Consider the following 256,964-nt stretch of genomic DNA (forward strand, 5'->3'; position numbering starts at 1 on the left):
ATTTAAAAAAAAGTTTAGAGGATTTAAGTTAATCTGTAAACACTAAATCATGTATGAAGTAAAAGAAAAAATAAGTTAGTATTACAGTAAAATGAATCAACCCATTATTCTGGGTTAAATAAACAACCCAATTTGCTGGGTAAAAATTAACCCAATGTGTTCTGTCTTATATTAACCCAGCCCTTGGGTTGAAAACAACCCAAATTGGGTTGTTTTTAACCCAGTGTTTTTTAGAGTGTAACTAGGGTTTGTGTAAAATCTCCTATAGTTACACACAATTGCATAATGCTTGTCAATTGCTTGCTGTCCACCCTTAAATGCAGTCATCACTGGCATTTAAAGTTATTACAATTACAGAAACAAAACAGCAGTTTTATTCATGTTGAAGTTTGTATTTATGTAATGATCATGAATTCATAAAGATTTCAGGTCCCATATCGACAAAAAACGTATAGGACTTCTGAAAGGTTTAAAAGACAGTCAGCAAACTTTTTTTTTTTAAGATGCAAATTTTTATTTGCACATTGCACTACAGAGACACATGCAAAGGAAGTTTCTATGTGTGTCAGACAGGCTCATTCAATAAGCAACCCTGTGTACGCTGTTTTTATTAGCTATAGTTGCTAAACTATGCTGTTTACTTTCATAAATACTTTATAATAAATTATTTTATTATAAAATTTGTTTGTCACACAGTAAAACTAACTATTGTTGTCAGCACTGGCACCGTGCAGTGTTTGGCTCAGTAAATGATACCCCTGAGAAGACTGTTTCTGGTTTCCTCCTCATGCGTGGGTGATTGGAGGGTATAAAGCAAACCATCTGAATACCTGTCTGCAGACAAGAGCCTCATCCCAGCTGTCATCAGCCATGCCTCAGTCCATTTCATGTCTGTCTGTGCTTGATCCAAAGGTCCAGGAGAACTGAAAAGCATGAAAATCATGTGAAGTCGCCCTTCATTCTGTCTGACTGGATGTAATAGAGACTTAATGGTAATAGACAATATCGATGCCCCTCTTTAACCCAAATCAACTCAAATTTTCAAGTGCATTTATGTTGTCAGTCATACCAAAAACAGGCAGCTATATCCATTTTTTATTGTTAATGTCATAATACTGAGATTGTCTACTCTTGGATAATCATGTTATTGCATAGAAAGCAATACAAAAATTGGCTTGTGCTAACAAATTATGCTGGATCTCTTTGTAGAGCTTTACCATAATGACTTATAACCATCTGGCATCAAGGTTTAGCAACCACAAAGTGTCCACAAATTGTCACAATACTTTTGTTTTCTCTCTTCGTTTTGAACAACTCAAAAAAATGTTGGGTTAAAAACAACCCAAGTTGGGTTGAAAATGGATAAACCCAGCGGTTGGGTTAAATGTTTGCCCAACGTGCTGGGCAGTTTAATTTAACCCAGCTATTGTTTAAAAATTACTATATGGCTGGCTTAAAATGAACCCAAAATAGGTTGGAAATTAAAAATCAGACACATAATTACTACAGACAAAAAAAAATAATAATCAGTAGTAGTCAGTAGTAATTTTTAAACAATAGTTGGGTTAAATTAAACTGCCCAGCAGGTTGGGCAAACATTTAACCCAACCGCTGTGTTAAAACAACCTATTCACTGGATTTGTCCATTTTCAACCCAACTTGGGTTGTTTTTAACCCAACATTTTTTAGAGTGTAATAAGCAATTTAAATGTTAATTGTTCAATTATTATTCATTAAACATAATAATAAATGTTAATTTCCAACTTACTTTGGGTTCATTTTAAGCAAGCAATACAGTCATTTTTAAACAATAGTTGGGTTAAATAAGACTGCCCAGCACGTTGGGCAAACATTTAACCCAACTGCTGGGTTAAAACAACACAATCGATGGGTTTGTCCATTTTCATTCCAACTTGGGTTGTTTTTAACAGCATTTTTTAGAGTGTATATATTGTTTTACACATCTACACACAAATTTTTCAAATCTTTCTAAAATATTGAACTTGAAATGTGTTCACAAGCTGCTTGATATTTTAGCTGTTTTAAGTGTAGCATACACTAAAAAATGCTGGGTTGTTTCAACCTAAATTTGGGTAAAATATGGACAAAACCAACCATTGGGTTAAAACTTTCATTTAAAAATTTAACCCAAATGGCTGGGTTTGTGTCTATATTTGACCCAAATTTGGGTTGAAACAACCCAGCATTTTTTAGACTGTAAGAGTCCAAATACTTTAGTAGCTAAATTTAACAGAAGCAGGCATAACCAATCACCCATCACCAATAAAGCATTTTAACTGGTGAATGCCTCTATATACAGTAGACTAAGCAACAAGCAGGTTACCTAAATAAGGAGGCAACATGCACAGAGAAAGGTCTGGAGTGGTAAATCAGTGGGTGATCTAAAATAAACAAATCCAGTTCTAAAGACAGCTTTAAGTAGTCAAATCTGCTGCTTTTACTCGGTCCCATGCAGTAACATGCTGGCAGCAATGCAAAACAATCATTGATCACCTTCCTCCAGGTCTGTGAAAGGACCCGACTGACCTTCCAAAAATGAAGCTCATTCCAGCCAAGCATATTGGAGCAATTACTCTTGGTTTGTTTATAAGACCCTTCCAGACCAAAGCATATTTTTTGGCATGCAGTCCATCCTCCTTCTCTTTGAAAAGTGTTTGTTTGCAACAGCAATAGAGAGAGGATTCAGAAGGATCACTGAGATTTACCACAGCGGATAATCAATGGAATATTACCTCAGACTTTGTATAACTGATGCATAGATCACTGGTTCTGGTGGATCGTAAAAGGGTTGCGGACAGATTATTCCAAAAAAAAAAAAAAATGATTGTAAATACAAATAATATAACTAAACATACAATCCAGCAAAATAAACAAGCTTAGCAACTCTTAATCGCTTCCCATATCGTTTACTGGCCTGCATGAGAGGCACATATTCACACACTCATTCTCGAAAACAGTTTACAGAAAGTGAAAGAATATCCTTACTAAATACACTTGAAACAAGGATAGTTATTGGCTTTCGGGAACATTAAAAGAAGAGACATTTAGAAACCTATTTTTGTTTTAAAGTGCATTTATGTTTACGTTTTGTATGCTGATGAACAACTTTTGTACTGTATTGGGCCACAATTTGGGTTCTGAAGCAAAGCAAGATTACAATTAGTTGTGTTATAACAAGGGCCTTTGATTGTATGCAATAGCGTGACTGTATGAAAATACTGTAAAGTGATTTATTTTTCCACCCACACAGGCCCATTTTACTTTATTGTTGCTCTTTCATTAACTAATGCATTCAGATGTCTTTGTTGCATGATGATATAGTCCGTGGGTCTGTCATGTTGAGTAATATTTTCTTTGTTGCATTATGTTATACAGTGTATTCAATGTACTGCATATCAGCACCAAATCTCTGCTGTTAAAAGGGAAGCACCGCAACATGACAAAGCACAAATCAGCACGTCAACAAGCATCAAAGCGGCTCATTTTTTCTTGATCAGGCATGTCTGTGCAAATTGCTGCCACAGAAGGGTGGTGTTTGTAATTGCACGTAATGATTTTAAGTCGGGTTAGCCGATGGCCAGCGGGCTCTCGGATTCTTCACGTTTACTTGCTCCGTGAGAGAACATGCAGGATAATTGCAGTTTTATCATTCTAAAGGTCCTGGAGGAATCATAGGAATGCCTGCGTTAAATAACATGCCTACGTATACGGCATAAGACCTAAACAGGAGACACAGAAGATGCATTTGACTTGCAGTGTCACAAATAATTTGACTTCATAACAGTTTATTTTAGAGAGAACAATTTACACTTTGGTTATAGAGTAATTGTCCCCACATTGACATATAAACAGAAGCATTAGTACATACCAGAATCCTTCAGAGTCGATCTGTTCAGCATCGCACAAGCCGAGATGTTGGACGCAGTTTCTGTACACCTCCGTCCATCTCTATATTTCTAGCTGGGTTTCAGTGGGTAAATAAATGTGATGGGAACACTAATCTCTGATAATGTTACATAACACTGTCTTTGGAGCTTGCTGATCTATTCATCACATATCTGTGGTGGATTTGACATCTTCCTGAGACATTTTCATATTATTCAAGGCACGTTTGTTGTTGTGCTTATGTAAGTTTCATCGACACCAACCAAATTTAAAAATGAATCTGTATGATCATCAGAGAAAGGACAAAACATTGTTTTTGAGATCCTTTTAATATCATTTGTTACCAACCTTTTTGAAATTAACCCGTTTACAATAACAACCCACACAATACATTATAACAAGTCAGTCCAGTTCCATTAATAATGTGATATTTCTAGTCAAATCATATTCATTTATAAGACACATTTGACGTGTTGCACAATGGAAAAAATCAAACTCATACTACTACAATAAAACAAAGCGCTACATATATACTTTCGAATAATTCAACTCAACAAAACAATTCACACTGGCTCAAAAGGCTATAGAGGAAGGGATTTTAATATATAATAGTACAGGAGTATCAAATGACCAGTGGTATATCTATTGCAACCAGAGAAATCATGATCACCTTTAAACTTTAATCAGGGACGTGAGGTGGACAGAAGTAATTGCTTTGAAGATTTATGACAGCCAGAGGTGTAATGATGGAAAAGGTTGGAAATAAAAAGTGGCACCAAACCTTTTAGAGCTTCAAAGACACAAATAAATAAATGCTATAATGAACTTGTATTACTAAAGATAGGCCAGTTTTTTGAAATTGGTGCCAGAAAGGATCCTAGCAGCTGCATGTTGTTTCGTCTGCAGGCGAATTTGAGACGAATGGCAGAATCTCATTTACTGTAAAGCGATCATTAAATAGACAGTTTTAATTTAGCAGAAGCCCTGGGGTAGAAAAGCTACATTTCACAACATCATTTATTAGTTATACTTTACAGCAAATACAATTTCTATTTTCCCCTCAGTAGAACTTTTTTTAGCCAATGTTTAATCTATTAATGTTATATATATATATATATATATATATATATATATGTATGTAAATAAGTAAATAAATATTGCCCAAAAATAACTAACTAAATAAATTAATACATATAAATTAATACATTCATACAAAAATAAAAGTGCCCAATACAGAACCCTGGGGAACGCCGAAGGTGATAGATACCAAAGTAGAGAAGAAGTTGTACAGGAGAAAATGTTCCATCTTTAAGGTAGAAAGTAAACAACTTTTGAGCAGTGTTTGCTTGAGATGACTGAAAATTAAAATTAAATATTTGAATCGTTTGAGTCAACATTAAATCACTGAACAGCTTAAGCAAATTCTATGATGTTCTTTGACAGGCAGTCAAAAATATTTTCTTTTAAATTGTGATTTCTTTTTTCATTAAGGAACCTCTCGAGCGCCAAAGTCCACATAGCAGGTGGATGGTGTAACTTGGAGAGAAATATGTGTTTTGTCCAAATCTCGCTCAATAGTGAAGCCAACCACTCACACCAAGAACATTCTGCTGTTTTTCCTAGCATGATTGCTCTGTTGGAGCCAGAAGGTTTATTTGACTGGGTGAGACTGATGTAATACACCAGCACCCTGTGATAAACTCGTGTCTTTTAAGAACCTTCTGTCCAAACATCACATGCCATACTCATCAAACCTGCCAAAGCAGGAAACATATTTGAAGGCTTTGGCCAGAGGCAGGAGTACCAACGCAAGGCTGGTGTTTAATCCAGATTGCATGTGTCATGAGCTTAGAATGGTTCTTGGGAAAATAAATCCTGGCTGATTATAGAGAGTGCGGTCCAGAAAATCATCCCACTACAGTGTAAATAAACAGCAGTTAAATAACCTGATTAATCCCACAAGGCCTAGCACTCTCTCTTTCTTTCTCACACACACACACACACACGCACATGCACGCACACACGAATGCACACACACACAGAATGATCCCCTTGAACAACCTGGTGGGAGGAATGACAATGCCATTATTTTGCATTTCTCTTTGTTGCACCTGATAACTCCTCTCAGTAGAACATTTTTAGCCAATGTTTAATGTTTTAATTGTAACAAAGATAAATAAATATTGCCCAAAATGCATTTACTGCCTAAATAACTAAATAAATTAATACATTTATAAAAAAAAAATAAAAGTGCCCAATACAGAACCCTGGGGAACACCGAACGAAGGACGAACAACACAGCTCTCAGATATTTCCTTAAACCTCAAAAAATGGATTAAAATGGACATTTATTTAATTGGAATATAACTGTATTCAAATATATATTTGAAATAAATAAATGTATTTAATTTATTTAATATGAAACCTCAAAATTGATTCGTTTATGTCAGGAAAACAAGAACAAGAGAGGACATGCAGATATATACTGAGGACGAGCCATAAGCTGTAAATAGAATATGGGTCACACTGACATTTTGTTTTAAAGCCAGTATAAGACAACAAAAGAGTAATGTGACTAAAGTGTTAAATAGTTAAAGTGACATGTAAATGGATATCTAAAACAGTCTGAAGATAGCCTATGTAAGGTATACAACCCAAAGAGAATGTGCTGCCATCCAAATAAATTGCTCTTGGCTGCGCACCAATTCATTGCTATGGGGTATTGACGTGTATGGTGAATATTTAAAATCTTCCACTCGTCTCAGTCCTCCCTCGAGATGTTTCTGACAACACAGCGCTCTGTTCGGAAACACAACCACATTTATTTGTTTTCCAGCATGTCTAAACTTCATTCTGTATTTAATCGGAGCACTTCAAAGTCATTGTTATTAGGACAAAACAGCTGTAGGTAAAAACCGCATCCAAGTATGAGAACCCAGAGGAGTGCATTTTGCTCGGGCAGAAGAAGCAGGCACCTTCCTTTAAGCTCAGGGCTCAACCTTGGCTGGGAAGTTGAACTGGTAATGGGCAGCCAACCCAGCATCTTAGCAACTGCCATTGACCTGCTGCGGAAACTATGTGTGAATGAGGCACAAGTCCTGAGACAAGTTTGCGCCCAGGGTATAGGGCCATTTTTTCATGGGCCATAATAGTGGCTTTGTGCACACATTATCTGCAGGCCTGGAGGACCCTACTTGGGATGAGAAGCACGGGAGACAAAGCAGATGCCCACTGGTGTAATTGCACCAACAGTGGCATACCATAGTGCACCACAACTGTTGTGTAATGAAGGAAATGGGCAAAATGCATTTTCCTCGAGGAAAGCGTTATTCCACTGTGTAAAAAAACAAAACAAAAACAAAAACATGTGGGCCTGTTTAAAAAGTTAACCCTGCTTAGACTTTGCTGTGGTTATGATTGGCGCTCATCTATTAAAACGCCAGAAGACGTCGTTCAACATCCGACTGACAAATCGACCTCCTCCATTGTGAAATTATGAGAGAAAAGTTGATAAATGCAAGACAATGCTCCTATTGTTCTGATGGAGAAGGAGGCGGTGATATATTCTGAGTCACAAAACATCCTCGTTATTACGTACAGAGGCGCATGACATCCTTACAATATGAATAATAACGACACATTTGAATAGTGACGTTGGAAACTCAAACTCCTGAACGACTTCACTGTGGCTTCACACAACAGAACTATGGCAAAACTGAGCATTTGTTTTCAATAAAAGACGCTCAATACAGCTCACTGCAAAAATGATCAAATAAAGGGTGAGAGATTCACTGGAGCTTTAGCAGCTAATTGTTGTAACTAAACAAAATCCTCTTAGTAATTACATCGGGATTCATGTGCTGAGGATTATGGGAAATGTGCAGAGGTTGTTTTGCTCTGGATCAGGAATGACAAATAAGCAAATAGGACTCAACGCAGCTGGGTGACTGAAATGCAAAACTGTGAGGGGGAGAGATCACAGTGAAGCCGCACAATAGATAGACTGTAGAGATTTCTTCTGGTTTGGAAGATCTGGCGCTAATCTATATTTCACTGGGGAGAACAATGCAAAACAGAGATATTTCATGAATCACTTTAAACTTCATTGTTCTTCTGGGAAATGCGTCATCGCTTGCCGGAAGCATTTAACCATGTCAACCCACATATTTCATATACTGATATAGCATAATGGCAATTTGAATGCCAAAATATCTTTTATTCTGTCATCATCAGGGAATACATGAGTCACTGAATGCCTACTGATAGAGGATCTGTAGAGTTTTAAGTGGTAAAAGAAAAGTTCAAAGAAAGAGCATAAATAAGATGGATATTTATGCGAAAAAGTGGTTTGCTTAATTGTATTAAATGTGCAATTGTTGTGTACTGCAAATCTTAAATGCATATATTTTTTAAAAACTTGCAGATAATATATTAATTAACGAAATAAAAGGCCACTTAAAGAGAGTATACAGTTTCGGTTACACTTTATGTTTTTTCGTTACACTGTAATTATACATTTAAGTACTGAGTAATATACATATACTTACTGTAGGGTTAGGGTTTGGTTTAGTTGCATGTAATTATGCATATTTTATAGTTATTACTATAGTGACTACATGTAACATATGCAACAATGACACTGTAAAATAAAGTGTTAACACAATTTCTTAACACAATTAAAAAAAAAAATTGTAATATTGACAAATTAAAAGTTTTATTTTAAAGTACATTTTTATCATTATGTTAATAATGTTTTGTCGTGCTTTAAAGAAGTGCACTTATTTTGATGTGTTACTGAAGCACATGTAAACTACTTGATTATAATTTTAAGTGAAGTGTGTTATTCAATAATACACTTAAAGTTGATATATTTCAAACATACTAAATTGCAGCTGTAACATTACACATATGTAATTGTAAATAGAAAGACATTTTTAATAGATGATAGTTTCCACAGAATTGACAAAAACGTGCTTGTCAGTACATTCAGCAGTACACTTTAACATTTAAGACAAAAGTAATTATGAAATTACATTTAAAGGGGACCTATTATGCCCCTTTCACAAGATGTAATATAAGTCTCTGGTGTCCCCAGAATGAGTCTGTGAAGTTTCAGCTCAAAATCCCCCACAGATCATTTATTATAGCTTGTCAAATTTGCCCCTATTTGGGTGTGAGCAAAAACACGCCGTTTTTGTGTGTGTCCCTTTAAATGCAAATAAGCTGCTGCTTCCGGCCTGCTTTCCAGAAGAGGGCGGAGCTTTAACAGCTCAACAACAACAAAGCTGGAGAATCTCACGCAGCCAAAATGAGGATCATCAGTAACGGTGTTCAGCCTTACATTGTTCAAACCGGAGTCGACACTGATGAAGAGACTCAGGAACTTTTAGAATGAAACTAAAGTTAAAATAGTGAAATCATAATCAACCACCCCTTTAATATTAATTTACACCTTTTTATTTAATTGAAATGCAATTAAGCGTCCAAAAAAGTTCACACTTAAGTACATTATTTTAAAAATAATGTACTTATTTTGTGTGCATTTTTTTCTCCACAGAGGTATACATGCATGGTACATCATTCTGAAGCTAAAAACTCACCACACCTGTAATGCACCGGAAAGGTTCATCCTTTCATTCAGTGCCACACAAACCACGCTTTCTTCCCAGAACAACCCACGTTTCCACACATCATCACAACGCAAACAAAGCGGACCACGTCCCTCCCTCGTGGAGATTATATTACAGTAGCAGGGAAGGGCATTGTTCCCTGTTTCTTTGGCAAATAACGCAAACATTTCCATCAGCAGTTACGAAAAGAACAGGTGGAAGAGTCGCAGATGACAAGGCAAGTTTAACACAGAAAGTTCCCCATCCCTCCACCGAAGACTCAAGACAGAGAAAGGCCTTGTGCATTGGTGTCCTTTTACTGATGAATCATACATGATAATGCTCGAAAGAGACTCCCAGGACAATAAGCGACGTCAGGAATCCTCTGGAATGTTATGTAAGCGAGCCCTCTGGATTAGCAATGCTATTACAAGTTGAAACAATATAGCACTTTTCCCTCAGATTTCGACATAAACAGGATGTTTTGTTTACTCTTCTACTGTAATGTAGTCCCATGGTGCAGCGGCCGCTCATTCATCTGACCACGTGTGTCGGGGTGAGGGTGTCTATACCCTCTCACACACAGCAGGGGGGTCTCGCTCAAAGCTGCCAACCTCAGCAGGAAGCTAATTACTGTCTCCTCGCCCTGCGTGGCAGGGGGTGTGAAAGCGTGGTGTGCGACTCCAGAGGCACTGCGGAAAGTAGAGCGGCAGCGACGCAGCGGCCGCCTTCTCAAGCATGAGAACCCGATTCACATGCACACACATGGGTCTCGCTTCAATCTGGAGGTCCCATGGAGGTCTGTCATTCACAACCACATGCAGCTCTTCATAACATTCTGCTTTAATGTCTTGTGATTGCACCCTTGTGCAAAACCTATATTCAGGAGAACTCTGATATGCATTTCCTCAGTATGCAGTGTGCTACACAGGAATTTCAAAGCAAGTATGTGGTAATGATACATTAAATCAATACGATAACCACTTGACATTCTGTTCCGGTGGAAGCGTAATCTCTGACCCGACGCATGACGCATTGACGAACACGGAAGCGCAGAGGATAGAGCACCGGTCACGAATTGGAAGTCTAAAATGAGATTTTTCAAAGAGAAATGTCAGAGGATTTTGATATAAAAAAAAGAGGAGCTCGAGTTTGTTGCACAGCCCTATTTGTTTGAACTAGGGATGCACCGATAGGATTTTTTGGGGTCGATACCAAAACCGATTTTAATAAAGAATTATTGGCCAATTCCGATACTGATATTTCTCATACAAATATACATAAATACAACAGAACAAAGATACAACAAAGTAAACAAATGTAAAATAACACTACATATTCTTCACCGTATAAATTAAATCCATATATTATTATTAAGACGTAGCTAAATTCTACTGTACAATAGTAATAAATTTCTGTCACAGTTACTTCAAGTTAAACTGAACTTTAATTTTGAAGGGTTGCCATGAAGACCTTCGAGTTTCTGTGCATTTATGACATGACGATTTTCTCAAATGAAACAGTAAAATGCTCATGAAGTGACTCTGGAGATGAAGTATTCATGTCCTCATATAGTGAGGCGGCAGAGGTTGAAAAACACAGCGAGCGTCACACGTGCTTCAGTGTGTGTGAGGTAAGTGAAACCGCGCGTCTGCGCCATTCATTCACACAGAACATGCAGGATTCATATTTAAATAGTCTTTTTGTGGCTTGATATTCACAGACACTAGTCTAGTATTTGATTTAAGTGTACTGACCTACTTTTTATTTATTCATCAAAACTTTGACAAATTCTGTGACATTCCGCGTTATACAGTAAATTACATTTTTATGACTGGATTCCGCGATTCCGTCCGCATTTTCCGCGTCGCAGAAATTTTTAGATATTTCATAATTCTTTTGAAAGTTACAAAAGTTATTTAGTCAAGAGTAGTGAGCGATTATTTTGGTCTTTTGTTGTTTGATTAACAGTAAAACGCAGACAGCAGCACAGCAGGAATATTAGATTATGGATTAATCTTGGATTATGCAACAGACATTAGCTCAGTGCATTCACGCAGTTAATTAATAAACCATCGGTTTGTTATATGGGCCTTTTTCATGCTATAGCCATTATGCCAATGGTTGTAAATTGATCAAAAATCGGCCGATAAATATCGGTGCATCTTTAGTTTGAACCGCAAGAGGCGTCTACTCTCACCTAAGTTTACGCTACTCCTACATCCTATGTCATGCGTCGGGTCAGAGGTCACTCTTTAACTGGAACTCGACTCGCGTATGGCCATTGCCGGAAGACAATTGAAAGTTATAAATATGGATATTTTTCTTACAAAAACCCATCGCTTCGCTTCAGAAGGCCTTTATGTGGATTACTTTTATGATGGATGGATGCGCTTTTTTGGGCTTCAAAATCTAGGGTACCATTCACTCCCATTATAAAGCTTGGAAGAGCTAGGATATTTTTTAATATAACTCTGATCGTGTTTGTCTGAAAGAAGAAAGTCATATAGTCAAGTATACACCTAGGATGGCTTGAGGGTGAGTAAATCATGGGATAATTTTCAGTTTTGGGTGAACTATCCCTTTAAGAAGTCAGTACCTCTGTTTCTGAAGGTGAATATGAATGACAGGTGAGCAAATGTGTACAGTCAGGCTTTCATAACACCTGAAATATGATTCATCGCAAGTTTCTGTGCAGTTGGTGTTCTGGGTGATACATCATTGCTGTGTGGTTGCTAGGTGGATGCTTTCAAAAACTTAATGTGATTTGTGTCTTAATGGGATAGTTTGGAAAAAAAGAAAGTGTGATTCCAAAAGTGTATGAGTTACTTTCTTTTTTTTTGTGTGTGACAGAAAAGAAGATATTTTGAATATATATCTCAGTTGAAACATTCTTTAAAATAACTTCTTTTAGGTTCCACATAAAATAAATAATAATAACAAAAAACTATGTCAGACAGGTTTGAGTAAATGATGACAGAAATTTCAATTCTGGGTGAACCATCCCTTCAGGTGAAACGCCCGATCCACCTAAATTTGCAGTTACATGTAAAATTCAAGTTGGTCACATGCTGGTTTGAAAGTGACATCTGTGTGATGTGTGCTTCATATTCACAATAGACAATGGATCCTTTTGCCCACAATATTTTGGTAATGTGACCGCACCTTAACATAAACTTTTAGGCAAATTTTGAGAGTTTATGCTCACAGTTTCCATTCAGGATTTAAGCATTAATTCCAAAATTTGCATAAAAAATACCTAAAATGGAAACCCAGCAACTGATATTTTGGTCCTTAGATATGACTTTTGTTGTTGTCGTTGTCGGTCAGGTGATCTCCAATCACTTAAAAAATAAATACAGCACTCTCTCCTCAATATCATTTATGTCTGTACCACAAACAGCAAAGGATAAGCCACATAAAACCGAAGGTTTGAAAAGTCTGAAAGTGTCACTGCTGTTGCCATGTGATTTGAAAGTGTTGTGCAGTGAATCTGACATTGCACAATATATCGTGCAAAAGAGACAGTGAGTCAGAAGGATGTTTCAGACAGTGTTTGGGCCAGCTGTCAATGAGAGGTGGGAGCATTTATTTTTCTGTGAACGGTGTGTTAGATGCTGTATGATAAACACTGGTTAGGGCTGTTGTGTACCCTGAGACAACGCCCCCACCAACTGGAGCTCGGCAGTATCAGCATCCTGCTAGTCTTTCTGTGTCTGCTTTCAGGGAGTGTAAATGCAGGTATTCGTTAACAAATGACAATATTTAGCAACCCAGGGTTAGCAATTTGAACAAACCACTAATCCTAGGTTTATAATTAGGAACTCGTCCCACACCATTTGCTCTGTAGACATAGATGATGGCTTAAAGCATGCAGCTCTTTGAGGAGAGGTGTGCTATTACTGTTGCTATAAGTGTTTAGACTCTTTACATGGCAAATGATAAGTCTTGCACTGAATATGGGACCTTAGCCATATCTAAGGACCAGATTTTAGAGTGGGCTCTTTTGCCACTTGTGCCTGACATCTAGCAACCACCAACAGTCATAGCAACGTCCTAGTAATCACCCAGGACATGTTGCACCACAACACCCTAATACTACTTACTGTTTTTATTCTAAAAGTTGTAACTTTTTCCTGAGTCTCTCCATCAGTGTCGACTCCGGTTTGAACAATGTGAGGCTGAACACCGTTACTGACAATCCTCATTTTGGCTGCGTGAGATTCTCCAGCTTTGTTGTTGTTGAGCAACCGAAGCGCGAGCTGTTAAAGCTCCGCCCTCTTCTGGAAAGGGGGCCGGAAGCAGCAGCTCATTTGCATTTAAAGGGACACACACAAAAAACGGCGTGTTTTTGCTCACAGCCAAATAGGGGCAAATTTGACAAGCTATAATAAATGATCTGTGGGATATTTTGAGCTGAAACTTCACAGACACATTCTGGGGACACCAGAGACTTATATTACATCTTGTGAAAGCGTAAAATCTAATTTTGCTAAAGGTAAAATATATGTGAGCCATGGTGGGCAGAGTTAGTAAAAAAAGAAATTGCCAACAATGTTGGTTCTTGGCATTCAGTGTTATTTACACTGCTTTTATTATTTTTGGCACTTTTGCCACTTTTGTGAGGGAGTAAAAGGAAAAAATAGGGAGTAGATGAAGGGAGGACATGATTGGAAAATTACACAATATGGATTTGAACTTGACCTGCATGAGCACCACTACACATCATGTTGGAGCATGTGCAATTCCCAACAGGTCATGTCTTCAACATGTCAACCATTCCACCCAAATCTATTATTTAATCGCATTTAAATCTTGATTAAACCCTTGATATGTTATTGTTCACTGCAGGAGCTTAGCAAAGCCTCACATTTGAGAGGAAATCCTAAATAGAACAAATGTAATGGTGTAGGTTAAAATAATACCTCAGGATTATGAAACAGCTTGAGGGTGACTAGATAATTACTGCTTTACTCTCATAATCTCTGCTAGCATCTCTCGGGTGGGTGTAATGAGAAGGATGGTTAGCATGTCTGCCCTACCCATGAACTGAGATTTGTTCCACATCATTAGAGTCCGATGCCAGTCTATCGCAGGAAAGAGTGACATTTACTGCAGCACCTTATCATGGCTTCAACACATGTGTAGGTTAGAGATTCCCTATTTAAATGCATCAAGGACAATCAAGCCATCCATCCAAACTTAGGCTTAATTGAAAAGACTATAACTGGTTTTTAAAGTCGCAATGAAAAGGAAATAGCGGCAACTCTTTTCTTCCACTTTACTAGTTCGCACTTACATACAGTATCTCACAGAAGTGAGTACACCCCTCACATTTTTGTAAATATTTTATTATATCTTTTCATGTGACAACACTGAAGAAATGACACTTTGCTACAATGTAAAGTAGTGAGTGTACAGCTTGTATAACAGTGTAAATTTGCTGTCCCCTCAAAATAACTCAACACACAGCCATTAATGTCTAAACCGCTGGCCACAAAAGTGAGTACACCCCTAAGTGAAAATGTCCAAATTGGGCCCAAAGTGTCAATAATTTGTGTGGACACCATTATTTTCCAGCACTGCCTTAACCCTCTTCGACTCCTCCATGACGACATCACGGAGCTGGTGGATGTTAGAGACCTTGCGCTCCTCCACCTTCCATTTGAGGATGGCCCACAGATGCTCAATAGGGTTTAGGTACCCTCAGCTTCTTTAGCAAGGCAGTGGTCATCTTGGAGGTGTGTTTGGGGTCGTTATCATGTTGGAATACTGCCCTGCGGCCCAGTCTCTGAAGGGAGGGGATCATGCTCTGCTTCAGTATGTCACAGTACATGCTGGCATTCATGGTTCCCTCAAAGAACTGTAGCTCCCCAGTGCCGGCAGCACTCATGCAGCCCCAGACCAAGACACTCCCACCACCATGCTTGACTGTAGGCAAGACACACTTGTCTTTGTACTCCTCACCTGGCTGCTGCCACACACGCTTGACACCATCTGAACCAAATAAGTTTATCTTGGTCTTATCAGACCACAGGACATGGTTCCAGTAATCCATGTCCTTAGTCTGCTTGTCTTCAGCAAACTGTTTGCGGGCTTTCTTGTGCATCATCTTTAGAAGAGGCTTCCTTCTGGGACGACAGCCATGCAGACCAATTTGATGCAGTGTGTGGCGTATGGTCTGAGCACTGACAGGCTGACCCCCCACCCCTTCAACCTCTGCAGCAATGCTGGTAGCACTCATACGTCTATTTCCCAAACACAACCTCTGGATATGACGCTGAGCACGTGCACTCAACTTCTTTGGTCGACCATGGCGAGGCCTGTTCTGAGTGGAACCTGTCCTGTTAAACAGCTCTATGGTCTTGGCCACCGTGCTGCAGCTCAGTTTCAGGGTCTTGGCAATCTTCTTATAGCCTACGCCATCTTTATGTAGAGCAACAATTCTTTTTTCAGATCCTCAGAGAGTTCTTTGCCATGAGGTGCCATGTTGAACTTCCAGTGACCAGTATGAGAGAGTGAGAGCGATAACACCAAATTTAACACACCTGCTCCCCATTCACACCGGAGACCTTGCAACACTAATGAGTCACATGACACCGTGGAGAGAAAATGGCTAATTGGGCCCAATTTGGACAGTTTCACTTAGGGGTGTACTCACTTTTGTGGCCAGCGGTTTAGACATTAATGGCTGTGTGTTGAATTATTTTGAGGGGACAGCAAATTTACACTGTTATACAAGCTGTACACTCACTACTTCACATTGTAGCAAAGTGTCATTTCTTCAGTGTTGTCACATGAAAAGATATAATAAAATATTTACAAAAATGTGAGGGGTGTACTCACTTCTGTGAGATACTGTATAATCAGATCAGGGTATGGGATATCCCCCCAATCCCTAGCTGGGATAGGAATAATCGAGAGTGAGGAGTTGGGGTGGAGGAGGGATGTTGGAAAACTGTTGTGGAACCAAGGTTAGTCGTCTATATGTGACTCGTGCTGGCAAAAGGAGTCGGAATGCGCACGGGTTAATTTCGAGCTACAGGCAAAACAAGTGAAAAATGGCAATTTTGGTCGAAATTGAGGTTTTCACAAAAATGAGTTCATTAAGCCCTCATCTAGCGATCCCAATGCTCCAAATAGCAATTAAACGTCTAAAAATATATTTATATGTATGTTTTCTGAAAGGAGTACCTTTCCTTTGGCCATGAAAAATGCTGTTTTTCTCTGATCGCTTCTGGACGACTGGCGCTTCCCTCAGCACAAGTTTGGTATCGTTTTAAAGCGCAGCATTACAACTTTGCGAATATTCATAGTGAATTCTCGATGACATGAGTCTGAACCAATGTATTTACTGTATTTCAGAAAATCTGTCTTGGCGAGTATTCACACAAACATTATCTTTTATGTCTTAAGAGAACATTTGGTTAACTGTTGGGGAAAAACATGTGATGTGTAACATTATATTAGATCCGTGTGATACAGTAGGACTCAATATATAGGCTGTCTGTTTCATTAATGTTAATCAAACAATTGTGGAATCATGGAAAAAAGTTGAATATATATTTTTTTCCTGTTGATATGGGTTTTGACTTGGTTTGTGTGGGATTACTAGGGATTTTAAGATATGGTGATTTTGTTTTGGAACCTTCAGAAAACTTTAACTCGATTTTTCTCAAAATTGACTTTGCCGACTCTATCGACTTCAAACAGGTGTAGCTCAGTAATCTTTTTGTCGGATTCCAACAAATCACACATAATTTTGAACTTTTTTTAATAGAGAATGTCCACTTGCACTGATTGGTTAGATTATCTGAACGTGCTCCTCTCGAACTTTGTTAATATAATATATTGTGATAATAATATAGTGCTCCTCTCGAACTTCATTATATATTGTGACGTACATCCGAGCGTAATGGTTTATCGAAAAAGAAAAAAAATGTAGGGCGGAGACTCAGTTCAATGCAGTGGTTATTGATTGGATGTTACGATGTGGGCGTGGCACTCAAAAGTGGAGGCAGATGAATTTACGCTTGGGTTTAGGAGAAGGCCCTGTTTCCACCTGGTATTAAGATGCGTTTTGGTCAATCGGATCACAAGTGGACGACGCTAAATACAGGTGTAAACAGAGTGTAAAACGTTTTGAGCTTGTCTACTTTCGACCACTTCCAGAGGTAGTCGAAAACACATTTGACCGGATTGCTTTCGTAGTGTAAACGCTCATGTGGTCGAATGTGTTCGGACAGCCACTAAAGTCCGCCTACTGACCTAATGCGTAAACATTATGGGAAGCGCGCTAACCAGATGGGATTTAAACTGCCGGCTAAAGGCCCAAGTTTGGTTTGAAGATGAAAAACGTACCAATCACAATGTTCTCTCACCATTCCTGATTTCTAACAGACACTCACAGTGTTCGGCTGGTCTTGCGGCTGTCAGAGCAGAAATGAAAGCTGCTGCTCTCCATATGTTTTTCAATCATCTCTGGTCGTGAGCTTATTTTGTCCATTAGATCGAAAGACCTGAAAAAAACCCATACGTTTAGCCTCCCACCCTCCCTTCGAAGAAATCAGGACAGAAGTGGCTGAAAATGGACAAAGGAGACGGATTAAAACACCAGGTGTAATCCGATCGACCAAAATGCATGTTAATACCAGGTGGAAACTGCATGTGTCACCTGTCGTTTTCACCGGAAGATCCAGTTATGACAATTGTTCACAATATAATATCTCTAACATGCATTTAGAAAACAAATCAGGTGAGTTTCCATTTAATGCCGAGTTTAATGAGAAACACACATGTTCTGGAGGACCTGTTATTCTTTAGAGCTGGTGCACATCAAACTCAATACATTCCTTTCTCACTTGAAAACATGCAGTGCCTGTTTCAACGATGTAAAACAGTGGCACTGAACTGCATACGGAGCACCGTAATTAAAAGGTAAGTTTTAATGTTGCAATGTGTTCTTAGACATTCAATATCAACAGACGCAGTCCAAGACAAACATGGCACCCATTAAGAGTTATTATGTCTTATTTTATATGGAACATGCTGTATCAAAGACCACCCAGAAGCTACATTTCCTTTAAATGTCTTCGTCCCGTCTCCTCTCTTCACGGCTCGTACACGACTGTCACTGCAGATTCACCCGTGACTATGATACACGTCCGGTTCTCCCTGGGGCTGTTGTGGAGAGATGCTTCAGTGCTGATGAAATTAACGGTAGTCTGTCTCTGTATTTTCAGTGCTTTACCATCAAATGTCTGGCAGGTTTGCTGGACATGGATTATACAAAAATAAAATTATTTGTAATGTTTAAAAAAAGAGAGAGAAAACGGGTAGCGCCTTAAAGCTCTGGTGGAATGTAGGGCAAATGAGGAGCTGCAGGAGGAGATCAGAGAGTTATGCAATCTGACTCTGTGATGATAAAAGCATGGAAAAGATCCAAACCAGCTGTTATATTCTCCCAAAGAGATCATCAACGGCTGTGTCCTCGAGCACAGTGCTACAAACATAACTGACAGCTTCACGATGTTAAAAATGACCTGAGAATCTGAAATTTCTCTGTCAAGTAGTCTAAATTAGTGCTTGAGTAAGGTCACATTTCACTTTCAATATACAATAAAAATACAACATATACCATATGGAGCAGAGGAATGCTTTTTAAACAGTAGGCCTACTAAAGTTCACATATACGATGGGAGTGTTGGGTTGAAAATGGACAAACCCAGTGATTGGGTTGTTTTAACCCAGCGGTTGGGTTAAATGTTTGCCCAACCTGCTGGGTAGTTTTATTTAACTCAACTGTTGTTTAAAATTTACTGTATTGCTTGCTTAAAATGAACCCAAAATAGGTTGGAAATTATTATTTATTAATATGTTTAATAAATGGACATTGATTAATAAGTTTAATGAATAATAATTAAACAATGAACATTTATTAAATTGCTTATTAATAAATGTTCACCTTTTGATTATTATTGTTGCCTCTAGTAATTATGTGTCTGATTTTTAATTTCCAACTATTTTTGGGTTCATTTTAAGCCAGACATATTTAAACAATAGTTGGATAAATAAAACTACCCAGCAGGTTGGTCAAACATTTAACCCAACCAGTGGGTTAAAACAACCCAATCGCTGAGTTTGTCCATTTTCAACCCAACCTGGGTTGTTTTTAACCCAGCGTTTTTAGTGTGTATGCATATATTTATAAAATATATAAAAAGTATATACATTTTTATTTTATTTCTTTTAGGAAATGACAATGGTTTCTCTAGATAAGACTCTTATTCCTCATCTGGGATCATGTAGAGCTCTTTGAAGCTACTTTGAACCCCAGTGAAGTCCACTATATGGAGAAAAATCCTGGAATGTTTTCCTCAAAAACCTTCATTTCTTTTCGACTGAAGAAAGAAAGGCTTAAACATCTTGGATGACATGGGGGTGAGTAAATTATCAGGAAATTTTAATTCTGAAGTGAACTAATCCTTTAATACTCGATATTGGTTCATCAAAATGAGAAGTGATTAAAAGTTAAAAAGATAAAAGTTCAACCCAGTCCTAGAATAAAATAAGCTGCAGGACTGAAGCATGTGTCTCTTTCTTAAGGATGAGACACTCCTCAAAGCCTAGAGCAAAGGACATGGAAAACTCATTAATACATTTACACCCTGATAAATACCCGCTAAATAAATGCCATCTGCCGGGAGAGAAAGAGGTCAGGGTGAAGAACAGAGGGAGAGGGAAAAAGATCGTTTTGTACTGTGAGTTTTGACAGAGTAAACAAGGATGATTCTAATGGAAATCCTTGCGGATATGACAATAAGACAGCATGTGCAAGACAGATGGCATCTATCACAGACACTCAGAATACAACAGGACCTGTGTGCTGATGTAAAATGTAAAAAAAGTGAGAACTCAACGTATACATCAAAACTAACAAACAGAGGTGACGCGCGGTGCAGCCCCCTCCTCGCTGAAGCCGCCGCAGACTCCGCCTTCCTCCTCTCCAGCAGCATTCCTGCCTCCGCCACGGCCAACGTCCTAACAACCAGCCCGCTCCTGCTGTGTCCGTACAACCAATGGAAGTTCTTTAACATTAATTTGCTCTCATTTGGAGTTCTCGCTTGGCTAATTATCCCATAGTATGGAGTTTATTAGGTGCTTTGTGTTTGCCTGATAAATGCTCTGGAGTGGGTTTCAGTGGCAGGGCCAGATGGCTATGCCTGGAAGGCAATGAGTGTTCACGGTCCCCTCCAAATCCAGCTATGGCACAAAGATACCCATGCAAACACACACATAACCGAGTTCCTTTCAACACCTGTTGTGAAAGCAGGACTCACTTTCTCTCAAGCCTATCATTGTGAGGATTTTAATGATGCTTGGAATGCTACTAAAGATTTATTTGCATATGAAACATGTGAGGGCATCAATATTGAGAATGTCTGGAAACGTTATATATCAAAACCTGGTTGATCAACGGCAAAAAAAAAAAATGGATCAGTGTTTTTTTCCTTTTACTCATATATATTTAAAATATAAATCTATTATATAAATAATACAAAAGTATATTTATTTTCCTTTACATAATTCGTTTAAAATATACTATTGTGAAATATTACAATAAAATATGGTAACTTTTGGGACTCTTTTGGGATTTGTTTTTTTTCCTTCTCTTGCACAGCTACACTCTAAAAAATGCTGGGTTAAAAACAATCCAAGTTGGGTTAAAAATGGACAAACCCAGCGATTGGTTTGTTTTAACCCAGTAGTTAAATATTATAAACGTGCTGGAAAGTTTTATTTAACCCAACTAAACATAAACAAACATATTAATAAATATTAATTAAAACAACCCAATTGCTCTGTTAAAACAGCCAATTTGCTGGGTTAAAACAACCCAATTCAGGTGGTTAAAACAACCCAATCGCTGGGTTAAAACAGCCAATTCTCTGGGTTAAAACAACCCAATCGCTGGGTTTAAAACATCCAATTCACTGGGTTAAAACAGCCAATTTGCTGGGTTAAAAGAACCCAATTCAGGTGGTTAAAACAACCCAATCGCTGGGTTAAAACAGCCAATTTGCTGGGTTAAAAGAACCCAATTCAGGTGGTTAAAACAACCCAATCGCTGGGTTAAAAGAACCCAATTCAGGTGGTTAAAACAACCCAATCGCTGGGTTAAAACAACCCAATTCGCTGGGTTAAAACAACCCAATTCGCTGGGTTAAAACAACCCAATTCGCTGGGTTAAAACAACCCAATTTGCTGGGTTAAAACAATCCAATTCAGGTGGTTAAAACAACCCAATCGCTGGGTTAAAACAGTCAATTCTTTGGGTTAAAACAACCTAATCGCTGGGTTTAAAACATCCAATTCACTGGGTTAAAACAGCCAATTTGCTGGGTTAAAACAACCCAATTCAGGTGGTTAAAACAACCCAATTAGTGAGTGTCAGTTTGGCGCCAGGTACAATGCATGCTTTTATAACTCACAATTACCATTTGTGGTAACTTAGTTATCAATTTTCAGCAAAATGTAGAATTAGACCTTTTTAGAACCTTATAATTATAACTTTCTGTAACAGAAGTCCACTGAAGGCAAGTTGAACTGAACACATGTGCAGTTAATTGAAAATGTGAACAGATACAAAATAAACAAAAGACTTGACAAAACGAGACTTGGCTTGACTTGAAATAACATGAACTAAACTTGACCAGAAAAAAATAAAAACTCACCAACAGCAGATTACAGGGAACAAAGCTAGACAAGATACATTAGTAACATGAGAGCTGTTTATACACAAAGACTAATGACATAACAAGGAACACCTGTGAACAATCAAGACAATGACCCAATCACAGAACAGAACGGAGAAACCACATGACTAAATCAACCAATGACAACACGACACACTAGGCTTGTTCGACTTCATGCTGCGCCGCAAAGATCGGCTGCCGCCTGACAAAAACAATGCATTCTGGTTAGAAAATTTGTCCGACTTTGATCGTCGCTGCAGCCGCCTTACGATCACCACGAGAGCAAAACGTGACCAGCCGCCTAGGTCAGGCACTGCAGTTGCTCAAAATCAGCTGCGAAAGCCTTGATGACGACTTTATTCTCATTGGTCAGATTCTGTGATGACAAGGACGACGTTTGTTGTGTGTTTTTCTTAGACAACTTTCTGTATTTAATATCTGATATTCAAAACATGCGAATTTCAATCGCATCCACTTCTTCAGCTACAATCAACGCAAAAATCGCGTGGTCTGCCAATGACGTTGATTCAGCACACTGCGGAAAGCACGAAGTGTCCGACCTGACGGCCGTCTCTGTACTCCTCCCCCGCCTGCAACCTGCAGATCTCGCCAGCCGGTGGCAGGCAAGTGTAGTTGATCTCAATCAAGCCTATTCACAAGGTCACATGAGGAGCAAGGGAATCACATGACAACAGGAAGCACATGGCAAACATAAACATAGCAATGAAACATGAATTATTAACATCAAAATAAAACATGAACATGAACCAAAACACCACAACAAGACATGACACTTACTTGGTTTACACAATTAAATTCCTTCAACCAGCAATGACGCTCTCATATTCAAGTTACTCCACCTACATGCCTACAAACATCAATCAAATTATTACTGCCAAAAAATCACTTAGCTGTGAACAGAGGTCGGAAACAACTTGCCAAGACTCATGCCAATATAAAGAGAAATTAAAGGATAGCTCACTCAAAAATTCTGTCATCATTTACTCACCATCGTGTTATATTATGACAAAAAAACAAAACAAAACAAACAAACAAAAAGTTGGGTTTCCATGTTTTATGTGGACATTCTGTAGCCATAATGGTTTTTACATTGTACAAACTGTATATTTTATCCTCTAACCCTAAACCTGCCCATCACAGAAAACTTAATGCATTTTTACATTTTCAAAAAACACCACTTAGTGTGATTTATAAGCTGTTTTCCTCATGGGGACCAAAAAATGTCCCCACAAGTACAAGGATTTCAGATATTGCCCCACAAAGATGGGGACAGTTTTTGCTAGGGTATACCTGAACCACACACACACACACACACACACAGATTCTTCAGAATGTCTTTTTTCCACAGAAGAAAGAAAGTCATGCATTCTGGAATGACAAGCGTGAGTAAATGATGACATAATTTTTGGGTGAACTTTCCCTTTTAACTTTAGTTAGTGTGTAATGTTGCTGTTTGAGCATAAACAACATCTGCAAAGTTACGACACTCAAAGTTCAATGCAAAGGGAGATATTTTCTGTTTAAGGACTACAACAAACGGCTGGTAGGGACTACAACGAGCTTCTTCCCGGGTTAGTGACATCACTAACCCTAAAATTTACATAAACCCCGCCCCCGAGAACACGCAACAAAGGAGGCGAGGCCATGTTGGGCTGCTTTAGAGAAGAGGAAGAGTTGTTGTAGTAGAGTGTTGTTGACATGCCGTCATTTTACGCCGGACTGCTTCACAAACGAGGGTCAATTCAATGCTGGATTTGCACAAAAGATTAACATGACGGCACATGCTAGTCGATGAGTTGAATCAACTCCACAGCAACTACATAAATTTATCCACTAACCATTCAGAAACGTCCTAAAAGTTGTAACATCTTCCTGAGTCTCTCCATCAGTGTCGACTCCGGTTTGAACAATGTAAGGCTGAACACCGTTACTGACAATCCTCATTTTGTCTGCGTGAGATTCTCCAGCTTTGTTGTTGTTGAGCAACCGAAGCACAAGCTGTTAAAGCTCCGCCCTCTTCTGGAAAGGGGGCCGGGAGCAGCAGCTCATTTGCATTTAAAGGGACACACACAAAAACGGTGTGTTTTTGCTCACACCCAAATAGGGGCAAATTTGACAAGCTATAATAAATGATCTGTGGGGTATTTTGAGCTGAAACTTCACAAACACATTCTGGGGACACCAGAGACTTATATTACATCTTGTGAAAAGGGAAATAAAAGGTCCCCTTTAAAAGACTCTATCAGGCAGGGCAGACAAGCTTCAAGCTTATATCACATACAGGTTACAAAAATCTGTTAGAAAGAAACTGGGTGGAATTTTCAAAGCAATATTATTGGTGAGCTGGCTATAAAGCAGGGATCCTGAGGGCAGAATGACAAGTCTGGTTTTGTCAGTTATAAATGCTTGTTCTCTTTAGAGGTTCACGGGTATTGTAAGGTTAATGTTCTTTCATTAAAACACTTCCTCAAATATTTTTCCATAACTGACATTTACAACTGTATTTTTGAAAGCATGCAACTGTCATATGAGATCTGACAGCTTAGTCCTCAGATTGTGAGGTTACACGTCATTTAGGAGACATTATTCACTATGATTTATCATACTGTGATTCATACTGTTAGTCTATACTTCATATTACACACATTTTTCTTCTCTTTTGCACATTTGATAGGCGTTATAACAGGTCTCCTCTCTCTGCCAAGTCCCTGAGAGAAAAAATGGAAGCAGGTCAACAAATCAAACCAAGCAGAGCCCTGCGGAGGTCACGTGATCCTGACAGACCACATTGTGTTTCAGATGTTCAGACTGTCATGTTGTTTTGTGGTTGTATCAGGTAATGCTTTGCATAGAAAAGTCAATCACTTAATGGCAGTCCTAAGATTTCTATTTTAATTAAATGCTGTTCTTTTTTAACTTTTGTTTTAATCAAAGAATACTAAAAAAAGTGTCACAGTTTATTAAAAATATTAAGCAGCACAAATGTTTCCAACATTGATAATAAATCAGCATGATTTCTGAAGGATCATGTGACACTGAAGACTGGAGTAATGATGCTGAAAATTCAGCTTTGATCACAGAAATTTTAAAATATATTTAAATAGAAAAACATTATTTTAAATTGTAATAATATTTCACAATATTACTGGTTTTTATTTCTGTATTTTTGTTCAAATAAATGCAGGTTTGATGAGCAGAAGAGACTTCTTTCAAAAACATTAAAAACAGTAATATGTCCAAACATTTGACTGGTACTGTATATTTTAATATTAATGTAGCTATATAATACATTAATATTAAAATACACATACATTAATAAATGACAGCAATCAGTTATGTATTTTTAAAATTGATTAATAGCCCTAAATTGAATATAAATCTTAAATAAAATTGCTTAATTTAATTTTTTTTTTTTTTTGGTCACATAACATGCACAAATATGTAGTCGTGTCCTGAAGAAAAACGTCTGAACTAAAGTTTAGCTTCAAGAGAAAGTGATAATCAAGGAAGTGTGTGTGCAATTCTGCTTCTCTCTCCACTGAGAAAAATGTCTTTATTTCCCAACAATGAGCCGTGACAAGCTCTTTCCTCGCTCTTTGAGAGCAGCTGGATGGAAGGCAGGCGGCCAGCTGAAGGATTAGAGGATCAATCAGGAAGACGATGAGCGGTAACAGATCATCAGCGAAGGGGGCATGTACCTATAGGTCATGCACAAAGAAAGGGCATTGTGTCCTTGAGGAAGGGTCGTACCTGTTGCCCAACTCTCACACAGCATCAGATCTCCTCATGCTGACAGTCAGCACCCCACGGCTCAGGCGAGATGAAAATGTCAGTAAAAGGTCATAAAGGTTTGAAGAATTCTCATTAGAGGAAATGAGACTCCCTTTTTCCACACAAACATGTTTCAGAAACAAATTTGTTTTTAAGCACAAAAACAGGTTCTCACACTGAACTGTACAATATGTCCAAGACTAAAGACCGAGACGAAATCCTTTAGATGAGGCATTCAGAACCAGTCATCGGTGGAAAAAACAAACGTGTGATGAATGAGAAAAGACAGAGAAGAGGAAGATGACAGGGAGAGGTATGATGGGGAGGGACCCTGGGAGCAATATTAGAACTTCAATTATACTCAAAAGTCATAAAATCATCTAGAATTGCCTGCTGACGCCCATGAGTGGCGAACTGTGGAGATATTGATGGGAATGAGCCAGATCTCCACTGTGCAGTTGCCATTAAGACATATATAATCAAGAACCTGAACTCCTGTAATTGCGGCTGGACGCTTTATGACATGAGTCATGTGACACCCCTGACTTTATTATACCCCTTTTCACAAGATGTAATATAAGTCTCTGGTGTCCCCAGAATGTGTCTGTGAAGTTTCAGCTCAAAATACCCCACAGATCATTTATTATAGCTTGTCAAATTTGCCCCGATTTGGGTGTGAGCAAAAACACGCCATTTTTGTGTGTGTCCCTTTAAATGCAAATGAGCTGCTGCTCCCGGCCCCCTTTCCAGAAGAGGGCAGAGCTTTAACAGCTCACGCTTCAGTTGCTCAACAACAACAAAGCTGGAGAATCTTATGCAGCCAAAATGAGGATTGTCAGTAACGGTGTTCAGCCTTACATTGTTCAAACCGGAGTCGACACTGATGGAGAGACTCAGGAAGAAGTTACAACTTTTAGACGTTTCTGAATGGTTAGTGGATAAATTTATGTAGTTGCTGTGGAGTTGATTCAACTCATCGACTAGCATGTGCCGTCATGTTAATCTTTTGTTCAAAACCCGTATGGATGGGTAAAACTATGGACGGGTAAAACTTTTGCCAGGGTGTCAGAACTGGCGAAAACAAAATGGCGGCGCTGTGGGTGGAAACGTGCAGATTTAAGAGGCTGTAATATGATCCCCTTCATACGTCACAAGGGGGTCGAAATCTGAGTGCCGTCTCTTGAGATGCTTTGCAGACTCCGCTCTGTGTTTTGAAGGAGCTGTGGCTTTGGAGACGCTCTGAAAGGAGGGTGTGATCTTATGCTTTCAAAGCTAGCTTGCTATTGCTAGTCTCTCCGAAATTGCCTAGTGCTGCCAATTTAGCGATTCTGTCGCTAGATTTAGCGACTTCCCTGCCCCTTTTGAGATTTTTTTCAAAAGCCTAGCGACAAATCTAGTAACTTTTTAGACAAACCTTATCTAGATTCCGTGATTCGTCCACTGATCTATATTTATATTAATGTAGATTAGTGGACTCACCAGTATGACGTCATTTAGCGACATTTAGCGACCAGTTTTAGCTACTTTCAACCGAAAGCAATTGGCAACACTGCCTTTAACATTGCGTCTCCGTGGTGTTACAAAAATCATGCGTGTGGCCTATGAATATTCACAACAAAGCATGTGATTTCTCATCTTTCACTCACAACTAGACAGTTAATAGAGCTAGTGAATGACAAGGGAGTTATTTGTCTATTTTTCAGTCAGCAAACAATAACCTGGCATTAGGACATCCTCAGCCTGTTGGGAATATATATGTCTTCACAGGGCAGGAACAGACAGGTGCTGTGGTGACGTATGAGCACCTAATGTTGATAAATGGGTCTGCTTGGCATTGTATGAATGAGTTTCTATATTTGGACATATATTTTAAAGCCTCATAGGTACATGCTGCCTTGAAATACGTCTGTTAGATGACCATACAAACAAATATGTAGGTCAAGCTATAAATGAGTAGGAGAGGGAAGAGAGTAGAAAGTGCTAGCTCACACTATTTTGCTTTGGAAAGTAACTGCTAACGCTAAGCTAATTTTACAGCATAACGTTATTTAAAGTCAATGTGAACCGGAAGCTGCAACTGAATTTATTTTTCCTTATAACAGAGTTGAACTATTATGCTTTACAAGACTAATAGAAATGCAAACACATAAGTAGCAATGATAAAGTCGGCCAGAGAATGTTGTTTATGTTTATGTTCACTGTGACTGATTTCAATATCGTGGTAATTACTAATATAATTAGTAGCTTAAGTCATTGGGAATGCACATAGCAAACAATAAAACATTTCCTGAGAATGACGCATCAATCTGTGAATTGTCAAGCTCTTAGAACAAATTCATTCTGCAAATGTCTCTGGGGGGAAAAAAAGCTAATTTTGTGACTGGTGTGGACAGAAGAAATACTTTGCCCAGACCTGCTGGTGCTTTTTCCCATAGTTCATTACAGGTTGTGAGAAGGACTGGCTGTTTGCAGTGCCATCAAAAGACCCCATAGACCACATGCTCAAATTGTCTATTATATCACTGTGGGATTTCCTCCTTTAACAAAGCAGTCTCCCCATGACCTCTCAGTGCCTTTGAACACCAACTCAAGTGTTTCATCTCTGACAGGGAGCTGTGAATGAATGATGAATTGCTCCAGAACAAAGCGCCGTCGTCCAACACAATCAGACTGTTGAAAAGTACTCTCTGCCGACATGTTTACTTTACAGTCAAGGACGTTGCCTCTTCCCAGACCCAAATCTGCAGATAAATGAAGCTTGCAGCGAGATGCCCGGGCGTTGTGTGCTGGACTGTGAGATTGACGGGCAGCGGGTGGGTGGGTGACTGAAGAGCAGAAACGGGCAGATGGTGGTCTGTTGGGACGTGATTAGGTGTCTTCACAGTAAACTGTCTGCAGGCAGGTGAGTTTAACCCCGCTGGGATGCTCAGTCTCACTTGGCTGTTTCAATTAGAAAAGTTTGAGGCCACTTTATGTCCATGTCCATCAGGGCAACTCAGTACAAAGCACTTATAGCTGGGCAGCAGGGGTCTTCGAGCTTTTTAAGGTCAAGAACCCCTTTGTGGACACAAAGAGCAGTTCAAATATTGAGTATTCATGCCAAGTCTATGATAACAGGCATATAGTAGTAACATTGCACACGCTTGCAGCTAAATCTAGTTGATCTAGTTGTTATGTCACTCAATTGTTGTGCAGATTGGGTGTTAAAGGGTTAGTTCATCCAAAAATGAAAATTCTGTCATTAATTACTCAAACTCATGTTGTTCCAAACCCATAAGACTTTCATTCATCTTCGAAACACAAATGAAGATCTTTTTGATGAAATCTGAGCGCTTTCTGTCCCTCCATAGACAGCTATACAACTGACAATTTGACACTTCAAAAAGCTCACAAACAGATTGTAAAAATAATCCATATGAATTGAGAGGTTTAGTCCAAATTTTCTGAAGAGACTCCATCGCTTTATATGATGAACAGATTGAATTTAGGCTTTTCTTCGCACATAAACATTTATAAACTCACACATCAGTTGTGGTAAAAGGAAGGTCAAGCATGTTTGCTTGACTTACAAGAACCAATGAGGTTCATTCTCGTGTTACACAACATGTTTGAGCTTCCGCAAGAGGTTTGTTCTCGCGCATCAAGCAGGTTTGGTTGAGATTCTGTTTATGTTTGCTGATGAATGTTTATATGTGAATAAAAGTCTAAATTAAATCTGTTTATCATATAAAGCAATCGAGTCTCTTCAGAAAATCTGGACTAAATCATTCAATTCATATGGATTACTTTTACGATCTCTTTATGAACTTTTTGAAGCGTCAAAGTGTCAGTTGTGTAGCTGTCTATGGAGAGACAGAAATCTCTCAGATTTCATCAAAAATATCTTCATTTGTGTTCTGAAGATGAACGAAGGTCTTACAGGTGTAGAACGACAGGAGGGTGAGTAAATGATGACAGAATTTTTATTTTTGGGTGAACTAACCCTTTAAAGGCTAAACAGTTTAAATGACACCAATTGATTTGTTTTGCTCTGTGATAGCCAGGTAAATGTGTAGATGACATTTTAGTTGTTAATGGAAGACTGCTGAAAGATGGCAACTTGACCCATGTTATCTGGTTTTCCGTTCCATGTTGGAAGGATTTATTGGACTGGAAAGCGCACAGCTGTCAATGATCTGAGGGCAGAGTAGCAGTTATTCTCGCACCCACGCCAGGACAGGCTGCCACCCCTCCACCGTCACACTCCTAGAAACACTCAAATACCAAACGTCTCCGGTTTCCACCGAACAACCAGTCATTGACTAGTAAAGGAAAAATGAATCTGATCCAGGGGTTTTCTTTTCTGTTTATTTTTTTTGCATTATCCAGTTTGGCATTTTTCACCATCCTCAAAACATTAATTTAATCTTGCTAATTTAATTTTCTAAAAGGACCCAAGAACCCAACAACCTTAGCAAAACAGACTTCATTTGTTCTGAGGCTTTGCGGCTCACTTTATAGTCTGCTCATTAACCCCAGTAAATAAAATAAGTGCCCTCAGTAGTGGTCGTAAATAAAACCACAAACATCCTGAAAACATGAAAGTCAAAAGTTTTTTTTCAAAACAAAATTCGTCTTAGAAACGGACATTAGCAAACACTAAATTTATTGTTCTATTGATTAAATTGAATTTGAGTCCGAGATTCAACAACATGCTTTACCAAAAAAATAAATAGAAATAAAATAGAAACCAGGAGCTGTATTCATAAAACATCTCAAGGCTAAAAGTAGCTCCTAACTTGCCGATTTAGGAGAAACTTTTTAATCTGTGATGACATAACAATGTTCATTTATGTATAGGCATAATGCACTGAATGATGGGAATAAAGCATTGCAGTCAAGTTGAAAATAATGTCTTATTACATGTGGCAGTTGTTGGTCACTTGAATTCTGCGATCTCTTCTGCCCTATAAGTTGGGCAAGAAGTAACAGCTGTTCTTGCGTCCAGTTTGTTTTTCTTTTATGTTTGCACAACATCTTACTATCGGCCGTGTTTACTCCAGTTAATTAAAGGCTGCTTATATGCATATCAGCTAACTGACCCTTCGCCAGGAGTTTGATTGACAGGCGATCTAACCAATCATAACGCCGAATCCGCCATTTTGTCCGACAAAGCAGTCGGGGAGTGAGCAGATTAATGTAGGTGGACTTGAACTTGAAAAATGGTGTGTATTGATGTCTTTCTGTGATTGAAACAACATTCCTTATGATGTTCATTCATGTTTATTTGATGCTATAGTAGGAAGAGATGATCAGTTCACGAGCCGCTTGAACTAAGGCGCTACAGCGATCTGTCACGATACATTAAAGAGCCACAAAGCGGTATTTATTTTTTAAAATTCTTTAAAAATGACAAAATTTGTTTCATATCAAAAGTAACCTGCTCTGTCTTGTCTGTCGACGTGTTGTCAGTGTCCTCTTTGCTCCGCGATGTATTTTTCACTGCGTTAGAACATGATGTGTGGCGAGAGATCGGCATGGCGTGTCGGACGTAACTAAAGGGGGCGGGTCTTTGCGAACGGTCAATTGTTTACGAGATACAGACATGTAAGAGGCTGACAATTAGCTGAATATATTGTTTAATTAGTGACACAGCCTACATTTTAAAATCTATATTTGAATATGGCAACGTTTTTATTTTAAAATCTTTGTTTGAATATGGCAACATGATACCTTGTTCTACAATATTTTTATGATTAAATCAGTAACAGAGACCCATTCCCTTTCAGCCAATCACTGTGTGCATAGTTAATAAGCTTGTTGACAACATCCATAGCAATGAGGTCAACCACGCCCTTTCTCCTAGCTTAAGATATCTCCCCAGCAGCTTTGTGAATAGGTTTTAAAGGCACACTATGTAAATTTTCGCCACTAGAGGTCGCTTATTCAAAACAAAGGCGTAGCTTGATGACACCCGAGATTGAGCGCAGAATCATGGGAGGTGTTGTCTTCACATCTACAGCCGGTGGAAATAAATCGGGATGGGACTCGGGCAGAAATCATATTCATGGATGAGATTATTAAAGTTACTGTAGTATGAAGCAGAGCAGGAGGGCAACTGGAGCGATTGCTAATGAGAGACGAGCGCGACACATGGCTCGAGAGCAGCGGGACTTTTATTAGGCCACAGCCGCCGCTTCCGGCTTCTTCTTGTCAAGCGAATGTGGGGTAAAACAGCGCTGTTTATCATATTAGATACATTTGTGTTTTGAAAGTTGTTATAATGCTACTCTGTGTTCACTCGGCAGCTTCTATGGGACACTTGATGCTCACTGCAGTAAGCTAAAACGATATCAGTCATGGTAAAACATGGTACTCGCGGGATTTAAACAATAAGACTTACTGTGTTGAGCTACATAAAATTATTAGTTTTCTGTATATGAATATATCCAAACAGTTGCTCACCTGTCTAATAAAACACATAATATATTAAAGAGTCTTTGGTGTTTCCATGATTTCTACAAAATAAAACCGGTAATCGAGGGTAACGCGGGGATGTCATTGATAGGCGACGCATGGACACGGTCCATGTCCTGGTTAAAATTGCTTATTTCTCTGGATTTAAACATCTTTGGAATCATTTGTGATAATGTAAGTACACAAGTCAACAAAATATATAGTGGTTTTTGGTTATTTTAATCCACAAATCTTACATATTGTGCCTTTAAGTGGAAACTCTTACCTTAGAAATGTTACTGCTATTTAGGAGAAATCCTAGTGGTAACTGGTAAGATAAAATATTTTTGTGAGTACGGCCCCAGATTTTTTTTGACTTTTCTGAAGAAATAATATGAGCGCTTGCCCATGGAAAACTCGGCTGGACAAGAATGATACATAAAAAGTTCCTTTCAAAATAAAGCAATAGGTACAAAAACGAATTGCCTCTCAAATATGTTTGTTTGACATATTGCACAACATTCTGGTGTGTGGCTGCCCTGCCAGTTGGGCACCATATGTTTGCCATCTCAGCCTGATTATAACCAGCTGTGTGGTGGGAACTTTCTTTCACACAGAGTCATGCTCTCTGTCAATGCCATATTTCACTATCACATCCAATATTGTCAAGATACCCTCTCCTTATGAAATATTGCCGAAAGTCATCACGGAAAACTGATAGAGGTTTTATGGATATTTAAAATTTATCTCAACAATCCAACTTGTGAATGATGGAATATCAAAAATGAACTAGTAGTCCAATATGATGAAGTGGCTATACTGGTTCAAATGAAATATACTGATATCTGATTCATGAGTGAGTTGAATCTATTCAATGAATCGGTTCATCTGGTTCACTGGAAATACTAAATCATATGGAACACTTTTTGGGGCTTTTTCATTCTTATTTTAAGCTTAAAAGCTCCATTCACCGTGATGACAGGATTGTCATTTTTGGCTGAGCTACTCCTAGAAGCATTTCCATTCATTTCCTGCATCTGTGTTTGATCTCTGTGGCAATTTCCTCTCGTCTTCTTCCTCAGAAGCATTTTGCACATGATCACAATCTGTGGCTAATTCTGAGGAATTGCAAGTATTATAGTGCCTCAATAACTTGACATGCCCCGGCAGTTTCACCTCTCCATCTTCTCTGGCAGGAGGAAGAGCCACATGTTAGGGAACCAGGGTTAAGAGGCAAGCTACTGAACATAATGACTGAGCACTTGAAAGGATTTGAATGGCATGAAAGAGGCGCAGATCCGTCCTTTTGTAAACACAGATTCTCACGGGGACTAGACTTATGGAGAGATTAGCCCCTTCAATAAACAAGTGGATGTATCACGCTGCAAACCTGGTGCAGCTGGGTATTACTGCACCATTGTTTCGGGTAATCTGGGATGCTTGCCATGTAATCTGAATGCTACCAAAATCTCTCTTTTCCCGTGGATTACTAAGAGAGATAATAGAGCTAGTAGGTCATCCTGACCTTCACATTAACTGCGAATCCTCCAGTACTGCACTGAATGTCTTGCAGTTTTCACATTTTTCAGAAGCCCATGAAATCAAATTTGGAGTTGATGGCTTTTATTAGCTCTGAGGTCATCGATATGCCTGTGCTGCAAAAATGGACAAAAATTACATTAAGCAGATATACAAATTTAAAATTTAAAGTCTTTCTCTACCAGTCCAAAAATACTGATCACAAAAATGTTTTCCAAATGTTAGTATCATAACTGGACTGTTTTGTTTCATTGGTCTCTGTTCTCAGTATTTCACGCAGTTTAAAGGGTTAGTTCACCCAAAAATGAAAATTCTGTCATTAATTACTCACACTCATGTCGTTCCACACCTGTAAGACTTTCGTTTATCTTCAGAACACAAATTAAGATTTTTTTTAATGAAATCTGAGAGCTGTCTGTCCCTCCATAGACAGCTACACAACTGACACTTTGATGCTTCAAAAAGTTCATAAAGAGATCTGTGATAAGCAGGGAGGGAACAGCATGAAGCCGGTGGCATGATTGCTAAAGAGCGTCACCTGCGCTTGGCACCGGTCTCGTATCTCTCACGGAGGCAACTCTGGAAGCATAAAAGAAGGAGCGACGACAGTGAAGGACGAGAGAGGACCAGGCCTGGACTTGATGTTATGTGAAAGGTCACTACAGTCTTTAGGAGTATTTATGGAGAAAACTGCAGGTCACTCACATTGCATTCAAGCTATAGGTTTCATCAGGTCATGTCTCAAACTCATGACCTTGCCCTAGCTAGTCATACTTTACCTTTTGAGCTACAGGAACTCAACAGCAAATTAAGTCTTGCATAATCATGCATCATCCTAAAGGTCAATTTTTAATAGTTAAAGACTTTATTACATGTCACTTTAATGAGCCACAAATGACACCTTGAAAAGTAAATATGCCACATGACATGAATAACTACAATTATTGTAATTGTAGAAAAATGCCTTCTCATGTTCATTATGTACTACTCATTACATGTTTTCCTGAAACTACTGTTGTTCAGCCACTACTGAACAGCACATGGTATGGACACTGTTTTTGTGTGCGTCCCTTTAAATGCAAACGAGCTGCTGCTCCCGGCCCACTTTTAACAGCTTACGCTTCGGTTGCTCAACAACAAAGCTGGAGAATCTCACGCAGCCAAAATGAGGATTGTCAGTAACAGTGTTCAGCCTTACATTGTTCAAACCGGAGTCGACACTGATGGAGAGACTCAGGAAGAAGTTTCAACTTTTAGGACGTTTCTGAATGGTTAGTGGATAAATTTATGTAGTTGCTGTGGAGTTGATTCAACTCATCCACTAGCATGTGCCGTCATGTTAATCTTTTGTGCAAATCCAGTGTTGAATTGACCCTCATTTGTGAAGCAGTCCGGCGTAAAATAACGGCATGTCAACAACACTCTACTACAACAACTCTTTCTCTTCTCTAAAGCAGCCCAACATGGCCTCACCCCCTTTGTTGTGTGTTCTCGAGGGCGGGGTTTATGTAAATTTTAGGGATAGTGATGTCACTAACCCAGGAAGAAGCTTGTTGTAGTCCCTACCAGCCGTTTGTTGTAGTCCTTAAACAGAATTCTTTAAAAGAAAATATCTCCCTTTGCATTGAACTTCGATCGTCGTAACTTTTCAGATGTTGTTTATGCTCAAACAGCAACATTACACACTAACTAAAGTTAAAAAAGGGAAATCATAATCAACCACCCCTTTAATGAATGAATCATGTTTTTGAACAAATCGGTTGAATGAGTGATTCAAAGACTCAATCATAAAGACGGTGGCTACGTCCGAAATAGTTGAATAAGCAATTACTACCTCACGTTCTTTTGCATACCGATTTATGAATATGTGAATTTGAACATACTGGTCTTTTTACATACTGTTTTTTGCATTCCTGAGTGTTTTGAACAAATTGTTTGATTAAATGGCTCAACAACTCACTCATAAAGGCAGTTTCCACCTACTGGTGTAACGATGAAACGTGCAGAAAGTCACTGAAAAATCCCCACCAACGATACTGTACACAGACTGACAGTCTGTCTGGAACGAACAAACACAGAGAAGCGGTGTGGATGATAAACAGTGAAATGTCCCAGTGCTTTTGAACTGTATAGCTGAATTCGGAATAGCATATTATAGTATTCTTACTATTTCTGAGTATGGAAGGACGCCCAGACCAGATTCGAGATAGTTTACTAACTGTTGAATAATAATGTAGCATGATATTTGAAACGTAGGCCTATAAAGCAGACAACTGGGGCAAAGAAAAGTGAACAAAGACAATAATTTACTGAATGCACCCTTAAGGAAAAATTCAAAGACTACAGGTCACACAGGTTTTGTTGTCTACACACACTGCAGAAAAAACATATCAAAGTTCAAGACGAAATACCAAGAGTTCACTGACTAATTGGAAATAAAACAGCCTTACGGAACATTCTGCCTATTGTGGGTCAAGAACACGGCTGTAATCAGAGTCTTCCTTTGAGTCCAGATTAGTGAAGGCCAAATCCTTCAAACCGCAATCAAAATGATCAACTGTGTTCAGGCACTAACCGCCTCAATGCCTGTGAGAGACATTCAGACTCAAGGAAAATTGGTGTATACCTCCATCTAGTGGACAAAACTCCTAAATACACCTTCTGTTCCTGTGTGTGCCCTATGGTCTAACTAAAATGCTATACGTTAGCATTCTCAATCATCTTAATGGAAATTGAAATATGCAAAACATATTAGAATTACCTAGATACATATAGGCCTAATGGGAAACATAACTTGTTGGCCAGATCGTTTTTTTTTCTCTTCAAGGATAATCAGTCAGCCAATAAGCTTCATCGTGATATTATTTTCTTACAGCTTCAGAAACAACTAACACTGGGCTGATTTCAGAACAGAACTGAGCAGCCATTAACATAACATATGTAATATATACACCAATCAGGCATAACATTTCCTAATATTGTGTTGTTCCCCCTTTTGCTGCCAAAACAGCCCTGACCCGTCGAGGCATGGACTCCACTAGACCCCTGAAGGTGTGCTGTGGTATCTGACACCAAGATGTTAGCAGCAGATCCTTTAAGTCCTGTAAGTTGTGAGGTGGAGCCTCCATGGATCGGACTTGTTTGTTCAGCACATCCCACAAATGCTTGATTGGATTGAGATCTGAGGAATTTGGAGGCCAAGTCAACACCTCAAACTCGTTGTTGTGCTCCTCAAACCATTCCTGAACCATTTTTGCTTTGTGGTAGGGTGCATTATCCTGCTGAAAGAGGCCACAGCCACCAGGGAATCCGTTTCCATGAAAGCGTGTACATGATCTGCAACAATGCTTAGGTAGGTGGTACGTGTCAAACTAACATCCACATGGATGGCAGGACCCAAGGTTTCCCAGCAGAACATTGCCCAAAGCATCACACTGCCTCCGCCGGCTTGCCTTCCCATAGTGCATCCTGGTGCCATGTGTTCCCCAGGTAAGCGACGCACACGCACCCGGCCATCCACGTGATGTAAAAGAAAACGTGATTGATCAGACCAGGCCACCTTCTTCCATTGCTCCGTGGTCCAGTTCTGATCCTCAAGTGCCCACTGTTGGCGCTTTCGGCGGTGGACAGGGGTCAGCATGGGCACCCTGACTGGTCTGCTGCTATGCATGCCCCATAAGTGTGTATTTGGACGTGTGTATTTCTATCAGAACCATCATTAACTTCTTGAGCAATTTGAGCTACAGTAGCTCGTCTGTTGGATCGGACCACACGGGCCAGACTTTGCTGAGTCTTGGCCACCCATGACCCTGTCGCCCGTTCACCACTGTTCCTTCGTTGGAGCACTTTTGATAGATACTGACCACTGCAGACCGGGAACACCCCACAAGAGCTGCAGTTTTGGAGATGCTCTGACCCAGTCGTCTAGCCATCACAATTTGACCCTTGTCAAACTCGCGCAAATCCTTACGCTTGCCCATTTTTCCTGCTTCTAACACATCAACTTTGAGGACAAAATGTTCACTTGCTGCCTAATATATCCCACCCACTAACAGGTGCCGTGATGAAGAGATGATCAGTGTTATTCACTTCACCTGTCAGTGGTCATAATGTTATGCCTGATCGGTCTAGTTTATGAGGAAAACAACATTGCCTAATCAAATGATCTTAAAAAAAAAAGAATGACAAAAAGTCCAACCCTGTATTTCATTACAAGTTTAATTCAACATTCATTGTAAGTTAATCATCACTCTCTAATTCATATTTAACAAAACATTATTAGAAAATGCACCGTATAAACACCAGTCTTCTGATTAGTGGTGCTAACATGACACTTCTTGCACAAGCTCAGTAACATCGTTCACTGGAGATTCCTAAATCTGCTTGTACCTTTATTCAACAGTATGTGACGAACGGGGCTGAATATTCATTAACACTGCTTAGCTTTTCCTTTGGAAAATCTATAGACCTCGCTCTCTCTGAGTAAGAAATCTGAAAAAATTAAACAAACAAACACAAATAGTACACATGAAACAATACAGTAGTAATGGGTGTAATATATTTGCATTTAATATTTTAGTAAAGGACGGTTATGACGGAATACTACGTCAGTATGAAGTGCTCTGCACCAGAGATGCGGTCACCTGTATCACCTGTCGATGCATGTGGAGTTCAACTGTACAAGTAAAAAGCAGGTACTATCATAGTTACTACAATAGCTTTACTGCCTGACCGCAGCGTGTCACAAGTTCACATTTAACTTTTCCATGCAGTCATGCAAACAATTCACTCCGATGAGTTGCAGCTTGTAAACCAGGGCCACGGCGATGAGCTTTCCACGTCTCTCTCTGATGGACCAAAGCAAAAAACAAAACAAAACAAAAAACACCCAAAGTTCAAAATATCAGCCATTCCCACTGGAAGCTCTGTCCTTGAAATCTGCAGGTGAGTTCTCTGAGGTCCGTTAGGAAGCAGTTGCTTTGTTGCCACCAGAGCACAGGAAGTTGGCTCACCACTTCCTGTGATAGAGAGTCTAGACAGTCCTCCCCTGATTGGCTACACAGGCTCATGTCAGCCCTATCGCCACCTGCTCCTCTATCAAAATGTCTCCCCGCGCTCACACTTCACAACAGACATGCAATACACAGACCAAATTAATTCTTAAGGTTAGGTTGTACATTTATATAGATTTATACATATTTATATAATTCATATATTTTCAGGAATGTTAATCTGTGTGTTTTTCTTTGACGATACAAAATTACTTTTCATCTGACACATATAAGCAACATCATAAAAACAGTCTCTTTCTTTTAAAAAAAAACATCCCTTAATAAAAATAAGTTCTATTTGTGTTTTGTTTATTTTACAATATATTTTCTTTCCCGCTCCATCTTCTGCTCTATTATTACAATGGGCACTTTGTGCAGCCGCACTCCAAGGTGGTCTCCATCTCCTCGGAAAAGGACGATCCGTCGGAGCACTTGAAGCTGACCTTCCGTCTCCGGCTCTTGGTGGGGGCGCAGCACAGGCCCGAGTGGCAGGCGTGAGGACACTCCACCCGCGGGATTTTACTGGTGGAGGTGCAGTTTTTATGACCCATGTGACGCTTGAGCAGCTCGCGAACCATCTCTCCTTGGCACGTCAGCTCTGTGTGGAGGAGGGGACAGAGGACAGGCCATCAGATAAAGCGTTTATGTAATATATTAATAAACATAAGGACTTTCAGGTCAGATATTGACTTGTTCCTGCACTCTTCTGGATTCGGTACTGTATGGTTATGAAACAGCATTTGCAATGCATTTAAATGCATATTTTTTGAGAGTCTGTGGTCTCTTCCGCTCACCAAGGCTCCATTTATTTGATCTCAAATAGAGTAAATATAGTAATATTGTGAAATTCAACTGTTTTCTATTTGAATATATTTTGAAATGTAATTTATCCCTGACAAAGCTGAATTTTCAGCATCATTACTCCAGTCTTCAGTGTCACATGATCCTTCAGAAATCATTCTGATATGATGATTTGCTGCTCAAGAAACATTTATGATTATTATCAATGTTAAAACAACTTGTGCTGCTTAATGTTTTTTGTGGGAATCGTGATACTTTTTTTGCGGATTCTTTGAATAGAAAGTTAAAGTGATTTCTGAGAAATGCTGTTGATATATCAAATCATCAAAACAAAAATGCTCCTACCCAAAAGGACACACCCCTATCTTTATAGCCCCGCCCCTAAATTCACACACGCTATGCAACACAGGCACCTCACGAGTAGACACGCCCCCTAATGCTAATTGGCTACAAGTGTGTTTTGGTGCTCAGTTTGATCCACTTTCAACGGTGTTTCTCAGAAATCACTTACTGCACCTTTAAAAAAGCATTTATTTGAAATGTTTTTTTTTTTTTTGTCTTTGTCACTTTTTGATGCACTTCTTGTTGAATTAAAGTAGTAATTTAGTTTTTGATCATACTGACTCTAAACCTTTGAACAGTAGTGTATATGCAGTATTTATTTACTTATTTTTGGATTTACTTTTTGAAATCACATGGATATTTTATGGAGAAAATGAAAGAGCACTGAAAAAAATGAGTGGTTATTGATGTTGCGCTCTGTTGAAACGAGATATTATTGAATGTGATGTTATTGTATTATTCTTCACCACTCAATAAAGTTTGGATGAAAACAGTCATCTGAAAAGCAGAGTACATTATTAAATTCTTAAGATTATGAGAACAGCGACAGTAATAAAGATTTTCAGTGTTGATCGTCATCTTATTAAATAACAATTGGTAAATGGATCTACAGACCTAAAGAATATATCAAAAGAAAAGAGAGATCACAGGGTAAACACAACCTCGTTGAAAGATTATGAATTTTTCTTTCCATAAATGAATGAATTGTGCACAGTAGGACCAGAAACATTTATTAAGAAAATAAAAAGGGTTGTTTTTTTAATTTTGCTTTTAAGTGGTATAAGCAGGGCTTGACATTAACACCCGCAAACCTTGGCAGTGTGTGAACACAACCACCCTACAATGATAAAAATCCACCCACTCCTTTTTATTAAAATCCCCATTAAACCAGAGCAGTCTCATTAGACAAGCTGTTTTGATTCTCTGAGTAATGTGACGTCACATTCCTCATGCCCCGCCCACAGCCACTGACTGACAGTTCTGCATTACCATAGTTTCCGCCCTCAGCGACCTGTACGCTGTCCGCCATTTTCTCTGTGCTCGAGCAGCTGTAGCGACAACAATGTCTGGTAAGTAATTGAGATGTTTTGTTGTTGGATGTAAAAGTGAACATAACAGTCTTCATTTACTGACATCTGAGCCTCTGAACGAAGTTTTATTTTTGAAGGGAATGCGGCACAGATCTAATATACACGTACGATTTCTGTAACATTGCCTGCTATTTACGTTCACAGACATAACTGACTGTGTTTATGTGATTCTTGTGTGTATTTGACAGTTTAAACAACAAAAATGTGAAAGAGCAGTTACTCACGAGACTTGACGTCTTGACAGCCAGCTGTCTTGTGTGTGCTTCAGATAAGCGCGCTCAGAAAACGATCCATTAGAAGTTTAAACTGATATAGCTTTAAAACGCGTGGAAATAATAAACTTTAATGGTGAACTATGCTATCCATGAGAGTGTTCGTGATATAGATGATAATCAAAACCAAGCAGATGTCTTGGTTGTATTTGGCAGAGAATCCGACTGAGGCAGTAACTGTGATCGTAGAGAGGGGGCGGGGCACAGCAGCTCATTTGCATTTAAAGGCACATGCGCTAAAACAGCCTGTTCTTGCCTGTAGTCAGAAATGGTATTTACAACATGTATTTATAAATGATCTGTGAGGTATTTTAAGCTGAAACTTCACAGACACATTCTGGGGACATCAGAGACTTAAATTACATCTTGTAAAAATAGGTGACCTTTAAAAAGGCATCTGAAATAATAAACTAAGTGCAATGTTGTCAAAAATATCTATATTCGATACTGAAATAGGCCTATCTGAAAGCTTCCAATACTCATTTTCCACAGAATAGATACACGATACCAGCTGCGCTTTCTCTCTCTCTCATCTCTCTGACAGCGAGTCGACACACAAACCTGTCTCCCCTCACTCACTCGTTTCATTTGCTCCGGGTGAATATTGTTGGTGAATTTTGGCATGGGATTGCACAAAATGTACTCATTCCTGCACAATTTTGTGCTCGCACCCAAAGTGCGCAAGCATAGCCACCTCTCAGTACTAAATTTAGTTCTTTTTCACTGATCGTTGCGCTTAAACAGTCAAATACACACAAAATAATGTCAAAATGCCGGTCTTGGTGAGTATTCACGTAACACAGTCAGTTATGTTTGAAGTGAATGTAAACAGTTGAGAAAGAAAACACATGTGTAACAGTATAATGGATCCGTGCGTCAGGTCTTAAAGTGACAGCAGGTATATTATCAGATTACTAAATTATCAGATAATATTAAAAATATCTATATGGCAGTTTTTCCCCATGGTATCGATGTCAAAATTGTGGCCAGTGAAAATGCTGAGTGGCTAGTAACCTAGCTACAGTGGCTGGTGAGCAAAAAAGCCCTGGGTATAAGTAATAAAAACACTTATTTAAAGCGTTTAAATTCTGATCAAGAATAATGCATATGTTTTGCAGTGCTGTGTCTCACCTGTTTCACAGGTTGGCCCGCTGTACCCAGGCTGGCAGTGGCAAACCGGCTCTCCACTCTCTGTCGCTCTGCACTCTCCGTGCACACAGTGCTGCCCCCTGCATGCGGCGGACTCGTCCCGCCTGTCACAGTACTGGCCAGAGTATCCATCTGCACATGAGCAGCTGTACGAGGAGCCTGTAGGCACACACACACCATGCACACACCTGCACAGGAAGAGAGAGGGTATTACTGCCTGATACAAGCACAACCGTGAGTGTTTGTGTACATGCGTGTTTGTGTACCTGCTGCCCTGACAGGGTTTCTGGGAGGTCATCGGTTCACACAGTGGGCCGCTGTGGCCGATGGGACACTCGCAGGTCACGCCTGCCTCTCCTCTCTGTCTGCAGGCCCCCTGAGCACAAATGCCGCAGGAGTGACAGCCCGGCAGGACGCCCTTCAACCCAGCCAGTCCACCGCCGAGGTCTTGGAGTTCCCCGTTGAGCCGTACATCATGAATACAGCCATTAAAGGACTGGAATGGACGGTCTGGACCCGGTCGCAGGCCTACCGTGTCAATCAGAGAAGGAACACCTAAAATATGAACAACAGGGAAATATTAGGACACTAACACACCCATACACACACACACACATTAGAGAGGGACTGCAAATCAGTGCAGGTCCTACACTTCTGGGGGCCCTAAGCAAAACTTTGTAAGAGGACCTCTGTCAATGTATTCATAAAAACCCCAAAATGACCCCCCAACCCTTTAATCTGTTCTTTCAGAGAAGTTTTACTGTCAACAGTCAGTTGAAACAGTCAGTAATACAATAAAATTAAATTACAATCAAACAATTTAGCCTACTAACAATAATAGCCTACTGTACAAAAAATTGAATAAAGTAATGTAAAAGAAAAATAAAACTCATTCATAAAATGAATTAAATACACACTGATTCTTATTAAAGTTACTAAAGTTATTCAGTGAAGAGCAGTGAATGATTCTCTCATTTTCTTTTGTTGTTTGATAGCAGCAGGTTTATTAGGCTGCTGTCACTTTAAGACCAAATGCACAGATCTAATATACTGACATTTGATTACTTTCCCAACTGTTTATGTTCACTTAAGACATAACCAACTGTGTTTAAGTGAAACCTCACCAAAACAGGCATTTTGACATATTTTTGTGTGTATTTGTCCATTTAAGCGCACACCCGAAGCCCAAAGTAGCCTACAGCCTACTTGTCGCTCCATCTTGGATCGCGCACACAGAAAGTCACTTGGGGAACAACTCTTTTTTGATATCGAGCACGTCTGGCAGGAGACTGTATATTACGACAGTCATGTTACATGACTTGACTGATTTGGATGTTACGTAGGAAGGGTGACAGCGCACCGCTTTAAATGGAACGGAACAGAATGCGCTTTATGTTTCATAATCGTTGAGAGCCAAAATCAAAACCGAAACTATCGCATCCCTAGTCATTAAATCATCTTTGAGAGCAAGGCGTCACCTGGTGGTTCGGATGACCTACGCAACTTGCGTTCTTTGTGTATAGGGAGGACCGGCTCTGCCCCAAATGCTTGCTTTACAATCACTGAATATGCATTCAAACACTTGGACAGCATTTTATTTTGTCTCAAAACAAGCACCTTGAAACCTTTGAAATACAGTTTTGATGAACACTGAGGTGTCTTTGACTCTTACCGCCTATATAGAGTTGTGTGTTGTGGTCCACAGCAGGAGGGCGGGGCAATTTGCCCAGGCTTTTTGGTGCCCCTTTATCCACCACCAAACTCAGGGTCTGATTCTGGATCAGCACTTCCACCATGTGGAAAAGACCATCATTCACCGACTCCACACTGCGAGAAAGCAGAAGACAGACAAAAATATAAATCTGTTATAATTATAATATATACATTTATAATTATATTAAAAAATTTATAATTTAATATATTAAACTATGATTAGTTGAAATGACTTACTAAGGTCGCTCAGTTGTAGCACTTCAACGAGTAATCGTTTTGCAACTAATGCGATTTTAGTTTTGTTTTTTAAACCAAGGAGGCAGTGAAGAGTAAACTTAAATATTAAATATGATACATGTGTGAAGAAAAATAAACATGTTTTTGAAAGAAGCTCACCAAGGCTGGAGTTATTTGATTATAAATACAGTAAAAGCAGTGATATGTTAAATGTTACTACAATTTAAAAAATCCTTTTTCTATTTTAATATATTTTAAAATTGCAAATCTGAATTTTCAGCAGACATTACTCTAGTGTCACATGATCCTTTAAGAAACAATTCTTCTTACAGTCTACTGTCACTTTTGATATGCATCCTTGATGAATAAAAATATTAATTTCCCCAAACCCCAAACTTTTCAATGGTAGTAGTAAAATAAAAAGAAAAGAAAGTATCACCTGTGAGCAAAATATTCTTATTTTTTGCATCATTTACCATCAACCTTTTGATAAATTTAGCAAAAACATTATTTAAATGTATGTATTTAGGACACACAAAATGCTAGCTATTAAATTAGCCTTGACGGCAGTTTTAATTGTCCGTATCATGTCACCACTGGGGTAAATTAACTTTAAGGCCAAATGAATATGCAATACAAAATATCTCCCCACTGTCTCAAAATGCTATGGTTTCCACATTACACTCCGTCAGGTGTATTTCCAGTGAATTTGGCACTGACATGGGGAGAGCTTATGTTGTGGGAAAAGGAGAGCTTGTGTTGGCCATGAGTTCACTCTTTCTTTGAGTTAGCACGCTCAAATCACATCCTGCTGAGTTTGGCACTGTGACTGCGTGAACTCCTGAGAGTGATTCTGTTTCACACGGTCATTTTTAAACCATTGAAGAGTGCCGTTTGTTCCCCGGTTCCATGAAACCTCCATGAAACATCTCATAGACCATGACAGCGTGCTCTGACCGGCACAGCTGGATGATTTTTTGCCTGTTTCTTCCACTGCAGTGACTGTAGCGCACTGTTTGGCCCAGATTCTGCTGACTTCTAGGATTGTATTATGTTTAAAGGTGAGATTTAAGGTTATGAACTTATCACTGTCCTCTAAACTAACTCCAGATCATGAGAACACAGTCTGCTCAGGCTGTAGAAACCCTGGTTCTGTATTGTAGTAGTTGTTGCTGGATGGAGCACAAGCAGTTACAGACAGCTAGAGACAGTGGTTTGGCAAAGAAGCCCAGAGACCAACAGAGAGAGGAGAAGGGGGTAAAAGAAATGATATTGTGGTGAGTACAGTATATCTTAATCTCCCCCTCAGCCTAAAACAAGGTTTTCCTCAATTTCTGTCTTTGGGGGAAAAATAAATGAATGATAAATAAATATTTATAAATAAATAAATAAATTTATTTGTATTTAATTATATATGTACTATACGGTAAAACACCTAAAACAACAAAGCATTGCCAGCGAATACATTAAGCAAACAAAGGCTAGCATTAAAATGAACAAATTTTTGCTTTGTGGGCAGGCAGCTAGTATTTGCACTGGCTCGCAATGTAATTTTCCTTTGCTGAAATGCTGAGGCCATAGGTACGGATAGAGATCAGTGTCCCCAGATATAGCGGGATACAGTTCATGGAGGTCTTGGCTGAACAAAGACCCAACACAGACGCACGTGTGGTTTGCATTACAGGCCCATAATTTAATTCCTGTTTCAAAACAGGCTTTTGCAACAAACACTACTGTCTGCCGACTGAGACCCCCCCAAACATCTTAAGCCCGTCCATTTGATACATCAGTACCACCAAAGATGAACGACTTTATTATAATATAAGGACATTTTCATCCACTGTCTCTGGTTTTGACAGCCGTCTTTTATTAAGTCGGTCTGAGGGCCTACATGCTGCCTGGGAAGGAAATCGGAAGAGTATTTTGTGGAAAAGTTGGTGAATGTAAGGGAACAAAGAGGAAGGTTCTATTATGAGAATGAAAACAGACTTAATCACAACATAAATCTCACTATGGGAGACAGAAGCCTTCATTCGGACCTGACAGAATGTATGACATGAAGGTCTAGCACCACTAGGGGGCACTAGAGATCAACTCCTCAAGATGTAGCAAAGCGCTTGCAACTATTGGCCTTTTGTTCATATTCTGACAGACAGAAAATATCCTGAGGCCATAATATTTTTAGAATGGGGGGTTGAGAAGGTGGAGTGTCTTTGATGTGCGGCTAGCCTGCATATTAGCTTCAAGCAGCCCATTATGGAACTCAATAAAAACAAACAGAAACCCGTGGAAGATTTCAGCAACCTCATGTCACCCCTCTCACACGAGGGGAAGTCAATTTCCTGTCAGCTGAAAATAAAACACTATTTTTTCTTGAGCAAAACCGCATTATAAATGACACATACACAAAGTTAGGAGCTATTACAGACTCCTTCATCTTGGAGAGTTATCTAGATCAGCAAACCTGAAGACATATTTACATTTTCCAGATTCAATTACATAGCACTATCATTTGCTTACACCAGCTAAGAGTAACGGACTGCAGATGTAAAGTCAATTACGTCTTTTTGGAACGTGAACTGCTAAACAAGGTTATGTAGCGTTTAAGGTATCATGGGGTGTAACCGAGTAGCTTTGCTTTACAGATTGACTGAAGAAAACCGCTAACACCAAAACATTCGTAAGTATGAATGCACGAAATGATCAAATCTGTACCTTGAATGCAACATAAGTCTTTGTATGAAAGTATCAGGCAAACGCGTAAACGCAAACGATGTATGCTAATGCTAAAGCTAACAGGGAAGTATAAGAACACTAACTCTGCACCCGAAATCGAATACTTCCCTCCTATATAGTATGCGAAAAACAGTACGCCAACAGAGTAGTATGTCAAAATGCGTAGTATTCGAAAAACAGTAGGTGAAAAGTCCTACTACTTACGGCGAGATTCTGAAGTACGCATTCGATGGACACTTTACTATCCCGTAAGACCACGGGAAAGGATTTATAAATGGAGGTGAAGCGACGCAACTGACGCTGGTAGGTCACATGATAATGACAACATGGCGGATCTACACGTTCGGATTACATTCATACTACACACATATAGAACAGTCGCGAAGTAAGGTCAAATTCAAATGTAGTACCTACGTAGTACGCAATTTCGGACGTACCGTAAATCTTGTGTGTGTAGCATCCCTCAGCTTTGAGCTTTCTGCTATCAATGTATTAGCGTTGTCGCTCATAGCCAAGCTGTTCAACACCACAACCATTTGGTCTTCTCCAACCCAAGGAAACATCTTACTTCAAGTCCAGTCTCAGGCTGAATTACCACTACTTTCCCTCCATTTAGACATTCTGCTCACACAGGAACTTAGTGCTAATCTCGGGTGAAACGAAAACAGGCCTTAAAAACATACGCTGACCCTTCCCCATTCATCCTAGCACTGTTTAGCGTTAAACCCAGTTGACATGCCAAACATTAGCTGCTTTTGGAGAGCTGCGGTTAGGCGTGGTGCAGGATGGCGAGCCCACACTGAGAAGCTGGGGGCAGGGAACACTGCAATTCTAACGTTCTCATTCAATTTCCTGCGATGTTTCCACAAACCGCTGTTTCTGCTGAGGAACTGCCCACGCCGCTGCTTAAACTAATACTCAGATTAGCGTGACATTTAGTAAAGGGCAGCGCATTAACACGCTGCATGGACTTAAGCATTCATCTCATGGTAATGAGGCATTACTGCTAGTTAAGAGCCTCCTTCGCTCTCCTCCCTAGTGCATATATCAGACTCTCCATCCCTCCCCTCACCCACACCTTCCGTCAAGGCAGGATCACATTGCAGAGATAAGTGTCCTTCACTCTTCATTGGCTCTCAGTCACTCTTCATCTCTCTAGGGTCTGATCTGTCTTCTTTCCCACCACCCAGAACCTCCCATTCCCTCTCACCTTTTTCATTTTCTTCTTCATAGTTCCTTGTTTTTCCTGTCAGGGATCTCTTCTCTCGCTGAAGTTCAGCAGGGACAAGGTGTAAGAAGAGCTGAGTGGGAATCTTGCAAGTTTTCCCTTCTGATCTTTGCCCCACAGAGTCTTTATGACCCAGTTCCACATTTGAAGTCAAGCACCCGCAGAGAGCCACTGAACCAGACTAGGCTCAGGAATGCTCCAACCACAGCCTCAAAACTGCAGCTTCCATGGTGGGAAAACCAAAACAAGGGAGCTGCCCAAACGCTGCACCCACGTCCAAGCATTGTGGCGTTGGACGGGTTACAAATTGAGCAGCTGGCTCTTCAGGGGCTCTGTTAGCTCTGGTTCCACATTGTTAGCACTAACTATGACCTCAGGGGCGTGTTTGCCAGACCGGGGTGTGCCGTGCAGTGCCATGGCCAAATCAGCTAAATTAAGATATGATTTCTCTCCTTGCACTTCCTCTCCTCTATGTGAACCTCGATCTTTACCCCAAGACAATGGGGTACGGACATGCCAAAGCCACACATCATAATGTCACTTGGGGAAAAACAAGATAATTAGAGGGTGAGCATGGATCTATGATTAACTGAGGGTGCCATGATACATCTTGGATTTTGTAAGGTCTAATGGTCTACAAAAAGCCTAGCATCAAAATTTATTCAAAGGGTTAGTTCACCCAAAAATGAAAATTCTATCATTAATTACTCATCCTCATGTCGTTCCACACCCGTAAGACTTTCGTTCATCTTCAGAACACAAATAAAGGTATTTTTAATGAAATCCGAGAGCTTTCTGTCGCTCCACTGACCACTACGTAACTACCACTTTCAAGGTCCAGGAAGGTGGTAAAGACATCGTTGAAGTAATCCATGTGACCTGTAATCTCCAACGCGTTCACAACGCGTGGTGCTCTCGTGAACGTGCTTTGGAGATTAATATTTTGCAAAAGCATTCGCGTCGCTTCATAAAATTGAGGTTAAACCACTGGATTCACATGGATTACTTTTATTATGATGTCTTTACTGCTTTTTTTGGGCTTTAAAATGGTAGTTGCGTAGGCTGTCAATGGAGGGACAGAAAGCTCTCAGATTTCATTAAAAAGACCTTCATTTGTGTTCTGAAGATGAACGAAAGTCTTACGGATGTGAAATGACATGAGGGTGATTAAGTAATTCAAGTGCACAATGGAGACCTAGTCTAGCTGTTAGTACATGTGCTATGACACATTAAGCCAGAGATGACCAGTCCTGCTCCTGGAGAGCCAGTATCCTGCAGAATTTAGCTCCAACCCCAATCAAATACACCTGAACCTGCTAATCAAGGACTTCAATCATACTAGAAAATTCAAGGCAGGTGTATTGGGGCAACTTGGAGCTAAACTTTGTAAGATGTTGGCCCTCAAGGAGCAAGTCCCTGTTGAAAAAAACAGCATATGCTGGTTAGGTATGTTTTGAAGCATGGAAGCTTGGTTTGAGCTGGTTGGTCCTAAGCTGGTCCTGAGCTGGAGTTAGTTGCTTAGGACCAGCACTTGACCAGCTTAAACCAGCTCATTACCAGCTAAGGACCAGCATAAACCAGCTCAAACCAAGCTTCTGAAATATACTGTCCGGGATATTTCAAGATGGTTGCAGAGTTAACCGACCTGCCTTAAAGGGCATCTAACAACTTAAAATCTGGATTGTGGATCAACTGTGGCAATGGCAAGGCTTTAAGAAAAGCCAAGTTGGAGTCATAATTTAGTGGTTAGCACTAATGCTCCTGACATTTTGAGCTATGATGTAGGTTCAGCCTGTGCCTCCTCTCTTTATTTTTCTCTAAATAAAATGTCAAAACAAACAAACAAACAAACAATGTGCAAGTGCTCTAAAAACACTGAGTTGATTCTGGTGTTTCTAGTTTTAATTGTACGCATCCTCAGTCTGCAAAGACAAGGAATCTGGCTGAAATGTTATTTTCCATGCTGAGACTCCCTCATACAGCAATCGATTCAGCCCTTGCTGCAGACAGAAGGGGAGAGTGGCCAGGATCCAGGCGCTGGATCAATACAAAGTCATCAAGCAGGTCGGCAGGGCCTGAGCACCCAGCTCACCGCTGTTCACGTATACTGCCTGCTAAAACAGCTGCCAGTCACAAATGTTCACACTGTACTTCTGCAGACGTAGATGAAAAAGATGCCGGAGACCCTGATTTATCCCATATACCCATTCTTAACAGACATAGACAAGGATGCAGATTTTTATCTAGAAATGCTTTGAAACTGTAGTCTGTCAATGTTTGTGTGTAGACTTGATTTAAAAGCTTGAATCTGGGCTCTTGAAACCCATTACAGAGCCTGTGCAAGCTTAATGACATCCGCAGTGACCCACCAGGCCGGAGTCAGGCACCATCTGCGCCAGACTCAACAAGCCAGTTGTCTGCTGAAAGGGCAGAAGGTGAGGGCTAAGAGCTCTGTGTTTATGGGGGCTCCAATGAGCATAGAAATCATGGCGGCTGCAGCACAGAAGCGTTCACATGGGAACCGGTCAGAGAAGCAAGCTCTCGCCTGAGGCGGATTCAAGCAGTCATGTAAACCTGGGGCTGCTATATGGTTTTATGATGTGCCATGAGCTTACAGGGATTAAACCTCCCTGAGAACAGGGAGCAAACGTTCCCACAAACAATTAAAAAAAACTATTCTGAATGAGAGCAGGGTGCCTCCTTTGAAACTCAATCATTTTTATAGAAGATGAATGAGTGTGTATGTTTGATGTATGGAAAATATTTAGAGTGGTACATGTCTGTTTAGATTATGGCGCAGCAAAAACGGCTAGCTGTATGGGTTTATTTATTGTGTAGAACAGAAGTGTGATTGTGTCTGCTACAAAACCTAGTGAGCTACACAGGCAGCTGCCTTCTAAGGGAAAATCATAACTGAAATGGAACTGACACTAGAGATTTTAACAATCTGCCATTAGCATGTTAATAGGCTAACAATGCAATACTCTAATAAACATATGTGTATACATAGTACATATTTTGGTTAAAACAGACCGTTTAAAATTAAAAATTGAAGTAAATTTTATTCAACATTCCCCTCAACACATCCATCATCTTGGAGTTTGGCAAAGTGCATTCTGGGATTGCCTTTTCTTCTGAAGATACATACAATGCTGTTAAGGATTTTCAAAATGAATAACATAATTATGCTACCTACTATGTAGAGTAGCATAACAAGAAAAAATGTGCAAAAATTGTACCATTGTTGATTTTCAGCCAGCTTTTTATTGTTTCAATTTTGGTAGTTTATGTAAAGAAACAATGTGTACTGTTTCTTTGTTACCTCCACTGAGATATATCATTTATTTGTCAACAAAAGTCAGTTGGATGACGCACAGTAAAACGTGAAAACTACAGATCGTACTATCCTGCAGTACCCTTAAAGGGACAACTTTGTACCTTATTTAGCCTTAAATGTGCTTATTAGTACTACTACTAAGGTACTACTATGAATCTTTTAAGTGTAAATAAAGTACAAAGTTGCCCATTTAAGGCAAAGCTGTAATCTTGAACATTAAGGTGTACCAATTTTTTATAAAGCATAAAGAAATAGAACAAAGAAGGAAATTCTAGGTCTAATTCTAGTTGAGAAATAGTCATTTTGAACTATTTGCAAATAATATTTGCACACATACTTTTATTTGTATGCCTAATATATCGAAAAAGTCTCGTCACACTCAGTTAGGAATTACATGAATCACGTAAATGCATATTTTCAATTCAAAACGGCCATATTTGAGAAAAAAGTCGAGTGGTTTGCATCACTGGATGTTACTGTCGTTCGTTTAATATTTCTATTGCAAAAAAGCTGACATGTACTAAATGTTTGTTTAAATCTTACCTCACTTTCTTTCAATGTTAAACTGATGCTTTGCACTGGAATTCATGCTCTGCTTCTGTAAACAGTAAACCCCACCTACTTTGATTTGATTGGCCATCTCAATAATTTTGACATTGACGAGCGCTGTTAGACCGCTGAGGCAGACCAGACTAAAAATGTAACTTTTAAACCTTTTTGTCATTCCAACAACATAGAGAATTTCAAATATTGGGGGGAGGTGACAATTTGTCCATTTTTAATTATTGGGGGGACTCATTGTCTATGATGGTTACGGCCCTGCTTTGAGGGTACTTCCCCTAAAAGTATTGTGCCCCTAAAGGTATATTTTATAAGAGTGTAGGATGCCTTAAAATATTGCCTACAGAGTGTGTGTGTGTGTGTGTGTGTGTGTACTGTATCCTCACCTGTACACTGTGGTTGGGGGGTACTTGGTAACATCATAGATCAAGCGAATGTGCCCCTGGTACAGCTCTAGGGCGAGTGGGTCATGGTCCTCTTTATACAACAGAATGCCATTGTCCTTATCTGTGGCCACCTATAAAGACAGAGAGGCAGGAAAATGGGAGAAACAGCAAAAGATCAGTGAAGGAGAACGGCAGGAAGACGTCTGAAGATTGAGGTGGAAGTGTAAAAGAAGGATGTACAAAACAATCAAGAGTGCGCGATAAGCACACTATTTCAACACAACATGCACACGGAGAGAGAAGCGCCGTAGGCCTGGCACTTAACTCCCTGTTTAGTCGAGGGCATTGAACGATACGCCCGCGAGCAAGCTGTGATAGAAAACAGCTCACGTTTATATATAAGCAGTAGGACGGGAGGACGAGAGGAAAGAAAAGAGCAGTTGATGGCTTATGGAGTGTGGAAGTCTCTCTACACATCAGCTGAGATCGAGTGGACTGCTTACACTCAGAGCCTGGAGGCATATGAGCAGTTAATGTGTCCCTGTATTCGGTTTCTGTCAGTGGATATGTCACAGGAGGACCAAGTCATTAACGCTGTTTAGCACAGTTTTACTAAGAACGCTGGAAATAAAAAAGCAACCTAATTTGATTGCTTTTCTATATTTACTGCTCCCAAGTGCCCGGCCTCTGCGTGTTGCCTTTTAGGGCCTGTTCACACTCAATCTGATGTGACTGAACAGAGGGAAAGTGTAACATATTCTGAAATATTTCACATCAAGTCCAAGGATGAAATAATGTCAGATTTGACTTAATGGAAAAGTCTAAAATATTTGCACAGTACATCGCAGTTTGTTGCGTATGGGGCTGCGTACTCGCAGACCAGTCAGGGTGCCCGAGCTGACCCCTGTCCACCGCCGAAAGCGGCAACAGTGGGCATGTGAGCATCAGAACTGGACTACGGAGCGATGGAGCTATCTTCCCATAGTGCATCTTGGTGCCATGTGTTCCCCAGGTAAGTGACGCACACATCTGACCAGGCCAGTTCTGATGCTCACATGACTTGATTTAGAAAGCAACATGAGTACTATTACTTAACTCACAAAGGCTACTCGATATGCAAATGTGCTTAGAAATACTGAAACTGAGAGATGCTGACATCCACGAGGAGATAAACATCAACTGAGCTCTTTTTAATTTCTCCTACTTTAATTAACATTAGCGTGCCCTCCCGACAGTGAGAAGACAGGCTCATTTGTAGCAGATCTAGCGGTTATGCAGTGCCCCTGATTGCAACGGATAACAGCCCAGCTCAACCTCTATTACCATAATATATGTCCTCAGGAGAGGAATTATTCACGCAGGTGGACAAGAGGTGATATTCGCATAATGTCAGAGAAGCCAAAGCTGGCTTAGACCATGCACTGCGGATAAAAAAAGAACTGGAATACGACAGAGAGGCAGATGTGAGTTTGGGTGATATGTTGACTGTCCTGAGGCTAGCGATATGTGAAGTATATATTACAGAAACTGATCTTGGACCTATTGTTAAGCATTACAGGAAGTGGTTACAGGTGTACCTGGAGGGATATGTGCATGGGTGGTCGGATCTTGGTGCCGGAGAGCTCTACGTAGGTGTCTTTGCCGAGGAAGTGAACCGTGACCATTTTATGGCACTTGATGCCGAAGAAGCCAGGTAGACAACGGCACATGGGCTCTCCCTCCACGACCAAACACTGGGCTCCGTTTTGACAGTCAGATTGATCACATGGACTCGTCTTTTGGAGCAATACCATTGGTGGAGGATTCTCACAGAACAACCCGCTAAGGAAAGAGAGAGGGAGAGATAAGGCATTTACACCAGTGTTGGGGGTAACGAATTACAAGTAATGTGAGTTATGTAATCAGATTACTTTTTTCAAGTAACTAGTAAAGTAACGCATTACTGTTGAATTTACGAGAAAATATCTGAGTTACTTTTTCAAATAAGTAATGCAAGTTACTTTGTTTTCCCATTTATTGACTGACACCTCTCCAAATTAAATATGTTAAATAACACAAATATACTTTATGTATTTAATCTCAATTTATTAAACAGTGTCTTTGCTGATCCAATTCAACCATACTAATAGGCAAAAATGACTTTATCACATTTGTGTTGATTTTTTCTCTTTTCTGAAGTAAGAGTGTTGAACTTTCTTCTCCTGAAAGGTTTGAGCTGCGGCATCTACTGTACGGGCGTGAATTTGCATTTCCTTCAGCCTGAGGCGTATTCATTTCACTTTTGGTGGTAAAGGGCCTTTACATTTGCCAAAAACAGCCACAAATATATATATTTTTTGTAATTAAAAAACAAAGCAAGACAATTAGTTACTTTTTTTAGGGAGTAACGCAATATTGTAATGCTTTACCTAAAAGTAACTTTGCCCAACACTGATTTACACTACTAATCAAAAGTATGTAATAATTAATATTTGTCTTTTTTAAGTCTTTTATGCTCACCAAGGCTTTTCTTATTTGATCAAAATACAGTAAAAACAGTAATAATGTGAAATAATTCTATTTTGAATATATTTAACAATGTAATTTATTCCTGTGATCAAAGCCATTACTCCAGTCTTCAGTGTCACATGATCCTTCAGAAATCATTATTGAATATTTTGAGCAATTTTTAAAGCACTTTTAAGTGAACTTTCTTTCTTTCTTAAATCTAATTCACCCAAGAGAAGAAGATGGTGTTAGAATATTGATAGAGTGTCAGGATGGGTGGTAAGCCAGATTAATGCTGGGCTCAAGACACCATCAGGCCCTTAATTAGTATCTGTGGTGGAGTGAGGGATGCTGGGGAGAGAGCTATTGTTCTGCCACACATGCACACACACATGCTGGTGTTATAATTAGGCATATGGATATTCATCTTCTGTGCATCTCAGATTTAATGATACACTATCATATAACAAAGCACCAACAGAAGCTTGGTGTGTGTATGTGTGTGTATGTTTGCACCATTTATCAAGACTTATAATGAACACAGGTGTGCACGTTTCCTAGTTATCAGAAAGGCATGTGTTTATGAATGTGTATCTTTCTCTCGTGCATGTAAGTTAGGGCCCGAGCACCGATGGTGTGAGGACCCTATTGTAATTGCTCAGTCAATTATTCTTCTTCTCTGAAATGAATCGCAGTTAAACCTAAACATGCTCGAAAACTCATGAAACTTTGCACACGCATCACAAGTGGTGAAAATTTACGTCTGATACGGGTTTCAGAATTAGGTGTGGCAAAATGGCTCGATAGCGCCACCTACAAAATTTCAATTAAGCGCCCTTCGCGCTACGTTTCACGTACAGGTATGAAATTCGGTACACACATGTAACAGCCCAGTATCTACAAAAAAGTCCCTGGGTGCAAAATCTGAAAACCCAACAGGAAGTGAGATATTTTGAATTTTCTCTGCAAAATTTTTGCAGTTTATGCCATTTCCAGACATTGTACTTTAAACTCCTCCTAGAGATTTTATCAGATCAACATCATATTTGGTCAGTCTAATCTAAAGGCCTTTGTGACATTAAATTGCATGTGTCCGTGGCGGCCTGACAAAATTCAATGTTCTGCCACGAAACAGGAAGTTGTTGTAACTCCAAACTTCACATGTTTGATAACAGTCCTGGCCTAAAGACAGCTACATGGCAATGTTCAGTAATAGTCAAAGCGCCACCTGTTGGCAGCAGGAAGTGTGGCACGTTGAAATGACATATTTCTCCTGTATTTACTCGCTTACATGCATGTCACCCACTATTCACTGTTTTCCTAAGGCCACCAGGTGGCGTTAAGCACGGGTGCGAGGGCCCTTTCATCGCTGCTTGCAGCTTTAATTATTATTATTCAAACAAAAAAAGTCAATAAGGGGAACCATAATGGTTCTCATCAGTTCTAAATCTGTCAGTTTTTTTGAATTCTCAGAACTTATTAGCAGTTATAATTAGCTTAACATACAGCAGACATCTATGATTGTTTTCTCTACTTGGTTGTCTCACCTGAAGCCCTCCCTGCACACACATGTGTATCCATTGATGGCGTCGACACACTCTGCCCCATGCTGGCATTTGTTCTCCAGACAGTCATTGTAATCCTGCTCACACTGCTGGCCAACATAACCTGGCAAACATTCACATCTGAAAAAGAAAACAATAACAACAGTTTAGATGCTAGAGATGACTAGAAAAAGAGGCACTAGGTGAGTTAAATACTCGGCAGTGATATTGACACTTCTGGCTACAACTGGCTGACCATTACAGGCAGCACAGGCAGGTCATGTTGTCTTTCTTCTGAAGTTCTGACCTATATTCTGCTCCATTTCCCAGAGGAGCTCACCAACTCACCTGTAGCCCTTACTGAGGGGAACACACTTGGAGTCGTGTTGGCAGGGGTCAAACCCAGGCAGACAGGGGTCAACCACCTCCTCACACAGATCACCTAAGAGACACACAAAGAAAAGGAACAAATCACTCTAACAGTTGCCCGGATTTTATCACATGCTGAAACACTCAGTTGTGTGGCTAAAGGAGCTCTTTGACTGAACATTCATGCGTGTCATGACCCTCCTCGAGGTGTTTTCGCCCCTCACACCATCTGCCAGCATTTAGACTGTGAGGCTTTTCTCCACCAGGCTCAACTGAAAACACATCTTTGTGTGATGGCAAAGTCTTTCTAAAGCACTCAGCTCAGCAGGGTCCAATCGAAGGCACTAAATCACTGCCAACCAGAACCGTCAATACATTCCCTGTTCTCGTCCACCTGCTGTAGGACGTCCAGCTTTGCAACAGGCTGCACTAGGTCTGATCCAAACTCCACATCCATGCACTCATTCACCCAGATTCCTAGCATTTCCTGTCCAGGACACTTGTGTTGGTGTTGCTAGCTGTATGGCACAGCAGCCGCTCAGAAACAGATGTACCCTCTCTGTGCTCCGGCCCTCGAGACAGGGTTTAGGTGGTCTGCTGCCAGGCCAATTTCCTCTAGACCCTTTCTGCAGCAACTGTGTGTGTTCTTCGGGGAATCAGTGCAGTCGGTGTCTGCAGTTCACACACGACTGCCTATGTTTCCTGCATGCACCACACAGGCTGAAATCTGGCAAACAGTTCAGGCTGCCGTAAGACTAGTACTGACTGACATCAATACAGACAATGGAGAAGGAATGAATGTTTAAAGCGGACATATCATGAAAATCTGACTTTTTGTGTGTTTAAGTGCTATAATCAAGTCCCCGGTGCATCTACCGACCCAGAAAACATGAAAAAGGACAACCCAGTAGCTCCCCTAGTGACTTAGGAAAGGGATCTTATTGTAATAGTACCACCCCTTAATCTGCACGTTTCTACCCATGGCTCCGCCCTTTTGTTTTCGCAAGCGACAACGGTGCACCAGTTCTAACGCCATGGCAAAAGTCAGAGTAAAGCATGCTACCTGTTCTGTCGTTGGCTGCACAGACGAGCACTGAACACTATTTAGAGTCTCGTTAGCTTGGATAGACTTCAAGTTGACCCTGGCAAGCTCGATTGCTAAAAAAAGAGCGTTTCTGTCAGAGCGATATTTTGGATAAAATATTAGACCATTCACAGCATTTGATAGCAATCATAAATGGTAGCCTGGCGAACAGTTATGCTATGTATAGTGGGCGTCCATACGGGTTTTGCGCAAAAGATTAACATGACGGCACATGCTAGTCGATGAGTTGAATCAACTCCACAGCAACTACATAAATTTATCCACTAACCATTCAGAAACGTCTAAAAGTTGTAACTTCTTCCTGAGTCTCTCCATCAGTGTCGACTCCGGTTTTAACAATGTAAGGCTGAACACCGTTACTGACAATCCTCATTTTGGCTGCGTGAGATTCTCCAGCTTTGTTGTTGTTGAGCAACCGAAGTGTGAGCTGTTAAAGCTCCGCCCTCTTCTGGAAAGGGGTCCGGGAGCAACAGCTCATTTGCATTTAAAGGGACACACACAAAAACGGCGTGTTTTTGCTCACACCCAAAGAGGGGCAAATTTGACAAGCTATAATAAATGATCTGATAAATGAGCTGATACTTCACAGACACATTCTGGGGACACCAGAGACGTATATTACATCTTGTGAAAAGAGGCCCCCTTTAAAACTCAGTTTAAGGCTGTGCCCTTTAAGCAGACTGCTGTGTGTGCCCTACAAGCTTATGGATGTGGCCAGGCTTGTACCGCAGCAAGTACACACACTCTCTTGTCTACACCAACTGTACCCGCTCCAAGGGAGGTGGCAAAGAGGAATGCCGTTATAATGAAAGGGCCCGTTAGGAGCAGTTGCACTTCCTATTTTGAGGAAGGAGAAGAGTGGAGGCCAGAAAAGAAGAGCGGTGGCACTGCTCAGCACTTGGCAGATCAGAAGTGGAAATGAACAGACAGTTTTAACAACAGCTGAACTCTAAATCCGCTGAGTCAGGACGTCTGTCAAGAGCTGGTTTGTTTAGTAAAAATGCCCACTACCAGCCTTAACATGTATATTATTTTGGTTTCCTAATGTTTTCTTAGCCACCTCAGTTGTGGCTGGAGGATATAAATGCAATTGGCACAGTCTGGCCAGAGAAATGGCCTCATTGCGGTATGACTGAGACAGACAAAGAGGGTAATATGACTAAGAAAATTGTATCAAAGAGTCTGAATGTATTTATAGGCTGGTTTAATGAGGTTGAACTGGTACCTCTGTAGTTAGGAGGGCAGACACAGGTGTAGTTGTTGATGCCGTCCACGCAGGTGGAGTTATTCTCACAGTCGTTGTCTTCACAGTCATCAGGATTCAGCTCACACTGCTGGCCCTCATACCCAGGTGGACACACACAGCTACAGGAATGGTAAGGCACAAGACAATGATCAATACTTCAGATGTTAGAACAAAAGGAAACACATGGGTTTTAGTGATTTAGCACCGTTGGGTGACACCCTGATACCGCCAGACTGATTTTCATAACAGAGTCATTTGTTGCTATTCATGTCTCATTGTTTGGTCTCTAAAGCTGTGTCTCGTTTCGAAGGCTGCGTCACATTTGTCGGCCACATATGTCATGAAGGATGTCTTATTTCAGAACAGTAATTCCTAGTGGAGTGTATATTGTTGTCATTTCTTAATGACTGTGGAATGTAGGGGTCGGTTTACTGAAATGAAGCAGCTTCAATGACGTATGCGGCCGACAAATGCAACCTCTGGAGGACACAGCCTTCGAAATGAGACACAGCTTGAATGTCAACCCAACATCCTTCATTAGTGCACCGCTCACAGCCAACAAGAACACAGAGTTCTGCTTTTAACATGTACTCAACACATTACAGGGGTAGTTCAGCAAAAAAAAAAAAAAAAAACTTATGTTGTAGAAAACAAATCAAGACATTTCTTTTTAACACTCTTTAAGTTGAGAATGCATCTTAATTGATTATTCGATTTGGGCTTCCAACGATTATGAAAACAAGGTAATTGGCGTAAAATGATTATTGTGCTGCTGCCACAATCCGTCCAGCTTTCTTTCCTCCCTAAGCCAAACTTCACATCCAAATAAGTGTTGTAAAATGCAGTCTACGGTTGCTAAACTGCAGGATGTGCTTGATATTAAACAGTGTTATTAAAAGAGCATTAAGCTGCTGAAGAGATACTGTTCCCTAGGTGGCTTTCTGTGCGCGCTCCGAGACGGAGCTGAACGCACATAAGCACTGTGGGCTTCGGATTCACGCCTTAATGATCAAATAGCCTACACACAAAATGCCGAAATTTTGTTTTGCCGAGTATCCTTGTAAACACAGTCAGTTATGTCTTAAGTGAGTGTAAACAGCTGAGAAAGAAAATGCATGTGTAACAGTATATTGGATCCGTGCAGCTCTTAAAGTGACAGCAGCCTAATAAACCTGCTGCAGTCATTGATGTTAATCAAACAACAAAAGACAAAGATAAAATCATTTACTGCTCTTGAATGAATAAGCTTTTGTGTTTTTAATAATTATTAGTCTATATTTAACATATACAACATTTGATTACTTTATTCAATTTCTATTGTCTATTACTGTTAGTACATCTTCCTAAAAAAAAAAACCTAAAGCACTGTTTATTTCATTTGTATTTTCTATTGTATTGCTGACTGTTTACTTGTCTTCTGTAACTGTTTTGAGGACCTTTTACTTACATTAGTTAACCTAGTACTAGTTTTTGCTGAAGCATTGGAAATTGAGAAATTTCATTCATATTTAAATTTACTCACATCATGAAATAAGACTGATAACACTTTAGTTTAGGGTCCAATTCTCACTATTAACTTTTGCTTATTAGCATGCATTTTACTAGGATATTGTCTGTTTATTAGTACTTATAAAGCACATATTAATGCTTTATTCTGCATGATCATATTCTGCATCCCTTAATCTACCCAATACCTGAACTTAACAACTACCTTACTAACTATTAATAAGCAGTATTTAGCAGTTTATTGAGGCAAAAGTCATAGTTAATAGTGAGAATTGGACCCTAATCTAAAGTGTGACCGTACTTTTTTTCTCTGTTGTTTTGTTTTTCAGTCGCCATCCGTAAGTCTTGCAGGTCTGATCCATCAGTGACTGAGGCTCAGTGTTTGATAAACCTCCATCTCCATGGTGACTTGTTGAGCTCTAGCAGTAAAACTTATCTCAGTGTTTAGCAGAACCCACACCCGTCTGTACCCTTCCACCCAGTCCCTGCCCTCTGGCTGCCAACTCTCAGGGGCTACGCCAGAAACTGATATATTCCACCCACAAACACATAAAAACACACAAACCTCTGGACTCATTTGCTGGATATTTTTTGTAAAGTCATTGTGCAATTCTGTTTTCTGCTGGACGTGAAGCGGCTGCCCTACAAAAATTGCCTAATATGACATTACCAAGTTGCTGGGTGATTTATAGGACGCAGAGGACATATATTGTGCCATTACTACAATCTGCCTTGCTTCTTTCAAATGTCCAGGGGTATTACAAGCTTTGAATTTTTAATGCACAGATTTTGTCCAGATGTGCATTTTAACACAGGACTTTCCAATTCAGTTTTTAAATTTTATTTATAACCTTTTGACACTATTCATAGCGATAATGGAAACACTGTGCAGGCTACATTCTGACCTATGTTGTCAGTACACAGTAAGTACCACAACGCAACATGTCAAAATGTAATCTGTACAGGTCTGGATGTACCTGTACTGCCCATCCAGTCCAGGTGTGAGGTGGCATGTGCCTCCATTAACACACGGCAGGCTGATGCAGGCGTTAATGGGAATCTCACAGTTACGACCCTGAGGAAAGAAAAGGACAGAGAGCATGGATTAACCCTCGTGCGTCAATTTTTTAAAAATGACACATAGGTCCACAGTGGACAAAAATGTCCCTATCAAAAAAAATTGAAGCTTGGAAGCACAGACTTAAGTTTGGTCTCATTTTAAAGAATTATTGTTTAAGTAAAAAAAAAAAAGTTTAAAAAGTGATACCAAAAAAGTTGTAGAGAAATTATGAAAATGATCTATGAACATTATTTTATATAAAATATATATTTTATAAAACATGTTGAACTCTAAAACTGCTAGAAAATCAAAGCCATAAATCTAAACAAGTTGTGTTCCAAATTTGATGTTGATATCTCAAAAAATGAGCTTTCAGTAAGATTTTGTTTGGGCGCAGTACCAAATTTTCCCCATTAGATGCCAGCAAAGCTCCACTGAAACACACAGTGGTTGAATTTGTGAGATTTTACAGGCCAAAACCTGAGAAAATGGCACCATCTGGTAAAAAAAAAAATAGTAAAAATTTTAATTTTGAAGCCTTGCCAACAGAATGAAAGTCTATTAACAAAGATTGCATCATTTTATAGTTAAATGACCCTGAGATTAAAAATTGCAGTTTTAATGGGTTTCAATGGGGACATTTGTAACTATTTTGTGTTACCAGTGTAAAACAGATGTATTAAAGCAAATGGGTTGAAAATAGTAAAATTCCAATAAAAATACACACCTGTGTCAAAATGTATGTAGTTGACATTAACAAAAAAATAAAACTGAAAAAGACAAAAATGTCCATAAGGTCGCAGAAGGGTTAAGAAAGAAACATGTCTGACCCTGGTGAAGGTGAAGAGGTGAAAGGAATAAAAGCCATTATCTTCAATATAACATAATGAGTTCTGAGTAAAATGTCAACTTAAATGTTAACTGCAATTTACTGTTTAAACAGGGTTAAGGAGTGGACATTAAGGGCAGTGACTGCTATGGTTATTACTGTTGCTCATACTTATAATTAGGAATCTGTCTCTTCACCCTAAATAGTAAACTACCACCCAGAACACCCTAGCAACCACACAGCAAAATAATATAAACATTAAGAACATACCAGCAATCACCTACTAGTAGCATTGAGCACCACTCACATTTTCTTCAGAAAATACATAAATCTTATTTGTTTACTAGCTCTATATCCAGGCCCAGACCCAGGTTTAGTTTAATATCATGGTATATGGAAGATGTATGTCGTGCCCTGATCCTTTTACACTCCGGGGCTGTAACTCCGTGACTAACATTCTCCGTTTCAATTTCAGACAAAGGCTTTTGCCACTGATATGCCTGTTTCCTCTGCTCTCCTCACAGGGCCCATATGCCTCTGTTTTCTCTCTCCGTCCCTCTGTTTTTTCTCTTTCTTCTTCCCATGTTTGATTTAATTTAGTACTCTTGAACATTCTAATTAATCTTCACTTACTTTGAGGACAGACACACACCTGCAGCTGACCTTGAGAGCTGTGGTTTTAATTAAAAGACAGCCCATTGGTTCTGTCTTGTAGAGGGCGAAGGGTTAAGCTCTTATCTGTTCTTCAACAGAACAACACTGACAGGAATCCCATAACCAAACAAAAGGGTAATGATTTCACACTGCAGTCAGGACACAGACACATTCTCAGAGCACTTTTTGTGTGAAACTGAGTGTGTTTGATTTTGGTTCATTTGGTTTTTCGAAGCTGTTTAAAGGTTTTCTTTTGCAAATCTGCTTGAAAAGGAGGTCTAAAATTTAAGTTCATGTGTGTTTATCTGTTTTAACTCATGGAAGTGAACTGCTTGATGCCATAAAATTAGCATTTCTGTACGCTCCACTTATCATTTCTCATAGCTTCTTGTCTCTAAATAAATTGCTTTTGAAAAGCAGCCCACATTCTTTACATCTCTTGCAATGCATTTGCCAACTTCACCCCCAAGGTCACACGGTGCCTGCTGAGAATGAGTCTACGCAAACATCGCCTCACAAACGCTGCCCGGGCACAATAGGAACTAATCAAGAAATTCAGATACAGTAAGATGAGCTCGGGAAGATGGATGATGAGGCTCTCTTGCATGTAATGATGCACATAACTCAAAGGAATATTCTGTATATTCTGAACACGTGTGCAGGAGGACAGGATGTATGTGGGCCGTTGGCTGTTCGCTCACCTTGTAGCTGAAAGGGCAGGTGCAGTGGTAGGAGCCTGTCACATCACTCACACATGTGCCGTTGTTCTGACAGGGAGCCGCCAGACAGGGGGCGCACTTGGACATCAGATTCAAATCTGCTGGACCTGAAAGGCACAATACAAATTATGAAGAACAAATGTGTGTAAGAGAAGAAAGCAAGAGAATGGGAAATAAAAGGTGGCATTAAGGTCAGCATGAAAAATAAACTTATGAAATAATTTATCTGTGCATGTTATTTCTAGAAAAAAAGATCTTTAATTAAAATGTAAACTGCACGGACTCTATTAGTGGTATTATTTATATACTATTATAGTATTATTAAAGTCCCCTTGTGGTGAAAATTAAGTTTTTAATGTTGTTTATATGTCTATGTGGTGATTTTAATATGTGCTCACTCAGAGCTGGTGTGAGCGAGTGGAGGCGGGTCTAATTTGCATATTCATTTATCTGTGTATACTAAATAAGGCAACGGTGTAGAGTTACATTCAAGCTATTTTAAGGTGCGAAGACATTTTCCACAGGAAAAAAACATTTAAATATGTCATTTTGGTGATCAAAAATGAGTTTTAAGGGATACAATTATCGACTCCAGGGGGACTTTAATATTTAGAATTAGCTTGTATTTTTATATTTCCATTTTAATTTTAGTTTAAATAGTTTTAATATTGTGTTTTTATCATTTTTATTAGTTTTTTATATAATAAATATTTCTATTTTAGTTTAATTTATATTTATTTCAGTTTTAGTTTTGGTTACTTTAGTACTTGAACAAACTTTTTTTTAAAAAAAGTTTTCAATCTAATATTTATATTTTATGTTATTTCAGCTTTATTTCAATTAACAAATACTTTATTTTACAAATTTATAATAGTTTTAGGTAATGATAAAAAAAAAAAAAAAAAAACTGCTCTGAAATGACTTTCCTTTTGGATAACATCACATCTTACTTTTCAACCATTTCCATTTTCCATTCTCATACAGTATGTTCTTCCACTTTTCATAATCCAATCAATTCTGATCGGAAGTCCCACCCTACATTTTTTTTCCTCCTCAAATATCATTCCAAAATATGATTTATTACAGAGACAATGTCATTGCAAATGCCGCTTCGTGCTGACTTTAAAAAGCTCGATATTGTTACTCTCACACTCTGTACTCATAGAAACAACAGAGAAGAGACAGAATATCATTTACGGAGAGACAGAGAGAGAGAGAGAGAGAGAGAGAGGGGGGAAGTTGGATCAGGAAATGATGCAGACCAAATTCGAATCTGCGTTTTCCATACGAGCACCATGACTCAATGTGTCTGGAGCAGATTAACCAGCATTAGAAAAGAAAGACGAGACTCACCCTTGCACTGGAAGCGATTGAGGGGGGTGGTAAGCAGCAGTCGGTCCGCCATGTCGGGTGGTCCAGTGCAGCGGGCGATGCCAGGCTCTTTAAACCCAGCCTTCACCCACTGAGACAACCAGCGCAGCTCACAGTCACAGTATAGGGGGTTCGCACCTAGAGCCCTGCATGAGAAGAGACCAGTGTTTGAAAGGCATAGCAGTACGATTCGTTCCAACCCTGATCCTGGAAAGTTACCTTCGACTTCAATTCCATCCCTGCTCCAACACACCTGCCTGTAATTTTCAAGTAACCCTAAATATACCTTGATTATCTGCTTCAGGTGTGTTTGATTGAGGTTGGAGCTGAACTCTTCAGGACGATAGCTCTCGTGGAGCAGGGTTGGACAGCCCTGGGCTGTGTTTCAAAAAAAACGTTGTAGGCCTAAGTAGATCATAGAAGCATTGCCACCAATGGTCTCTACGATCAATGTACCTCACGATGCTTTTGAAAAGTGCAGCCCTGGTCTAGTGGTAACGCTTTTGTTTTTTCCTTGTGAATAGTGGTGCTTTCAAGTCACTTTTGTCGGAGAAAGATGGCGGTGTACCTTCTCTTAAAGGGATAGTTCACCCAAAAATGAAAATTTAGTTCCAAATGAAAACTTGTTCCAAACCTGTATAAATTTATTTGTTCTGCTGAACACTAAAGAAGACATTTGGAAGAATGTTTGTACCCAAGCGGATCTGGCCCCCCATTGACTACCATATTATTATTTTTTCCTATTATGGTAGTTAATGGGGGGCGAGATCTGTTTCATTCTTTCAAATTTGTTCTTTTGTGTATAGCTGAAGCAAGAAATTTGTACAGGTTTGGAACAACTTGAGGGTGAGTAAATGGATGACAAAATTTTCATTTTTGGGTGAACTGTTCCTTTAATTAACTACACAAAAATACAGCAAGGTTTTTAAACTCTACAGTACTTGAGAATATGAAGAATTAAGGAATCACATCATGTGTGTTTGCTTTTTTTAATGTTTTCAATTAATTCATGAAAATTTACCATCAACTAGAGATATGGTAGATGAGTAGAAGAATATGTTTTCTCACTTCCACACGTCTACAAATCAGAAATCAGTTTCTTATTCGTAACTTTGTGTCATTCATGCGCGTTCAACTCGTAAATACGATTTTTCCGACATGACTTGAATGCACCATACTACACTACAGTACATAACAAAGCCGACATCTTAATTTACTACAGACATCCCAATTGCACGTCCATCAATTCAACAGGGTCTTTATTCCTCAATGGTGATTTTTTTTTCCCTGACAGTTCTTTTCAATGAGGAAACAAGGAGCTACAGTAGCTCCACTCCAAACCGGCAACAGGAACTACATCCAGAGAGGAAAAAAAACAACATGGCCATAAGCCTTCATAATAGATGCCTTTTAGCTGTAATAAAATTTACAAAGATTTCCTGTGGGGCTTGGTCTCTGAGCGTGGAGCACAAGGCTGCACTCTCTCTAGGTTGCACCGGTAATGAGGTAAAACTTACATTGAGTCTAAAGACCTGAGTTGGTCTCTGAGGTTGAGACTGGGAGTCCATCATTAATAGAGGCAGAGAATGTTCTCACACTGGCACACACACTCACACACACACACACACACACACACACTTACAGATGAGACAGAGATGTCAAGTGGCTGAAGGCTCCCTCCGGAATAGTTGAAAGGTCATTTCCGTGGAGGGTTCTGAAAGAGAAGAATGAAAAGAAAATGAAAAAAAGCACTGAGCTCTGGGAGTTGGTTTCATTGTTTTCCACACTATAAATGATGAAAGAAAGAAAGAGGGAGAGATAGAGAAAGAAAGGGCCAGTCATTCAAGGCATTTAGCGCGGATTATAGAAAATCTCTGCCGTTTTTGTGAGACACCAGTGGGAACGGCAGATTTGCATTGAGATTTCATTGTATGCTGTGTCAGTTCTGTTTAATAATTTCTCGCTCGGCCCACACAAACACACTCAGACTGCAACCCGAGAGCATGATTGGACAGCTACGGACCCATGAGGCCACGTCAACGGTGGCCCTGGGGCATTCTGGGAAATTAAAAAGTGACAATGATGACTGCCTGGCAGACTAAACACGAGGAGGCCGGAATAAGGTGGGCGTCCTTTGGTGTGTTTAACATTTCTGTGCACACAGGGTGTTGATAACCTATCCTGCCCAGAGCCACAAAATACACCACCCAGTTTAATGCTGAGAGACATTTAAGGTTGTTTCTTCAACTTTATTACTATGGTTTGTTTATTTGTCTACTAATAAATTGCAAGAGTGAATATACAAGTATCTCAGGAGAACTGTCATTTTCATATCAATTTTTACACCTGCCATGGACAAATGTCATTTCCACCTCATATCAAATCACCATTAAATCTGTGGCAGAAATGATATTTTAAAAATATAAACTGTCTGACTTTGTCTTACTAATTTCATATCTAACATTTTATGTATCATAATACACATGCATAATATTTACCACTTTTTACACAAGACAAACTTAACAAAATTACAGCTCAACAAAAATGTTTTGTTCACAAGTGATATTTGCCTTGAATTTTCTTGACTAAAGGACAGGCATAATTTGAGCAGTGTTGGGCACGTTACTTTAAAAAAGTAATTAGTTATAGTTACTTCTCACAAGTAGTAAGATTTAGTAATGGAGTTACATCATTATAAAAGTAACTAATTACCAGGGAAGATACTATTGCGTTACTTTAAAAAAAAAAAAAAAAAAAATCAAATATGTCAAATAACTTGGATGCCCCCAATATTAAATATAAGTCTAAAAATAAATGATGCTTGATCCGACTCGTGACTCATGACTGCTCTTGCTCACGACATGAAGTTTCTCTGTACTGTACTATGTGTTGGTAGCCATTAAAGAAAACATAGTTTCATATTTATGTTTAAATAAGCCTATGTTATGTTTTAAATTCATCTATTTGATTATGAAAAGTGAACAACATGAGTAAGATAGAATACATCATACAATGCGCAATATATCGGGATAGACATGGAGTGGGTCAGACATGATTTTGACCACTTCATTAAGTTTTGTTTTGTAGAAAGCCTTTCTTTAAAGTGAATTTTATCTTAATTTTAACCAATGTTTCATCAACCATTTGCCTGGATTTAATAAATAAGAAGCAAATATAGCACACAATATAATCATGACATGGAGGCGCCGGCGCGATCACTTGCACGTGAACTGGAGCGTGTCTTATAGGCTAAATGAACCGAAACTCAGCGTATAGGCTGCTTGCTTCACAGACATTAGAAATATATCTATAGAAAGCTTGAAATGTCTACTTTTAATAGAAATAATTCAAAACGAAAAGAAATAGGCTACTCTCTGATTATGTAATCCGAATGAAATGTGCATTCTCTCTCTAGGCGTGTCCAGTTTGTGGAGATAATGAGAGTCAGAAATGTCAGCTTCATCTTTGCAGCCGACACTGATTCAGAAAACATTACTTTATTAATAAACAATTAAAATGTTTCCTTGCTGTTTTTGTCACATTCAAAATCATTACTTTTGCCAGTTCTTAATGGCAAGCTTTATGCAACACACACCAGAGATAAAACTTTGCAGGTCCTATAGATGAGAGAGAAACTACTCGGATGAAAACCTCTTCAGTGTTCAATTATAGTAACACGGCATTTTTTTGTTGTCAGTAACGGTAACGGCGTTATAACTGGAGAAAAGGTAATTCGTTTGATTACTTGTTACTGCCGTTAGTAACACTGTTTATTTATAACGCCGTTATTCCCATCACTGAATTTGAGTTACATACACTCCTGTTCATTAATTAATTACTTTTATTAGATTGATCATAAGTGACAGTAAAGACGTAGATAATGTTACAAAAGATATCAATGTCAAATAAATGTTGTAATTTTGAACTTTCTTTTCACCAAAGAATGCTATAAAAAAGTATCATGGTTTTCACACACAAAAAAAGTTAGTGTTATTTTCACATAATAAATGTGTTGTTTATTTTACTGTTTTTATACTTTTAAATGTTCATAGCAGTAAGTAATATTTAATAATATTTTCATAGTTTAAGATGAAAAGTTTGAGTCTGGGATAAGGGTAAAGTAGCAAAAAATAAATGATGAAGGCATGATAAAAAGTTTCCAAGACCATTTCAAAGTGACCCTCACATAACTAAAAAGTTAAAATCTGTTAGTTTTAATAAAAAAAAAAAAAAAAACCCACGGGACTTAAAAGTGCTCTTAAAATCTATTGCTTTGTTCCTTCAGAAGTTGCTGATGCTGTGAACGTGTTGTTCTTGAGCTGCTTTGTTCAGGCTCTGTAATCTCCTGAAGTTAAGTTCATAAGGCAGGTTATTGGGATCTCAGAGAGGTGTTGTGGTGCATGGGGAGTTTATGTGTAAATGTGTGTGTGTGTGTGTGAGAGAGAGCGAGAGAAAGAGAGAGATTGATGTGGCTGTGCAGCAGATCACTGGTTCATCAGGTAAAAAACAAAAGGGAGTCTTACAGCAGGCGGAGAGAACGCAAGCCATCAAATGCATGAACCGGGACACAGCGAATTTGATTATAGCTCAGGATACTGCGGAGAAAGAGAGAGAATATGAGTGAGATGACAAAACAGTCATTTAATGTCAACATTTCCATCAAAATGTTTTAGTCAGTATTAACCATGTTCACATGTCTGAAACTGTGTGTGATTGCTGGATTATGGTGTTACTTACAGGGTGGCGAGCTGCGTCATGTTGCTGAAGGTGAGAGGGGCAAGAAGACTAATGCTGTTATTACTGAGGTCTCTGCAGAGGAAACACACACAAACACACAGCAGATTCAATTACACACCCTCAGAACAGAGTCTACAACATACCTTCACAATCCTGGCCAGTTTACTCTTAGAAAAGGCAGTTTTAGTTAGTTTTAAATAGAGGTTATAAAAATGGCTAAAAACAATAATAAAATTGTATATATATATATATATATATATATCAGTGGCGTGCAGTGGTGTTCTGAAATGAGGAGGCACATTTTTTATTTACTTATGAATCAAATTCATGTGCATTACTCTTAACGTTCTTCCTTGTTAAATGAACATTACTTTACATTACATCAAAAAAAAAAAAAAAAACCAAATACAATTCTATTTTGTAATTTTACATTAACAATGTATTGTAATAAATGCTCTATTTATCAAAACCAAGTCAATCTCATCAAGTTAGTGTTTTAAACATTTCTACATTCATTCCAAAATAATAACTAAAGGCTGTAACAATTTAAACAATATATTTTATTTGTGTATTGATGTTTTTCTTTTTAATAGTCAACTTAGGCTATTTTGGATCATCAGTCATGCTCCGTAAACACTGCCTGTCACAGACACGAAGATGTCTCACCAAGCTGATTGCACTAAAAATCATGTTTTCAGTCCATTTCAAGTTTGATTTTGACGTGACATAAAGTGGTAATATCTAACTGGGTGATCTGTTTACTTACTTTTCAATTAGTCTTCCAATTGACGTCACCATTTGTTCATTCAAACCGACGCACGGAACGTGCACGTAAACAAGAGGCGGGGTTTAACACACAAACCAATCATAACCAATTACATCCAATCATAGCGCGATGGAGACATTGCCTCCTCTCACGTGACTTTCCCCCATTCATTCTCAATTACCCCCCACAAAACCCACCACACGCTATAGGGGGTCTGATGGTTTTCTATGAGAGCAAAGGGAGGCATGACTCCTGCTGTAACTTTACCTGCGGGTGTCGCTGTTGGGCAGTGTTCCTTTAGAAATATATATATATATATATATATAGTCAAACCAAAAATTATTCAGACATTTTTTTATATTTTTGATATATTTTTACTAGTGGGTGCAGGACACTATAGTTCATTTATGTAAGTGAGAATAGCAAAATAAAGTAAACTGTGACATATTATACCCAAAAATTATTCAGACAATTTGACCTGACCATGTTTTACTTAAGTGTTATCTGACATAATTAAGATTATTTTTTTCTGACACAGTTTAACTCTGAGATCTTGTCATATTTTATTACCATTTTTTTTTTAGTTATAGTGAATAAACTGTATTAATGAATGAAATGTTCAAGGTGTCTGAATAAATTTTGGTTTGACTATATATATATATATATATATATATATATGGTAACAATGTTTCGGGTATTATGGGATGGAATATTGGTGACTTTATATTTTAGATAAAACATAGCCAATGCTTATATATAGACTAAAATAATGCAATTAACATAAAATGTTACACAAAACATCCTAATGTAGATTATTGACAACAAAAATGAGCAGAAACCTATTAATTTAAATAAAATATAATAATACTGGTATGTGATGTGTTACGCAGAAACTTCTGAGAATATTATTTCACTGTATTTCACCGTAAACTATACGACTTTTTTACTGTAGCTTTTTTTTACAGTGTGAGATTTGTACTGTATAGAGGTGCCTTGTATTTGGGAATGCTTAAAACGCACATACAAATTAATACATTCAATGCACAGTAGGTCGCTTTGTATAAATGTGTGTGCCAAATGAATACATTCAATAAAAAGAGGAGAAATACATACAGCAGAGTCAGTTGTTTCAGATTAGGAAGTTCTTTGGGCACGGACGTGAGGAGGTTTCCTTCCAAGTATCTGAAACGGTAAGAAAAATCCTGTTAACAGACAAGTTTACAATACTCAGACAAGCTACAAAGCAAAACCAGATTTCATTTTAAATTTCATTTTATGCTTAGAAATCAATAAAAAAAAAAAAAAGACTTATTACCACAAAGTGGCTCTAAATGTAGAGAAATTACAGTGAGCTGCCTTGCTGTTTCCGTTCAGATCAGAGCTAAAGATCGGCCCCGAAGTGTAGCTGCTTGCATTGCTTATCTACAAAATTCACTCTTTCATCCTCATTTTCCCACTTTTTGATGTGCTAAAAGGCTGTTCTCAGCTGAGAATGTCAGCAGACCAGACCACTGCGAGATGACAGGACACAGATGGATGGGGTTTGATAGGGACTTTAGGGTCTGCTATCAAAGCGAGCTGATAATGGGGTCTGTCAGTGAACAAGAGTACCGTCTTCAAAACTACAACACTGGAGACGAGGTCAGTCCTTCTGGAGTCTTTCTGTACAATCCAAGAACAAATACTGTCCTTCTGCTGAAAAACCAACAGCAACAAGGCAAGATTTTTCTGTTCACGACACTCGGTCTCTCTTTGTCACTTGCTTGCTATCTTGTGATTTCTTTTCTCCTCTTAGTCACTGTCATCTTCCGTCTCTCCATCTATCGCTCTCACTCTCTCAGTTTTAGTGTATCAGCAGTTCTATGAAGGCGCTGTACTCTCTCTTCATCTGATTGGTCCATTAGATGATGACGGACACCATTAAACTGCGCAGCAACTCACTGACCCTCATACACTCTGAGCTGGATCGCGGCCTGTACGTGACGTGACATGGGCTTTTTTTATTCTCTAAAAGTGGGTATGTTCAGAAACTGTATTGCTTATGGCGGGCTGATTTACATGAAGACTCTTGAGTAATGAAGGTCAATACCTGCCACTGTCAAAGATGTCAATAAATCCAATGACAGCTTGAAACCCGGGGTTGTGTGATGTAGTGTATAAAGCCATGAGATATTACCACCGTGTCCTTGACACATCTCTTACAAGACAGATTGCTGCTGTAATACATTCACAACATCATTCACTCACAACTTTAAAGTTTACTTGTTAGCTATCCTTTTGGATTCTGTAAAAGAAAGACACCCCAGTCTGCAGGAAGTGCCAATCAACAGTAAGTTCTTTTTGTATGCTTTTGTAGTTTTTCCTCCTGCCTACATTCATATTTTGAGTGTGATTCACTGGCCAAAAAAGAGAAAACTCAAAAAATAAAGTTAAAGGTAAATTTGACTGATAGTATTATTTATATATTTTTTCTAAGGGCCCGTTTACGCGACACTATTTTCCAGTGATGGGAATAACGCCGTTATAAATAAACGGCGTTACTTTTTTCAGTAGCGAGTAATCAAACGAATTACTTTCCCCGCCGTTACAACGCCGTTACTGACAATAAAATGCTGCGTTACTATAATTGAGCTCACTGATGCGGTTTTTATCCGAGGAGGCTCTCTCTCAGCCATAGAACCTTCTAAAGTTTTTTTTCACTGGTGTGTGTGTGCTGGGGTGGGACACATAAGCTAACTGATGATGATTGGTGTGTAACTATAGATGATAGACCTGCAAAGCGTTTTGTACAGGTTAGTCATACACAAATACAATTTTAAACTGATAATAATGTACGATGCTCTGTGTCAGAGCATGCGAGTGGAGTGCGAGCTCAAACCAGAATACCCTTTGTGACATGCTGGATCGAAAATATGTGAAATAAGTTTTTTCTAATCGACAAGTAGTTGTTCATTTAAGCCATTAGTCGACTAATCACATTTATATTAATTTAATTTCTTAAATTCTGGAGAGAATAAACCATAATAATGAGCGTTTACGTAATATAGGCTATAGCACTCAAGCGCACGCATAAAGCTTGCCATAAAGAACTGGCAAAAGTAATGATTATGAATGTGACAAAAACAGCAAGGAAACATTTTAATTGTTTATTAATAAACTAATGTTTTCTGAATCAGTGTCGGCTGGGAAGATGAAGTTGACATTGCTGACTCTCATCATCTCCGCATAATGGACGCGCCTAGAGAGAGAATGCACATTTCTTTCAGATTACATAATCAGAGAGTAGCCTATTTCTTTTCGTTTTGAATGATTTCTATTAAAAGTAGACATTTCAAGCTTTCTATAGATATATTTCTAATGTCTGTGAAGCAAGCAGCCTATACGCTGAGTTTCGGTTAATTCAGCCTATAAGACGCGCTCCAGTTCACGTGCAAGTGATCGCGCCGGCGCCTCCATGTCATGATTATATTGTGTGCTATATTTGCTTCTTATTTATTAAATCCAGGCAAATGGTTGATGAAACACTGGTTAAAATTAAGATAAAATTCACTTTAAAGAAAGGCTTTCTCCAAAACAAAACTTAATGAAGTGGTCAAAATCATGTCTGACCCACTCCATGTCTCCTGATATATTGCGCATCTTATGATGTATTCTGTCTTACTCATGTTGTTCACTTTTCATAATCAAATAGATGAATTTAAAAAATAGCATAGGCCTATTTAAACATAAATATGAAACTACGTTTTCTTTAATGGCTACCAACACATAGTACAGTACAGAGAAACTTCATGTCGTGAGCAAGAGCAGTCATGAGTCACGAGTCGGATCACGCTTAGACTTATAAACTTATATTTAATATTGGGGGCATCCAAGTTATTTGACTTATTTGAAAAAAAAAAATTAAAAAGTAACGCAATAGTTACTTTCCCTGGTAATTAGTTACTTTTATAATGATGTATGTAGATAGAAATGGCTCATTCTAAGGTAATAAAAACATGACAGTTCATTATGTAAGGTCTTTATACACCACTGAAAACATAGTTATGTATATTATATTGCATTTCTATCAATCCTCCCAAATTTTACGCATTGCACCTTTAAACAGTGTGGGCGCTGGACATGAAAATGATAACTGCGTCGGGCTGAAACTAGCAAAAAACACTTGCGTCGCCCTAGACGTCACATTGCGGCGGGTGTATAGGTGCATATTGTTTCTTTACATCGCCAACTGCTGGCCTGGCAGCAGAATACAGTGTTTTTAATTGTTTTCGGGGATCCATGTGAACAGGGACCATTTTGACAATGTTGTCGTCTGTATGCAAAAAACTTTTCCGTTTTTAGTACATCATTGTCGTGTAAACGTACCCTCAATTTCTATAGATATCGAAATAATATAGTTATCATGAATTCTTTTGACTATAATAATAGTGTTGTGAAAATGTAATATTGTAAAGCATTTGTTCTAGTCTTCTTATAAAAACACATAGTTTTGTTGTATGAACAACTGCTTTTGTGAACTAGATCTGTGTCACTCCCAACAATCAATCTGTCAGACACTGGATCGAATCTCCATCTGCATCCCGAAGGTCATTTGGATTAATAATCAAATGAATGATTTTTTTTAATGAACTAAACTGACAAAGAAGAAAAAGAAAAGCGGATGTGACATTGTGTGAACTTTGCGGAGACAAAATCCACCAGCCCAGTATTGTCCCAAAGTGAATAAGATAAAAATAAAGGGAGTTTGAAGAAAAAACTCACAGTTCGGTTGTATCCTTAGGGATGCCTTTAGGCAGGGAACGCAGCCCTCGGTTACTACAGCGCACCACTGTGTCCGAGCATGTGCAGGAGTCCGGACAGCGAGGGGCCGATGGCAGACAGATATTCTCTTCCGTACCTGAGAGAGAAAGACATGCATATTTTATGCTCCTTTACATCATGCAAGAGAAAAATGTAATATGTGTTGCTAACAGATCTAATATAGAAACTCATCAATTCTTTAAAAGGGAGTAATGGAGGACGGAAAAAAGGGGGAAAATGGATGAAAGAGCACAGGTGCTGTGTGCACCGAACTGCATTGCACCCTCTCTGAAAATAGCCCTTTCTTCAGTGTATTCTCCAAACATGGGGATCATTATTACAGCGCACGCTCACTCATAATAAGTGATACAGTGCACAGGAGTTTAAAATCAGCAGCTAAATATTGCTTTTGGCCTTGCTTGCTCCACATTTCCTGCAAGTAATACTTGTAGCCTCCTCCCGAGCTGCTTTCATCCAAGCCCTGTAAGATGCTATCTGTAAAATGCTGAATTACCCTGCAGATTAAAAAGAAACAGTGAATTAAGCCATTAATGGGAGGTAATGGAGACTGAGAAATGCTCCAAGAATAACTCACAGATTGAGTCTGGAAAGGGGAACGCTGGACCTGGATGTGCCTGCAAATGCAGAAGAGCCAAGGGGGCTTGTTTTACAATGACTGGACTACTTCAAACAACCAAAAATATCTTCCCGTAAATCAATTTAGCTTGACTTTGTTACTCTAACTCTAATTGCAGAGCACTGAAATAGCTAGATGTTGTGGTGGTGAGTTTTTTGGAGCTGAAGTGACGGCGCCCCACACAAGGAGGAAGAACGAACGGAAAACAACACATGAGCCCTGACAGACAGCCTCTTCTAACTAATGGACCTCGAGGAAGGGCGATTTCTTTCACTCTGAACCTCTTTATTTCAAAGTGCTTCGCCGTCTACAGCTGAGCAGGCTCTCTTAACATGATATTCCCTGAAGACCTGGAGCAGCAAAAGAGCTGTTTCTACCCTAGTTTTGACAGGGAGGCCTTCTGAAACACAGGACCCCGTCCAGACAGAAGCCAAACCGCAGTTTCTTTTTCTCCATTAAACTTTATGTCAGTCTCGAGAGGTTCTGTTTTCCCTCGTCTTTATGGACACGAGTTCTTCCCTATAAAAACCAGAGTGGGAGAAGATAATGTTTAGGCCTCCACGCTCAGCATTTAATTTGTCCTCGTGGTGCCCTCTCGGTGCGGCCTTGTGGGAAGTTGGCCGTGTGTGATTTACCCTGACACTGGGAAGCAGGGAGACGGGGATGAAGGTGTGGGAAATCCGAGGAGATGGAGCGTAGAGTAAGCCTCGGTCTGGATTGGTGTCTGGAAGGAGCTGATTCAGTGGCCTGATCTAAGCAGTGTGATTTCATGGGAACTGGAGATGGATGTGGTGTGGATGGCACAGGCTACAGAGCAAATAGTAGCTGAGGTTTGCAAACCCTTATTCAATATCCTGACAATGTGCCTCTGGTTCATGAGGAACTGCTTAAAAGTGTGTATATAACCTCTAAACAGGGCAGTGTGGACACAGAGGAGTAGAAAAAAAAGAGTATAAAAGAGAATCAACACTGGGAGCATAGATTGGTACATCTGCATTTTGCATAAGCCATGTTCAATGTAGTTGTGAAAAAAAGTGATAAACCTCTTTCAGAGAGTAATTAACTTCATATATACACTGTATATATATTGTATAGGACATTAACACCCGCCAACCCGCTTGAATTTTATAATATATAATTTTTTTAATTGTAGTCTTTTAAAACGGCGTCTGAAATAATAAACCAAATGCAATGTAGTGTTGTCAAAAATATCGATTTTTCAACACATATCGATACTGAAATATCTGAAACGCTTCCAATACTCATTTTCCACAGAAGAGATACACAATACCAGCTGCTCTTTATATTATTGGTGTTACAGGGCTTATATTTCAGCGTGGGATTGCACGTATTGTGCATAATTTTACTCATTCCCGCAGATAAAGCTACTTCTCAGTACTAAATTGAGTTCTTTTTCGCTGATTATCACGCTTAAACAGTCAAATACACACAAAATAATGTCAAAATGCCGGCCTTTTTGAGTATTCATGTAAACACAGTCAGTTATGTTTAGTGAATGTAAACAGTTGAGAAAGAAAACACATGTGTAACAGTATAATGGATCCGTGCGTCAGGTCTTAAAGTGACAGCAGCCTAATATTCCTGCTGCCAAATTATCAGATAATAATAAAAATAAAAATATCTATATGGCAGTTTTCCCCATGGTATCAATGTCAAAATTGAGTGGCTAGTAACTTTGGAAAACCACTAGCCACGGAGTCTGGTTAGCAAAAAATGTCAAGCCGTGATTGTATAAATGGAGTTTATTACCCTGTTACTTTGGGTTTTATTGTACATTAGTCTATATATCTATATCTAAGTCTATATATGTACAATAAAACCTAAAGTTACAGGGTAATGAACTCCATTTACACTATGTATACATATAAATATATATAAGGATACAGATTAATCCCCAGTAAGATATATTTCTTATGACAATTATATCATAAACATAATATAATATATTATACATCATTATATTATTATAATAAAAGTCAATACATCCAACTATTAATGGTAATAAATCACTTGCAATTAGCAGGTGTGGTAAAAGTTAATTTTGGACCCTGTTTACAGTGATTGCACCACAGTTAAAAGAGTCAGGCTATCCATGTTCCTTTACTATGGTAAAATCACCATAATGCACGACATGTTGTGGTTTATTGCTTTAATACACTCTTTGATGCATCCACCAACAGAACAAGCAGCACATATTGTGCAAGAGGAAGTGTCCCAAAAGAGAGTTATACCGTCACAGGAGAAATCAGGCATGGCTACATCCTGTATAGGGATCTCCTTCAGGAAGGCAGGTTTCTGGCAGCGAGGGTTTCCACTAACCACCCGGGTCTTCTTAAGCCACAGTCCCAGCCAGGCTAAGTGACAGTCACACACGTAGGGATTAGACAGCAGGTTACTGTACACAAACGGAAAGAAAACACAATCCTCATTACTATATAATTACAATGGAAAGCAATCAGCAGGGTTAAATTACCACATAAACAACCAAACTTCAGCCCATTTAACACAGCAGGAGAACTGCATGGGTGAATTTGCATTTAAATAGCAATTCAATTCCATATTATGACTGCGATGCGACCTGCAATGCTGACAATGTTCGACAGCAACTTGCATTAGTTCACATGTTATTACACTGCTATAAAACTGTTATAGCAGCCACTAAAAACAAAGTGCTTTAAAAACAGACACATTTTGGGTACAGAAAGACCCATCAACCAATGGCTATTGGGATTACAGGCTTCAGAATCAACTTATTGAGCCATTTTTCATGCATCCTCACTGAGTTCTGAAAGTTCGGCTGGTGGCACACAGACCTAAATCATAAAATTGTAGCCTTGAGTTGAAAGCATCACCAGCAATGACTCTAGAAGGCCCACCAGGGAACCGGTTGACGGCCCATTCAGACGGCCGTCTAACTGATGCATTGCTGAAACACACGGGCAGGAGCAGCAGTGCTAGTACAGGCACAGAGGAACTCTTTAATACAGTAGGAAATAGAGTAGCTGAGAGTGTCTGCTACAATACAGCCTGCGGGATAAATTAATCGAGTGTGCTGACCTTCCGTTGCTTTGCCAATAGATGCTTTGCAGCTTAACATGCCCCTATATCCCTCACCAGAAATGTATTTGCCTTTAATTATTTTCCTACATCACTTTCTGTACATGAGGGTCCACTGTTAAAAATAAATGTAATTTTACAGGTAATGGTATGTATTTTGTTTTTACAGAATTTTCCTGTTTTGTCATTATACAATAAAAATACCTGTTGTTTTACAGATATTTGCTGTTATTTAAATTTCCACTATTAAATTTCTTGTATTTTGGTATTACAAATTTTCTGTATTTTTACAGAACAATGTGTAATTTTACATAAAATGTTGATTAATATTTTACAGATTTTTTCTGTAAAAATAGAAAAAATGAAATGAATGTATAACTATAGAAATCTGCAGTCATTCAACATGTTTTTCTTACCATTTAAGATAGTGCTGGTTAAAACGAGTTTTTTATTTATTATTTTAAAGTTAAATAATAGTATATATACTGTAAAAAATGATTGTGATTTTAACGGTAAAAGACTGTAAAAATACAGTACTGTTAATTTGTTAACAGAAAGTTTCTGTACTATATATGGTGAATAACTATAATAGATTACATTTAATGTAATTTTACAGTAAAATACTGTTAAATTTACAGTTTTTGGAAGTAAAAAAAGAACAAGTCATTGTTTAATTTACAGTGAAAAACCGTAAATTGACATTCCCAGACTTCCCTGATACTTCACATTTGATGTATTTTCGTTGAAATAACTGTTTCTTCTTAGTTTTTTCTAATCAGTTATGTACATTAGGGTTTTATGTTACATCTAATGTTGTTAAATTAATGTTTATTGCATTTTTTCTCATGTCATGTGTGTTACTATGATGGTGTTTAGTGTTTGTGTGAATGACAATGTGCACCTTCTATATATTAATATTAACCTACTCAGCTTGTGGAAAAGCTGCTTGTGATTCGTCATGTGACTTTCTCATCACTGTTTGTTATTGGTGGTTGTCAGTGTATTACAAAAGATACAAGACAGATGTTAGTACTTCATTAGGTTGGTAAATTAACATTATATCAGTTAATGAAGTATGTAAATTTAAGTTAAATCTGTAAAACCTAAAATGTTGCTACTGTATTTTTTACGGTAAACTTCTGGCAACTACAGCTGTTTTTTTTTTGTTTGTTTGTTTGTTTTAACAGTGTGTGTTTTAGAGGTGTATGACTGTATTCTAACAATTAATGTATGTTAAAAGTAAAATATTTTATGGGATTATAAGGAGATTTTGTGTAGAATTACAGTAATAAAATACAGTTTTTTTCTGTTTTTAAACAGACATGTTCTGCGCACCTGCTGCCAGAAAATGACCTTTTTTATGCTTTTTTTACAGTGTGGGGCAAAGAAACACAAGACAGGTTGAGAGAAAGAACGTTTGCTTAGGGAATGATATCACAAACTAGATATTAAAGACTACTTATCCTGCTAAATTTAATAAATGGGACATAGCTGACAAAACAGCTATTTTTACTGTGATAATCACAAATGTGAGCACACAAAAGTAACCTCTGTCCTGTCTGCTCGCTTCAGCCCTGCAAACTCTCCTACCGGAAACACTCTCCCGCTCTGCTCTAATTTTGGCAGAGGTGGAGGGATGAATGATGGAGTGAGAGAGAAGAAGGAGGGAAGTGTGCCCAACATGTCTGCTGCACTACTGTGGGAAGAGAATAGCTGGGGAGGCCTTACTCTCTCTCTCTCTCTCTCTCTCTCTCTCTCTCTCTCTCTAGATATTTTTAGCTGCCCTGTCCTGAAATGGACATGGCTGTGTCAGCCGCTGGGTAATTAGAGAGCTGGCAAAGCAAAGAGCGAATGAAAAATAAAGATTCTGAAAGAAAAAAAGCACAACTGACTAGCTTTATGGCATAAGAAGTGAGGAAGATTTGAATGTGTTGTTCAGTTTCCATACAGTAATACAGGTTTCGGTAACACTTTACTTAAAGCCTTTATAATGTATTAGAAAGTTATTCATAATGTACTTTATAATGCATTATATATTTTCATACATAACTGTAACCAAAGTTAAAGTAAATGCATTATAATATTTACAAATCTACAAATCATGTGTTTTAATGCATTATATTTTCTAAAGGTGTTCAATGACTAGATACGTATTATAATGTATTACAATTATTCATGAGACCATTATAAGGCATAATTCATTAATTAAAAATATTTATAATGAATTATACTGTATATAAAGTCTTTAAGTAAAGTGTTACCCACTAAGTCCACTTAGCTGAATTGACACAAATAAAGAATACACTGTGCGTGGAGGATTTTTGTATTTTTTAAACGAAAAACAAAACCAAAATTCATGATATATAGGAAATATTATAAAATAATATATAACAAAATGAAACATGACTATATACGGCGAATAACTGTAATAGATCTAATGGAACATTTAATGTAATTTTACAGTAAAATACTGTTAAATTTTACAGATTTTGGAAGTGAAAAATAAGTCATTGTAGAATATACAGTGAAAAAACGTAAACTGACATTCCCTGAATTCCCTGCGTGATACTTAAAGGGTTAGTTCACCCAAAAATGAAAATTGTGTCATTAATTACTCACCCTCATGTCATTCCACACCCGTAAGACCTTCGTTCATCTTCAGAACACAAATTAAGATATTTTTGATAGAATCCGATGGCTCGTGACAATCAAGACAATTAACACTTTCAGTGCCCAGAAAGCTACTAAAGACATTTAAAACAGTTCATGTGACTACAGTGGTTCAAACGTAATGTCATGAAGCGACGAGAATACTTTTTGTGTGTCAAAAAAACAAAATAACGACTTTATTCAACAATATCTAGTGATGGGCGATTTCAAAACACTGCTTCATGAAGCTTTACGAATCTTTTGTTTCGAATCAGTGGTTCGGAGTGTGTATCAAACTGCCAAAGTCACGGGAACCATTGACATTTCGAAACGTTTCGACACTTGTGATGTAACGAAGACTTGTTTACTGAAATCACGTGCCTTTGGCAGTTTGATACAAAGAAAGACATAACAAAAGATTTGCAAAGCTTTGAGGCTTCATAAAGCAGTGTTTTGAAATCGCCCATCACTAGATATTGTTGAATAAAGACGTTATTTCATTTTTTTGGTGCACAAAATGTATTCTAGTCGCTTTATAACATTAAAGTTGAACCACTGCAGTCACATGAACTGGTTTAAATGTATCTTTATTAGCTTTCTGGGCGTTTGAAAGTGTTAATTATCTTGCTGTCAATGCAGGCCTCACTGAGCTATCAGATTTTATCAAAAATATCTTAATTTGTGTTCTGAAGATGAACGGGTGTGGAACGACATGAGGGTGAGTAATTAATCACAGAATATATTTTTGGCTGAACTAACCCTTTCACATTTGATGTATTTTCTTAGTTTTTTCTAATCAGTTATGTACATTAGGGTTTTATGTTACATCTAATGTTGTTAAATTAATGTTTATTGCATTTTTAAATTTTCATGTGTGTTACCGTTAAGGTGTTTAGTGTTTATGTGAATGACACTATATATTATTGTCCTTCTCAGCTTGTAGAAAAGCTGCTTGTGATTCATCATGTGACTCTCATCACCACTGTGTTTGGTGGTTGTCAGTGTATTACAAAGGTACAAAATCAGATATTAGTACTTCAATAGGTTGGTAAATTAACATTATATCAGTTAATGAAATAAGTTTTAAATTTACTTTAATTCTATGAAACATAAAATGTTGCTACCGTATTTTTTACAGTAAATTTCTGGCAACCACAGCTACCGGGTTTTTTACTGTAAATTTAACAGATTTTTTTTTTTACAGTGTGTAAAATAAACCGTTATGAACCGTAATTATTACAATGTAAACCTTTAAATGATATGGTTTTGAACTGTAAAAAAGACAAAAAAACTAAGTGCTGTCCTGTAAAAACCTAAAATGTTGCTACCGTATTTTTAACGGTAAATTTCTGGCAACCACAGCTGCCGTTTTTTTTACCGTAAATTTCACGAGGATTTTTTTTTTTTTACAGTGTATCTGTGCTATAGTGGTAAGCTACAAAAAGCACTTGTATGGTTTAAGAAGTTAAAGTTGTTTATGCTTTTGACAGAAAAGATGTACATTACTCTGACTGGATGACTTCATTGTGTAAATTCTTCCTGTTGTTTATGAATACTAAACTTGATTAGATGCTCAGAATGGAAGGAATGACACTCCATGCAAATCAGAACAGTCTGAGAGTCTCTGCTCACATATTTCAGTTAGTAGGCCGGGTTCACTCAATGAAAAAGAGAACCATGTGTATTGTTGCACGACGTATTGTGTGCCAGGAATACAGCCTGATATGATAATTCAAACGGTTACAGATGCTCGCTGTGTTGGCAGTCATCATTTCCAGTTTTTTCTTCTAAATTATGATTCCACCAGAAGTTATTTTGAATGCTTAACAGCATCTGTTTATCTACGAACATCTGTGAGATCTCTTTCAGTTTTCCGCGTTGATCTTTCTCTTTCTTGTCGTTCCCTCAGGGCTGTGACACACTAGAGTTCATTTTTTTTGTTTATCAGTTCTTTGTTTACACCCCCCGCAAAAAGCTACACAGATATTAATCTGTATTAAAAATGTACCGCACATCATTTTCTCCAGCTGCTCCCAATTCTTCTACAGCACACAATCAAAAGCAAAAACGACATGGCAGAAGAATTAATTCCTTACATTTGCCTTTGTAAGGACATCCTCATTGCACAAAATTTTAGTCCATTTTTAGACAGCAGAGCAATTTTCCTTTTTAGCCATTTTTGAATAATTCACCCTGCCCCGGGGGGCACGCCAAAATGTTTTCATCTGAGGTTCAAGAACAACCGTTTTCAACCGAGACAAGAAAACATAACCTCATAATTTTGAAAAACATCTGCAAACAATAAGACTTTTTTGCCTGAACCACATCCTCATCCGCTTTGCATATGAAGATATAATAAGCACTTGATTGGTGGTGGTGCGTGACCCGTCAGACTGTGTTTGACTTCCTGCGTCTTTGTGAATATTTGAACGAACTCGTTTGTGGGTTGGTACCGATACAGCAACTTCAATGAATAGTTTATTAGGCAGTAGAGATCGTTTCGTTTTAAATTTCTAATTCTTAGGAATTATTATTAAATTTTTTTTAGCACTAAAGTATTTAGTTGTTGATTATGGATGCATAACTGATGGAGTGAACCCATGACACAGACGGGAATGTGTGTGTGTGTGTGTGTGTGAGGGTGGAGGACTTACATGGTGGAGAGGGAATGCAGGGTGTTGAAAGCTCCAGGGGCGATAGTGGAGATCCGGTTATCGTAGAGGGAAAGCAGGCGCACGGAGCTCAGGCCGGTGAAGGTGGCGTTATCCACACAGCTGATCTGATTACTCCTCAGCATCCTGATGGGAACACAGAGGCAGGTTGGATCACATTGACAGACAGCAGCACACAGCTCACGGGGAGGGACGACTATAGAGTTTATGAGACCCTGTATGGCTGCTGTAATGTAATAAGTCAATGGTGGTTTTATGGTATGATTGCTGACATGTCAATTATCTTGAGACGATATGGCATGCATACAGTGGGTAGGTATATATACACACCGATATAAAGGAGGAAAGTAGCTGTATACAGAGACAGGAGTTTTTGCATGATGGATTGGCAGTGATTTGATCACTGTGAGATTACAAGAAATGCACTTGCTGTGTATCAGAGCATTCAAACGAATGATAATGTACTGTATAAAGCATTGTGTGTGCTTGGGTCAGGTTTTTGTCTACATTGTATTCGACACTTTGTGAGAAACAACAACAATAAGCTATGCATTTGTAGCCTTTATGAAAAGTCTGTCACATATATTGTAAACATTTAAAAATGATGTATATATTTTTTATAAATAACTTTTTATAGGCTACATTATGATTATGATGACAATTATATATTATCATAAAATATACATAACTTTTTTTTTTTACACCAGTACACTCTATATAGGCTACATTTTAAAAGTTATTATATTATATTATATTATATTATACATTATATTATACGTTATATTATACTATATTACATGATATTATGTTATATTATATTATATTATACGTTATACTATATTACTTTATATTATATTACATTATATTACATTATATTAAGTTATGTTATATTATATTATATTATGTTACATTATATTGTACTATATTATATTACACTATATTATTTTATATTATACATTATATTATACTATATTACGTTATATTACATTATATTATATTATGTTATGTTATGTTACATTATATTATATTATACATTATATTATACTATATTACATTATATTATATTATATTATGTTTGTTAATTTATATTATATTATACTATATTACGTTATATTACATTATATTATATCATGTTTGTTATGTTATATTATACTATATTATATTATATTATACGTTATACTATATTATATTATGTTATATTATATATTACGTTATATTATATTACACTATATTATATTATACTATTTTATATTACATTATATTATATTATATTATATTATATTACGTAATATTATATTATATATGTAACACTTTATAATAAGGTTTCATTAGTTAACTACTTTAGTTAACAAATTAACTTTATTGTAAAGTGTTACCACATTATTATATTATATTATATTATATTATATTATATTATATTATATTACATTATATTATATTATATTTTTGGTGTCTTCTCTTAGGAAAAACCCACTTATCACATTGATTTTTATATGGACTATACAAAAAAAAAAAAAAAATCATAATTCAGCTGGTCTAATAATGCAAAAAAAGTTTTGTTTTAGCTGTAGACTTTGAGTTGGTGCATGCTAATTATAGTCAGCTTTAATTAAACAACATAAGTCCTGGTTTAGTCTAGTCGGTAAGATTGCTAGGTAAACGAGTCTGTGCATGACGATTATCTTGGAGCGATCTCGGCCTGTGCTGTAACCATGTGCGTCTGCTCCCTGAGATTCTGTCTGTGCAGCAGACGCGGCGCGCTGAGGCAGCTCACTGCTTGACAAGATAAGATGAGTTTGTGTGCGTGTGCGTGTGGATGGGGAGGGGCGAGGTGCCCAAAACAATCAGGGTCTCCTAAAGGCCTTCAGCAGCACAAACAGGCTAAATGCAAACCAGAGTCTGCCGTGATGAAAACCTGAAAGCAGCAAATTCGGCATTAAACTCTGACAAACAGGGATCTGAGACGAGCAAACTCAATTTGGACACATACTCCTGGGATTTGAAAGCCACTAAATCCAATATTGCAGGACCATGATTCCATTCATTTGCTCCTATGCACTCCTTTCTCTCCAATTAAGCTAATTAGAGCGGCAGCAGACCTTAGGAAGGCTTTTTCTAACCACCAGGCTTCAGAATATGCATTGTATTAGCATCTTTGTTCCCGGTAGCAGACCAGCATAGGGGACGTCTATGCCTGTTCATTTCTTAGAATAACTTCATGCGGTCAACGTCTTGATTAAACCTGACGATCACAGTTTGGTTTTTGCTGAGAGTGGGCAATTTTTCTTGAAAATTTGTTTCTAAATAAGCCTATAAGAGCAATTCCTTAGAGCACATTTCCAATGCCGTAACTAGTGTTTGTGCATTTATATTCAGAGTTGAGTGAATATATGCATGTGAACGTGGCTCGGAGACTTATCTTCATTTTAATGAGCAGGATAACAGGAAAAGCAGGGTTGGTTTTTGAAAAATGAGCTTAAAGGGATAGTTCATCCAAAAATGAAGATTTTGTTATCATTTACTCACCCTCATGTTGTTCCAAACCTGTACGACTTTCTTACTTCTATTGAACACAAAAAGATTTTTTAAGGAAAACATTCCAGGATTTTTCTCCATATAGTGGACTTCACTGGGGTTGAACGGGTTGAAGGTCCAAATGTCAGTTTCAGTGCAGCTTCAAAGAGCTCTACATGATCCCAGACGAGGAATAAGAGTCTAATCTAGCAAAACAATCAGTCATTTTCTAGAAAAAATAAAAATTATATACTTTTAACCACAAATGCCTGCCTTGCACTTGCCACGCATTATGTAATCACGTTGGAAGGTCACGCGTGACGTAGGCGAAGCGAACATGCAAAGACTAAGTCAAATGGCCTTTACAAAAAAGAAAAAGGTAAAACAACAATGTCGGACAATTTTGAAGTTTGAGGAGAAAATGCGATGGAGTTTTTCACCTTACCGTGGTACTTTCGCCTACGTTACGCGCGACCTTTTCAACGTGATTACGTAATGCGTGGCGACTGCAAGACGAGCATTTGTGATTAAAAGTATATAATTTTTATTTTTTCTAGAAAATGACTGATTGTTTTGCTAGATTAGACTCTTATTCCTCGTCTGGGATCATGTAGAGCTCTTTGAAGCTGCACTGAAACTGACATTTGGACCTTCAACCTGTTGAACCCCATTGAAGTCCACTATATGGAGAAAAATCCTGGAATGTTTTCCTTAAAAACCTTAATTTCTTTTCAACTGAAGAAAGAAAGACATGAACATCTTGGATGACATGGGGGTGAGTAAATTATCAGGAAATTTTAATTGTGAAGTGAACAAATCCTTCAAAATATCTTCTCATACTCATACAGGGTGACTTGAGGGTGAGTAAATGATTACATAATTTAAATTTTTTGGATGAACTATCACTTTAAAACGGTGGCGATACTCACAGTGTTTTGAGGCCACTCAAACCCTTGAACATCCGTCCGCTCACTGTCTGCAGCTTGTTTCCAGTCAACAGCAGCTCCAAAACACCTCCGGCTCCATCAAATGCCCCCTCACGGATGTCCCGGAGTTTATTATTACTCAAGTTTCTGCAAACACAGAATTCAAGAAAGCATCAACTCCCCTGCGCTCTGACGCACATGCACTTTTAATGTGTCTCAAATGCACTATTTATTATTTTGACAAATGGCAGAAAGCACAGGTTGCAATGGTACAGTGGAAATTTCTTTGTTTCCTCATATAAATAGGTTGTGGTTGTATCCTAAACACACGTTTATGATGATTCACAGCTTAATTTTAAACCATGCTACAGTAAAATGTAAGGTCGGTCTTTTAGATCTGCCCAATTTATAACTGTGCTAGATAGTAAGCAATTTCATGCATGATAAATCACCGGTCTTCTTCCTGAGCGAATACCGCTTTTTTCAATTTTGGAGTGAGCTCCAAATATTGCCTGCCAGTAAATCACTGCATGCTTTTGCCCATTAGGTTGGAATATTCCAGAAGCTTTCACTGCATTCACTTCATACAAAGCTGAATTTCCCAAATACGCCAATGTCATTCAGCAGCCAAACCCTTCAAATGAAAAGAAGAAATAAACCCGTTCGTACATCTTGCGCAGGTTTGGGAGCTTCTTGAAGGCTCCTGTAGCCTCTAGGATGGGGATTTCATTGTCGTTCAGCCGTCTGGAGTAGAAAGAGATCGAGAGACAGAGGTTAATAGTTCAAGAGTAAGTAGAGTCCTCACAAGGTATAATAATAAGATTAAGTCTCACAGCAAAAAGCACAAGTAAACCTCACTGGAGCATGTAGGAGTGAGATGGAGACAAAAGAGCTAAGGATGATGGAAAAAGATGATGAGACGCTGTCTCTGTTTCAGTCTTCAAGTCTCTTATGTGGGAGACGCTGTATAATTAGGACTGTGATGTCATCGTAATGAAAAATCAGTATCGCTCTCTCTGGTGTGGATACGTGACTCTCATACACATTCATCTGTCCCTCATCACCGGTGATATCAATATGAAGGACACTTTTGCAAATAATAACCGTGGATGTGGAAGAGGCCGGGCTAATGGGCTATGCAGATAAAAGAAGACAGGAAAAGAGTATGACAGAGAAACAGATGGCGTATTTTGGAATGACATTCTACTTTATACCAGGGGTTTAAAATAAAATAAAATTAAATAAAATAATAAAATTAAATTAAATTTAAAAAAATGAAATAAAAAATAAAATAAATGTACCGAATTAACATTATTAATATTTCCGCACCCTAACAGGAAAACTAAATTCATTTTAAAATATTTTCAGGTTATTTTTTGACAGTATAATTGGGCATTTATTCATTAAAATATCAAAAAAGTTTGAAAAACCCCATTCTACTATACATTTTATCTTTGAATGTAGTACATTGAAGATGTTACACATCTGCCAAAATTGGTACATTCAAGTCATTGTATTTATGAGTATTTATTTAAATCTTATATAGATCATATTTGTGAGTTTATGAGCACATGTATGTCACTGCAAAGTTGGGAAACTCAAGATTTTCTACATGCCCTGAATTTCCAAGTTGGGGACGTGTCAGTGAGAAAACATGTTGGATGCAATCATAGACTGTAAAAAAAAGTCTATGATTCCTTCTTTCCACTGTAAAAAAAAAGAAGCCAAAATATCCCAGAAACAGTTGTTGCCGATTACTTAATCCAGAGCCTGAGTCTGTGCAGTAATTATCCTGAGGTGGAGCCGTGGTATTAAGGTCCCGCCCACACTCCTGCAGACCCAATCGCAAGCACAGCTGTCAATCATGACATTACACCCAGCTTTTATAACATCAAATCGCTAACTAAAACCAAACTTAATGGAAAAATGAACACTTAAACTTGCGTCTTTGTGATGAGAGCTACCTAAAAAGACAGAAACCATGCTTGTAAAAAAATTATTTGAGGTGTAATTGGATTTTTTCTTTGGTTCACGTCCCATTCGATTACATGTAGAGGGCGGGGTTTATGACCGAAATGCGTGGGCTTCACTTTTCAGGACGTGTGTGTGACACATTTGGATGCAATGAATGCAGCATCTGTATATACATTTTTTTTAAATTAATTATTTTTTCTTTTCATTTACAATAAAATTAAGTTGCATGTACAAAATACAATAGTACTGTACAATATATAACAATATAATATACTTCATAAATTAAATATAAACAAAGCAAAAACAAACCCGACGGACATTCTTTATTCATTAAATTGTAAATATAGCACTTAAAAAATCTTGTTGAATTTTATGTAGGAAATCATGCTCTGGCAAATCTAGTTTGGACGCAGTTGACGTAATTATGACTTCCCAGAAATATAACCAGAAAATGATAAAAAGTAGACAGCAGTATATACTGCACAGCATGCAGTAAGCTAGACTCCCATTCCCAACACAGACAGGTGCAGAAAAGGTCTAGACAAGGTTGAGAGAGACTTCCCAAACATTAGTAAGAGTAGAGTCTAGTAAATGCACCATGGCTGTCTTTTTGTTTCCCCCAGGGCTGGTTTCCCTAGCGGGGCCTGCCACGGGAAAGCACATCAGACATAAAGTGCTGGTTCCTGGTTGCAAGCATTCCCGCAAGAGCTCTATAAATAAGCAGCTGTGCTAGCGGGTGCAAGCTGTAGTCACTGAGCCGCAGAAAGACAGAGAGAGAGACAGAGAAAGTGTGACAGATGACTCGAGTTGATGGGACTGCAGAGGGAAAACCCTGATGTGTCCTCTACACATGAACACAAGGGCAAACGCATTGTCAACCCGTCTAGCTCTGCCCAGGGAAAACGCAGCTGAGTGGTTAATGGCCTGGGAGAGGCCTCGGACATTCATTCACCACAACTCAGCCGGGCACAAGACCCCGTAATCAGAGGACAAGAGAGAGAGATGAGGCCTCTGGGACAGAGGGACACCGAAAGAATTAGTGAGGTGAGATTGTAAATGCTGAATGTTCTGGAGAATGATTGATGGGGTCGCTGGGTGTGTTTGTAAGCTGAAATGCGTGTCTCTTACAGGTCAGTGGTGTGCTCAGGCAGGTGAGGGGGTATCTTGGTGAGTTTGAGGTTCGAGCAGTCCACCACCGTTCCTTCACATCGACAACGCTCGGGACAAACCAGGTCCTGGAAACACTCGCCGCTGAGACGACTGCGGTAGTCCTCCGCACCTAACAAACACACAAGACACAAACAGAGAAAGACGGACATTCAAACAGCTTATTCAACTCGTCACGCACACGGTTTAATCTCAGTCACATGTCCAGATCACCAAAAAAAAATTAAAATAAATAAATAAATTATATATATGTATATATATATATATATATATATATATATATATATATATATATATTATATTTATATAAAAATATATATTTAATTTTTTTTGCAAAAAGGCTTCATTTATATATATATATATATATATATATATATTTTTTTTTTTTTTTTCTGTTGTACTGACTTTATACTTACATTTTAAATAAGTGATTTTTATAGTAATATAATAAAAAAGAACTGTAATAACTCATTTTTCAAATAGGAATTGAGATAAAGTCTTGAATAAAACATCTGAAATGTATGTGAAATTGGGACAAATTAGCTTAATTGTCTTAATAATGACTTTAATCTTTAAAAATATGCAAAATATATAAACACATTTTTGCATAATTTTAAATTTGTATATATAATGCAGCTATTTATATAAAAAGAAAAAATCTCAAAGCAAAATGTCTGAAATCTATTACAGTAATAAGAATTTGGGGGAAATGTGCTTAATTGTATTAATAATGGCTTAATGGCTTTGTAATCTTAATAAAAAATATGTCAAATATATGACCACAATTTTTCATAATTGTACATAGCATGCAAATTATTTTATTTTAATTTAATTTTTTTTACAAAAAATACTTTAATATAGTTCAAATTTCAATAAAATACCTGAAATGTATTACAGTAATGAGAAATTGGAGGAAATTAGCTTAATTGTCTAAATAATGATCTTTATAAAAATCATTATTGAACTATCTTTATAAAATTATGCATAAAATATGAGCACATTTTTGCATATTTGTCTATTTAAAATATGCCAATGTGTACATATCATGCAGATATTTATATAAAAAAAAATATGCAATATTGTTCAAATTTCATATAATGGGACTTACAAAAAAATCTCCAATAAAATACCTGTAATGTATCACAGTAATGAGAATTTGGGGGAAATAAACTTAATTGTCTTAATAATGACTTTGTTATCTTTAGAAAAATATGCAAAACATATCAGCACATTTTTGCGTCTTTGTCTTCATAAAATATGCCAATGTGTACATATCATGCAGATATTTATATATAAAAAAGAGCTGTAAATAGATTTCAAATAATGGGACTTGACCTGAATAATGAACCTGTTTTCGTGAGATTCACTCGCATAATAAATAGGAATAAATATTTAGATTTTGTTCTTTACACCTACAAACACGCCCACAAACAGGCAAAGTCACACAACCTCATCGTCTGGATTTCTTTAAAGATAACGGCGCCATCGAGCGAGAGGTCAGGTATTGGAGGTCTGGCGCTAAGAAGTGTTTTGACAGGAAAACACACGAGGTTCTGGCCGCCCGCGATAAGTCTGCTTCCCATCAGCCATCACTCGCCTGCCACTGTTTATCTTATTCCCACCATCTCTGTTCGGCTGCCCTGATGCTTCTAGCCAAAGCCCAATGTCTACAAGAGCGAACTTAAAAACGCCCTTTGAAATGCAGACGGAGAACGTAGCTAGAGCTCTTCACAAGCCATCCGTTGTTCCCGGGTTAAAGAACGCCACCTTCACTCCTCATGGTGGCAAAGAGAGGAGCCACCGCACATATCCCAGAATGCCATGCTGTGTGCGAGTGTGTCCAGCGGTCCCTGGTGCTTGACGGAACCATGTGAGGCTTGTGTAGGCGGCGGCACATGGTTAGATCAAGCACAAGAGACAGCTGCACCAGAGGCCAGAGTGGAGGAGCGGAGCGGGACGGAGAGGCGGGGAGGAGGAGGAGGAGGGAGCAGCCAGGACACAGCAGCCAGGAAGCCGCCCAGAACTCTGGGCCACCATGCACACGGGCGGACGGGCCGGCCCCTTTCCCTCGTCCCAGCGCGGTCACTGGGACATTAGCCCACTGGGAATACAAGGCCCGAAAAGACAGACAGAGAGACAGACAGACAGACAGACAGGGACTAGGAAAGACACACATAAAGACATCACAGAGGAGAAAGGAGTGGAGCAAAGCCCTCTGCCAACACACATACACACACATAAAACACAGATTTTCATGTGCAAACACTTGTAACGCCTGTGGAAACACACACTAGGGGCCTGCTGTTGCACTTGTTATTGTGCTGCTGATGTACTGACAGAACTTTAATGAGAAAAACCTGTGGCTTAATATCAAAGCAAACAGCGGCTGCACTTCTCCCACCAAATTATTTCCCTCAGGGGCCCCTGCTTTTGGCTGCGTGTGGGGGCCAGTTCCGACTCGTAAAGCATCTTCTAACAAGGCATCTTCATTCTGCTTCAGAACAGCCAGCATTGTCCTATTAGCACTCTGAAACCTGGCAGTGTGTGAGAAGAACTGCTCCAGGCCAGAGTATGCCACACACACACACACACACACACATTCACATAAGAAAAGGAAAGGGACGTTGTTCAATGTGAGGAGTCTCAGTGTGAAGTATGTGAGCAGCAATTGGTGGGCCAGAACTCCAAGCCATCAACAAGTCACTGCATCAGCACAGCCTAGTGGACTCGCTGAGGGTGAGACAGGTGGGCGGCAGTGGCTGAATTCTGTGTCATTCACATAATCGACTGTCTTAAGTCCTCTTATAAGGTTAGTCAAGGTATCTTGGATGAAAAACACTCATAATTTAGAGGGCCATTTTCCACCCTCTCACTAAACTTAAAGGGTTAGTTCACCCAAAAATGAAAATTCTGTCATTTATTACTCACGCTCATGCCGTTCCAGACCCTTAAGACCTTCGTTAATCTTCAGAACGCAAATTAAGATATTTTTGATGAAATCCGATGGCTCCGTGAGGCCTACATAAAGAGCAATGACATTTCCTCTCTCAAGATCCATAAAGGTACTAAAAACATATTTAAATCAGTTCATGTGAGTACAGTGGTTCAATATTAATATTATAAAGCGACGAGAATATTTTTGGTGTGCCAAAAAAAACAAAATAACGACTTATATAGTGATGGCCGATTTCAAAACACTGCTTCATGAAGCTTCGGAGCGTTATGAATCAACGTGTTGAATCATGATTCGGATCGCTTGACAAACTGCTGAAATCACGTGACTTTGGCGCTCCGAACCGCTGATTCGACACGCTGATTCATAACGCTCCGAAGCTTCCTGAAGCAGTGTTTTGAAATCGGCCATCACTATATAAGTCGTTATTTTGTTTTTTTTTGGCGCACCAAAAATATTCTCGTCGCTTTATAATATTAATATTGAACCACTGTACTCACATGAACTGATTTAAATATGTTTTCATTACTTTTATGGATCTTGAGAGAGGAAATGTCATTGCTGGCTATGTAGGCCTCACAGAGCCATCGGATTTCATCAAAAATATCTTAATTTGCGTTCTGAAGATTAACGAAGGTCTTAAGGGTCTGGAACAGCATGAGGGTGAGTAATAAATGACAGAATATTCATTTTGGGGTGAACTAACCCTTTAAGCTTTTTTGACTAATGTAACACTGATTTTACATACATTATGTACTGTACCTTTTTTTAAAATGAAATAAACGCAATAAATTGATCAAGTAAAGACTTTTACATGGTTACGAAACAAACAAAAATTTATTTCAAATGAATGCTGCTCTTTTGAACTTTCTATTCATCAAAGAAACCTGAAAGAATGTTTCACAGTTTCCTCAAAAAATATTTAGCAGCACAACTGGTAATAATAAGAAATGTTTCTTGAGCAGCAAATCATCATAACAGAATGAAGGATCATGTGACACTGAAGACTGGAGTAATGATGCTGAAAATTCGGCTTTGTCATCACAGGAATAAATTGTATTTTAAAATATAATAAATTAGAAAACAGATATATTTTAAATTGTAATAACAGTTCACAATATTACTGTTTTTACTGTTTTTTTGATCAAATAAATACAGCCTTGGTGAGCATAAGAGACTTCTTTTAAAACAAACTTTTGAGTGGTTGTGTATTTTGACAACTGCTGAATATACTGAATGTAAACGTGGGCAATCACTTGTTTTCATGTTTTCATATTAAACATATATTAAATAATTAAGACATTACTAACAGGTGAAGTAAATATAATTAATATATAAGCTAATATAGTGCATATATTTAGTGAAATGCTTCATTTCTCTAGTGAACTAACATGCTGTGGACACTGAATGACTTGCCTGAGGTAAATGTAATGCTGCGTGAGATGTTATTATCTCAAGCTGTTTTATTGATGTCTTTCTGCGGTTGAAACACTGGTTGAGAGATTACACATAAACATATCTATGCATAGATCGTCTGTTCTTCTTCTTCTGCACTTTTTCCTGTTGTGTCGGTTAGCAAAGAGTGTTGCATTACCGCGTGCGCCCCCTTCTGGATTGGAGTGTGGATCGCCTGTGACTGACTGTATTCGTCGTCTGACTGTATGTACAAACTGTGACGAATACATGTACCGCTACACCCCTACTACTAACAGTACTGTAGTATATTGTTCCATTTAGCTCAAAATACAAAGTAAAAGGGCCTGTTTTACATAAAAAGTCATCTTTAAACAGTGCACATGTGTGTAACTCTACCTGTGCAGCGGAACTTCTTGCCCTTGACCTGGCTGATGCGTTTGTTGGCGAGGCGGCGCGGGTGGCTGCATCGAGCTCCGCTGGTCTCAATTGGATTGTCAAACAGGTAGTCGGCCAGCCACTTCAGATGACAGTCACACATGAAGGGATTCTGAGCGAGGTGTCTGTGGAAGGCGAACATAACAATAACTCAAAACGCTTAATTAGCGTCAAGGGAGGCTGTGCAATCAAACAGTAATATCCTGTGATAACAATACGATTGCTGTGCATTCATAAACATGAACTGTTATTTTCAGTGTAAGGTTTTCATTTGTTTAGTTCACATTTATCTTGCTGCTGTTAATGGTGTTGTTGTTTTGCCGTCTACTTGGAGCTAATTAATTGCAGGGTGAATGCAGTCCCGCTCAACAGTTGCTTAGAGACTGGAGTCTCCTGGACTGAGTGTGGGTGTGAAGGATGGAGAGTTTGTGTGTGTGTGTGTTAACTCACAGTGTTTTGATGGCACGCAGAGGGGTGAACAGGCCTTTGCTGATGGTCTGAAGCTTGTTGTCATAGAGAGACAGCAGGTTGAGGTTCTGCAGGTCTTTGAAAGTGTTCACCCGAAGACAGTTGATCTTGTTGGCGTTCAGGAGCCTGGACGAGTAAACAGAAGTTTCATTAAGATGACAAGCTTTTCTCATCAGTATAAACACACTTTATCTCTGATCTAGCAAGTGGAAAAAACTAAACATTTTATTAAGCTTTGTGTTTATATTTACACTCTTAACAGACACTTTCTACAGTACAATGCACATATTGTTTAATTAACAAAACAAAACCCCCACAAATATTGTGAAATGAATACTGACACTGTCACAATGGTGAATTCATAAAATACAAAAAAAGTACACATATAAATTGAATTAAATAAATTCAATTAAAAATTAACAAAAGAACAAAAACAGCTAAACAAAAAATGGCAAAGCAATAAAGCAAAGCAAAAGAAAACAAGAAACAAAAAGCAAAACAAGCAAAGCAAATGAAAGCAAAACAAAAAGCAAAGCAAAGAACAAAACAAAATAACAAAAAAGCAAAACAAAAGAACAAAAGGGCTAAACAAAAGAAAAGCAAAAAATCAAAGTAAAAGAAAATGAAACAATGCAAAAGAAAACAAAGCAAATGAAAGCAATACAAAAAGCAAAGCAAAAAACAAAACACAAAACAAATAAGCAAAGCAAAAGGAAAAAACAAAACAAGAAACAAAAGCAAAACAAAACCAAGCAAATGAAAGCGAAACAAAAAAGCAAAGCAAAAAACAAAACACAAGACAGAACAAAAAAGCAAACAAAACAAAGTAAAGCAAATGAAAGCAAAACAAGGAACAAAACTAAATACAAAAGCTAAACAAAAGAACAAATAGGCTATAAACAAAAGAAAAGCAAAAAAGCAAAGCAAGATGAAACAAAAACGAAACAATGCAAAACAAAGCAAATAAAAGCAAAGCTAAAAACAAAACACAAAACAAAAAAGCAAAGCAAAAGAAAACAAAATGAAAAACAAAAAGCAAAACAAAAGCAAGCAAATGAAAGCAAAACAAAAATCAACGTAAAAAACCCCAAAAACGTAAATACCTAAGTTGCTGTAAATCTGTCATTGTGTTATGTATGCTGTTCTTGATGACTGATGGTTATTTATTGCATATTACAGAAGGCTGTGATGCAAACTGTAAAGTGTCCATGGACTGAGCTGAGCACGTGTGGCTGTTACACAGGTCTCAGTCACCATACAAACACTCTTTCAGTGCAGTCCCTGAGTCCAAGCGCATGTTTCCTACAGGTACTTCACGAAAGACTTAAGAGACAATAAAGACTTTTTATTTTCTCTTTGCCTGACTGAGCGGAAAGTGTTGCTCTCTCTGCATGGTTTTATGTTTTGCTTCAGAGCCTCTAGCAGAGAGCATGATGGTTACAGTAAATTCAGTAATCTGCCCTGCATCAGTCGAGCAGTGTATAGATTTCACTGTGCCGCAACAGGAATAACAATCACGGTGTGGGATCCACAAAGTGCTCAAAGCTGTGTGACTCGATGTAAGTATCAGAAACGCATTCAAATCTATAGCTGTAATTTACTTGGTTCACAGATCGCAAATTTTAACAAAACTACAGTGAATGTGTTGTCGATGAATTGCCGGAGTTGCAGCCATCACTCCTGTCGTGTCACGCGCTCCTCGCCGACTTCCAGCCGTCTTCACGTCTTTCCTGTTCAGGCCGCCTGACAATTGACTAACGCAGTCATGTGCTTAATTACTGAAAGCCATTGTAATGAGGTTTTGTCTTGGAGCAAACGCATGCATCGTTAGTCAACTCACAGGGTGAACTAATTAGGTTTGAGTATCTCAAACACCAAAGAAAATAAAAAAGCTTGAATAAAACCATATACAACAGAAAAAAACACAGGAACACTAAAATAGCGAAATAGCTGGAATACCCTGAGGTGCTCCTTTGAAAGGGTCTTATTAAGAAAATCCATTAAGGATGAAGAACTCTAATTGCTGAAAACACAGATAATTTGTGTCATTATGGCAGTTCACAGTGAAAACATGGGTCGGGCCGCTCCAGTAAAACTATGGCGTTTCAGAAGCATAATAACAGGTGATGTGAGCTTATTTTTGTGCCTGCGGCAGCAGTGTGTACGTTAAGAAAAGCAGAAGCCATCAGAATTTTCCCCAAATCATTAGAATAAGCTGAAACAGGCCCATTAGAGCCAACAGATTCACCTCAATTTGGACCATTAAATGCAGGAATTATGTCTGAGCAATGTTTCCGTGTCTACACAAATATAAGTAGGTGTGAGGGACATGTTTAGCAATCAAGTCCAATTTACATACTAATGATGTCGAGAGTGTTCCCCCATGAGGAAGTGAGAATAAACTTGATGCTCCTTTCAGCCAAAACAGTACATGCTCTCCTCTCTTCTTTTACTGCTTTACTTCCTTTTATGAGGAAACGGAGGGAAATGTTCTGCCTCCTATAAACCAATGAGTCCAAATGCTTCACTAAACGTATTGTAAAGCATGATGTAAAATGAATAAGAAATATTGGTCACACTTTAGATTAGGTTCCAATTCTTATTATTAACTAACTATTAACAACAACTTTCCTATTTGAAAAAAGAAAAATCTAATTGTTATGGTGCTAAGATTGTATAATATTAACTGTATTTAAAAAAAATGTTCACTATTGATCAGAAGTTTGGGGCAGGTAAAATATTTTAATGTTTATAAAAGAAGTCTCTTATGCTCACCAAGACTGCATTTATTTGATCAAAAATACAGTTTATTTGAAAAAACAAAACAAACAAACAAACAAACAAAAAAACCCAGTAATATTGTGAAATATTATTATAAACTGTTTTCTATTTTAATATATTTTAAAATGTAATTTATTCCTGTGATCAAAGCTGAATTTTCAGCATCATTACTCCAGTCTTCAGTGTCACATGATCCTTCAGAAATCATCCTAATATGATGATTTGCTGCTCAAGAAACATTTATGATTATTATCAATGTTGAAAACAGTTTATTTCTGGATTGTTTGATGAATTTTTGATGAAAGTCCTTAAAGGATTAGTTCACTTCAGAATTAAAATTTCCTGATAATTTACTCACCCCCACGTCATCCAAGATGTTTATGTCTTTCTTTCTTCAGTCGAAAAGAAATTAAGGTTTTTGAGGAAAACATTCCAGGATTTTTCTCCATATAGTGGACTTCAACAGTTACCAATGGGTTGAAGGTCCAAATTGCAGTTCTGCCTACGTCACGCGTGACCTTTCTAACGAGATTACGTAATGCGTGGCGCATCACAGAGCAGTGCAAGATGAGCATTTGTGCTTAAAAAGTGTTTATTTTTTTATTTTTTGAAAATGACCGATCGTTTCGCTAGATAAGACCCTTATTTCTCATCTGGGATCGTGTAGAGCTCTTTGAAGCTGCACTGAAACTGACATTTGGACCTTCAACCCGTTCAACCCCAGTGAAGTCCACTATATGGAGAAAAATCCTGGAATGTTTTCCTCAAAAACCTTCATTTCTTTTCGACTGAAGAAAGAAAGACATAAACATCTTGGATGACATGAGGGTGAGTAAATTATCAGGAAATTTTAATTCAGAAGTGAACTAATCCTTTAAGAGCATTTATTGGGAATATAAATCTTTTGTAACAATGTAAAAGATTTTACTTTCACTTTTGATGAATTTAATGCACCCTCGCTGTATATTAATTTCTCTACACTTGGCGAATAAAGTTCATTCTGATTCTGATTCAGATTTTTTTATGGGAACTTTCCACAGACATAGTGATTTTTATTTAGTACAAACTGTATAGTCTATCCCCTAACCCAAACCTACCCATTACAGAAAAAAAAATATCCATAAGGTCAAAAAAAGACTGGTATTATTATCCTTGTGGGGACATTTTGTCCCCGTGACGCAAGGTTTACCAGGACCACACACACACACACACACACACACAGAGGATATTATCTTCTTGACATTGAAGGTTATTGTGTCACAAATGCAGCACTCACAGCAGTTGGAGGGAGACCAGGCCATCAAACAGTCCCTTTGGGATCTCTGCGATTTTATTTCCGTACAGGACCCTATGGACAAACACAGTTACAATGCAAACAGAGAGCAATGAATCAACCCACAGTGTCTCAATATGTGTAACCCATGTGCAACTCATCAAGCATGTATGTATGGGCTTTCATGTTTTAAAAAAGGAGGCAAAATTGTAAAAAGAATCATCAAATGTGGTTCATAGAACTCAACCTCAAAGTCTTCAGATACAATATAGCTGTATGAGAGAAACAGACTGAAATTTGACAGTCAGAAAATCAATTTTTCTAATAATTTTTATCCGTATAGTATGTGACTTGTGAGTTTAATCATAGAGCCAGATCAGTCTAATTGATAAACAAATCACTCAGGTTGCTTTTGAGAACCACTGAAAAGATCTGATTAAGAACAAATATATTTAATTATTAAATTATTTTAAAAATCACATATTAATACCTCTCTTATCAACATGCCATGCAGATGTCTCAATGAATCAAATTCCGGTCTGTTCCTGACACAAAGCATGAATCATAAAGAACATTTATATGATAATTTATGGTGTTTCTGTGTCCTTTTGAAGTTTGTAATTGTATTTTGTGTTTCACAGAACAAAGAATAAGTTGAGTTCATATAAGCTCTGAAGGACGTTCACTTTTGGCTGAACTATTTCTCTAATTTCCAAGCAAATGTGTGGTTGTGTGTTTACGACATCCTCTTTGCTTTATTCCTATTCCCCGAGAGACTGCAGCCCATCTTCCTCCCCTCAGCGTCTCTTTAATCACGCGGCATGTGTAAATGAGCTCTGTCTCATGTACAGCTGTGTGGGCCGGACGGAGGGAAATAGATCTGACCAAATTAATATGCGCACACTGAGTCTTCTGTCTCTTTCTGACTTGTTGAGGTGATTTAAATGAAAGTCCTCCCTTGTGTTCATGCTGCTGCAGATGTCAGTAAACACACACACACACACACACAGTGAAAGACACACGCAGGCAGACAGTGGGGTGTCTCGTCTCCACTCTGTCAGCTGATTTATTCGACACCTGTCCTTTCACCTGACTGTCTACATTTACACACGCCTATTATCTATGTAAATGTATTGCTATGCAGCTCAGCTGTATGAATTTTAATATGTTGTGTCATTTTGTGTGAGAAACACTTACAGTGAAGTGAGCGAGCGCAGGCCACTAAACGCATCTTCCGCAATCTCGGATATCTGATTCTTGCTCAGGTCTCTGTAATAACATAAAACACACAAATAGAGATAATACAGTTGACTGTTAGACCAACAAAGGGATGGTTTGCACATTTGTCTGACAGGATGTCGATACTCTATAAATACCCAGCAAACTCAATACTGAGGGGAAAAGAACATAAGAAACTATCTGATGGCCATCATTAGCATTTAAAAATTGGAAACCATTTACTTCTTCTCACATATAAAGCTATCACATGATTTGGAATACAGCAATTTAGCTGTGTGGACCAGTTACAATGACATGAGGGTGATTAACTAATGATTTGTCTTCTGTCATGTATACTAGATATCAGCGTTTCTCAATTTTGGGTTGTTGAGGTAGAGATTAACTCCACAATGATTCCAAGAGAAGTGGTTGTCAAAAACTGTACACAAATTCATTTTTTTCTCAGGTGTGTTTCTCTCACAAATCTGAGCTCTTCATGTCAAGGAATGACAACCAAAGCAGAGGTGAGAAGTTCTCATTAAATATCTGAATTTGTGTCTAAAATACAGATTTTCTTGAGCAGGATGACATTCCTCTGGAAACTGTTGTGCATGTTATGAACTTTTCTATTATTTTTTTTCTAAGTGGCTGACAGGAGATCACTTGCAGCAAGTATAGAGTTCATACATAGGGTAAAAAAGTATAAAAGGACAAAGTGTGTATATCTCTAGATCTGTCAAAAGAAGAAATGTTCAGCTGATTTTAAAGTGATTTTTGGATGTACGCTATCATTCAAAAGTTTAGGGTCGATAAGATTTTTTTAAATGTTTTTGAAAGAAGTCTCACCAAGGCTGCCTTTATTCAGTCATAAATACAGTAATACTGTGAAATAGTCATACAATTTAAAATATTGTTATTACTGCTGTTGTTATTGCTGCTGCTGCTATTATTATTACTTCTGCTGCTGTTATTGCTGCTGCTGCTGCTATTATTACTGCTGCTACTACTATTATTACTTCTGCTGCTGTTATTGCTGCTGCTACTACTATTATTACTGCTGCTGCTGTTAGTGCTGCTACTGCTATTGCTGCTACTGCTCTGTTATTGCTGCTGCTACTACTACTATTACTGCTGCTGCTGCTGTTATTGCTTCTGCTACTATTATTACTGCTGCTTCTGTTATTGCTGCTGCTGCCACTATTATTACTGCTTCTACTATTATTACTGCTGCTTCTGTTATTGCTGCTGATATTATTACTGCTGCTTCTGTTATTGCTGCTGCTGCTGTTATTACTGCTACTTCTGTTATTGCTGCTGCTGCCGCTGCTACTATTATTACTGCTGCTGCTGCTGCTGTTATTGCTGCTGCTGCTATTACTGCTGCTACTATTATTACTGCTACTGCTGTTATTGCTGCTGCTGATGTTATTACTGTTGCTGCTGTTATTACTGCTACTTCTGTTATTGCTGCTGCTGCTGCTACTATTATTACTGCTGCTGCTGTTATTGCTGCTGCTGCTGCTGCTACTATTATTACTGCTGCTGCTGCTGCTGTTATTGCTGCTGCTGCTGCTATTACTGCTGATACTATTATTACTGCTACTGCTGTTATTGCTGCTGCTGCTGCTACTATTATTACTTCTGCTGCTGCTGCTGTTATTGCTGCTGCTGCTGCTATTACTGCTGATACTATTATTACTGCTGCTGCTGTTATTGCTGCTGCTGCTGCTACTATTATTACTGCTGCTGCTGCTGCTGTTATTGCTGCTGCTGCTGCTATTACTGCTGATACTATTATTACTGCTACTGCTGTTATTGCTGCTGCTGATGTTATTACTGTTGCTGCTGTTATTGCTGATTCTACTATTATTATTGCTGCTACTATTATTATTGCTGCTGCTGCTGCTGTTATTGCTGCTGCTGCTACTATTATTACTGCTGCTTCTGTTATTACTGCTGCTGCTACTGTTATTGTTGCTGCTGCTGCTGCTATTACTGCTGCTGCAGTTATTGCTGCTACTATTATTACTGCTGTTTCTGTGTCCTTTTGAAGTTTAATTGTATTTTGTGTTTCACCGAACAAAGAATGAGTTCATATAAGCTCTGCTGCTGTTATTGCTGCTACTATTATTACTGCTGCTGTTATTGCTGCTGCTGCAGAGCAAGTACGGGACTTTCTATTGCCAATACATACATGACATGCTGCTGTGAGCAAGTAAGACATGCTGCTGCTGTACAATAGCATACATGGTTTACCCGTAGCAGATCTATACAGGTGGAGCTGGGGAAGGAGGAGGGTTTCTGAAAGCATGCTGCACTGCTAAGGCAAATGCCAACCAAGTATTTGAAGGTTGAGCAGCGAGCTCATTGGCTACTGATACAGCAGGAACCAATCAGCTGTGCCCTATAAAGAATGATGTGATTGCATGCAGGTTGAGTTAAAGACCTATCAGCCTGCACCAAGTAGAGTTTGTATTTGTTTGTGTTGTTGTGTGAGGAAGATCTTACATTCTCTTTAGCTTCTTGTATGTAGAGAACGCTCCTGCTGGGATGCTCTTAATCATGTTCTGCTCCAGACGGCTACACAGGAACAGATGGATACGTTTTGTTATACAACACTGACTTTTCCATTACACTAGCAATTGTACATAATAAAATTACAAAACAAATATGGCACAGCATAGAAAAGAAAACAATGTAATATTCCTGTAGGTGTTTCACAAATGTACATGTACATATTACATTTATTCCCCTCAACACAGATCTGTTGGTAATTCATTTCTCAGAGTCTGAGAGCATGTGTAGGTGTCTTAAAGGCCCACTTTTAAAAAATAAACATTCCAATTAAAATAAAAAAGCCTGATTTTAAGTTCAACAAATAACTTTAGTTCATGTAACCATCTATATACTCATGCTGTAAAAAAACATAACCCGATCTGAACAACCTAATGCATTCTTATTTAGAATAATTTCATTTATCTACTATTAATCATTTCTGCTTTTATTATTTTAAATCACTCTAGAACCACAGAGCAAGAACCCGATTCAGTGAAAATTGTTTTTGCTTTGTTGAACATAAAGTGCCTTAAAAGAGTCTTTCATTGAAGAACCTTTCATTTTTGAGAGTCTTGCTGGTGCTTAATGCTCCTTCAGGAGGTCTACAGAGAAAGCTATCTAATGCTTTATGGCAGCCTGTACATTAAGTGTTCAATTTGTGTTTTGGCTCACTGGGATAAGAGTGCACCGAAAACAAGTCCCTGAGAAATAAGCGCAGCTCTACTGCATGCTCCAGGTTATACATCATTTCATTAGCCCAATTTGTTTTTGGCCATGGGCTCGTTTGGGCTAATGTGTCCTAGCCTGCATATCCATTTATTATGCAAAGGTCATACACTATTGACATAACAACGACGGCGAGGAACAGCACATATCAGGGCAATTACCTACCTGTCCTTTAGTGCAAACAAGGATCTCTGAATCAATATGGATACCAAATACCTTGACCAAGACGATTTGGACGTTGTCGAAAGCATGAGAACATTCAATCAGCCTTAGGCAAGACAGCCAAAGCCACTTGTGTTTTCTTTGTAACAGTATGCATATGTGTAAGCATTCTGCTGCATCGCTATATGATCATTAAACACAACATCCCAGCCTATTCATACAATGGAAATGCCGGACTTGCAAATTTCCCATGCACAACCAAAACGTCCTTGTTTTTTGGAGGATACCGCAAAACCTCTTTTGGATGTTCTCTTGTATTTGAAGGACATTGAATACAGAAGTAGTTGGAACAACAACAAGGTCAGATGTTTTAAATGGCAGTACTGTATGAATTACATTAATTTGATTGCTTTTTACTCAGAAAGCTAAGATTAATATGCTAACATTAACATTACACAAGCTAACATAGACAGCGCAATACTGGAAAGGTCATTTAAAAAAGTTAATAGGCAGAAAAATTGACAATAACATTAATCTAATAGCTGCTTTAAAAAAAAAAAAAAACTCTCATAAAAAGTAACCAAATCACATTAAAAGCCACAGTCATCAAAGACAACGAAGGCTTTAGAGAATATCCTTCTAAATGAGGTTAAAATGAATATTCGCAAGAGCGACGTTTCCTTGCAAGACTGTGTAGAAATTTGGGGTACTAAAATAACTTCTTTCTACAATATTGGCAGAGAACCAACTCAATTCCAGGTCCTGATTAAAACGCACATCTTGGTGAGGTATTAATGTAAATGTGATGTGAAACAGTTTTATTAAGTCAATGTATATTATATGCAGTGCAAATGCAACCTAACTGCTGACTATTATGTTGTAAATATTAATTGAACAACATTATTAACAAGAAAGTGAGAAAACCACTCACTGTTCCTAGCTCTTTGCTCTTTATTTTATTTCTAACCATTTACTTGAATAGTAACTTGTAACAGCTAATAATGGGGTGCACTCATTAGCATATTGACTTTTGCTGTTGTAAAATGTCATGCAAATTGGTATCAACTACTAAAGTCTTGGTATAAGAGTACTTATGAAGTATATACTATGCCAATTTCACATCATATCACAGACAACTTTGGTTAAGCACTGCTTGAATCTGCTGATAAGACACTCTGCTTTCCTGGACATTAGATCGGGCTCATTATAACTAGTCTCATTTTGATCCTTGACTGGTTATCTACAGTACTTGCCTAAACCCAGCAGACAGGCTGGTAGACCTCCAGTAGCACTGAGCAAGATCTATCTGCAACTGCGGCACGGCGTTAACGCACTCGCTAATGAGGCTGCTACACCGCACTGCTAATGGCCTTTGTTATATGACAAGAGGAAGGCGGCAGATCACTGCACAGACAATACCAGTGGTAAGCACTTATCACACTGGCAGATTTTACACAAATAGAGAAAGGAAATGATTTTAAGGAGTGGAATCCATACATTTCCACAATTCCTTCAGGCAGGTTGGCAGGAATCTCCGTCAGGCCTTTTCTACGGCAGTCTACGATGTTGTTGTTGCAGGTGCAGTCGGCAGGGCAGACGGACACCTGGGGAGTACATGACCTTGGCTCCGACTGAGTAGGACCTGAGGCGGAGAAAAAGATGGAAAAATAACATATCAGGAGGAAAATTGACTAAAGACAACAAGGTTTAATGACACAAGAGATCACGGGGAACATTAACACCACTTTGAGTCAAATATGAATAGAAACACGTGGTTTCTGATAGTAGTTATAACTGTCATGTAGCTTCCATTCAGGACTATGAATTTTAGCATTAGTTCAAATAACAGCATGACTCGAGACGGGTGAAAATAGCTTTCAATACAGTACATAATCAGCAAGAACAGGCTCCCTGTTGTTTTATTGTCTTTCTTTGCAGCTTAATTAAGCAACGCTTTTTCTTGCAGCGTGTTTTGTGTTTGTGTTGGAGTAAATTCATCAGTTGATTAATCAGAGGGGGAGGAAAAGGGGGCTTAATTAACAAGAACTGAACGTGAACTTTTTCACCAATGAAACCCAAAGGTCCATTAAGATACAGAATGTATCGAGTGGCTTTATAAAACAAGCCCTCAGTGGTTACTTGTAATAAATAGACAATATTTGCACATTAATTGATATTAGTAAATTATTTTTGTATAGAAAATGAACCCTATTTAAAGACCATTAAGATGTATGATTTATTTAAGTAAAATTATTCTCATGACAAATGTAACACTTATCCTATTACTGTCAGTACTATAATGTGAAAAAAATTGAATATATGTCATGGCAGAATTTGTTGGATTGAATGCAAAAAACAAAACGCAAAAATACGGTCCTTAATTTTCTTGCAAAATATGATAAATATAGTCTATAATAATAGAAATATAATAGTAAAATTTCTCTTTTTTTGTAGTTATAAGATTTACCTAGACAGACGTGGAAACTGAAATTAGAGTTAAGAGACAAAAGAAGGACATTCTGAAAGACAAAGTAAATTCTGTGCCATACCTGTGCACACAAATTCTCTCTTTTGAACATCAGGGACATTGAGACCTCTCATATGGGCGGGGGCCATGCACTGTGTGAAAGGGGCCAGCCCCCTTCTCTGCCGCAGCCAATCAGAGAGCCAGGACAGGTGGCAGTCGCAGTGCAGGTTGTTGGAGTGCAGGCGACTGGAGAGAGAGAGAGAGAGAGAGAGAGAATAATGAGGGACAGATAGTGAGACAGTATCGAATAAAGGTCAGAGGAGGTTTGTATGTTTAGCATGAATACTGGAGTGGATGATTCCGGAGAAATGTCGGGAAATAGCTCTTTGAAGACAAAATCAGAAGAGAAATGTTTACCACACACTTCATGTCATATTCCATCTGTGATGTGGCATTTAAATGCAAAAGAGGAAGGAAACAGCTGCTGAGATCAAGTAAGTATTCATAGGGAGAATCTCTATAAAGTTTCGGTAATGCAGACCCGGAATAACACATCAGAATTAAAGTGACAATATTGTCCAGATGATAGTACCATCTCCACCGAGACCACAGGAAACCACTCGCAAATCCCCAGAGCATGCGCCCTCGTTTCATCAAGGTCTTCAACAATATGGCACAATTCCCAATAACATCTTTCACATCTTAATATAAATCTCTCAAGGGCCATTACATGAAGGGGACGAGAGACACAGTTCAAAGAAAAAGTGGTGTCAGCAAATCAAAAGGCGCAGCTATATCGGTCACCACTGTCTGTAAATGAAATAACAGGCTGAATCCAGTTAGGGGGACAAAAACCTGCTCATTGACAATTTCAGCATGGGGGCGACGGTTTTAATAGAGCTTTTCCCATTACAAATCCAGTATCTGGCCCCCTGTCTTTGCGGATTAATTACAGATGAGTGGGATTACAGAGATGGATGACATGGGGAGAAGGAGCCTCGGCTGCTTCAGCTACGCATGGGATGAGCCGAGGACGGACACAATGGGGCAGCTCTACATGCACACACACCCTATCGACCGTGATACACGGAAAATGACTACTTGCCTAGCGGTGGGAGTGCTTTTCATTTGTCTGAGTTATTGAATGGCAAGCATCATGCGGTGATATCATTTGATCTAATTGAATGCACAAAGATAGTACGTCTGTAGAAGGGGATGCGAGGTGGAGGTGGTGGGGGAAAGGTGAGGTGAACTGGACTATTTCATCAGAAACCTGGAGCCAAACCACCATCCTACTAAATGGATTACCAGCATCTCTAAACATTTGATTTAATAAGTTGTTTTTACGAGCAACAAATTCAATACAGATATATCAGGGATATTAGAGACAGAAAATTCAATCCAAAGGAACTGGGTAGCAACCAAAGCCTCGCTGTGGATAATTCAATACTGCCCAGGGAGCAACGCGCCTGGCCATCCGAGCATCAGCAAATTCAATCCCGCATGAGGGGGCTGGCCTGTCTGATGGGCTGACTGATGGGAGGGAGGCCAGACTGCTCGGCTGTGGAGCTTGAGCTCCAGGGAGAAGGCTCGGCGGCCATGACGGAGGAAGGAGGAGATATAGATAGAAAAAGAAATGACTGATTGAAGGAGGAATCTCCGAACATGTGTGCCAGGGTCACAATAACACTAAAACCTTGTATTTCAGACAGAGATTCAAGCTCCTAGAAGCCCCAAAATGAAACTAGTGCTTACTCTTGACATATTTCTTTATTTATGTACTAGACCCAAAGTTTAAAGAAGAACGACCACACTCGAATAACAACAAAAGCATCTCTGAGTCACGTTAATATCAGGTCGGCCACAGCAGGGAATGATTCATGCGAAATTCGAGGACTGTGTAATTATTTATATCAATTGTGGTTTGGGTCCGACTTCGTAACACAGGCATCTGTGTATTACAGCCATCTCAAAATGTTCAACCAAGACAATGTCTGCTGCACAAACAGACCACCGATCTGATAACTGGTGCAGCGTCACCACAGAGCCTGGAAAGGGGCTCCAGTCAAGCAGCAAATCCTCAAAAAAGAGTTGTAGTATTAACGTCACTAAATGTAGACAGTATATAAATGTCTGATTGTGTAGCATTCGTAGTAATCAGGGCTCGACATTAACATTTGTCAAATGCGGGTGGATTTCAGCAGTGGCATGTAATGCAGTCACTCCTACTGTGTAGCCATTTCTGCGGGTTGAATTTAATATATTTCATTTGTAGTCTTTTAAAAATGCATCTGAAATAATAAACTAAGTGCAATGCAGAGTTGTCATAAATATCGATTTTTCGATACATATCGATACTTAAATATCTGAAACGGATACTCATTTTCCACAGAATAGATACACGATACCAGCTGCGCTTTCTCTCTCTCTCATCTCTCAGACAGCGAGTTGACACACAAACCCGCCTCGTTTCATTTGCTCCGGATGAATATTGTTAGTGTTTCAGGGCTTGAAATTTGGCATGGGATTGCGCATATTGCCCATAATTTTACTCATTCCCGCAGATTTTGTGCTCACACCCAAAGTGTGCACACATAAAGCCGCCTCTCAGTACTAAACTGAGTTCTTTGTCACTGCTTATTGCGCTAAAACAGTCAAATACACACAAAATAATGCTGGTGTTGGCGAGTATTCACATAAACACAGTTAAGTTTGAAGTGAAAGTAAACAGTTGAGAAATAAAACGCATGTGTAATGGATCCGTGCGTCAGGTCTTAAAGTGACAGCAGCCTAATATACCTGCTGCCAAATTATGAGATAGTATTAAAAATACCTATATGGCAGTTGTTGCCCAAGGTATCGATGTCAAAATTGTGGCCAGTGAAAATGCTGAGTGGCTAGTAACTTTGGAAAACCACAGAGGCTGGTGAGCAAAAAAGTTAACGTCAAGGTAGTAATACCATGAAGTGGACAAAAAGCTCCTCAGTACTCACAGTGTCCGCAGCTTGGGCATGTGGTTGAAGCTTGACAGTGGGATGAGGGTGATGTTGTTGTTGTTGAGAGTGCTAGAAAGAAAAAAGAGAGAGAACAAATGTTAGAAAAAGGCATTTATTTCATTTTATAGAGTAAGTAAAAAGACTAGCGAGTGACTCCAGATAACATTTGACAATAAAGACCAGATCATGTGCCTTAGAGTAAAAAATTAAAAGGGAATTAGTTAGATACATTTTAAAATAAGAAAGTCACACTGTGAGTAGTGTGTGTTCACATAAGTGTATTGGGCTGCAAAAGCATGATATCATCGATGATGTGCACAGTTGTAATTATGGACGGCAGACCTCTCTGTTTCCTGTCATACCAGCCACAGTTCTGATTAGCGCTACTTAGCTGACCTAATCTTGTAATCAATCCATCCCACCCCATAACCCCCAAACCTATCACACACATGCAGAACACACAGCCTCCTGTACCTCCACCTCTTGGAAAATGGTCTGGAATTTCTCAATTTAGGATTTTAATGGCTCCTGCTTGGTGGGGAGAAACTGCTGAATCCCGCCGACTACGCCAAGTCAGTTTACAGCTCGGGGTTTGGGGTCTGAGTGTTTCTTCTAATGAAAGGTTTAATGACAGCCAGTTTTGGAGTGAATTCTCTAAAGGCCCCTCTTGGGCTTACAGTGAATCCATGATTTACATTGTACATTTATGCATTTGGCAGACGCTTTTATCTAAAGTGACTTACATTGCATGCATTCAATTTATGCATTACCTTGAAATTGAACCCATGAACTATTTGCTAGCGCCATGCTCTACTGTTTGAGCTACTGGAAAACAAATACTCCCAATGATTTTGGCTTTAATCTCATTGCCTATTAACTTATCAGACCAGCTGCTGGTCTTGCTTTTTATTCAAGGCCAGGTAGTTCAGTCTAAACACTGTGGTGAACAAACAAGCTATTTACATTATTTACCATTTGAGTGATCAGACTTACAATTTCGACCAATGGAAATTTTTCCCAGCCCATGTCCAATTTTTTGAAAGTGGGTACTATAAAACTGCACAAATAAGAGGAAAACTAATCCCTCTAAAATATAACATTCTTGTGGGACTTTAAATGATATCTGAATATTGATTTTGGCTCTGATCTGTGGTGGAACACTTTATTATGAGTGAGGGAAAGAAGAAAACTAACTAAATGGAATGGAAAATTATTGTTATTCTACACAGACACACAGAAAATTCCACACAAATTACACACAGGGTGAAGGAATCACCCTCGCGAGGAGTTGACCAAATCCGCACCAGAAAGCGATCCTCTTGTCAAGGCCACTGAGGTTTTTATCGCTGTTCTCTGCTGCTCTATAGAGATGTAAATAGAAGAAGCTCTGGGCAAGCCTAAGGGAGGAACGCCCTGGTAAAAGCCTGTAATACCAAACCATCACCAAGGGAAAAAGCAATTTGCCCAGGAAGGACTCAGTCCTATCTGTAAAACCTTCACTCTCTTCTGGGAGCATCCTCCAAAGTTAGGTGATGTAAGTTAAGAAAAGAACAAAAAATGAAGACAAGACTGAGAACTGAAGGAGGACTGTTAAAGAGGGAAGAGGATCCACAGAGAGCGCCGAACAGCTTGTGCTTGCTGTGGTAGTGCTCACTCGCTCATTCATATTTCAGCCGTCCGGTTTCCAGGATTAGAAGCCCTGAGTAAAAATAATCTCATATAGATTTCATTCATGCAATCGTAATTTGAAAAAGCTGGAGTGGGCGTCGCAGTCACGTTAAGTCAGCTTAAACCTGACATGTTCCAATGACCTTCGGTGTCTCAGCGATTAGACTGCACCTGTTAATATGGACATGACTGGCTCGAGTTAAGCTTTACTATGAAAAAACAATGAACACTAGACCAAGGGCCTTAAAGTAGAGCCCATCGTAGAAATAGAAGACTGTCAGTCTTCCCTATATCCAGCCCTCTGCACTGCAGAGGGCCGCCCACTGCTGCAGCGTGGGATCTCAGCAAATAACAGCGCAGCATGAGCGACTCTTGCTAAAGCCACTTGTGATAATTGAAGATCACCTTGAGTCTTTAAAATTCCTTTGTCTTCATCGCCAGCAATATTAAGTCATTCCGCCTGTGTCGCCTTGTAGTTGACCATAAATCAAAAATGTGTTAAGCAAAATCAACGTGCTGCAGGGGGAAGTACCGCATCCACAGTGACTCCTGAGAAAGTGCATCTGAGCTGAAATTAAATGAAATCAATGCGGGATCTGACAAATACCAAACTCTACAGCTTGACTGTGTAACTTTATGATTTTGTTTAAAGCTCTATTGATGCAGGTGTCAATAGAACCAGGCAGCTGTTAACTGCTCACGACGCTTAGTCTTCAGACCCTCTCAGAGGGGCACGTTTTCCTTTTGCTTCTCTTTTCTATATCAAGAAAGCTTTCCCACAGTCGCAAAAAGCTTGACAGTGGGGTCTTAAGTGCTCTTAGGCTTTCTTTGGGCCTTCATTAGAGGGACTTGGAGAGGGTCTCTGGATACTTCACTCCCAAAAGACGGCAGCATTTTCAGAGCCAGGACATTTTGAAATAAGAAAATAAGAGAGAGGTTGTTTTGGTGGATGCAGGGAAATAACTGGAGTGCTCCCGGCATCTGACTTAGTGCCATTCACTTCCACAACTGAGAAATCAGGGGTCAAAGACACGTTATTTGACATGACCTGTTTGAGGAAAGGCAATGCTCTTCCTGTGAGTGTGTACTACTCAGAAAGTAATTGTCCTGTTAACTGATGCTTGTTCTAAATCACATCCTTGAGGTAAATGGGATAAATGATGGTGTTGTGCTCAACTTTTTTACCTTCAATCCATATTTTCCTTCATGTGTCGTGAAGTCGAGCGCATTTGAAGAGTGGCTACTGTTAGAAAGCATATAGAGTAGGGAATACACAACTATATATATATATACGACTACCGTTCACTTACTCTCTTGGAAACTAGATGTGAGCCAACATGTCTGTGATGTTGTCATGGTTCCATGGGAAACTATTATCGCTACTGCAGCACAATTGTGAGTTTGCAATGCAAGCGTCCATCCGAGCATCCTTGCGTCAGGCCCTCGAGTCAAAACAAATGAGTAAAGTGCCTCCAGATGGAGCGTAATTTCATTATGAGCGCTTAGGCTCCACTTGTTGCAGTGTGATAGAATTCATGTGAAATTTTTGCCATTGTTTAGCTTAGAATCGTAAGTTCAGCTACAGCACAAAGCGCAATCAGATGTTATTCTGCTAATTCAAATAAACCCAGTGAGGATAAACAGAGAAATAACATGATCTCTGCTCATAATCCCATCCATGTGGTTTGTGTCCAAGTGTATATATATATATAACTCTTTTTTAAAAAACATGTAACAAAAAAAGGCTCTCCATCCCTCGATGGAGCAGAGGATGGGAGGAGAGGCGAAAAGAACAGGTACTACGCCGAAAACAGACACGATTCCCCTGCCATTGATGAGGCCATTATAGCGCAAATGAGGACAGATTGAATCTAAGCTGTTCCGTCGGCCTCCCTCCTCTCTCTGGCCATCCAGGAGCGAATGATTAATTGTGCGCAAGGGTCCGACTGCTGAAACGCACGATTTCCAGCCCGCCCCCTCCTCATCTCCCCGAGCTTTGGCGTAGACCACACGAAGATAACGCAATGGGGCCATGTCTGGTGGCAAGGCAATTTCCTGTGCTTGAAAGTGCTGTTTGTGAGCTAATGACAGCTCTCTCCCCCTCCACTCCCCTAATCCATCCTCTCATTTAGCCATCAGCTTGCCCTTTCTCCCTCCGCCTGCCTGTTGTCTATCACATAAAGACTCATCTATTGACTAAAGACAACCTTTCAATCAGGCCCTGCAGAAGTAAGACTGATTTGTCCAGAGGGAGGCCAACCCGTGTTAGAAATTAAAGATGCATGGAATATCTGATTCAAGGGAATCTGTTCTCCCAAGTTCCCAAAGTGGGACCAACTGCACCAGCTAGAGGACATTTGTTAAATCTGAAAAGAGCTAATGTTTTTAACGGGAGCACAGGGGTTAGAAATGATTAGGATAAGGGCCGGCAGGGGCCGAAAAGAGCAAAGCTCAGTGTTATCGTTGCCAAGAGGAACATTCAAAAGGTCTTGCTTTGAGAAAATGACATTATGAAGGTAGGAAACTGCCAAACCATAAGCGCTAACCATAAGAAAATTATATTTCTCAAACCTTCCATATGAAATACACGATTTTTCATTCGTAATATATTTAGGTTTCGATCAGACGCCCACTTGCCTCCCTCCAAAACAATCCTGGGATGTCAACGTAACCACAGAAATGCAATAGCCTCTCCAAATCAGCATATTTCCAGGTTCTTGAGCCTGACGGAATGCCATTTTGTACCCAGGATTAATAATCCACCTCTTCACGCTCCCTTACACAATCTGACAACACACTGCAAATACTCAGAAGGCTTACCCTGGTTGGTATTTTGTGGCATGCCATAGTACTACAAGCTAGTCTCTTTAAATAAAAATGTGAAACCCTCATTAAAACAGCACTCACGGTTAGGAATACATTTGTGGATTTAAAGGCAGAGGATGGCTTTGGCGAGGCCATAGTAAGGAGTGGTGAGCTGTGAAGGCGTCCCTTTGGGGCACGGTGCCCATGCTATCATGCTAATCTCACTTTAGTTCGACCAGCAAGGTCCGTGCCAAGCTGTCGAGAAAAATGTGCCGTGCACACATTGACAAATGACAGCATTTGGCAGGAGGATAGGACAGTGGTAATGTGAAAATTTGGGCCTTCTTATCAATGCATGGGAAGGAAAGTCACCTTCAGGAGATGGCACGGAAATGTCTCGGCACTTTCCTGCTCATAAAAAAATGACACAGCGGGGCAAAAAATTTCACATGATTTGACATTTGATTCAGAGCCAGAATTTTCTGTACAAAAGTGGTTATAAAATATGCAGAGGCTCCAGCGCTTGTGAGAGTGCAGTGTGTGTGTAGACAAAACTGAGTGGGATATATGGGGAGATTCCAAAAACCTCTTTCTCACAATACTAAAAATTCCCTTCTCACATTTAAACCACATTTCACAAAACAGCCCTGAAGGATAATAATAAAATATTTGGAAAGACTCTACAAAAGAGCCAAGTGTTTAAAGACAAAAACAAACATAAAGCGCATACATATTGCTCTAAGCATAATTTGAAACAGATTACATGAGACCTTCTCATTGTGTTCCTAACACAATAAGAACATATATCAGAATGAAATACGCTCATCGTAACCCTGCTAAAAATTAATCCGCTTGAATACTTGACCAATTGAACAATCTTTATGCTTTTTTGGCTTATGCAGCATAACTGGCCATACTTATGTTGAATATATATATTTTGAATTATACACACTCTTAAAAACAACCAAAGTTGGGTTGAAAATGGACAAACGCAGCGATTGGGTTGTTTTAACCCAGTGGTTGGGTTAAATGTTTGCCCAACCTGCTGGGTTGTTTTATTTAACTCAACTTTTGTTTAAAAATAACTGTATTACTTGCTTAAAATCAGCCCAAAATAGGTTGAAAATGAACATTTATTAATAAGTTTAATGAATACTAATTAAACAATAAACATTTATTAAATTGCTTATTAATAAATGTTCACCTTTTGATTATTATTGTTGCCTCTAGTAATTATGTGTCTGATTTTTAATTTTCAACCTATTTTGGGTTCATTTTAAGCCAGACATATAGTCATTTCTAAACAATAGTTGAGTTAAACATCGGGCAAGCATTTAACCCGCCGGGTTAAAACAACCCAATTGCTGGGTTTATCCATTTTCAACCCAACTTGGGTTGTTTTTAACCCAGCATTTTTTAGAGTGTAGTTTTAGTTTTTTTCTTTTTTTCTCCTTAAGAAAGGTTTAAAGTTTTTTTTAACACTCAGACCATGCCTTCATTCATTATTTTTAAACAGCGAATTTTCATTTCACCTGAATTACTTGGCTTATTAACTATTTTTGAAATCCCTTAACCAAATAAAAAAGAAAATGTTCTGTATATTTGACCATGGTGTATGCAGGAGAATTGAGTTTGAGGCATATACCCATGAAAAATATTCAGTTATTCTTACACCACATGAAACCTCATTTATATTATATTTAAAATTTGATTTGATTTGTCTGTGGAAATTAGAAATGTGAAACACTACCAGTGTTCTTAATTATGCACCAACTAGAATTTCAGGAATCTAATAAAACTTAGATAAGGTGGACAGCTTATAATGCACAGTCCATATAACCTATACATTTAAAGTGAGAATGGAAATATAAAATGGCTTGGCTAGGTGTATATTTATAGTGATCAGAATAAAGAATGAGAGCAAGCGCAAGCAGTACCAAAGTATTAAATGGAAAATAATGCTTCTTATAGGCAGGTTTAGATGCTCTGCAGATGGAGAACACATCAATGTGCTGCCTACCGCACTTCCTTCAGCTCATTGGGATGCAAGTCACGTCCTATGTGAGAAAATGTCCGAGATAGCTTTGAAGTCATTAGTTCAGTCATTAGCGCAGTTATGTTAAATATAAATTACAATTCATCAGCAGAAAGGGCCGATCATTAATTCTGTGTAGTTTGGCAGGCGTTAAATCACTGGCAGTCATTTAGTTGTGGAGGAGGGTTAGCCACGAACTGCTCTGTCTAATCTCCACTCTGATCACCATCTCCAAACCCGATGGAAGTGTTTAAATAGCTCCCTGCTTTGCGATTTTTTTTTTTTTAGTCACTGTTTATAGTGATCACCAAAATTCTACAGTGATCACGCAACCCAACAGCGAATGACGGGACGCTCGAATCTCTCAATTATGTCGCAGTGCACCATCTATTTTAATATGTCTTTAACGATCATTGAGATTAAAAGATTCGGTTGGCCTCTGGAGTTATGCTTGACACAACACACTCAAACAATGCATTTAATATGACCCTTAAATTACACCTCAAGTGTGTTCTGAATTGCAAAAACACATTAACATCACATTTTTTAAATGTTTATCATTCGTTCTTTCATTTATATCTCCAGATGTCACTAATCTACATTAAAACACACACACGCTTGCCCTGAATGCCCATAATCCAACAGTGTTTTAAACATAAAACTGCTGTGCTGGAACGCGTGACATCTACAACCCCTGGACATTTCTAAAAGCATAAATGAACACTTAAAGGGTTAGTTTAGTTTCTGTAATTACTCACCCTCATGTTGTTCCACACCCGTAAGACCTTCATTCATCTTCAGAACACAAATTAAGATATTTTTGATGAAATCCGAGAGGTTTTTTTGTATCTCCCATAGAAAGCAACGTAATTACCATCATTCAAGGTCCAGAAAGGTACTAAAGACATCGTTAAAATAGTCAACATGACTGCAGTGGTTCAAACTTAATGTTATGAAGTGACGAGAATACTTTTTGTGCGCAAAAACAAAACAAAAATAACGACTTTATTCAACAATCCCTGTCATTCTCCTACACTGTTAACATTCAGCGCTTCCAGGTTCTACGTCTCTCATTATTGGCCGACGCTGTTCACATGATCAGCACGACGCATGAGTGTGATGCCGACGCAGGAGCCAGCCAATAATGAGTCGGTGTTCGGACGCAGAACCTGGAAGCGCTGGACGTAAACAGTGTAGGAGAATGACAGGGATTGTTGAATAAAGTCCTTATTTTTGTTTTGTTTTTGCGCACAAATAATATTCTCGTCGCTTCATTACATTAAGTTTGAACCACTGTAGTCACGTTGACTATTTCAACAATGTCTTTACTACTTTTCTGGACCTTGAATGACGGTAATTACGTTGCTTTCTATAGGGGATAAAAAACCTCTTGGATTTCATCAAAAATATCTTAATTTGTGATCCGAAGATCTTACGGGTGTGGAACGACATGAGGGTGAGTAATTAATGACAAAAATTTCATTTTTGGGTGAACTAACCCTTTAAAACTCCACCACGAACCTATATATATACAAATGAATCAACATCACAATAATCTCATTCATCATACTCTTTGGTGATAGAAGAGATGGATCTCAATCAGCTGTGCCGCTATTCAGAATAATCAGGCGTAAGACAAAGGTTAGTCTGGGTTGTAATATAACTCACGCTGGAAATCATTATCCTCACATTGAGACTCAAAGTATTATCACTTGCGGCTAAATCGCTGCACAGCACAAGCCAACACTTAATTTTCCCATCAATTACCTAGAGGTGTCAAATTCTTACAAACTGGCCCTATAGCATACCCGTGATGGTCAGTTAGCAGAATGTTGAATCTTCTACTGGAGAACATGGATGTAAGGCTGAGCTTGATTACTGCGCATGGGGTTATTTAGCCATGATACAGTGTCATTTGCAGTCCTGTGTGTTGCAGCCTCTCCAGAGGGGTGGAGAGATGGCTCAATCAGCAGGAAAGTGATGTGTATTCATGTACCACTGCTCTCCTTGGCTTGCCGGGGTCCCAGAGGTCTTTGGCAGAATCTAGGGAGGTTCTGTATTATTAATGAAAATTGATTCCCGAATTACTCACACTTTCCGGCTCTCTGTCTCCTGTTTTATAAGGTCATTTTCTGCTCTGGTCATGAGAAGAGGACACAGGACAAAAAATGAAAGATCTTTTTCCTTCTTTGATTCTCCTTTCACCTTGCTAACACTGCCGGAAAAACCTGTCTAACAATGATGTAACCGCCATGTCCTCCGGAGCCAGGAATTAATGGAGGGGGTGGCTTGGCTCCGGGTCCCCAGTGAGCGGTGCTCATTTGGAGGATGAGGTTGGCACTTAGCGCCCTGCCAATTGGCTTGATGGAGATGCGCCGGTTAGACCCCCTCCCGCTTCCTGCCTCACATCCTCTCTGGGACAATCCAGGGGGATACCCAAGGAATAAAAATAAACTCACTTAACAAACACATCAAATGTGTGCTATCAAAGCATATGCTATGATCTCTGACTAAACCTGCTCTTGTGAGTGATGAAGGTGAACGCAACAGAGATTTGAGCGTCAAAGTGAGTCTAACACAAGGTTTAAAGTAGGAAACGCAATTCTACAGACATTCTAGACAAAAAACACACGGCACGGCAGAGGTTTTAACGTGCACCCCGAAAAGTCAGAACACTTTTTCTGGTGGCAACGATGCAGCACAATGACAAACGAGCAACTTCAGCTGTCGCACGGGCGATTGCATGCTAAACGCCACGGTGTCGGACCGGACCAGACTATGCGCCACAGGTCCACAACGCAACACAGTTTGTCCTTCAAGAACAATCAAGAAACACACAGACAGAGTTAGTGGAAAGGACAGCAGAGGTGAGGAGAGAGGAGAGAACCCCGCAGAGGAGGCAGGAGGGGGACTCACAGTATCTCCAAATCGCGCAGGGCTCGGAAGGCTCCATCTTCGATGCAGCTGATGTGGTTGCTGTCCAGTTGCCTGCAGATGAGAGACAGAAGTCAGCGGCAGGTCTGCAGACGAGCGGGTGGGGGCTGAGGGGAGGGAGGAGGAGGAGGAGAGGTGGGGGCTGCGGGAGGGAGGTAGACACACTAACACACACACACACGGGCATCTCATATCTACTCTGCTCTCCTCACCGCAGTCGGGATAAAGGACCAGCTGGCTAAAAGTGGCCTGTCTGGCTATAACCTCCTCCTATCTCATCCTCTCTCTCTCTCTCTCGCCACACTGCTGAGTGTGGGGGCAAAGAGAGGTAAGAGAGAGAGAGAGAGAACGGAAGGCTGGCTATAGTGCACAGCCCACCCCGTCTGTCAGTTCTCTGTAAATATTAATTGCATTTTCTCCCCCCAGCCCGCTCGTCTGCCCCCCTCTTCTTCTTCTTCTTTTTTTTAAAGTCAGAATGGGAGTAATTTCATTACATTAGAGCAGCCAATCCATTACAAGCTTTTACCGGCTCTGTCAAAGAAACAATTTCATTAAAGGAAGGGGTTCGTAAATCAGCTGGGGTCACGGAGCTGGACGAGCAGACGCGAGGGGCACTTCTTCCTATTCACTTCTTTTTCCTTTTACTTTAATTTGCAGACTTTGCAATCCGCCCCTCCTTCCGCCTATTTACCCCTCCCTCTCTGCGTTCTTAAAAGAGATGGATCTGAAAGAGGCTTGAATAAAACACAAGGAATCTAAGCGCTTTTCTTAAGTCGTTTGTTCAGCAAACAGGGCTGCTGTGACATCTGACCCATGCAGACACTGTGACTTTGCGTCTTTAGAGATGGGTAATAAAGAAGAACGGAGCATCTCTGGTGTTTCTTTCTTTCATTCATCCCTCCTTTCTAAAAGACTGTCTCCATAATTGCTGATGGGACAGACTGTATGGCATCCACCCACCGCAGATGCATTAAGTATCACTGTGAAAACCTTTATATGCAAAAGTCAAATGTTTGTCTTTTACGATGTCTATTTTTTCACCCAAATATATTACGACTTTAAAGAAACACTTCCCTTCAGAATAAAACTGTGAATGCGTTACATTTGAAATCACTAGCCGCGTTTCCAAACTTTTGCGATATTTTATAAATATCGATAAAAACTCTTGCGAAATGACAGCGTTTCCATTAATCAAACTAAAACATCTTTTTTTCCCCTCACGATAAGTCATTCCAAAGATCATGGTAACGGATGTTGGTAGGTTTACGTGTATCCCAGCCACTGCACTAGCCATTATTTTTAATCAAAGGAGACGTAGGCATGTTATCCAAGCATTTATGGCAAGGAAAGCCTCTTATACTTGGGAAAGGCCACGTATGAGGTGTATCTAGGTGTTTCTCAATCCTATCTGCTTCGAGGTCTTGATAAATTCAAATTGTATTCACATTTCTTTGCTGTTTGGAGTCCAGTAGTCTCGTAATACTTTTGTCTTTTATGAGTTTAATGAAGAGCTTGTCTTCTGTACAAACATACCGCGCCCTCTCTACAGAATGATCGATACAGCAGGTGACCTGTAAATGCGAAAAAGCTGTTTCCATTGCAGTTTTGCAAAATATTCCTTTTTCAAATTGCCTGAAAAACCACCTCACGCGAGGGTAAAAACTTTTTTTTGCGATATATGAGAGTTTTTGCAAAAATGACACCTTTCCATTGGGCCTATTTTCAATTTGCAATTTCAATTTAAAGGGTAATGGAAATGCGCGTACTGAAACACACAGCATCTTGTGGCTTACTGATTTTAAGAAAAAAAAATGGCAATTGAACAACAATTATATTATATACTGTAAATTATATGTGTACACACATACATAGGATATTAATTTTTTACAAAAACAAAAAACCTAAAGCAAATGTGTATCTTTTATGACACCTTGTAATGACAATCAGTCTGTAATGATGCTGACACAAAACTTGCTTCATTTTGATATCATTGAAAATAACTAGTTTATTAAGAGAGTCAGAGGTTGATTTATTAGGATTTGTCAAACTGATTCAAACAACTTAACTCAACTTTTTGAACAATTCATTAAAAGTATTGGCTCATCTGTTCAAGAAGTAGGCTACACTAAAAAGAAGTGGCTCATAATAGTCATGTGTTCATAAACCAGGGTACACTGGTCTGATTATTTTTGTGTACAGCCCAAAGCCATAACATGTCTTGAACATTGGGGGGACAAATTTTTTATAAAGCATAAAGAAACAGAACAGTGAAGGAAATTCAAGGTCTAATTCTAGTTGAGAAATAATCATTTTGAACTATTTGCAAATAATATTTGCATTAATTAGCATTAAAATTTGCACTACTTTTATTGTATGCCTAATATGTTGAAAATGTAAAACGTTTCTCGTCTCATTACACTCACTTAGGAATTACATGAATCACGTAAATGCATATTTTCAATTCAAATCAGCCATATTTGAGAAAAAAGTCGAGTAGTTTGCATCATTGGATGTTACTGTCGGTTGTTTAACATTTCTATAGCAAAAAAGCTGACATGTATTAAATGTTTCGCTATTTACATCTGACCTCACTCTCTTTCAACATTAAACTGACGCTTCGTGCTGAAATTCACACTCTGCTTCTGTAAACAGTAAACCCCGCCTACTTTGATTTGATTGGCCATCTCAATCATTTTGACATTGACGAGCGCTGTTAGACCGCTGAGGCAGACCAGACTAAATGTAACTTTTAAACCTTTTTATCATCCTAACAACATACCGAGCGCTGTGTAATGGACTGCAGCAAAGCAGTGCAAGAATTTCAAATATTGGGGGGGACGATTTGGCCATTTCTAATTATTGGGGGGGCTTGTCCCCCTCAATGTCAATGGTGGTTACGGCCCTGGCACTGCCTGAGAGGACAACTCAGCAGAGTTTGTCATTATTTCAAGCAGTTGTTTTTTGCACAAGGCACATATTTTGATAAAAAATGCTTTAAAAGAACGGCTTTTTGGCATTCACATTACAAGAAGTGCCTTGGACTATAATTTTTTCTATACTCAGTGATTGAAACCTTCTGGATTTTCTACAATAGAATGATGAAAAGCACTCCAAAAACAAAAAGCTACTTCTTCACAGTTAATTATAATAATCAGAATATAGAAATTTCCACTGGCAATTAATACAGTGAACTGGTGATATTGTGAATTTCTGGCACATTATATATAGAACTCAAACATAGCTCATCCAATCAGATTTCAGAGCCATAACTGTCTGTATTATCTGAACATGTGGAGTTGATCTCTAGAGGAAGTCATTGTTATCATGTGCAAGAGATTTTTAACAATCATAATACGGAGTATAATCGAGGGTGAATAGCTCTCTTGAATGTACATATTCGAGCGTGTGGTATGTCTGCGTGTTTGGTGATTGTTTGGAGAGGTGGGACACGGTAGTGGTGGGTAATGAAAGTCCCAGTTTTAATTTCCCTGCTCTAATTACATTGGCCTTTAATCATCTCCGTCATGAGCCGTATTGGCACTTTAGAGCTCTCGTCCTGCCAGTGCCCCATCTGGAGTGAACGGGAAAAAGAAACAGATATGGGTCTTCCTTCCCTTGACTAGACTATTAATCTGTCAGAGTCGGTGACGCTAACCAGCAGCCGCATGACCGTATTTCATTCACGCTTGATAGCTAACACAGCAAATGACTCAGAACTGACCGTCAGTACAGCCAGGACGATGCTTGATCAGAGCTTCGAAATATGAATCTCATACTCAGTCTACAGTGGTAACAGATATACAGTACGTGACCTTTCATGGCCACCAAATCAAGTGTGCTTTGAGGATCTGTGCCTTGCGTCTTCTTGTCTCTAATGGTTTTGTTTCAGTTGGTCTCATCTCATCTCGTTCAGCCTCACTTCTCTTCCAGTCCTGTCTCACCTTGTTGTGTTTCATCTCACTTTGTATCTTCACCTCTAATATCATCTCCATTTCTTCCATGTATTTTCTCATCTCTGCTCATCCTTTTATCATTTCATCTCATCTCAACTCTTGATTCATCTCACTTTCTCTCATCATATTTAGTCGTCCTCCAGTCTAACGTTCTTCCTCTTTTCCATCACATCCCATCTAATTTAGCCTCTAATTTAGCCAATTTAGCCTGTCATTTCCATATCTTCTCGTTTTAGTCTCATTTAGTCTTTTCTCTTCTTCTCATTTCATCTCACATAATCTCATATTTTTCTTCTCATTCTCACTTTTTTCATATACCGTTCTCTTGTTTCAGTCTTATTTCATCTTTATTTTATTATTTATTTCCTCTTTTCATATTGTCTTATCATTGTTTCTCTACTTGTCTTAACTATTTTCATCCCATCCCATCTTGTCTTTTCTCTTCTTCTCTTTTCCTGTCTTGTCTTATCTTTTCTCTTCCAGTCTCATCTCATCTTTTCTTATATTGTCTTGTTTCGTCTGGTCTCATATTGACTCATTTCATTTGGTCACATTGTCTCATATCGTCTCATTTTGTCTCATTTAATCTTGTCTCATTTTGTCAGGTCTCATTTTGTCTCATTTCATCTTGTCTCATTTTGTCAGGTCTCATTTTGTCTCATTTCATCTTGTCTCATTTTGTCTAATTTCATCTTGTCTCATTTCGTAAGGTCTCATTTTGTCTCATTTCATATTATCTAATTTTGTCTGGTCTCATATCGTTTCATAGAATCTGGTCTCATATTATCTTATTTTGTCTGGTCTAATATGGTTTCATTTTTGTCTCATTTCATCTTGTCTCATTTTGTCAGGTCTCATTTGGTCTCATTTCATCTTGTCTCATTTTGTCTAATTTCATCTTGTCTCATTTCGTAAGGTCTCATTATGTCTCATTTCATTTTGTCTCATTTCGTAAGGTCTCATTTTGTCTCATTTCATATTATCTAATTTTGTCTGGTCTCATATCGTTTCATTGAATCTGGTCTCATATTATCTTATTTTGTCTGGTCTAATATGGTTTCATTTGTTGTCTCATATCATCTTATATTGTTTATTTAATCTGGTCTTATATTGTCTAATTTTAGCTGGTCTCATATTGTCTCATTCTCTCATTTCATCTGGTCTCATATTGTTTTATATAGTCTAATTTCTTCAGGTCTCATATTGCTTCTTTTAGTCTTGTCTCATATTCTTTCATTTTGTCAGATCTCATTTTGTCTCATTTCATCTCATTTCGTAAGGACTAATTTTATGTAATTTCATCTGGTCTCATTTTGTCTCATTTCATCTTGTCTCATATCGTTTCATTTAATCTGGTCTCATCTTATTTTGTCTTATATTGTCTAATTTTAGCTGGTCTCATATTGTCTCATTCTCTCATTTCATCTGGTCTCATATTGTTTTATATAGTCTAATTTCTTCAGGTCTCATATTGTTTCTTTTAGTCTTGTCTCATATTCTCTCACTTTATCTGTTCTCATATTGTCTCATATTGTTTAATTTCATCTGATCTCAATTCGTCTTATATCGTTTCATTTCCTATTGTAACATTGTCTCATTTCACCTGTTCTCATATAGTTTCATATTCTCTCATTTCATCTGGTCTCATATTGTTTTATATTGTCTAATTTCTTCAGGTCTCATATTGCTTCTTTTAGTCTTGTCTCATATTCTTTCATTTTGTCAGATCTCATTTTGTCTCATTTCATCTCATTTCGTAAGGACTAATTTTATGTAATTTCATCTGGTCTCATTTTGTCTCATTTCATCTTGTCTCATATCGTTTCATTTAATCTGGTCTCATCTTATTTTGTCTTATATTGTCTAATTTTAGCTGGTCTCATATTGTCTCATTCTCTCATTTCATCTGGTCTCATATTGTTTTATATAGTCTAATTTCTTCAGGTCTCATATTGTTTCTTTTAGTCTTGTCTCATATTCTCTCACTTTATCTGTTCTCATATTGTCTCATATTGTTTAATTTCATCTGATCTCAATTCGTCTTATATCGTTTCATTTCCTATTGTAACATTGTCTCATTTCACCTGTTCTCATATAGTTTCATATTCTCTCATTTCATCTGGTCTCATATTGTTTTATATAGTCTAATTTCTTCAGGTCTCATATTGCTTCTTTTAGTCTTGTCTCATATTCTTTCATTTTGTCAGATCTCATTTTGTCTCATTTCATCTCATTTCGTAAGGACTAATTTTATGTAATTTCATCTGGTCTCATTTTGTCTCATTTCATCTTGTCTCATATCGTTTCATTTAATCTGGTCTCATCTTATTTTGTCTGGTCTAATATGGTTTCATTTCATCTCGTCTCATATTGTTTTATATTGTCTAATTTCTTCAGGTCTCATATTGTTTCTTTTAGTTTTGTCTCATATTCTTTCATTTTGTCAGATCTCATTTGGTCTCATTTCATCTTGTCTCATTTTGTCAGGTCTCATTTTGTCTAATTTCATCTTATCTCATTTTGTCTGGTCTCATATCGTTTCATTTAATCTGGTCTCATATTATCTTATTTTGTCTGGTCTAATATGGTTTCATTTGTTGTCTCATATTGTTTTATATTGTCTAATTTCTTCAGGTCTCATATTGTTTCTTTTAGTCTTGTCTCATATTCTCTCATTTTATCTGTTCTCAATTCGTCTCATATTGTTTCATTTCCTATTGTCTCATTTCATCTGTTCTCATATAGTTTCATATTCTCTCATTTCATCTGGTTTCATATTGTTTTATATTGTCTAATTTCTTCAGGTCTCATATTGTTTCTTTTAGTCTTGTCTCATATTCTCTCATTTCATCTGGTCTCAATGTATACATTTATCTGGTCTCATCTTGTCTAGTCTCTTGTCCTAATCGAACAGTAGGGCAGTTTCAGTGTGGAGGGGTGTCCTGAGAAAGTGATTCCCAAACTTTTGATTGTCTATCCTGGGATCAGTGTCATTCACACCACATCATGCACTGATCGCCTGTATGTGTTTCAGCACCAGCAGTGCACACCAAAAGCCAAGATCTGCTGTCTGCAGAGTCCCGTCTGCAGGGTGCAGAAGCTTGTAAAGCAGGCAGCGACTGCACCTCGCCCTCTCGGCCATAATTCAAACCCACGCGCAGTCAAAGTGACATTCTGGGTACAGGAGCATGAAGTAAGAAAGGCTTTTATTAGCACACAGATGAGAGCCTCCCACAAAGGGGTAAAAATCAGAGCGTCCACATATCTGATGCCGGTTTACCGTACAGGACGCAGTGCTCTCTTAATTATACCTCAGCTTCAGGTAATGAAGTATTGTGTACCCTACATGTGCAGATGCCATTCAGCCTCTCTATCTGCTGTGAATGACAAATGTCAATGGAATGAATGTGTGTAAGCCATTTCCCATGAATCCACTGCTCATACAAGCACCTGTTCTAATGGGATCCATGCCCCGCTGACACAATCACGTCATGTTGATATAGAGCTCATCAGGCATGTTTTCGCCAAAGGACTCGCAGTGCATATGATGAGGGAATCTACGACATCACCCGCACTTGACGCTTCTCGAGGTTAACATGACTGGCGCAGCATGTCTGGTGAACAGTATGAGGGCACGGCTAAAGCCATAAAGGCAGACGGAGATATTGTGTCTGGTTTAATAAGGTGCAACATAGACTCTCATTAGCTGGAGGAACCATCTTGACCATATTATCCAGATGGCCCCTCTATAAAAGGTGGAGGATGCTGGCTGAAGGCGGATGCTGACTCCAGCATGCTGTAGCCTGTAAAACTGTGTAGATGCGAGGACTATATAACAGACAGAAATTCAACCTGCCCTCAAAGCATGCATAGCCATTTTCAAACAGAGGACGTTAAGGTAGAAAAGCATACGAGAAAATCAATTCATTCCTGGAACGCTGCCTGTCCATTTTTTTTCCTCCTCCTTCCCGTTAAAAAACCAAGGGCTGGATGATTTCAGCAATTAAATCAAGAGTCACCTTGCCACGCGTTGCAGAGGCAGGTCGGTGGGAGAGAAACGCGCTGCTGACGTACAAATCCATCCTTCTCCCTCAATCCTTGTTAGCCCTTTTTTCCTCTAAAAAGCCCTACCTGAAGAAACGAGCGTTGCCTACCTGTACCTATCATTCATCCATCAGAGTGTGACGGTGCACATGACAGTGATGTGATGAGCACTCAAACACTGTCTAACAGCATGGACATCACTGTAAGAACGTCAGGGGGAAACATGCTTCACAAAAATGCCGTATGTGTGTCAGGGAAGTGAAAGCTCACATTTGTACGCAGTGTTGGGGAATGTTACATTACAAAATCATCCATTAAATAGAACTAATAACATTACATTGCTACTAAGTAATTTCTTTTGTGCTATTTTCTTAATGCCACAAGGTGTACAGTATATACAAAGTACTCAAAATGTATCACGCATCCAGCTGCCACATTTTTACCATTAAAATTTCAATGAAGATACAAATAATAATTATTTACATGTTATGGCTGATTACAATAAATGGCAGATATTGAAATTGTATACTATTTTGTCTAAATTAATTTAAAAATAAAATGTTTTAAATGCTACAAGTACATTTAGTCATCACAACATTATTTATTGTACAGTAATTTGTACAGTATATGTATTCCAAGTTAAGATTTGCTAAAAATTACATTCAACATTGCTATTGTATTATTACTGTTACAAATTATTATTAAGATAAAATAGATAGAAAATAATAGGGAAAAAATATATTGGCCTCTACAGTATCCATATTTGACAATAAAAGTTTACTTTTTTTATTTGACAAGTATTATTACAAATAAATAATTTCAAAGAAATTAAATACAAAGTAACTAAAAATATTATATTATATAGATATTATATTGTCAAATTTACAAGTAACATTACCATCACGTTAACACCAAAAGTTTACATAAAATCTTAGGTGGCTTCTGAAGGGCAGTGCTAAAAAAGATATTTAAACAAAATAAAAATAAAAAAAAGGTAAACTTTTGAACTGGTTATTTTGTGTAAATTCAGTTATTGTGTCTTGGCGATCACTGTAAATCGGGTTGTTTTAACCCAGTGGTTGGGTTAAATGTTTGCCCAACGTGCTGGGCAGTTTTATTTAACTCAACTATTGTTTAAAAATTACTGTATGCTTGCTTAAAATGAACCCAAAATAGGTTGGAAGTGAACATTTATTAATATGTTTAATGAATAATAATTAAACAATAAACATTTATTAAATTGCTTATTAATAAATGTTCACCTTTTGATTATTATTGTTGTCTCTAGTAATTATGTGTCTGATTTTTAATTTCCAACATATTTTGGGTTCATTTTAATCCAGCCATAAAGAAATTTTTAAACAATAGTTGGGTTAAATAAAACTGCCCGGCACGTTGGGCAAACATTTAACCCAACCGCTGGGTTTGTCCATTTTCAACCCAACTTGGGTTGTTTTTAACTCAGCAGTTTTTAGAGTGTATTATTAGTATCTTGCATAATTCTGTAAGGCATATGTCAACTTATGAGCAGAACCGTATATGCCAATGCTTTGCAGAGAGCCATTGATCTATGTAGATGATTGACGACACTCCTGCAGCCTGGGACTCATTTGACAGGGGTCAATGAGGTCAGAGTTAGTATTGACAATCAGTTAACTCAATCTGACCGGGACGGGTGGTAGTCAACATTCACGCACAAATGAGTGTCACTCAGGAATACAGTGATCCAAAAGACCACCCTGAATAAAAATTAAACACTGAAAATGATACTGATGAGGTTTGACACAGTGGTTGAATATATACTGTAAGTTTGTAATTTAAAGGAGAGGTCAATCCCTTGAGCGATCACCTTTGCGTTGTTAAATCCCATTGTAAATGTTCTGTAAGTCTGTTAAATGACTACTCATTCACTTACTAGTAAACTACGGCTATACTGTATATACTTGCGTTTCTCAAACTCTCCCACCACTTTTTCCTTTCTTCTTCATTCTCTTCGACTGAAAAGCATGACTATGTCTTTAAACAAAAGCCAACTATATTTCCACACCTCTCAGAGATATATAGAATGATGTGACCCGTGGTTTTCAGCCCACGGTGGGAAAGACTTTATCTGAAAACGGTCTTTGTAACAAAGCCGGTATCAGATACTGCGACAAAACATCCCAGAACTTCACTGAGCGCTCGAGCCTGGGAATGCACACGAATGCAACGGCTGCATACCAAAGCTGATGTCTGACTACAAGCAAAGTGCCCCATTAATGACGACCTCAGCTCTGCGTCCCTCATTCATTACAGGGAATTATCAGAACGCTGCTCCTGGGACTGGCTTTGAAGTATAGCTGCAGAAGGCAATGTTTATTGTTGTAGTCGTGTTAGAGACTACCAGCTCCCTGCGCTTCCTCTGTTCTTAAAGCTTGAAACCAGTATATTTGGGTGATGTTTCAGATTTGAAGGGTCTTGATTATGCTTTTTTCACTTAAAAACTATTATTATTATCACTATTATTAAAGGGATAGTTCACTCAAAAATGAAAATTCTGTCATTAATTACTCATCCTTGTGTCGTTCCAAACCTGTAAAACTTTCGTTCATCTTTGAAACACAAATAAGGTTCTTTTTGATGAAATCTGAGAGATTCCTGTCCCTTCATAGACAGCTACGCAACTGACACTTCAAAAAGTTTAGAAAGAGATTGTAAAACTAATCCATATGAATTGAGTGGTTTAGTCCAAATTTTCTGAAGATACTCGATCGCTTTATATGATTCATATATAAACATTCATCAACTCACACATCAGTTGTGGTTAACGGAAGCTCAAGCATGTTTGCTTGACTTGCAAAAAAGCACTGAGGTTTATTCTCGTGTTACGCAGCACGATTGAGCTTCTACAAGAACCAGTGAGGTTCATTCTCATGTTACGCAGCACGATTGAGCTTCTACAAGAACCAGTGAGGTTCATTCTCATGTTACGCAGCACGATTGAGCTTCTGCAAGAACCAGTGAGGTTCATTCTTGTGTTACGCAGCATGATTGAGCTTCTACAAGAACCAGTGAGGTTCATTCTCATGTTACGCAGTACGTTTGAGCTTCTACAAGAACCAATGAGGTTCATTCTTGTGTTACGCAGCACGTTTGAGCTTCAACAAGAACCAATGAGGTTCATTCTTGTGTTACGCAGCACGATTGAGCTTCTGCAAGAACCAGTGAGGTTCATTCTTGTGTTACGCGGCACGATTGAGCTTCTACAAGAACCAATGAGGTTCATTCTCGTGTTACGCAGTACGTTTGAGCTTCTACAAGAACCAATGAGGTTCATTCTTGTGTTACGCAGCATGATTGAGCTTCTACAAGAACCAGTGAGGTTCATTCTCATGTTACGCAGTACGTTTGAGCTTCTACAAGAACCAGTGAGGTTCATTCTTGTGTTACGCAGCACGTTTGAGCTTCAACAAGAACCAATGAGGTTCATTCTTGTGTTACGCAGCACGATTGAGCTTCTGCAAGAACCAGTGAGGTTCATTCTTGTGTTATGCAGCACGATTGAGCTTCTACAAGAACCAATGAGGTTCATTCTCGTGTTACGCAGCTTGTTTGAGCTTCTACAAAAACCAATGAGGTTCATTCTCGTGTTATGCAGCACGTTTGAGCTTCTACAAGAACCAATGAGGTTCATTCTCATGTTACGCAGCACGATTGAGCTTCTGCAAGAACCAATGAGGTTCATTCTTGTGTTACGCAGCACGTTTGAGCTTCTGCAAGAACCAATGAGGTTCATTCTCGTGTTATGCAGCACGTTTGAGCTTCCACAAGAACCAATGAGGTTCATTCTTGTGTTACGCAGCACGTTTGAGCGTCAGCAAGAACCAATGAGGTTCATTCTCCTGTTACGCACCACGTTTGAGCTTCCACAAGAACCAATGAGGTTCCTTCTTGTGTTACGCAGCTCGTTTGAGCTTCAGCAAGAGATTTGCTCTCGTGCATCAAGCAGGTTCTGTTGAGCTTCTGTTAATGTTCGCTGATCAATGTTTATATGTGAACAAAAGCCTAAATTCAATCTGTTCATTATATAAAACCATCAAGTCTTATCAGAAAATTTGGACTAAACCTCTCAATTCTTATGGATTAGTTTCAAGGTTTCAGTTGTGTAACTGTCTATGGAGGGACAAAAAGATCTTCATTTGTGTTCCAGAGATGAACAAAAGTCTGACAGGTTTGGAACAACATGAGGGTGAGTAAATTATGACAGAATTTTAATTTTTGTGTGAACTATCCCTTTAAGCCCTTCTACACTTAAAAAAAATAACTGCATCTATGGTTCAATGAAAAAACTTTAACACACATGGAAACTTTCCACTGAATAAAGTACTTTACAGTGGAAAAGGGTTCTTTAGATTATTCTTTAGTTGATTACGTTCTGCACACTAAGAAAAAATGGTTCTTTTAAGAACGCTTTACTAAAAGATTTTTTGGGGAACCCAAAATGGCTCTTCTATGTCATTGCTGTGAAAACCCCTTTTGGAGCCCTAACTTTTAAGAGTGTAGACCACAGTAGCGGATCGGCTCCTGAAACTGTTACAGAGATTTATCAGAAGCCATTACTGTAATTGCAAATGGCTGTGGAACATTACTCACTGGCAATATCCTGAAGATATCCATCTTATTGAACCATACTGATTAATTGAATTTTCATCAGCGCTAAGCTTATTAACTGTTATGACAAATGATTCGAGGGGCGTACATGTAGGCCACCTAGCACATTGCTTTTGAACATTTTCTTCTTCCAGCGAGAGAGATTATTATCTTTCATTTCAGTTATCTGTCTTTGAAATAAAACGCAAGGCTCGTTAAATGCAGCGGACGACTGTCTCGTTTGAGGTGGAGAGTATCACACCTAGGCTCGCTGCTTCAGGGGAAAGGAGAGTTTACCGAAGGCTTTTTTTGCCTCGTAAAATCATGCAAACAAATGTCACGCCGGCAAATGGTTGCCAGGGGAGATGAGGGAGGAACACTTACAGGTTCTTGACGGTGGTGATCCCTCGGAAAGCCTTACGTGGAATAGCCTGAATCTGATTCTCGCTCAGGTCCCTGGAGAGAGAGATGAGAAAGAGAAAGACAGAGATATTAGGATTTGTTTGAAGCCACTTCACATTTCGGGCGAAAGCGTCTTGAGGAAGATGGACGGTTCCTCTAGAACGATACGCCGCAGCTTTGAAGTCTGAGGCCATATTGTTCTACTGACCATAAATGTCACATCCTCCTTTATTCGTCTGGCCTTTTATCACTCCGTCTTTCTCTATGTGTGTGTGTGTGTGTGTCTAATGAAAAACATTTCTAACGCAGTGCTTTGTAATGAAAGGCCTCATAGCGGTATGCCTTTACAATCTTGCTTCATTTCTGTAGAAAATGAAGCAATCATATGCACTTTGAGTAACCCGAGAAAGCAAATACACAAAAGTAGCTCTACACCAAAATTAATGCCTGGCATTTTTTTTTTAAAGCTCGCTTATGAGCCAAATTATTTTTGACATGTCACAATGGTTGTGCTTAACTTTATTAAGCTTGTTTGTTTGTAGACTCACGCTGGCAAAACATAATTTGAAAACCAGAATGCAATTACTGGCCAAGAAGGAAACAAATGAGATATGGAATATCTGCCCGGCTAATCAAAGCGTCTGCTTTGGAGTCATGCCTGCTACACATAACACGAACAGACCACCACGTGGGTTAACCCACCTGACCTTGCTACAACTAATTTCACTGATAAACAATCAGGCGCGGATCCAAACACAGCGAGGAATTCTGCCAGAGCTCGTGCGTGGGACGTAATGATGTATCAAGTACAGGACTGCCAGCAATTTCCTCTTAGGAGCATTAAAAAACTGTAGTTATTGGGCTCCTTCAGCCCCCCGCCAGAACTGGATACGTGTTTTTTTTTTTTTTTTTTTTTCTCGAACCAATCAAGTTTTATTATGGCAAAAATCTTAATAACTATGTTATGCTTTGCAATAAGGGGCTATGGTATTTCATCTAACTGTTCTTGATGGTTTTTGACATGTTCCACAATCCTGTGTTTCTTTATTTCTTCACAGCACTCTTGGCTGGCTTGATGTGAACATCATGTTCCTTTGTGTATCCTTCATGTCGAACTACACAGCGCGTGCACGGAGGAGAACAAACATTTGCAGAGTAAAAACCCATAACATCCCATGTTCGTATGCCACAGAGTGGGAAAATAGGAGCGCTGTTTATACCATCATCACGCTGGGCATGAGCGAATCCCTGTCGCCTTTGATGGTCTAAATGCAAAACAGATAAAGTGCAGAGATGGTGAGGAGCACAGAGGAAACTTCTCTTTGGCTAGGCTTTTTAATTCTTCATGAATGGCGAAGCACCAACCTCGCACGTCCTCGGCGAGCCGAGAAGCGCGGCGTAGTACTTTACAGCACTTCCACTGCTAATAAATGTTTTATTGCTTTGTTTACTCAGTGGAACCTTTTTCATTATTTCTACAAAAAGGCAAATCGTCCCAGCCAAATAAAGGCACTTATGAAACACAATCAGTCTCAGCAGTGCTCTCGCTGAGGAGCGACAGAGTCCATGTCAGAAGAAAAAAAAAAAAAAACAGCCCCACAGGATTTGGGTTGAATTAGATGATTTCTAATGAAGAATTACGTGCAACTATAAAGAGATAATAGAAGTTTATGAGATATGAGAATTATACTGGCCGGGAAAATGTAGCAATGTACATATTTCATCTGCTTTGACACTATATTAATTACGCATGGATAATGAAGCAATCTATGCGACTTCAGAATAAATACAAGCTCTCCAAAGAATCTTTAAAACGCAGGTTAATTTGTCAATTTAGATAATGCAGTAGATAATTTCCCTAATTATTATTTTGTCTTGTTTTATACAAAATTGCATATAATCCTTTTAATAAATTGACTTATTAGGCTTCTTATACAGTAAATAGACATTTTTTTTAACCCCGTTGGCAAACAGAATTAGAAACATCTTATAAATACTGGTGATTTTTTTCTTTTCTTTTAGGAAATAATAAATTGAACTCAGTCCTGGTATTCACTGCTATCATTAGCATCAAATTGGCCATCTTAACAGAGGCTTGAATTAATGCTTTAAGTTAAAGTTAAAGATACAGATTCAAACCAGACATGAACCAAACAGTGTTTGTTAAAGGACAGAGATGCACTGGTCCCCCTCCTCTAGCAATCTGCTTGCAAATTTCATTAATTTCATTTGGCTTTGGCCCTGCTCTCTCCGACTGTCAGGATGCCTGCCATAAATCTCCCTTTGATTCCATTACAGCTCCCATGTCCAGACAACCTGGCAACGCCAAAACATATTACAGATAAACGCTCAGCAACACGCAAGGATATGAGAGCTGAGCTGCAAGGAGGATCTATCCTTACAAACACACACACACACACAGAGAGACAAAGGTTAGACAGAATGAAACGCTACATACTACATGAAATGCCACTGTCTTGACACTCAGCACACATCTTGTTTCAGTCGGATGCACACAGGAATTAACTATAAACGGTTAAATATATGCAAGGAGGAGAAGACCAATAATAGTTCAATAAACATTTCAAAAGCTCAGTGCTCTGTCGGTGTAAATCAATTGGAGATTTTCAAACTCTTTAACCATTGCTTAAGAATTTCGATGGTATACCTTAGGTTCAAATTAACCACAAAAGAAAGTTTGAAAGTTTGGGCTGAATTCTCTAACAAAGAACAAATCCTAAGCAGAGTCCATCCATCCATTTTCCATGTCCTAAGCAGAATGCTTGAGGAATATCAATATGCTGCCGCCTTACAAAACACAGTAAAAAGTATTGAGAGTATGTCGTTCAATTCTCTTTCTTATCACGCTTTACGAATGTCACTCTTATCTCTTCACTGAAAAATGGAATGGCGCACTTTTACAAGAAGGTTATTTGCTTCACTTTTGTTGTTTTCTCACTCTGTTTAAAGCACAAAGGAAGAGAGTGATTGTCTAAGGAAGTCAAGGAAACATCACTGTACAGTAGGAACTCAGAATTGCCGAGAGAAGTAAGTCTCATTCAATAAAAACTCACACACACACACAAGTTTCTCATGTGCATATATGCACAATATCCTTCTTACCCTTCATCTTCACTGTAAAAAAATGTTTAAACATCTCGGTTTAACTTAAAAAAAAATAAGTTACCTGGTTGCCTTAAAATTTTGAGTACACTGAAATTAAAAATTTGAGTTGATATAATGAAGGCGACTGGTTTAATCAACAGAAATTCAAATTATTGTGTTATCTGAACCATATTAATTAATAAAGTTGATTTGACAAAAGAAAAAATGTTGTGATAACAAATCATGAAAATAACTTTTTACAGTGTTGCTAAATCTGGAACATTTTAAATGAGAGAGCATGTTTATGCAGTTAGTAATTAGTATAAAACATGGCCAGACATCTCCATAAAAGAGCATAAAAAAGAAATCTTTTATACAGGCCTAAATTTTTATGCAGAAATTTTTTTTGTATGCTTACCTAATAATTCAATTAGTTTAAATTCAGTTTTATACTATAACTACTACTACTACTACTACTAATAATAATAACAACATTACTGTTTTGTTACTTTAAAACAGAATCGTAATAATATGAAATTTGACATAACTATTTCTAATTTATTATATTTTTTAAACATTTAATTCTGTGATTGGAAAACTGAATTTTTAGCATCATTACTCCAGTCTTTAGTGTCACATGATCTGTCAGAAATCATTCTAATATACTGATTTGGGTAGAAATATTTCCTATTATTATCACAGCTGAAAACATGACACATTTTTTATGATTCTTTGATGAATAGAAAGTTGCTTGCTGAACAAAAGTTCATTTCCCTTTTCCCAATCTCCCAAATATTTTAACAGTAGTGTATATTAACATTTTCAGTACATTGAGAAAAAAAAAAAAATATATATATATATATATATATATATATACAGAAACTAAAAATTATTCAGACACCAGATATCATTTTTGATATGAGCAGGACACTATAGTTCATTTATGTAAGTGAGGATAGCAAAATAAAGTAAACTGTGATATATTATACCAAAAATTCTTCATACAGTGGACTACCATTAAAACTGATAAAAAATTATTCAGACACTTTGACCTGACCATGTTTTGCTTAAGTGTTTTTATTTAAGTGCTAATGCGACCTTTTTACACCACAGGCTGAACAAAATGAAGCATTGCTTGGTAATTGGTTGACCTAAACTAGAGCGAAAAACTGTGATAATGTGTGAAATGTATCTGAATAAATTTTGGTTTCACTGTATATGTAAGTGAAAACTTCTCAATGAATCTTGATTTCTACATGAAAGCATTTGCACAAAGGTTTTATGGACAAATATCACTCCTCCACACTGTCACACACGAGACCCACTCTCTGACAGGACCGGTTTTCCCTTAGGAGGTCAGGTAAATTTGTGTTTCACAGTACTTTGTGATGTTAATCTCTTGTCAAATCAAACATGGCTATGTTTTTTCCCTCTCTGTATAAATTACAGAGCAAACTACTTACTATGTTTCGGCTAACTCAGCCCTTGGAGAAATCTAATCCTCGTCTGGATAGGACTGCTTGTTGATACAGTATCACACAAGTCTAATTTCAATGGTTCCCATGATGCACGGATCCAGAGCACATGGGCTTTTCTTTCCTTCTTTCTTTCTTGTAAAGTCAAAACAGACATCTGTCTCCTTCCATCTAGCTTATCAAGCGCAAAACACAGCCCAGCTGGGTGACTGGACCGTTGATACATCTCCCACCATGCCCATGCCTCTCTCATTATCTATCAAGCGCTGTCTTACGTTCACTCTTGCTCTTGGCAGGGCTGTTATCTGCATGCCAAATTGAATCTAGAGTCCGAGATTCTCGCAGAGGCCCTGATTCCTGTCAGTGGGTTCCTACACGCTTCTGTTAAGTCCTGCCAGCAACGACAGGTCGCCCTCATACGATCACACACATCTGAGCGTACACACCTGATCACAAAGAGTAAGGTGAAAGGTTATTAAAACCCTCCAGCTGCTCTCGCCAGATATATTACATTACATTATTCATTTAGCACTCATAACTGGGGCCAACCGCGTCGCTGTCATATTACATCTGACCCGACTGCTTCAGGGATGACCAGTTAAAAGTGTGTCTGCATGTATGTGTGTGTGCGAGGGGTCACATCCAAATCGCTGTTAAGACTGTTCTGAAGTGAAACCAGCCCTACAAGAATAGCGAGAGCATTACAACACACCCTTGGCCTTAGGATTCAGAGTCTGGAGGCATATTTGTTTTTCATATTGGTGTCACGAGGAATCAGGCCGTAACTGTGACTCCCTGAACTGACAGGTTACGACAGCAAGCTGGCCGGGTCGGATGCCGTTGCCAGGTTATGAGATGCACATTTCTGATTTCTTTCATTAAAGACACAGCTAGAAACAAGGAGAAAGAAGACGACCCCCTCAGGCAATCCATAAGCATTATGTTTTATGAAACCCGAGACGTCTTCAGTCCATATCCATTCGAGCGGCAGTTTCACATGACGAGCTGCATCCACTGTAAAGCGTGCATCGGCCAAGCCTTTTCCCACTGGAACGGCAATTCATGTAACACTTATTCGATAAAGATATATAGAAATGTGAATAATAAATAGTGACCCCGTTGCAGCCTCGTAATTCACTCTTTTACAGCTCCAGTTATGGTCGTGATGGGCGGCCCTCTCTCGCTGCTGGCTGGAGTCTCCACTTTGCTTTATGGCCACTTTTAAAAATGGAGGCAAATTAAAACACTATGGATTTCTGGCCCTGAAAGACTGTATAGTGTAATTGGCCTTAAGGATGACAGTAGTTCTTAATTACATTGAGTATAGGAGCTTTTTCATTGGACCCAGGCCGCTCGCTCTATCTCTCTCCTGTCTCATTCTGCGTGAATCACCAGCCAGCAGATTTTCTTCTTCCCTTCAGTTATTAGAAGTTATTATTCCAGTCTCTCCACTGAAATCTTTCTCTTAAATGGAATAGAGCAGATGTAAATATTACGTTCTGGCAGGTGGCACAGAACCAGCGACGAATCACACGCTGGCTGCAAATGTGAACGTGCGCCGGATCGTTCTGTCACATTACTGATCTTTAGATGGAAGTTTCACCTGCAGCGCTGCATATAGGATGATGAAGGCAAACAGTTGTGGAGGTTAATACACGTCTGCCAGTTAAATCAATTAAAGCATTCTTGTCTGAAGTAGGCTTTTCCTACCCTTCAATGATGTGACGGGTCTTTTTTTTCTTTCCCAAAGGGCCTTAATTATAATAAAAAACAAAGATATGACATCCAAAGTATGTAAGGTAGTACAACTAGATCTCTTTTATTGAATCCAAAAGGTTTTAATTATATAAAGGTATTTTAAAGATTTTGAAGTGTCAAAAGGTCATTCGGTTTAACCATTCAAAGGCCAATACAGCCATTTCATTTGTGATTAAAATATCTTAAAATGTAATAAATGTATATATTTTTTATTCTGGCATGATTTTATAACATCATATATCAACATTGTGCAAAATGGTATTAAAATTATGTGTAGAAGTCGTTGCTTTGTTACGAGAAAGAATGTCCGGAAAAATGAATTTCATTAATGTCATTTGTAGTAACTAATATAAAGGGACCATTTTGGATCAAGTCATGCGTCAATATCATGTGACAGGATGTGACATCATTCAGACACCTGCAAAGGACCACATGGTTGTGAAGGAAAGTAACTAACTCTCTCTTAACTATTTGAAAAATTCATGTTTTCACTTGTTCATACGCATGCCCCGAAGCATCAGGTCATTCGGTTCAACTGCTATAAAACATAGAAAATGTTGTAATATTTAAAAAACATGTACTAAATATAAAATGTTTGATTGTCCTTTTGCTAGCTAGCTAGATATCAGCCTGTTAGCATTGTTTGAAAATATCGTCATTCGGTAAAACCAAAATTTTTTCGTGACAAATTTTGTCCATCTTGTAAAAAATGACAAAAGCAGTGTTAATTGATTATAAAAACCCACAAAATCTCATTGTTAACACTTAATAAAACTTCAAAATTTATTATATCTCCATTATGTTTTTTTTACACTTTTAAAAACCTTATTCGTCAATGACCCATTTTTGACAGTATATATATATATATATATATATATATATATATATTAAAACATTAAATAAATTCTAAGTTTATGTATTGGACATCAATGGAAATCAAATTTTAAAAATTATGAAATATAATTCTACAATATGATATCATGAATTACTAAGGTGATCCTTCAGCTTCACTTTAAAACCATTCAAATATTATTGATGTAGTTTTAAGATATAAATATGATAATCAGGGTTAGGGGTTTTTCCTCAAATATGTGTATGGCACAAGGATTGAAATATGGACAAAAATACACTACCGTTCAAAAGTTTGGTGTCAGTAATTTTTTTCTCACTCCGTAATAACAGTAATATTGTGAAATATTACAATTTAAAATAACTGTTTTTCTATTTTAATATATTTTAAAATATTATTATTTCCTGTGATGGCAAAATGTAATTTATTCCTGTGATCAAAGCTGAATTTTCAGCATCATTACTCCAGTCTTCAGTGTCACATGATCCTTCAGAAATCATTCTAATATGATGATTTATTATCAATGTTGAAAGCAGTTGTGCTGCTTAATATTTTTGTGGAAGCCATGATATGCTTTTTGTTCAGGATCCTTTGATGAATACAAAGCTCAAAAGAACAGCGTTTATTTGAAACAGGGATCTTAATAAATGTCATTTTGGATCAGTTGACTGCATCCTTGCTGAATAACAGTGTTAATTTATTTTACAGTACAATTTCTTCAACAGTATTAATTACTTTTTGAAAGGTACATTACGTACAAAAAGGGATTTCAGGGTCTGAAGGGGTTAAAGTTTAGCTTATTTTTTCAGAAGTTGCACTGCTTACTAGCAGTGTAGTTGGAATAACACTTAATATACTGTACATGTAAGCGACACAAAACTAAAATGTTCCCATTATAATCAAAAAGGTGCAGACGCTGTGAAAATCGAGTGCACTTGAGTGCACAGTGATTTTAATGGAATAAGATCATCAAAATATCACAAAAAAGATGTATTTTAATGTAAATTAAACTGAATAAATAGCGACTACAATGTCAAGGGAAATAATCACATTACGATTTTTTTTATAAACGTTCAGCTGTATTGTTTTGCGTACCAACAGGACGGTGAAACGCAAGATTCACTGATCTGAAACCCACTGCAGTCTCTTTAAACTCTTTTGTGACAGCAGTAAGTTAGTGAACACCAGACTTGTTGGAAGGATGTGTGTATGGAAATGAAATGAACGTCGAGCTCTTGTTCACTGATCAGTATCCGGCTGCGTCAGCTTTGTATTCCTCTCCAGTCGTTTAACTGCCCTTGCTTATGTCTTACATGTAGCTCAAAGACTTCTTGATTTAATTAACTCAGTGCTTTATGAATAAAAATATTTCACTATTGATCATCCCAAGAGCTGACGCAGGCTAAACCGGGACAGCGCTCGCTTCATTACGCTGTCCTTACTTGCTTTTTTTCTTTCTGATGGCGAGGGAGGAGGTGAGGGTCGGAGTCACTATGGAGGGAGGTGAAGGCAGCTTCTAAATCAAAGAAAATGAGCTCAAACGCTCCCTTGGGTGTCTGCTAAAGCTTCTACATTCCTCCGCTGCCTCCAAGAAAGAGTCCGTGCATGGATATTATAAATAGAAAAGGTCCCCCCCCCCCCCGCCTTAGTATCTATTATGTTTTGTCAATGCTTTAATTAAATTGGATCGCTTAATGTGATTTATCCTGATCCATACACTTTATGCCTCTAAAAGCCTTTTTGGCTCCCGGCCCAAAAGACGTCAAACAAATTTAGATGAGTTACTGAAGAAAAAAGGGGAGAGGCTGGGCGCGGGGGGTGATTTGTTATTGGTTAATTCACTTTTATTCTTCGTGTGCCATTTGGTTTAATTTTCTTTCTTCTGCGCCGTCTTGCCCTGGACCGAGTCTGAGACGCACAACAAGCTTTTAGGATCATTTATAGTCGCAATAAAACGTCAGTTATGAGAGATGAGGAGAGTGCATGTCTGATTTCAAGATGGGACGACTTTTGGACAGAGAATGACACGCAACGTCCTTTTCCCAGTCCTCGCAAAAGGCTTGAGAGCAAAGCCGTCCAAAAACGAGGGGAGATGTTGAAGAAAGGATGAGGCTGCTAATCAGACAATAGGATTTAAGAGCTTTTAAAGTGAGTGGGTTGGAGGGAACAGCTGAGTCGCGCTCCGTCCACGGTGAGGGGCCTCTCGGCACTCATAAATAAAACTAGGAGATTAGGAGATTGGCTGGGGGTGGGAGTGGTTCTGGGGGGTTCAGGCAGAACTTTCCATCCATCTTGCAGCAGGTCACAGTTGCCAAGGAGACCAGGAGCCATGCTGTCCAATTAACTCCAGAGCCAGCGGTGCAGGTGGCTCGGTGGTGTTGGTGGTAGTGGTGAGGGGCGTCGAGAGCAGGGCTTTGTGTGTTTGTGTCTACATGAAAACACACTCCACACAAAAGAAGCACCTTTAGTGGCCAAATATAAGTCACTCTCGGGTGAACGGATGAAAAGAGACAGTGTAATTACCAAACAGTAATACACCACTGAGATGAAGAGACAGGTGTGAGTGAGTGTGTGTGTGTGTGTGTGTGTGTGTGTGTAAAACATTCTATAAATTGATTTGTTATATTACATAATACATATGCCAATCCATCCATCCATCCATTCCTCTATCTATCTGTCACTCTCCATCTGTCTATGTGTCTGTCTATCCATGTATCTATTGTTCTATCTATTCATCCATCCATCCATCCATCCATCCATCCACCCTATCAATCAATCCATCCATCCACCTATCCACCTTCTATCCATCCATCCATCCATCCACCCATCCATCCATCCATCCATCCATACACCCTATCAATCCATCTATATGCCCTTTCATCCATCCATCCATCCATCCATCCACCTTCTGTCCATCTACCCATTCTTCCATCCACCCCATCCATCCATTTATATGCCCCATCCATCCATCCATCCATATGCCCTTTCCATCCATCCATCCATCCATCCATTCTTCCATCTACCCCATCCATCCATCCATTCATATGCCCCATCCATCCATCCATATGCCCTTTCCATCCATCCATCCATTCATCCATCTATCCATTCTTCCATCCACCCCGTCCATCCATCCATCCATCCATCCATATGCCCTATCAATCTATCCATCCATTCATCCACCCTATCGATCCATCATCCATCCATCTATCTGCCCTATCAATCTATCCATCCATTCATCCATCTATCCATCCATCCATCCATCCATCCATCCATCCATCCATATGCCCTATCAATCCATCCATCCATATGCCCTTTCCATCCATCCATCCATATGCCCTATCAGTCTATCCATCCATCCATCCATCCATCTATCCATCCATTCATCATCCATCCATACGCCCTATAGATCCATCCATCCATATGCCCTTTCCATCCATCCATCCATCTATCCACCTTCTATCCATCTACCCATTCTTCCATCCATCCATCCATCCATCCATCCACCCCATCCATCTATTCATATGCCCTATCCATCCATCCATCCATCCATCCATCCATACATATGCCCTATCCATCCATCCATCCATCCATCCATCCATCCATCCATCCATCCATCCATATGCCCTATCAATCTATCCATCCATCCATCCGCCTATCCACCTTATATCCATCTACCCATTCTTCCATCCATCCATCCATCCATCCATCCATCCATCCACCCCATCCATCCATTCATATGCCCCATCCATCCATCCATCCATCCATCCATAGGCCCTATCAATCTATCCATCCATTCATCCGCCCTATCCATCCATCAGGGAAAAATGTTCAGAACAAGTGTAAATCAGGCAAGCCGGTATTCTTTAAAGACAAGAAGAACCCCAGCACAGCACAGCAAACAAACACAAATCCAAACTCTAATCCACAAGCACAAATCCTCTTTATGTCAACTCAAAACAACGGAATCAGATCAGATTTGTTTGTCAGGTTCTTAGAATGCATTAGATAGGAAGCTGCATAGAAAGCAGGGATGGCTGCTTGCTTTCGGCCAGCTAATAACCCTAAGCTCTTTAAAATGAGAGTAATCCAGTTAGCGTGGGTAAATGGCTAATGTCCAGCTAATCGAATTACAGGCAAAACTGGTTTAGTCGGCCATATCTGGCAAACCTCAACCTGCCATCCTCTGCATTGTCCACAAAAACCGATGATGAATGCAAGACCTCGTTGCCGCTCAATTCCTACAGCTGATTGGTGGATCTGGGGCTCTTGATCATGAGGCGTGACCGCGCACCTGTGACATACTGAGGGCTGAGTCAATATATATAGAAGGATGACATTCAGCAGTATTCAATTACAGAAATGCACAGAATACGCATACGCAATAACACAACATCACAAATCATGTGCCCAGCCAATTGTAGCTGCAGGCTGGACTGAATGATTATGTGGTATAAATGGGGGGCTGTTAAGTCTATTGGGCCCAGGAGGTTTTATTCTAAATCTAATAATGGGAAACGTGGAAGTGGAAAAGGGTGGAATATTTTGAGAGGTTACGGGGGCAAGCAGGAGACCGTGGGTGCCATGCAAAAACCTTCATGTTTCACAGAAATCTGGACACAGATCTTTGAAGGAAAAAAGCAGAGCGCCATTGTCGAAATTGGTTTTCATGCTCTGTAATTACTCAACATATGAGTCTAAAAAGGTCAACATAGCACGCTAATTAACATGTAACCCAACCTGAGAAAAGTGTAATTGCGTCCATAGACAGGAAGAGAGGTAGAGAGAACAACTTGGAGTTAGTACACGAGGCCGGGCCCCGCGGGGCCCCAATCAGCATGAGTTTCTTTTAACATGTTGTAAAATATTGTTCTGCTTTCCAACAATGGCCACCCAGCAGAGAAGGATAAACAAACGTTTCCATTTATGAATAATCACCAAAGTGGGTGAAAAAAGCCAGATCATGACTTAAGTGCTTAGTTAACATGCTAAATAATAGAGAAGAAATTTATTTCCAGTTTTTTTCTTCTTAAAGGTTTAATTTCACACATGGAGCATGTCAAAGTTACATTTGTCTTGATCTCCCATTATCTCCGAATGTATTCTCTTTTATTACTCTCTGGCTTATTTATGGTAACATGAGAATGTGTGTGTGTGAGAGAGAACAATAAAAGACAGAGAAAAGGGAGGAAGGCTTGAGAGTGAGACAGATAGAGAGAGAAGAAAGATGCAGATGCATCCCTGACCACAAGATGGAGCCCCCAGGCTTCTCTCCACCATTGAACCAACCAATCAATAAATTAATCTGTGGTGGAGGGATGTAGGAGGCCGTATAGGTCTGATGCTCAGGAAGCCATCACCTTTATCCACAAACATAGATGTGACCACATTAACACACTGAAGGATCAGCCAGACAGTGGCAGCTGGTATCAGCAGGCAGAGGCGTTGGGAATGTTTCCTTAACCACAGTAGCTAGGAAAAATCAGGATATGCAGTACTGGCTGCAGCAGACAGAAAAAAAACAAAGGATGCACCAATTGAAATTCTGTTGAAAGTCGGTAATTAAGTTCATGCTATAATCAATAACCAATAAACAGACAAACTAGTATAGAATTTTAATAGCATCTCAATACATTAAAAAGAAAACACTAAAAGATTTTTGAGATTTGCTAAAGATTGATTACATTAAACTGTTATAAATTATCAGTATTAAAGATTAAATTTAAGTGAGCAGAAGAAGATGGCAAAGGTCATCTAAACGTATAAATAGGGGAAATGAGCATGAACAATTAAATATCCAATACTGATCAATACTGATAAATAAAAGGAAATCAAATATACTGTTTGTCAATATACTGAGCATCCCTAGCAAATGCAAATGGAAATTTCCACATGGGAAATGACCACACTGACATGAAATCAACTAAAGAGACGGACAAGTATGCAGATGATGCAGTTTTATTCAGTATTTACATTTGTTACTTAACTGTCTGTGCTTCATTTGCCCTGGCGGTGGAGGTTGAGCATAAAGTGTTCCCAATCATTTTCCGACCAATTTGGCCATAAACAAAGATCCAACACTATCTGGCCGCTAAAAACAAGAATCCAGCGGGAGTGAGCATATTGCTGCACACCTACACAGCGATGACCATGTGAGACGCCAAGGACCATTATAAGACACAGGCATTTCATAAAAGAGCCAACCCTCTCATTTGATTCACAGCAGGACAAATGTGCATTGGAGGAATGAGTGACAGAAATGGCTTTTGTCAATAGTGTTGCCATTACGGGGACAGCGAGCCGCCTCAGTCGCCCGGCCGCTGTGTGTAAACTGCTTCCTGAGATTAGTGTCGAAACTCAGTTTATCCGACTTCCTAATCAAATCAGCCACACCGCCACATGCCGGCCAAACAGTCTTCTCGTAGCTGGCTGCTCTGTGACAACAAACATCTTACCTCCCTCATCCACATGCGGAACCCTTTGCTGCCCTACACAAGGACATCAAATCCAATTCACCCTTAGTCATGGAATTCTCTGGCTATTCACTCCCTGCCACTGTCTGTTTGAGCTTGAAATATGACTCTATGAGTCGTGCTCATGTACACTGTTAGACAAAAAAAAAAAAAAAGACAAAAATCAATCAATCAATCAATCAATCAATCAATCAATCTATCTGGTTTCGGCCTAAAATACCCCATGGATTTATTATTATACCATGTTTTAACCGCCTACTTTTGGGGGAGTTGCGTAAACAAAATGGCAGCGACATGGGTGGAAATGTGCAGATTAAGGCAGAGTAATATTATAATAAGATCCCTTTCCTACATCACAAGGTGAGCGAAATCTGAACGGCTCATTTTCTCATGCTTGCAGAGAAAGGCTTATCAAAACAAAGTTACTTTTCACATTTTCTGGGTTGGTAGATGCACCGGGACCCGATTATAGCACTTAAACATGGAAAAAGTCAGATTTTCATGATATGTCCCCATTAAAGAGACAACTTTGTACCTCTAAAGGCTGCATATTAGTACCTAATACGTACTAAAATGCACATTTAGAGCTAGATAACGCACTAAGGTGTATTTTTGAGGGTACTGCATCAGTGATAATTAAACTGCACTGCCCATATTCCCTGTACTCTAACTACTATCCTGAAGAGTCTTGTCGTTACTACCCCTAATTTAGCTAAAACACCTTCTGCATAAACGCAACATTTCCTGTGCTGCCATGCCGGCTTCCTCTTTTACCGGCTGTTAGCTCTTGTCTTTCCAATCCTGGAGATACGCTATCATCTGTCGCTCATTGGTAATTGTTTGTTTTCTAAGCGTCACTCAAGGGCCAACGCTATCGCTTTTCAGTGCTACACATTCCAACAATAACCAGTCGGCTTTGGTTTCTGTCTCTCTGCGAGCCAAGAATGTGAAGTCTAAAGGATGGTTAGATCCTACCCATGAGCCTTCCAGCTGCTAAATGTATAAACCATAAGAAATTACACATGAAACCTTGGGCCCTTTAGCGTTGATCAAATATAAGGCTGTGCGATGATTATTTCCCTTGTGAATCTTGAGCTTCAGCCAGAGCCTCAGACATTGAGGCCCAGTTCCTCTCGTCCTCCTTCCATTACAGCTCTGATGAGCAAGAAATTGAGCTCTAATTATTCGGAGAAAAATAAATGGTCATTTAGAGTTGAAAAACAACTGATGAAAACTCTTTGTTTCGTGCTTTGGAAAGTGGAAATCGTTGGACTATAAACTAATCATGAAGTTAAGTATGCTTTGTTGTGCCTACTGGGAACACGTTGGCACAATGAGGTAATGCGCAGCCTTGCCACACATCGTGTGCCCTTCCATCCACAATGGCTGATTAATATGACATTTGACTGCGGCGGTTCGTTTTTCCCCATTATCCGGTTTGATCAGTGTGTGTGGCTCCCCAGGGCCGTAAGTCAAGCCCCCCTGTGCTTCAGCCTGTGGAATGTTCCATAGATGGTGAATTTCACCTCTACAGGGGATGATCTCACTGATTATGACATCATGAAGGCAGGTTGATTTATTAAGGCCCACTGATGAGGCCGTATTTAAATAAACATCAGCATCCTTTCCAGAGTTAAAGATATGGTTCCCCCGAGGGTCTACACATGGGCTGGCTGGGGGGGCTTAGGGTTAAGGAGGAAGTTGAGTCGATTCATTTGAGCGTGAATGAGTCGATGACTTTAACACTTTGCCCCCGTTCGAACTTACACGCCCCGTGACAATCTCGACCAGGTGCGAGTGGACGCGCGGGGAGACTCTCGAATCGCCTATGCAGATTACTGTAAGAACAACAGCCCGTGGTGGTGTTAAACCTCTGCTAAATAGCTTGTCTACCCTTGTTAACACCCAGGCCCGGGCTGAAATTGAGTTCAGCTGTGGCGTGGCATTACTGAGCATTTTATGTGCTGGATCATAAATCAGGGCCTCTCACACCGGCTGCAGCCCCTCAGGCCACATTTCCACCTTCCTTAGACCCCATTAGCTCCTACATATTCTGCTTTCCGGGGCAGGGGGACTGAGCAACAGGGACAGACTGTAGGAACGCTACAACAAGTGTCCCTAACGCCGCCGCGTTCACGAGAGCGCTGCATTTTATAGCAGTTCCATTTTTCAGAAGGACATCTGGTCATGCTGTGGGTAGTTCTCGCTGATGGGGGCTGCTTTGACCGGTACGAGCGTGCGCTTTTATATAAGCTTTCTCACGGTGAGCGAATATGGGAATTAAGTTAATCATAGCTTCAGGGCCAGACATTTACAGAGGTGGGAGCAAGGGCCAGAGATTACACCACTCAGGGAATTGAGCTGTGAGCACTGAGGGAATGGACTTGCTCACCTGCGATCGAGCTGCAGAAGGCCGCTATTGTATTTGAATAATGAACCTGAGGGGAATATGGCGTGTTTGTGAGTGTGTGTATGTGGATAAATAATGACAGAGGTGGGAGGAGTGTTTGTGTGTGTGCATAATGAAAGGGCAGAGGGAATATGTGAGCATGTGTGTGTGCGCATTAGGGTGAATGGCATATGCTTGTGTTTTTATTCATGGAAACACAAGCATGAGATCAAAGAACAGGTTTATTGAGAAGTGTTTGTGCAATGACTGTTATATTCAGAAGGTTGTTGTCGTGAATGAAAAGACAAAGACAAATGCTGCACTCTAAAAAATGCTGGGTTCTTTCAACACATGTTTGGGTCAAATATGGACAAACCCAGCCACTGGGTTCAAAATTTAATTTAAAAATTTAACCCAACAGTTGGGTTTGTCCATATTTGACACAAATTTGGGTTGAAACAACCCAGCATTTGTTTTTAGAGTGTAGGAGAGAAAAATATTTTCAATAAAATAAACAAATACAATAAAACTCTGGAACAAATGAAGCTAAACCATATACTTTAAAAAATGCTGGGTTAAAAACAACCCAAGTTGGGATAAAAATGGACAAACCCAGCAACTGGGTTAAATGTTTGCCCAGCATGCTGGGTAGTTTTATTTAACCCAACTATTGTTTAAAAATGACTATATGGCTGGCTTAAAATGAACCCAAAATAGGTTGGAGATTAAAAATCAGACACATAATTACTAGAGGCAACAATAATAATCAAAAGGTGAACATTTATTAATAAGCAATTCAATAAATCTTTATTATTTAATTAATAATTATTATTGTTCATTTTCAACATACTTTGGGTTCATTTTAAGTAAGTGATACAGTAATTTTTAAACAAACAGTTGAGTTAAATAAAACCACCCAGCAGGTTGAGCAAACATCTGGGCTAACACAACAGCTGGGTAAAAACAACCCAATCAGCTGGGTTTATCCATTTTCAACCCAACTTGGGTTGTTTTTAACCCGGCATTTTTTAGAGTGTACATGTTAAATTCTGAGCACTTTGGCCAGACCCCTAAAGCGTCATTTGAGTTATGCAGCAGATGGAAAAATTAGACTTGCTCCCAGCACTCTTGGTGGCTAAAGTCAAAAGTCAAGGTTATCCATGATCACGACACCAGCATCCACCCTCCTGCTGTTTTCATAGGTCAAAGCCTTGCTCTCCCAGCTGAAGACCTCCAGGGCCCCACCTGGCCATCCATGAACTTCCTTGCTTCACCAGACAAGTAACCCATGAGGTTAACAACGCTTCACTGACACAACTACTATAATCATTCCTTTCTGCATGTGGCTGAATTTAAATTTCCCAATTATATGTGTCAGAGCATGTGTACCAAATGGCACACGTTCTGACACACTGACATGCAAGTTTTTGATCGCATTCTCATCTCTTTCCATTGTTAATTTCCTGGATTTCTCTATTACTACAGTCAATGAGAATTATAAAAGAGCAAAAATAAATAAATAAAACAGTTTGGCTGAGGACATGAAAACGCAAATCTGCTCTCTCTACAACGATAACGAGACATTGACTTAGATATTTTCCATGTTGCGTATGATCATAAGCCAGTTCCTAAGACTTTACAAGTTTTCTTTAGTGTACAAGTACGGAGATTTTAGTGAGTCTAGACGTTTCCCTGAATCTCCACTGAGGCAGTGGGACAAACCTCCTCAGTACTGCCTCCAGGGCCTGCTGCCCTTTGCCAGATGGCTTTGCAGAGTTTTGCTAACAAAGTCATTAAAACGCCTCATTTAATTTAAGTTTCATCCAAGACAAATCTTCCAGCAGTCCAAACCTCACACACATACAACTACCCACAACCCCCCATACAATCTGAGAGTACTAACCGTTGAAGTGAGGACCCTTGCAGATTCCTTGCAATCAGTATTGCTGTCTTGGTCCTTTTTTTGGAAGCCAAACATGGATCTGGTTGCACTTATAGAAATGACAGACAGGCAGAGCGTACCCATGTTTGATGACCAAAGTGAAAATAGAGGGGCTTTCTCCTTCTGTCCCCCCCTTTCTGGTCCCTTAACCACATCCCTGTCAATTTCAGCCAAGAGGATTTCTCGTCGCTTGACCAATTCCCTCAAACCCCCCAACTCAATAGCTACCGTACTCCTGCACAGTAAGAAAACGAGTACCCATCTCACATATGACGAAACATGAACTCTAATATGAACCAATCGTCCAATTCCTTGATCTGAATGACTGATGGGATGTAATTAAACCAATCCACTGAAAGTTTGCCCAATTCTTAAATTGCAAGCTTTTGCAACCCTCAAAAACAACAATATATTCAAACGCTTTCATCAAGACCACCAACAAAACAATAAATTGTTAACGTTGGGCAAAGTTTTTAATCATATTGCCACATCAATGAAGTTAAAAGTTTAAAAACAAGTGAATGCATAAAAGCCCATTGTCTGGTTTGCACTTTCACAATTTTTTGGGGTTTGTCAATGTAAAGTTATAGTATTTCATTAAAAATATGAAAGAAATATGTTTTTGTTTAGTATTATTTTTTAACATATAAGGTCAATTATTGGACTGCATTCTTTATGATTCCTATCCCTACCTGAAAATATCTTGAAAAAGTCTGTAAACATCAGTATTACGTAGAGAATAAATAAATAATTAAAAAAGCCCAGCCGAGTATAAACACAAAGCAGCAAGATATTGGCATGCTACCGCACCATTTCAAGAACAACGACCCTGGATGTGACACTCTTACAATCAGAAACACAATCAGGAAGTCTGCTTTAGTCAGGCAATAGCGTTCTGGTTGGTCGTGTTTTTGTAGTGCTCTCACACCACAAAATTTGTTAAGAACACTTTCCAGCAAGTTAACTGTGGCAGATCTGAAACAGACACCGAAAACACTGAGATCCTCTTTTCGATTGTCTTCTGAAGGATCCCAGTGCTCCACCCAGAAAAAAAGTCTGTTTTGAATTTCTGATACTCATGTGTTCCCGCCAATCAATTTAGGAAATGTGAAGCAGCTGATGCTTATAAATAAAAGAACAAAACTTGCAGTTTGATATAATTTTTATAGAGCGTCTTGTTTTACTTTGAGTCTTTTTCGGTTCTCATTTTTAATTCACGTGCATAAATACGTTTGTTTTTTTTTTTATGACCGCGCTAACCGTCAGATGGAGGCTCTGATTCACCAGCGGTAATTGAACTGATGATATAAATAAACTCTCCAGATCTGCTCTCTGCCCTCCCGGTTGGTGCCTTATTGCTGCCGAGCCAACCTGCGCATGAGTGCATGTGGGATTTTGTTTGGCAGCCAATAATTACAATATCAGCTGCTTAACTCTGCGGTAATTGAGGTCGCCGGATCATTTAACTCCGCTCCCACTTGGCGGCAGGATTGGGCCGGAGGCGTAATTTTTCAAACACCTTTGAAATGATAATGAAACGTACAAGATGTATGGAGGGATTATGCACTGCGGTGGTTCATTGATGTGGTCAATGAGAGAGATCGTTTTCTTGTTGCTGGAGACAAACAGTAATGCATAAGCCTGCCCAAACATCAATGCTAACCATTAGGACTTACAAGAATCATAATAGTCCAAAATGACTCTTGTTTTTCCTCAGAAGACTGGACATATTTATAGGAAATTATAGGTTAGCTCACTAATAAATCTGTGAGGTAAGCATAGGAAAAGACACATTCGCTTGTTTGAGCTAAAGCTGCATAGCTGCTATAATGAAGTCGAGCCATGTAAGTTGCGCTGTGCCGCCCCTAGGCCATGTGTTCCTCATCACCAATGGATAAAACTCTTATGGGAACAATAGGTGCTGTTTAAACAGCAGTCTTTTGAGTTTCTAACCCTCGGTTTTGCTAGCTCTTTTATCCCGGGCTGATGTACAAGGGCATACAAGATAACAGAGGCCAGGGTGGCGCAAATAAAACTGCAGATCACTGCAAGATGTGGGAGGCTCCATGAGAGCAGTGAAATCTCCCCAGCTCAAATGTTTTTGACACTCTTAATCGGTTAAAGATAGCGCCGTAAGGGAATCGCACCCATAATGGGCCCCCAAACCAGAGCTCTGCCTGATGCACTTAGCCTCCAACTTTATCACAATAGCACAGAATCCTTTAATCCCGCCGCGCTTCGCTAACTGGGGTCATAGATGCTTTAAGAGCATTATAATAGTTTCCTCCATCTTTCTTTCCAGTTGAGAGGTGTAGCGCCATGCTGAAGACCTGATCACAGCACTCTTTATCATGCTGGATCTCCTCGAGGCGCCCCATATGCCAGCCCAACCCTCTTTCACCTATAATACCACTACTTTGAAATGACCCTTCCAGCTCCCCCTCGTTCCTCTCCTCATCCTCATCACATGGTCGCACTTTTCCAAGATATGGATTTCAGCCATCTGCTTAGTGTTAAGGAACTCCTTCCCTTATGCAAACCCAGCAGGGTGCACCTCTTCCGGCCTTCTGATGAGCTCCATATCCTAAAAATACCCATAAACCCTCAATTTATTTCTAATAATTTCTGAATGCTATCTTGGATATCCGAGAGGATAAAATAGGGAATTCTTTTGTGCTCTGAGGATGAACAGAAATCTCAGACGTCCTCAAAAGACTTAAGGATGTTTGACTAAACCGGAATGATAAATTCTCTTGATATGTCTGAATTGATGAGCTGCTGAACACCCGAAGCGTCTACATGTCTATTCTTTTGACAAGTGTCATGTGAGTTCAGCATGATAAGCTTTCATCAGCTGCTCTAATAGTGGTATTGTGATTATTTAATTGGTTTTGCTTCAACGAGCACTGATATCCTATGTGAATATAGGCAAGTGTATGTGTGTGTGAAAAGACTGAGACCACATTAACTTTTGAAATTCATGTACATTTTTCTTTTTTTCCACTCAAATTGTTATAGCGGTAATATAATATGCAATTAACATTTTGTATTAAACTTTAAAAATGCAAAAAATAAGCATTTTCAGAAGTGGACCCCACTGTACATGAGCGTGCAAAAGTCGGTTTGAATTAGCAGGGCTAACGGACTGAGAGTTGACTAAGAAACTCTTTCTGCACTATAAATAATATCCACCTTTAAATCACAATGTGATGAAACTGGATGAAGGAGACCTTCTCACAGCTCAGCCATCTGACAGACAGATGTACAAAACAGCCTGCACTATCACTGCTCATTTTACTGTGAAGATCTGTGAAAACCATGATCCAGTTAGGTTATCATCAGATGATGAAATTTATTTAAAAAACGGCACATTAATTCAGAGATTAGATTGGACTGAAACCCAGGAATCAACCAGGCTGAACAACTAAACACAACATACAAGAATGGCAACCAAAATGTGAGTGCTAGCATAAAAAATGCTGGGTTAAAAACAGCCCATGTTGGGTTGAAAATGGACAAACCCAGCAACTGTGTTGTTTTAACCCATCGGTTAGGTTAAATGTTTGACCAATGTGCTGGATAGTTTTATTTAACTCAACTTTTGTTTAAAAATTACTGTATGGCTGACTTAAAATGAACCCAAAATATGTTGGAAATTAAAAATCAGACACATAATTACTAGAGGAAACAATAATAATCAAAAGGTGAACATTTATTAATAATAATTATTTAATTATTATTTATTAAACTTATTAATAAATGTTCATTTATTAAACATATTAATAAATGTTAATTTCCAACATATTTTGGGTTCATTTTACAGTTTTTTAAACAATAGTTGGGTTAAATAAAGCTACCCAGCTGGTTGGGCAAACATTTAACCCAACAGCTGGGTTAAAACAACCCAATTGCTGGGTTTGTCAATTTTCAACCCAACTTGAGTTGTTTTTAACCCAGCATTTTATAGAGTGTAGGTTTAGGGGTTAGCACTTGTGAAGGCAATCAGCATTGTGAATGACACGACCAATCAAATCTTTAGAATCGTCTGCGGTGCAGGGTTTATGCTTAATTGGTCTGTGAAAAAAAACAAATCACACCACATAGAGTACACTTACAAAAACCTACTGCGGTGGGACCAGGGTATTAGTGGATGTGAATTGTAAATCTAGATCCATTCACAGAACTCAGTTCTGACTAAAAGGTGTGAGATGATGTGTAATGACTCCTAGCGGTGCCACGGAGACTGCAGATTTGGCCATACCAAAGGATTAACACTGCTAATTCCTCAAAAGAGTGAATCTCCTCCAAAGAACCTTCTGTCTTGGCTGGATTTGACTGGAGCCATCTCAGTCATTTCCATTCATGCAGCACCTCAGATGCCTCCACGGGATTGTTCTGGATCTGAATCAACTTAAAGGTGGCTAGTAGAAGATTTATACAGGATATTTCAGAACATTATCAGCACACATACCGTATGTGTGTCTCCTGGAGGTCTGTTTGTGCTATGTATAACATGACATATAGCATGTGGTGGCATAAAGCAAAGCTTTCCTTTTGTGCTTAATGCGCAACAGTCCTGCAGACACTCTGCAGCATGAGGTTGAGGTTTATTAAACAACCTCCAGACCATTAAATCAACTTGAGTCTTTGTGCTCCATTCAAACCAGTTGCCAAAACACAATGATGCATTTTCAAATGTTTAGAAGTCACCAGTTCACTGGGCTAAAAATGAAAATCCAAAATATACAAACATTATTAGACGCCGCTCGTTAAATCACAGCTCCTTCCGTTAAGAAGCGACGTCCTGATATTTGACAGCTTGTTTAGACCGTTTATGATGGAAAGACCTCCTTCGGCCCTTGTGTTTCTCTATTGCCACAGACTGCACTAATAAGGCCATGTCTGAATATGGCTGAAGTGGACAATGTGCTGATTATAGCTTCCTTATGCTTACGGCCGTATCAATTATGAAAGTGTGCCTGTTTTTTTGTTGGGGACATTATATTCAAGGAGAAATGAAGCATGACAGGATGTGATTAAAATACCAGCATGCTAACAGGCTCGCTGTTGGCCTGTCCCTGGAAGGCAGTGCAGCTCTTTCACATTACTATCCTCTCGCTCTCTCTCCTCTCCCTCCGAGCAGACATAATGAGAGTCTGTGCCAAGGAAACACTCGGCTCATTTTCAGAGGCTTTCCAGGCCATTGGAAAATTGAGCCATTCTGCCCTGTCTCATTAGGAGTGAGATTAGAGTCAGTGGGTCTCCAATGATTGGGATGATTTGTGCTCTAAGGTGCCTTCTGTTTGACACATTTGTATGTGTGTTTGTGTGTGTGCACGTTCAAAAGTATGCATAGTACCTACCTAGCATTTTCTGGTGCAGTATGTGTGTAAAACTCATCAACGTAGTACAGTTTCTACTGTTTATGCAGCAATTTCCCTACCGATAACGCCAAAGACACGCTTTTGTGCCCAAACTGATTTAACATCCTGCTTCCAGGGCTGATTGTGAGGTCACCTCTGCCCTTGAGCTACACATTAGCCAAATTACAGACCCTGACAGTGGGCCGATTATTTTATGGAGCAGAACAAGCTAAGAAAAATACGGTTTGGCTGTGGGCGTGGGGGGTCAGCGGCCGCCTGTGGCGCAGCCATTATCCTGTTGTGCCGAGTCTCTCAACACCTCCCGGCCACAGATGAAACCTCAAGCTAACCACCGCCTCCATTGTCCAGTTCTCTCCACCCCATCAATCACACACCCCGTCAGTCTGTCCACACGCTTCTCCTAGAATAGACATCCACACGTCGTTCCTTCTCCAGATGATGAGTAATCAGGCCTGGACGCAGACCTGAGAGCTGGGGGTGCCAACCAAAACATCACAAAAGGCTTTTACTGGAAATTGAAATAAATAAATCTGTGCCCTGTTAGTTGAAATTCCACCTCTCCAGCTGTGCCTGGGGGCCACAGAAGTCTAGTCGGTTCTGCATGGCTGCTGCGTGGCACGAGGCAACAGGTTTCCAGCGGTGGGTGGTTCAGTTTGGTGGCGTGTGCAGGTGCTGAGGGCTGTGTCCGTGTAGGGGTTTCCCATTACGGGAACGGGTAAAGGATTTATAGCTTCTTCTAAAAGCAGCATTTGAGACTCTGCCCATGGCCAGTGTTTAAGGATTAGTTCACTTTAAAATTAAAATTACCCCAAGATTTACTCGCCCTCAAGCCATCCTAGGTGTATATGACTTTCTTCTTTCTGATGAACACAACCGGAGTTATATTAAAGGATTAGTTCACTTTCATATAAAATTTTCCTGATAATTTACTCACCCCCATGTCATCCAAGATGTTCATGTCTTTCTTTCTTCAGTCGAAAAGAAATTAAGGTTTTTGATGAAAACATTCCAGGATTATTCTCCTTATAATGGACTTCAATGGCCTCCAAACGGTTGAAGGTCAAAATTATAGTTTCAGTGCAGCTTCAAAGGGCTTTAAACGATACCAGACGAGGAATAAGTGTCTTATCTAGTGAAGCGATTGGTCATTTTCGAAAAAAATCTAAATGTATATGCTTAATATAAACAAATGATTGCTTTCCAAGTGCTTCCGCCAAAACCGTACTTCCGTATTCTTCAAAAAGCTTACACTGTATGTCCTACGCCTTCCCTATTCTACTTACGGAAAAAATGTAACTGGTGCTGCGTTCGTTCCTTAACTTGTTAAATATTGGGTATTTTTCTTACACAAACGCATCACTTCTCTTCAGAAGGCCTTTATTAATCCCCTGGAGCCGTGTGGAGTACGTTTATGATGGATGGATGGACTTTCTTCAGCTTCATACTCGTTGATCCCGTTCACTGCCATTATAAAGCTTAGATGCGTCAGGATATTTACTAATACAACTCCGAATGTGTTCATCAGAAAGAAGAAAGTCATATACACCTAGGATGGCTTGAGAGTGAGTAAATCTTGGGGTAGTTTTCATTTTAAAGTGAACTAATCCTTTAATCTCAACAATATACAGTGCTGACAAAAATTGTCATTTTCAGTATTTTGATAACGAAGACAAAAAACGTACATCGTGATGTTAATTTAACTATTTTTAATCATCACATATGGTTGATGAAAATATAAGAATAAAATATTATATACTAAAAACTATATACTAAATAAATATACTAACACTAACAAATATACTAAATTTCCCATTACAGCTGTAAACAATATTACAACTTACATCTGCACAAAATGATGCAAATGCAAGCGAGCTAGTCATTAGTCACAATGTAAATATGCTTTTTCAGTGAAAACGTGTTAACACATTCTACTAATTTGTTCCATCATGGCCACGATTTAACTACATTAAAATGAAGGAACAAATTAGTATAATGTGGTCATAATTTAACTATAACAAGGGAACACATTAGTAAGTCGTGGAAATGAATTCTTAATTTGTAGGCACGTTTAAATTAATAAGTGAATTATTTACATTTTTAATTTAATTTTCCACTTTCTTGTCAACAAAAATGTGAATTTTAACAATTTAAAGGATGGTTTTTATTAAACACTCAACTATGACTAAAACAAACAGCTGTGTAAAGATTAACACTACCCACAGGTCACTGTAGAGCCTGCTGGCTCCATGTACCGGTGACCTCGGCCAGGTCAACGCTTTGGCGCAGGACTGCTTGAATGCAAAAGCAGTTTTTTTTGTGGCTCTTCCGCCACTGGGCAGAGAAAAGCACCCCTGCTAGGAACTCCAGACAAACAATTTAATGACCTCAGGCATGTGTGTGTGTAAAACAGAGACCTCAAGTGAACGTGTTAAACGGTACTCTCACTCTAGCAGTGGTCTGTGGCGACACTTCCACTTAACCTGTTCAGCAAAAGTCGGTCAGACCTCTGCAAAGTGCCTCTTAAGCCATTAGAGCCCTACATTCCAAGGGCTTCCCCATGAGCACTAAGACCTGAAGCCCCAGTCAGAGTTTCTGCTCCTGTCATTTAGCCTTTCCAAGGGACCCTGCAGTCCCAGAGTAATGTGGAGAGCAATAAGCCAAAAGCTGCCAAGCCGTTTGATGGATGACACGGGTAAGAATAGCACAGCATTCCACGAGGCAGCATCCCCAGTGGATATGACTTTGGTAAATGATGGCGATTGTACATAAAGGCCTGGTCATTAGTCTTTCTCTGGACACATTAAAGGGTTGAGGAAAGAGAAGTGGCAGAATGAGAGGGTGCACCCACAACATTTTCAAGATGCACGAAGGGTTGAGGCAAGGAAGGCGGTATTAAAGCTGGAGCAGCTCCAAATGATGCTATCAGTGCCTGGGACTGAAACAAAACACCTCCCACAACAAAACCAGTGGCTGCATTTCGAATACAAAGGGACGCTTCAGCTTTCAGTTTCAGCCCCTGTTTCCCCCAGCAAACACCAGTCAAGGTGTTTACATTCCAGACAGCTGGAAGGTTGTTCTGTGGTTGCGTCTGGTGGAGATGGTGGCGCCCTGGTCTCCTGCCTATAGGCACGTAGTCTGGACCCTGTTGTGGTCCCAACTTTTATCCCAACAACTTCTATCTCTCTTAATGGACAGTAAAAGCTGGTTCAACTTAACAGGGGTGGAAGGTGGGGTTAGTGTAGCATGAAGCTATCTGTGATCCTGACCCGCAGGGACTGCAGGCATCCGGGAATCGATAGCTGGGGTTAGTGAGCCATGTGAGGGTGTGAAATCAGGGAAAGGGAGTAACCTCTGGCCCCTGACAACCGGAGAGCTGATCGAGACCTGTAGTTATGTGCTAACTCAGGCCTTGGGTCTAGACAAGAGGGCATCAACATAATTAAACTGGTTAACGGCACTCAAGCACATCCAATGATTTAAGTCTCTCAGGACAATGTCAGAAAGACTGAGCACTCAGTGTAATTCCTCGGATTCACAGAACAAAAGCTGCTTACAATGTGCAAAAAGCTTCCCTCGGGTAGTAAGACACCCACAAAGAAACACATGAGAGCTTTGAACCCATGGTTACGCATGGAGGCAGATCTGGGCCCACTTCTTCATAGCTCAGACCCTGCAGGTAAGGATACCATGGCACAACTGTAATGAAATCCAGAGATCTTGATTAATCTGCAGCGTCAAATAGACTAGCATACTGTGTGTCTAGAACAAAACTTTATTAAATGCATTCTCATATTCTTTGAATAAATGAACCTTAACAGACACACTGAGAGGGAAAGGAGACGGTGCACTCATATAAAAATGAAAGAGAGAAATTGTAACACTTAATATGGAAGCTAAAGTGCCGTCTTCCAGTTAAAAGAGTCAATCACATTTTTCACATGGTTCCACCTTTCCAGTTAAATTCATGCTACAGCTGTTCTTCGATTTTTATTCCTGATTTCAGATAAGTTGACATTTTTCAGAGATTTTTACTACCCACACTCCATTGCCTTAAAAGGGACCATACTCAGTTACAGTCTAAATAGCAGACTTTGTCGTTCCAGAAGGAGCCACTGTCTCCTTTATTTCCATAGGTGATATTTGTGTATAACACAGCTGCTCGGCGTAACACACATAAACACATCCTGTGATCATTTTCCTACGTTCCTGTTTGAAGTGTACAGGAAAGCTCCCAGCCACTGTGGTTAGGCTGACGCACAAGACAGTGGGTGTGAGAGACTCTGAACTCTGTTATCCTTCAGCGACCTTTATATATATACTGTATATTAGGGGTGTAACGGTACACAAACATTACGGTTCGGTACCTTTGGTATTGAAGTCATGGTTCGGTATGAGTTCGGTGCAGCAGGCGTGAGAAAACTAAACGTAAAATTGCTTCCTTTTTTCTTCTTTTTTATTAAAAGTGGTGTATTGAATAAATTGTGTCCCTCTCTTTAAATAAATTCAATTATAATTAACATTTTCTTAACTATCTCAGCTATAATGTTGTAAACTATATACAGGGAGCACTTTCTTGCACATTACTATAATATTAAAGGTTACAATTAACAACAGAGCCCAAACTATTAAATTCAGTTGCTATTTATTTTTTGATATAATAATCAAATAATAATAAAAAAAAACATATAAATTGCACATAAGGCAGGTTTTGCATTAACTTCTAAATATAATTATAATATTATTTTTCAATTATTTTTCTACTCCAATTCATTTTTGAAATATAGTAATTTACACAGTTACTGTCATAACTTGTTTTCATGACAAAGGTATTAAAACATTTATTAAATAATTAAGACATTACTAACAGGTAAAGTAAATATAATGAATATTTAAGCTAATATAGTGCATATATTTAGTGAAATGCTTCATTTCTCTAGTGAACTAACATGCTGTGGACACTGAATGACTTGCCTGAGGTAAATGTAATGCTACGTGAAATATTATTCTCAAGCTGTTTTATTGATGTCTTTCTGCGGTTAAAACACTGGTTGAGAGATTACACATAAATATATCTATGCATAGATCGTCTGTTCTTCTGCGCTTTTTCCTGTTGTGGTGGTTAGCAAACAGTGTTGCATTACTGTGGGCGCCCCCTTCTGGATTGGAGTGTGGATCACCTGTGACTGACTGTATTCGTCGTCTGACTGTATGCACCGAACCGTGACCATGACGCCCATACCATGACGGTTTGGGATGAATACATGTACCGATACACCCCTAATATATATATATATATATATATATATATATATATTGTATTTGTTTGATCAATAATACAAAAAAATATTAATCTAAAGTAATTTAATATTATTTTAGATTATTAAAGTATTATTCAGTATTAAAGGGTTTAAAACTAAGAAAAGCTAGTAAATACACGCCCACTCTCATCTCTCACACACAGGATAAATGTATTAAAAATGACCATGTAACAAAGTCAGCAACAGAGCAGACTATGATAACATATGACTTAAATTACCCATTATACAGTGTCTGTCAGTAAAATTCAGTGTTCATGGGTATTACGCCTAATTTCTGCACATTACACACCAACACCTGATTGAAATCCAGACATCTGCCAGCCGCATGTCCGATGCATCTACGTTTCTACATGACACTGTGTGTGATGGGATCAGTCTCGCTGTGAAAGCTAACACTGCTGATTGAGACTCAGAGCAGATGATAATACAAATGCTTGACAGGATGCCATAGTCTGAGCTCAGCGGGGTTCCCAAGGCCAGAAAAGGCTTAGACGCCTAAAATAGTGTTGCTCTTGTCAGACGTCATCCAAAACTGTGTGTTCAGTTCAGGCTGGCTGAAAAGAGCTTTTTCGAACACTTCTGGCAACACTGCATCTCAACTCACAGCATCTTTATTATGTGTGATTTTGAAAGCCTTCTGTGATGTGTTTTGTTGAACTCTGGGCCCATGAAAATGCCCACTTTATGACAAAGGATATTAAAAAGAGATTGTTTCTGGCTATTGTTCGCAACATCTGAAGAGATGAGACATTTTTTAGTTAGCAATCGTTAATGGGTTGGCACTGCCAGTACCTACTAGATACAGTACACTACTGTATGCCTCAGATTAAGAAAAAAAGAAAATAAAAATTAGTATAAAGTTAATTGTGTGATGATAAAAATAAGAAATGAAGTCACAATCATGAGAAATAAAGTCATAATTAATAAATAAAGTCGCAATTGTGAGACATATTCACAATTACAAGACATACAGATGTAATCAAGAAATAAAATCAAATTGTCAGGTATGAAGTCGCAATTACGAAACAAACCTAAACTAAACTAAATGAAACTAAACTAAAGGAAACAAAACAAATGGAAACAAAAGGAAAGGAAATGAAATTAAATGAAATGAAACTAAACTAAATGAAAAGAAACTAAACTAATGGAAACGAAAGGAAACTAAACTAAATGAAAACAAACTAAACGAAAGGAAACCAAACAAAAGGAAACAAAATTAAACGAAACGAAAGGAAATGAAAGGAAATTAAATGAAAGGAAACTAAACTAAACAAAAAGAAAAGAAACTAAAAAAAAGGAAACCAAACAAAAGAAAAGGAAACAAAATTAAACAAAACAAAGCGAAAGGAAAGGAAAGGAAAGGAAAGGAAAGGAAAGGAAAGGAAACAAAATGAAGGTAAAAGGAAAGGAAAGGAAATGAAACAAAACAAAACAAAACAAAACAAAACAAAACAAAAAATAAAATGTTTGGTCTGGCTTTGACCTGAGGCATTACAGGTTGGCTTTCTTGTCTCTGCAGAAACTGATAGTGTGCAATAGGAAACTAAAGGAAACTAAACCAAATGGAAAACAAACAAAAGGAAAGGAAAGGAAACAAAACAAAACAAAACTAAATGAAAGGAAACAAAACAACACAAAAATAAAATGTTTGGTCTGGCTTTGACCTGACGCATCACAGGTTGGCTTTCTTGTCTCTGCAGAAACTGATAGTGTGCAATAGGGACCTTAGAGCAGTTTATTCATATTAATCTCTCTTAAACATGGTAATTTGAGATGTCATGCATCTGCAGCAATGAAGACTCGTAGCACCGTTTCACCTTATGAGACCAATTTGTGGAGTGGCTTTGCAAGGGCAAACAATATTTTGGCAATGGGGAACAAGAAAGTGGCCTGCCTCTGCCGGCAGATTTACTACTGCTGAGATGCTTTTATACTCTCACAAGGGAAAAGAAAAGGGACATACATACTGGATTAGGGGGAGGTTCTGCCCAGTTTAATATCAGCTCCACCATCTGTGACTGGACAATTTCATATTGATTCAATCAGCATGCCTTGCTTTAAACATTTAATATAAAAAAGGGATCCACGGTGTGCTTCTAAGGGCATGACGGAAAGCTGCAGTATCCCTGGCCCGCTAGTTCTGAGGATATGCTTTTCTCAGAGGTCCTTAGATAGGAATGATTGAAGCCTTATAACAAAAAGAGATGAAAAAATATTGTCGGGCTTGCAACAAAATATGAAATTCATGAGAGACAGTTTTCAATGTCAAGCCGGACATAATTTGCCATGCATTTTGAAGAAACATGGCTTAAAAAAGTAGACGGAGGCAGGGGGAAAGGAATGAAAAGACAGCTTGAGAGCCACAAATATGTTGCAAAGATGTATTCGACAATTACCAAACCAAATAAGCCTTTCTGAACATGCTTTGTGAGGCACGCTGGGTCTGTAGAACATTAAACATGCAGCTTCAGCAGGCCTTTGGCTGTATTGCACAAGCACATTTGCTTAATTAACTGCTGTGGTATTAGTCTACAGCATTATTTTCCATCTTTGTTGCTACTCTAGGGGTCCATATTACCCAGATTTAGGAGGCACATTCATTTTTTGGCTCCAGAAAGAAAAAGCGAAAACAATGTGATCTTCAATGCAGTTATTTTAGTATCGTTTCGTGCCAACAGATCAGCAACAACTGCATGTGGCAAGACTCCCTGCCCTCCATATGATTAACTTAGAATTAGATATTGAGCAGACATTAAAGTTTCATGCAGCTCATGTGAAATGAGATCTGCTGACAATACAGTACGAATATCCTGAAAAGCACATTCACTGAAGATATAGCACAAGACATCTCGTCTCTAAATGCAGAAGTAATGCCCCATCCTGCTCTAGTTTATTTCCCAGATGTGCACCCTGTGCCCTGTGTGTGAGTGCCCTTGTGGCCTTGACATGCAGGATGAAAATGTTTGTCTGAAGCCACCTGGTTCTCATCAGTACTGGTGTCCCAATGGAGCTTCTCATCCTGACCTGTCCAACACCTTCCCGCAGGACCCCGTCCCACACGCAGAGACGCAGAAAGAGCAGTGTGAGGAAATGATGTCAACTTGCATAAATTGATGCACTTTGAATTACATGATAGCTACCTAGTCTCTCCATTTTAACTCTTTCCCTGCCAGCGTTTTTTGTTTTAAGTTGCACCAGCATTTTTGATCATTTTCACAAAACTTTGAAGAACAGAGCCTCTGCTTAAGAAGAAAACAAAAAACACCTGAATGTGGGTTAAAGTTTAATTAAAAATAAGAGCAAAATTCTGAACAAAAAGCTGAGAAAATCATGTCTCTGTCCAGATCGGATTCAGAACAAAGATCAAAACATAGATTGAGTCCATCAACACCCCCAAATCCTGAACAGTCGTGACCTCTTCCTGGGTCAACATCTCATTCAGTAACATTAGGCAGTTTTGATTTATATGCTGTTAAATGTTTGATGATCACATTATTTTACATATCCATAAGCAATGCTTCTATCGCTTGTTTCTGCTTCTTCTTCGCCTGTGTTTTGATCCAGAGATTCTGTACTCTTTCAGAAGATGCGTAACAGCACCCCCTACAGTATAACAGTGAAAATATGGATTGCTAGAAAATTCCGAAAATACCGGGAAAGTGTTGTGTCATAAATGATGGAAAATTCCGTCAAAGGTAGGGAGAGAATTTACATAATATTTTGTCAAATTCAATCAAATTAATTAAAGAAGTATTCAAAAATACATTTAAAATCCAATTTATGCATGTAATGACTTGATTGCATTCTAAAAGTAGCATGTTTTTATTTTTTTCAGTCAAAAATGTCAGGATGATACAACTGTTGATACCATAATGAAGAAAGAAAGAAAAAAAAAGCTATTTAATTTTACTATATATTTTTTTTTTTTACACAATATGACATTTTAGGGTAATTAAATACAAACTTTACCTGAAAAATAGTATCAGATTTTTTTCTTTATCTTGGACACTTTTAATTGTCTTTATATACACTCAGTACATACTCAGGCTGTTTCAAATCACTCACTCCAGTACACTGAGATGTTTTGTGGGAAAAGGTTTAGTAAACGTCTTCCAGTTGTCAAACATTGTGTTCTTTTGTTTAGCCATTGTTTGTAAAAATCCCTTTTAGCTCGACTAAGAGGCCGGGGTTATGTACAGCTTTCTGCTCGAAATAACATTTCATCAACAATTATCCTCACTAAGCTTTTCGCTGCCAAATTAGAACCAAAGATTACTGATTACAATAAGACTGAGGATTTGCAATTGTGCACGCTATGTGTACCCTGTGTAACAGGATGCTTTGGGATCTGCCAATTAGACACCAGGGGTAGGAATGAGTTGCATTACTGCTCCTTATGAGAGGAAACAAGCCTAGCCACACTAAATCAGCAATTTGACAATCATCTCCATTTTTCAGGTCTCATTCACAGACTCTTCTCAAGCCCCGGGCTACAAAACTCTTGAGTAATTCCACACTGATAAACTAACAAAATGTACTAACGTAACATTATAGCTCGCCCATTTTTCCAGATCACATTGCTCCGTAATATTTAGGGAAACACCATCATATGCTCTTGAGCTTAGCCAGAGACACACTCATTGAAGACTGTTAAACAAAAGACCAATCTGAGAGCAAGACGACTGGAAAATCTGAAAAACTTTATATGAGAATAGCAGTAGGCTATTACAACTGCCTTGGCTTCTTCTGTTAATTAGAGAGACTGACGATCTTCAAAAATGGTAAAGAAATGCAGATATATTTCTGCTAATACACTTTGACGTTCTGAAGGATACGACCCCCTGATGTCCGGACGGAATCATTGTAATTGGCGGGGTTCTTCGGAGGTTTAGCATAAGGACTTTAACTGGAGCTCTCTAAAGCTCTGAACCATGACCAGTGGTCTTTGCTAACAGGCTCTCTGAGGAACTTCTACTGTTTTTTATTGTATGATCTTAATAAAATGGCTGAGACAAGTGAAGCATCAGCCTCCTTATGGGAAAGAAGCACCTGACAGTATTATTACTGAAAAACCTGTAGGATGATGGGAAAGCCATGCCCGATAGTAAAATATGTTTTATAACCATCTCATTTTTTCCCCCCAAACATGGTAGCTTTGAACTGGACAGGGCGTAAGGTGAAATAAATCATAGCGCTATGGCTCATCCTTTGTAATTTGGCACCACAGCATATTAAAAAGCATCCCACACCGAGCAAGCCCAGTAAGACGGACTAGGCTTTATGTTCAACTCATCAAAATGTCCTGTGTGAGTTATAGTTCCCAAACACAAAGAAACACAGCAAGTGTTTCTGCTTTTACTCAGACTCTGACGAGAAGCCATGTTTCAGTCAAGTTTGTTTTCAATAACATCAACAACATGGCTGCCTTGTGGCACTGACAACACCTCCTCTGATGTGTCAGACTTGCTTTCCACTTGCCAGCACATCAAAAGCAATGGAACAGGATCATGCGTTAATAATTGCATCTTTATATAGCCTTGAGTCCCCGCTCCCCTTTGGAAAACTGCAGATCGTCAATAGGCTGACAATGTATATCTTCATATAATTGAAGCTCCTCACCATATGTTTGCTTTCCTTTCAAGGAAGGGACAGTCTTTGGTGTCAACTGGGGCCTGTGCAACATCTGTGAGCTATTATATCTGCCCAATCCAGCAGGCAGGTTAATTAAGATGCGACAGGTAATCAAGCTGCCGGAAGCCAATTAAAGTTGCCTGATCTGGGCCGTTGTCTATGCTCACACTACTAGGCCTCCTTCTTTCAAAGAGATCAATTGTTTGCGCAAGATCAGGTAATGAATTTCACCTCATGTGTGCACATCACTGGACTGGCTTCACACCAAGTGTAAAGAGTGATATTACGGGACGGGATGTTGCAGGTGGGATGCTGGAGGTTGGAAGATGGCAGAACAGTGGCAGGGGGGAGGCGCGCACACATCTGCAAGCGTTCCCCTGCGGCCTCTTGGCTCGCTAACAATCAAAATTCTGAAGAGAAATTCAATGGCATCTGCGCCTATGGTCCCGAAAGATTTATGCTGACAGCACATTTGAATACGCATTGACCCAGAGACATGCAGGTGACTGAAATGGGTCCGATTGAGGGGCGCATGAGGTAGGGAGGTAACGTTGATGTCAAATGCAGGAATTTTCAATGCCATTCAAAACGCTGTTGAAACAAAACATTAAGCTATTTATTTGACCCCCAAAAAATGTAATAATACTATTCTCCATTGCATCTGTTTGGTGCCAGAACACTAACAGATCTGAAACTAAATGTGAACTCTTGTGATCTGTCATCCTATTTGCCAGTTTTACACCAATATGTGGACTGTACGACTTGACTTTCACACATTTTGGATAAATGTTCCTGATGGTTATAAAGATATTTGCCGCTCTCCCTTGGGAAAATCAGACCACAGTATTGTACATTTACTCCCCAGATATCAGGCTAAGATTAAACAGAAGAAACCAGTTGTTAAACATTACACATGTGGACTGAACAAAGCAAAGTACAATTGAGAGATTGCTTTGACCAAATGGACTGGAAATTGTTTTTTAATGAATGTGACAATAAATCATGATATTACAGACACTATCACGTCTTATTTAAATTTTTGTGAGAGCAATTATGTTCAAACCAAAACAGTACATACCCAAATAATAATAAGTGGCTCACTAAAGATCTTAAAATATGCCTTAATGAGAAAAGGGTGGCTTTATGAAGGGTGATAAGGAATTAGTTAGAGAGAAGAATAGAGAACTTAAAGGGAAATAAATGCAAATGATTGTTGATTTCTTTCTTTCTTTCTTTTTTTAGTATTGTCTTGTATGTTTTATATACTTATATATTGTTTGTGAAGCCAGAGACAATTTTCCACAATGTGTATAATAAAGTAAACTAAAACAAATTAAGTACACTGTAAAAAAAGAATTGTTGGTTTAACTTAAAATAGTAAGTTACCTGGTTGCCTTAAATTTTTGAGTTCATTGAAATTTGAGTTAATACAATGAAGGCGATTGGTTTAATCAACAGAAACTCAAAATATTATGTTATCTGAACCACATTAATTATTGAAGTTGATTTGAAAAAAGTCCCAGTAGTAGCTGTAGTATAATAATATAATATAATATAATATAATATAATATAATATAATATAATATAATATAATATAGCTGAAAAAAGACTGCTATTAAGTTTGTGTACTACATATTACATTAATTAATTGCATTAATATTTCACTTTAATATGTTAAAAAAGTTAAAAGGTGTGGTCAATAGCAAATTAATTTCTGCTTATGATATTGAATATTGTGAAACATCACTGGAATTGGTACCGACTATTCAAATTTTTGTATTATGACACTAGTTCAAACACACGCAATAACCACCGATCCACAGCTCTGAAAATAATGACCATAATGACCAAACAAGCAAACAAAAAACCCTTATTTAACACAAAAGGGAGGGCGATGGGGGAGAAATTGGGAGATAGTGGGCTGTTGGTCTTTAAGCACTTTGATCCAAAAGAATTGGATGAGGCTGGAGGGATTTGTGTAGACTTTAGAGCACTGGATTACAAGGAGCTATCTGCAGGAGCCCTTGACATGATAGTGGGTGGCCAACAAAGCAACAGCCTGTGGTGTAGTATGTACCTTGGCACCCTGCCCTGGTCTCCACTAACGGCACAGAGGTCCTGGATTAGATTTACTCAAGTAATCTTTATAAATTTGACAGAAGTGAAGAGATTACGCCAGCCTCCCCAACCCTCGTTTTTCAGAAAGGCTCAGACGGCAAGTCTCAATCTCTTCTCTCAAAGGACTACCTGGCGGAGGTCTGGCACCGTTCCTTGGCTCGTGGCAGTCACCCCAGGGGGCAGAAAACTGAGTAGCAAAACAAGCTGTCCAATCCAAACGAAGTACTCTGTAAGCACCTGGGAGTATGGGAGCACACTAGTCAAGGCTCATTAAAGGAATACATTAGTCCTTTCAGTACACAACGTTGCAAGGCAAAGCCGTCAATCTGAAGGAGTCTGATGATAAAACAAGCTTTGATTGGTCTGATTTCAGTGTGAGAGAGTAACGGAAGTACAGTGTTTCTTAGCAAATTAGAGCCTGGAGAGGCAGGCAGACACGGAGGTCTAGCACATGAATCACATCAATTGACGACTTCTCCTTCCTGGATATTTTCCTATGCTACTACATTCAGTGGAACCTCCAATGCCATGCTTTTTAATGCCGGAAGGATGTGATGAACTGGCAGGACTGTCTCTTTGGCATACAGCACTGTTAGCGGTCTGGCAATTAAGACTGCGCACCAAGACCATAAACTAAATGAACAAGGCGGTTAAGTTCAGTAACCACACTGAGGATATTGTATTTACAAGCTTGCATAATGTTTGGTTGATATGGAGCAAGATGTACGCAACTGTGAACTAACCAACATGGTGACTACAACCATCTGCAAGGAAAAGTGTGTGAAACATGATCATTTGAAATTTCCATTCCAAACAAGCCAAAGTGGCAAGGCTTTAAGATACTATCATCAAAGAGCCCCATTTTTTGCACAATCTGATGCACATAGTACAGTATTAATGACCTGTAAATTATGCAAACATGGTAACAAACAAATGGAGAGCCTCATTAGCACAGCTAATTGTCCCAAATGGAAATTTCCATGCCTTTACTCCACAAGTCTTTGAATAAGGAGTAGAAGTGGAGCGTCAAACATTTCTTTGATGCCGCAACTAGGGATTTATCTGAAAATGTACAATGGATTTAAAAGTTTTAGTTAAATCTGAGCAGTGAAGTGCAAATCAACTTCGCTGCTTGCTCAAGTTTTTCTGCTCCTCACGATGAACTGAACTCCTGTTGAGACTTTCACTGAACTCCCTTCAGGAGCGTGTGGCTGCTTTCCCTACCTTCCATGCTGTTTGAATTAGAGCTGACGTCAGCACTTCTCTGGGCTCTCCTCCTGCTCATTAGGCCGGTGCTAAAGGTAAATACATCCATTTATAAGAGGAAGGTGCCTTCAGTTCATCATCCAAAGTCTAAATGCACCCTACGAGTATTCAGAGCCAACCCAAGTCTTGCCACCCAATCAAGCAAAAAGTGTTCAGCAATTACTCAAACAAGCACAATAATATGTTGCCTCAATGATAATGGAGCACAAGCTCACAGAATCATTATTTTTTCATCCTGACATTGTTTTTTTCCATTTGTTTAGAGCTCTCGCAACAGGGTTCAGCACCTGCTTTGCGTTTGAGAACTGAAGATTAGGAATGTTCTACCACTGGGGAACTCATCAGAGGTAACAAATCGCTGATCGCCTGTATGATTGTCTTACAGACCAGAACGGGAGTTTTTCATAAAGCTGGAAGTGACAGAGGAAGAACTGGAAAAGCCCCTGTGACAGCTGCCGGAAACATTGCCAGCGGATGGAGACTGGTTTTGATGAGCGTCCCTCTGGGCTTTGAAACCACAACTAGGAATTGGGCGAACAGGAAGTGACAGGCAAATTCAAGAGAGCAACATGCGAATGACGTGATCCAGTGCTTTAAACCTCAGCGTTCGCTTACTTCCTTTGACGGAATGTTAGGGCTGTATTTGAACGATGGGAGTGCACAATGTTTTGTTGACATATGCATGACGTGAATATCACTGCTTGTTCCACAACCCGAAGAAACACTCACCTAAAATGTACCACACAAAGGCTTCTGTAAACACAGCAGGATATGTGAAATTTCATCAGGACAGTAAATCAGTTCTGACAGAGTTTTGCACTGGCAATCTAGTGTTTCAGTAAAGAGGAAGCTGAAACGCAACGAGAGTTAAGGGGCTTGTAATAGCAGGGTTTAAATGAACAGTCCGTTATTAATTTAAAGCTGTTTACACAGAGCCACTTGATGTTTGCACAAGGCCTATCTAGCAATTAATAAATCAGATTCAGGGCTTTCAGAAGGGAGGGGGTGGGCGGTAGAGAGGTTGGCAAGGGAGTACAGTAGTTTGTTAGCTGATGAATAGTAATTAGCCCAAGCTTTTAAAGTCCACTGATAATTACCTCTTAGAAAATCTCCTAAACACTAGGCCTGTCAGTTGCTGTGTTTCAAAGGCCTCTCTGCCTAAGCAGTCTATCGTTAGCAAGGTTCTGTTTTGTAGTCTTGAAGTTCAACTCACCCAACCAGATACTAGACTATGTGAACTTGTTGTACATTAAATAGTAGGCCGTTAAGGCCCAGATATACTTCAAGTGAAATCGAAGAACGAACTGTGATGTCATTTTGAACAAAATCAGGCCAAAACGAAGTTCGTTTGGACTTCGTTTTGGGAGTCTGAAACAGCTTGCCAAAGCAAACTTTTCGGAAAAGTTCACTCTGGCTGGTAAACACTTTGGAACTACTATTGGTCCGTGGCATTTGCATAATAAGTAGGTGTGTGCTGAGGCTCCGCCTTCTTTCATGTGGAATTTTTTTCCAGTTTATTTCTTCTGTTCAGTCCATCGAGGTCAGATGTCCGTGAGTAAAAACATGAACACACTAGAGAGCCACTTTATAGTAGAAAAATGAAGTTGTACTTCTGATTAACTAAGACATTGACACTGTTTTTCATGAATAATACTGTAAAGCTGCTTGCTTTTAAGCAAGCTATTATATTGTGTCAATATAATAGATATAACAATCTATTATATTAGATTGTTATACAATCTATTGTATAAAGTGCTGTATAAATAAACGTGAGTGCTGAACTGCTATGATCAGATCCTTTTCTTATGCTTTATTAAAAATACTTGCTGTTTTCTCAATTTTGTTGTGTTTAATTTGTTATTGAGAGGAAAGTGCAGCAGATATTTACATATTCATCTATTCAATATACATATTCACTGTTCAAATATTTCAAACTTTTTACTCCTAAGCGAAGAACGAAAAAGAACTTCACCATGAGTATATCAGGGCCTTTATGCTGATACACTCAGGCCCTTGTCATGTCTTTGGCTCCATTCAGTTTGTAAGACTGCTTTGATATAGATTATATGGTAAAGAGAGTGTGTATTGTGCAAACATAGGGGTCTCCAGCCCATAAATCACTTTAACAGGCTTCCATCATGTACTCAGAGCTACAGTGTTAGGCTCTATGTTTTGTCAAGTTGCTCCCAGACACCTGTTCCTAATCACCATCAAAAGAATAACTTAGACGTGGCGACGTGTTAAAATTTTAGTAATACAGCACTTCCCCGCACCGCAGAAATATTACTATGGTTGGGAAATAAGGTATGTGGTGGATGATGATGATGAATTTGTCACTTTACAGAGTGAAAGCAGAGAACCGGTCTCACTGAAGGCCATTCTCAAACCTTCATTCTTTGATCCCTCTTATAGTGAGACGGACAGGCCAGTCAGGAAGCATTGTAGCAGACTGTGAACAAGAAGGCCAGTGGCGTGATTCAAATCGAATAACAACCAGGGAAGCAATTGAGATTGGTGAATGGTGAGGTTTGCATCAAAACCATCAAAATAATTCCAAGAAGGGATAAATTAAGGCATGTGGAGGAATATGCAAATCTATAAACCGACCACTGAGTGCAGCGCTTTGAACTATTGCAACCCTAAACTGAATGAAATGCATTAAGAGTTCTTTCTCTCTTTCGGATATATAGCCATACACTATTTATAATCCCAACTGAACATGGTCGGACAGACCACCAAAGCAGGATTTACTTCTTTGTAGCACACTGAAAAACTTCATTAAAAAGTGAGAGGGCACTGCACAATAACAAACGCTCTGAAGGAAACAGATCAGGGTCTCCACCCTATCATATCAAAGTCTTTGTAGAGCTTTTCCACTGAGAGGTTCATAACGATCGGCGTCATTGTTTCTAAACTGCTCAATGTTTCCATAAGACCTCAATGTGTCCGAAATCTGTTATCTTTTTTAATTCCATGCGTCACATGCTATTGTTTAATCGTGATTATGTTCAAGAGGCAAAACAGAGATTAAACGAAAGGGTGGTGGTCTTGGAGGGAGGGAAGGAGGGCTGGTGGAGGATTAGTTTGGGGGGTGTTTGAATGTGCTTCAACCTAGTCCACAGATGTTCTGTATTGTAAAAGAAATGAGAACCACCTGCTCAATCCAAATGCATGAATGCTTTGCTTTTCAATACCCCCTTGAAATATTTGGATAATTTCTTTTATGTCTGAAATAAAGCAGAGAGAAAACACATCACTTTCTGATGGTTCTTGAAGTACGTCTCTTTTAGTCAAGAAATGAATTGCTGATCAACCTGGTCTGCATTAGTTCCAGTCATTTTGAAACGATCCCAGTGCATTATTCATGCCAGACTACCTCTGATGAGCATCACAGAATCAGAAAGGGAGGATCCGTGTAGGAAGCGGCAGTCAACATGTCCATGCAGTCCAACTCAACACCTACAAAGCAATTCAGCATGAATTTGGACTAATCGGGGATTGATTGTTTTTTTAACCCTGTTGAAAAAACCAGCATATGCTGGTTAGGTATGTTTCGAAGCACGACAGCTGGTTTATGCTGGTCATGAGCTGGTTTAAGCTGGTCAAATGCTGGTCCTAAGCTCAGAACCAGCTTATATCCCACTAAGAACCAGCATAAACCAGCTCAAACCAGCTGCCATGCTTCAGCATATGCTGTTTTTTTTCAACAGGAAAGTGCGACAAAGTACGATAGAATTAATTTGCCCTGTATCAAGGTACCCATAGGGAAGATTAAAGAGGAATGGATAGATGCAGGATGCTGTCCTCCATTAAAAATAGGACTGATAGGACCTGTCATACAAATTTAGCTAGGGAACATCTGGACCCCAGCTGTCGAAGACCATATATGGGTCCTACTGAGTGTGCCTACACCAAAGAACACCCCCTGAGGTAGAGAAAGAGAGATGGGCAAGGCTGCAGAGTCTGAGATTGGCCAGCTTGAGTTATCAGAAGTGACAGGGCCAGCAAACCTCCAAGCTTTCTCAATTAAGCATGAGGCGGGCTCTCATTTTCTCACTCTGGGCACCGGATCAAGGAGATAAGACTGTACAGTAGCCAGTGTAGCAGACTATGGAAAAGAGACAGAGACAGAAGACTCAATTGAACAACAGACATTTACTATAACACTTAATTCAGAAGTCTCGAGTATAACTAATTGTATTTTGTCAAGTGAAGCGAACATTGACAGATATCCTCTGCCCTGTGAACTGGAATGCAGCATGTGAAAAGTCCCTCTTCCTGAATGTTAGGATGATAAATGATAAAGTTAGTGAAAAGCACTGTAACTGCTCTCGGAAAAACGTAGTACTAGAGGGTGAAAAGGAAATACAGAACATTGTGAGGTAACAAAGCTGTGAACAGAGGCGTTAGTTTACCCCCTTCATCACAGTCCCCTTAACGTGACCCTTGGGGCACCACATAGTTTGGGAACGTGTTGTTTTAGGCAGAGTTCCCAAACACATGTTACTCACTATATATGTGAGGTGCCTTAAAGTTTTCTATTAAGGGGTAACAAAGAGCTTCTCATGCACTAAAGCTATCTGCACACATAATCTATAATCCATGGGCTTGTGTGAAACACAACAGTTAAGAGCTCTGGGTGAGGAAAGGACAACTGACCCATGGGGTCTGATGAATGTGCAAGTATAATGCTTAAGGGAGTGAAGATCCTGCAGGACAGATATTTCAACTGCAATTCACTTCATCTAGTAGAATTTCACAACCACCGAAGAAATAGTATGTATGGTTTCTTTCAGCACGTCCTGTATAATGCAGCTGTTTCCATTAAAATCAACACCTAAGCGTTTGGTTAAGCATTAGGTCCTTTCCTTTGGATTAACCTTCTCAGTAATGGGAGTCAGAAATTTCACTGAATGAAAAAACGATAAATTTAACCAGAAAAACGAATGAGAGCAGCTAATCTGAATCTTTATCGATAATCAAGCAGCTTGGAAGAATAGCTCTTTTATGGCAATTCCAAAATCGTAAAATCAAAGTAATACTCATTCTTTTGATGTACGCCACACAGATGCAGACAGTAAACACCACCATATGCGTCAACTGCAAATAGTGTCGTAAACATCACTCATATTTTTCATATTTTTGTGCCTTCTTTGATATGTCGTCAACCAGACTTGATGGCAACATTGAAGCAGGCGCTTATAAAAAGCAAATAAAATTCAAAGAGGCTGAAGCTCCCTGGCATCCCACACCTCCTACTGTTGTGTGAATAAGTGAGGATCCCGGACGAGGCCCTGCTTTTAACACAACACTTTCAGATCAAAGGCCACAGCAGAGCAGCTGTGAGTTTCCTTAACCCTGGGCGCTCAGGCCTGACACATCTACACTGACAAGTGACTCGTCTATCCGATCTGGGAATGAGATGCCTCCTGGAAGAGCATCTAAAACCTTCACCCTTGAGGTCAAGGGTCAACGGCACTTTGAAGCAATCGACGACAGTCTCCGTTTGCGGGAGTCTCGCTTTGGCACGTTCAATCAAGCCTGTCTGGATGGAATTAGGTGGCATGGGATTGCAGGAAACAGGGTGGGGTTTGTGTCCGGATCGATTAAACGGGGGTCAGAGGAGGTGTTTGACAAGACAAAGTGGCTCGATCTCTCCTCTATGATCTGACCAGCAAAACTACCTTCTTCACACAGGTGGGGAGCTACCTCTGGGTGGTCTTCTACTTCACCTAAATTCCATCGCTGTTGCCTCAGGTGGTATAGTGAGTTATTTTAGTAAGAAATGCCAGATATTAGCACCCAGCTCCCACTATTTTATAAATTATTACCCCATAAAAGTAGGTACCCAGTGACAGCTGAAAGCGATCATTTGTTTTCGACTACGTTTTAGGGGCCATATGTTTCTCATTCGTTGATACACACTCAAGAGCATTTCAACATTAAAAAAAAAGTCCAAACACAAATATTTCATCATGAACCTGGCATGTTTTGCAACAGACCTGGAACAGTGACTAATGTCAGCATACCAGAGAAAACCTCACAAAACAAAGGAGTGAAAAAAATTGAAAGTAGGAAAAATGGAACCATCCGTTAAAAAATTTGAATTACATATTCATTTTACAATAAGTGGTCCCGTTAGGCTTACCGGAGGGCCATTCAGGCCAGTGCCGTTTCTGGCCAGAGCAGAGAATGGGGCTCTGTATCGCTCACGGAAATGGGCTGTCTCTGTCTTTACTCTCACACCTAACAAATCAACCGCTCTTGGAGGTTTTTCTTCTGACCGCTGTTCAGATGTGGCGTCGTGGGCAGGATTTAGGGAGGTCAGACACTCAGCCACAGCACGGTGTGAACAAGCGGCAGCTGCTGCAATGTGAGTGATGCTGGGAGCTTCTGGACAAGGTGTTTAGGACTCGACGTCGCCTACTTGCACACACAACGGCTCTGAATGAAACATTAAGCCATGTGCTGCCGTTCCCCTTCGCTGAAAGGGGATTTCAGGACTTTGAGTAAGGTGGACACTGTCTCCATTTGATACACAAATGAACTTCACAGACTGACATACAAATATGTTCAATCTGGTTTGTGGGAAAGACCCAACCGATCCCCCTTTAAGAAACAAGAAAAACAGCTGGCATGTTTACAGGAATGGAAATAAACACCACATAATTGAGCAACCATAGTTTATGTGTCAAAACAGGTCACAGATTTTGTTCATTTTTACAAAATCATGTCCATGGTATGTGCAGCAGAGAGAAAGTGGAAAAGGAATTTGGGTCGTTCTTGCTTTTTCCTTTCTCCTGAATGACCTCTTCAAAGATTAATATGTTTAAAGGGATAGTTCACCCAAAAATTACAATTATCCCATGATTTAATCACCCTCAATCCATCATAGGTGTATATGACTTTCTTCTTTCAGCCAAACATATTCATATTAAAAAATATCCTGGCTCTTCCAAACTTTATAATGGGAGTGAACGGTGCTCATGATTTCGTCCTACGTCATACTGCGGTCAGAGGTTTGTGTACGGATGTTTGTCGGAAGCTGGTTATTATAGTTTATAAAGTTGTAAATATGAATATTTTTCTTACAATAACCCATCGCTTCGCTTCAGAAAGCCTTTATTAACCCACTGGAGCCGTATGGAGTACTTTTATGATGGATAAATGTGCTTTTTTGGGCTTCAAAATCATGAGCACCATTCATTACCATTATAAAGCTTGGAAGCCGGGATATTTTTTAATATAACTGCTATTGTGTTTGTCTGAAAGATGATAGTCCTATACACCTAGGATGGCTTGAGCGTGAGTAAATCATGGGATAATTTTCATTTTTGGGTGAACTATCACTTTAATTACAGATTAAAAAAGTAAATAAATAAAAAAGCAGAAGAAAGAGCCGTTGGCTTTTTTCTTGTACAAACACCTGGCAAATAAATTCGCTAGTATCTTTTATTAAATTACTCTCTGGATTCATCTCAGTCTCATTAAAGCCTGGCTGGGGTAAAAAGCGGGTACTGATCTATTAAAAACCCACTCACCATGCAGAATAAAAGTGGCAAGTGGCACATCCAAGTAATTATTACAGCAATAATAATCTGCTCAATACTACACACAGTGAAAGGAGATGAATCAATTTCCATGTCTTATCTTCTTATTAAGAGATAAAAGATGCAGGAAGCATTAGCCATGTAGAGGCTGGGCCGGAGTGATTAGGAGGGATTTAATGGAAGCCGGGAAGAGTAAGGGAACCACATACTTCCAAGAACAACTGATTAAGGTCATTAAAATTCTAATTAAGAGGAGGATGTAGCCACACAGGATGATTCCGGTTGATTCTCTTTAGACCCTGCTTTGATGGGTTCACCAAGCTGTGGTGTGTTGGGCGACACGGGGAAGACAACCTTGAAAAAAAGCACTTCCCATTCCCCTGCATCTGGAAACCTAATTATTTAAACCTAGCTGTCATTAAAAGCATGTTTTCTTGTCAGAAACTGGTGATCACCCAACCCCTGCAGTGCACGAACACAGAGAGACAGACAGAACCTCTGCTACTGTAATCGAGTTGGCTGTAAGTTCGCTCAAACATCTAAGAGGTGGGCACCTGGAGAAGTAAGCAGCAGAAACAGAGAAGGTGGGTAGTAATTGTTGTTCCAGAGGCAAAATGAGGGGACCGGATATAACCGAGGTCGCTGATGGGATGTGGCTGTTAACTGTCAGCCAGTCGGCAGCTGGTATGTGGTGGAATACACAAACTATCTAAGCTGTATGTGTCACCACAATGTCAAACAATTTCAACACATCTCATAATCTGTCTGCCTGCACGAGTGTCAGAGGCAGATGACAGAACGCGCTCAATTTATCAGCCCATAAAGCTGTAATGCTAAAGCTAAAACAACCATATAAGCAGTTCGCTACAGAGCTCCAGCGAGTACTTTTTCAAATCGTATTTTCTGTCACACTGAACAAAATACAGCAGAAATATACCTCGTTTATTGATCTATTACATAGAGGTCATTATACAAAATATTTCCAGATATATAAAACATTTGATCAGAATAAACTATTCTAAAGAACTATACCAAGAACTGACCAACTATGTTTGTTCTCATGGGTGCAAATACCAGAGGGGGTCGCTAGTGACAGGACGCCCGGTGACGCTCAGCTATGCCTGCGTTTGGGCTGAGAGGTCAAAGGTCACTCAGCTCACTCACAGGCGCTCGTCAGGCAGCCGTCAGCACTGCTTCAAAGCTCCTCCTGCCCTATTATCTCCCTGTGTCAGTCAAGTGTCAGTTTCAACAGTTCTCATAAAGCCAAGAAGCTGATTTACTCATGATATCACAACAGAGAAACCAATTTATCTCTGCTTATAGCCTGACCTCATGCTGGGCGCTCTAACACAGATACAAGCCTGCTGGAAAAACAAAAGGAAACTCCAAAATTAGCATCAGATCATGGTGAACTGATTCAAGTGTTATAATTTAAAGGGGTGGTTGATTATGATTTCACTTTTTTAACTTTAATTAGTGTGTAATCTTGCTGTTTGAGCATAAACAACATCTGCAAAGTTACAACACTCAAAGTTTCTTTTACAGAAATCGCTGTTTAAGGACTACAACAAACGGCTGCAACAAGCTTCTTCCCGGTTTAGTGACATCACTAACCCTAAAATTACATAAACCCCGCCCCCGAGAATACGCAACAAAGGGGGCGAGGCCATGTTGGGCTGTTTTAGAGAAGAGGAAGAGTTGTTGTAGTAGAGTGTTGTTGTCATGCCGTCATTTTACGCCGGACTGCTTCACAAACGAGGGTCAATTCAATGCTGGATTTGCATAAAAGATTAACATGACGGCACATGCTAGTGGATGAGTTGAATCAACTCCACAGCAACTACATAAATTTATCCACTAACCGTTCAGAAACGTCTAAAAGTTGTAACTTCTTCCTGAGTCTCTCCATCAGTGTCCGACTCCGGTTTGAACAATGTAAGGCTGAACACCGTTACTGACAATCCTTATTTTGGCTGCGTGAGATTCTCCAGCTTTGTTGTTGTTGAGCAACAGAAGCGCGAGCTGTTAAAGCTCCGCCCTCTTCTGGAAAGGGGGCCGGGAGCAGCAGCTCATTTGCATTTAAAGGGACACACACAAAAACGGCGTGTTTTTGCTCACACCCAAATAGGGGCAAATTTGACAAGCTATAATAAATGATCTGTGGGGGATTTTGAGCTGAAACTTCACAGACACATTCTGGGGACACCAGAGACTTATATTACATCTTGTGAAAGGGGCATAATAGGTCCCCTTTAATGAGCATGAAAACATGTTCATAATAAATTTCAACCCAAAAAAATAAATTAAAATAAAAAATAAAGTTTTTATTTAAACCAGCATAATTAACAGCAACAAAACAAATATCATTCAAAAAAATAACAATTTGTATTATTATGTTTAATATACAAATACATTTTATATCTAAATATTAATAATAAAAATAATAATACATTTAAAATATATATTTTGTATTGGGGTTGAGGAAGTGAAATGTGATTATTAATAAAAATATTATAATACATAAACATCATATTGCATTAAATTAGGCTTCATTTTGTTTTAGAAATATATAGGAATAACATTTTCTTTTTCTCTCTTTTAACTTTGACCTGGTCTTGAAACGTTACGTGAAATCTGCCCACTTACAGATCACATAATTCAACGCAAAAATCTCATATCTTATAAATCTCACATATCCTTCAAACTGTTAAACATATAGGAACCTAAGCTTGTGCATTTAATTTATCTTTTTTTATTTGCCTATGGAGATATTCGATGTCTTAAATGTGGTAATCTTTCCTGACCCTGAATCAAGGCCAACATATACGGTCTGTCAGTGTAATCAGTGTGGAAAAGAAGTTATCAGCTAGGTGTTGATAGAAAAGGATCTAGTGTACGCATGCTGACACCTAAACAAAGAACAATCCCAGCAATCCTTCACACTCATGCATTTGTGCACACACAGCCTCTGTGGACATCACAGCGAAACTACATTACACAAAACCATGCAGCATGAGCCCAGGAGACATAATTCTATCAAAAAGCTTTACTAAATGTTTAAAGACGTGCATTGTCTGGAAAACACAGCCTGTTGTCAAACTACGCAACCTCTGGCATTCTCTTTTGACTGAATCAGCTGTCTTTTACTGGTAATAAAGTATGCTGGATACGAGAAAAGTCTTCTCATCAGCCAAGTTTTACACTCAAGGCTTTTGCAGCATCCCTTGGAGAATTGTAGATCTTATCTCTGAAGATACCAGTCGATTCTTACAGATCAGAGTAACATCTGCACTCTATTGGGAAGTTCAAAAGACTGACACTCACATACATGCTTTATGTCCTTAATAAAGCCCAAAGATAATACAGCGAGCTAATGATTGACTGCTAACCCTGGTTAACAGCAGGAATCCAACATCTCCTAAAACCAAACCTCCAGAAGAATAACACGTGGAAATCTTCACTATATTGGCTTCCTTTAAAGGTTTTTCCGGGCAAATCAAACATTTCTCACATTTATTTATCACTTATTTATTCCAGATGGAGATATTATCACATCTCTCTGATTTAGAGCTCTGATGTAATTAAGTGATATATATGTACTGTTTCCCTCCATGACTAAAGTGCTGTGGAAACGTGCCGAATCAGTGAAAAAGACAATCTGTTGAGACAGACAATGTGAATACACACTTGTGTTTGTGAAAGAGACCGTAAAAAACCCTGAAACTCAGTTTAGTGTCCTAAGATAGGGAAGCACTTTTGGAATAGATATTTATGCCAGGGTTTTGATGCGACTCACACTGTCTCTCTCCAAATTTGGAGTAAATATGACTACTTGACCACGACCCAGCATACTTCTGTGAAGGAGTTACATCTGTGCATCTAGTCTCAGCAAGAGTGTAGAAAAACCTTCCAGCACAGACACTTGACTGCTATCTCGCCACAGAAGAAAATAAATGCGAGACTAGCCAAGAAATATGAGACTAGCCAAGAAAATAAAATATAATAGTCAATTCTAGACAACGAGGGTGAATAACAACAAATGCTGATGATATTCTGGCATTCTGAATAACGATTTAATTTTGGTCTGTTCCTCACACAAACCTACTGCATGACATCAGAAGAAAACTTTAGAATTAAAGGGATAGTTCACCCAAAAATGAAAATTATCCCATGATTTACTCACCCTCAAGCCATCCTAGGTGTATATGACTTTCTTCTTTCAGTCAAACACAATCTGAGTTATATTAAATAATATCCTGGCTCTTCCAAGCTTTATAATGAGAGTGAATAGTAGCCAATATTTTGAAGCCTCAAAAAAAGCACATCCATCCATCCAAGGCCTTCTGAAGCCTACAGAAAGGCCTTCGTATACGAAAGCAGTGATTCTAGTATTTAAAGTTATAAATATGGATATTTTTCTTACAAAAATGCACCACTTTGCTTCAGAAGGCCTTTATTAACACCCTGGAGTTGTGTGGATTACTTTCATGATGGATGAATGTGCTTTTTTGGGCTTCAAAATATTGGTTATTATTCATTCCCATTATAAAGCTTGGAAGAGCCAGGATATTTTTAATATAACTCTGATTGTGTCTGACTGAAAGAAGAAAGTCATATACACCTAGAAAGGCTTGAGGGTGAGTAAATCATTTTTGTGTGAACTAACCCTTTAAGAGACATCGGGATATAGCTCAGGTTAAATGACAAAATAGATAAATAAATAAACAATATATTCTATAAAAGCACATTGGCTTTTTTAGGGAGAAATAAATAATGACAATTTTTTTAAGGTTCCTTTTTAACATACAGATAATAAAATTATTATTAGACAGAAAATTGGACAAAAGCTTGGTAACCAAAAGGTTACAGGTTCAAACCATATCACCACTGTGCCCTTGGGCATGGTCAAATCCCAGTGACACCAGCGTTAAGTATAAAAAAGAAAAAAAAAATATTATACTTACGGGTACAAAATTCTACGACACTTTTATGGGTTTCAGTTGCATTCAATAAAATCTCAAGCGGTGATCCGTTCAAGCCAGAGTCTCATGCTCGTCCTCCCACCCCTGAAGTAATGAAAAACTCTCGTGGCATTTTTGTTCCAATTCCTTCGACTGCCAGCGCTCTTTACTCAGGACCATTCACCGTAGCAACACCACACAGTGTTTGTTTTCTCACAGGAAAATAAACCATCGGCGAAAATATTTGTGTCTTTGCAGAGCCGCCCATCTCTGCCGTCAACAGGGGGCCTATCTCTCCACAATCCTATTTGTTTTTGCCCAAAGCTAATATTTAAATGAATTCCTCAGAGAAATAAGCAGGGATGTACATTATGCGGTTATATCTCTTACATACCTCGCACAAATACATTCTCATTGTAAATGTTTAGATTTCCACCAAAACAAGATGATCTGGCAATGCAATGCTGCGGTTTCTTGTGACTGATCTGTCAGCCCTCCTCGCTGGAGGCAAAAATGTTTCTTTACACAGTCCAACTGTCAGTTTTACGACGCCACATCTGCTTTGAGAGACCGAGCGAGGTCTATTTATTATTTATGGTCGTCGTCAAGATCGTGAATGTGTTTCACAAATATGTGATGGTTTATTCATTAACTTAATGAATGTGTGGCTGTTTTCGTTCCTTTCAACTACATCACTGCTTTTTCCGCAACAATGGGGAATTGAGGCAGAAAGGCTGTAAAGTGTGGCATAACCCACATTGCTCGCATTCCTTTGAGCTCTTTTGTTGTTCGAGGTGAGGTGTTTCGGTGTCACAGCAGGTAATCTAACTGCTCGGGGCTAATTCTAACAAGACTTCCTTCAATACATCAGCGCTTAAGTACGAGACAAAGAGATGCGGGACAGCGCTGGTTCAAGAGGAAGTCAAACTATTCAAAGTGAAACAGTCAAGCGCAAATATGCCACCGTTACAGACTTGCAGTATAAAAGCATTCGAATCATTTCTGTTTTGTTATTAGCACATCAGATGTGTAGAAGTGGGAATTTACGATCAGATGCCACCACACAGGGACAAGCACAACCCTGGGCTGATGACTTCTGACCTTTGAGGGAACTAGGTAGAGGAAGTGAAAAATGGCTGTGGAAGATTAGGTCACAGGCTAATCCAACGCCAGAGATATTGTGGCAGTTAATCTAATATGCTTCAAATGGTTTAGGAGAAGAGTGAATGTTCTTGAGGGAAAATGTTCTCTTTGGAAACATTGCAGCCTATAATTCACAAGAAGCACAAGAGGACACCTGGACAGACCAATACATAAATCAACTGTGTTCATGACCTACTGACCTTATTATCAGAGGCAGAGTTACGAAACATTCTTAAGAATGTTTCTTTACCACTACTATTTTTTAATTTTGTAACTTAAAATTAAAAGACTTCTTAAGAATCTTTTTGTCCTTAAAGGGGACCTATAACAAGATGTAATATAAGTCTCTGGTGTCCCCAGAATGTGTCTGTGACGTTTCAGCTCAAAATATCCCACAGATCATTTATTATAGCTTGTCAAATTTGCCCCTATTTGGGTGTGAGCAAAAACACGCCGTTTTTGTGTCTGTCCCTTTAAATGCAAATGAGCTGCTGCTCCCGGGCCGCTTTCCAGAAGAGGGCGGAGCTTTAACAGCTCGCGCTTCGGTCGCTCAACAACAACAAAGCTGGAGAATCTCACGCAGCCAAAATGAGGATTTTACAGCCTTACATTGTTCAAACCGGAGTCGACACTGATGGAGAGACTCAGGAAGAAGTTACAACTTTTAGGACGTTTCTGAATGGTTAGTGGATAAATTTATGTAGTTGCTGTGGAGTTGATTCAACTCATCCACTAGCATGTGCCGTCATGTTAATCTTTTGTGCAAATCCAGCATAAAGTAATAGAGCGTATGGAGGCTAAGGGAAGCAACGGAAAGTGGATCTGCCTGAACGGAAGAAACACATTGCATTACTTAAAAATACTTACATTTTCTTCATCTGCAGCTTTGCTTCGCTTGCAAAAACAAAATGGCAGCGCCGTGGGTGGAAACGTGCAGATTAAGGGGCGGTAATATTATAATAAGATCCCCTTCCTACGTCACAAGGGGAGCGAAATCTGAGCGGCTTGTTTTTTCACATGCTTGCAGAGAAAGGCTTGCCAAAACAAAGTTACTGGGTTGTTCTTTTTCACGTTTTCTGGGTTGGTAGATGCACCGTGGACCGATTATAGCTAGCTAGAAGTTAGCTAAATGGTTACCAGTAAATACATTCTCCTGCTAAAGTTGATAACCTAACACATCTCACACACATATATTCAAAAATTACACTTTCTACTGATAAAAAAGGATACATTACTCATTAAGATGCAATTAAGAATTTACAAGATTATACTTGGCATTCTTATAAAACTCCTTTTAAAAATGTACCTTTAAAACTTTCCTAAATAGTTTCATTAGATGACTTTTGTGAAAGCAGCACCACAAGCTTTGCTGAGAACTGAGGTTTCCACTCCACTTAGATATAATCACTTTCTCTTGCACAGTAACTTCCTTCCCTGGCAAAAATAGCAAATCTATTTGGACAAACTCTATTTGGACTACTCATAGAGATGAGCAGATACACACTGCACGCTGAAAACCTACACCTGTTTCCACTTGATTTGTTTTGGAAACAGTTTGAAACATATCTTCCAGCACGCAGGCAAATAATCTACAGTCAGTCAAGGTGAGTTGGGGGCTTCAGAGAGGTTCGGAATCACAGAAGAGATCCTTTGTCCCCTCCCCATCTCAGGAATGCTGAGCTGATGGGAATCTCTCAGCGTGAGGCCACATTCCAGTCAACTCGTCCCCGGCACACCTGTAGGGCACCTGGGGTCAGCTGCCTTCACCATGCATCACTGGACACAGGAACTGGGATCCACACAAGCACTACCTCCAAATCCTCCAGCTCCACTGATCCCAGAGTCTATCAATCTCACAACAGCAGCGTGAAAACATCTCAGACTGAGTTTGGAACTTCTTGGTGTCTGGACTCCATATACAATCAATCAATAATATCATCCACATATTGAATGTCATTCATGTTTTAATTCCTAGATATGCATTTAAAATTCAACTATCATTGACTTGGTCATGTAGAATTGGTGACCAGATCAATATCTAACTACAGTTTATTAAATCCTTTAGGGCCTTAAGTAGTCTTCGTGGGCTGGGGTGCACCAGCAAGTTAACCTGTATCATTACTCATGACCTGGCTAATATTTTTCCATGACAGTGCATCTGCTCAATATGATCCAATGTGCGACAGGACAGAGAAACCACATTGTCAGGTTTTCTCATCACATCCTGGTCTTTAAGACATACTATACTCATCCTTTAAAACTTTAAACCAGGAGTCGGCAACCTTTTTGATATGAAGTGTCCTTTTTAATTTATTTTTGGGAATCTCTGTGCCATACTATATTAAAATAAAATCTTTTTCCTTACAAAGTGCTGTTTTGACAGCAAAAAGCAGACTGAAGTGCGTCACCACTGCAGCAATGCCGTGAGTGTGAGTGAGACTGTGCTTCCCAACTGAACCACTAAGTACAACCAACTGGATCCATCTGATCTATTGTGATTTTTTTTTCCCTCATTTTTTACTTTAGTGGCTTAACGTACAGAATATTCCCCATACAGTATGCGTGTTGTTATCTGGAGTAAATGGGGTATGTTTTCATTACTCATACCTCATTCGATGTCATTACTTCAGTCATTACTCCAGTTTTCAATGTCACATGATCCATTAGAAATCATTCTAATATGCTGATTGGATGCTTTAGAAACATAACCTTGTGGGTAGCACTCCACAATATAGCGCAACAGCACTCTGGGCGACTCGAGTCCTGGAGAGTGATTATTTTGGACCCTGACTAAAGCATTTCTAAAATAAACAATTAAAACTGAAACTGCAATCACAATATACCTTTCCCGATATTTTCACTTGTGCCGATGCCTACCCTTGTCTAAGGCTAGCAACCTCTGCATTAAAACGGATAGTTCACCCAAAAATTATCCCATGATTTACTCACCCTCAAGTCATCCTAGGTGTATATGACTATCTTCTCTCAGACAAACAAATGAATGGCACTCATGATTTTGAAGGCCAAAAAAGCACATCCATCCATCATTAAAGTAATCCATACAGCTCCAGGGGGTTAATAAAGACCTTCTGAAGCGAAGCGATGGGTTTTTGTAAGAAAAATATCCATATTTAAAACTGTATAAACTATAACCAGCTTCAAACAAACATCCTGACACAATGTAGGATGTAGGTGAGAGTAGACATCTCTCGCGGTTCAAACAAATAGGGCTGTGCAACAAACTCAAGCTCCTCTTCACTTATATTGAAATCCTCCAACATTTCTATTTAAAAATTCTCATTTTAGACTTCTAATTCATGACCGGCGTTTTGATTTGCTCTATCCTTTTCCACGTTCGTCAATACGTCATGCGTCGCGTCAGAGGTTACGCTTCCGCTGTAAGTTGACTTGCGTACAGATGTTTTATGGAAGCTGGTTACTATATTTTATAGTTGTAAATATGGATATTTTTCTTACAAAAACCCATCGCTTCGCTTCAGAAGGGCTTTATTAACCCCCTGGAGCTGTATGGATTACTTACTTATGATGGATGGATGTGCTTTTTTGGGCTTCAAAATCGTGGGAGTGTCATTCACTACCATTATAAAGCTTGGAAGAGCCAGGATATTTTTTAATATAACTCTGATTGTGTTTGTCTGAAAGAAGAAAGTCATATACACCTAGGATGGATTGTAATTTTCATTTTTGGGTGAACTATCCCTTTAACAGCTAACAGCAACGATCCTTGGATACTTCCTTAAAGACCTCCATGTGACGTGACAGCCTGAGTGAAAGTAAATGACTGCTGAAACATGAAGATGGCTGCCCTTATTTTCCTTCCCACATTAGGACGTATAAAAGTGAGGGTGTAGTGCACAGTAATGCACTACACACTGAACAGATCATGTGTCAGACGAGCACTTCGTGCCATCGTCTCTCACACAAGCCGCTCCGTTTTTGTGACCTAACCACACTAAGCAACATGTTTTTGTAGAAAGCAAAACCATACTAGTGCAGAACAACAGGCTCTTACTGCAAAGGCTTACGGCACAATGAACGCACCTGGACTGTCCTGCTCCAAAACAATCAGTATTTATGACAGCCACTGTTGAAACATGCCCACCCAAATGAGGCTTAACAGTTCGGTGGCCCGGCAAACAAGGGTGTGCTATCTCTCTGTCACTCTTTCCCGCCCCTGGAAAATCATTTGCTGGAGGAAGTTTGCTCACATATTGAAAACCGCCGGCCATTGAGAGCTCCGTGCTTTCAGAGCAAACAGGAACAATGGACATTTTTGCAGGGGTTGACCAGCAAGGTGAACAAATCTCCTTCTTCTGCACAGAAACAGCCTCCTTTCCTGCTCATTAGAGTTGGAAAAACTCAAACAGCCCTGCCAGGGCCTCTACAGCCCTAGAGCCCAAAAACAAACAAGCAGCGAGAAAAGAAAAAGAAAAAAGAAAAAAGCCACTCAGTCGTTTGACAAGCAGTTTGTTTTCCCTCTGTAGAGGAGACAGAAGTCCCAATCAGCTCTTAGTGCGGACACAGCTGCAAAGATGTGCGAGGTTGTGTGTGGATTTGTTCTCTAGCTGCGTATCTAGCGCCCTACTGGCATGGGAGGGGTTCAAACAAAAGGGTTTTAAGGGCAAAGTTAAATTGAATGCCTTTGTAAGGATCTAATAACTCAGCCTCGCAGCATGAAAGGTGGTGTTATTGGCTGCTCGCATTCTGATCTCTCATGCTCTTTAGCATTGCATTCGATCTGCAGGACCCAGGTAAAACCCAAACGGGTATTAACATTCCTGCCATGGGTTTGGAAGTAAGAACCGCTGGTTTTATAACCCTCAGCACCTCCCAAAACAAAACAGTCTCACTTTCCGTTCTCTGGAGCGGATGAGGCTGATTTCTTTTTGGTTTCAGTTTTTGTTTTTTGTCTGATATAGGATGAGTGCATCTGTTAAACTCGGATGGCCACTTTCTAATAGTTTTCACTGACTGGGACCAGGTGGTGGTGATGCAGTCATACTGACCAAATTTAAAACCCAGCTGGGTGAATCACAAGTAGACCTGTCCAAGTTACCATGGCAGCTCACGGCGCACACGTGACAGTCCGCTTTGCCTCTTCCAAATGCACACATAAAAAGATACAGAATTAGATTGCTGGTGCTTAAGTAAAATCAAGAGACCTCATTCTCCACACAAACATTCTGACACACTACACTACTCAGTTAATGTGCATTAGCGATGATTTCAGAGTAATGCACTGTAATGTACTCATTTATACCAATTTCTGCCCTCACAAAGTGCCTTTATATAAACTCTCTGTGGTGATTTCTGGTAATCATTAATGTCTGGAAGGATTGATTTCGAGTTAAGGCCCACTCAGCAATCACTCTGTGACTACATTTTTCCTCTTGTTTGGTTGTTGTCTGTTTTTTCTCTCTGTCAGAGATTGTATACAAAAGAGAAGATATGGCACCAAACCCTTCACTAGTAGCTATCCTGTGACTTCAAAATCAGCAGATATACACTACTGTGCAAATGCCTTAGGCATGTCAGTATTTTCACTCCCCAAAAAATGGTTTTAAGCTAGTTATTTATATCTTTTGCTGTAGTGTGTCAGTAGGAAATATCAGTTTACATTTCCAAACATTCATTTTGCCATTAATTGTAATTATCCAGTGAGATTTGAATGCACAAGGAGTCTGACAACAGCTGGTGCTCCACACGGAGATCTGATCTCACCATCATTGAATCTGTCAGAGATTACATGAAGAAACTGAGACAAACTAAATCCAGAAGAACTGTGGCCGTGTCTCCAAGACGCTTGAAGAAACCCACCTGCAAAGATACAGTACTGCGAAGAGTTTTAGGCACTTTAGGGATGCTGTCAAAAATACTGTCATAAATTGATTTTTATTTATCAATTAGCTTCTATTGACCGAATCAAATCAATATTTGGTGTGACCACCCTTTGCATTTAAAACAGCTTTTGTCCAGGTACACTTGCGCATCATTTTTCAGGTAGATTTGCAGGTGGGTTTCTTCAAGCATCTTGGAGACACAGCCACAGTTTTTCTGGATTTAGTTTGTCTCAGTTTCATCTGTTTCTTCATGTAATCTCTGACAGATTCGATGATAATGAGATCAGATCTCCGCGTGGAGCACCAGCTGTTGTCAGACTGCTTGTGCATTCAAAAATCTCACTGGATACTTACAATTAATGGCAAAATGAATGTTTGGAAATGTGAACTGATATTTCCTACTGACACACTACAGCAAAAATATAAATAACTGGCTTAAAACCCATTTTTTCAGGGTGAAAATACTGATGTGCCTAAGACTTTTGCACAGTACTGTACATACAAAGATAGATATACAAAGATAATACATACAACATACACATATATGCATGTACACATATATGAAGACATATATTTCATTCAGCAAGAATGCATTAAATTGATCTATATAGTGATTACAATAACTGGGTAATAACTAGGTACTAACCCTGAACCTATCCCTAAACCTACACTGGGTTAAAAACAACCCAAGTTGGGTTGAAAATGGACAAACCCAGTGATTGGGTTGTTTTAACCCATCGGCTGGGTTAAATGTTTGCCCAGCGTGCTGGGCAGTTTTATTATCCCGAATATGATTTAAAAATTATTATATGGCTGGCTTAAAATGAACCCAAAAGAGGTTGGAAATTAAAAATCAGATACATAATTACTAGAAGCAACAATAATAATCAAAAAATGAACATTTATTAAATGTTTATTGTTTAATTATTATTCATTGAACTTATTAATAAATGTTTATTTATTAAACATATTAATAATTGTTAATTTCCAACATATTTTGGGTTCATTTTAAGCAAACAATACAGTCATTTTTAACATTTTATCCAACCGCTGGGTTAAAACAGCCCAATCAATGGGTTTGTCCATTTTCAACCCAACTTAGGATGTTTTTAACCCAGCATTTTTTTGTGTAACTTTAACCCAACTTTAACCCTGTAACTATACGTTAGTGCACGTACTGTAAAATAAAGCGCAACAATGCTCTATGTATGAATCTTACACATACCCAATACAAACATCATGTTTATTTGACTTAATAAGCCATGTGTGTTTGCGAACTCTCATTGTGTGTGTGTCTGGTTGACGATGTGTCTCTGCCAGGGATTGAGTTTGTGTTTAGATGCATATGGAGCTTGCAGGACTAAGTGAGCATTACGAGGCCAGCTGAGGAGTCCAGCGAGGGACCACAGGCTTGCGTGCTCTCTCCCAACCCTTCCATTTAGCCCTGCGCAGAGCTGTGATTACTGCAAGAGAGGGGGAGCAGAAATGAGCCAAGGAGGATGTGCTGGCAAACACAGACAGCTGTTTAAAGCCTGAGAGGAGAGCCCAGACTTCAGTGGGTTAACTAACGCTCTCTATGTGGGCCAGTGGAGCAGCCAGCACACGTACACACACACCACTCACATACATGTTCTCTGAGATTGAATAATGGCTGTGTAGTTTATGTAATATAGTACCGAATCTACTCGGGTTCTTTCTATGAATCATGATTAAATCCATTTGCACAGTTTCATATGCAATTTAGGGTTCAAGTTCACACAAGCAGAGCCAAACAAGGACAGATGGTGGTGTCTTGGTGGTAAATACGCAGCGTTCTCGTCTGGAGCTTCCAGACAGGGGACTTTGTCTCTCTTCAAAGCCGCAAGACTCCATATTTCAGCGGCTAGAGCTTGCTGGGCTGTCAGCCACCCTGAAGCCCACACGCTGATTGTGAAAAGGGGAGGAGAGAGGCAGGCCTCCTACCAAGCCTTGTTTAGCGCCTCAGGTCTTTGTCCTCCTCTGGACCGCCGCCACCTCATGCCCTCAGAGGCCAAAAGCAAAACAAGACCCTGTTCTTCAGGCTCAGTAACAAAACAAGGACACAATCGACATGAGATTCGGCTCTTTCAAGACAAGGCTGGCCTTTCTGGCCGACACGCATTTGTGAAAACAAGCTGTGGCACTTAAAGTGAGCAATGATGTTGTGTTTTTCAGCATTTGGAGACAACAAAAATACATGTTTTTATTCAGCCCAGGCTCATTAGAAAAACTTACCTGTGGGAACATTTCTGCAAAACGAGAATATGTAGCGGCATGTGCATTTTGTGACAGTTTCAATGTTAAATGTCCACTGAGTGGCGCTAAAAGCGTGTTAAGTTTTTTTTCCCGAAACAGATGAACGTGAATATAGTACGTTTTTATTACGTTGGTCCTCCTCCAAAAAACGACCCTATAGGTCGTTTTTGCAAGCACCTTATTACGACCTATATTTACGTTTTAAAGTCATGCGCCCTCTAGCTGGCGTAAAAATAATGACAGTGTCGTGTTACGTCTGCCATCATGAAACGACGTATGACTGTCGTTAACAATCAAAATGCTTGTTCATTTAAATGCAATGTGTGGACTTTTTACACAGTCCCTTACCCGCCATTTGTCCAATTTCCATTTAGCAAAACTCATTTACATTTATGCATTTGGCAGACCTGTGGGAAAGTGATTTACAGTGCATATACACTTTATGAGCATGTGCGTTCCTTGGGATCGAACACACGATCGCATAATTGCATATCGTTGTATAACGCAATGCTCTACCAACTGAGCTACACGAAATCCCAAAATATGACGCAAATAAAAGGGTACAATGCATTTAAATGAAAGTGTTCTGTTGTCGACAGTGGCACAACTTTAGTAAACGCTCCTATGGGTCATATTTCAGGGAAGTAACAAACGACCTATATGGGCGTATTGGTTGGAGGACATGTTGTTTTATACATATTACCGCAGTTCTGATTTGAAATGTCCGGTGATTGGTGCTAAGCTTAACCAACACTACACCTAAACCTACCCGATAGTGTTAACAAAAGCAAATGTGACATAAAAACGCAATCATGTCAAGAGTCACGGGATTCATACCCAAGGCTTCCGCATCCTAAGTACAATTCCGTACCAGCTGAGCTACCGAGCATTGTTACATCAGAAAAGCGTAACATATGGAGTCCAAAGTCCAAAATTTATTTGTTTACAAATCATGCACTTTGGTGCAAAAGTGTTTTGAGATCATAACATAACATTGTGCAAGGAGACGTGAAAACAAGTCTTTATTAATCCATAATCTGACCCTGTAATCATAACTGTGTATGAAAACGATTAAAAGTGCTTGCTGTTTTACTGCCTCTAGTGTTCATTTCTGTTGGAAACTGCAGTGATATGTACGTATTGGTACGTATTTTGCAAAAATGTTCCCACAGGTACATTTTTCCATGAGATCAGGTTGGGTTTTTTGGTTTACAACATCTCCATGGAGCATCAGATTAATCGTTAGTTACACTCCAGGAGATAATCGACCAGGAGAAATCGAATAGGTTAGATTTAATTTGATTGAATTTATATTAAAACAAAATCATGCGCTTGGCCCACAAGTCTGATTAAATTAAAGATAGATTTCTCTGTGATATAGATTGGCGAAAATGTCAAAGTGGTACCAGGCAAAAGAATTTCCAAGAACGATTAGTTCAAAAGAACTCAAACAGACTTCAATTGGAAACTGTAGTCCAAATCTAACAAAGCACATCCGTCTACACGACTCCTCTGGGATTGTGTTTGTGGTTTGAAAGGCGTAATTGGAGGACAATAATGTCACTTGTTAAGAGAGGTACAAAGCAAAGGAGAGGACCAGAGGAATGCCCTTCAACGGCAATAACTCAGGCTTAGAGCTGAGTAAATTGGTTACCAGAGGCTGGTGTTGGGTATGGTTCAGCTTTAAGCCACTGCCTCAGAGTGAGGGGAGTACGGCTCAAAGGTTAACTCTATTATTGCAGGTTTTTGAACTGGAAAAAAAGGGGAATTGGAGTTTTGATTGGAAACAAATGTCAGGAGAGATGGGCTTGGCGAGGAATTGGTTGAGTTCTCTTGCAACCAGAGACACTATCTGAAACAAATGTGAGCGTGTCTTTGTTAGACACACCTCTGTGAGGTGTTTATTGGGAAATTAACTTATTAACCCAATAAGCACACAATATTAGCACTTATCTTCTATAAAGCAGTCAACGAAAAATAAAGTGGTTTCTTTCACAAACACCCACAGGTAGCCTCTTTTTCTACTTAACACTCACAGACAAATGTCTCCACAGGTCACCTCAGGCAGAGAGCTTGATGGGGCTCCTATTTTACTTCCTGTCAAATCCCCCACCACCCGTGCTTGACCTCGCTCCTAAAACAGCACTCAAGCCTTTCCGCATGGCTGACCCGCAGGGCCCTCGCTCTCCTAAAAAATCCACCTCCTCGGACTGTTTCAGAAGCTCTTGTTGTTACTTTTGAGAAAAGGACGTCTGAAAGGTAAAGGAGACTCAGAGTTTGTCACCTGGTTCTCTATTTCCCGGCTTTCAACGCTGCCAGCTTGTCAGCCAGTTTGGCGGAACGGTCATGCTTCTAGTGAGAGAGGAAGAGATGTTTTGTCATCCCTGTGTTGAGTAACATATCCAGAGCAGGGCTCGGTATCTCTCCGTCGGAGACACCGCTTAATGCATTTAATGTTAAACCGCTTATGTGTATTCTTTGAGGCAGAAACCAGTGTAGTGTAACTCCTGAGTGAATGACTCAAACTGTATCATTCTTCGATGAATTTTCGTGGGCAAAATCCAGTCATTTCAATAGGAATCCATGCGATTGGAAATTTCGCATGAGGGAAAAAGATTTCCCCACATCAGGGGTCAAGTTGGTCATGCGAATTCACCATGTTGACCAAAAGAAACCTACTTGGTCTTACTTTTAAAATTAAAATGACGGACAATGAGAAAGTCTAACGTGACCTCTGGTGTGAGCTGTGCTTCATTTGACAATAGTCAATTAACCTTTTTGCCAGCGAAAATGTGCAAATATTTTGCTAATGTGAAACGATTCTTCTAAGTGAATCAAAAACATACAACAAAACCAGTGTGGTACAATTCCAGAAGAATGTCACAAATGAGCTAGTCCTTTTTAGTAAATAGAGAATAAATTAAATCCAGTGTAATTCGATTCCCAAATAAATTTGTATTGAATAAACAGTTCCAATTATAGGACAAACTATTGGACTGCATGTGTTACCGCTAAAATATTTGTGTTAAGAATTCAATTAATTCCTGACTTGCTAACTGATATGATAACTCTTCTCAACATTTGGCCACAGATCGCTGAGGGATGTTAATAAAAATGCATTTCTTTTATCAAATATTTCTTCATCTAAAGTACTAAAAGAATTGTTAATGGAATAATTAAGGAACAGAATCATTAAGAGGATTCTGAATCAAAATCCTTCAATTATTCACGATTTCCATGCCTTTAGCCACTCAGAAACCTATGCAGCTCTTATGAGGATGTGTGCTGTAGTAGTGATGTAATGAGATTTTTGAGGTAAAAGCCACTAACAGTGTTGTGATCTCAGCTAATAGTTATTAACACATAACGCTTCAGAGCAACTAAAAGGTGAGAGTTAGCCTCACACTGCTGAAGTCTGGAGCGAGTTTCCTTCCTGGCAGTCTCTTTGGAGTGTGTATTATTACTCACACATTTGTATGACATTAGGCACTGCTGGTCTACTGAGAATAAACCGCGGTACCTGCCAAGCAGCACGAGGACACGCAAAGCGTACGTTGACCTTTTTGATAAAATTCTCACATTAGAGTGTCTCGGTGTAAAAAAGCGTTCATGAATTGTGCATGGCGCGAAGAGGGAGCCGTCAGTGAGTTTCAAAACACATCAGGGTATTTTGCGTCTCTCATTAAATGAATAAATAATAAATAAACAAAATTAGCATTGCAGCAGCTGGTCCCGTACGCCGCTTAACGACTGTAGCAACTGTCACGACAACAAACTGTGATTTGGATAATTAGGTTTCCAGGGTAATCGGCCTTTCTGATTATAGGATTTATTTATAACCAAATGCAATGACTGCCTTTACAACCTCACACTGCTAGTGCGGAGAGAGACTCGTATGTAGTGTTTGTTCTCCAAAACCTACACAGTATCAAGACTGCATTGGATGTACAGTATGTACAGTATGATGGAAGCATAATATAACCCTGACCTTTCTCTGAAGGGGTTTGTTTTGAGATAACCAGTGAACTGTACATTATCTTGCTTATTACACAGAAACATACTAAAATGAATAAATAAATAGATGTGAAATATTGAATTGAGTTGAAATTAATTATGCAATTTTTTACCAGCTTAAGCTGGTCAGGCTGGTTTTAACCCTATGGTGCAGTTGGGTCGTTTCTGTCCAAAACATTTTTCTTTTTCTTTTTTAACTTCATCGGAATGGTACGAAACTTGGTAAAGGTTTTGGCAGGTAAAATGGTCCTGAAAAAATAGTCACACTTGTATTGTTCGTGGTCAAAAATTAGCGCATTGGAAATGAATGGGAGACTAATTTAATTTATTGGAAACGTTTGGTACTGCGCACAAACAAATTCTTGCTGAAGCTCATTATTTGAGATATCAACCTCAAATTTGGAACACAGCTTGTTTATATTTGTAGCTTTGATTTTAGAGTAAAACGTGTTTTTGAAAATATATAATTCATATAAAAATTGAAAATGGTATTTTTGTTCATTTTTCATAACAATAAATGTAAAATTTTATTTTTTCGAGTTCACTTTTTAAAAACTTTTTTCCCTTCACCAATAATCTGTCAAGTATCGTCTTTAAAAAGAGACCAAACTTAACTTTCATTTTCAGGTCCATGCTCAAAAAGTGAATAAATGGATCATAACAACTGCATAAATATAATTTAGCACCATAAAATCCTCTAAAAATACAAAATATTAAATAAAAAACAAGCGCCAAAGTCATGTGATTTCAGCAGTTTGGCAGTTTGATACACGATCTGAATCACTGACTCGAAATAAAAGATTCGTAAAGCTTCATGAAGCAGTGTTTTGAAATCGCCCATCACTAGATATTGTTGAAAAGTCGTTATTTTGGGTTTTTTTTGGCGCACAAAAAGTATTCTCGTCGCTTTATAATATTAAAGTCAAACCACTGTAGTCACATGAACTGTTTTAAATACGTCTTTTGTACCATTCTGGATCTTGAGAGTTTCGGTGACATTGCTGGCAATAGAGGCCTCACTGAGCCATGGGATTTCATCAAAAATACCTTAATTTGTGTTCCGAAGATGAATGAAGGTCTCACAGGTATGGATCGACACGAGGGTGAGTAATAAATGACATAATTTTCATTTTTGGGTGAACTAACCCTTTAAGCCTATCCAGATAAACACCAACTTGGCCAGACATGGAGACCATCTTAAACCAAGCTAAAACCAGCTGAGGCTGACTTAAGCATGTTTTTTTTAATAGACTTTGGAATGATAAGAGTGACATTTAACCAGCTTGTCTATTTACAGTAATGTTGGTTAATTATAGCTTAGCAGACATTATGAACACATATTTGACTGCAGAATGCTGTGATTGACTAATCAGAATCAAGTACTCAAGACAGTCATGTAACAGTCAAGCATAATCTCAAGGCTCAAAATATAAATATTAGACAAAATATCATGGTAAACCATTTTTTAGAGAGTGACAAAACAAGCAGATCTACTTTTTTCCCCAGTCTATTTGGAAGACAGGAATTGGATTACTGTTTAATGAATGTGTGTGCGCTGTTCCTCTGAGGATGGGAGGAAGTGTTGTCAGGGCTCCAGTTCCGTGACCTTGGGCCAGGAGCGAGTGTAACCAGGTGAGGGCCTGGCGGGGCCCAGCCAGGCGGCTCAGTTTTCACTCAGCAAATTTCATTAATACGGGCTCCCCAAAGAGCCTTTCATCTCCACAGTCAAAAGCTCTTCCGGACTAAGCGAGCTCATTTATTGAGAAGCAGGGCTGTGCTACTTAAGGATGGTGCTCGGTTATTACTGGAACCCAGGGCATTTTTTCGGGTGATTAATGTGTGTGTGTGTGTGACTGTGGGAGCAAGTGACTGCATCAGAGAGTATAATTCTCGGAAATAAGTACTGCAGTCAGTCTATGTAAGCTAATGTGCTCTGAAAGTGAGGAATTGTTCCTGCTCTGATGGGATTGTTTAAGTGCTATGATGTGCAATGTGTCTTGTGCGAGAGGACACTGCAGGTCAGGACACTCTCAAGGCTAATTGAAGGCAATGAGGCCTTGCTGCTTGAAACGAGGGTTGCCACTTTAAAAACAAACGGCGCTACGGTTACAGAGCTAACCGTTTACATATAGAAAGCAGGCATGCCAATCAAACAGCTATACACCATGCTTTATCTCATTATCAGAAAACCTCTAGGGACAAATATGTAAAGTACTCCCTTCAAAGCTGTGAAAACATCCAACGTTACAATAACATGGCACAGACTCCTTGAACTTTCGCACCCTAAGTATTAAATCATTCAAACAAATGACAGAATAATACTTCAGGCTAAGGTAAACAAATACTGGTTCTAATTGTCGAAACCACTCAAATATGAAAATTGCGTTACGTATCCTCATGTTATGACATACCAAAACTGTGAGACTTTCTTTATTTGTTTCTTTAATGGAAGAAAGACTTTTGAGGAATGTTCTGTACACTGTTTTTAATAGCATAAGAAGTGATCAAGGACTGAGGCTCTCTTTCCAATGAATCGGTTGTTGCTGTACACAAAACTGGTCTGAATGCTTTGTTCATGAATCAGACTGACTTAAAGGGGTCATGAATTGAGAAATCAACTTTTCCTTGAGCTTTTGATATATAAGAGGTCATCTCATCGTACTAAAAGAAAGTTTCAGAACTGAAATTTCCTTGTTAGTCCAATAAAAGCTTTTATTGACACCAGGCCCATCGAACGACTGATCTTGGAATGTGCCTATCTATAGGTGAAACTCCGCCTCCCCAAAAGAAATCAACGCCTACTTCATCATTGCAATGTTAGCCCCACCCACTGGGGTGTTAGTGAGATGATGAGGAGAGAAGAGCGATACAGGACTAAAAGTAACATATCCTTTCAAAGGATCCTAATGTTAGGAATATGGTAAATCAATCGCATTTTGGAGCAGGCTTTGCAAACAGACTTTTATGATATGGACTCGATAGTAATGAAACAACATGTAAGTATCTGTGTTCATTCTAATGCCTGATCTGATATTAATGATTCATGTACAGTCAGATGTTCTTTGTCTATGTGTCAGTAAATCAAACCAGTGACTAAACAGTCACCTTCATTTTGTTTCTCTTAGTAGGATGAAAATAATCTGTTATTTAAACAGTGATTAAATTATATATAGAAAGCGACCAAAGAACGCTCCCTTTACAATCGCTGGAGCTGTCAATCAAACAGCACGAGTTTATCAGTGACTGAGTTTTGGACTCGTGCCAAAACTCCCGTTTTATTCAACAAATCTCTTAGTTACGTTTGCACTGTTAGTTATGATGAAAGCATTCATTAGTGTGCAGAAATTGAGCTGCAAAGACGAGATCACTGCTTTTATGCGCATTGTTTCAGAATGGAAAAGACTGACCAGTATTTTTTCCAAATTTCTCTTTTTGCATTCCACAGAAAAATGAATGGAAGTCAGTTTAAAATGACATGAGGGTGAAAAAATTAACAGATTTTTTTTGGGGGGGTGAACTAATCTTCTAAAGCAGAACTTGTTCCAAAGTCATTTTATAAAAATTCCCTCAAAGACGGAAATGCCACACATTGAATCTTCCTGGAGCCGCATGTCTGCCACAGCAAATCGTCAAACGTGTGAATCATCAAAAAACAAGGCGACGGTTTTGCCACCAGAGCCAATGTCAAGCATTCAGCAGTGTTTCCTTAGCAACTGTCTTTGGGAATCCTGGAGCCAAAGGAGGTTCTTAGGGGATTGAGTTTGTTGTGATAGATTTACATTGATGATAAAAAAAATCCTCTTGAGATTTATGAAACTGTTTTTGTTTTTGTTCTAGACAATGGTTTTGTCACAAAGCATTGGGGGTAATTACATGAGGGTTGTTAAAGAACATAATGTCTGTGCAAATTCAGGACAATTAACGCAATTAACTGAAAATAGGCTCAGGAGAAAAAAAAAAAGTACCACTTGGAACTCTTGTAAGTTACTGAATTTGCAGTTTATTACATACAATCAATCACAGAAAAAAAGATGTGTTGATTTTTCCCAGTAAGAACTGTTCCAAATCATACGAATTAAAAAATATATACACTATTAATGGAGACTGTCTCTAAATGTCATTTAATAACCAAAGACACTGACTGAGTAATGATTCTGCAGGAACCACACTAGTCTACCAAGACTGGGCTCCCCATTCCAGACCAGCCCACTGAATTAAAGCAGCTTTGGGGGGCTGTGTCAGGATTAAAGTCCTTGTTCCAGGAATCCTGGCGTTAATGAATGTCATAATTAGAATCAGAGAGCCTTTGCTCAGTGAAGTTCACAGTCCCAGGCATTACACCATGTAATTTGACTTGTTTATCCCGAAGACGCCTGGCAGCTGCCCATAGTGGCTTCCACTGCAGTGAGTCAACGGTGAGGGACGCCTCCTGCCTTTGCGACTATCGCTGCCATGACATCACAATGCCACATTTCTGCCTCCGTTATTCCTGCTATTCAGGAGGCGCTTGGCACAGGGAAGGAGATGGGATCTCTGAGTGTGGCTTTGGCAGCCCTAAGCCATACCTATCTGCACACTTCCCTCAGGAATCCAGCTAGAAATAAGCAGGATTAAATAATCCAGGATTAGAAATGTACGTTTGATTTTCAAGGGAGAGTATGGAAGCCCCAAACCACAGGTCTGTCAACTGCTCCGTTGACACGTCGTAAAAAAACAGCGTCTGCCACTTCGCGCTGGCCTCAGTTTGGAAGCCATAACTCTCTCCCGTCATATTAAAAAGTGGGCTAGCCTGGAAGCGAATCAGACGCACGTGCATTAGCGGTCTCTCAGGCGCCTTGATTAGGCTTCGTTAAAAGAGCCTTATAGGTGGAACATGGCCTCAATTAGTGTGTCGAGAATCTTTGGGGTTAATTGTCGGGGCCACAGGAAATGGCGAAGACTTTAGTGTTACTACGTGTGTTGAGATAAGCTCGAGGCCCGGCCCAGTCTCGAAGCGCAGAACATCCACAAATGGCTCACGGCTTGTGCTAATCACCCGCAATTACAAAGCCTTACAGAAACAAACGCATGAAGCCTAATGAGACGTTGAGATTTGTTTCTGTACAGATAGAAGAGGTCAGCTGAACCACATGAAGAAAAACACTTTGCCGGTCAGGGTCAGTGGTGATTACTGAGCCTGCGGCCTAGACATGTACCCTCTCTAAGGACCATTAACGCCACATGGACTGTGCTCTCCTGGCTCCTTATATTTCTGAGAAGTCTTCACACACACATCTACCAACATGACAGTGCCCAGACACCTTTCATAAAACAGTATGACCATATGAGGGAGTGACGCCTGGAGACTTCGCAGCACCTTGTGTGCAGTGGCTGTCAGGGCCACAAAAGGAACTTAATTAATCTCACATGCTTTTAAATGTGAAGAGCTCATGCATCGTTTGGAAAAAATGGGAGAAATGCAAAATATGCTCTCTGAGGTCATCACGTACACACCAGATGACTGCAAAGCACTCAAAGTCATGCCCAAGATATAGCTGTCGAGATCTAACGGACATTAAGATTCACCTCCTTGTTTGCCTCACATTGTAAATATGTAGGTGGATCAGCCTAGTGACACACATGATGTTAAATCAAAGGACACTCTATCAATAGAGCAGCCCCAACTAAAACATCCCAATGCCTCCTCAGCCAACAGCTAATCAACATTAGGACACACCTAATAAAAGCCTGACATATATGTGCTCCTCAAGGTGGGGAGGGTCTTAGAGGGAGATAAGATCGACGTGGCTGTAATCTGTGGTGTATACTATAATTTCTCTTCATTCGCAAGTTGTCACTCTTGTTTTGCTTGCCCCATTTCTCTCATGTGCCCTTGAGAAAATTCTTGACTATGATGAAAATGATCATGGCAGTGATAATTTCTTTATTAATATCAAGATTAAATTATATCATAAAAAAATATTGTACACTACCACTGAAATTTTGAAATGTTCAGTGTTGAAAATGGTTGCACTACTTCAGGTTACATTTTATGTCGATGGTCCACTACAACTATAAGTAACTACATGTCAACTAACTCTCATTAGAGTATTAGTAAACTGGGTAGCACTTTATTTTACACTCCTGTTCCCCATTTGCATACTATGTACTTATTATAGTAATTGCAATAATTGGGTAATAACTAGGTACTAACCCTGAACCTATCCCTAAACTTAACCTTAACCCATGTAGTTACCTTACATTACCCAGTACTCTATTAGGTAAGTACACTGCAAGTACATGTACTGTAAAATAAAGTGCAACCATAAACTGTTAGTAGACTGTTAGGTTAGGGTTAGGTTTAAGGGTTTGGGTTAGTAGACGCTGACATGTTGTTGCAAAGTTACTTAGTAGAATGTCTGTTGAGGAGCATCAAAATAAAATGTTAGCAGATATTAAGCAGGAAGTTTACTAATAGTCTAATGAGAGTTAGTTGACATGTAGTTGCACAGTTACTTGTAGTTAGTAGAAGAATGTCTAAAGTGGACCATCAAAATAAAGTGTTACCCTACTTAATACATGATACATTTTTTTCAGGATTCTTTAATGAATAGAAAGTACAAAAGAACAGCATTTATTTGAAATATATTTTGTAACTCTGATGCATCTGAATTTGATGCATCCTTGCTGAAAAAAACAAACAATTAATTTCTTTAAAAAACAAACAAACAAACAAACAACTACAAAACACTTAATGACCCCAAAATTTTAAATGGTAGTGTATGTGAAAATAAATATTATAAGCAATTTCCTGTTTTATTTTAGATTTTTAAAGAAGTTGCTGCTTAATTTCTTATTACCTCAACATGTCGAGACTCTTAAGTGTAGTATACAGAAAATAGAGAAAATGTGTAAAAATAATGTATAATGTACAAATTGAATATCTCTGTAAGCAATAACACTTTATTATTACCACATCATTGATATAATTAGTTCCATGCATTATCAAACATGGTGAGTAATAATTATTTTTTTAGAGCCTCTACTAAAATTATGAAATGCTCTACTAAAAAGTTCTTGTTTTCTAAGAAGATTTTGGGCTAGATTTTTGTGTTGTGGTAATGACATATTAATCTAGACAAGCTCCGAAAATGTGGAAAATTTAAAAATACATCTTGATTTCACTTTTTAAAATGATTTCGAACTTTCCTTTCCATGTTCCAAATGAAAATCAAAACTTAAAGGATTAGTTCACTTTGAAATGAAAATTAGCAAAAAGCTTTACTCTCCCCTCAAGCCATCCTAGGTGTATATGACTTTCTTCTTTCTGATGAACATAATCGCAGAAATATTAATAAATATCCGAGCTTTATAATGGCAGTGAACAGGGGTCACGAATATATGCTGATGAAAGTGTCTCCATCCTTCATAAACGTACTCCACATGGCTCCAGGGGGTTAATAAAGGCCTTCTGAAGCGAAGCAATGTGTTTGTGTAAAAAAAATATCCATATTTAACAAGTTATGAAGTAAAATATCTAGCTTCCTTCCTACGCCTTCCCTATTCAACTTACGGGAAAAGTGTAACTGACGTGACGCCAGTTTACGCTTTCTTTGTAACTTCAATACGGAAGGCGGTCTGGCAGAAACTACATATTTTACTCCATAACTTGTTTAAATATGGTCATTTTTTTTTTACACAAACGCATCGCTTTGCTTCAGAAGGCCTTTATTAACCCCCCTGGAGCCGCGTGGAGCACTTATTTTCTAACTATTTTTCTAACCAGACTCTGATGCTGTCCCACTCTCCAAGTCACTTTATTAGTGGACAGAGAGTCCAGTTGAGCTGCAGTGAAAAGTCACATGACGACTGCACATCCAATTACCTGCAGAAAAACAAAGTGTCAAATCTGCGGCAGACAGCGCACAGCCAGATACTGTTCTGTGGTTTACAGCAGAACGAAAAAGACTTCAACTTTTATTTTCTTAGATTTATAACATTGCAACACTGTCATCAAGACTCTAGGAATTAGGGATCTCAGTTTTCACTTAGCATTACCCTTCTTTCTCCATGATTAATAGGTGCAAGTAAATATATTTTTTATGAAATTGAGAAAACAGATCGAGGCAAAGTAATGTGGTGGTTTGTACCCAAGTCAAACAAGACACATGTTGTTCTGGAATCATCTTCCCTTTGGTTAGTCCAAAATCCCCTCGCCCCAGCACACCCTTTGGGTGCAAAAGAATCGCCCCAACCTCCTCTTTAACTTGTGTTTTTCCCATTCCCACTTTAGGATGAAGCCATTTTTATGCTCTTTGTAAATAAGACATAAAGTTTATTGGACGTGGCGCTGGCGCTGATCACATTGTGTCGTGTTTCGCATTCATCCCTCCCTCAAGCTTCACGAAGAAACCACTGTCATCTTCTCTCAATGCTGTACGCTTACACAAATGTCTTTGTAAGAAACATAATCTTCCTTCTTTTTTTCTTTCAAGCGTCTGCAGTGGGAAAAGGCTACTTCAGTGCAGCCTCTATTTATTTTGTTTCTTATTCAGGTTGTTTGTATATTGCACTAAGCCACTGTTGATAACGATTCCCAAGGCTAATAGGGACCCAAGCTTTTCCGGCTCTGTTATTTTCATCTTCGAAAGCTCAGTTAGCCATTTCTGCGACACATGGCATAATGATCTACTTGTGATTACAGACCCTCTCAGGGCACGTGGCTGTCACTTCATAGTGCGTCTTGCATTGTTTGTGAGCCAAGTGTGTAGGAAGGAAGTGAATCACATAGTGAATCTCCCTCCAGAGTCCTGATCATAGGAATAAAAACTCTTGTTTTGTTTTTCTAGGCAACATCTGCAGTGTGTTGAAGGTCACTAGAGAAGGCTGGGTGGACAGCTCATTCTCCCACACGCCTTTGGTGTTACTTTACAGTAATTATTTGATTACAAATGAATAGTGTTATCCACCAAAGCATAGGTTTTTTTTCTTTTGACAAAAGTGTCCTTTATAGTATCCTTTTAATTTAATCAACGTCATTGTCATTAAATCAATTTTAGCCTGGCTAAAATGGCATCTAATTTTAGTTGACAAAAACAGCTTTTTATTTGAAGATTAAATCAAATATTCAAGCATTACTTATATATTACAAAGACACAAAAAAATGGCTTCATCGTAAAGGGCTAATGGGAAAAACATACAAACACAAGTTAAAGAAAAGATTCAGATGATTCCTTTGGCAAAATGGTTTTGGGATAACCAGAGGGAGAAGTTTCCAGAACAACTTCTGTAACGGAAAGAGCGTATTCATAGCGTCACATACACATTCTGATTAGAACGCAACTTTGTTTAGTTTCACTTTTGCATTCTGCGTCACTTTGTGCAGATAAAGTTGTAATATTGCATTTATGTTGTTTATATATCTGGTTAATCTCATATTTGCATTAACAGTACGTCAGAAGATTATTGAAAACTTTCACTTTATTTTGATGGTCCACTTTAGACAATCTACTAACTACGAGTAACTTTGCAACTACATGTCAACTAGCAGTCATTAGAGTATTAGTAGCTTAATATCTGCTAACACTTTATTTTGATGCTCCCCAACAGACATTCTACTGACTATAAGTAACTTTGCAACTACTTGTCAACTTATTCTACTAACCCTAAAACCTAACCCTAACCTGACAGTCTACTAATAATCTAATGACAATTAGTTGACATGTAGTTGGCAAGTTACTTATACACTGTAAACCCAAATAAGTTGGCAAGACTCAAAAAAACTGAGGCAGTCAGTTGCTTCAAAGATTTAAGTTAAGAAATATTCCCCCAGTTTCACAGACAAGGCTTAAGCTAGTCCTAGACTAAAATGCATGTTTGAGCTGTTTTAACTGAAAGTAGCTTGCACTGACAGATCTTAAATTATGTCAGAGCCATTGTTTTGTCTCAAGATGCACACCAGTAATGTTTTTTTCTAAGGCACATTTATAAAAGCAACTTAAATGCCCTAATTGAACTAAGCCCCGTCTGTGAAACCGGGCCTCAAAGTTTAAGTAAGCAGACCTGGACAATTTTTATTTTGTACTCAATTTAATTTGAAATATTTGAGTACACTAATTCATACATTTAACTTAAAATGAACAGGTAACCTCAATGTGAACATTTTTATTAGTGTAAAATTAGCTAGCTATAACAAGCCAATTCAGAAGATGCTAACTCACTAATTTGCTAACATGTTAACAATAGCATGGTATAGCACTTGATTACAGCAATATAAAGCATTTAAGCAGCATGCACCACTTTGTTAACTCTCTTAAAACCCACATTAACAGAAACTCTTCTAAATTAGTGTAACAAAACATTGATCACTACTAAATCTATCACTTTAATCTTGCGCAAAAAAAACATTATATAACACTTCATTTTAGCATTTACTCTCCCTTTTGAGTACCATGGGCAAAGCATGGTGGAAAATAGAAATCCCGGCCCAGTTTCAGTTAAACTTACGTTTGTCTAAATTAAAAGAAATAAGTTCATAAAACTCAAAACAATGAAACAGTTCAGTTTACTTAAAATATATCAGTTCTATGAACTGAAAAGAAAAAGAAAGTGTTAAATACTTATAAAAGTTAATTTGACCGAACTAATTTGTTTAATTTAAAGGGTTAGTTGAAAATTGAAAAAAAATGAAAAATATAAAAATGAAAAATCTGTCATTAATTACTCACCCTCGTGTCGTTCCACACCCGTAAGACCTTCGCTCAATTTCGGAAAACAAATTAAGATATTTTTCATAAAATCCGATGGCTCAGTGAGGCCTGCATTGCCAGCAAGACAATGAACACTTTCATTGCCCTGAAAGCTACTAAAGACATATTTAAAACAGTCCATGTGACTACAGTGGTTCAACCTTAATGTTATGAAGCGACAAGAATACTTTTTGTGTGCCAAAAAATAAATAAATAAATAAAAAAACGATTTTATTCAACAATATCTAGTGATGGGCGATTTCAAAACACTGCTTCATGAAGCTTCGAAGCTTTACAAATCTTTTGTTTCGAATCAGTGGTTCGGAGCGTGTATCAAACTGACAAAGTCACGCCCCCCAGTGGTGAACCATTGCAATTTCAAAACACTTATCACGTAACGAAGCCTCGTTTACTGAAATCACGTGACTTTGGCGCTACGAATCCCTGATTCGAAACAAAAGATTCGTAAAGCTTCATGAAGCAGTGTTTTGAAATCGCCCATCACTAGGTTCACTGAGCCATCGGATTTTATGAAAAATATCTTAATTTGTGTTCTGAAGATAAATGAAGGTCTTACGGGTGTGAAACGACATGAAGGTGAGTAATTAATGACAGAATTTTCATTTTTGGGTGAACTAACCCTTTAAGTTTGTCCTACTCAAAACAATTAATTATTTTGAGCGTTAGGATTTTTTCTGAAGTGGAAAAATAAAGTGTAACCTCATTTTGTCTCCATTCACACAATTTTTTTCAGTAAAGATATATTTATGTTCTGTAAATTCATTAAAAAAAAAAAAAATCCATGCAATCAGGAAAATTTTCACATTTTGCAATTTTTGCATCACGTTCAGTTGATCATGCGAATTCGCCACAATGACCAACACAAAGTTTCTTGGTTTAAAAGTGACTTCTGTGTGAGCTGTGCATCATACATTGCTACACTACAGTCGATAGACAATGGACCTTTTTTGCCCATGAAATTTCACCAAAAAGTTTGCTAACATGACCGCACCTTAACACTTACTTAACATTTTACTTTTCCATGCTGCCCACATTTCAGATCATCCCCCTGGTACAATATACAGTCTAAGATCATAAATGGTGGCACAGCTGGCCTCTCTGTATCCTGGAGTTCCCCTCTTCACTGCTTTTTTTTAAATTAGACGAGTACCTGTCCAGCTATGAGTAAACATTACAACTCATCTCATACACACCCATTCAAAAGCGTCATCCAAACCTGTGCCAGAAACAACACAAAGCAAACACATACACACGGCAATCTAAGATGAACTCCTTCTGGGGCCCAGTTTATGTTGGCGTGCCGAGTAAAACGGAGCCAACAGAGACAGAGAAGGGGGGGAAAAAACAACATAATGTAACAATTTATCTGCGCATATTTCCCAGATTTTATGTCCAAACACTCTGTTGCAGAGTTCCCAAGTATGTTGTATCTATAGCAATGAGGCATGAATATTCAGCTAGCGGCCTGCCTAAGTGTGCGTTTTGGGTGCGTAATGACCAACCACTCTGCGTTCGAGTTCAGCCAAGTAACTCCTCACAATGCAGTGGCCAGAATGACTAATGGAGGTTTGAATATCTGAACTCGCTTTGTGGAGTCGCACAGGAAGATAAAAGAGAAAAACAATAACGAGAAAGTTGAGGAGAAGCGTCTGTTTTCACTTAGGTCCCCCGCGCGCCACAAACCTTCCCATTGTTGCCTGAAGGAGTCTGGCTGCGAGCATGGCCTCGGATCATAAAAAAGAAGCTGTAATTAGCTAAGTGACAATTGAGTCCGTAATAAAAGAAGGGCAGCCTGGAAGTGAACCTGAACTGTTAGCATTCTTTCACTCTCATAAACTGACCAGAGCGTTTTGTTTAGCGTGCGGTTCTCACTGTAAACCGGCCCCGGAGTGTGTGTGTGTGAGTGTGTGTCTCTGTGTGTGGGCAAGCCGTACATCCAGTTCCGGATGGCCGAGTCGGTGACTAACTTGCACTGAATCGGCTGTTCTTCCTACTCAGTTTCTACTAGCACATCTGCCATGCTGACTGTGCTGTTTTGTGCCATCTCAGGCATGTCAAAAAAAGCTCTGACATTTGACCAGAGCGATTTCGTTGGGATTTCGAACATCTTGACATCCGCAAGACAAGTGCTTCTATGCGAGAGCCAAGCACAGAAGCTAGGCTTGACTTGCTGTTGATTCAGATGTTCTTGTAAACACAGCAGTGCGGCGCAAAAAAGTGCTGGCATGTCAGAATTCTTTCCTCGCCTTTTGTGAAGGGCAATAGCACTGCTGCCAGTGGGAGGAATCTAGTCAGGATGAGCTCTGCTGCATTAATGGGGCTTTGTTTGTTGTTTTACTCACCCTGGCTTTTCTGAGATGCACACTTCTGGACGAAAAACATTCCTTGGACTCATTTTGTGCTTTGTTCACACTTGCAAAAACAAACGGCATGGTTAATCCTTCCAGTAACATGGGTATCAGGATGGGTTCAACAGTTTAACAACCCTGAGGAAACTCTAAACCTAAATAAAACCATGACGTCTAATGTACACGTTTACTCTAATGGCTGTAAATGCGGCGAGATGCACAATACGGGGCATAGCATTGGTTTAAAGGATTAAAATTTCACTTCAGAATTAAAATTTCCTGATAATTTACTCACCCTCATGTCATCCAAGATGTTTTTGTCTTTCTTTCTTCAGTTGAAAAGAAATAAAGATTTTTGAGGGAAACATTCCAGGATTTTTCTCCATATAGTGGACTTCACTGGGGTTCAACGGGTTGAAAGTCCAAATGTTTCAGTGCAGCTTCAAAGAGCTCTAAATGATCCCAGACGAGGAATAAGAGTCTTATCTAGAGAAACAATTGGTCATTTTCTAAAAAAAAAAAATATATATACTTTTTAACCACAAATGCTCGTCTTGCACTGCTCTGTGATGAGCCATGCAATACATAATCACGATGGAAAGGTCACGCGTGACGTCGGCGGAAGTACCTTTTCTCCTCCAAATTCAAAATCATCCGTCCTCATTGTTTTACCTTTTTTTGTAAAGGGCGTTTGACTTAGTCTTTGCACGTTCACTTTGTAGACACTGGATCAGTACTTTCGCCTACGTCACACGTGACCTTTCCAGCGTGATTATGTAATGCGTGGCACATCGTAGAGCAGTGCAAGATGAGCATTTGTGGTTAAACAATATATCATTTTTATTTAAAAAAAAAAAAATTGTTTCTCTAGATAAGACCCTTATTCCTTGTTTGGGATCATGTAGAGCTCTTTGAAGCTGCACTGAAACTGACATTTGAACCCATTGAACCCCAGTGAAGTCCACTATATGGAGAAAAATCAATCAATCAATCTTTTAAATGGTAGTATATATACATTTCTTTATTAAGTTCTTTTTACACAATTTTATTTATTTTTTCTTTACAAAAAGAACGTTTTCAACAAGCACAGTAAGTGTCAGGTCTGTATGAATGGTTAACGGTGCACACACACACACATACACATGGTTACACTCACACAAAAATCATGTAGCTCTAACCCTGGGCTCTTAATAAGTGGTGTAGCATTAGTGATCTTTACCAAACAGATTAAATCTACATAGTCAAAGTGTGCTGGTTTGCGTCTGGGTGATGTTAATGGGACTATAGTGATGATAGAGCGGCAGCTCTTTAATTTTTCAGACTCAGGGAGAGGCTAGGTTCAAACTCAGGAAGGTTCATTTGGAGGCTGCGCTGCTAAAGAAGGAAACTCAGAGTTCGTGGTCACCGCAGTGCATTCGTTCATGCTCTTTCAAACATGTGCAAGCAGTTCTGCCCATTTAAATCCAATTACCATCTCAACCGGTCGTCATGGGAACCACCTGTGATAAACACCCCAGCACATAATGGCCCCAAACTATTTCCCAAATTACAGGCGCCCTCAATCAACACAACGAATTAGTTCTTTTCCCTTCTCTCTGCTTCTGTAGAGCAGGATACTCTATATGAGCGCTCTTTCTCCTGAGACGCATCTTGGCTGAATCCAGAATGCAGATCACTGTGAAGACTTGAATGAAGGACCAATGCACACATTTTGCATGTTAGCAATTATAGGTCTAGTGAACTAAAATGCATATTGAGTATTTGAACAGAATTCTTCCATTGCCGTTTCCGTAAGAGCCGTCACAAAATATATCTCCACTTTGGCCTGCAGCTATTTTGTTTTATAAAGTCAACATGAAATTACATTAGCAACTCATTGTACTTTCATTATTTGGAATATTTTGGAATATAATGGATTGGAAATTCGCAGTGCAGCTGTACCAGAATGGAGTAAATGGTAGGTTAAAAAATAAGGTGAAGGCTTGGTGAAGGAAAGTCCTATCAGAGGTGGCGCAGGTTATGACGCTTTGAATAAACATTACAAAGATAAACAAATAAATAGCCCTGTATTAACTTACAGAATAGCAATGAAACATGCATTAAAAGATCAGGAACATGTACTAAAAACTAGGGCCGCAACTAAATTTGTTACTCGATTCATCTGTCAATATATATTTTTTTTTTTACGATTAATCGGATTAATTAATCCACACACGTTCAAGTCTGTGAAGACGCTTGTTGTCAGAATATGCAAAATGGAAATACTCGCGGGACTTTCTAACATTTACAGATAAGGATATAAGTTATGCGCTGATGAAAACACATGACAGAGGTATTAAACAGCACACACATCTGTCAAAGCACGAGAAGGGAAGACACGGTAAACGCTTATGCTTTATTTTGAAGCGCTTAAATATAAAGCATTCTCATGTTTTGGACAACTTGGATCATGTACCTTTCCCAGAGCAGCTCGCTCTGTGTCCTCTGCTATTTTTCATATGCGTTTTGTCCATAGAAGTAGGTTATTCTCTACACAAAAAAATGCTGGGTTAAAAACAACCAAATTAAGGGTTGAAAATGGACAAACCCAGGGTTGTTTTAACCCAGTGGTTGGGTTAAATGTTTGCCCAGCTTGGGTAGTTTTATTTAACTCAACTATTTTTAAAAATGACTGTATTGCTTGCTTAAAAGGAACCCAAAATATGTTGGAAATGAACATTTATTAATAAAGCTAATGAATAATAATTAAACAATAAACATTTATTAAATTGCTTATTAATAAATGTTCTACTTTTGATTATTATTGTTGCCTCTAGTAATTATGTGTCAGATTTTTAATTTCCAACCTATTTGGGTTCATTTTAAGCCAGCCATATAGTGATTTTTAAACAATAGTTGGGTTAAATAAAACTACCCAGCAGGTTGGGCAAACATTTAACCCAATTGCTGGGTTAAAACAACCCAATCGCTGGGTTTGTCCATTTTCAACCCAACTTGGGTTGTTTTTAACCCAGCATTTTTTTAAATGTACTGTAAAGCGACATGACTGGCTGATGGTTTCCTGGGTTCGTTGTTGATTATTTTCATTATCGATTTTATCGATTAGTTGTTGCATCCCTACTAAAAACTAAATAGGTCAAAAAAAGTGATTTAATGTTGACTTTGATGTATCTCTGAGCATTTGAGATGTTACTGTGCTTTTAAATTAATCGTCATTACAATTTCCCTTCAGATTTTCTCTATTTTATCAACATCATTTACACAGAGTAACATGAAATCAATAACGAAATAATGATAATAATTAATCCTGCCTCTAGCTAAGCTTATTAACAGAGTTATGAGGATTCAGCATCAGATAATCAATGAAACTGCAGTGAAGAGGCGAAGAAGTCAGAACACGAACACAGCAGAACAAAACCTACTCTAAAACGATCTCTGTGGAGTGCAGATTTATCTTATACTCAATATTGAAAACATCTGGTACTTCTATTAGGAGACAGCACATATTGTTAGGTTAATTTTTAACAATCAGGCTTTTCTAAAACGATGTGAATCAATAGTTTACTCTACACTGCGTGAGCGACACAGGGCTGCTCTACACCAATAGCAGAAGACGCCAGCAGAATCCCCACAGTCACAGCAGTGCAGCTTTAGGAACACTGGGTGGCTCTGTGGGCCCCACACCACGCAGGAGATTTACTCACACTACAGACCTGCCACATCTCCCCCATAAATACAGCAAACCGTGTTCCCACAGGCCACCATTCTCTGAGTCAACCTGTCATCCAGACCACCAGATCTCAAGCGTCTGAACGAGGCACAAACAGTGTCCAGGGAGAGGATACGATTCCACAACATGCTGTGAAAGTGGGGAATGTATAACGAGACTATAAGTCAACAGCCTTCGGTGAAAACGCAATGACTTTTTTACCTCTCGAATTCAGCAATCTGACCATAAATTTCTACGGTTTCACAACTGCAAACATACGGCCACTGGATTTTGCATGGTCTTCATGGATTGTACCTTTTATAAACCACAGAGGAAACTAAACAAACTTATTTCGCATAATCTTGTGCCAACAATGTGAAAAGGAGGCCTTAAGTGTATCTAAATTTACTAACTAACCATTCCCCCTATCGTGCATATTTTCCTTTATTTGGATGCTAAATTGCTTACACATGTAATGGGATATTTCGGTGCACACAACATACATATAAACCTCTTGTCCAATAAAATATACTGCCAGCAGATTTTGAGATTTTGCCTACAGCTGCAAACTACACATTGTGGTGTAGGAGAGAATCTGGCTGCTGACTGAACCTGAACATCTGCATTCAGAAGATATTCATGCTCACATCTTTCGATAGTTCAAAAAAAGTTTACTTACTGGTAGCAATTTATAGTATGTATTTGATCCTGAAGTTGTGTGCTTTCATACTGTATTTGAACAGTTACTTGTCAGCAACAGGGCACATTTCTGACCTAAATTTCAATCCAAGTCACATTCCTGATGAAAACAAACATCTTAAACCACACAAATATGGACAAACCCAGCCGTTGGGTTAAATTTTTAAATTAAATTTTTAACCGAATGGTTGGGTTTGTAATTATTTGACACAAATTTGGGTTGAAACAACCCAGCATTTTGTAGAGTGCAGCCTAAGCAGGTTTCATATATCTTAAACCAGCCTAAGCAGGTTTGCTGGTCTCCCAGCCAGGTCAGTCCAGTTTGATGGCTAGTTTTAGAGGGGATTTGGGAACTTTTCAGCTGGTCAGGCTGGGAGATCTGCTTAAACCAGCTAAGACCAGCAAATCAGCTTAGGTTAGTTTGTCTTTTTGTCAGCTTACACATAAGTGACTAGAGCTGGCAAAATGAGTCGCAATTGGCAAATTTTCAAAAATGAGTTACTGTTATTCTAAATATTCTCAATATCTAAATACTCTTATTCTTAAAAAAACTTAAAAATGATGTATGATTTGTTGGAATCTGACAAAAAATGACTGAGATACACCTGTTTGAAGTCAGCAAAGTCAATTTTGAGAAAAATCTAGTTTTCTGAAGGTTCCAAAACAAAATCTTCTATCAACCATACCTTAAAATCCCTGGTAATACCACCAAATTTGGCACAAACCATGTCAAAACCAAATATCTATAGGAAAAATATATATATTCAACTTTTTTTCCATGATTCCACAATTGTTTGATTAACATTAATGAAACAGACAGCCTATATATTAAGACCTACTGTATCACACGGATCTAATATAATGTTACACATCAGATGTTTTTCCCCAACAGTTAACCAAACGTTCACTTAGTACATGACAGATAATGTTTGTGTGAATACTCGCCAAGACAGATTTTTTGAAATATTGTAATTCTGTGTATATGTGTACATTGGGATCGTGCGCTGTCTGAGGCATCTTTGTGCGTACGCTTCGGATCTGTCAGTCAGCTCGAGTAAGATCGCTTTGTTTACAAAGTTTGAAAATCACATTTCATTGGCTCAGACTCATGCCATCAAGAATTCGCTATGAATATTCACAAAGTTGGAATGATGCACTTTACAACGATACCAAACTTGCGCTGAGGGAAGCGGCAGTCGTTGAGAAGCGAGCAGAGAAAAACAGCATTTTTCATGGCCAAAGGAAAGGTACTCCTCTCAGAAAACGTACAAATAAAGATACTTTTAGATGCTTATTTGCTATTTGGAGCATTGGGATTGCTAGACGAGGGCTTAATGAACTCATTTTTGTAAAAAAAAACCTCAATTTCGACCAAAATTGACACTTTTCACTTGTTTTGCCTGTAGCTCAGAATTAGCCTGTGCGCATTCCGACTCATGTTGCTAGCACGGTTCATATATATATATATATATATATATATATATCATATATATATGTATATGTATATTCTAAACAATTTAAGGATCGTCTAACTGTTTATTTCACACTTTCAATACCTGGCATTCTCTCAGACTTTGCAGCAGTTTTATGAAACAAAGCTATGCAGCTTAATTCCTTCACCAAAACAGTGTAAACAGGTTTATTTATTCATTCCTCCTGTCAGCAGAAACGGAAAGTGCTGCGTGGGCAGTGACTCAGGCAGATGCCCGCTTTGGTTTTTGTCTGACCCACATGTACGTGGTTTCCTCGAGGCTGACAAGGTTAAGAAGCTACCGGCAAATGCCACTGCCTTCATCTAAGAACTGCACAGCAGGTCATTAACATTTCTGAACTTAGTGGAGAATATTAGCTTCCTCTGATTGACCTGCCTTTGGGGAGTTAGCTCACCTATATCCCACTACCAGGTCCAAACTGTGAATTTCAAAGTTCCTCGGTGTACATCAGTCAGCTCACGACCCTGGGAAACCAGCGTAATTCAAGAAAAAAAGTTAAGCTTTCTGTATATAGTTGGCTTTCTGTCAGGACTCCAAAGTCTTTGTAGCTTGTATTTATCTAAATATGTCTTTGGAGTAAATCACAAAGCTGTCTAGCTTTTTGAAACCGGCTGAGCACAGCCCTATTTTGGAAGACGCTTGGCTGGATTCAGAGAGGGTTCATTTCTCTGAAAACAATCAGTAGGCCACTTCTGAAAGCCCTGAGCCAGAGCTCTATGGTTTATGTGCTTGGGGCATGTTGAATTATTAGCCAGCTATTGTGGGTAGACAAAGCTTGCATCGCTTTACACAGCAATATAATGACATGGAGTTACAGTATTATCCCTTATTACTTGATAATCACCCTTTATACAGCAGCAGAACCCAACTGCTTGTTTTTCTTATAGCTTTTCTGAACCCAAATATTTCAAGGAATAGTTCACCCAAAAATGAAAATTCTGTCATTATTTACACACCCTCATGTCAGTCGTGGCCAGTCATTATAATGAAAGAAAATGAGGGCTGGGACTGTCAAGCTCCAAAATGCACAGTAAAAGTAGTTCATATGAATCATGCACTATATTTCCAGTCTTCTGATGACATTATGAAGAGGAATATATTGAAACTCCATCCTAGCTCTCTATTCATGAGCATTCTTGAGAGAAATAGTGATTTAAGAACATCTTTTTTGATTCAAATCTTTTCAAAGAATCAGTTCCAGTTCCAACAACCACTCAGTGAGTTTGAATCAGTCAGAACTGATTTAATTTAAGTTAATTTCGAGTCTCAACAGTTAACAGCCCACTGGAAAGGAAGATTTTTAGTGAACAGTGAATATATACTTAAATTTAAATTGGTTTGTAACACAAAGCTGACTTCGGCAGTGTTTTAATCTAGCACATCATTCGTATTAACTGCTTTTATGCTACTTTTTATGATTTAAAAGCTTCAGTCGTCGTTCTTTATCAAGTGCAACCAGTGTGTTCTACCTAAATTCTCCTTTTGTGATGCACAAAAGAAAGAAAATCAGAGAGGTTTAGAATGATATTCCAAGAGTCAACCAATCACTTAACTGTGCCGCAAGATGTCATTACAAGACTTTAAAAGCACTGTACACAGTAATTGCGTATGGAGAGCTCATTAAGGGAACCAATGAGTTAAATGGCTTCAGAGAGGTTGCAGACTTCTAGAGTCATGTTTGAGATTCAGTCTGGAGATGGTTTGTGAGAAGGCCAGAAAACTTGATGTGTGGGAGAACGATTTGTTTCTGATAAATAAAAGAAAACAAACGCTCAAAAGGAACATAAACTTGTCAGGGAAAGGAGAAAAACAAAAGACGTACTTCATGACGCAAAAACTATGGAGGGTACAATCCTCAACTCTCCAAACTCAAACTCAATCAATCTATGCAGTTATGAAAGGCTATCGCCGCTGTTCAGTGGTCATTTCATGCTGGCTAACTGCTCGCCTCTGCTGGGATAATAGCACCCGGAAGATTAAAGAGGGAAAGTTTAAAATTGGCTGAGGGGAAGGGGACATAAGACAAGATGATGCATTCTGCTTTCCTATTCCTCTTAATGCACCAATCACATGCAACCTGAGCTTGGGGTAATGGCAGGGAGTGACTGGGTCTCATGGGTATCACTGACCGAAATATCCTACATTACCAGCGCAGAGGCCTGTCTCCAAACAGGAACTGAAGTTAATATAGGGGCCCATTTAGCTGCACTGTTAATAAATAGGAGCAGGCATGCCTTCTAATTCATCATTCGCTTTTCATTATTCGGTTTCAATGGCTAGACAGAAGGATCTAGCCTTCTAGGAACAGGGCAAGGGTGGGAGAACATCTAGAAACCTGACCAAACCCCTGGATAAAGAGTGTATAAGTACGCTTGCATTGAGTATGAGGTGCATTTCTGCGCCCACACAGTGAAATCTGTAACTGTAACCACAGTCTTTCCAGGCTGCAAAGAGTGCTGACCACAAATGGCCTCCGGCAGTCGTTACCACACACGTCTCTACAGGGCTTTTCCCCCATGACCCACAGACCTGTCTTTCTTGGTCTCCGTTGGCCAATGGCTACCATCCTCTCTCTTTCCTTCATTATTCATCCACAATGCCCTCTGATCCCATTTCATTCCACTCCGTCCTCAGTCTTGCTCAGCGTTAAAGCGTGCTCCTTACCTTTCCCTGACCTCTGTCAGTGTTTCCAGTCCTGCTGGCCACGGTCGATCCGCCTAACCCTTCCTGCGTGCGACACGGTCGGCTTGCTTTCCCCAGCTGGCCGGGCTTGAGGTTTTTAATGGGAAGGTTACGGGTGAGGCCGTTCATATCGCACTAACGTCAACCAGCGTAACGAACCCTGACAAGGCAAGGTTACAAGTCCTGCCATAAACCGCTCCCGCCCTGGACAACCTTCATAAGGCGTACTCCAGTTTACATTTGGCAAATGTTAAAATGAGAGGGAACAATCATGCTGTAATTTGCTGTTAGAAGGAAAAGAATATGTCCTCAGTATCAAATTAATATTTGTAATATGTTAATGCAGTATTCAGAGAAGAAACACTAGAGAAATTAAATAAAGTAATTAAATGTAAAAAATAACACTGGATAGTCTTCATTTTAATGCTTACAATTACAGTTACAAGAACAGCGAGTGATTTTCTTTTTGTCTTTTGCTTTTTGATTAACATGACAGACACCAGCAGGATTATTAGGCTGCTGTCACTTTAAGAGTTTATGCACGGATCCATACATACAGTTACACAACACGGTCTGTCTTTCTCAACTATTTACGTTCCCAAAGCGACGGTTTACCCGAGTACTCACCAACACTTTTCGACATAACGCTGTGTGTAATTGACCATTTAAGCGCAATACACCATGAAAAACAACTAAATTTGGACTCACAAGCTGTTTGAGATGCAGCTTTATGTGTGCGTGCCACTTATATAGATCAGTGTTGCGCATGCTTTTGATGTGAGCATGAAACCTGCGGGAATGAGTAAAATTATGCAGCACTATTCAACCGGAGCAAATGAGACGAGTGAGTGACAGAAGGCGGGTGTGTGCCAAACTATAAATTCGCCATCGGAGAAAAAAGAGAGTGAAAACGCACAGCTGTATCGATACTGCAGAAAAGGAGTATTGGAACCATTTCAGATATTTCAGTATCAATGCATATCAAAATATCAATATTTCTGACAAACAGCGCATCCTCACATGAAACTGCAGAAATTGGTGTGAAAAAGAGACTAATTTTTGATGCTAATGCCTATATCAAGCTATAAAATGCATGATCTATGAGTTGCTGGCTGTAAAAAAGATTTGTAGTCGCAACCGCTGTGACCAACCATGTGTCATACAGTATATCGGCAATTGTAGTAGCTTGTGAATGATGAACAAAAACACTCATGTGTAGTAATATTTCAAACTATTACATAAAAAGCTTCAAATGCCAGTATCAGGGCCAACCAGTCTAATCTTCACTGCCTCGTGGAAACATTTTAGAAACAGAAGAACTTATGGTGCTCTAGAGTGACTACCATGTCACGATCGGCTTCAAATAAACACTTGTAAAGCTTAACCTTTGCTCCGGCACGGGCCTGACCCGAACACGCTAGTTTCACTGACGATTGTAAATTCATAAATGAAGTATTCACCGACTGCTGAGCCAAAAAATGTCCCTGATTCAAAGCAGAGCAGGAAAATATTCAGAATAAGAATGTCGTTTATCCAAGAAAAATATTCCCTCCAGCACACCTTCTCCTCTCCATCAAGAGCACGGGAAGAGGTTGTGTCACATTAAGCTTGGCTCGGACCCCCGGTCCATCTAAAAGAATCACATCTGGATGGGCTGAAGGAATAACACAGAATATCCCTGCACTGACAGCATCCTTTAAACAGTGTTTGGGAAAGTCAAATATTTAAGCAAGATCCTTTCCAGTACAATGATCAAAATTCAAACAGTGGGAAGTTCGACCGCAAGCTTTTCCAGGCACGGATATCAAAGGAAAGCGATGACTTACAGGCGGCCCAACTTGGGTGTGGATTGGAACAGCAGCTCCGGCAGGACCTGCAGCCGGTTCCGGTTCAGGCGGCTGTGAGGAAGAGAGGACAGGGGAAGGGCAAGAGTTAGCGTGGTCGAAACTTCAGGAGGGAAGAAATGAAACGTAAGACACAGTGAGAATGACCTTATGAGGAGCACAGATCAGTGGGTATGTGTTTGTGTAGTTAGACTATCCGTGGCAGAAAGAGAGAGTGAAAACCAGGGAAACAAAGACGGAAAGGTTGTTTGACTTGCACATCGACATGCAGGCATCTGAATAACGAGATGGATGAGACAACAAGGCAAACACAAACGACACACGGACAGACCAATCCATCTTTCTGATTAAAGAAACAAGTCAGGTCAGCATTGCTATCAGGATCAGCAGCATCACGACAGGCCAATAGCTACATCCTGAGGTCAGGAGTCACATCTGTGCAGGGGCTGATGGGAAATAAATGTACTTCCTCTGAAGATGGCCTAGGTTATCTCCAGTAGTGCTCTTTAAAGGCTATTATCACTCACATGAGCCTGGCCAGACGGACTGTGGGATTTGGTAGGATGACCCTTATCACGGGAGTATGGGTTTTGATGATAGGATGCAGGGTCATGGAGCAAACCAAAGGTATGTGGAGGAGGAACATTACTTTTTGAGGATCTACAACCTTTTTGGCTCCTTGCTTCAGCCTTCAAGTAGACTCATTCTACAGGAGAAGAGTTGGCTTTCTTATAGTGAGGCTTCAACTACAGACATGAGCCGGCTAGACAAATTTACCAAGACCATCATTTTGTCTGACTTGTATGTAATCTTGCAATCAGTTCTGGGTAGTAACTGATTACATATAATCTGGATTACATGATCAGATTTCAAAAATTAAGTACTTGTAATTAGATTAAATTATGTTTTAAAATACTCGTAATCAGACTACAGTTACTTTTTTATTGACTACATAATTACATGTTATGGCAGTAAATCATTCAGAAGTTATTGATTCTTCCTAATTCTTCTTTTTCAGGTTTTAAAATTTCCTTTCTAAAATAGCATATTGCTTATATACATTCAGAAAGTCTTTGTACAATTTTATATCAATTTTTATCAAAATTTTTATATCAATATTACGCAATATTATCCTATTCAATGTGTTAAACGAGTTAGGTCAAAAGTAATCTAAAAGTAGTCAGATTATATTACCTTAAATGTGTAATGTAATGGATTATGTTACTAACTACAATATTTGTCATTTAATATGGAATCAGTAACTGATGAGTAACCATGTAACCATGTCTGTAATTTCTGAATTAAAATGTATTTTGACATTTTTTAGCAAATAAATGCAGCAAATATCAAATAAATAATAATCAAATAAACCTTGGTGAGCATAAGGATGCACTGATATGAACATTTGGCCGATACAGATAACAAATAATTCTTCATATTTGAAAGCCGATAATCGATATATTGGCCGATAAATCAAAATCAACATTTTTGAGAGCCTGATTTCAAAAACAAAAGTCTCACCATTAAAATCCATGTCCCAAGCACACAATTATAATGTTCTCAGTATAATATTATGTAGTCTATATGACAGATTTGTGCTGTACGTTGCACTGTATTTTCCATTTTGAAGTGATTTCAATCATATTTCAAGCAATTCAAAACCATAATAGCAGACAGTGCATATCTGAAATGTCTTAGCTGAAGGAAATAATTCATTATTTATTGACTTTAACATATTGGCCAAATTTTCTTATCGGGACGATAACATTAAAAAAAAAAAAAAAGTATATCGGCCAATATGGTGGCTGATATATCATGCATCCCTAATATATATGCTATATATATATAAAATGAGGATATTGGCTGTTTATTAGTACTTATAAAGTACATATCAATGCCTTATTCTACATGACCATATTCTACATCCCTTAATCTACCCAATACCTAAACTTAACAACTACCTTACTAACTATTAATAAGCAGTAATTATGAGGCAAAAGTCGTAGTTAATAGTTATTTAATAGTGAGAATTGGACCCTAATCTAAAGTGTGACCAAAAAAAAAAACTTAAAAATTATGTAAATATATATTTTTTTAAAAACCATATGAAACAAACATGAAATACAAATAGTACATTCTTTTCTTTATCGTGGCTACTCTTATTTGTCATTATTGAGTTCAGTTCAGATACTTTGATGTGTACCTCAAAACTTGACCCTTGTTGAACCATGTTTTATAAACTAGGCCATCTATTTTTTAGCACCATGTAAAGTCACAACATGCAGCATGAAAAGCTTTCTGTTCTTTCTGTTTCTGTATCATTAATTCTAAAGCACTTGCTCTCATAGAGGGGTCAAGCTATTTATATGTCCGCTGGGTTACAACAACAACAACAACAAAAAGTCACACTCGAGCGTCAGATGGAGGGAATGCATGTGGACACACTAGCTGTCTCGCCGCCCGCCGAGAGTGGGTCATTGAGTTAAATGCTGTGAAATTCCAAATACGAGTGATACATTGAGATCTTAAGACCCAGATAAACCAGACCCACAAACCCACCACAGAGACAGATTCTTCAGAGGTGGTAAACAGGCTGACAAACTTCGGTTCTCTTCATGATGGCCGCTGATTTTGATGTACGTTCATCGCTAACACGTGGCGGCAACTGCCGACAGAACCGTGCAAACATTTACAAGGAATGAAACGCACTGAGACATTCACACATAAACAAACTCAAGGATGCTAACACAGGCCAACCACAGTCCAGACATTCTTTGACCTTGTCCAACTGCAGTAATAGCTAGCATGTTTGGTCTGACCCAATGGTCAATTTCACTGGGAAGTGTTAAGATTCTCACCAGAAAAGAGCAAATGGCTGCACTCCAGATGTCAGGGGGCAAACAAGCACGTAAACCCACTGGACTTAAAAAAAGGAAAGTTATGGAGGTCACCTCAAAAATCCTCAAAGTTCCTTTCGCTTTTGTGAAGATGCTTCCGATTAAAACCGACAAGGTCAATGTGCTGCTCATAAACAGCTACAAATTCTTGTCCAAAACACACATACAGAAACATGTGGAATATGTATCATGACAGCACACAGCACACTTCAAACATTTCTTCTATTTTTATACTTACATTCTCTCAAGCTGTCTGAGTTCCTGAAACGCTCCTCTTTCGATCACACTTATTTGATTGTTCTCCAGATGTCTGTGGGGGAAAAAAAAGAACTTCATTATCCAATCAACTCCAGCGATTCAACTTCATCTGACATTGATCAGCCTCTCTGAGTGATTGAAATGACAGTTGAAAGAGGACCTCATGACTTCGCTTTGTCACAACAGTGACTGATAAGCAAACAGCCTTTTTCTCATGAAAACCAGAACAGATTTCTCTCTGATTTTATGAAGTGTGCGGTTGCCTCAGCAGACCCTCATTCATGTCCAGCATGCTCGTGACGGCGTTCCGGAGGGTATTTTCAGAGCTCTCCTCTACTCTGAAGACTTTGTCATATTTCAGGGCCTTTAAAATTTTCCAGATGCTTTACAAAGACAGCACATCTCCATGGCTATTTCTTGTTTATATTTGAGTCTCTTTGAATTAGAACAACGCGCAGACACACGCATAGAACGCACACAGCCACTAAATTATATTCGGCACCGGATAATACAAGCAATCCTCCAAAAAGAGAGACAATCCCGAAGCAAAAAACATCCTAAAGTGCCTCTGAAGTGGACTTCCGCTTTCTGGGGTTATAAATGATGTTTTTAACGCAAATGTTTAGACACGTAAATTAATTTTACAGCTATAATCCATGTTTTGTCATATCATTCTGTCAGGAAGAGATGAGACACTTGGCTACGCTTATGAATACCACAGCTTTAAGGCACGATCCAGCATGGTGAGGCCAAAACACAAGCGAACAAGAGGAGGCTAAATTGATTTCTTCGAAATAATTGCATTCTTTGCTGATACCAAACACATATAGTCTGTGTCTAACATAAATTTAAGTCTGAGTAACTATCTGGCTCATTCTTACAAATGGGGGATCAACCCCACCGTGGTTTATGTATTCGCATTAAACGTAATCCCTTTCGATCCTGAACAGATGGGTTTTGGTGTGTGCTGAAGAATAATAACAGTTCTTTTTCTTCATTTTTCAGCATCTCTCCTTCTTTCTGTTCTTTGTCTTTCTCATCGTTACAGAAATGTTTTGAAGTTTTGCATAGAAACATATGGGATACAGGCAAACACCTATGCTTTCACAGGGCCTGACAAGGAGAGGAGAAGACCTCTCAATTGAAAGGGTGAAGCAAGACACATGGTATTGCTGGAACAGTTTTTGTTATTCTTGCCTTAAGCGTTAACCAAGTGCTGGTTTATAGGCAGGACTCAGGTCAGTGCAGATGGCGCTTCCCTGAGGACTTTAGAATGGGAACAATCTATGACCCAAGGTAAGGTCATTCTTTAATTTCAATACGAAATTATTGTTCATTTATTAAGAAAAAAAAAAATGATGTAATATTATATAATGTAAAATAATATAATATTTTTTAAACAAAACTGCTCAGTGCTTATGAATGTTGAAAAACATTTCTCCCCCAATTAAAGTCACATGGTGCAACCAACACGTATAAATAATTTATCCGTCCACATATTTTAAAAAAAAATTGTAATCTTTAAATCAAAATAACTTCCCCTCCCTCAAAAACAAACACTACTTCTGAAACTCCTCTCGATCACCACCCTCACCTGAATACAAGTTTCTCCTGTTCTCAACTACATTTTCTATGACCCCATGCCTGGACTGATTCCTGCACACTTGTTTCCCCATTACTGTGTTTATTTAAGCTCTAAGGCCCTGTTTACACCTGTATTAAGCGTCGTCCACTTGTGATCTGATCAACTGTCACTTTAAGGCCAAGTGCACGGACCAATCCACTGATACACCTCTGATAGTCTCCCAACTGTTTACATTCACTTAAGACATAACTGACTGTGTTTACGTGAATACTCGCCAAAACAGATATTTTGGCATAATTTTGTGTGTATTTGTATGGAGCCCCGCACACGACATGCAAGAAAAAAAGTAAATCATGCACACGATTTACTAATTAGTTCCCTCAATTTACTAAATCACACACACAATTTACTATTTTGTTTCCTCGTTTGCTAAATTGTGCGCACAATTCACTAATTTGTTCCCTCAATTTGCTAAATTGTGCGCACAATTTACTATTTTGTTCCTGCGATTTGTTAAATTGTGTGCACGATTTACTATTTTGTTTCCGCTTTTTGATAAATTGTGTGCACGATTTACTATTTTGTTCCCGCGATTTGCTAAATCTTGCGCACACTTTCCTAATTTGTTCCCTCGATTTGCTAAATCGTGCACAGGGTTTACTATTTCGTTCCCTCGATTTGCTAAATTGTGCACACGATTTACTATTTTGTTCCCTCGTTTTGCTAAATCATGCGCACGATTTCCTAATTCGTTCCCTCGATTTGCTAAATCGTGCATGGGATTTACTATTTCGTTCCCTCGATTTGCTAAATTGTGCGCACAATTTACTATTTTGTTCCCACGATTTGCTAAATTGTGTGCACGATTTACTATTTCGTTCCTTCGTTTTGCTAAATCGTGCGCACAATTTCCTAATTTGTTCCCTCGATTTGCTAAATCATGCGCAGGATTTACTAATTAGTTCCCTCGATTTACTATTTAGTTCCCTCGATTTGCTAAATTGTGCACACGATTTACTATTTTGTTCCCGCAATTTGCTAAATTGTGTGCACGATTTACTATTTTGTTCCCGCGATTTGCTAAATCGTGCGCACAATTTACTATTTCGTTCCCTCGTTTTGCTAAATCGTGCGCACGATTTACTATTTCGTTCCTTCGTTTTGCTAAATCGTGCGCACAATTTCCTAATTTGTTCCCTCGATTTGCTAAATCGTACACAGGATTTACTAATTAGTTCCCTCGATTTACTAAATCGTGCGCACAATTTCCTAATTTGTTCCCTCAATTTGCTAAATTGTGCACAGGATTTACCAATTAGTTCCCTCGATTTACTATTTCGTTCCCTCGATTTGCTAAATCATGTGCACGATTTCCTAATTCGCTCCCTCGAATTACTATTTTGTTTCCTCGTTTTGCTAAATCATGCGCACGATTTCCTAATTCGTTCCCTCAATTTGCTAAATCGTGCACAGGATTTACTATTTCGTTCCCTCGATTTACTATTTCGTTACCTCGATTTGCTAAATCGTGCACAGGATTTACTAATTAGTTCCCTCGATTTACTATTTCGTTCCCTCGATTTGCTAAATCGTGCACACGATTTACTATTTCGTTCCCTCGATTAACTATTTCGTTCCCTCGATTTACTATTGCATTCCCTCGATCTGCTAAATCGTGCACAGGATTTACTATTTCGTTCCCTCGATTTGCTAAATCGTGCACAGGATTTACTAATTAGTTCCCTCGATTTACTATTTCGTTCACTCGATTTGCTAAATCTTGTGCACGGTTTAGTAAATTGAGGTAACGAATTAGTAAATCATGGGCACGATTTAGCCTACTATTTTTTTTCCTGCATGTCATGTGTGAGACTCCATATATTTGTCCATTCAAGCGTCAGCTTTCTGTGTGCGCACAGGTAACCGGACTGAATTGAGCCCTCCTTCATGTCGTCACGCTTTTTCCACATTTATCCATATGTCTGCTCATCTCTTTCTCCCAGATGTTAACATTTTTTAACATTTTACGAGACATGCAGCAAGTGTATGCCAACTTATGTCCCGCTGGGTAGATCAGCATGTTACAATTCATTCAAATGTGCGCATCTACCACGACTGGATCTCTTCCCAAATCGTCCCTCCCTAACATTTTCGTCTCATTTTTATTTGTTGATGAAAATGTCAATAGATTATTTTCATCATAGTTTTTTTCATTCAAAACTGTTTTTTATTTAGTTATCGCCTCATTTTTGTCAGTGGAAAAAAGTCATAAATGAAAATTATTCGTCAACAAAATTAACAGGGTGAAGCTTGTGCATGGAGAGTGCATAGCTGAGATTGGAAGCTTGTCTTGCACTATCAGACGAAGCAATTCTTCCAGAGAGATAAGGGGGTGCCAAGGCTATTCACAAGTCCCAGGGAGAGGCTGCTTTTGGTGCATGCCATGACCGTTAATCACAAACCACCTTAAACTGCCTCCGTGCTGCCCGCCAGCCACTGCCTCTGCTTACGACTGCTCTCTTGGGCGTTTATTTTACTCCTCTTTTTTTCACTTGTTTATTTTTATCTCCATTCCTCTCTTTTTACAGGCTCTCATTCAGGAAGAAAACAGCACGGAGAAATACATGATTACAGTCATTAAGCTGCAAGAACACTTTCTCTAGAGGAACCCAAATCGCTGGATCACGGCTGCCCTGCGCCTCTCCAAGGAGCCGTCCGTCATTTTTTTTATTTTAAAAGTTCACGTTTCTGGTATGGAACATATTGTTACATATTCTTCAAACTCAAGAACAAGTTTGAAGATTGACTGCATCTAAGGCAATGACTTCATGCGAGGTTCAGTCAAAGGGTCATGTTAAACGTGTCGGATTTACTCAGCTTAAATGTCAGTTTGTTTTATTATGACTTGTGCCGTAATCCTCCCAGCTTTCAGCCTCAAACCCTTTGATGGCTTTGACTGTAAAGACAACACGGAAGAGGAGGGGCACTTGGGAGTTAAAGGAAGGATTAACCATAAGAGCGAGAGATACGGAGTGACATCTTACAGCACGCGTAGGTTCTTGAGGCCAGTGAAGTCCACTTTGGTGATCGGGTGATGTTATTCCTGTCCAGATCCCTGGAAAGAAAAAAAAAAAAAGAAAGGGAGAGGGGATGGAGAAAGAAGTTAAAAGCTTTTCATTTCACTTATGCTTTCAAACATGATTTTTCAAGTCTTCGAGTCTGTAAACAGAGAATTTAAATGCAGACGCTCCCTGGCAGTGCCTCGACGGCCCCGACTCGCACCAGATGCCCGTGGGGCAACGCTGTTCAAAGCTGGCGTCTGCCAGGGAGAATTAGTGCCATGCTGCAGGTTACTGAGTCTGAGAGACCGACTTCAGCTCTGCCACTCTCGCATTCACTGCGCTGGAGGCGACTCACTTTCAGCATGCTGCTATTGAACTGCCTCGACTCTAAACGTTCCCATACACACAAACTCGACACACACACGTCTCGGGGTCACGTCAACGTACACCTGCCCTGTTTTGTCTATACAATGACTGTATACAATGCAATTCTTTTCTTTCAATACATTTATCTGCTTTTTCTTTTCCATACAAAAAAAAAAAAAGACAGCTAAAGGCTCATATTTTGTTCTGTTAGTAAGCAAGGCGATTGAGATGTGGGAAGAAACTGCTTGAGAGAGACGGATTGCATGGAAACATTTTTGTTTGGAAAACGTCCCTTCTTGCAACTGAGTGAATTATATATTACCAAACTAAGTATTTTTCCACTCTACGCAATATCTTATACTTTTCCCAGACTGTTATTTTATCAGTTGTTTTAAGCGTGTCTAAAACTGTATACATTCACTGAAATGAGTATACAGGCCTATGGATACGAGCGGACTTCCTCTGTGAGCGCTGTTTACTGGAGCGCCGCCACACTGAAAAGATTAGCGCTGAGAAATATACAGTGACATATAATGACACACGCATACACTTACACACTAACGTCGGGCCAGTCTCAGTGTGTTTCTCATAATATACATAAACATTTATAAATCTGATTTAAAGCCATATTGGATTTCAAAAGATTTCCCCAGAACCACAAAACGCACATCAAGCAGACTAATATGAGCCATATAGGAAACATATTACAGGGGACAGGCCATTTACAGACCCTGGATTCCATAACATGATCCTCTTTTAGATGGCGGCAGCATTTTTGGGAATCAAATGTGTGTAGAAAAAAGCTGTCTAGGTAGGCAGCACACTTGGTTTAGAGACACAGCCCTCATCTGCGTTGAAAACCAAACATTTTTCACACCCACTTTTCAGCATAAAGATAAAGAAATGTGAATTATCTAAATAATAATAAAAAAAAAGAAAGAAAGAAATATATTCCTAAAAACACTGTCCCAACTGGCCTAGAGTTAAGAGTTTGAGAGTTCCCAGCATGCACTGCAGCATGAATACATTATGTAATTACTTAGTTATAGGATTATTGCTGTACTGTTTGCTGACTTTATGTATCCTGTCGTGTTTTGTTGTGTGGTAAAGAGCTCATTTCACTTAACAGGGTTGAAGTTTATCATTGTTTTTGAGGTAGAGTACCATTCGAAAGTTCAGTATGATTTTTTTCTTAAAGAAATTAATATTTATTTAGCAAGGACATTGAGCAAACATCACAGTAAATACATTTATATTGTTTCATTTGATTTCTTTTTTCAAATAAGTGATGTTCTTTTGAACTTTTTATTCATCAAAGAAACATATCAGAGTTTCCACAAAAATATTAAGCAGCTGAACTGTTTTCAACATTAATAGCAATAAGAAATGTTTCTTAAGCATCAAATCAGCATATTAAAATGATTTCTGAAGGATCATGTGACACTGAAGACTGGAGTAATGACTGCCATAATTCAGCTTTTCCATCACAGGAATAAATTATATTGTGAAATGTAATAAAATAGCAAACTTTTATTTTGAATTGTAATAATATTACTGTTTTTACTGTATTTTTCATCAAATAAATGCAGCCTCGGTGAGCAGAAGAGACTTTCAAAAACATTTTAGAATCTTGCTGAATGATAGTGTATGTGATTTAAGTGTTGAGGTCTCTTTGCATGTGAAGTAATTGTATAAAAAGACTTATTTGCAAATATTTAATGAGTTAAGACTGACTCAATGGTCTAGTTAGTGCGTTTTTTATGAAGCTTGGACATTTTAGTTCCCATTCCTTTTAATTGCATAAAAATGATCTTTACATTATTCAAAGAGTTCAAAATCTTAATGCATCATGTTCCTTTTTAACTTCTTTAAAGTTTTTTTTTACTTTTTTTAACACATACAGTGTTATCACAAAATCCCAGTCTCTCTACGTCACTCTCTTTGACATGTCCTAATCTCTGGTCTGTAGTTTTCTCATCTCGTATCCTCTCACCTGCTTGCAATGTAATCCCTCTAATAACATTTCCTCCTCTCTCTCTATCCTTCTCTTCAATCCTCACCATGTCGGGTTTTTTTTTACAGTATGTGTTAACAGCCTGGGGAACTAACTAAGTCCTACTTCCTCTAGAAACTCAATCAAACCTCCGGTCACACTGACAAGGTGGAGTTCACAGATATGCCAGCCCCCTACTGGCTATTGTTTGTTTTAATTTGTTGAGGGGATAAGGTGCCCATTCAAACGGCAGGTGCTCCGCGCTAACAATGCGCCCCCTCGGGGTCCACCCCACCCACGCACGCCGTTAGACCACTCAACCCGACTCGTCCGGGTCATAAGCCGGCAGACCACTCTGGTAAAATGTGCTTTTCAGAACGACACCGGACAAAGAGAAGAATCTTTGCAATTCCGGCTGGAGGTTATTTTGACTGTGTTGTGCTGCAGTTGCAACACGGCAGGCGACCAAGGTACACTAAGACTTCAAAGCCGTGCAAGAAAAATGTGCATGAAAACAAAAGAGTTGTTTTTTTTCTGTTCCCATACGATACCCTGCCTCTCAGTGCGTATCCTGTCGTAATCTTCTGCTATTTTCCTCAAAGCCACGCTAGTCTAGTCCTCAAAAGCTGATAGGTATGCTCCATTTCCTCTTGAAAGCTTCCCATCGCTGATTGGAATCTTAAATGAGTTCTTCCTTTTGGACCTCTGGTTTGGACGCCTTAGATGGCTGTTTTTCATTTACTTGAGTCCCACTTAACAATACTAACACATTAATATTCTCCTCATAAGATGCACAAGTTATTATCAGAACAGATAGACGATACATCAATGAGAACAAATTATGTTTCTCATGTCTATTGATTAATTACAACTAAACGCCTCTGAGATAAAGCATTATGCTTGTCTTGCGCATTTGAATTAACAAGTTCGCCATCATAACTGTCAATGGAAGAACACTGTAATTTCTGCCACCTATTATCTCTTTATTAAATGACTGTATTAATTAACATTTCTCCTTCACTGAGGTAATTCACAAAGGCATCCATGTGCCACTGAAAATTATAAAGCAGATGCTAAAGGCTAGACACAGATAGGGATATTGTAATAACTTTCATGTAATTAATTAGTGCATTTCAAACGGATAGATGCCTCATTGCCTCCTCCTCACTCTCCCATAACAGAGCCCTTTCCTTTTCCCAGGTTCTCTGGAAGTTTTTCGCCGAAACGCTTGTTCGTTTGCACTTATGCGAGATCAAATGGGGGGGGTTTATTACCGCTCTTTCATCTCCCATGAGCCATGCAGTCAGCAGCCATGTGGCTACCACACATCTCCACTGGACACATGCAGACCTATTCCAGAATTCCTGAGCTGTACCTCCTGACATATAACTACCACCTCAAAAGCTCTTAACAATTCCATATTCCTCGAAATCATCACAGGGTTCCATATACAACTTTTTTTTTACCGGCAAATCCCTGCATGTTAGTAACCAAAACCACAAAAATGTCATCTCTTATTCTTGATTACCTAGCATGGCTAGTGATGATTGTTTATTGTCTTTGGTAAATGGCATTCATGATAAAAATAAAAAAAAAAGCTCCTCCCCCTTTTTTAAAATAGCCAATAGTGTTTTGTTTATATCACAGCTCGGCCAGAGCCGTTGAGCTTGGTAAAGCCGCAGTTTTCTTCTAATCTCTAACTGTTTCTCCTCCTAATCTCCTTCATATTGCTTTAAATTTTAGCATTTTGTGCAGAATTCATGTGTCCAATGCAATTTGTGGTCTGCGCTGACTCGCGGATATGATCCGCACTGTGTTTCTGAACCGGAGCAGACTGTGCGCACGCTGCGGCAGTTCACGTGAAACCAGACCTCATTCGGACCCAATGGAAAGCATATTTACAGTGTCTGAATCATTCCCTATCCCCTATATAGTGCACTAGGTGCCATTCACCATGTAGAAAATAGTAAATGTGTGAATAAGTAACCGATTTCAGCCGCAGCTTCAGCATCTATTTATAATGTAGGGGGCGGGACGCTTCAGATTCTAGAGAGCATTTGATTGGACAGAAAAACTGATGAGAAGCTGAAATGCAGAGTGATGTCATCAAAATCATTGATCCATATTGGTGGAAGTGAGTTTTGAATGCTTATATCTTCTAAATGTGAATTTTGTCACTGTTTTGGAGCACACTAACTTATAGATGACAGTAAGACTATTATATTCATACTTCAATTTTGATTTCATGGGGACTTTAACCGTTAGGATAGGTTGGATTTTGGGGTTGGACTGGTGCTGCACTGGGATAATTTCAGGGTGAAGGCAGTGAAAATGAAGCCACCAGTGCATCTTTGAATTCCTCTTCATTGTTTATGAGCAATGTTGGCAGTTTCCATCTCAGGGAGAGTTTCATTTAGTAAATATTTTCATTACGGCCATGTCTGGATGCATTCTCCACTGAAGGACTCACTTCACACTAAGCAGAGCAGACAAAAATGAATTAATTTCATTTTTCTTTTTTGAGCGTTTACCCCCTGGATGGTTTATTTTCAAACCCTGACAGCTAATAGCGCAGACGACCTGGTGTTCTTGCACAGTATATGACTTCTTAAATTACTAGAGTAACGCTTGGCTGAGAGGTGACAAGGGCAACTTCAACACTTCTGTGTGAAAGTCAATATGACAGCCAGGCTACAAAAGGCTCATCAATAACACAAGTCTCATCTTGGACTCCAGGGGTAACCAAGGATACCCCCCCCCCAACATCTTTTCAAAGACGCCATTACCAGGAAGAGCAGTCAAAAAATGAGTGTCCTGACGAGCGTCCCCATATCGAACAAAACTCTCTGTGCCAGGCCACCATGGGTTTATTTATTTGGCTTTATTTGGCTCTATTTCCAGTAGTGTTTCCTGTATAAATTTCTCCAAAAAAGGTTGCTGTTTTTCTTGTATCATAACTGATGTTAAGCAGGGGACTATTTACTTTGAAATCATTACTTCCTAAGCTAAAGTAGCTAAATTTCAGCCACAACACACTACAAGCCACAAATGAAATATAGGAAACTACTGTGAATATATTTAAGGAGACAATATCTTTTTTACACATATCCGATAATATATATGGAAGCATTAAACAGCATTTAAACATAAATTTAAGAAAAATACAACCAATGAAACTGGAAAAATCACAATTTATATACATAAATGACCAGCATAATTTAAATGTGACCTATTATGCCCCTTTCACAAGATGTAATATAAGTCTCTGGTGTCCCCAGAATGTGTCTGTGAAGTTTCAGCTCAAAACACCCCACAGATCATTTATTATAGCTTGTCAAATTTGCCCCTAGTTGGGTGTAAGCAAAAACACGCAATTTTTGTGTGTGTCCCTTTAAATGCAAATGAGCTGCTGCTCCCGGCCCCCTTTCCAGAAGAGGGCGGAGCTTTAATCTCACGCAGACAAAATGAGGATTGTCAGTAACGGTGTTCAGCCTTACATTGTTCAAACCGGAGTCGACACTGATGGAGAGACTCAGTGTAAGAGAAGTTATAACTTTTAGAATGAAACTGAATGGTTAGTGGATAAATTTATGTAGTTGCTGTGGAGTTGATTCAACTCATCAACTTGCAGGCTATCCAACTTTCAGGTGCTCGTCTGTGCAGCCAACGACAGAACAGTTAGCGTGCTTTACTCAAATTTTTGCAATGGTGTTAGAACTGGTGCACTGTTTTCGCTTGCGAAAACAAAATGGCGGGACAGGGGGACTCAAATAAATCATTTTTAAAACATTTATATGAACAGAATGATTCACTAAATGAATCAAACATCTCAATACATATAAGAAAGAGAACAGTTTAAGAGGGCACATTTGATTTGAAACACAATGTGACAAAAAAAAAACAGATGTACTGTAGCATTTTGTCACACTACATCACTATTTGTCTGAGCTTGTTACTACAAAAGTTGTCACACTTCTGAAAATTCAGTTAACAGCATAACTACTTTTACTCCCCAACACCTCATTAGAGTCACATCCGATTTCTTTCTGCGTACCAAAAGCCTAGTAAAATCCTGATCAAATCATTTAGAAATTCTGGTTTGATTCTTTTGTTTACTGGTTGCTAGCTGCAACCCAGTGTTTGCGTCCGTGATCCTCACATCACAGTAACGAAATCATAAAACCACACACGGTTTTATTCATATTTGTTAGCTTAGGATAAACACTGTCACTTCTAACTACACTAAACTATAACTAACAAGATGTGCTGATGAGAATAACGAAGCCCTTGATGTGTTGCTTTGGAGACAAAGCCCGCAAAACAAGAGCCCTCGTAAACCTGAAATGGCCCGGAGGCGTGCACATTATCAAATCCAGCCTTCCATGACACAAGCTTGGAAGATTCACAGACTTCTGGGTCCCTGACATTCGGAGTGACCCTTTCGAGACGTTTGTGACAAGAGGTCTGCTGGCTCTCAGACACAGCTTTGATGCACTGCCTGAAATGAGGCACATTAAATATTTTCCGTACATGAAAACATGAAGGTTGGGTGGCGAATCGTTCCCTGAAGTCTTTGCCCACAATCCGTGCCAGCAGCTGTCTGGCAGGCTGCAGTGTGTGAACGAACGCTCACTGAGCGAGAGACTTCACATATGCTCCTCATATGCCCGCTGAGGTCAGCAGGGCACCGGAGACCACAAACCCACCTCCTGACTCGCTCCAACACCAACACAACAAACACACACACACTATCCCGCTGACTGACTCTCTGCCATAGTAAAAAACTGACATGCAGCATAAGCAAATGCTGATAAACAGATAAGCGATCTAGGGTGGAGCTACCAGTTGGGAAAGCAGGAGTTGGCGGTTTCACACCGAAACTTCATTAAGACAGTGTGATGAGAGGAAGGGAATGCTGCCATTCTCTCTCCTGATCCAGCAGACCAAACACGTTACAGCAGCCACAAAGTGCCACATTGTTCCTGAAGTGTTAACTGCGAGAGGGCCTAAGCACTGCGAAGACTCCGGCGGAGGGAATTTGCTATTAAACGCTACAAAGTGTGTGCGTAACTGCTGCAAATTAGAGCGAGAGAGATGAAAGAGCCAGAGCGTGAGTGAATGAAAGGGGATATTACAGTTGCGACAGGAGCTACTAATGAGCGCAAAATCATACGAGCTGTCAAAGAAAGAAAAGCCTTTCAAATAAATGCACATTTATTAGAGGGAAATGTGCCTGAACTCTGGAATTGTGGGTAACTAGGCCTTGCTTAGGGCAGAGGTGCAGTCATTACAGTTAAATCAACACTCCAGGGTGCTCTGGGAAACCCGGTGGTGTGTTAATCGTACCCAGGAGACGTGGAGACGTCCTGAAAACTGCTGTTACAGATAGCTTGGTGCATGTTTTGGATGATTTGCTTGGTTTTTTAATTAATAAAATCATGCTATGTGAACATGCAAATACTTTGCACACCACACTTGTCTCTCGTTTCAGCAAGACTCAACCTGACATGGTATATTTTAAAACAAATCCAATATTCTGCAGGTCATGACCCTTATTTATTTTTCTCTCCACATGAAAAATTCCACTGAAAAGCCCTTTAGAGGTTAAAGGTTGGAAGGTTCAACCAGACCTCTGGCCATTGAACAGACTGGATGCCTTTCCTATCAAATCCAGAAGAAAAAAAAGTTATATTATAACAGATGGTTATGATATTTAAAGAACCGTCATGGCTTATCACGACAGAAGTGCCGCAGGTGGAAACAGGGAAATTAAGGATATATTCACAGTCAAATTCAGCAGTGGTTAGAAGTAATCTAAACACATAAGAGAGTCGGTCTTCAGCTGCAGTGCGCCCCTCAACGGACTTGTGGTTCCCCAACTTCCCCAACTAATACAGCCAAGATACATACACACACTCACACCATATGGCCATTAATCATGTTAATGTTTGTGTAAACTCATTATACTGGATGAAAGAATCAGCTGCAATGCTGTTCAACATTCAGATGTGGACATGTATGAAGAGCAGTTAATATCTCAACGCTCATTTACAACAATCTGAGTCTAATTAATGAAATGTGATTGTACTCGACTCCAACCAAATGAATACACGCTGAACTCATGCATTAGACAATTTTTAAGATGTATTGAATTACTGCAAAATTAAACAAAACAGTGCTTAAAATTGATGTATATCCTCTACAGAAAAACATGACACCAAGTTAAAATAAATATTTCTACAAATTTTGACCCCTGCTTTAGATCTATATTTGACACTAAGAACTAAACTGACCTTCTGTAACTATTGTAATAACAGGATACCAACTGTCTGATCAATTGAGCAAAGATAACATAAAAAAAGTATTTTGTTTTATCAACTTCACATTTCTTAATAAGAAAAACTAGTACAATTTTACAACAGTGCTCATATTACACACACAAAAATGTGTTCAACCCATTTATTCCTACTGGTAACATATGTAAATTTACTTAAGGATCTGTTGAGTTACTGATGTGTTCGAGTTGTCAAGTACAAATACAGTTCAGACTGTCTTGACTTCATGTGAACTTTTTTTACATGTCACATGACCAGAGCTGTTTAATTCCCGTTTGATATCTTTTAAAGGGCCTATTATTAAACTGATGTACTGATGAATTATTTGATTGCATTTGATGAATTTATTCTTGAATTATCATTCTATTTTCTGCAGTTGCTTTTAAAAAATCCTTGCAAATGAGAAAAATTGTTGTAGAAGCAATTTTTCATTCATGCTAGTAAATTTCACAATTAATTACAGAACACAAATTTTGAAGTGACTGAAAACTGAAATAGTATTTTCTTGAGAAATGTATACTACATTCATATTTGTTTTATTTACAACTTAAAAATGTTTTTTGCAGTGCACTGGTTACAACTGTGATCAGGGGGGAAAAAATCTTAAAACCTTTTAGTAAAAGACATGCGGTTTGTTTCACTGGTCTCCAGGGGGTAAGAATAGGTATAATTATAGCTGCAAAACAACTTGCAATTATTATTTTTGCTTGTTAATAAATGTTTAATCATAGTACCATTCAATATGTGTAAAACTGACACTGTTACAAGTCAATAGCTATAAAAAAAAATGCATCTCCCGCTCACAGAACATGAAATAGCGACGTTGTCACTTGTCTATGAGGAGAGATACGCGCCGCTGTCATTATATTATCTGTGTTCAAATAACGCGATAATGTGCGTACTTACAGCCTCTCGGCGTTCCTCGGGATTCCCCTGGGCACCGTCCTGAAGCCTTGACCCTGACAATCCACATGAGAGCCCGAACAACTGCACTTATGCGGGCATCCATTCACAGCACAGCACAGCAGCCCGCACAGCACAGCCACTGTCCCCCAGTACTTCACCCACCGCATCATATATCCTCTGAGGCTGAAGCAGCCTAATAACAATAGAAAAAAACTCAAAAAACAATAAAACTACTCAAATAAACTAACGCGTAGGCTATACGGGAAAAAAAAAAAAAAAAATTATCCGCGTCTTGTCCAGAGCCAATTAAGTCCCGCGCGCAAAATAAAAAACTACAAGTAGAACGAGGGAAAACTTAACGATTACCTACAATACCGTAAAATAGTTCCAACTTTAAAAACTTCTCGAAATACATCAGAAAAAAAGCGTTCTTCATTCAAACGTAAAGTTGCATCTGTCTCTCCACACCATTGAAACACACAGATGCGCATCAAAAGTTAGAAAAGCACATCGCTGACTAGAAAAAGCCCATAAAAAGCCTGCAAAATCATTCAGAATGTCCAAAGTGATTCCTTCTCATTCTTCACCAATTCCGCTTTATTAGGTCCAGCATGCAAATCCTCATTGATAGTGATTGAGGAACTTCAGCGGAGCTCGTACCTATTTGATTTCCAGCCCCCAAACTCTGCGCTCCACACTCCTACTGGCTAATCTACGTGATGTCATTCAGGGATATTTGGGGTCTCGACTCGAGAAGTTGTTGGGACTGCTTCAAATAACACCAAATGCTCGTGGTGTTAGGGAAGAACACAAAGTTATGAATTAGTAACCGCAGTTGGCACTCTTTTCAGCTACACTTTGAAATGACAAAGTTAGAAATCTTCATAAAACAAGACATGAAAAACAAGACTGATACGATTTTATATTGCCTATATGAGGCTATTCACCACCAGGGAAGGGTTAAGGTGAGTTACTGGAAAGTGATTAGTGAAGTGATTATTAAAAATAAACAAAATGATAATGAATTAATAAACCAATAAACAATTGTTTTAAATGAGAAAATTACTTATAATTGCACTGTATTCAACTATACCACGCATGCAATGATTCAGAGATTTAGGTGTTACAGAAATATCCTCAACATATTATCTATTTTTGTACAGATAATTTGAGTCCTGTCTCTTGAGATAGTTTTACATGACTTTTTTTCCCCCATGATTTTTGGTGCCCATTTTGCAGTCCTAGTGCCCCCATCTGGTGAGAAACTTCATCTTACTAAATCTAAATTCCTTCCTCACTATGAGAAACCACTGGTTTTACCATATTGAGAAGTTGGATATGAAGTTTAATTTGGCTCAAATATGGATTACACTCTCAGAAAAAAAGGTACGGCGCTGTCACTGGGGCAGTACCCTAAGGTACAAAAGTGAAAAGGTACATCTTTGTACCCTAAATGGTATATAATAATAGTACCTTAAAGGTGCGTATTAGTACTTTAAAAGTACATATTAGTACCTTTTCACTTTTGCCCCAGTGACAAGCGTCATACCTTTTTTTCTGACAGTGTATCATTCAATCAGCAAAAAAGAAAGAAAAAACAAATTAAGAACATTCAAGTAAAAGACATTAGTTTCACAGGGCAAGTTACTTTTAATAAAAGATTAAGGAGGAGTGCTAGACAGAAAGATTTCCCTCCAGTCAGTAAAAGACAACAGATGTCTAGATAGGTTAAAGCTTCACTCAATAATTTAATCGTTTAAACGCTGTGCTTAAAGAGTACTTACCTGTTTAACATGTATAAAGAATACTTGTTTAACACACGAATCAACTCCCATATGCCAGATTAGTTTACCTAAATTATTCCTCGTGAAAGCAAAGTGAGGTGCTGGAAGGCTGCAGGTACGTGTGTGAAGTTAAGCTGCAAAACATGTGCTTTACACTTCCTTTAATGCAAACACATGGCCGTGAGTCCATAAATCTATGATTTGTGTCAATAAGGGTGATGTGCCAGATTTACAGACTGCTTTATTCTATTCGCTTGTTCACGTCAGGAGTGAGGAATGTCCAGAGAGCTTCCACCTGTGGAACACTGTGGAGAATGAGCGTGATACTCTACATGTGTCTGAGCTGTCTATCAACTCCTCTAAGGTCAGACCTTCAAGTCAAAAAACCCACACGGTGACCCCCAAACAGCCGTGTTGCACACTTGAGCACGATCAGACTCTACGGCAGCAGAAGCATTTCTGTCTTACGTACTCAAATGTATGTCTTCATTAAGGAAGAGTATTATGTCATTTTCTTTTTAATTCTCTGTGGTCATGACGAGTGAGGAACTGGACTGCAGTCAGGATGCTTTGTGCGCTTTGAGAGCTTGAGAAAAGTAACAGCTGCCCTTAGGCTGAACATTTTCAGAAAAACATACACAGTCATAATGCGTTTAAAAACTGAGCACATGGCATTACAAATAAGACGAAGTGAATAAGAAAATAGATTGTGACTTATATTTTAATCATAACTTGGCTGTGCTGAAATAAGTTAAAAGGTTAGTCATCAAATTGAATTGACCTGCGTTTTCATTGAACTACACATAGCAATGAAAAATGCTCTATAAATGTCAAAACAAAGGATCTTATTTGTAAAATGATACAAGTTTTGTGAGTTGAGGCCGGACAGTTGACATTAAACTGACCTTTTCATTTTATGTATTGCACCCAATGGAAAGTGAGTGGCCAGATTATGGAAAATCTTGGCATGAATGGTGTAGACCAGCACTTCTGGCAGGGAAGGGAAAGGGCTAGCCAAAGACCTGTCTGAGGAAAAAAGCCATTAGCATACCATGAGACATGAGACTGCTTTTAAATGGAACACTTGAACATAAAAAGAAATCCAAACTTTTCAGCAATTACGTAAATCTCTCAGCCTATCCGTTTGCCTTGGGTGAGGGAAAATCTCATATAGATCTTCTTTCACTTCATATATTCCCTTTCTTTGTCAGTTTGTATGCATTTTACATCGTCATCCTGTTCTGTAGCTTTGTAACCGAGAAGAGCGGAGAAGGATTTCTCATCTTCCTGGGTGGAAATTTCCTTCCTTTAGCTCACAGAGAACTGAGAAGCAGTCAAACATTTAATTCCACAGCAAAATTTACTTTATGGCTCATAGATTTCCGCCTTTGTCCCGTTTGTATCCCAGCCAACAACTGTTAACCCATATTATGGATCTTAATTCCTTTCACACAAGTGACTGGCAAACGGAACATGAATGGGAAGTTGCTTATTTCTCTCAGGCATCAGTTTGCATTGTTGTCTGGCACCTCTGTGAACTGCTGCTGGGTGATAATTGGAAAGACAGCCTCCCTCTGTAGCATCCTGCTGTCTGAACAGTGGCCATTTCGACCAGAGGCCTAAGGTTCCTGTGTGCGAGACTCCAGAGCCAACTCTGCGTGTGCCCATGAGGCAGCAAGACATCAGCTTCTGCCACAGAGAACTGCTAATTACATGCACATTGTCCTAGCTTGTATGAACAGGGGCGGGCGGGCCGCGGGAGGCGGAGAGGGGAGAGTATCGGGAGGTGGAGAGTTGTGACAGAGGCCTGCCAGGAACAACAGCCTGGGGTCCCCCGGACACACACGCTGTCAGGAGCTGGGCCCCCGTGAGTTTCAGACAGCCAGAAATGCTCGGCTCAAGTTGTGGACTAATCCACAGAACGGTAAAAGAGGTTTAGCGGTGTATGCACACTTTTTGATTGTTGTCCTTCAGTTTTAGCAAACAAACACATGGGAAAGACTATGGCCAGATGTTGCCACAGTCCTTGTAGAATGATTTGTTTGTAATTCTAAAAGCTCACATTCCATGGGAACTGCTAAAGCCCTGCAGACATCATTGGTTATGCCAAACCTGAGGTGTTTTTTTAAACCGAGTTGATCTTTGACCTGGCTCTGATGTCAGAATTTGCAACATTTGATGTTGAGCCCTGGGACACAAGCATTCCTACAGAATTTCTCACTCACTCCTTTTCAATTACTCACGGCTGGCAGGCAAAACAATGTTTAAAACTACAGTATGTGTGCCCTACGTAATGGACCAGGAACAATGGGAATGAAAGTGAATGGAGAAACTCCAACAACAACAACAACATCTAAGCTTTTTATTTCAAGGGGTAGGAAGTGCACAATTAGATTGGCTCAGTTCTGAAATCAGAAAGGTTTTATAATGTGGAAGTGGTTAATACGGTTGATCTTTTTCAGAGAATGGGATGAGGACTGGATGGATGGGAGGTGGGATCTATCTGGTGCCCTTCCGCTCCTCGTGCCTCTATCAGGATTAGCCTATAAACAGTTCCATATGTGAGGCTAACCCTGACGCTACAATGTAAGACTTTTTCCATCGGTATGACTGGAAGATTGATGGTCCAATTTACTAGGGAGTTATCATGGACCAGAATACTCAAAAGAGCTAAGAGGAGCGGCCAGCTGTTGGCTCTTCTGCCTCGATTTTTCCTTCAGCCGGAATTTCATCTGCATACAGGGAGATGGAGAAGTAATATTCATGTGGTCAGATGCAAGTCTCTCAGTGCAGTTGATAAACTTTACACTCCTCCCGTGACTGTTCCCAGAGACTCACTCAGGGGCTAGACCAATATCCATCCAAGGGAATAAGGTTTTTTGTGATTGGATGATTATAGGGTACTTGCGTAGAGGTCTTAGCAAGAGTCTAATGTTCTCACTCAACTCAGTGTCCTTTAATCTAATCAAACAAGAAACCAAAAACAACACCCATCAAAAACAAAAATCAAATTTTCACCTTGACATCTCCAACAGTGACCTCATAGACAGTCTCAAGCATACTGCAAAGCCGTCACTCATTATTAAGATTCTCCCCGGCCAAACGGTCCTGCCCGGACTGCATTTGCGGTTCAGTAATAATCTGTAATTAACACCAACCTTTGAGATTGAGTCCAGCATATGCGGGCCACATGCACTGACCTCCACCTCCTCCAGCCTGCTACTCAAGAGCTGTTTACATAGTGACGTCCTACCAGCATTCATCAGACTCTCTGTAGGGAGGCTTTAGGAAATTTTGGACTGAACTTGTACTTTTTAGCTAGGAGCGACCGTTAGTGATTGGCCATTGGAGAGCTATTTGTAGACATCACAGCCATGACTGTAGACACTGCAGCCTTCGTCTTTATGTGACTGCGGTCGACAGAGCTGACCTTCTGCTGGCCAGCATCCATCTCTCACAGCACTGCGATTGCCTGACGGTCTGTTTTTTATTCTCTCTTGAAATTCTGTCTGACCAGAAATTGTTATTAATTATCAAATCTTTGCTAAGACTATCACTTTCCTGCTTGGCTGGCCACATTGTTTTCCCCCACTGGCTTTTTTTGTTTTGTTTTTCAGGGAACCGAAATGATGCCAAATGCAACACAAAGGGGTTTTGAGGGTTTCACGGATTTAAATCAAAGACACAAAGTTTTGGGGGGAACAGGACAGGGGTGTGTAGGACAAGCCATTGAAAAAAAGCAAGATTTGAAATCCCAAGCAAGGCATTTTAATTAACCCGACTTGAAAAAGTGATTTTTGTTTCGTGAGAGAATGGTAACAGGACTGAGGGCTAAGGGGTCTCTGTTGGTAGCAGCGAGAGGTTGGTTAAGAAAGCCTCACAGTTCAGAGAGGGTGAAGTCACACAAAGACTCAACAAGGCTGAACAATGACCTCCTTTTCTCACTCAGACTTTTGTCAACATGAGAAAATTAGAAATGCCGCGCATTATTAGAAGAACCCTGGAAGGAAGAGGTCGAATGCCAACCACTTTTTCATTGACAGGAGAGTTTAGCAGCTGTGTTGCTGTTTACTTTGAATGGGCTGGAAATGCCTTGAGTGGACTGGGCCCAAAGAAAACAATGTTCAGAGCTGAACTGGCAGTGGGAACTCAAACCCTCAGCAAGCAAGCAGGCCGCAGTCTGACATGGGCACCGAGGCTCTGGCTGTATCAGCCTGATATTATGTTTACAGCGGCTCCACTGTACAAAGGAAGAGAAAACAGATGAGAGAAAAAGGCTGAGCTGAGCAAACGCAACACTGTGTGGTGACTAAAATGACTAGGGATGGACTCCAGTCCATAAAACCGCAATTGTGCGCCACTGAAGCAAGAGTCTTGAGGCTGATTGAAGCAGATCAGTTGGCCTACTTCACAACACTGTGTGGGGATAACAGTGTTTTTGCAACTTTCTTTGGAAACTTCGACAGCGATTACCACCAAATGCAGCGCTTTAACAATGGCACTAGTGTTGCGAGGCATATGTGGAAACAGGAATTTGACAGGATTCCATAGGATGTTAAATGTGCCAATTCGCTGTTGGTGCTTTAAGTGTGGCTTATAAAAGGAGCCCCATTGGTCTGAATGGGCTATATGTTTTTGATTATTGTTGGTGTGATCTACAGGACTGATTTCATTAATTTATGCCACCTGCCTAAATATGTGCAGTAAGCTGTGTGCTGCTACTGCTTTGGTCCAATGCAATGGTTTTGCCTTTCTCTCTTACTCTTGAGTGAGGGCTCGTGTGGATTCTGGATGTGGTGGTGAGGTGAAGGAAGTGATTATCAACGGCAGCCTCAGCTTGTCAGAATGTGTTATGGCTGGATTTAAACTATATCACCACTTTGTATCATCACTTTGAGAGGGGACGCCCTCCCCGCCTTGCCTTGCCATGCCCGGCCCAGGCTTTGGCTAATCCGAAGAGACTATAAATAACCACTCGTAACTGACGGGATGATTCATAATAAAAATAAATAATCTTAAAATTCTTGGACTGGTTTTGTTTAACTTGGATTGGCAAGTGATAATAGGAACAGGATCAGATTTGAAGGGCCAGAATTTAAACATGACAACCATAGACTGCATGTCTTATCATCTGTCTATCTAGCTCTCTGCCACATCTATTTAGCATAAAGGGACGACAATGAATGATAGGGGAAAAGGAGAAATGGGATCAGGAAATGTTGCAGGCCAGATCTGAACATGCACCACCTGTGTAAGCACTATACTTCAATGTGTCCGAGCATGGGCACTAACTTCCAACTCCTATCTGTCTTTGATCCCTTTTTCAAAGTAGAGAGGGAAATAGTCACAGTAAAAACGGAGGCCTTACAAACACATTTCCACATGTCACTTTGTCCAAGTTGAAAGAGGGGCCAGCACAAAATTGTACTTTACTTGTTTGAACTGCCAGTTCCACTCAGGTTCTCTGTAGACTGATGGGAGAACCACAGAGGGATATGAAGCTTCCAGAGACCCTTGTGTAAAGCCCACCTGTCATTTCCTAGGTCCTGAAATAACAGTGTCCTACCTTTTCAGCAGAGTGGCTCTAAAAACTATGCTATACCCAAAAGCATTGCTTTGAGTGATGAATGCGACTGGATTTTGGATGTTCACTGGGTGCAAAATCCAAAGAGAGGAAAAAGTATTAGTCTAGTTTCCGGCCATGCACAAAAAAAAAATTCTCAGAACTTATGTAACAAAAAAATTTGTGAAATCTATGACAAATCTATGACGAGGTGATGTGCTTCATAGTTCCAGTCAAAGTGTTGACTCGATGAGTGAAGTGTATCAAGTCCATGGTCATTTAATACTAAAGAGTCACAGCTGCATATTGACCTCAAATGCAGGATGGAAAAAGATTCCATGAGTTGCTGTTGCAAGGCTCTACGTTACCAAACACTCTGCTCTAAACCTGCTACGTTAGCCTGTGTATTAGGTCAGTGATGGCTATAACACACATACTAAAGAGTGAAACTAGCCCACCTACTCTTAATTGCTGACAAACCACAGCAATTAGACAACCACACTTATATGGAGGCCACAATGGTGGCACCATGGTGACAAGATTCAGTGGTGATGAATGACAGCTTGGCTCCTTGTCTAGAACAAGCTAGGATGGTTTATTAGTAATTGCTGATAAAACAGTGGTGAAAAATCAAGCAGAGCTGGTAACAATAAGCATATGTTGTGGTTTGAATTCTAGCGACCCCAACGGTCTTCTTAAAAAGCTTAACAAGCAATTGGTGAACTACCCAGCTGTACTGGTACTCCAATGTGACCAGCACCGAGCCAGCATAACAATCTTAAACCATGCATGGAAATGTATTCTGGTCTAAGCATGTTTTATTAGCAGGTAAACCCAACATACTGACATTAGAATTCAATGACACACTGTCTAAAAGATATCAGATGTCTAGTGGTCGATTTTCAAGCAATATAATCAAGAGACACAGCTGTTCAATACATCTATCAGCACAATACAAACATATAAAAGCTGTTTTTATGTCTCATTCTCCTAACTGCCTTTCTTTGCATGACTACAAGATATTTTATCACCCTCCACCAGCCTCTGCTCCACCTATTGTCTGACAACTCTTGGCCTCTAGTTTTGTTCCCTGTGGTTAACTTGCACTCACAGGGATTGCAGTCTGGACATCTGTTCAATTTATCTTCTATGTTATTACTGCACCTTTATTTAACACATTAACTATTGTATTTATATTGTTGTAAGTTTCTTAAAGTATAATGGACCTGTTCTGTTACCCATAGAGATTTGCACTCTGAGGATGGCTGCAAGATTGGCAGGAAGTTTGCTTAAAAGACGATACCACTAACGCGATCATAATTCATCCTATTTATTTGAAGAAAGTGGTCCAACTGAATTAATGTTACAGCCTTATCATATACAGTATCATGTACTGTCAAGCTTAAAACACCTCAGGGAACCATCCTACATATTTAAGTGGAATTTACCCTTTGTAATCCACTGAATAAGATCCAGAATTCATAATTCAAATGTGTAACTAAATGTATGCTGTAAGAATATCCTGTTAAATTTATGATAAAATTTATGATTGGTCCCTGTATATTTTACAACAGTGGGTGTCAATGGCCAACATTTTGCATGGTCATTATTAAGCCACGGCCCAAATTTTTAGGAATCTGAACCAAGCAAATTTATTTCTCAAAATGGCTGACAAACACATACACATAAATTGTAAGAATATCACAAACACTGATGAATATAAAGAATAATGTATGGCTATTAAATAACTACAGTCACTATAGTAATGAACGGTTAATAAAACATATGAACACTGATGCAAATCCTTCCCAGCTAGCACACGACATACCACTTACGTAACTTACAGAGGTCATCGTAAGTGGCCTGTCCATAAAACATGGCCAGTACTCATATGTAGACGGTGAACGGGGTCATACACACAGACAATACACCAGAGTAACAAACATGACACTAAAACAATGCAATAAACATCAACTAAATAACACCCTAATTACTAAAAACAAAAATAAATATTTATATATTTATATTAAATATAATCATATGTGGTGAGCCACGCACTGACTTCTAGAAATGACTGTAAAATTACGCATAATGTGATGTTAAACCATTCACAGTTTTTCCAACATATATGGTAAGGTAACTTATAGTTAACCAATTAACAGGTTTTTACTTCATCATTTTTACAGTTTCTGTAAAAATTACAAACATTTTTTTTTTTACAGTGAAGAGAACTACAATACATTATATGACTCTTTAACTGCTCAGGAGCTCTTGGCCATCACAGCTCAATCTTCTATTACATACTGGATCCCCCACATGATGACATCAGTGATTTAGTGTTGCAGCCTGGTCAAGGTTACAGTCACGTTAATTGCACTTGGCCCAACCACTGTGAGTGTGGTCTTTAAATGGGATACTGCCCATAAAATCATAAAATAGAGTCAGAGGCAATGACTGTTTCTGGGGTCCACCATCACTCCAAATCCTGTAAATGATAAATCAGTGACCAATCCAGAGACAGCTGCACAGCAAGACAGCGTACTTACTGTACAAAGTTTGAATACAACTTCTGAAAATGTCTTGCTGCAGAATGCCATGATGACCAATGATCTTCAAATGATTGAGGCTAATTGTGAACCAGCTATTAAGTTTCTCAACTACCCAGGTAAAAAAAAAAAAATCTATAATGTACTTAAAGTACTTTATTTTCGCGCAATAATTTTGTACTTAATATACTAAAAATTCTTTAGTACTTCTTAAGATAATCTTAAGAACATCTAAGAGTACTCAACTGTGCTATTTTGAGACACCATGAAATATGAAATAAAATGTGCTTTTAATATACTATCCCTGTATTTAAAAATGTATTTATTTACCACTTGTAGTACACTATGGGTTCAAGTATACTATAAGTGGTAACTAAATACATTTTTTAAATACAGGGATAGTATATTAAAAGCACATTTTAGTTCATATTTCATGGTGTCTCAAAATAGCACAGTTAAATGTTCTTAAGATTATCTTAAGAAGTACTAAAGAAGAATTTTTAGTATATTAAGTACAAAATTAGTGTGCGAAAATAGAGCACTTTAAGTACATTATAGAAGTATACTTTTTTTCACCTGGGTATGCAAAGTCAACGCTCCTCCGTTTACGTAAAGGTTTAGTAGATGTAGTTTTGTGAGGTGCTGTAAACAGAAAAGATGTGGAAAGGTGTCAGATGGCCAGAGTTTGATTGGATACACGTGGCTTTATATGACTTTGGCAAGACTTTGGAAACATTAATAAAGAAAAAAGGTTCAATTATTGCATTGCTTCATAATAACATAAACTAAATATTTTACATTTATACTTTTTTTTATCAAAGGTAAATTCATTAAATTACTTAAGTTAATTTGAAAAAAATAATCATAGGGAAAAAAAACGATAATGGAAACTTTACAACTCAGAGTTACGAATGATGATTATTTGCAAAGCGACCTCCGCTTGTAAAGTTTGCCCCAACACAGGACGTGCACTAAAACTTTCTCTTTCATTTTCACACGTATTCATTCTTTCCTTTTAGAATAAAATAAAAAAATGGAAGTCCATAAGTAAATCCCTATTTCCCATCAGCTTAGGTACGTACTGACATTTTGAATTGAGGTTATGAATGTCTGTGACTTTTATCCTATTGAATGCATGTGCTATTATTATGTTATTATTATAATAAATATCCTAAAACCCCCACATTATTTAGGGTCCACCTCATAATACCTGTCTGAAGAAAAGAAAACGCTGGGATTAAGAGGCCAAGTTCCTTTTGATTAGTGTGGCAGATCTAAAGGCAGGAGCAAAGACTCAGCAAGAGTGAATGGATAGAGGTCAGTGGCTAATAGCAAACACTCCCCACTGGCGCTGAGCAGGGGGCCAACGAGAGGGGCTCAGTGGGTGTCTGAACTAGGCTTTCTGCAAGGTCTCTGCCAGACCTCCACTGAGCCAATGAGTCTTCCCGGTCTTCCTGCTTTCACTGTGCATCTCACAAGCTTCTTGATCACAGCTGAGCTCATTTAAAGCTCCTGCTTTTCTGTATTTCCTCTCCTTTATCTCAATCTACAGTTCTTACTAAAGACTTCCCCGGCCGGCAAACTCAGGTGATTCTCATTATGTGGCTTTGAAGTGGTAGTGGCGCGGGAGAGTAGATGGTGGGTCGATGATAAGCCTCCGTTCTTCTGCCATGGACCTATTCCCAATGATCCCCATTACTGCCGTGGCCCAGAGTGGGGAGTGGGGCAGGGAGAGGAGCAGGGGGGTAGGGGTTGGGGGGGGGGGGGAGGCACAAGCCCATGCTGATGGATAGAAAGTCTACACAGAGTGAAAATGCATTTGTCGAACAATGACAAATTGGTACCTTATCAATTATGAATAAAGCAGCAGGCATGGTGGCCATGTGGAAGATCTCAAGAGGTTGAGCGAGTTCGGTACTGGTGCTCTAGGAAGCCAACGTTACTGCTGTAGATTATAGGGCAACATGGATCTGGAAAGGTCATTCACATTGATGCTTTCTTGATCAGTAATTTAGTCATAAGGTACTGTCTTCTCATTTAAGGCCCGTTCACACCAAAAACGATAACTAAAAAGATAACAACAAAGATATGGTTCAAAACATCATTCTAAATATAAAAGAATAGCAGTGTCCACACCACAGCTATAACGATAACGATATAGAGAAACGATATTGTTGGGATCACTTTCAGAACGATTTTTTTCCGGCTGTTGAACGATAAAACACTGACAGCCAACCAGAATACATTCTAATTTAAGAGCTCGCGCATTTAAAATGGCACACGTCATTGTGGAGAAGTTAATCGCCAAGGTCCAGAAAAAGCCACCACTGTTTGACCCCCTTTTCAAGGATACTTTAAAGAAAATTGATATATGGAAAACAATTGGTCATACCCTCGGAATAAATGGTGAGAAGTATTAACAATGAGATCATTATGCCAGGCTAGCAAACAGTGTAACATAAAATTACCTCAGGTAAGTTATCCAGTGCTAGTTTCAACAACATTGTCTTGCTTCCTTTAAAGTTGCAGTGAAAAAGACTAGGCGTTGTGTTTATTCCACTATATTGTCAGGTGAATTCACTGTTAGATTAGATCGATTATGCTAGCTATTCACTCGAAACAGCATGCTGAGGACATCTGCTGGTTAAAGCCGTCTAAATGCAACAAGAACAGCAAAAACATGTTGTACACACTTTGAAACCGCAGCGCGTGAGCTTAGAACAAAAAGATTGTTATTGTTTGTTGGTGTGGACGCAAATATAGTTATCGTTATAGTTATCTTTGTATCTCTTGGTGTGAACGGACCTTTAGGCAGTCGTAGCATAATGGTTAGAGAGTTAGACTGGTAACTCGAAGGTTGCGGGTTCGATTCTCAATACCAGCAGGAAATGACTACGGTCCCCTTGTGCAAGGCACCTAACCCCCAATCACTCCCTGGGTGCCACAGCAAAACGGCTGCCCACTCTTCCGGGTGTGTGTTCACTACTCACTACTCCTAATTTGTGCGCACTAACTTGAATGGGTTAAATGCAGAGGACAAATTCCGAGTATGGGTTACTATACTTGGCCTTCACATGTCACTTATTTACATCTGGGGTTTAGAAACAGCACATGGTTGATCTATGGAGCCGAGACAAAGACACAAAAAAACATAGTCAGTGAAGCTGAAATGGTCCCAGTCGAGGGTATTACAGGCATTTAGCGCTGCCAGGGAAAGTATTTGTTTGAAGCCTCTACGTTTTGGTTTGCTGCTCTTTATATCCGGCACGATTTATCGTTGTTTTGATTGCCCTTTCTGTTATCGGACCGGCAGTGTTTTCACTGGCCGTGAGGAATGTGAGCAGGAATGTGTTGATGTTACTGTAAAGCCCAACACGCATCTCCTACTCAGCACCTCCATCTCAGACCGATAACAGCCTCTATCAGATTGGAAAGAATGTAACTGGCACAACCCGCCAGATGTCTTTCTGTAGCCCACGAGACTTAGGGGGGCCCTAATACACATGCTCAAACACTGGAGACAAACCCTTTGAGTGATACAGAAACTCAAGTAAATCAAACCATCAAATGGGTCCTTGTACCAAATTCAAGGCTGTAGGGAATGATGAGAAATTCATGTGGACTGTTCAGCTGACTCTAATGCACCGTGTCAAGTGAGCTTTAAGATAAACACTTAACTGACTGGACTGATATTGAACATGTGATGTTGGGTGGGATTGAGTACGGTGCACCTGCAATAGCCTTGGCCCCAACAGCGCTGTATTTATGAAAGCGAGGGTTATCTATAAAGAGTTGCTGGATCACTATCATGCTTTGGTTCGGTCTTTTAACACCCTCGCACATCCACACATGCATGCACACAGATTCCTTGTTGATGAAGCACAAAATACAAGTTGAACAGGTGAACTTTGAAGCAGCAGTGTCCACAAGACCTCATCTCTGCAGTCCTACATCTGAGAGCATATCGTCTTATTTCGAATGCATCCAGACTCAAGAAGAGAAATGACATTCCAATTCCTCTGCAGCTTGTTTGTCATGCTGCCACCTCTGCCTGCTGGCATCATAAATCAAGGCCTGCCATTGGGTGATCTCCATTCAGGTCCCTTTAATCTCCAGCCCCTTTTATCAAATGAAACCGTCCCTTTCCGTGACAGTGAAGAGTCCCGGCACTGGGCTACTGCATCTCACCACCTGCTTCAAGTTACAGCAGACGTCTGGCCACTGAGAGAACTTCTAACTTGCCGACAGGGGAAACCTAAGCTAGTTTCGGGTGTCTCAGCTCCAGGTGTGATGTTCTTTTATTGGGGCCTCCTCCTTTCTTCTCTCTCAAATGTTCTCTCCTTCCCTCTCTCTAAAGATGTGGTGCCTCAGGAGTGGTGTTTGTCTTGAGGTCACAGTACAAGCTGTTGTCTCCAAATGAGGCCGTAAAACACATGATGTAAAACATTCATCCTGCGTATCGCTCTGTCTCTACTCCTGCCAAGGCTGGGTGAGCTGTACCATAAAACATCAATGCTGTTGTCTGACTCATAGCCGCATAAGACCATGGAGGAAGCACACACACACGTGATCACAGCCATATGTGTCTGTGTGTTACCGAAAACACATCCGACAATTATACGCACGCCATCTTAAAAGGTTGATAAATGATGCTGCATTTCAAGAACAGGAAACTTTGACCAAGTTTATAAGATTGCACTAAAGTTACATTAAGCAGGGAACTGTTAGCGTAAAATTATATGTTCAAATGTACAGTTAGCAGAATTTGTGTGACATGGAGAGAGAAAATGCATTTATCTTGACTTTACAAAGGCAAAGTAGTCATTTTGAATATAAATCTATGTAATTATCCAGTCACTCGGGTAGAATGTAAACTAAATTGCTGGTTGTAATACAATGCTTGACTTGAGCTGATAACTGCGGAGGCTAAGAAGCAAGTTTTTCTGTGGTGGCTCTTAATACTAGTTTTATACTTAATTTTAAGATTTTAATTAGGATGCTTTGCACAGCAATTTCAGGCCAGTTTATTAAATCATAATCCGAGTGGTATGTAACACATGGGGATGTTAAAAACCCATTTATACCTTCATAATGTTTCAGTTTTCATGACCTGTCATAGATTTCCTTTCCCAGGATAATAATAATAATAAGGAAATGGAACAAGCTTGTAAAAAAGATATGTGGTGGGATAACCAGGATCAGTCCCGTGATTAATCCTGCTTTGACTAACTCCGCCGGGAATTCCATCAAAAGGCCAGCGATTGTTTAATTGCCATCCCTGTTTTTCCCAATGCTTTACCTCCCTCCTTTCTGCCGGTGAGGGGGTCCTGCTGGAATCTGGCAGCCCCCACACACAGACCTAGAATTGCTTTCAGATGTGAATATCAGGTTTGAGAGAGGGGGATGCCAGTGTATCTAGCGTGGTTTAGGACCGGCCGAGTGCTCTTCAGAGCGCCTGGGTTCAAGAGCCATGCCAAGGGCTAGAGAATGTGAACATATTGGTCCTGTGGAGAAGACCTTTGCATTCATCCCCATGTCCCACTGCTCCTTCAGTCTGATCAAAGGGGCAATGAGAACTGCAGATAAGACGTACGGATTTGATTTCAGCTTTTCTTCAAACGGCGGGCTTTATCACGAGTCCCAAAGCCATCAGACTAAACCCCTCACAGTGCTTCACCTCATTCATCTGGTCTGCGTTACAGATAAAGTCAATTTTAGGGCCATTCTACCCACTTTATTACTGATGGATCCACTGGGGGTGGGGAGCAGGATAACATCTTGTTTGCTGATATTTGTAAACAGTCTTTCAGTAGCAATGCAACTGATGTGGGAGTCTGAAAACCACTGACATCAAACTACAGAAAACTGAAAGAATATCTCATCATTCCCCACCACCCCACCCCCCACATAGAGGCACGATGAGATATCCATCTTGCTCTACCCTTTTCCAGATATCAAAGTGAGAAAAACTACATTGTGGATAAAAGGCTGCTACCATGTTACCATAGATTGGGTGTTACTCCAAAACTTATCCAAAGATTGACAACAGAGAAATAACCAACAGCTGGTGTGGTGGTGGAGGTTAATCACAGTCTGACTAATCTTTTTTCCCCCTTTTTCATTTTGATAAACATTATTACACTCATGATTGGGTAACATTACAAAGTGGCTAATAAAAAAAGGTAATATAACATAAGCCGCTTTTCCACCATCGGGCCGAACGGTTCTTAGAATGGTAAGGAACAGTTCCAGTTGTGTTTCCACTGGAGCCTGGTACGGCACGGCATGATTCTCGGCACGGTTGTCTAACCATGCTGAATCGTGCTGGTAGAATCCGTGAAGTGACGTCAACACACCGGATTTGTCACTTGTCTGTTGCCTGGCTCTATTTGAGCGACGTAAACACAAATTAATAATAAAATTAAAAGGAATATCTATTCATCTGCCATAACGCGAGAACCGTTCAGCACGATGGTGGAAAAGCGTCTATAGATAAATATCAAACAACTAAGAGACCAAACATCTGTGACTAAAACAATGTTAAATTGCTTCAAAGAGCACCACTTGTGGAGGACAACTGCAGAAAGTCAATGTAAGATCTGGAAAGTAAAGGAGTATTAACAGTGTGTTAGCTGAAACAGCTATAGCGGTGTATGGTATGATTCTTGTTATCCAAAACTGGGGTGTCAGATAATAATCAGCAACACACCTGCTGAGCTTTCCCAAAAGCCCTCTGCATGGGGCCAGCATAAAATCCATCTAATAGTCAGTTTTCAAGTGAGACTGGAAGCAATTTCAGCTTCTGATAAATCCAAGCATTCCTACTGGATGCATTTTTTAACGATTATTTAACAAGCATACATTAAGTAACAGGCTTTTAATCTGCAGGGCTCTTTGAAGAAATTGTTTACAATTAAAAAGAGCTCAGAATAGAAGCTGCTTCGGGTACAGGTTTATTTGTTTACTGTTGTTTAACAGGAATTCAAGCAGTCGATATTCTCTTCTCCACAAATCACGCCTAGCTGTTTGCACCCACAGCAGCCCAAAAATGATTCCTTTACACATTTTACTGCCAAATAGTGTTGCAGGCAAACAGTTTGCCAAAACACATTTGGCAGTGCAAAACACACACTCTAAGATGACAATAAATTTTTTTTAAGACGCTCCTGAGGACCATTTTAGACTTCCCTTCCTCTAGTATCCAGCTCTAGTGCCAGCTCTTTGGGTCCAAAGGGCAATAACAAACCCCACAAAAGGTTTTTGGCTTTGGATTCGGACTGGTTTGAGTTAGGAAGTAGCAGCGTGAAAAACAAATGCATGCTGCTTCCTCACGCAATTAAACAGGCGTGGATGCCACAACGCTTATGGCCTGTAAGGAAACAGCACAGAGCAGCAGTTCTCTTCTCCAGAGGCCTTCTGGTTATTTTAAAGTGAAAGGTTGCATGCTTTAAGTCAAATTTCACATCAAATTTTTCTATGAATTTCGATAATGTTACCATGGAAACAAATCAACAGAATTGGCAACAAAATGAAATGATATAAATCACAGAAAACCAAACTCTTAAGTTTGCGAGCTATAAAAAAAATGGATATACAAGATGACAAGTGTCAGTTCTGTTAAAGGATTAGTTCACTTCAGAATTAAAATTTCCTGATAATTTACTCACCCCTATGTCATCCAAGATGCTCATGTCTTTCTTTCTTCAGTTGAAAAGAAATTAAGGTTTTTGAGGAAAACATTCCAGGATTTTTCTATTTCAATGTCTAAGGGGTTGAAGGTCCAAAGTGCAGTTTCAATGCAGCTTCAAAGGGCTCTACACGATCCCCGCCAGGGAATAAGGGTCTTATCTAAAGAAACAATCAGTCATTTTTATTTTTTTTTTTAAATGCAAATTATATACTTTTTACCATAAACGCTCATCTTGCACTAGCACTGTGATTCGCCACGCATTACATAATCACGTTGGAAAGGTCACGCGTGATCAAGCAATCAAGTCTCTTCAGAAAATTTGGACTAAACTGCTCAATTCATATGGATTAGTTTTACGATCTCTTTTTTGAACTTTTTGAAGCGTCAAAGTGTCAGTTGTGTGGACTGTCAATAGAGGGACAGAAATCTCTCACATTACATATTTAAAATATCTTAATTTGTGTTTCGAAGATGAACAAAAGTCTTACGGGTTTGACATGAGGGTGAGTAACTGATGACATTTTTTTTTTTTTTCATTTCTGGGTAAACTAACTCTTTATGAATGTCTTTCTGTGTGCTCACCATGAAAATACTCGAGTTGAACCAATAACCGTCAGTAAGAAAGGTAAGTTACCCTACTTTCAGGAATACCCTACAGTACTTTCATACTGATTTAACACATAACAAAATTACAACATGACCAAAACCAAAATTTACAACCAGCCAATTTAAAGCATAAGCAAAATAAACTGACATTTATGAAAAGCTTCCTTGCTAAATGACAACCAAATTTGACGTGTGTGTGTGTGCGCGCACGCGTGCGTGTGAGTTACCTGATATGAAGCATCCTCTTGTAAGTTTCCGTCGAACATGTTTGCGTAAACGTTTGAGCACACACATCGCACTTCCTGTTTGTACAGTAATAGGCTACCAGCTAGCAAAGACTTGGGACCAAACCACATCGCTTCAAAACACTGAGATGGGGAAAAGCGCGCCCGTTATAACCAATGAAGCAGTCTCTCTAAAGCACATGACAGTGACTAGGGTCGCGCGCTCTTCAACTTTTTAACCGTCACTCAGTCTCGCATTTTGAGCATACATTTAGGGTACCTGAACATGACATTTCCAACCAGTGGCGGATTAACGCATATGGCTATGTTCAAGGGTTTTTGCAAACATTTTCTGATTAATCTATAATTTCTACAGTAGGCTTCTAGTGTTACTGGACGGAGGTTTAAAAATAACAGTCAAATAACGGGCAGCGCGCATGACGTCA

At 39.1% G+C, this 256,964-nt stretch overlaps 1 protein-coding gene across 1 annotated transcript; it reads right to left on the reverse strand.

Annotated features, from left to right (window-relative positions):
* Positions 1-38,236: 38,236 nt before the first annotated feature.
* Positions 38,237-238,784, reverse strand: slit3 (slit homolog 3 (Drosophila)). Its single transcript, XM_051860278.1, is given in 37 exon segments — positions 38,237-39,685; positions 42,725-42,930; positions 43,009-43,297; positions 44,415-44,569; positions 52,941-53,071; positions 54,518-54,761; positions 56,975-57,112; positions 57,320-57,413; positions 59,671-59,810; positions 62,175-62,272; positions 64,442-64,566; positions 65,813-65,976; positions 67,473-67,544; positions 70,354-70,425; positions 70,568-70,639; positions 72,447-72,515; positions 76,095-76,230; positions 79,023-79,186; positions 85,152-85,295; positions 88,613-88,756; positions 89,279-89,353; positions 91,712-91,862; positions 96,516-96,679; positions 97,005-97,148; positions 101,080-101,151; positions 102,274-102,345; positions 104,803-104,874; positions 107,236-107,380; positions 108,288-108,451; positions 111,199-111,270; positions 120,626-120,697; positions 133,654-133,725; positions 220,686-220,757; positions 223,839-223,910; positions 228,488-228,530; positions 228,533-228,558; positions 238,106-238,784. Coding segments are annotated over 37 exon segments (4,557 nt in total). The 5' UTR covers positions 238,276-238,784; the 3' UTR covers positions 38,237-39,443.
* Positions 238,785-256,964: the final 18,180 nt, after the last annotated feature.

The sequence above is a fragment of the Ctenopharyngodon idella genome, chromosome 14, assembly GCF_019924925.1.
Source record: "Ctenopharyngodon idella isolate HZGC_01 chromosome 14, HZGC01, whole genome shotgun sequence".
NCBI classification, from domain to species: domain Eukaryota; kingdom Metazoa; phylum Chordata; class Actinopteri; order Cypriniformes; family Xenocyprididae; genus Ctenopharyngodon; species Ctenopharyngodon idella.